This window comes from Prionailurus viverrinus, chromosome B2 (assembly GCF_022837055.1).
Source record: "Prionailurus viverrinus isolate Anna chromosome B2, UM_Priviv_1.0, whole genome shotgun sequence".
NCBI classification, from domain to species: domain Eukaryota; kingdom Metazoa; phylum Chordata; class Mammalia; order Carnivora; family Felidae; genus Prionailurus; species Prionailurus viverrinus.
Genome location: NC_062565.1, coordinates 100,607,092 through 100,876,411, shown reverse-complemented (window position 1 = coordinate 100,876,411; position 269,320 = coordinate 100,607,092). Strand labels below are relative to the sequence as shown.

Here is a 269,320-nt window from a genome sequence, read left to right as displayed (position 1 = left end):
ATCAAAGGAATTTTAACAACTATTATAGAGCACTGACACTAGGATTAACACTTGGTTTATTTAGATGTTATCCCTGTCCTCTGCGTTCATCTGCAGATATTTTGGGGGTGGAAGTGAGGTAGGGCTGACTCAGTAAAAATAACCCTTTAGCCTCAAGGCTTGATTCAGACCAAAACTGATTTTAGCGGTAAGGTGTGCACAATGCAAGGTCAGATTCTTAAGTCTAATATTTAGTGACTCACTTAAAATTTGAAATGTAATTTTTTAATTTCAGTGACCAGCTTCAAAATCTATGCCGAGTTCCTTTGACTTCTGTATCATTTAATGGCATCTCAGTGCATGGCTACAATCTAAGTATTGGACTGGCTACTTCTCAGTTCAGTGCTCAGAAAAATTATTGTTGTTGATACCCTTTTCTTTTTTTTTTTTCCTATTAAAGAAATCACCTACTTAAAGATTGGGTTTTTCTTAGTCATCTCAGCAAGGGAGGAAAGCCCTCGGCTCTGAGCACTCCAGACCTTGTTTCATGATGTTTTGCCAAGAGCATTTTTCTTAACCTCAGCCACTTCATTAGCCACCTCCACCCACTTTGCCAAACACCCCATTGTCACCATCACCTTTGCCAAAGGGATTGCAAAAGTCCTGTGATCATTGGGAAATGATCCAGAAAGAGTTTCTCAAAACACAGGATCTTTCTGTTTCTTCCTAATGAACCAAGAAGAATCAGTGAGACCCACCTCCTAGCGGCAAATGAAAAGAGGAGGAAGGTTAGACTGTGGGAAAATGGCACAAAGAAAAAACGCCTCTCATCCTGAAGAATTAGGCACTACGTTTCAAGATCAGTGGCTCTATATGAGCCCACGAAATAAACTAAAACAAAAACCAGAAAGGAAGAAAGAAAGCACAGAAATAAATGTAATTCTTAAATCACTTATTTCTGGAACCATTTGGAATTTTCCATCTGAAAAGGACCCGGGAAATCCAGCACCTCTGCAGTGTGGTTTCATGCATAGAAAAGTGGGACCCACAGACACCTAAGCTTGTTTAAGTTCGCCCCGCGGCTAGAACCCAGATAGCCTGATTTCTAGTCTGCAGACCTTTGTTTGATAAACCTAGAAGGCTTTCTGGCTTTTGGTTGTAGATTTGTTCAACAAATGACCCAGGGTCTCCTGGAGGTAAACTGAGCCTCGTGAAAGAAGGACGCCTGAGGGAAGATGCATCTCTGTCCTCTGGTGGCTGGAGGATTAAATGATCATGTTGCAACTTGTTCTGTGGGAAATTCTTGGGGGAATTAATTATTGCTGTGATTATATGGAGTGTAACTTTTCTTGAAGTAGTGTGGCATATTTATTTTATACTAGTATTATATAAAACCAAAGCACAATTGAAAAGATCTTGGCACCTCCCTGAAGCTTCCAGATACAATCTGCTATTAGATCGATTTTGTTTCAGTTTTATCTGGCCAATCTCCAAGGCAAAAACAATGAAACGTGCTTTTATTTTTTAAATACTGTGGTATTCATCTTTCCCTCCTGCTTCTGATTCTATAAGAGTAGCGCTTGTTGGAATAATACATAGCTGTTTGGAAAACGCATTACCTTTCAGAAGAAACAAGGAGAAAGGTGTGGGTTATAACTCTCCTGTGGGTGGGGGGAGGCTTCAGGAAAGGTACGTTTTATCAGGAAGCACAGCAACAACACTAAAGAGCCTCGCCCAAAAGGCTAGCAATGGTCCTAGGACAGGAACATAGTTCCTAAGGTAGCATGTTCCTAACTTCGTGCTGATTTGTTCCATTTTCTTTTTTCTTTAAAAATTTTTTTTCTCTTTTTTAACGTTTATTTATTTTTGAGACAGAGAGAGACAGAGCATGAACGGGGGAGGGGCAGAGAGAGAGGGAGACACAGAATCGGAAGCAGGCTCCAGGCTCTGAGCGATCAGCCCAGAGCCCAACGCAGGGCTCAAACTCACCGACCGTGAGATCGTGACCTGAGCTGAAGTCGGACGCTTAACCGACTGAGCCACCCAGGTGCCCCTCTTTAAAAATTTTTTTAATGTTTATTTAGTTTTGAGAGAGAGAGAGAGCACGAGGTGGGGGAGGGGCAGAGAGAGAGGGAGACACAGAATCTGAAACTGCTCCAAACTCTGAGCTGGTCAGCACAGAGCCCGATGGGGGCTCAAACCCACAGAAAGTGAGATCACGGCCTGAGCCAACGTCAGACGTTCAATTGACTGAGTCACCCAGGTGCCCCTGATTTGTTCCATTTTCTATCGGAAAAAGCTTTTGGATAGAATCGCAGCGTACTTGGTAGGGGCTGGGAAGCTTTCACGGACCCTGGGCAGTCGTGTGCTGCCCACTCGCCTACATGGACCACAGCCCCTCCACCTGTGACTGCATTTGCTCCCAAGTCCTCAGCCTCAAGCAGAACAGGTGGGACCTGTAAGAGCAGCACTCCGTGTAGCCGAGTTCCGTATTTGACTTCTCAAGGAGCATATGAGCATGGGTCTAGGTCACACTTCCCAGGGCCTTTAGGAAGTGGTATTTGAGCCTTTGCTAAACAATAAGGGCATCTTGGACCAAAGTGTACCTGGGAGAAGTGTGCTGGGCCTCCCTGCTCTTTTCTAGAAACACTCGCGGGGAAGGAATAATTGCAGCCCCCAGATCTCCCAGCACTTGTAACGAAAGCCACCAGGGCACACATTTCTTGTCCCTTGCCTGACCTCCCTCTGCTCCCTTCACCAGGAAGGCGCTGATGGTTGACGGCAGCTGGGGAAAGACGGGAGAGGGAGGGAGAAGGCGCTTGAGAGAACTCATGCCTGATGGATCCCATTAGGCTTAGTGTGCAAAGCAAGTTGAGATGAAGTAGCTGCTCTGGTATGCGTCCAAACTGCTGTTCTATTTTTAGTCTCTCCCGCGTGCTTCTTAGCCCCGCATTGTCCGCCTGGGCACCTGGATCGGCAGCAAAACATGGAACCGAGCCACTCATTTGTAAAACTGGAAGGAAGGAGGCCATTGATGCAGGGCTCGTTTATCGCTGACGGGGAAGGGGGACCTGGAATGTTAATGAGGACGGCTCTCTGAAGCATGCCTTCACGGTTAGCTAGGAGTTCAAAGGAGAAGGGAGCCTCAGTCCTGCTCCCAACAAATGTAAACCGTTGATAGAGGGAAGGAGAAATCAATTATGCTGTCGCGGGCTTCCATGGCATTGTGTTGGAGTTGTTAGAAAAGGTAGGACAAGGACCAGATCTCAAAAGGAAACAAAGCCACATGGCCTTGAAGTATAACGAGTTTGCCATGGCAACTGATGGAAATGAGCCTCCCGGGCACTGAGCAGGTGTGTTATCTTACAGAATAAACATACTTCTCTCACTCCCTGGTTTTTATAATAAAACCTGTGTTTGGATTACTTTCCCCTCCTCTTTGTTACCCGGAGAAGTTGGCTGTTGCTCAATCGGCCCAAGGCTCTGGTGAAGGGAAACGTAATCAGTGTTATCAAAAGGGCGGCTGTAAAAAAGCAGGCGCTCCGCTTGGCTGCGGGCCTCGTCCCTCGGCAGCCGCTGGGCCGAAGGTACCTGCCTGGCCTTTGGCCCCTTGCAGGTGCCGGGCTCCTCGCAGAAAGCCGCTGGTTGGCGCATTCATCCAGGAGGAACCAGGAGGCCTGGCCGGCAGTGGTCAAAACTGCATCCTTCCGAGGAGAGCAGAAAGGTGTTTAGGTGAGGCTGGGAGCTGACCGATTGTCAGCATCCTGTGTTATCTGGGATACGGGCCAAGGGTTCCTTGAGTTCAGGGATTAACCGACTCTATCTTCCAATCTGTACTTATCTACAAAGTTCAGTTACTCGGAAACTTGCGGAGAGTGGCTGTTTCCCTGAGCTTTAAATCCCTCTCAGATGGGTTCCGGGGTGGTAGATACTCATGTTCAAAACGTGCACAAAATGCGGAGATTTTATAAAAATCCTCCCAAGTTAAACAGAGAAGTTTCGCTTGTTTGTTTGTTTTTTTTTTAATTGTTACAAGGCCAAATGAATGGTAGGTGGGATGGTCCTGTTTTCATTTTTCTCACTTTGTGACTGAAAGAAAACTTCTCCTAGCTTCTCATGGATTTTGAAAACAGGATGCTCATTCACCAACAGGCTCCAAGAACACAAGACAATGCTAAACCAGGTTGTGGCCAAACCACTGAACTGGGGAGAACTTGTACAGCGGGGGCCAGGCCACTCAGTGTAGACCTGTCAAGCGGGGCTTACCGTTCAGCAGCTCCAACCCTCTTTCCGCTTCTGTCCTGCTCTAGTTTTCCTCCCCAAAGAGGCCCAGCACCAACGCTCCTGCCCCCCTTGTCAAGTCCCAGTTCCCCAGATGAGGCCCTGGGGGCCCCTTCACACATCACCTTACCTTTGACCCTAATAAGTAAAAAACGAATGGCTGAAAAACTAATTTAAGCTCTGGTGTCAGTGGAGGAAAAAGTTGCATGCGGTAATTTTCCCAGGTGAAACAGCATCACAAAGTTCAGGTGCTAAGCCATGCTGTGAGGTGACTTACGTCGGGTGGAAGGGTGGGCATTCCAAACTCGGTGGGCAGGGCCTCTCCACACCCAGGTTTTTAAAATTCAAGATTCCAAACCAGGTCTTTGGATACCAGCACATAGCTGTTTGTTGAAAAGGCACGTGAAGCAGAAGTCCCTGACACCCTAGTGTGAGCAGAAAGGTTCAGGTTCCATCACGCTACCATCTCTGTTGAGCCGGTCATTGAAAAGCTAATCCCCGAAAGTAACAGGGTGGGAACTAGGCAGCAGCTAGAGATCAGCAACCAATCTACAATTAGTTATTAAGTGCCTACGGTGTGCAAGGTACTATGCTTGGCATAAAGATGACTCATGCCCTTGCCTTCAAATTATTTCAAATCTAGGGACGTGGATAAAATTATTTCAAACCTAGGATGGCATGAGCCACGTGAAAAGACTGAATCAAAGCAGCAGGCAGTAGAGGCTAAGCAAGGGGCAGCTGCTCTCTTTTCCCTGACCCTCACTAGGACCCAGGACTGAGCCCACATTTAGGCAGTTTCAAGGTCAGATCCTCCAAGGAGCAGATGACTGGACATTTCTCCTAATAAACAGAAGACTTGTTCACTCCTCCTCCCCACATACACCTTTGAGATGATAATATTCAAAATCCCTATGTATCACTCCAAGATTAGGAGACGCAATGTAAGGGACAGCTGAGTGGCCCGGTTAAGCATCCAACTCTCGATTTTGGCTCAGGTCGTGATCTCGTGGTTCATGAGGTCGAGCCCTGCCTCGGGCTCTGCACTGAGAGTGGAGCCTGTTTGGGATTCTCTCTCTCTCTCTCTGTCCCTTCCCTGCTTGCTCTCTCTTTCTCTCTCTCTCTCTCCCTCAAAATAAATAAACATTAAAAAAAAAAGAGAGACACACAATGTAAGAACAGGAAAGTACGGAAAAGCATTGGAGAGTGTATATAATTAAACCACTACATGACAATGCAGCCGCAGGGCATACATCAGCCCTCTCTAAAGATAGCCTAGGTCCATCTGGCAAGAAGGGCCAGACCACACTGTGGCGAGAGGGACGGTGGGGATGTGCTTTTTACACTTCGCCCTCCAATGATCTGGGAAGGCAGAGACCTGGCTGGCGATGGGATCAACGGGGAGAGAGGAAGTGGGTTTCTATACCCTACTAAATAGGGAGTGGGGAATGTTTTGAAGTTGAGCCTGTCAGCTAAATCCACAAACAACTGAGTGAGAAAGCAGAAAATGATAATTTGCTGGAGTGGGCAAGGAAGCTCTCTTCATGAATGAATATCGGCATTGTCCAATTTTCCCAAGCAAAATATGCCACAGAAAGCACTGACCAAATGGACTCTGTCTTAACAAGCTTAACAAGTGTCTTAACAAGTTTCTCACTTGTGCATGCAGAGTAGCTTTGTAATCAGAAAAACCTGAGTCCCTGTTCATTTGTAAGTTGTGTGACCTTAGGCAAGTTACTTTCAGAGTTTCAGCTACAGAAAGAAGAGGACAGAACCGATTCCTGGGAAGACTGTCAGGGTGAGTTAAGGGTTGGGGGGGGCCTGGGTGGTTCTGTCGTTAAGCGTCTAACTGGCTCAGGTCATGATCTCATGGCTCATGGGTTCGAGGACCTCATCGGGCTCTGTGCTGACAGCTCAGAGCCTGGAGCCTGCTCTGGATTCTGTGTTTTCCTCTCTCTCTGCCCCTCCCCTGCTCATACTCTGTCTCTCTCTCTCTTTCAAAAATAAATTAAAAAAAAATAAATAAATAAATATTAAAAAAAATTTTTTTTAACGATTAAGGTAAGATGGATTATATAAATCTTCTAGAGTAGTGCCTGGCAGGCAGTAAGTACTCAGTAAACGTTCCTTTCTTGCCCTTTGTGTCCTTTCTTTCTTGCTTTCTCCCTCATAACCAATGATTATTTATAGGGACTTTGAATATTTTCTTATTTCCAAAAAGTAAAACAGCAAATCCTAATGAAAAAAAAAATCTTTCATTTTAAAAATGAAGCCTTAGGAGAGGTCAACGTATAAGCTTTTAAGCTAAAAACACTTCTATCTAGTTTTCCAGAGGAGCTAATCAGCTTAGTTTGTTTTCTTACTAAGGCCTGGACCACAGCAGACTCACACAACAATCACGGCATCTGGAGACAGCCTTCTTCCTTCTAGCAGGTTGCTAAGGAGCAAGCTTCTCAGCAGCACTGGCTAGGATGATTAAAGGTATAACATATCAAACCTGGCAATGATGTTTGACTTTAAAGGAAACTAACTTTAGAGATTCACAATGGGGCCTCAAAAATAGAATAATGGATTTGAAAGTATTTTGAAAAGTAATTTTAAAGGCAGTATTGTGTTCATATTATCCCCATTATTAAAAGGGAAATTTTGAATTCAGGCTGGGAAAACTGCTATGCTCTCTGTGGCTTTGCTTTTTTCAAGAAATGAGGTATCATTGTCACCTGCAAAACAGCCCACTCCAAGCTATCTAGCCTGGAAGGAAAAGAGGGGAGGGTTGCTTAAGCAAACATTTAAACTGAAACATAGTTACCATATTGACTGGCTTTTCTCAAACCTTTTTTTTTCCCCCAAAGAAAAAAGTTCTCTTGAAACTTTCCCCATGTTGGCTTAAGTAATTTTCATTATAATATTCCTTAAATATGTACCCATATATAATTAGGTATAAATGCTTCATCCTCGTAGCTCACTAAAAGCTACAAAAACACAAAATGAAAATGTTCTAGAGATCTGTTGTGCAACCATGTGAATATACTTAACATTACCAAACTATACGCTTCAAAATGGTCGAGATGGTGAATTTTATGTTACGTGGTTTTTACAATCTAAAAAAAACTATAAGAACAAACTAAACTTACAAATTAATTAAAAATGACATCACCAGATAAATTCAAATAAAAAAATAATTTAGTATGAAAATGGTAACATTTTGCTGAAACTAAATAACCAATGTTAGGTTTAATTTATACATGTAATTAAAAAAGCATAAGGAGATGCTTTTATGCACTTTATCTTTCAATTGTTGACTTAAATATTTGTGGAACGTGATGGACAGTCTTTGACTCACAATTGTTATCATTGTTACAATTTTTCCTCCCATCAGGTTACTCATTTTTTTAATGTTTACTTCTTTTTGAGAGAGAGAAAGCGTGAGCGGGGATGGGGCAGAGAGAGAGGGAGACACAGAATCCAAAGCAGGCTCCAGGCTCTGGGCTATCAGCACAGAGCCCAAGGCAGGGCTCGAACCCACAAGCCTTGAGATCAAGACCTAAGCTGAAGTCCCACACTTAACCAACTGAGTCACCCAGGCGCCCCTCAGGTTACTCATTTGAAAATATCAGCTGTTTATTTTAATTGGTCCAGCTGATTTTAAAATGTTTCTCTCCAAAATGTGGTATTGATAGATTTTTTTAAAAAAGCTCCTAACAAAAAGTTCTTCATGGAGAATGTTTGCAAGCTGGTATGTCATAAAAACACAGAATCAAACCAACACATCTGCTTATAATCTGAATTAAGTGACTGATTTGCCTAGTTTCTTTTGAATCCAACTCATGCTACCATGAGACCTGTAATGACTCAATTTTCTCTCCATTTTTCTCTTTGAACGACTGTAAAACTTCATTTATGCTGGTGCCACGAGGCCTTTGGCCTTCCCTTTGCATGAACGCATCATCTGTGTGTTCAGTCGGCCCAGTTCTTTTCTCATTAGCCTGTGACAATTAAAGTAGCATGGTTATTTTCATGACAGAAAAGCGAAATTAATTTATTAAATACATCAAGAGACTACATTGCATCTTACCACTGAAAAAGAGCAACTTTAGCTTTCTTATTGGTAAGATAGCTCAGTGTGATTTTTATCAAATGGAAAGCAAGACAGTTTTTGTTATTTTGATGCCAGCAATGCCCATCTAAAGATTACCAACACATTAAAAGTTGAATAGTGCCACATTAATGATCACGTGGTGCCAATTTTAAACACAAAGCACTAACACTGAGAGTATGTGGTTATAAAATAAACCTCCCAGTTGAACCAAATAAGCTTATATTGTATTATATAAGTGTTTTTAGATTGTCGTTGAAATGAAAACATTATTTGATGGACCATCAATAATATATAGAGACTTCTGTAGTGTGAGGAAAAACTGATATATAGAGAGATAAAATCTTCAAAGATTTTTTTAATGTTTATTTAATTTTGAGAGAGAGAGGAAAAAAAGCTCGAGTGGGGGAGGGGGAGAGAGAGAGGGAGACAGAAGATCTGAAGCAGGCCCCCCCCGCTGACAGCAGCAAGCCCCACGTGGGGCTTGAACTCATGAACTGTGAGATCATGACCTGAGCCAAAGTCAGACGCTCAACCAAGCCACCCAGGCACCCTCAAATCTTTAAAAAATTTAAATAACACCACCAAAGCCTGCTTCAGGTTCTGTGTCTCCCTCTCTCTCTGCCCCTTCCCTGCTCATGCTCTGTCTCTCTCAAGAATGAATAAACATTAAAAAAAAAAAAAAAAGGTCTTAAAGAATTTAAAGAACACCAGAAAATTGGGGTGAGGAGGGCATGTACACGTGAGGGAGGCCTCGTGCAGGGTGTTGGGCCCAAGCAAGACAAAAGAGGCATTCCTGCAGAGGGTGGCATGGCTCGGTCTGAACCAAAGCAGGCTGAGTGGAGGGCTCGGTGCAGGTTTTTGGATACCAGGTGGGATTGGGGCGGTAGCCCAGCATGGGGTTTCAGAGCCCACGTGGGTTTTGTACCTTACTTGCAACTTTGTCAAAAATTTGAAATTGTCTCAAAATTTAAAATTTAATGGCACGATGTCGAGTTTAAAAAAGGATAAATATGCACGTATAAAGTACAACCAATTATGCAGAAATATCTTGCAAAGTAGTAAGAGTTCTCCTATTTGGGCATTTATTATGTGTCAGATACTGCGGGAAGAAGTTTGTATGTTTTATCTCATTTAAATTTCATACCCACCTTACAAAGTGAGTATTACTAGTTTCATTTTATAGATGAGGAAATCTGAGGCTCGGAGAGGTTAAGTAACTTGTCCAGGCTCTTAACTAACCTGGTGTGCTGCTCAGAGAAAAGACTGGGAAAAACCTCCAAAAAGATTGTGTAGGGACTAAGGGCATGCTACCCCATGATGGGCCCCTTTGGCATGAAGATTATTCTGAGCTGGGCAGTTAAGACCCTACTGGCTCAAGAGAAACTTCTACCCCTTCCTTAACTACATAGAAGAGCCTAAATTGGGGGTCTTTCCCAGAGTAAGCGTTATTAGCAGAGATAAATTTTATCTGAGTGACCCATCTGGATAGCAGGGCAAACATCTAATTATAATCATCTAATTATCATCTAATTATAATCTGCTCCTATCACTCCGCGAAGTACATTCCTTTCCTCTGAAGTTCTAGACCCTTCTCCCCTTCTCCTTAGTTCAGAATGACATATATACCTCATCTTGCCTGTCTTTGGAATTTCCATGTCCATGTGGATTTCCTGTACGTACGCTATTAAATTTTATTTTCTCTTGTTAATCTGTCTCATGTCAATTTGATTCTTAGTCCAGCTAGAAGGACCCTGGAAGGCAACAGGAATTCTTGGTTCCTGACAATTGGAAAATGTTCAAAGCAGAAGTCTCTGGGTAGTGGGACTATGAATGACTTTTAGTTTTTCCCTTTGTCGTTTTCAGTATTTCGCAAAAAATCTACAATGGCATGTTGCTTTTGTAATTAGAGACAAAGATAAAGCTTTCATTTAAAAAGTTAGGGGCGCCTGGGTGGCGCAGTCGGTTAAGCGTCCGACTTCAGCCAGGTCACGATCTCGCAGTCCGTGAGTTCGAGCCCCGCGTCAGGCTCTGGGCTGATGGCTCGGAGCCTGGAGCCTGTTTCCGATTCTGTGTCTCCCTCTCTCTCTGCCCCTCCCCCGTTCATGCTCTGTCTCTCTCTGTCCCAAAAATAAATAAACGTTGCAAAAAAAAAAATTAAAAAAAAAAAAAAAAAAAAAAAATAAAAAGTAAATCATTTGTTGTGGAGCAATGTTATAAAAATGTGCTGATTATTCAAAACCATATTGAGAAACCCAAATTATTGATAGTGATGTTATCTTTTTATAGTGGCATTATCAGTGACTTTCGCTTTTAAGTTTTTGCTTCACTATAATTTGTTTCTATAATTAATTAACTCATTCAACAAATACCGAGCATCTGCTATGATTTATTTTTATATGAAAAACAATTTTTAATGTACTATATAGAAGTCCAAAGTTGTACATTTTTTTCAAAAATAGCAGAAAGGAAGGACATGTATGCCTAGAAAAAGACAGGGCACCAAAATATTAATAGCAGTTATGTTTTAGTGGAAATTTTATCTTTTAAAAATACTTTTCTGCGCTTCCCCAGTTTTCAACAATATGAATTACTTACATAGTCTATTCATGGCTGTGTCTTCAGTGCTTAGAACTTGAGCAGCACTGGCATGCACAGAGGAGTTCAGGAAGATTTGTTGAATGAATAAATGTTTTTGAGTACAAATATTCCAAAAACATAGTTTTTAAAAATAACATTGACTTTTACTGATTCATTCCCTCATGGTGGCTGGCAGACCTTGCATTCAACCTCTGCTCTCTTCCACTGGAAAAGACGTAAGAGGAGGCCCAGGGATGGTGGGGAGGAGGTCTAGTGCCATTTACCGGGTGGTCGTGAGATGGAGAGCCATGTTACAGGAAGACAGCCTGAGCAGACAGAGGGACGCACTATTCAGAAAAACATCCCAATGTTGTTTTATTAAGATTCCTATTCAAACTATTTCTCAGAGGAGGTGACACCCTACTATACTACTGTCCATTGAGGACAGACCTCGTATTGTAATAGGTGGGTTTCTTGATAGTGATATCCAAGGTTCACAGTGGAATGGAGGGGTGGGATAAGGTGGGAATGGCTCAGTCATAAGCTCCCTTTTTGCCTGTAATTATGAAGCTCATTTCTCTGATTTTACAAATGAACTTGGATCATAAACCTTAAGGGACAGCAGATACAAGGCCAACGTGGGGAAAGAAGTCCCTCAGCTAGTGCGTAACTCAAGCCGACTGCCCAGCATGCACATCTCCACTTCGGTGTCCAACTCTCAACTCATTTATGGAGGAGGTTACACGTGATCGTGATATGCCAAATTTGATGGTTCTAAAAAACCATACCAGGTAATCCTCATGTATATCCAGGGATTACTGGAAGAAACAAGCCTTTGAAGTCATCCTGGAATCTTCTCTTTCTCTTTGGCAAATTCCATTGGTTCTACCTTCAGACTATATCCAGAATCTGACCATCACCCAACCCCCCCCCCCAACTCCTTATCTCACTTGGAGATAAGAGCCTCTTAACTACTCCTTGCTTGGCCCCAAACAGCAGCCACAATAATCCTTTTTTTTTTCTTTTAATTTTTTAAGTTTATTTTTGTGTGTGCGAGAGAGGGAGAGAGAGACAGAGTGTGAACACGGGAGGGGCAGAGAGCAAGGGAGACAGAATCTGAAGCAGGCTTCAGGCTCTGAGCTGTCAGCACAGATCCGCATGCAGGGCTTGAACTCACAGTGAAATCATGACCTGAGCCAAAGTCAGACACTTAACCGACTGAGCCACCCAGGACCCCAACAAGAATCCTTTTGAAACCTAACTCAGACCATGTTTTTACACAAACAATTGTAATGGCCATACCTAGTGTCCTACAACTCTATGACCTCTCTGACCTGATTTTCTACTGCTTTCCCCTTGCTCACTCCACACTAGCCACCTCGACTTGCAATTCCTCACACACGCCAGGCACACTTTGCCCTTGCTGTATCCTCTGCAGGAAGTAGTCCCCACCCCCATCCAAATGGCTTTCTCTCCCTTAAGACCTTTCCTCAAATGTCACCTTATCAGAGAGACCTTTCCTGACCCCCTCTGTCAAGCAGAAACCACCTACCTGTACACCATCTCCTCTATCTTGTTTTTTATTTCATGGCAACTCTTATCATCTGGGACAGTTCTGCCCACAAAATGTGTCCGATTTTCCCAAACCCGTGGTATGATTACACTTCCTCACCTTTTGAAGTTGGACGCAGCCATGTGACTTGCTTTGTCCAGGGACATGTGAGAAGTGCCATGTGTCACTTTCAGGCATAAGCTTTAAGATCCAGTGTACAATTCACCACTCTGTCTTCTCCCTCTCCTCTGGAGTCTAGCCATACTCCGGCGGATGGTTCTCCAGGCAGCCTGGGCTTCAGAGTAAAGGTGCACAGAGCCCCCAGCTGACATGCAACGAACATGCAATATAAGTGAGAAACTGTTGTTTGAAGCCACTGATACCTTGGGTTGATTATTGCCCCCAAATAGCTAGCGTATCCTGACAGACTCTCTGATATAGTACATATTTATTTGTTTACTGTCTTGCGCCTCCCCCTCGAGAATGTACGTTTATGATGGTAGGACTCTGTTTACTGTTGTATCTCCAGTGCCTGGCACAGTGCCTGGCACATGGTAGGTATTCAGTAAATAGGTGTCGTCTGACTGAATGAATCATAAATTGATCACACCAACTGAAATAGGAAGATTTAACAATGGCAGGTGAATCTGATCCCAGACGCAGCCACAAAAACATTCATTGCACCTGCTCTGAATGTGAATGAACTTGCCGATTCGAGATCAGAAGTGTGTGTGGCTGCTTATCTCACCAGACACGGTTTGAAAGCACAAATCGCCTATGGGTACATGACATAGCTGGTCATGAAAGCCCATAAAGTAGTTAAAGTTACTACACAAATGGAGATCTGGCATACTGCTGAGGGGACTCAGTGACAACCATAAATAAAAAGCATTAGCAGTGTGTTGTGTCGATGCTGAATACTGATGCGGTTTCCTTTCCCTGTGTGGACATTAGCATTTGTAATGAACCGAGCTTCAGAGGACTGGGATTTTATCTGCCGTTATCATAAATTGGTGTATGAGCCCCTCTCAGGACTTTTGCAAAAGCTGTGTGTGCTTTTGTGAGCTGCTTTCTTTTCACGTGCTTCCTCCTGGTATGTCTGAATTTGGATGGGGATAATGCATTTCCTGTATCATGTGGCACAGCACAAGGAAACTCATTGTATCCCTTCAGAGGAAGAGTACATCTGTAAGTAGTTTTTAAGAGTGTACTGAAGGATCTTGTTAGGGTGACTTATTCTCCCAGTTCCATTTGGTTGATGAAGTGGATCACGTGACAGATGTGCATAATGAACTGCTTCAGCTGCTGCCAGTGGGAAGCTCAACCTATAAAACACGAAATCTCATGGACTCATTGAGGGCATAGCAAGCTGATCACATGAGAGAGAAGCCTGCCTCATTCCGAGCTGTCATTTCTTACTGCCGCACACAATGCACTAGTGTTGCCGAGGTTTTTGCTTTTACTTTCCCCCAAAGTCACAGCCTCCCCAGCTTAATCCTAATTCACTCTGGAAAGGTACTTCTTTCCGCATACAATTCCCTAAAAAGCTGAGGTTATTAGGATATGCAAGTCATTGTCTACAAAATGCACAGGCAAGGAGCCTTTATGTTGTGTCATTAAAAAGGGAAATATATTTATATCAGAGACTAAGATTGGTGGATTGTTTTTGTGAAGTTGGTTTTTATTTATTTTTTTGCCCTCTTCCTTGTCTCTTTTCCTCTCTCCCTTTTCTGTATTTTCTTTCTCTGTTCCATTACTTGTTTTTTCCTCTTTATACTCATTGGTAATTCCCTAATGACTGCAATCATAAAGGATGTAATTTGTCTCCCATTTTCCATGGTTAGTCCAGAATGGTGATGTCCCAAGCCAAAAAATACAAGTGATGAGTCTATTCCAGGAGTGATCCAACTTGCAGCTCACTCTGGATGCTTCTAGGTCACTGAGGGACACATAGGTAATGGAGAAATAAAAAAGTAATAATGCAAACTCTAGCTTTCAACGGAATAATAGAAGAAATGATGAAAAAGGCTATGTCAATTTAACTCCCTTCTACCACAAAGCGTTCACACGTGTTCACCACTATGCTAGGCGCTGTGCAGGGAGCTGAAGAGAGTATGTGTCCCTTGAAATGGAAAAAGTCAGTGAATAAATGATGGCGTATGATGACATATCCAAATGCCATAACAGCTGCATAAGAATAGGGCTTCAGATGGTCCCAGAGGGAAGATCTCAGTGAACTTAAGTTTTCAGGCAAGCTCTGGGCTGGAGGCAGGAACTGAACTAGATCTGGTACAACAGGCAAGTTTCAGATGCTGTCAGAAGAGCAAAACACTGTATTATAAAGAGGTCAAGAGTTCATGACCTCTCGATCGATTTCAGCTGTTTGGGGCACCTTACTTCATAGCCCCAGTTTCCCAACTAACAACACATGTCAGGTGTACAGGTTATCTAAAGAACTTTATAAAAAAAAAATAGGGGCGCCTGGGTGGCTCAGTTGGTTAAGTGTCCAACTCTTGACTTCGGCTCAGGTCATCATCTCATGGTTCGTGAGTTTGAGCCATGAATCGGGTTCTGCACTCATAGCGCGGAGCCTGCTTGGGATTCTGTCTCCCTCTCTCTCTGCCCCTCCCCTGTTTGCTCTTTATCTCTCTCTCAAAATAAATAAAAAGAGACTAAAAAGAAATAGTCATCAGGGGCACCTGGGTGGCTCAGTCAGTTGAGCTTCCGATTCTTGATTTCAGCTCAGGTCATGATCCCAGGGTCATGGAATTGAGCCCCGTATTGCATTCTGCACTGAGCGTGGAGCCTGCTTAAGATTCTCTTTCTCCCTCTCCCCTGTTTGCATGCTTCTCTCTCTCTAAAATAAAATTTTTAAAAAATTTAAAAAATAGCCATCAGATGTTAGTGTAAGGCAATTAATCACGATATAAAGTACCAAGATGTTACAGCTGTAAGCTTTAAATTTATTATGAAGATAGCAGAATTCTTTTATATACCAATGGATGTCATGGATTAAAAATACTGCTGAGGAGAGCCTGGGTGGCTCAGTAGGTTGAGTGTCTGACTTTGGTTGAGGACATGATCTTGTAGTTCACGAGTTCAAGCCCCAAGTCAGGCTCTGTGCTGACAACTCAGAGCCTGGAGCCTACTTTGGATTCTGTGTCTCCCTCTTTCTCTGCCCCTCCCCCACTCACACTCTGTCTCTCTCAAAAATAAATAAACATTTAAAAAAACTAAAAAAAAAAAATGCCAAATTTAAGGAGAATAGAAAACATAATCTAAAAAATGAGAACTTAGTCTTCTAGTAGAAAAAACAGCTTACAAAACTTCTTTTGGAGACCTTTAAATATGTCAGCTTTGGCTTTAGCGAGTTCAGTGAATTTTCCTTTGTAGACAGAAAGCTGGCATTGGGCGCTATAGAAAGCCCCTTGGCACCTCAGTTACCCCCTCCTGACTTGGATGCTGGCTGGCGGCCTCTGGTGAAAACCCCTGGCTCTTCTCCACAGAGGAGTGGCCAGACTTGGCAGCGACTGTTGGGTTCACAAAGAGACGGGAGTCACTTGTTCTCAGGGTCATAGGGGGTGGGGGTGAGAGGCAGCTCAAGGCCAAGAGTTTGACTTCCTGACCCTTCCAGAAAAGTATGGCACTCTTTAATTTATTCCTAATTGGAATACTTTGCTGTGGTTTTCCTGGCCACAAGACGTGCCCTTTTAACCATTTCTTCTCAAAAGACCTTTGTTAGATCTGATTTTGTTATTTCAGTGTCAAAATAGCTTCCACGTTAAAATCAGTGCGAAAAAATGTCCTGTATTCCTGTTTCACATAACTAAGTAACATGCTTTCTGAGGTCTTGAGCCCAGGACTTTTATAGTCCTTTTGGTTCTGAGGGATTGGAAGGAAAAATTAAATAGAGTTTATGAAAAATAGAAAGAAACCCTTTGAGACCACCTCCCTTGTTCTGAATGTCACGAGTACTTGAACGTACACGCACATGGTTTGCGTGCTTGTATACGCACATACACACACACGTCCTCACACATTACCTATTATACTGAAAAATATTATGATAGCTTTATTATTTTTCATTAGGTCCTGGCTGTAGTCCTTCAACGATGGGCACCTGAGAGGCATAAGTTCGTAGGCTGCTGGAGGTATAGCTAAGTGGTCTGGCTGCAGCCTAAAATGAGATTGAGTTGATGATTCTACCGGGAGAAATTTTTCCCTGTGTTTTCATTCCCAAACTCCGCTACTCCCACTGCCTCTAGGGACTGAAGTCATGGTAGATAGTACTCAAAAGTAATAACTCCTGAGAGACTCTCTCTGGAAAATCAGCATGCAAAAGGCAGTTGGCCCCAGAAGCCAAGGACCCTTGGCTACAGCAGCAGAATGTTAAATCCACACAACGGAATAAAGGATTCTGGGTTTCCTATATTTTAAATTGTCTACTGTTTCAGCCTTAGCTTCAGTGAAATCCAGAGAATAAATTAAAGATTTTTCTTTTAGACTCTTTATAAAAATAAGGTATTTTTGTGGTTATTCCTTAAAAGATGATGAAAATTAGGTGCTGAAATTTAGGTGCCTTCTGAAAATGACTTGGAATAAATTATATTTGTTAAACGGGGCAGTCCTGATATTGTATGCTGTATAAATCAACTTTCATTATTCTTTAATGACTCTTTGCAATTCTTTTTTCTAGAACTTTGCAAGCTTGACTTGTGTTCACCTTGCTGTGGAATGCTTTAAAGGGCATTTCATCTAATAGCAGAGAAAAATGATAAATTATAGATGCCAAATCATATAGTAGTGATTTAGGTAGCACTAGGGTAAGGTTGTAAGCAATAAAATAAAAATTTTCTCAACCAACCTCTATATTAGGAGCAAAAAAGAAATAGCTGTCTGCATAATTAAAGAGCAACATGTCAACACGCTTGTTAATATGCTAATCTGAGGGTTTTTTAAAAAAAACTTGAAATCACAAAGCAGAATACTGGGCATATGTATCAGTTTAAGTGAAGAAATTCTATATGAGTGAGTATGAAGAAATTTCATTGTAAGTGTGCTCTTGAAATACAGATATCAAGGAAGGGGAAAAAAAAAAAAAGAACTTGGTCTCAATCTCTTAAGCATTTGTGGAGTCAGGACAATGAGGTGGTTAAGAGTGACCAGGTTCTAAATTTTGGCCAAGTCCCCACTAGCTGTGTGACCTCAGGCAAGTTACTTAACCTCTTTGAGCCTCTGTTTCCTCAGTTGTAAAGTGGGAAAGATAATGGGTTCTACCTCACAAGGTTATTTGTGTAGATTACAAATAAAGCATTTATTTTTTAAACTTTTTTTTTTTAATTTGAGAGAGAGAGAGAGAGAGAGAGAGAGAGAGAGAGAGAATCTTAAGCAGGCTCCACACGGAGTGTGGAGCCCAACACAAGGCTCAATCCCATAGCCCCGGGATCATGACCTGAGCTGAAATCAAGGGTTGGATGTGCAACCGAATGAGCCTCTCAGACGCCCCAATAAAGTATTTAAAATAGAATCCACAGAGTAAGCACTCAATAAGTACGGGTTATATTATACCTTGTCATTCCTCTACCCAAACTCCCTGGTGGTTTCTTTTCTTACTCTGAGTGAAAGCCAAAGACCTTACCATGTACTATAAGCCCCAACACAACCAGCTTGTTTTCTCTATGACCTGATTTCCAGCTGCTTCCCCGTCCCCCCTCAGCTCACACGCTGGCCTCCTGGCTGTTCCTCAGACACAGACACACTAGGCACCCTCCCATCCCAGGACCTTTGCAGTTACCGTTCCCCTGCCTTGAAAGTTGTTGCAGGGATTGTTCTAGTCACTGCTGCATCCCCAGTGCCTAGACATGTGTTTGTCACCATAGTAGCTATCAACAAATATTTGAAGGCTGAATGAATGATGTCCCTTAATTTCTAAAAAATAATTTTAGGGGCACCTGGCTGGCTCAGTTGGAAGAGCATGCAACTTGATCTCAGGGGCGTGAGTTTGAGCCCCACGTTGGATGTGGAGATTACTAAAAAAATAAGTAAACTTAAATAATAATAGTTATAATTCTATCCTACACATATATTTCCTCACTTCACAGTTTAGTGAAATGTAATTTTTTTGCCAGAGAAGTTCTTCTTGGCTGTTACGATGACTGTCAACCATAGATACAGCAACAACCACTCCTTAAAGGCCTGCTAACTACATAACGACAGTGAAAAGAGCAAGGTTACTGCCCTGGCCATGGTGCAGCTGCTTTTCTAAGTCCCCACCAGTTCACCTGGAGGCAGAAATAATGCTGTTTGCTGGACCTCCCTATTTCCTAGTCCTTTATCCACAGATAAACCGGGGACAACTCCTGATTTGCCCTTTCTACCTTGTCCTTTTACTAGATAAAATGGTGAGGAAGTTTCTTAAGTAAATATGGCACATAATTTCCAAAATCTGAATGTATGCAAGGACAGAGTATATAAAGTATATAAAGTTTTCTCTCTCTCTCTTTCTCTCTCTCTCTCTCTCTATTCCCTCCACCCCCCAAGGGTTTTTTAAAAAGGCATTGCTAGGGGTGCGTGGGTGGCTCAGTTGGGTAAGCTTCCGACTTCGGCTCAGGTCATGATCTCGCTGTCCAGGAGTTCGAGCCCCATGTCAGGCTCTGTGTTGACAGCTCAGAGCCTGGAGCCTGCTTCAGATTCTGGGTCTCCCTGCCCCTCCCCTGCTCTCTCTCTGACCATCCCCTGCTCATGCTCTCTCTCTCTCTCTCACTCTCTCAAAAATAAAGATTTTTTAAAAATTAAAAATAAATAAAAATAAAAAAGGCGTTGCTAAACATTGACCTGTTTAGGGCGTCAGAAAGGAAGATGGAACATAAGATTTCCTGGATGCCTACTGTGCTCCAGACCTTACACTAGGTACATCTGATTTATTCCCTCACCACAATACTGCAAGGGTGATACTATTATCCCCAATCTTTAGATGAGGAACTGAGGTGGAACCAAGGCTCAGAGAAGATAGGGACCTGCTCAAGGGCACCTGACTAGTAAGCGGCAGAGCAAGACATAGAGCATTTATCAGAAACGTGACAACCACTTTCGTTTTCTCTTTGCTCCTGTCAGCAGTTTCCTAGGCATTAGACCAATGTGGGTCTAATGTTAGGCCAACAACTTCTGAATTAGGGGGTAATAGATTTTCGTGATGGATTTCTGCGGCAGCTTACAGCTACTGGGGTCTCTCTCAGTAGCTTTTCTTCTCATCAGTGAGGTGAGGACCTACACACCAGGGACAGGCTGATGTCAGAGGAAGAGCAGCGTCTGTGCCCGTCGGTGCCCCCCATTAGTAACTAGGTGAGATTGCTCCCTCCTCATTTTATTATTTTTTTAATGTTTATTGTTGAGAGAGAGAGAGAGAGAGAGAGAGAGAGAATCCCAAGCAGGCTCCGTGCTGTCAACGCAGAGCCCAACACGGGGCTCAAACTCACGAACCATGAGATCATGACCTGAACCGAAATCAAGAGTCTGATGCTTAAGTGACTGAGTCACCCAGGCATCCCCGCATTTTACTTCTTTGATGGCACTTACACTGCTCTGTTTTGTTTGATAAAAATATACGTATTCATCATATTCTAAACCCCTTACGAGTATAACCGCCCCTCCTACCTGATGTCAGATAGAATTCCACTGATAGGGTGTAATAGCCCCTGCATCCAACCACCAGACAATGTTGGAGTGGGAAAAGATCAGCCGGTCCAACTTCCTAATGCTACTAATCAGGAAAGTGAAGCCTAGCACGGATATGTGATGTGGCCAAGGTCACAGAATTGAAACCAGAGCCCTGGCTTTTTAGTTGCTTAGTTTTCCAGTATGCCACACTACCTTCCTTGTCTTTAAGCAGAAGTACAATGTGAATGGAATGTGCTTTAAGAGAAAAGCTATCTGGGGGCACCTGGGTGGCTTAGTTGGGTAAGCATCCGACTTTGCTCTGGTCATGATCTCACAGTTTGTGGGTTCATGCCCCTCATCGTGCTCTGTGCTGACAGCTTGGAGCTTGGAGCCTGCTTTAGATTCTGTGTCTCCCTCTCTCTCTCTGCCCCTCCCCCACTCACAATCTGTCTCTCTCTCTCTCTCAAGAAATAAATAAACGTTAAAAAAAATTTAAAGAAAAAAGCTATCTGGCAAAAGTTGTGTAGGCAGCACAGGGTCCTGCAGAGACTGCAGTGGGGACAGGATAGCAATAGTTCAGGAAATAAATAGCAATCATTTAACTAGGTTGGTGGCAGCAGAAATGGAAAAAGGGGGGCAAATGCGAGAAAACGTCATGATATGGATTTGCTAGGACTCATAACCGATTTGGGGGATAAGTTCACGGGGTGACAAAAGGAAAGTCAAAGTTGAGGCAAGAGCAAGTGGGGCATAGGGATTAAGTCGATCTGCTTTCAAATCCCAGATCCCGTATGTTTGTTGTTTGACCCTCCATTCATTCAATAAATATTGATTGAACACCAGTGTGGGCCAGGTGTTGTTCTAGGCACTCTGGCTATATCAGGGAATAAAATGGACAAAGATCCTGAAGCGTATATTCTAGTTTTACCTTAACTTTGCTAAGCCTTAGTGTCCTCATACGTAAAGTAGATAGAATAGTAGCCATTCATATGGTCGTTGTGAGGATTAAGTACCCAACAAACATTAGGGATCATTATGCCCAAGTTTTGAGTAATTATGGTAAAAGTGATATCGAAGAAATTGTGAAATTGGAAACATAAGAGGGTCTTGAGGCAAGATTCAGCGTGGGCATATCAAGTTACAGTCCTATATCATCCCATCCCATCACGTATGTTTCTGACCCAGGATTGCTACAGAGTTTGGTCTGTGTATGTGCCTTGGGAGATGGTGATTTGAATTTGCCTATATTTAAATAAAAGAAAAGATGTCCTTTAAATAAAAGAAGTTGATACTGTAACCCAAAATCCCAGATTCTCTAGTTTGACGTGTGCTAGGTAGAAGTGAGTGGCCTCTGTGGAAGGACACTCGTTCTGTGCTGCTGGGTCTGGGCTCCGTCTTGATATACAAGAGCCCTGGGGCAATTGGGAATAAGATGGGCTATGGCTGGCCAGCAGGCAAAGATGAATCCCCAGCCATTCTCTGAAAAGAACTGTGGCACTCTGCTGTTGGAGCTTAAGAATGTACAACAAGCAATCTCCAAGGGGGCAGAGGAAAGAGCAGTTCAAACCTTGAGGCTGAAAGAAGACGACTGGACAGAAAACCAACACTGTTTGATGCCAGTACGTAGGTCATCAGGAGAGAGAGATTTTGGGGTGTCCATGAACTCAGTACAGGTGCAGATGGGAAAGGAACCTAAATAGCCAACAGTGTCTAAGAACACCCAGATTAATAGGAGCTACATGTCTAGCCACCAGGGGTTCTCAAAGTGTGGTCCCCAGACCAGCAGCATCAGCATCACCTGGGAACTTGTTAGAGATGCAGATTCTTAGGTCCCATTTCAGAATCTCTTGGGGTACAGACCAGTAATCTGTGTTTTCACCAGCATCCAGATGATTCTCTGATATTAAAGCGTGACAGCTACTGAGACACATTATTGAGCTATGAAATATCTTCCTAGCTGGGTGTCTCCGGCCTCCATTGCCCACCTTCCAAAATGTATCTCTTTTGATTGCCTCTGTGTTTACATATTTCCAGTTGGGTTTTTTGTTGTTGTTGTTGTTGTTGTTGTTCTTTTTTTTTAATGCACAAGGTTTTTTGTTTTTTTGTGTGTTTTTGTTTTTGTTTTTCTATACAAGGTGCTGTGAGGTAAAGAAAAGATAAATACCGAGTTCCCACTAGGGCTTGAGTCAGTAAAGACCCTAAACTTTATCCTCTCACTCAAAATCTGACAAGAAGGTTGCATAGAGATATTTATCCCTATAGAACTGTCCACTTAATTTCATGTTCATAAGTAAGGTACTTGTGATTTTTCAGTCTTCTCTGTAGGACTGTGAACAGGATCAAATTGGGCCTTAAAACTAGGTGAATTAAAGGAGTCATGGATAATAAAGATAAAAATAGCAGCTATGATTGAACACTTACTACATCATAGGCACTGTGCTATATTTTATATGACTTACTTAATTCTCTAACCACCCTACATTAAACATTTTTTAAGTTCATTTATTTACTTTTTAGTAATCTCTACACCCAACGTGGGGTTCGAACTCACCACCCTGATATCAAGAGCCACATGCTCTACCAACTGAGCCAGCCATGTGCCCTTACATTAAACTCTTTTTTTTAAATGTTTATTTATTTTTGAGAGAGAGAGAAAGAGAGAGAGTGAGGGAGGGGCAGAGACAGAGAGAGGGACAGAGGATCTGAAGTGGGTTCTGCGTTGACAGCAGTGAGCCCAATGTGGGGCTCAAACTCACAAACTGTGAGATCATGACCTGAGCCCAAGTCAGACACTCAACTGACTGAGCCACCCAGGTGCCCCTACATTAAACTCTTATTAATAAATCTTACCATTAAGAACACGGAGGCTCAGACAGGTGAAGTACATCATCCAAGGTCAAATACCATGATGCGGCATGTCTTGTAGAGTGAACCCAAGCAATTTGACTCCAGAGCCAAAGTTTTAATCATTATGCCATTGGTCCATAACATTAGACTCAAAAGATGTTGCTTTTGAAAAATATTTTCATGACTTCTTAAATAATCTAAAGTTGTCATCATCATCTTCATCTTCTTTTAAAGGTTTGGCTTCTAGAAAGTATTCTGAGTATAATGGCAAAACACTCAGTTTTCCTATGAGCTTATAAATTGAAGTGGTTCTTTGGGATAAACAAAAAATCTTTTCATCTAAAAATTTAATTGAGACCAATTCAGTGCCCTGGGAATTAGCTCCAATGTTTGGCTCAGGTTTCTGGCACTGAGCACTGGGCCTTGGCCTCAAGCCTGCATTGGGTCACCTTACAGCTGCACCTCAGGGCTATTTGCCAAGAAGCTGGTCTCAAGGCAGCACTACTCTGTGGCTTAACACCAGAACGCTGAGCCTCGATATCCAACCTGGCTGAAAGCAATTCACATGGTTGCAACTCTGTTTAGCAAACAACCTACAGGAGTCATCTCGTGTAGCACTATAGCACCCTCTGACATTTCTGGGAGAAAAGAGGACTGATTTTCAGGAGTTTGTCTAGGAGCAGAGAAGGGCGTTTCTCAAAGTTTAATTTATAACCAGAAAGTTGTGGATTGATATAGCCATCACATAAAAGGGAAAACGTCTGTCACTTCCATTTGTAGCCAAGTTGGTAGCAGCTTTTTCAAAAAGGGAAAAAGATGATGGACCAGCTATCCTGGTTCAGGGACAAGAGAGATCAGGACTTGAAATGTGGTCTTCCCACTAACCAGGTAGGTTTAGGCAGATAACTTAATCTTATTGTGCCTCAGTTTCCTCATATGTAAAATAAGGTTTGGGCTCATTAAATGAATTCTAAATATCAGCCCTAAAATTGTATTATATGTATGAATATATATTTATAGTTTTTCTAATTTGGTATAACCACTTGAAACATCCCTTTACTAGAGAAAATCTGAATTTCTAAAAATCTGAGGTTGACATTAAGGATGGAACTTAACAAGAAATTGTAGATTTTTAGCTGTACAAGGCTATTTAGACAACATACTCCAACTTGCTCATTTTATCTTCTCCCTTTCTGTCTCCTCTTTCCTTTCTTTCTTTTTCAACAAAAACTTTTTTTTTTCTTAATGTTTATTTATTTTTGAGAGACAGAGTGCAAGCAGGGGAGGAGCAGAGACAGAGGGAGACAGAGAATCTGAAGCAGGCTCCAGAGTCTGAGCTATCAGCACAGAGCCTGATATGGGGCCCAATGTGGGGCTCGAACCCATGAGCTGTGAGATCATGACCTGAGCCAAAGTTGGATGCTTAACCGACTGAGCCACCCAGGCACCCACCAAGTCCTTAGTCTTAAAGAATTTCCAGTACAGTAGACACAGGAAGCAAGTTATCAACACACAATGAAGTAAGTACTATAACAGAGGTGAGCAGAAGGGACAAGGACAAACAGAGGCTTAGTCTCAGGGTTGGGTAGGGGTGCGAGTCAGGCTAGGGTTCCTGGAGAAATGACATCTGAGCTGAGGGCAGGAGAAGGGGCCACTTTCTAGGCAGAAAAGCAGGCATAGGCCTTTGCGTATCATAGAGGGAACTCCAAAACGGTGGGGAGGATTGCCCAAGGCCATGCAACTGACCACTGGCAGAGTTGGAGCTCAAGACCCTAACCTCCAAATTATAGGACTGGTTGAATGTCAATGACATGAATTAATAATTTTTGTGTCTGGGTTTTTTTCGCAAAGGTGGGACATTACAATGCCTGCCTTTGTTGCCATCAACTTAATTAAAATTCTGGGCTCTTCCTAGGCTCTCTAGGCTTCAGCTCTCCCCTGTCTGGCTCCAGTGTTGTCAGCAGTAACTCATCAACACAACCACATCACAGACCCATCAACTGAGAAGCACCACCACCGATCTTCTCTAGGGATGAGGCTCTTTCAGTGGCTGAGGGGTGTGGATGAATACAGCTCCTACTGTGACTGGTTTAGGAGACAAGTCTTAGTGATGGCTCAGTTAAAGAATACTTTAAGTCATGATGATTGTCTTCAGATATTTGAAAAGTTGTAGGAGGGATTAGATCTATGCTGTGTGGAGTGAAGTCGCGAAGAATAAGAATCAAATGAAGGTACAGGTACAGTTAAGTATATTTCCATAAATAAGAACTTGAGGTTGGTTGTACTAATAAGTTTTGGGTATCCCTACACCTAAGTATTTAAAAAAAATTTTTTTTAATGTTTGTTTATTTTTGAGAGAGAGAGAGAGAGAGAGAGAGAGAGAGAATGAGCGGGGGAGGGGCAGAGAGAGAGGAAGACAGAATCTGAAGTAGGCTCCAGGCTCTGAGCTGTCAGCACAGAGCCCAACGCGGGGCTTGAACCCATGAGCCGTGAGATTGTGACCTGAGTCGAAGTCTGATGCCCAACCGAATGAGCCACCCAGGCGCTCTTACACCTAAGTATTTAAAAAGAGGGCAGAATGACTACTTAACTGGGATGTTACTGAGGAGATATAAGAGTTTAATTATAGAGGCCTAATCAAATCCTTCCAGCTCAGAGCTTCTGTATTCTCACAGTTGGCCCAGGCCAACCGAGACCTAATTGTTCTAGTTTCCTATCTATTCTTCATAAAGTATTTATTCTCAGTTCTAGTTAATTCACATTATTTTTAATTTCTTTCTTAAATTTCTTTTTTAAAAAAAAATTTTTTTTTCAACGTTTATTTATTTTTGGGACAGAGAGAGACAGAGCATGAACGGGGGAGGGGCAGAGAGAGAGGGAGACACAGAATCGGAAACAGGCTCCAGGCTCTGAGCCATCAGCCCAGAGCCCGACGCGGGGCTCGAACTCACGGACCGCGAGATCGTGACCTGGCTGAAGTCGGACGCTTAACTGACTGCGCCACCCAGGCGCCCCTTAAATTTCTTTTTTATTAGATTTTTTAAAAGTTCATTTATTTATTTTGAGAGAGAGAGAGAACATGCATGCGGGAGGAGCAGACAGAATCCCAAGCAGGCTCCACACTGTCAGCATGGAGCCCGGTGTGGGGCTCCCCAGGCACCCCTCCTCTTACATTTCTAAACAAAGAAAAACTTATTGTGTGGTGTGATATTTAAGAAGGCAATTTAGTGGGAGGTTTTTTCCCCATAAAGCATAATGTATTTACTGGTAGGCAGTGAAACTGCTATATTTAAGTGAGAAGATCATTGGTCTGGAACATGCACGTACCACACCCACCTATCTGGTCTGTTCGTGGGCACTGACCTACTTCAGGTATACTTGGCCTGTGGACTTACACCCTGTTCACACTAGTGTCCACCCTCTTACATACCCAAAGGAAACTTTATAAAGTCTTCCTGTCCTTCCCTTTCTTTCACCTTTGTTTTTCTTTGTGGAAACTGTTCCAGTTCTCCATTTGGTCTGAAGATATGGAGAGAAGGGAGAGTAGAGTCAGTGAAAATTGAAGATATTACTGGCAGTTCTGACAGGTGCAATTTAGATTTTGTTAACCCCAAATTACTTTCAGAGAACAGTGGTAAAAGATGATTTATATTGCTTTGTAAGGCAGACTATTCTGTTGCCAACGTAGTAAAATAAAACATATAATTTGTTTTTACCTGCTTTCTATGCTCGTGCATGTAATGTGTTATAAATCAACTGTATTAAATATATTTTTTTTAAATTACTATTTGGATAATATATTGCCTGAGGTCTAAAATATGTATGTTTTAAAACTACATAATAGCTTTTTTCAAAGAGAGAGAAAGAATGCAAGCCCATTTTCTAAGTGTTCAAAATCAAACATTAAAAGGACCAGTCAAAATGAGCTGGCTCTTCCCTAAAAGCCATGGAACATAAATTACTTTAACATACTATGCAAAGGAACTTGTCCCATACTAGCTCCCATAGTCTACCTTAGAAGCTTATGCTCAACTACACTCTGAAAGAAAAAGAAGTTCTGTGGCTGCTGGTTATAACGGTTTATTATGCATTAAGTGCAATGCTAGCAGCGGCTCAGACAGTCCCCAAGCACTCTGTGCAAAGTTACAGGGACAGGCCTCTGGTATAGCTGTTTACTGTGCATGGGATGAATAAACCTTTTCTCTCCAGGTAATCCTGTGGAGGACTTCCCCTCAAAGAGTCATAATCATCTGGCATCTGCATGCACATGTATGATTGTAGCTTTATAGTAAACTGATATGGTAGCACACTGAAAAAAGCACCACCAGAAATGACAAGCAGAGCTCGTGAGGGCAGCAGCAAGTGGCTATGTGTTGGCTGATGGACTTTGTTTTTTCCTTCTGTTGTTTTCCATGTGATAGAAATGTTTTTTTTTTTTTTTTTTTTTTTTACCGTAAAGAATGGTAACGGCAAGGGGACACCAGGCAAAGTCCCCTGAAATCACGGCAGGGACAGAGCCAGGACTCAGGTGGGGCACTGGGAGGAAGAGGGCAGTGCGCCATTTTGAAAGGACAACTGGGGGCGGAGGATGGGACAGTCTGCAAAGCAGGGGAGCAGATGACACAGAAGATTCTACAGCTGCTTGCTGCAGCTGCTCTAACAGCCTCCTCTGCTTCAGAGTAGAGGCAAATGTGTTTAGAAATGAAAGGCAAGAGGGGATAGGAAAAACGTACCTTCCATTTCTAACCAAATGGAATATATTCTTCACAAAGCTCACTTTGTTCTCATGAGGTGGTTATTTTTAGGATTCAAATATAGGCAAAATACTAACCAACAAACTCTATGTACTTCTTAGCTATAAGCACAATTGGGTACACCTAAATTACATAGCAATTTCCAAGGACAAGCTTGTAGTTGGAGTTTTGAACAGTAGAAATGGTAGTAATGTAGTAATGTGATAGTTTATGGCCTTGCCCGACTGTTTCTACTCACAAAATGCTTTGACACATGTAGTTTTAATTTTCATATGCTTTAGGGCACATAATGGCTTTAAGCACTATTTCTTGCTTTAAACTCAATACAAATAAGGGTAGTTGAGCCCCACAAGATGATTTCCAAGAACTCTGGATCCTTTGGACTATCCTAAGGACTGGCTGTGGTTGAAATCCTATCCCGAGGAAATAAACACAGGGACGGGAGGATAGGGTGGGCCAGCCCCATCCACCCCCATGTTTTCTTCAGGATCCACAGTCATCCTAAACCATAGAGTTTTCACCTTCTTGATAGCAGAGAGCATTTACAATCAAAAGAAGTTCCTCAAGAATGTCAGGGACTGAGAGAATTCACAAAAGAAAAGTAGGAGAGTTAACAGTAACTGTTTAGTAACTGGGCTGTTTTACAGATTAAAAAATAAAAGTCTTGGGGTGCTTGGGTGGCTCAGTCAGGTGACTTCGGCTCAGGTCATGATCTCATGGTTCATGGGTTTAAGCCCAGCATCAGGCTCTGCGCTGACAGCTTAGAGCCTGGAGCCTCCTTCAGATTCTGTGTCTCCTTTTCTCTCTCAGCCACTCCCCAACTTGTGTGTGCACGTGTGCACTCTCTCAAAAATAAACATTAAAAATAAATAAAAATCTTATAAAGTTTAGTAAAGTCACACAGGAGGGTCAGAAGTCAAATAAAGGTCTGTGAGACACCAAAACTTCTTTCTACAACCACAAGATGGCCAGGGGGTGGGGGTTCTCAAAATTCTACAGAGCTCTTCCCTCATAGGGTTTATAAAATGCAGACAGAAAGTATGTCACCAATTCTAAAAGGTGACGCCATTCCTCAGCCTATCTGCCTTTGCAGGTAGGGTGCTGTCCTCTCAGCTCCAGTCAGGCACTTAGAACCATGCAAGCTCACTCCAGGTGTCCACAGTGAGGCCTGAGTCTAGGGAGGCCTAGGGCCGACAGCTGCCTGATACCCCAGCTCAACGAGGCATGACACAACTCCAGAATGGACAGCAGTCCTTGGAGTATGTTGTTGTGGTCTGAGCAGCCTCAAAGAAAACAAACATGCTACTAAAGCAAAGCACTTGTTCTGTTGAGATGTGTTCCTATAAACATGCTAGGAAAAATGAGATAACTTCGATGCACAGATCAACTACCAGAATAATAATGCTGACCTCCAGCATGAAGTCATACTTAAACTGGGCCCCTGTCTGAGCCTAAAATCTGTCCCATAAGTCCCTCAAATCTGTCTGTTCGAAGAGAGGATGTCTCTCCGTTGTTCCCACATGCTTCCCTCATTCTGGCTTCCCTGCCCCAGTTGCTGCCCTCAGGCTAAAACGCCTTCACATTGCCCCATCCAGCAAATCCTACCCCATCTCTCAAGACCCTTATCAAATCCACCTTTTCTCTGTGGAGTTTGTTGTGATAACTCCTGGCAGCAGTGGCCTCTACAATCCTGAACAGCCATCACAGTATCTCCGCTGTTCATTTTCATATTTGATTATGTCCAGCTTAGAACGTGGCCTTGAGGGCTCTGTAAACTTTCATTAATTCATCTTTGGAAATCCTACCAGTCGCCATACTGTAATAGCATCTGTTGACACACTAAAAGCAAGCACCACAGCAGCGTTTCTTAACCTCAAATCTATTCTTTTTCTCATTTTGGGTTTTTACCAGATGTGAGCTGAGGAATGCTGTCCTTTGAGACACAACTAAATTGGCTCAAATCCCATTCCTTTGTGCAGTGGGAGCCAAATCTCCTGTTGGAGATTCTGGAAGGGGATGGGGATAGTTGATAATTTCTTTTCCTAGTCACTTCTGGCTCCAAGTTCTTGCCTTCTGTAGACTTAGTTCAGTGGCTGGAAGAGTGCATTGCTCTCTCTGAACCAAACATCTCCAGATAGGAACTCAGCTCCTTTTTTTTTTGCTTCAGTAAAATGGGCTTAAAGCAGGAATGATGCCCACTTAGGAGAAAAACCAAAAGTGAGGCAGATGTGTGCTAGGTCTTCAAATATTAATACTTCATGCACATGGTATTTGCTTTTGAAGATTTAGAAGAAAAATACTTCGTATTAATTAACTCTTTGTTACACCAAGTAGACGGCAAGAATTTTCTTTGCCATTTTCTAAGTGACTCTGATTTATTACTGTGCCATAACAGAAGAATAAATGAAAGCTGCTTCATTATTTTTCGTATATAATAGCTTAGTAATTGCTAATTAAACATGTACAAACTTTTGAAGTTAATCATAATTTTACCTCAAATACGGATTACTGTGTTTTCTGTTTCTTTGTTCCAAATGGGATGCTTTTTGTTGAGAGGAGCAGTTGAATATAGTGGATGAGTCCAGACTCTGGCATCAGACTGTGTGGATTCAAATCCTGTCCTACGATTTACTTTATATGTGACTCTGGACCAACTACTTAACCTCTCAGTAACAAACAGGGATAAGAATAGTTCTACCCCATATGGATTACATGAACGTGTGTAAAGTGCTTTTACACAGTGTTTGACACACAGTAAACCATATATAGGGGTTATTGTCTTTTTTATTTGGTATCACATGGTTTATGCTACAAATGCATCATTATGGGCTGAACTGTCTCCCCAAATTCATATGTTGAAGCCTTACCCCTCAGGATCTCAAAATGTAACTATATTTGGAGATAGGGCCTTTAACGAGGTAATTAAGTTAAAATGGGGTCATTAACCCAAAATGTGTTCTCATAAGAAGCGGAGATTAGGACACAAACAACACAGAGGGAGGGAAGACTATGAGAGGGCACAGAAAGAAGACGGCCATCTGCAAGCCAAGGAGAGAGGCCTCAGAAGAAACCAAACCTGGCAACACCTTGATCTCAGACTTTCAGCCTCCAGAGCTGTGAGAAAATAATCTCCTGTTGTTTAAGTCACTTGGTCTTTGGTATTTTGTTAGGGCAGCCTTAACAAACTGATACATGCATCAAAAACAAATTTGTTCACAAAAAATTAAATATGGTGAGAAACTAATGGTCTGTCATTACAAGTGAAATTACAAAACCTCTAAGAGATTTTGATTTTGGTGAGGCTGAAATATAAGTGGTTAAGAGCACTGGGTTCTAGCCATGGTTCGGTTACTTTCTGGCCACATACCTGTAGGCAAACAACTTAGAGACACATGTAAAGCCTTTCTGAGTTCCAGGACTTCATGGGTGTGTAAGAGTAAATAAGAGAATGTGTAGCACAATGCCTGCCAAGGGGTACCTGGGTGGCTCAGTTGGTTAGGCCTCCAACCTCGGCTCAGGTCATGATCTCACAGCTCGTGAGTTCAAGCCCCGCGTGGGGCTCTGCGCTGACAGCTCACAGACTGGAGCTTGCTTCAGATTCTGTGTCTCCTTCTCTCTCTGCCCCTCCCCCACATGCACTCTGTCTCTCTCTCAAAAATAAATAAACGTTAAAAAATATTAAGGAAAAGAAAAGGCTAAGTTTATAAATTCTATCTAGCTATTTACATTCTCCTAATAGAGGTGGTATAGTAGGGGAACAGGGGAGACGTTTTCTCAGGACCTAACATTTTCTGCTTTGGGTGTGTGTGTGTGTTTAAACCAGATAAGATGGGTGCCTGGGTTTCCCAGTCGGTTAAGTGTCCAACTTCAGCTTAGGTCATTATCTCACGGTTCGTGAGTTCCAGCTCTGCGTCAGGCTCTGTGCTGACAGCTCAGAGCCTGGAGAGTGCTTCGGATTCTGTGTCTCCCTCTCTCTCTCTCTCTGCCCTCCCCTGCTCACACTCTGTCTCTCTCTATCTCAAAAATAAGAGAAAAAATTAAAATAAATTTTAAAACCAGATAAGCTGAGGCCCTTAGAAATTAAGTGATTTCTCCAAGGTTATAGAGAGTATGGTGGAGATGGGATTCATAGGCAGGTGTATCTGACCCCAAGACTTATTCTCTTTCCACTCTATCACATTACCTTTCCCATTAATTTTCTACAACCTTTAGGTTCTAGTATGCAGTCCACAATGCTCACCTGAATACATGCTTCCCAACATATTTTATTTGTGAGGGATCATGGGGCCAGAGCAAGAGGACATTAAATATTCTTCTCAAAGGGTCTTCTCATATATAAAAGAAAAGCAAAAAAATAAAAAATAAAAACCAAGCTTCAGGTAGAAGTAATTGTAGCTTTGGTAACTCTACTGTTCTGTAATGGAAACAGCCATGGTATAATGGTCTCATAAGAATATGGCATAAGTGATTATGTTCTCACATTGCAGTGTCCTGATATGAACCAAGAGACTACGATTTCTAAAGGATTATAACTTGTGCTGCTATTGGACCTCCCCCAATGTCTAATTTTAGCACTGAACTTGCTCCAACACTACTTAGTCCTGGTTAAATAAGCAAAGGGTGTTCTTACTGAATGATAGCTCTTCATTTCATTTTATAACTTGTACACACCATCAGTCAGGAATCACACACCAGCTACCTATGGAGATATTTTTAAATACCAAAACAAGGTGTTTTTCCAACTAGTTTCTTTAACAAAGAAACAAACAAATAAATCAATGAATCATACAGCTTTTACTAAATTACCTCCCAGAAAATACTTGATACTGTAATGTGAGCAGTTAACTCACATATTTACTTTATTATTTTTTAAATTTAGATTCAAGTTGGCTAACATATAGTATAGTATTTGTTTCAGGAGTAGAATTTAATGATTCATCACTTACATATAACCAGGGCTCATCCCAGCAAGTGCCCTCCTTAATGCCCATCGCCCATTTAGCCCATCCTCCCACCACTTCCTCTCCATCAACCCTCAGTTCTCCTTATTTAAGAGTCTCTTATGGTTTGCCTCCCTCTGTGTGTGTGTGTGTGTGTGTGTGTGTGTGTGTGTGTGTGTGTGTTAAGCTTATTTATTTATTTTGAGAGACAGAGACAAAGTGAGCAGGTGGGGGTAGAGAGAAAGGGAGAGAGAGAATTCTAAGCAGGGTCCGTGCTGCTGACCTGATCAAGCCTGATGCGAGGCTTGATCTCATGAACCGTGAGATCATGACCTGAGCTGAAATCAAGATTGGTTGCTTAACAGGAAAGAATATCCAATGGAAAAAAGACAGTCTCTTCAGCAAATGGTGCTGAGAAAACCGGACAGCAACATGCAGAAGAATGAATCTGGGCCATTTTCTTACACCATACACAAAAATAAACTCAAGATGGATGAAAGACCTAAATGTAAGACAGGAAGCCATCAAAATCCTACAGGGGAAAGCAGGCAAAAAACTCTTGACCTCTGCTGTAGCAACTTCTTACTCAATACATTTCCAGAGGCAAGAGAAACAAAAGCAAAAATGAACTATTGGGACCCCATCAAGATAAAAAGCTTCTGCACAGCAAAGGAAACAATCAGTAAAACTAAAAAGCAACTGACAGAATGGGAGAAGATATTTGCAAACAGCATATCAGAATAAGGGTTAGTATCCAAAATCTATAAAGAACTTATCAAACTCAACACCAAAAAAACATAATCCAGAGAAGAAATGGGCAAAAGACATGAATGGACACTTTTCCAAAGAAGACATCCAGATGGCTAACAGACACATGAAAAAATGCTCCACGTCACTCATCATCAGGGAAATACAAATCAAAACCACAATGAGATACCACCTCACACCCGTCAGAATAGCTAACATTAACAACTCAAGCAACAACAGATGTTGGAGAGGATGTGGAGAAAGAGGATCTCTTTTGCACTATTGGTGGGAATGCAAACTGGTGCAGCCACTCTGGATAACAGGATGGAGGTTCCTCAAAAAATTAAAAATAGAACTACCCTACAACCCGGCAATTACACTACTAAGTACTTATCCAAAGGATACCAAAATGCTGATTTGAAGGGGCAATATGCACCCTACTGTTTGTAGCAGCAATAGCCAAAGCCAACATATGGCTGTCAATAATAGCCAAAGTATGGAAAGAGCCCAAGTGTCCATCAACTGATGAATGGATAAAGAAGATGTGGTATATGTATGTATACACACACACACACACACACACACACACACACACGCAATGGAGTATTACCTGGCAATCAAAAAGAATGAAATCTTGCCATTTGCAACTATGTGGATGGAACTAGAGTGTATTATGCTAAGTGAAATAAGTTAGAGAAAGACAAATATCATATGATTTCACTCATATGTGGAATTTAAGATACAAAACAGATGAACATAAGGGAGGGGAAGCAAAAATAATATAAAAAGAGTAGAAGATAAACCATAAGAGACTCTTAAATACAAAGAACAAACTGAGGGTTGCTGGTGGAGTTTGGGGTGGGGGGATGGGCTAAATGGGCAATAGGCATTAAGGAGGGCACTTGTTGGGATGAGCACTGTGTGTTATATATAAGTGATGAATCACTAGATTCTATTCCTGAAATCATTATTACACTATATATTAACTAACTTGGATTTAAATTAAAATAGAAATGAAAATTCAAAAGAATAATAAAATAAAAGTTAAAAGTTAAAAAAAAAGAATCAGTTGCTTAACTGACTGAGACACCCAGGCACGCCCATCTCTGTTTTTATCTTATATTTTTCCTTCCCTTCCCCTATGTTCATCTGTTTTGCTTCTTAAATTCCACATATATATGGATGAGTGAAATCATGTATTTGTCTTTCTCTGATTGACTTATTTTGCTTAGCATAATACACTCTAGTTCCATCCATGTTGCTGCAAATGGCAAGATTTCATTCTTTTTGATAGCCAAGTAATATTTATTTTTATTAAAAATAGACTGGCTTGGGGCGCCTGATGGCTCAGTTGGTTGAGCATTTGACTGTGGTTCAGGTTGTGATCTCGTAGTTCGTGAGTTCAAGCTCCACATCAGGCTCTGTGCTGACAGCTCAGAGCCTGGAGCCTGCTTCAGATTCTCTGTCTCCCTCTCTCTCTGCCCCTCCCCCACTCACACTCTGTGTCTCTCTCTCTCTCTCTCTCTCAAAAATAAAGATTAAAAAAAAAGTAGACTGGCTCTTAAAGATGATACCATGCAATCCTAGTTTTTATTTTTTGTAAGTTGTATGTATTTATTTTGAGAGAGAGAGGGAGTGTGAGCAGGGAAAGGGCAGAGAGAGGGAGAGAGAGAATCTCAAGCAGGCTCTGCAATGTCAGTGCCGAGCCAAATGTGAGGCTCTAACTCATAAACCATGATATGAGATCATGACCTGAGCTGAAATCAGGAGTCAGATGTTTAACCGACTGAGCACCTAGAAGCCTGCAATCCTAGTTTTTAAATGTTTCCATTAGCATGGCCACATATACATTTCTACCACTTTAATTAAAAATAGAAAACTGGGGCCCCTGGCTGCCTCTATCGGAAGAGCATGAGACTCTTGATCTCAGGGTTGTGAGTTCAAGCTCCATATTGGGTATAGAGATTACTAAAAATAAGTAAATAAACTAAAAAATAATAGTAAAAACAGAGGACCAAAGCTGAGTGATGGGGATATTTTTCCATGTAGAGCTAACGGTTAGTGTGAACTACTATCTTGCTCTAGAAGGTATTTTTTGCTACTGCACTAGTTTTACACTGTTGCAGAAACTTGGTGTGCATAATAATTTATTTTTTTAGGTTTATTTATTTATTTAAGTAATCTCTACACCTAATGTGGGGCTGGAACTCACAACCCAGAGACTGAGAGTCACCTGCTCCTGGGACTGAGCTGGCCAGGCATCCTGTTTTGCATAAAATGTAGACACTTGGGGTTAAAATTTAAAAACCCTTATTTTCAAAAACTCTTTAATCCAGTAAATAAAGCAGGCTGTTAAATTACATAATTGCCTAAACTAAGACAATATCAAAGTGAAAAAGAACCAGCAGAATTTCCTGTCAAGGTGACACAGTAAATTCATGCTTCAATTCATCCTGTATACTCTAAACACACAGTAATGACAGATACAATAGAAAAAGAGAAAACTGAAAGGTCATTGCGGGGCTCAAAAAACAAGATAAACATCTTTGTGGATCAGAAATACAACAAAAATACAAAGCAGTGAGCTGGGCTAATGCTGCAGCCTATCAGGCTCTGACTCTTAAAGCTGCTAGTGGCAACTGGAAATTCAGCTCTGGTGGAACAGTGGGGCTAAGATGCTCTACTCAAGATGGAGACCAAAGCCAGCATTGTTACTGAAAGCCAGGAACTGGAGCAGACAAACAATCCCGGTTTTCCCAGGACTGTCCCTGTTTTAGCCCTGAAAATCCCAAGTCCCAGGATAACCCCTTAGTTCTGGGCAAATAGCAATGATTGGTCACTTGACTTTCCCTAGCCTCATGATAAGAAACTGAATGAAACTACTGCCAACATACTGCCTGGAGCTGTGGATTTATGGGAAGCAGTGGGCCCATAAAAGCAAAAGGACAAAAGACAAACATCAAGACAGCAAATGAACTGAGATACCAGCTGGCTTAGATACTAGATCAGCCATATTCCTAATATGGATAAGGAGCATTAATGGCCTCTAAAGCCATTTTAAGGTCTTGTTCTAGAGTGGGGCATGGAATGGAGAAAAGGGCAGGTGGGAAATAGTCATCAAATAGGAGATCGGTTAAGAAAGGATGACAGAAATAACTCTCACTCAACGTGACTGCGCAAATCAAAATTCCAAAACATATAAAGAAGTTAATGCTAAAAGAGACAGTTGGGCAATGATGGAGGAAGTGGCACTAGACCACTGCTCCTGCTATAAACAGTTATAAAAATAGGCTATATATAACACAACCATTTTCAGAAGTTGAGCAACAAGCACTATGGGACTGTGATCCCTGGGAGAAACAAAACAAATGAGTTCCATGAGTGCCCCAGCTTTCTGCCTGGAGGCTCTCTGTGGATCAACATACAGAAAGGCAGAACTCAAGCACAGCACAGTGGTTTTGCTGTATTTAAGAATGATTGGAACTCAGGAAAGTGACCACAATCTGAGTAACAGGGTACTGGAAAAGAGAAAGATATGCAGAGACAGAGCTCCAGAAATCTGCCTAAGGGTCACCTTGAGTGTTTGAATATTAAGATGCATAAGCATAAGGGAGGATCTCATAAAGCCAGGCAAAACAGCTACTGGGAGAAGAATAGCACTCGGAGAAAGAATTACTGGGGATCTGAGACTTGGGCAACACTTTCACAACCTGGCAAGCATTTGAGTTCCAACCAGTGGAGGGTCCTCATAAACATGGGGGGCTAAGAGACAATCTTCCCTGACATTCCTCCATGTCTTCTGACAACCGTTGTCCCTATCTTGCTAAGGATATTTGTATAGTCAATAGCCTTTGGAAAGTATGGTATCACCTTCTAGGAGAAAGGGCAAATTTGTTTCCTGACCAAGATAATGGAAAATACCTCCTCCCAGGGCAAAGTTTGGACAGATTTGCTAGCAGCTATCTTATAAAACGAGGTTTTCTAAGCTCAGGATTCTACAGCTGTGATTCAGACCCATGGTGTATGTAACATCCACTTGGACCCACTCTGCATTTGCCTCATGAGGTTTGAGGGACAAGGGAAACCAATAGAACATGGAACTCATGCTGCCTGCTATGCTGTGAGTAGTAAAGTCTTTTGTCTCTGACCTAGAAGTCTCATGTCTTCTGCCAGCATCTAGGCAATCATTACCGGCTTGCAAGTAGGGTAAAATCTCAGACACTAACTAGCCCCTGACTTGACAACAGGCATTTAATAGAGACCTTAGAAAGGCCATCCAGCCCACAAGCTAAATCCAACCTATAGCCGGATTTTGTATAGCTTTTGAGCAAAGAGTATTTCTTTCTTTCTTTTTTTTTTACATTTTTAAAAAGGATATAAAAAAATAAAAAACAACCAAGAATATGCAAGAGACTGAATATAGCCTGTAGAGCCTAAAATACTTACTATCTGGCCCTTTAAAGAAAAACATTGTCTACTTCTACTTTAGAACCATCTTAACAAAGCTTTAAAATACGACTTGAAAGGATCAAGCTGATGTGCAAGTAATTAACTGCTGGCTGAAACAATGCACTTTTAAAAAGAAGACAAATCTAGAAATTCAACAGCATAGTAAACACAGTGTCCAGCACCAATAAAAAATTATTAGACATGTAAAGAAGCAAGGAAATGTAACTCATAACCAGGATCAAATCAGTCAATAGAAACAGAATTGACAGCGATGGTAGAATTAATAGAGAAAGACTTTAAAACAGTTCTTATAAGTATGTGCAAAGATATAATGGAAAACATGAAATAATTTGGAAACAAATCAGGTATCTCAATGGAGACAGTAAAAGAATTTTTAAAAAGGACTATATATGGCTTTTAGAGATGAAGATATATTATTTAAAATAAAAGTTTTTAAATTTTTTTTTTCAACGTTTATTTTTGGGACAGAGAGAGACAGAGCATGAACGGGGGAGGGGCAGAGAGAGAGGGAGACACAGAATCTGAAACAGGCTCCAGGCTCTGAGCCATCAGCCCAGAGCCTGACGCGGGGCTCGAACTCACGGACCGCGAGATCGTGACCTGGCTGAAGTCAGCGCTTAACCGACTGCGCCACCCAGGCGCCCCTAAAATAAAAGTTTTTAATTTCATTGGATGGGCTTAACAGCAGCAGATTATATACTACAGAAGATCAGTGAACCTGAAAAATGGGCAATGGGAATTATACAACCTGAAGCACAGAGGAGAAATGTAGGAAGGACAGAGCCTCAGTGAGAAGCAATACCGAGGAGCACGGTTCAGAAGAAGAAAGAGTATGGCAGAAAAACATATCTGAAGAAATAAAGGTTGAAATGTTACCAAATTAGGTGAGAATTTTAAACTCACGAATCCAAGAAATTCCATTTCTATGGAAACAAAAGAAAAAAAATAAAGGTTAATGATTGGAGAAGATGGTAATCCCAGTTTCTGAGTCTTGAATTGAGATTTCTGAGCCAATTGAGATTTCTAGATGTCAGGCTTTTAGTATCTTCAGATGGAGTGAGGGCAGAAAGTGGCAATCTGATAGATTTCCTGGTTTGCAGTTTGAATGTCTCTGGTGATCTCTCTGAGGGCCCACACAGTAACAGGCACAAAGATTTGTCCATACATCAGCTGTCGTCATTTCTCTTAAGTTTATATCAAGTCGTCCCACTTGTTTGCTTGGCTTTGGGAAAAGGGTGGTTTTAGTTCTCAATTCCAAGCCAAAGGGGTGGGAGAAAAAGCAGAAATATTAGTTTGAAGAGTTATAGTCAAGTATACGAGGAAATGAGAAGAATTCAGGATCCAGTAGAAAGCAAAACCTCAAAGACAACAGAACTAGAATCTAATATCCACGAGTATGTATTATTCTACTGAAACATAACTTTTCTCTCTACAATCACCCTTGTTCCTATCAAAGATAATTGTAGAAAGACTAATTTTTTCCAAATTAAGTCTGGTTTCAATATACTTGGCCTGATTATTTAAATAAATGCAACAAAAATAGTTATTGACCATTTAGGTCCTAAGTCTGCTTTGCTGGAACTTTTCATAAGGAATCTCAAGTTGAACTTTCAAAAGCCTCTCAAGGCTAGGAAGCCAAGCCAAGGACTCATCATCAGACTTTGCCTGCAATATCTATGGATTTGGGAGAATTTCTCTCTTTTTTGGGGTCCCCCCAAATATCTTTAGGTTCCTGCACCTACCAGGAAGCAGCCTTCCTTACTCACCTTGCAAGATGGCTGGGAACAGTATAATCAAGATACCAGGCAAAATTTTTCAAGGGGCTTTATTGGCTCCATAAAATCAATCTTAGTTCCTTAAAGCTGCCTGGTGATATCTGAGTTTGTACATACCACTCTCAAATATGACAATAAAATCAAAGCCTTGGTGATATAACCAATGTTTCCAAGTATGCCCTGTTACAGAGAGAACAGATTGTCATTGAGCTGATGCAAATAACTATATTGCCATGAAAATAAGAATATTCACTGAGAGTTTCTGAATCCTGGAAAGATTGGGGAAGGGGGAAAAAAGTAACTGTTCCATCTTTGTTCGCAAAGATACCTTACCAAATTGCTGTGAGTCATAGTTAGCTAAAAAAAATAATAACAACAAATAATTTTTAAATTTTTAAAAAATTTCCTTAAATCTAGAAAACAAAAGATTAAAGAACCAGCAATGTTTTTGAACAAAAATCCTATAAAATTAGAATCAACTCACTGGCTTATTCAGTCCTATGTAATTAATTTTTTAATTTTTATTTATTTTTTTAAAACTTTAAAAAAGTTTATTCATTTATTTTGAGAGAGAGCATGTGCACAAACAGGGGAGAGGCAGAAAGAGGAAGAAAGAGAATCCGAAGCAGGCTCTGCACTGTCTGCAGAGTCTGATTGGGGACTGGATCCCACCAACTGTGAGATCGTGAGCTGAGCCAAAATCAAGAGTCAACTGCTTAACCTACTGAGCCACCCAGGAACCCCTGTAATTAATTCTTGATCTTGATCTTTTGTTAGCAGTTGTATGAATTTGGTTTTTCCTTTGAGTTCTGTAAATTCTTTTTTGTTGTTGTTTTAAATGTTTATTTATTTTTGAGAGAGACACAGAGTGTGAGCAGGGGAGGGGTAGAGAGAGAGGGAGACACAGAATCTGAAGCAGGCTCCAGGCTCTGAGCTGTCAGCACAGAGTCTGACACGGGATTTGAACTCACAAACTGTGAGATCATGACCTGAGCCGAAGTTGGGCGCTCAACCAACTGAGCCACCCAGGCTCCCCCAGAGTTCTGTAAATTCTTATCCTGTTCAGTGGTATGATCTGAAAAGTCATCAGAAACCTATACTTGTCAGAATCCTTTTCATGAATCTCCTCCAAGATGGACTACTTTTGAAAAGCATCAGAGTAAAACAATAAAGGTCTGTAAATGACAAAAAACTTAAAAATGCCCATGTTTAAGATCTGATGAGAGTTCATTATGTTACTGACAGAGAAAGTTGGTTATTTCTGCGACAAACATTCTAAGACAGTAACTAGAATTACAAATGTTTTTAGGTGAACTTTTCTGCAATTATTATGTTATATTATGTCTATTGAAAAATAGTTCCCCAAATTTTTGGTAGGACATATCAGATTTTTAGGAATTTCATACAATTTCTAGAACACTTATATAATAGCATTTGCCCATGTAATATAACCTAAGAAAGTTTATCATCACTCATTTGATTATGTTTCTCATGTAATTTAATATGACAATATATGAGAGAGAGAGAGAACAAAGTTTTTGAGATGTTCCAGGGACTCTCTAAAAGTCTTAAGTTAGGTGTCGCCTGGGTGGCTCAGTCAGTTAAGTGTCCAACTTTGGCTCAGGTCATGATCTCACAGTTTGTGAGTTTTAGCCCTGCATCAGGCTCTGTGCTGACAGCTCAGAGCCTAGAAGCTGCTTCTGATTCTTTAGTCTCCCTCTCTCTCTCTCTCTCTCTCTCTCTCTCTGCCCCTCCCCTGCTTGTGCTCTCTCTCTCTCTCTCTCAGAAATAATAAAATGAATCAACTTTAAAAAAAGAGAAATTTTTGAAAAAGTCTCAAGTTAGTATGAAATAAAAAATAGTTCATTTAGAATTTGAATTTTATAAGATTTGTCAAAAATATCAGAAAGGCTTGGATGCAATACTTAATTACCCATTTAAAGTGACAAAAAAAGATTTCAAAAGCAAATATACAGATGAACATAAGGGAAGGGAAGCAAAAGTAATATAAAAACAGGGATGGGGACAAAACATAAGAGACTCTTAAATATGGAGAACAGGTTTACTGGAGGGGCTGTGGGAGGGGGGATGGGCTAAATGGGTAAGGGGCATTAAGGAATCTACTCCTGAAATTATTGTTGCACTATATGCTAACTAACTTGGAGGTAAATTTTAAAAAAAAATTAATAAAAAAAAATTTTTTTTAACTTTGACCAAAAAAAAAAAAAAAAGGCAAATATAGAAGGTTACATGGTTCTGAGCAAAACTTAGCTCTTTTAATACAGAAGACTTGGATTAAGTAATCAAAGACCCAATAAAGACAGTGAAGCACAGTTGATAAGACACAAAACCTTGACTTTCTAAGCTGATCACTTAAAAGGTAAAGAAAAGCCTTTGTTTAAATTTTGTGTTACAAGCAGACCAAAAATCTAAGAAACCTGTCTTTTGGCAGATGAAATAAAAATTAGTTTCATATAAGCACACTATTGGTATTAAAGCTTAATTTCAAAATCCTTATAAACAAGAATTCCATTTTCAGCCAACTCGACCACACAAGATTCTGTCTCTTTCCCCCCACCTCCTCCCTCCGTCTCTCCCTTCTTTCTAGGTATGTAGTTTGTCCTTCATTTTCTCCTTTCCCATTCTGAAATGACCAGCTTTATTTTAGAACAAAATCCCTTTCATTGCCCTCAACAAAAATGCATCTCCATATCTCATATCTTTTCTAACAAAAAAAAAAAAAAGGAAAAAAACAAAACAGAACACCATATATCCTCCTTTTCTTACATACAGAATTGTTTCCTGTATAATGTCTAGTAGTTAATTACATACATTAGAATCCTTAACACTTAAAAACTTAATTTCTAGTGAAAATTAATAAGTAGAAATTGTGAACTGTTACACCAGTACTCTTTAGACTGGCAAATTTATGAATACATTTCATGATTTCTAGAAACATACATTTCCTCATAGTATTTTTTTTTAATGCAGCACAACATATGTTTTGTAACAGACCCAAATATCTTCATTTTCTCTGCAATAAGAGGTCAAACATAGGTAACCTTAAGTTTGTTTAACAATTAATGTTTCAGTATTTTATCTTATATGGAAATGATTCAGACATTCAATGAATTCCCATCATTTAAATGAACTTAGCAAAATTCTAAGGGTGGAAGTTACCAAAGTTTGGGAAACTATTTTGGTGTGGGGTGCAGGGAAGGGTTTATTTTTAAGTAGACATAACATAATGATTGCTGAAAAGTTCACTTATCCCACTTACATCTGTCTAAATTATTTGCTCCCAGCAATTGTGTTTAGACCACCCATGAAAACTTCATTAGACTCCAGACAAAGTCAGCCATCATACGAAGCTACTTTTCTAGCTGACAAATGTTGTAATAGAGAGAACATAAATTTGTTTGACTGGTAAACTCAGGTAGAATAAAAGTTGTTTATCTGCATAATATTTAATGCTGACAACTCTGAAGACACCCGAACTTAAACTAGCTTTTATTTACCAAAGATTATGCCAGATTGCATGAATTTGAAAAACATTTGGGTTAGTTTCCATATTTCTGAGTTTTGGAGATACTTAATACCTAAGTGTTTCTTTCTAAGCCGATTAAATAGGGCTCTTTTACAAATTAATTTTGGCAATACCATCCAGAGTTAGAGAGAAAGAAAAGAACAAGAAATCACATACATAACTTACAACTGCAGACACACAGAGAAACACAGATATAAACAGAGACCCTATAAGCTTCCATTTCAAACTTTTAGCCATGGGTCAGATACAATATAAAATTCACTAGTTATGAAAAACAGTTGAATCCAAACTGCTTCTGACAGAGGAACAAGTTATGGTTACCCACTCCATGGCTAAAGTTTTTTTTTACTCTTTGTAGAGAAGACTTTTAAGTCTTTGTATTTGCCCTTGACAAATAATGTTAGGGATCATTATCAGCGTTTGGACAAGAGACGTTTCATAGCAGTTTATATTTTAAAAGGCCTCTTACCTCTGCCCCCCTTTTTTCCTGCAATCTCAGGCAGCGCTTTAGTTCCCTCCTGGGGTGTTTACATTACAAAGACATGGTAAGATTTACATCTTCAAGGGACAGAGGAAGAATGTAACTTTTCTCCTGGGAGTTCCAGTGCCCTTTGGATGGTTTCGCAGTCCCCCCAAAATGTAGTAATGCCCTACTGTAGTTAGGGTGAGTGCCCTATAAAAATAATTTTCAGGGTCAAATGGGGCCTCTTTAGGTTGGAAATGCAGAAGGGGTCATCTGGGTCACTGTGTCAGGGGAATGATGAACGCATTGGATCATGGGAATTTTGTGCAGCAGGAGATGGGCTTCCTCTGTGAGCCTCAGCAGTAACCATGGTGATGGAAGGATGGGTGCAGTACCAGGCAGTATATATCCAGGTGAGTATATATCCAGGGAGGGCTCGGCTATGAGTATCAGTGGCTCTAGGGGCCTTTGCCTTCCCAGTTCCCTCTTCCTCCTCTAGGAGAGGCCTCGATAATCCTGTCAGCTCTTCCCTTGTTGGAAGGGACACCTCGTGAGGCATGCTTCTAGTGGAAAGCTGTTCAGTGGAAAGCCGAGGGGGCTCAGGATTTATGGTATCTCAGAAGGAAGGACAATATAGCCCAGATGGATCTCTGAGAAAGTTATGGATTTTAGGGTCTTTAGATACTGGCCTGTCAGTGCATTTTGGCCACTGTGAGGCATTTAGAGCCTGTTCCAAACAAACAAGAAAATCCACAATAGCCAATTAGCTCTCTTCTCTCCTTCCTGCTGCATAAAATCTTTAAGCAAGGTTTGAGTTTCATTAAGGTATAGTTTTTGATCTCGGTTTCTACGTGTTTTTTCTCCTGTGACCTTAATCTTCCATGTTGTTACCAGAAAATTTTGGATGACATCACTGTCAGCCCTCTTCATAGGTGGTCGCTTTCTTTTCCAGGGTGTCCCAATAGACATCTCCAGGATTGGAGTCTGTCTTCAGTAGCATGATATGCACAGGCTGTTTGGGAAAAGTCCCTGGGCCTCTGGAGCATAAACCAGAGTCTTGGCATGTTGGCGTGCATGACATTGAATAATACCCAGGAAGCATCCATGGGGTTTCACATTCATCAAGGAGCTGGTGTACCTCCTCGGGGTTCTTAGGAGGTGCTGGCTCCAGATGTTCAAAACATTTATGTTTGTTCACTGATTTTTAAAAAAAAATTTTTTTTTAACGTTTATTTATTTTTGAGACAGAGAGAGACAGAGCATGAACAGGGGAGGGTCAGAGAGAGGGAGACACAGAATCTGAAACAGGCTCCAGGCTCTGAGCTGTCAGCACAGAGCCCGACGTGGGGCTCGAACCCACGGACCACGAGATCATGACCTGAGCCGAAGTCGGCCGCCCAACCGACTGAGCCACCCAGGTGCCCCAACACTGATTTTTTTTAGTAACACCATACCAAGGAATTGAATCCACAATAAATATCTCATTGGGTCAGGAGAAAAGAGCAACAGTAGTGAATGAAGGGGTGACACAGAGGCTGTAGGCCTCTGTTGTATTTTCCTTCTGTGATGCCATTGGCTTCCAGTTGCAACACTATTTCACCCTTCTGGGTTAGGACACATAGTCCCGGCACAACCCACCAACTCAGTGGTCACAGACAGAGGTCTCCTATCCACACCGACAGGAATCTTTTTTCGTGCCTTTAGCCCAGAGCCCTCCTTGGGCAGTGACAACAGCCTTGCAATCTAATCCACCCTCCTTACCTCTCCTTGGTGTGGAGGACCCTTATGCACATTAATGGTCACTTAAGGCCTTTGTAACTAGTGTTCTAATCATCTTGTTATACCATATGGCCTGATCACACTGCTCTGGGAAGATTGTTGGATTATTATGCCAGCCTCTTGCACTGGATACTGTAGGCAACACACGACAGAGGCAATATGTGAAAGCACACAGCAGCATGACAGACCCCAGCTAGTGGTGCTTCCTTCTTAGATGGTGTTACCCACCTGAGTTTGGCAGTCAGTAAGCAAGTCACAGATAAAGACGTTTCCCTCAGTTAATTGCAAGGGCAATCATACAATCCTGCCAACTATGCCAGTTGTGTATTGGTTCCAGCCTGTCAATAACCAGTGTTGTGGCCAGAGCGGTCCTTATGGTTCTGATCATTACTAGGTACCCTTCAGCAATAACTATCAGGAAACTTAAAAAAATATATATATAAAGGTTTATGACTCAGAGGACCTGGAAATTACACAGCACATTTGGGGCCACACAGCAAGGCCATGGGTGGAAAGAGGAAGAGAGCACGGTGCATGCAGGGGTCTGGGGTTCTGCTTTTATTGGGCGTCAAGGTGGGAGTCGAAGGTTTCATGCTCACGCTTTATTGATGAGTTTAAAATGTAAAAGCAGGAATTTAAAGACTGGAAAGAGGAAAACAAACAAACAAAAAAAAATAAGTGGCCCAAATGGTCAGATATCAAGATCAACCAAGATCTCTAAAACAAAGGAACCACACTTCGGGGAGGTGGCCTGGCTCTATGTCCAGTAGTGTGGCTGGTCAATGTATTTGTTAGATATGCCCATCTTTGAAGTGGATGCAATCAAAGCTTAAATAAGGCACTTGCAAACTAAACCAAACCAAACCAAACCAAAACAAAACAAAACAAAACAAAACAAAACACAAAAAGCAATCATCAGGGCTTATACTACACCCATGTTATTTTCCAGTTTTCCAGTTACACTTTCATAAAGACAGATTCATTCTTGGGGTCCCTGGGTGGCTCAGTTGGTTAAGCATCCAACTCTTGATTTCAGCTCAGGTCATGATCTCCTGGCTCGTGGTCTTGAGTCCCACATTGGGCTCTGCGCTGATAGCGCAGAGCCTGCTTGGGATTCTCTCCCTCTCTCTGCTCCTCCCCAGCTCTCTCTCTCTCTCTCTCTCTCTCTCTGTCTCTCAAAAAGAAATAAACTTATTTTTTAAAAAGAGAGATTAAGGGGCGCCTGGGTGGCGCAGCCGGTTAAGCGTCCGACTTCAGCCAGGTCACGATCTTGCGGTCCGTGAGTTCGAGCCCCGCGTCGGGCTCTGGGCTAATGGCTCAGAGCCTGGAGCCTGTTTCCAATTCTGTGTCTCCCTCTCTCTCTGCCCCTCCCCCATTCATGCTCTGTCTCTCTCTGTCCCAAAAATAAATAAATGTTGAAAAAAAATTTTTTTTAAAAAAAGAGAGATTAATTCTTTCAACAGATATTTATTGAGAATTTACTATGTGCAGCATGCTATACTAGTAATATGGAAAGGAGGTAAAAAGGGGAAAAGATGTCCCAACCACTCATGGATTTTATTTGGGGTGAAGGTTACAGGCAAACAGACTATAAACAGTAATTAACAAGTGAAGACATATAGAAATGTCACCACATGAAGAGAAGTGAAAAATAGAGCGGGAGAGGTAGGGGGAATTACAATGTTCAAGAGTGGGCAGAAAAGACCTTATTTGAGAAGGTGGTGTTTGAGGAAAGATCAAAAGAAAGGAAGGAATGGGGCGCCTGGGTGGCGCAGTCGGTTAAGTGTCCATGTCTGACTTCGGCTCAGGTCATGATCTCGCGGTTTGTGGGTTCAAGCCCCACGTCGGGCTCTGTGCTGACAGCTCAGAGCCTGAAGCTGGCTTCAGATTCTGTGTCTCCTTCTCTCTCTGCCCCTCCCCTGCTCGTGCTGTTTCTCTGTCTCTCAGAAATGAATAAACATTAAAAAAAAGAAAGAAAGGGAACAATCCATGTGAAAATCTGGAACAAGAAGTATGTAGTATCCATGTGGCTGGTGCAGGAAGAGCCCAGGGAGAGCAGCAGGAGATGAAGTGCAAGTGAGAAAGGGAGGGGGAGTCCCTTCATCCCTAAACACCACTGTAGGGACTCCAGTTTTTATACTCATACATGTGAAGCCTCGGGAGGGTTTTGAGCACAGGGGTGACAAGATCTCCTTGGATTTCTGCAGAAGCATGCTGGCTGTGGTGAGGAGTACAGACTGAAGGGGAGCAGAGGCTGAAAGAAGGAGGCCAGTTAGGAAGCCCCTGCAAGAATCCAGGAGAGAGCTGATAGCTGCTTCCACCAACAGTTATGTGAATGGGAATGATCCAGTAGAAAGGGAGGGAATGATAACTGTGGGAGAGAGTTACCGATTCACTATCCTGGAGCAGGGCAAGGGATGGAATCTGGCATACAAGCCGCAGAGATGCGGGGCTAGGAATGTCTCATTCAGAGTAACGAACAGGAAGACAGGAGGAGAATCTGGACGCAGGCGCTGGTAGGTGACTGTGGCACTGGCGGGGGGGGGGGGGGGGGGGGGGGGAGGGTCTGTGAAAGTTCTTTTCAGATTACTCCTATTTCCCAGGGAGATAGGAAGCAAGGGCTGACAAAGAAGATGGGAGAGGAGGGATTGCTGGCTTGAGGAGGAAAAAGTATGAACCAGTAGAAGAGTAAGAAAACTAGTAGTTTGGGATTTGCCATGGTTGGTCTTTTCAACCCAACATACATTTGAGATGGCTCTCTAAACATTTTGCTCCTAAATCTATGGACATGAAGAAAGCATGATTTTGAAGCCAAGTAATTATCAGTGTCTATCATCTTTATTATGCCCCTTCTATTCCGGAGAGAGAGGGAAAATTCTGCCCTCAGAAATGTATAGCTAAACGTGAATGGAATGCTGGCAGATTTGTAGCTTTCTCGTACTTTCGCAGAAACTAGATTGAGTTTCTGTTTTGAATTCCTTCTTTATTACAAGACTCCTTTCAAAAGAGAATCAGCGTATTAAAAATGTAAATGCACTTATTATTATACTTCCCATTTCCCCTAAAATTACAGCTGAAGTAAGCACTTGAAGGAGAAATTAATGTCGTAGAGGGGAAAATGCTTAAAGGGCTGGTTATTAGAATTTTTTTCAAAAAGGCCATGAAGCTTTCTAATGACCAGCTACCATGGAATGCTTAGAAAAAAATAAGTGGTCGTTTTTTTCACAGCCTGAAGATAGCATCTAATAATTCATCTCAAAATAAATAAGGGTGTAAGTTGTGTCATAAATATGCTATACATCAAAATTATAAATCTAGAAAACCTATGATGAAGTGACAAGACTAATTATCATTTTATATTTTTTCTATGGACGCAAGTCAGGAAAATAGAAAAGCAATCCTGGTGGTTTACAAGACATGAGCTGTGTTGATTCTTCTAAGACATCTTATCCTCCTAACACTCTGTATTTGAGGGGAAAAAAATCACACTTAAATTACATTATTGGACTACATTTACATGTATATATTTTTCCAGAATCTAAACCTTTTGTAAATGTCTCATCATCCCAAATCCCTCCATTAGGGGATCTTTATGACAGGAATTTCAAGACAAGAATCTCCTGCACCCTGCAACATGGGGATCCAAAGAACACGTATCTTTATAACTGATGACTTTTTAACAAGGAAATGATGAGTTTTCCTTTTGGGCATGGTGGGGTGGTGAGATAGCAGATTATTATTTTTAAAAAATTAGGCCACTTCCTATAAATAATTTACTGCTCATGCTTGGGACTGAGGTGTTTAAAATATCATTAGGAATATTCAAAGCCAACCGAAGACTCAATATATTCTACCTTTTGGCATGAATGAAGCAAAATCAAGGAAACAAACTCACTGCTTGCTAGCAAACATTTAAGGTTCTAGAAATGCTGTTTCAATTACTCTTAGAGGAAAGCAGTTATAATTTTTAGGCAGAACTATTTATTCAGCTTAGTTCAAGTTTTAGTTTTGAATGGCTTTAGGCAGTTTTTCACTCTTGGGCAAGGCCCATTTGGCCATTCGTAGGTAGGTTTGACTTTTTCCAGATGGGCAATTTAAAAAATATTAGTTGAAAATGAATAATACAAACGTTCAGATTAGATCCAACCCACGATCACATGGCCATTGGGTCTGTGCATGTAATGAGGGACAGGTTAAAAATACATACCAAAGCAACCTGGATTCCTTTATACTATAAATGGTTGAAACATGGCAGGAGGGCAGGGAGAAGACTCAGATTTTAACTAAAAAAATAAAAAAATTTAAGGGTTATTTATATTTTCAGCCCATACTACGTCTTAAACAAGAATTTTCATAATTCACTGAAATGCTTTTTTTTTTTAAATGTCTATTTTTGAGTGGGGGAGGGGATCCAAAGTGGGCTCTATGCTGACAGCAGACAGCCCAGTGTGGGGCTCGAACCCACGAGCTGTGAGATCATGACCTGAGCTGAAGTCCAACGCTCAACCGACTGAGTCACCCCGCCGCCCCTCGCTGAAATGCTTTATTATTTATTCTAAATTTGTCTTTTCACTCCTTCACAGAAAGGAAGTGTAACTCAGACAACAAATTTCAGTTGTGATGTCTCTGGTGTAAGCTATTCTTGATAAATAAGTTTTAAAAAAATCACTAAAATGAGCTTTTTGTTTTATTCATAGCTTTTAATCACCTCAGCACTTCTTGCTCCTCATTTGCACACATAATTGAAGGTTGATGGTGCCGCTGCTACGCTCTGAATTTCATTCTGCCGCCATCAACCGCGTTCAGAGTTTCAAAGTTTCTCAGGTGTAAACATTTGTGCTTTCTGGTAATTGTGTCTTTTGTGTGAAAGAGGAGAGGGGACAGCATGCCTTATGTTGATTCTTTAAATAATAGTTAATCCTGAAGTCTCATTTGCATCCTTAATACCAAACAGAAGCTATCAAACCTGGGGAAACTTAGAGCTAGCCCAATAAGCCCTCTCACGTGGGGCTTATCTGATTCTTCCTCAGGAAAATGGAGGCTGTGCTGGCCTCTGTGTTTGTGAGTCCTCTGTCAACATGCCTCATGGGGCCGTGTTACAGACCACTGTCATCATTCTTAGCTTCTTCAGGGGAGCCTCACTGTTGTCACTTACCTATCATGTAAGTATCTATTCAGCACTTACAGATATGAGGTACTGAATCCATCTTTGTCAAACTGAAAAAGAATTCCATAAGACAAGGAGTCTGAACTTGATGACCTCAGAGTTTCCTACCTGGTCTAAAATTTTATGATTTTTATTTGTCTCAATCTCTACCTATAGATTTTCCTACAAATGCGAATATACAAAAGTTGCCAGTTTGGTCATTCATGGGGTGTGAATCCTTTTCCTCCATTATGTTGGTGAGCTTAGACCCAGAGTGAAGTAAAATCCTATTAATAGTTATTCTAGATCAGTGCTATCCAATAAAAATATAATACATGCCAAAAATACAAACCACAAATGTAATTTAAAATTTTCTAGTAGTCATCCAAATGATAAAAAGAAACATGTGAAATTAATTTTAACGATCTATTTAACACCATACGTCCAAAAAATCACTTCGACATATATTAATATAAAATAATTGTTAAGGTGTTAATACAGTCTTTGTGTGTGTGTGTTAAGTCTTCAAAAGCCAGCGTGTATTTTACATCTGCACATCTCATTTCTGACTAGCCATATTTTAAAGACTTAATAGCCACACGTGGCTAATTAGTGGCTGCTTTCTTGGCAGGGTAGTTTTAGAGCCTTGATACTCAAAGTTCTCTGTGGACCAGGAGCAGTGGAATCATGTGGGAGCTTGTTAGAATTCTAACACAGATTCTTGGAATGAGAATCTGCATCCCAGCAAGCACTATGGCTGATATGTGTGGACTTTCAGAAGCACTGTTTTAGAAGGTGTATCCAAATTCTTTTTTTCAGTGATACTTAATTTGAATATTTTTATAACATTCATATTTCTCATTTGTATACATTTTTTATGAGTCAGTATGCTTCCAGGTCTCCCCCCCATTAAAAAAAACCTATTTATTTATTTACTTATTTATTTAGAAAGCAAGCAAGCAGGGGGGTGGGGGGGGGTGGAGAGAGAGAGAGAGAGTGTCCCAAGTAGGATCTATGCCATCAGCACAGAGCCTGATGCAGAGCTAGATCTCACCAACTGTGAGATCATGACCTGAGCTGAAATAAAGAGTGGGATGCTTAACTGATTGAGCCAGCCAGGCACACCACCCCCCCCCCCCCATCATTTCTAAAAGTAATTCGTTTTTTTCTAGTTACAAAAGTGTAACTTGTTTATCCTGAAAAATTAGAAACTACAAACAGGAAAAAAGAAAACAAAAACCACTTGTCACCCCACCAACCAGAGATAACTACTATTAACATTTTGGGTGTTTATCCTTCCAGTCTCTAAAATGTTGTTTCTTTCTTAATTACATAATATGTAAATAAATTATTAAAAATAATTCACAGGGCGCCTGGGTGGCTCAGTCGGTTAAGTGTCTGACTCTTGACTTTGGCCCAGGTCTTAATTTCATGGTGGTGGGATCAAGCCCTGTGTAGGGCTCCACACTGGGCGTGGATCCTGCTTAAGAATCGCTCCCTGCCCCTCCCCCACTCACACTCTCTTTTCCTTTCTCTCAAGAAAAATAATTCAAACAGTAACATATAAAATAAGATCCCTTTAATTACTTCCCAAAATGCAGTCCCTGCCTGATTCACTCATCAGGTGAAGACCATTTGGATTGTTTGGGGCAATTATGAATAGAGTTGCTATAAACATTGACTTCCAGGTTTTTTAAATTTTTTTTTTCAACGTTTATTTATTTTTGGGACAGAGAGAGACAGAGCATGAACGGGGGAGGGGCAGAGAGAGAGGGAGACACAGAATCGGAAACAGGCTCCAGCCTCTGAGCCATCAGCCCAGAGTCTGACGCAGGGCTCGAACTCACAGACTGCGAGATCGTGACCTGGCTGAAGTCGGATGCTTAACCGACTGCGCCACCCAGGCGTCCCAAGGTTTTTTAGTAAATACACAGGAGTGGGACTGCTATTAGAAAATATCTTTTTTTAATGCCACATTGTACTTCAGGACTTGAATGTATATGAAGATATATTCAGTCAACAAATACTGAATATGTGCGCTGTATTAGGCAGTAAGAATATAGCGAATGTAGTACAGGTCAGTGTTGGACCCAATCCTCATAGAATTTTTTTTAATGTTTATTTTTACAATTTTTTTTTCAATGTTTATTTATTTTTGGGACAGAGAGAGACCGAGCATGAACGGGGGAGGGGCAGAGAGAGAGGGAGACACAGAATCGGAAACAGGCTCCAGCCTCTGAGCCATCAGCCCAGAGCCTGACGCGGGGCTCGAACTCACGGACCGCGAGATCGTGACCTGGCTGAAGTCGGACGCTTAACCGACTGCGCCACCCAGGTGCCCCTTAATGTTTATTTTTGAGAGAAAGAGTGTGTGAGCAGGAGAGGGGCAGGGGTGGGGGGAAGGGGTGGGACAGAAGCAGGCTATGCACTGAGAGCAGAGAGCCTGACGCAGGGTTCAAACTCATGAACCGTGAGATCATAACCTGAGCCGAAGTTGGACGCTTAACCAACTGCGCCACCCAGGCACCCCTAGAATTTATTTTTAATAGAATCTCTATTAATAGACATTTATTTTCAATTTCCCTATTATAAACAATGTGTTTTAAAATTTCAGTTCAGTCACTACTGATCATCTGCTATCTGCCCAAAATTCTCCTAGGTGTTTTCAAGGAAAATAACGAGCAACTAGATAGTCTTGGTTGAGAGAGTCACCTAACACTAAGCACTGAGCCTAGCACTGGTTAGAGTCGGGGCGGGGAAGGAGAAGGGAGACTCTACTCCCAGGCAGGTGTTGTAGGTGAATTCTAGGTTAATGTGGAGAACCAGGGATTCTCCTTCATCTTCCTAGGCCAATAGTTTTCACACTTTAGTGTATATCAGGATCACCTGGACAGTTTGTTAAAACACAGATTCTTAGATCCCACTTCTGATTTAGGAGGTCTGGGATGGGCCCAATAATTTGTATTTTTAACAAGTTCCCAGGTGAGGCTAACGCTGCTGGGGACATAACGCTGAGGAACATACCTTGAGAACAGCCCGCTGCTATTTCTGGGAGTTTCTGGCCCTGATACCTTAAATTTGTACTCTCCTTCATCAGCAGTTAGGAATTCAGAGATCTAGAAGTAGCCATCCTTGAAGTTACCAGAGAAGTTACCGATGCAGAAGAAACTTCAGTGCGCCTAAAAGCTCCTTTGTAGGACTGGCTGACAACTCCAGTTCCTAGCATTTTATTTCTATTCCTCTTGAGCTACTACTTCATGCAGGCTTTTCCCCGAGTTGTACTGGTTGGCCGGGGAACTGGTCCTCCTGCACTCTCAGCATCCTCGGTGGGCAGGGAGGGGCTTCGCACTTGAAGGGTTCTTCTGGAACAGCATCTTGATATCAAGCTCCAGAGTTTCCTCCTCTGGGTTAGAGGGGACTGGGTTTCTGGTGGCAGGAGCCTTGTGAAAGCTGCAGGCCGTTCTCCTGAGACTTCAGAAGGGCTGGGAGAGGACAGGCTTACCCTAAATTTGTGTGTGGGTGGGGAGGCCCTGAAGAAATGAGCTAGCTCTGGGAGCTGCAAGGGTCCAGGTCCCACAGGCAGAGGAGCCAGAGTTCTCAGAGTGGCTGGTGAGGGTAAAGCTAACCGCATAGAAGCCTTCTTGGTTTTCTCTCCTTAGCTAGCTTAGTGGGCAGGTTTAAAGAAGGGATCTGTAGTTCATTCTCCTCATAGCAGGGTTGAATGCAGTTTTACCATTCACTAACTCCATCACCAATGTTCCTAGGAAATTTCCTCATCTGTAAAATGAGGACAACACCCCCATCCTCAGGGTTACTGTGGCGATTAATACAGTCACATAAGTAAAGTGCCTCATTACTACAGTACTTAACACACAGTAGGCCCCTCTTTATCTGATGGGAGCACGGGTCAGTAGTGAAGCTGTTATACCATGCCGTGGGACCTTCAGTGGACTCAACACAAGAGATTCTTTTTGTACTTAAAAGTATGGGCATCACTTCCTCTGGAAATGAGGCTAGCTAGCTTTGGGGGCCTGTTGTCAAGTGCTAACAAGCATACACATGGAGCCTAACATAGCTGACAGGATAACAGTCACACCATGCTAGGATTTAAGGACTTTACAGGGTCTACGGTGACAATTCACAGACGGGACTTTTAGAAATAGGGCTGATTCATTTCAATCATTCATTTTACTATTTTGGGAGGTTAAATGACTGTCTCAGGCTTAGAGAACATTGTCATGTTTGGAGTTCCTAATTCTGAGCTGGTCTTGTTTTCAGTTATTCCACACTTTCCGGATCTTGACTGTTGCTGTATCTATAAAGCACTTGCTCTATTCCCCCCCCCCCTTTTTTTTTAATGTTTATTTATTTATTTTGACAGGGGGAGGGTCAGAGAGGGAGAGGGAGAGAGAATCCCAAGCAGGCTCTGCACTGTCAGTACAGAGCCCGATACAGGGCTCGAACTTATGAACTGAGAGATCATGACCTGGGCTGAAATCAAGAGTCGGATGCTTAATTGACTTGAGCCACCCAGGCGCCTGCTCTATTTCCCTTCTTATTTCATACTGCACACAAAGGGAGAAGAAGTTGATAAGCGCAGTTCTGTGGCTCCAAGTTCTTGCTTAGAGAAGGGTTTTGGAAGAATAAGAATTTAAGGTCAGTTTGCAGGAGTTAGAGTATAGGTTGGCATAATGAAAGCATAAGAGCCCATCTTTCTGTTTTGTCATTCCCAGATACTGTAAAACTTAATGCTACCTATAGGTTCCTATAAACATTATTGCAACAACCTGATTTTAGCTTATTGGCAATTTGATACTTATGTTTATATTCCAATTTTCTGTTTTAGTAGTCAGGAATCTTCTTGTTATTTTAGGCATATCTCAGCAGTGAAAATAGTTTTCCTCTATGTCAGAAACTTACCCAAAGAAGAAAGTAATCATAAGCCTACTTCTGAAAGTCTGTAAAATGTAAACTTTAGATACGACACAGAGTATTCATTTTATAAAGGAAGGTTTCTTTTTGATTTTTTTTTCTTTTTTTTTTTTTTAATTTTTTTTTTTTTTCAACGTTTATTTATTTTTGGGACAGAGAGAGACAGAACATGAACGGGGGAGGGGCAGAGAGAGAGGGAGACACAGAATCGGAAACTGGCTCCAGGCTCTGAGCCATCAGCCCAGAGCCCGACGCGGGGCTCGAACTCACGGACCGCGAGATCGTGACCTGGCTGAAGTCGGGCGCTTAACCGACTGTGCCACCCAGGCGCCCCGATGATTTTTTTTTTTTTTAATAAAAAGGCCTTAAAAAAAAAGGGCACAAACTCCACTAGCAGAAGGAAAGGTAAGTAAATTCAGAATGATATGTACAGAGTGCAATCCCACCCCCACCCCCTCTTATTGTCTTCTCAGCGTTCCCACTGGTGTTGCGGAGAGAATCAAGAACGCATCATGGACACGAATCTCCATCACAGGTGCCTGACTCCCCACTTTCCTATCCCCCATACTTAGTAGAAGGGAAGATGGGTAGCAGTTGTCTGTAGCATTCCAATTGCAAAGGAAGTATCTTCCTACTGAAACGATGTTAAAAGAGGTGCACGGACTTCCCTTAATGTGAATTAGATAAATCACTGAGAGTTGGCCTGAAAAGCAAATAGCCATTTTAAGATTATTTCTATGAGAATCATATTTATACATCCAAAAATCATATTTATACATCCATCAACAAACATTTGAAATACAATCTGTCATAGGTTGGGAAATAGTTGGATATTTTTAAAATTTTGATTTATACAAATTCTTTCAAATATGCATTAGGCCACAACCATTTCTTGAGTTCCTGAACATCTGTTGCATTAATAAGTGTGGTACCTATATTAACATATCACTTAAAGCTCAAACATAACTTGGGGGTTCATCATACTATTTGCTCTGCTTTTGCATATGTTTGAAATTTTTTGTAATAAAAAGGATATAAATTTCAAAATTCCCCAAGGATTAACCTAGGGCAAAATTAGGTGGCAATACAAAAAACTCTAATAAGAAGTAAAAACTTGAGGCGCCAGGGTGGCTCAGTAAGTTAAGCATCTGACTCTTGATTTCGGCTCAGGTCATAATCCACTGTGGTTTGTTAGCTAGAGTCCTGAGTCAGGCTCTGTCTTTACTACCAGTGTGGTGCCTGCTCGGGATTCTTTCTCTGCCCCAGTCCCATGCACGTGCACATGCACATGCTCTCTCAAAATAAAAAAACATTAAACAAAAGGTAAAAACTTAAATTAAAAAAAAATTTTTTAAACTTGAATTTCTAATTGCATCCATTATATAGACAGCAAACTAGCTATCAAAACATTGAAACTATTTCAAACGTGGACCTATTTTAAAGCCTCTAAAATCTCATGTCACTATTGTTTATAATTAAGAATATCTTTCAAATGCCTAAGTATGACATTTTTAAAAATCCATAGCAATTAATATAAAAAGGAAAATTAAATTCAGATTTTAAGCCTCTCTCTTTACCACATTTATCTCTTTAAAATATAGTTTAGGGGCGCCTGGGTGGCTTGGTCGGTTGAGCGTCCAACTTCGGCTCAGGTCATGATCTCACGGTCCCTGAGTTCGAGCCCCGCGTCGGGCTCTGTGCTGACAGCTCGGAGCCTGGAGCCTGTTTCAGATTCTGTGTCTCCCTCTCTTTCTGCTCCTCCCCTGTTCATGCTCTGTCTCTCTCTGTCTCAAAAATAAATAAACATTAAAAAAATAAAATAAAATAAAATAAAAATAAAATATAGTTTAACAAAAAAGCTACTTAAGATATAATTTTATTAAATTCAGAGTTAAAACATTCACTCTTTAGATATCTGCAATCAGCTAATAAATTTTCTGTAACATCCTTTCATAGCTTTTATAAACAAAATATTTTGAAGACCTACAGCGACATGATAGAAAAGAGCAATAATTATAGTAGACAAAATAATAATAAGTGAAAATAATAAGTGAAATATGATATAGCTTCTGCTATACACCTATGAGTTTTACAAAATAATCATTACAACAGATGTCCTTAGAGAACAAAGAGGAATGAGAAAGTAAAAGGTGAAGGAAGGCATGGAAGATATTTTCTGTTATCTTCTACTGTGTGGTCTCTCGCTGCACTATTCTTTAAACAAAAAAAGGTCTCCACAAGGGCAGGTCCTGTTTCAAATGTCCCCTTACCCTTCTGACTAGACAATAATGTGTTTGTGTAGTATATGATTACACCAGACAAGGCTGTGAACACATGTGACTTATTCAATGATCCTATTCTGCTTCCTTTTAAAGATAAAGAATGCATTTAAGTCGATTGTGTATGAGACTCTAGTAATTCCTTAGAAGGCTCCATTCAAACAGAGAATAATATTACCTTACTTTAAAATGTTAGGAGCATGGCCATTTCCTCAGTCTTCATTTTCTTTCCAGACAATATGAATTAATACTTTCATTTATTTTGAAGGAGAAAAATAGGACACATGTAATTACTTTAAAATAGTTTTAATTTTTCTTTGTATAAGCAAAACACCCCCATAAAACATTTACTTTCAAAAATGTTTATATACAAATAACTGTAAGATGGAAGAAACAACTAAAAAAAAAAACACAGCCACCAATACAACTCCTAACAGTAGGCCAAGTCAGGGTGCAGATCTCATGAAAACAAGCTGCTCACATTCCCAGAACCACAATCTCCTGGGAGGAATCTTGTCCTGTTTAACTCGCTGGGTGGTGGAGCCCAGAGGAATTAACTCAAACTATGAAAATCCCAAAGCATGGTCACCTATGGGGAAATGAGGAGAGAGATATAACTCGAGCATGGTAATTATTTTCTTGTAGTAACGATAAAGAAAACAACTGTAAATGGTAAAGGTTTTGTGGGCCCCAACCTCCACAGGTAGCTAATTGTGTATTTACCAAACATAAATTTGTTGGCTATGGTGGAAAACATACGACGTATGATTGCCATTTGTCTTTAAAATGATATTCTCTAGAGCACTAACATATACTGATTATAGATGCATGTAAGTAGTATGTAAAATAATAAAACACAGCCCAACATTTGAGGGTTTACTGTGTCTCAGACATACTCTTCTAGGTTCTTCATATGGTTTGTTTCACCTAATCCCCACAAGAACCCTAAGAGGTAAGAACTATTATTATTCCTATTTTTACAAAGAGCTAAGGCATGGAAAAGTTAAAGGTTACACAAATAGAATGCAAAGCCAGGTGCCTTGTCTGCAGAGTTCTTGTTTTTCATTTAGGGCCAATGCTGTAATGTGAAACTGGATTTTATTTTTACTTTAAAAAAAATGTTTATTTAGGGGCACATGGGTGGCTCACTCAGTTAAGCAACCGACTCTTGATTTCGGCTCAGGTTGTGCTCACACCTGATGACAACAGTGTGACAACAGGTTCAAGCTCTCCCTCTCTCTCTGCCCCTCCCTCTCCCCCAAATAAATAAATATTTTAAAATAAAATAAAGTGTTTATTTATTTTGGGAGAGAGATTGAGAGAGCAGCATGAGGGAAGGGTCAGAGAGAAAGGGAGAAAGAGAAAATCCCAAGCAGGCTCCATGCTGTCAGCACAGAACCCAACACAGGGGTCAATCCCACGAACCGTGAGATCATGACCTGAGTGGAAATTAAGAGTCGGACGCTTCGCTGACTGAGCCACCCAAGCGCCCCTGAAATTGGATTTTAAACCCCATTATCATACAGAACTGTTCCTCCACAGAAAGTCCATTTTCTAACTTCTACCTCCTACTACCACTCTGACTCACTGTTCACCTTCTGCTTCCCAAGTCACCTTCTGGTTTCACCTGCTTCCATATACAACCTGGACTCCTAGTCATTTCAATTATACCCCAAAGTCTTGCCCTGGCCTCTCCTACTGAAGTCAAACCAAGGTGGTGGCCTGCACCAGCAATCTCTGGTGCTATTACTGCTCCCTAGCAGTGAAACATTACTGCTGATTTAATTCAAGAAAAAGTCATGCTTCCTCTTGCTAAGTGGGCCTTCACTGCTACTCAGCAATCCTTTCATTGACACTTCATAGCATCCACAGCAGCTGTTCCCAACTTCTTCCAGAATTAAATCCCCAAATGCACCCATCTATCCCTTTGTAGATTATTTTACTATGGATTTACTTAAAACTCATCCAAAGTAGAGTTGCCAGATAAAATACAGGATGCCCAATTAAATCTGAGTTTCCAATAAACAAGGAATCATATTTTATTTTAGTATAAGTATGTCCCAAATATTGCATTATAGAAACATTTAAACAGCATGTAAAATAATAATAATAAAAAAAAAACCCAGCAAGCTAGGTACTGAGAGCCTGCCAAATATTGTACAGAACATACCTAATACTAAAAATTTGCTCATTGTTTATCTGAAAATCGAATTTTACCTGGCATCATATATTTTAATTTGCTAAATCCAATCCAATCAAATTCCCTTCTTTCCATTCCCAGAAGTACCCTTCCTTTTTTCAAAGGTTAATTCTCCTCTGAGCTATGGTACTGGTCTCTCTCCTTAGTTCACTTTCTTCTTCATTCTACATATTCCTTCTTTTCTACCTTCAAGAATGCTCAGGTCATCCCTACTACAGTATTAATGATCCTAATTCTATACCCCTCCAGGAGTCCACCCATGCCCTTTGCCATGTCACTTTGCCTTTTCTCTGCAAAGGTAAGTTCTACTTCCTTAAATCTGAACTTAGCCATATAATCTGATCTGGTCAACAGAATGAGGCAGAAGTGCCAGTGTGTCAGTTTGGAATCCAGGTTTCCAGGGGCCTCGTGTATTTCTGCTCATCTTCTTAAAATTCCTTTCCACCTCCATGAGAAGAGTATGCCAGGGTAAGCCAGAAAGGAGGAGGATGTCAGGTGAAATAGAGTCAGCATAGAGCAAAGTCCCCCAGTAGGCTTGTAGATGCACAAGCAAGCCTCACTAAGATCAGCCAACCCTCAGGTATGACCTATAATTACAGTCTCAAGTCAGTGAGTTTTCAAGTGTTTGTTATGCAGCAAAAGCTAATGGAAATATCTACCCTGAAAAAGATCTTCTTGACCTTACTATTCTAACTTTTCTTTCTTGCACCCCCGAACTGCTGCAAAAAGTATTATTTTTTTTTACCTCTGCTCTCTCACCACTTATTTTTGTTACCTGTACCACTTCTCTTAATTGACACCAAAAACCTCCTAATGGGCGCTCCTATAGCTTTGACTCTGTCCTGATCCACCTTGGCCTCTGTGTAGCACCTGACACTGTAGATCACCTGACACCTCTGTTAAATTTCCCCCTCCCTGATTGTACTGCACTGGTCTCAACGTCTTTGATTATATTGTCTATGTTTATTCATTCCCCCAACAGTAACTATCATACATTTGACTCACACATCTTTATCTCCACCCCAAATCTCCTTTCAAGCTCTAGTTGAATTGGTTCTCAAACTATAGTTTGAGTGCATTAGACTCACCCAGAGGGCATACTAATATTCAGGTTATTAGGGCCCCACTGCTTGAGTTTCATATTCAGTAAGTCTGGAGCAGAGCCTGAGAATTTACCTTATTAACAAGTTCTCAGGTGATGCTGATGCATGACTTTGAGAACCGCTAGTTTTATATTTCCTACTACATAACAGTCTCCACCTGGTTACCCAAAGGTGCCTCAAACATTACATACAGGGTCAATTCGGTTTTTTGTTTGTTTGTTTTAACTATAAGCCCTGGGAACCAATTTGGGCTAGCCAAAACAAGAACCAAGAATATATCGGGGAGCTCACAGAATCAATGTGAAGGCAGGTGAACCATGCTCCAAATAAGGAAACCAGAAAACAGACTACTTGACAGTAGGAGCATTTCCTCTAAATCTGAAGAAGTACACAGTGTTTCTTGTGTCTTAGTCCCTCTGTTCAAGATTCAATTCCAAACAAGAGTCCCCTACCCATCCTTTAGTTGTACCAGGGCAGGGATAGAAAGGATTATAGCGGAAGTAGCTACCAAGGATTGCTCGTCTTTCATACTGTCTTTATTCAGGCCCTCACAATCAAGCGAGTGGATTACTACAACAACCTCTTAACTGGTTTTCTTGCCCCTAATCTAACCTCCAATTCATTCTCCACATCAACCTCAGTTATCTCTTTAAAACACATGTCATTTTCTTCTTTGCCTTGTCTGGTAGTGTTCCTGTCTTATCTTATTTTAAGTAATAAATTGCTTTTCTTTATGTGCAAGTGGATGGGATACTTCTGCCTTAGCAGACTCATAAAATGGAAAAGTAGTTTTAAAAGGTAGGAAATACATTTCGTTGTTAAATGAGGACCTAATTCCTTAGTATCCAGGCAAGGGTCAGAAGTGGTCCCAAAATAGAGACCCTTCTAGGAGCCTTTAAAAGATCAACGCCTCACCAGATTGAAAACCCCCTCATGACACGGACTAGTCCTCATTGCATGACCAGCACCTAGCTTATAGCAGGCACTTAATGAGATGAATACAGTCTTCATCTCTGGGCCCTCCCTACTTCAGATTACTGTATTAGTCTCCTGACTTCCTGGTCTGCAATCTCTGCCTGCCTATCTCCTCACTACCAACTCCTTCCCGTATACCACTGTTAATCAAGCCAGTTATCATTTCCTGCTCGAAACCTTCTGACTTCCAGCTATGTTTGCCAACTCTAACCTTCTTTGTACTCAAACCCTTCCATTATAATCTGGTTCCAACCAGTTTCTCTAAGCTTTCTTTCATTTCTACTTATACTGTCCACTACTCTAGATGAATATTTTTTAAACACAATTTACTTTTTCTGTTCCTGTTTGCTTGGTTCTACTTTTTGGGATGCCTTTCTCCCATGGTGTTTATCCTACCCTACCTTCAAAGTCTGTTAACTTAACCTGTCAGTATTCTCAATCTTTTTAAACCCATGACCCACCACCCCAGGTTCTTTTGGTCGTGTCCCCTGGTACCCCATATCCCTCATTCCCTCGTTAGAAAGTTTTCTATTTGAAGCTTTTGTTAATTGATGTCTTATGTGTATACATACTTCCTAAGAGTTGAACACATACTATCTTAAATTATCACTATATACTTTTGTCTATTTGTCCTACCCAATTTTAAGAGCTTTCTATCACTAATTAATCTTCTATATTCCTCCAGAAACTACTCTGGTGGTTTACACATAGTAGTGATGAATGAAATCTGTTGAGCAGATGAATAAATGGATGTTTAGATTCTGGGCTAGTATTTGGGGCTGGTCTTGAGGCAGCAGCCAGTGGCTATGCTAGGAATTCCAGAACTGCTAGAATCAAGGGGTATAAATCCTGGCAGCTTGGAAGTAGGTGAGTCTAAACCAAAGATGATCAGATCGAGCACAGAGTCAAGTGCCAACAAGCCAAAAGTAAGCATCAAGTAAAAAGATCCAAAGGTCAAACCTGACTTGAAGGGTAGAGCAAAGGGTTTTGGAATCAGGCAAAGACACAGTAGAAGCAACAATAGTTTAATATTAGGTTGATGGGGATCTGGAAAAGTGGACTTCTTTTAGGGGCTTGTGCAGAGGATTTATGGAATTAAAATGAGTGGTTTATTAGCAAAATGGAGTTGCCTAGGAGTCAGAAGTTGAGTGGGCAGCCATTTATCATTTCTAGCAAAGAAATACATGGAAACAAATGTATAATAGCAAATATGGTGAAATATAAATAGACCTGCTTTGAGAGTATTTCATCTGAGCTTCATTTTCTTGCTTCTGCCCTGTCATTTTAATTTGTTTCACACATTTGCATAAGTTCACATCCAAGTTCTAATGCATTTTTGATCCCTCCATATTATAGGTAAAGAAAAATATGTTTTAAGAGATGTAATATCATAGTACCCAATACCAAACACAAAAACTCACAATGTTTTTGCTGTATATTTTAGACTTTTAAAGTATCAGTCAATAAAGCTACAATAAGAATGCTGTACCTAATAACAACTGATTTTTTTTTTCCTACACTAACTGTTCATAGACTGGAAAAGTCTAAGAATATTTTACAAAGGTTTAAAAAATAAAATGTAAAACAAAAAAATCCTATTTATAAAAAATGCATATTTTACTATTGAGAATTCTAAAAAGTTTAATTCCTACACCTACCTTTCCCTATAAAGAATTTGTTTGCTTTCAGTCTGTGAGGCTGGATCGAAGAGCTCTTTGCCACACACAGTGTTTCCTTGTACTAATTAGCAGCAAGCATTGTGGCAAAGACTAATGTCCACATGAAAAGCACAGCAAAATTCACTTTAAATCCTACTGTAAATGTGCAATAGTTCTTTGCATGAATTATAAAATAAATTTTGTTACTTTGAATTAAACAATGAATAAAGTACACTTTTCAAGCCTATTTTATTCTTCCTGATAAACTCCCATATTAGTTCCTTGATAAGTTAATATATTTTGGCAGGCAACATAGAATAGTAAAATCACTTATCCAGGAGCTAGGTGACCTTGATCCTACCAATTATATGGGGTCTTAGGCAGGTCATTTATTCTTTCTAAGTCTCACTATCCTCATCATAAAATACAAAGACTTGAATTACTTCAGTGGTTCTTGCAAGGAAGACTGCATTGGGATTGCCTGTGGACATTTTATTTTGACTTGGTAGATGTGAGAAGGGAGGGCCTCGGTAACTGGAGCTTTACAACACTTCATAAGTGATTCTGATGCATAAGATTGGTTAAAAACCAATGGTCTAAATAATTTCTTGACTCTTTTGCAATTCTAAAAGTCTACTTTTTACATCCAATCAATGGAATTTTAATAGCTCCTAGCTTTCATCATTAGTCTCTTCTTGTAATGAATAAATGTATTTTAAGAAATAGAGAAGCTGCCTCTAAATTATGAATAATAGCTTACAGTTACTGAGTGCTTACCAGTTCTAAGGTATTAACTCATTTACTATATGGAATTTAATCTTCACAACAACATTGTGAGGTTGGTACTAGTATTATTGTCTATGTATCACAGATGGGAAAACTGAGGCATACAGACTAATTTGCCCAAAGTTACAGAGCAGGTAAGTATAGAAACTGGGTCATAGAGCCTGCACTCTTAACCAGTATGCCACGGCCATTCAGTAAGTGACCTACACCTGCAAACAGTACCCACCACTGTTCCCTACCCAAGTAGCACTGTTTTCTCTGTCACTTGCAGAAAAAAGAGGGGTTTGTTTTTAGAAAATTTGTGGGATCAAAAATGATGGGAGGGGGAAGCTGGGAAAGGCAAGAATGAAATGACTCAAGGGACTGAGCCTAAGGCCCTTGACCTAGAGATTACTTAGATTCACAAAAGCCTTGCTTTCTAGGGTAATCATATGCAGGAGTGATTTTCCTTCAGTTATTACTTCATCCCATAATGTTTAAAACATGTCCTTTTGGACTGGTCAAATATTAATTTAAAAAAAAACATTAGAAATTCACCTTATTGGGTGAACTAGACCCAAAACTATAAAGTTAAAACAGGAAAGGGGCGCCGGGGTGGCTCAGTCGGTTGGGCGTCTGGCTTCGGCTCAGGTCACGATCTTGCGCTCTGTGGGTTTGAGCCACGCGTTGGGCTCTGTGCTGACAGCTCAGAGCCTGGAGCCTGCTTTGGACTCTGTGTCTCCTCTCTCTGCCCCTCCCCTGCTCACACACTCTCTCTCTCCCTCAAAAATGAATAAACATAAAAAAAAATTAAAAAAAAAAAACAGGAAAGTAAGCACAAAAGCTAGGATAGAGAGTCAGGGAGAAGGTAATGACAATTGAAATTATCCAGTCTGTTACTAATTTGGGGTATATAAAAGAGAATTTATGACAACTGTACTTTGGCATATGGAGTAGAGTCTAGTGCATTATAAGGATAACCTTCCCTTCCCAACATCATGGACACAGTGACCTAACTGGTCTGTGGTCCTGGTTGTGCAGTGTTAAAGCCCAATCTGCACAGCCAAGCTATCTCTTCCTAACTGGGTGCATGCACTTAGCAATCTGGGTGAAGGCACCCAGTTAGAGCTGGTGTTTTGCCAGGTCAGTGACAGCAGGGCAAGCAGGGCAAAGGAGATGTGGTTTTTGGCAACAGAGGCAATTTAAGCTAGAATGCAGCAAAAAAAATCAAAGGGAGTGAAGGAAGGAGAAGGCTGATAGGGAGAAAAAAGTGAAGTCAGGATCAGAGGTCTCACGTCAGAGAAATCTGAGAAGGACAAAAGGCTGAGGTAGAGAGAGGAAGAACACTGGAGACATCAGGGAACTGAGAATGATGTACTGGGAGGAACTGAGTGAGACAGCTGGGATGAGTGTTGTGGCCAGAGAATGTGAAGTCTGCGTTTATGGAGTTAGAGGGGAAACAGACTGGGTGTATGACAAGATCTAGCGTGTGGCAACAGAAATGAGTGACTAAACATCACTGGAGATGAGAGGTCAAGGAACTTCAAGACTGGTATTCTGGCTTTTTCGGCGATGCATTCACTCAGGACGAGGGTAGTAGTTAAGGGAAACAGGAAGACTGTAAGCCATGTGTCAGACTTTAATAATTTAAGTCTTGAAAGACTTTGGATATGCTTAGTATAGGGGACTGGATATTCTAGAAAGGGGATCATTCCCCCCTTATCTATGAGTTTTCAGTCTAAAAACAGTTGATACTACTGCAGAAGCAAGCAGCAGCTTAAGAAAAATAAGTAATGTTTTCCTTCATTCTTAAGACTAATCTTTGCTCCACTTTTCAGACTTGGTAAGAATCTGTGTTTCACATTTTCATCCTAGGGCTAGCTTAGTATTTTGCTAAAACTGAATAGAGAATGAAATTAACCTGCTAATTCAGGCAAGAAAAATCTCCGTTCCCTGTTCTCATAAGTTTGTGAAAATAAAGTTTAAAAAATAAATTACAACTCAGTTGCCCCACTCCTGATTTGAAAACATCTGGTGAGGGGCACCCGGGTGGCTCAGTCGGTTAAGCGTCCGACTTCGGCTCAGGTCATGATCTCACGGTCCGCGGGTTCGAGCCCCGCGTCGGGCTCTGTGCTGACAGCTCAGAGCCTGGAGCCTGCTTCTGATTCTGTGTCTCCCTCTCTCTCTGCCCCTCCCCCATTCATGCTCTGTCTCTCTCTGTCTCAAAAATAAACAAACATTAAAAAAAAAAAGAAAACAACTGGTGAGATCACTGGGTATAGCTTCCCACCACTTTTTTAAGTGTAAAAAACACATGTACAAAGGTTTCTTATAATCTTGAAAGAACAGGGTGGCATGCTATTTACTGACAGGTTGACCTTTACACAAAGAACCTTCACCTTCAACAAGCTGAAATTACTGTTACTGATGCCTTCAGAATATCATTGCCTCAGAATGAAGCATGTTTTGTCCAAGCCATACAGAAGTGTCTAGATAGACACCATTTGGTCACCAAATGGTGCAACGCAGAGGGTAGGGGCAAATTATTTCTACAGTACCAACCATATGTCTGATGCTGTGCAAAGAATAAAAAAGGAAATGTCAAATATGATTCCTAATACCAAGAAGCTTACAATTTATTGGTCAATTACATAATACTTGAGCCCAGACCCATGTCTTACATTTTCGTAATTACTCACAGCATCTAACATAGGAATTTATATATATCAGTAAGAAGTGAATAACAAAATAACAATACAAAAAGTTTAGAATTAAGTAATAAAACACACGTTTAACATAGGTGACTGAGAAAAGAGAGAGAACAGTTGAGCTAGTGTCATTGTAATCTGTGAGAAATCTTGTTCCTATTCTATTTTGAGCAGGTACTGACACAGGAAGGTCCCTGTTCCTACTCACTGAAATCTTCAGGGAAGAAAAGAATCAGGTCAGCTTTTCCTACAGGTAGAAATTGAAGGTCAGGTTTATCCTGCACCAGGGCATCCAGAGGGGCTGTGTCCTTACCGGCATCTTTTCCCAGTTAGCCAAGGAAACTGGCCTTGAGCAAAAGCTCTTTTAAATACATAAAACTATTGGCCAACCTGTTATTGAAATCCTTTCCCTCTTGGATTCTTTGATTTTACATTGTTAACCTTTCATTCATTTATTAAAAAATTATTGAGCACCTACTATATACCAGCAATGTATTCCTATCTTTTTTACTTCTGATTCCTTTGCTACCTCTTTTCTACTCTATGACCCCTCCCCTCCACCTCTTGTTCAGCTCTCAGCTCTATTCTTTCTCTCTGTATCCCATCCTTCAAAAGGTGAAGTTTGCTGAGGTTCACGTAGCCTTTAGGCTGATATCTACCAACCAACATATCCTACACATACAGATGGAAGAGGAGGTTCGAGTGTCTCCAAGGTCTTAAATTTCCTGCTACTGGTATGCTTCATTGATCGTTCCTTCTCAGTCTTTCCTACTGGCAATGCTTCCTCTAGAGAGTATTAGTTTTTGAAAATTTGTCAATACTCTGAATCTGTCTTTGCCCTCTATACTTTATCCTTACACAATTTCATCTCCCTCTCCCTATCACTCTCCAAGCTTAAGAATGAATTTCTTTCTATTCTTGTTCTTTCTATACCTTGGGTCTTCATTGAGTCTGTTGCCCCTGCTTTATCCAGGTAGTTCCTCTTTCTTAAATCTTAAGTCCTATTCCTTAAGGAAGTCTTTGTTCTTCTCCCTCAACTAGGTTACACAGCTCTGCCATGTGACTTTATTGCACCCTGTCCTTTTCTTTTGAAGTATTCATCATCTCATATGATCTGTGTAGTGGTTGTCTTGTCCAACAGACCAGGAGTAAACAATAGCCTATGCATCAAATCCAGCCCCACTGCATGTTTTATTGGAACACTCTTATGTATTGTTGACGATTCCTTTTGCATTTCAAAGGCAGAGTGGTTGTGAGAGAGGCTATATAGCCTGAAAGCCCCAAATATTTATTATCTGGGCCTTTACAGGAAAAGTTTGCCAAATGCTGCATTAGACTATAAGGACCACGAAGACTAAAATCATGCCTGTTGTTCTCATTTCTATATTCCCAGCACCTAGAATAATGCCTGACACATCAGTATTTCTGGACTAACTGTATTTCAGTCTCAAGCTTTAACCCATCTTGTCAGTGATCAGAATGAGATCACATTAATCAGCCTGTGTTTATAACAGCATTATAATCACTGCTTATCCAGATAATGATTGTAGTATTGTAGTCTAAGGGAAATTAAGTAATATACAAATGAATAGATTATTACAACCAGAGATAAGTGCTATGGAAAAAAGGAACACTGTACAAATAGAATATATAACAGAAAACCATAATCAAATATAAAGTTTGGGAAGACTTCCTGGAAGAAGTGGCCTTTGACTTGAAATCTAAAGAGTGAACTAAATGGGCAAAAAGAGGTAGACAGAAGGAACATGGTATGTACAAGGAATTGATGCTCATGTCAAATAATACACTATAAAGTAAGTTCCTTGAGAAGTTAAGGGTAGGGTTCAAAATGGAGCAAACGCTCAGTGGGACATTTATTATAATGTAAAACCTGAAACACTGTTGTTGGCCAACAGTGGCAAAATGGTGAACTATCAAATGTCCATAGCCCAGCATATTCTGTATCCATTAAAACAATGGATATGAAGAATTTTAATGTATGGAAAATGATTTTACTATAATGCAAAGTTAAAGAAACGGGGACATTGTTTCAGCTAGGTAATATATTCATAGAAAAATTTTCTAGAAGAAAAATGGACTAAAATGTTAATTATAACTGCCTCCAAGTGGGAATGAGTATCCTATATTTTCTTTATGGTTTTCCTATTTTTTATTGAGAAAATAAATAAAAGTGTTGATCTTCATGCACACATCTGAGGACAGTCTTTCCTGAACCCTGGAATGAGGATGTAAAATGACAATCAAAACCCAGGAGAGTTCACTGTCAATAAAGATTATTAGTGGAAGTTTTCTTGGAATATGATTTAAACTGTAGGTATAAAAGTGCAATAGGGACATTAGGACCAGGAAAAACTATCCTGAGATATGGTGCTGTATATAGACACCTTGCTTCTGGGATTCTGTATCTTGACTAGTTAAATTGGGAACTTAATCTAACCTTATTCTATGTGTGTTTGGTCTCTTCCTGCCTAGCCATAATCCATCAGAAATGCTCAGTTTCAATTCTGGATACATAATTTAAATGAGGGTCCTGGAGAGCTCATGCATCAGTTCTAATACTACTCTATTCTGAAGGCTTCTTTTATTTTTTGTTCTGCAAATATCATCTTTAATTTATAGGCTCATTGGTCTCTCCCTTAAAACTATTACTGCTAATTTATGGAAGTGGGTGAGTTGAGAGTTGTTTTTAAAAAGTTTTGCTTCTTCCTGTAACTGAAATAAAAAGAGAAGAACAGAAATTCTCACCACAATGATTAATTTGACTTCCCTCAAGTTAAAAAAAATAATAAAACTCCATTCTTCTGGTTAAAATATATTTTATTAATCATTCAAGCAATACATATTTATGTGCCTATCTTATACCCAGGCAGGCACTATGAATCCTTTGGGGAAACCTGCATGAAGCCTTTTGATAGTGCGTAGTTATAGCAATTGCCTCCAGAGTTTGCCATACAGGGCTTCCAAATCCCTTTTGGGAGGGGGATGAGTTTCTTTTCCATCTTGATTTCCTACAGGCAACAGAGTGGATGAAGGGCTTAGTAAAAACTTCCTTTAGACTAGACTAGATCAAATTTGGCTCTACTGACATTTGGGGTCAGATAATTCCCTGTTATGGGGGCTGTCCTATGCATGATAAGATATTTAGCTGCATCCTTGGATGCTTACCTACGGGATACCGGTAGCAATCTTTCTGATATGATAATCAAAAAGGTGTCCAGACATTTTACCAAATGTCCTCTGGGGGTGGGGAGGACTTTCACTCAATTTACTGGAAAACAAACAAAAGCAACCAAACAAATTGGAAGAAAGAGAATACAAATTTTGCCAGATCACTATGTCCTTCTGGTTGTTCCCTAGATTAGAGGTGAATGGAAAGACACTGACAAGACAGGCTGTTGTACAACAGAAAGGACTGGCATTTAAACACTGTTCAGAAGATTCTCTGCAGTAAGGAGTAAAAGTAATAGATCTGGAGTTAGAGGACTTGGGTTCTCAATAAATAGCTTCATTTCTTTGGGACTCAGTTTCCTGATCTGTAAAATGGAGGTGGAGGGGGAAGGCAGTAAGAAGAGTCGTAAAAAGATCTTTTAATTAAAAAAGAAAAATTATGTTCATTTATTTTATTTTTTAACGTTTATTTATTTTTGAGACAGAGAGAGACAGAGCATGAAAGGGGGAGGGGCAGAGAGAGAGGGAGACACAGAATGGGAAGCGGGCTCCAGGCTCCGAGCCATCAGCCCAGAGCCCGACACGGGGCTGGAACTCACGGACCGCGAGATCGTGACCTGAGCTGAAGTCAGACGCTTAACCAACTGAGCCATCCAGGCGCCCCTGTTTATTTATTTTTTGAGAGAGAGAGAGAGAGAGAGCGCAAGCTGGGAGGGGCAGAGAGAGGGGTGGGGGGAGAGAGAAACCCCAAGCAGGCTCTGCACTGTCTATGCAGAGCCCGATGTGGGGCTCGAACCCACAAACCGTGAGATCATGACCTGAGCTGAAACCAAGTCGGATGCTCAACTGACTGAGCCACCCAGGCACCCCAGATCTTTTAATTTTTTAATTCCATTAATGAAGACTTATTCTAGCCACTATACATGTATATGAAAGATAAAAAGGGTCTCTTTCTTCAAGGAGATTATAGTCTTTTAGAATGACAAACAAATAACTACAGTAATCTAAGAGTCACAACAGAATCATGTACAAAAAGCAGTGGAAGCCTGGAAAGAACACCTAAATTTGCTTGCAGAAATGAGGGAGACCTTTACAAGGGAAGTGGCATTTTAACTAAAACTTGAAAGATGAATAAAAATTTTGACATGAGACAAGGGGGAAGACATTCCAGTTAGAAAGGTAAAAGCAGAGAAATCTGATGCTTCTTCCGAAAAAAAAAAAAGAGGTGTATTTAGGGAAATATAAGTACTCCAGTGGTTCTAAACGATATATGGAAAAGGTGAAATGACATATTCTACTGTAGATGATAATTTAAAATTTATGTGATCTATCACCCTTGCAATACTATAGAAAATAATTTTGGAGAGGAAATGAGCCAAGAGGCCAATCAAATGACTATTACAACAGTCCACCTAAAGATAGTGAAAGCCTACAGAAGGCCAATTATGTGGGTAGGAATGGAGAATATTCAGAGAATGGGCAAGATTTGTAGTCAGAATGTTGGAGGGATTATAGCTAAGACTTATTGAGCATTTTGGTAACCACTTTTTGTGTGTGTGCAATAGCTCATTTAATCCATATAATAAGCCTAATAAGTATTTGCTAAAAGTTAATTTGCCAAATGATCAGGTAGTTACATTTATCAAATACTTGTTTTACAGAAAATTCACATTAAGTTTACTGAACAAATGTATTCTTTGGTAAGATTACTTTTTAGTGCATTGGCTTTTGGTGAAATGATAACCTAAGATAATATACTATTATCCTCATTTTACTGAGGAGAAAACTGAGGTTCGGCGTTAGCAAAGGTAAGACCAGGTCTATAGAGCTAGTGCTTTTAATCTCTACGTGGCTAATAATAGTATGGCGATAAAGGAAACAAATGATCTACGATATCCTGTTTCAGCTCTAATATGCTATGATTTTAATAATCCTTTTTTTTAAGTTTATTTATTTTGAGGGAGGGGGAGGGGCAGAAAGAGCGGGAGATTGTGAGATTGTGACCTGAGCCTAAGTTGGATGCTTAACTGACTGAGCCACCCAGGTGCCCTATGATGTTAATATTCTTAAATCACAAACCAAAACTTAAAAAAACATAGACATAATGAAACTAAGTTCAAAATCTATTAAGAGTACCATAGCTTCTTATGGAAACTTCCTTAATTTTTCTGGAGAGCATTTAAAATTTTTCTCCCTTCAGCCCATTGACGAAGATAATGACAGTAAGATGGTTTTACTTTTCTGTAGTTCTCTGCTCTTTTTCTTAACTATCAGACATTGCCTTCTATCTGGAGTCAACTACCATCTATACCCACGTGACACATAAAAACCCACTGATCACCTTTAAACTGTCATCCCAAATATCTGTTTCATCACCAACGCAGATGGTATTATTTTTCTAACAATCGGAAGAAGGTCACCATAATTCTGTTCTCTCAGATAGGAGACTTGTGAAATTTTAAAAACTCAACTTTGTATTTTTCCCTGCCTGAGAATCACTAGCAAAAACTGCACATGACCTTTCCTGGATCTGTAATGACCATGGTTCCCAGCTGCAGACAGTGGAGTGCACTCCAGTTCAGTGGAAAGCAGTAACTCCTATTTGGGCACATTTTCGTTATAGTAGCATGTAGTGCCCAGGGGCCAGGATGTTAAATATCCTGCACGATGTAGAATTGTTTCACCTAAAACATCAGGAGAAGCCCCCCACCTTGAGAAATACTGAGCTCAGGGTCCACTTCATGGGCATGTAAACTGTGCAGTCCTACAGGGCACAGTGCTTGGTTTAGTGCTCTGCAGTCACCATTTTGAAGATCTTCATATTATGTTTGAACATCTATTTTATAAATGAAGTCCAGTGGTACAATGGATCACACACGCAAGCAGAGGAGCAGAGGAAGTGAGGCAATGTATGCCTCTTTTCTTCCTTGCCACCCCGTTTGCATATAGTCTTCATGGTGTCTCATAAACACAGGATTCTGATGGACCTAATGAGGTGTAGGAACTCAGAGAGTCACAAAGTGATTACAAGGCAAGCATATTACATCTATGGCTGATTTAGTGGACTCTTCCAAGAGGCTACACTTTCCATTTGAACCAGAACTTGCTTCAGATGCAAAAAGAAGGCAACGGCATCCTAAAAAATACACGTGACAAAAGAATCCTGTCATATCCTTTCTTACTAGTGCATATTACTTCCCTGTATTACTATTTACATTGAAAATGATGACACAGAAGGAAGGGGAGAGGTAGAACAACCCATGGTTCCCTTTCCTTTCAGTCCTCCCATATTCAGATTGGTAGGATGTATGCATATCAAAAAGGGAAACAAAAACAGGTGAGTTGGTTTTGTGCAGCATTTACGCATTCTGATAAGCACAAAATGCATATACATGTAAAACTAGGATATGAATTGTGTACTTTTAATGATTTTGTGTATGAGTTAATTGGTTTTTATATTTGCATTTTAAATGGCATTGCACAAAATAAAGATGAATGGTAAAACTCATTCTAATAATTTAAAATTCTAATTTTCCTTTACTTAGAATGACATTAAAAAGCAAATAAAACACATCATTACAAGTCAAAAGACAGATGACAGAAGAAAGAAAAGGCTTTATATTTCAGTACATACAATGGTACTTTTTACCTGCTTTTGGAGCAAGGGGCCCCACATTTTTCATTTTGCTCTGGGCTCAGCAAATTATGTAGCTGACCATGACAGAGCTAGTTTAAGCAGAAAGGGATTAAATGAGTACTTAGCTCACAGATCTCAGAGAGGACCAGAGAACTAGGCTTGGATAATACACAGCTAGCTAGAAACAACATTCAGGAAAAACCAAACCAGGAAGAACACTCATCCCACCTCACCAAGCTCTTCTAGTGGAAAGCTATCCAAACACCAACCGCCAGTCAGCACCTATGACTCTAAAAATGTGAGAGCCCTTCCTCAGCTACCCAGAAGAACCAGACATCTCCATTATGGCATTTGCCAGAAAATCCCATATCCCTGAATGCAGTTGCTCACCTTCACAAACAGGTCTTGAATGGGTGCATCTGATTACTGGAAACTAGGTCACATGTACTGATATGCTGAAGCCAGCGAGTGATTGTTAGCATCTTGTCCAACTAACTCCACATTCAGTGAAGTCATTTTGGTAGCTTGGGAGTATTCACACCATGAAAACTGGTCAATGCAACAAATCAGAGTTTTTTCCCTCCCCCAGCCGTTAGTAAACATTTACCAGCACACCATCATCTATAAGCGGCACTCTAGATTCAAGGGAGTCTAGAAACTGTCGTTTTTAACTTGCTAGTTTCTAATGTACAAGCTAGACAGGGGCTGGATGAGTGCTGGGTAAGCCATTGTATAATACCTGCTGAAAGGTTATAGCATCCATTGCCTTCTGCTCTAAATTGCTAGTAGGCAAATACTAATAGAGGTTGAACAGTTGTGGTACAGAAGGTTGGGCAGGCTTTTACTAAAAGCATGACATGATGAGTATACATCAGTGGACTAGAAGAGATATATATCAACTGATAAGACTAAAATACATTTCTATGATGCTAGACTATGAACTCTGTAAGAGCAGGGGCCATGTCTGTTTTGTCTTTCACTGTATCTTATATATCACCTGGCAAATAGAAGCCACTCAACAATAACAACAACAAAAATAACTTTAAGAATAGAGAGAGTTCAATTTTGGCATTTCCCTTATTCTGTGCACATAAGACAATGCCATATGATTTTATTTACTCCTTTTAGATGAATTAAACTTCTGGATGTCAACAGTTTACAATGATACTTTCATAGGTTATCTCATTTGCACCTATACCATCCCTGAGAAAACAGGAATTACTATCCATTTCATAGATGAGGAAACAAACTCCAAAAAATAAAGTGATCTTTCCAAACTCATTTAGCTAGTAAATGATTTAAAATTTTCATTTCCTAACTCAAAATTCCAGAACTCTTTCTTATGTCAGGAGACTGTATTTATAAAACACATTTGATAATGATTAATTAGGGAAGTATTGTCAAGTTTTCAATTTGAGCATCAACTTAAACTCAGTTACATGCAATGGACAAAATATCCTGATTTCATGCCACAAATGTTTTTCTTCAAAGTGAACATTCTTCCCTTGGCACTTTAGAAGGATTAGAATTGTGGTTGCAATTATCTTTTCTTAAAGTCAATGATGTTGATTCAAGAGGTAGGGGGAAATAAACCCTTTTCTAGAAATAGCTAATCCATGAATTCTATGCTTTCACTTTTTTCTAGCTAGGAATAGTATAACTTAAATGTTATGATGTACTTGGATTAAAATATAGTACAGGGACTCTCAGTTTTATATTACTTTAGAATCATGAGTGGTGGGTGAGGAGGTTGCTAATACAGATTTCCAGGCCTCATCCTAAAAATGTGACTTTGTAAAGGCCAAAATATTAAATTCTAAAGAACACTCAAGAGCCCAGAATACTAAGAATGGTGCCTCTGACATTCAGGTTGTACAAGAGTATCTATTTTACCAGAAAATGCATTTTAGCATGGTAGTGCTATTTTTAAATCACTTCCATAGCCTCCTAAAATTTAAACCAATTTAAGAGATTTGCCTCTTAAAATTATTAGGTAATTTCCTGTATATTAGAAATCTTGCTACCTATGTTATTATAATCATGCTCCGAGGTTGAAAACTGCAGGTTAATTTACTGTCCTAATCAGTCTCAAATCTCTTTGAGTATAAATTCTTACTAGCATTATATGTCATGGAATTTATAGACAGCTTCTTACCAGTGATCTGTCCCTTTGAGTCTTTTGATTTCCCATTTGAAGAGACACAATGGTTCCAAACGAAGATCTCTTACACCACTTAAAATACATGGCAAACTACTAACCATTAAAATATGCCAGTATAATACATAAGAGTGGATGCATGATCTCTAATTAGGGTAGACTGAAAATGACTGTCAAAAGTCCTTTATTCAGTGTCATACTTCGAACTTGAAACCATGGTTTCTCTCTCCTGCTTAAACCGTTTTGATAAGGTTCACCTAAACCGTTCTGGATTTAAGTGAAACTCTCGTTCCAGGGAGGAGAAAACTAAGGTTCCAAGAAACCAAATTATTTGTCCAAGGTCACACCCAGTATTAGTGACCAAGTCAGACAAAAACCCATCGATTCCAATATATGGCCAACCCAACTCCTTCTGTTAGTACCCTTTTTTTTTTCGATTTCACAACTGCACCCCATCTCCCAACCTCTTTTTGGATCAAGTTGTTTTGTTTAACAGTCCTTCCCCACCCCACCCCCGTTTGCTTTTATGCCTTTGGATGATAAAACCTCCCATAATCAGTTAGTGAATAACACTGGGTGTCCATATCTAACGCGATGACTTTCACGGGCCTTTTTCTTTGGCCGAATATTTCTCTGAAAGGCTCTTAATCCTGGATTCCGCCGGGGGAGGGAGAAGGGAAGGGAGGTCACCCAGTGCTGACAAGTCCGTACATGTACAACACGCGCGCGGGACGCAGCCTGCAGGGCCGAAGAAGAAACCGAGGAAGGATATATTCGGGCGGAAGGGCAGAGGCGGAAGAAGAACACCGTGGTGGGAAACCCCAGTGCACGGGATCTGCCAACCCCTGGCAAAGCTGAGCAGAGCCGAGCGTGAACAAACCCTTTTAGGTAGCCAGGCGCAGACACTGCAGCACAAGGGAAAGGGAGGGGGTGCGGCGGCTGCAGCCGCACGATCGGGAGGGAGCGTCCGGGCGGCCCTTTTATAGGCCGAAGCCCGCGCTCGCGCGCCCCCGCCCCTCGCGCCGCCCCCGGGCCACGCGCGGAGCCGCGGCGTTACCTGAGAAGGGCCGGCTGCGTCCGCGCCCGGCCCCGCCCGTTCCACCGCCCGCCCTCCCGCGAGGCCGCGGCGGCACGAGATCTGCGCCTCGCCTCCCTCCTCCCGCGGGCGGGTTTTCTTACCTTGTGAAAAGCCGTCTCCTCGGCTGCCCCCGCCTCCTTCGCAGGATGTGAAATGGCGGTCGGCGAGGCAAGCGCGAGCACCGCAGCTCCGGCCAATCCCTCCTAGCCACCAAAACGGCCCCGAACACTGGCGGCCCCCTCCCGCAAGCCCCTACGAGCCCATCCATGACATCGGCGCTCCGCCGCCCCCCCCTGCTGCCCCCGCCCAGGTGGCCGTGCCCACCGGCCGAGTCATCGATTCCCCGCGCCAGGCGCTAGTCCCGGTTTCCACCGGCCTCCTCCCTCGCTGCGAGCCTGGGGGCGGGGGAGAAAACACCTTCTCGGCCCCCGCCTGGGTGTCCCGCTCGGGCGCCCGCCCTGCTCCCTCCCTTTCCCGCCGCGTCCCCTCCCCCAACTACTCACCGCCCTCCCTTCGCCACACACACACAACCCCATCTCCCCTCCCCCAGTGGTTGCGTCCGTGACATCATCATCATGGCAACAAGAGCTGCAGCCTGGGACCGAGGAGCCCGTGTGATTCCCGGCGGCGGCGGCAGTGGCGGCAGCACCAGCACCGACGATAGCGCCAGGGCTTCTCTCCTGTTGCCCCTCGCCAGGTGCTCCTGAGGAGGCGGCGGCAGCAGTGCCAACACCGCCCGGCCCGCCGCCGCTGCTCCCGGTGTCTGTGTGTGAGGGGAGGGGGCCGAGCCGAGGAGGGGAGGGGGCGCCGCCGCCGCTGCTGTGGGGCCGTCGCTGCGGAAGAAGCCGCCGCCGCCGCTGCTGCTGCCGCTGCCAGATCGCTCGTGAAGAGAAGGCGGTGGCGGCGGCGGCGAACATGTTTTCAGTGAGGATAGTGACTGCCGACTACTACATGGCCAGCCCGCTGCAGGGGCTGGATATCTGCCAATCCCCCCTCACCCAGGCCCCTGTCAAGAAGGTGCCCGTGGTGCGAGTCTTCGGAGCGACCCCGGCAGGTAAGCGGGCGCGGGGCGCGGGCGGGAGCCGGCGGGGCGCCCGGGCTGCCCTCCCCGCCGCGCACACGCGCGCGCACCGCCGGCTCTCGGTGCATCGCTGCCGCCTCTTCCCTCCCCTCCGCCCTCCTCGCCTTTCCCCCGGTGCGTGACAAGAGGCGCAGAAATGTGGGTCCGCGCGAGCGCTGCGCCCCCTCCTCCCCCGGCGGGGAGGCGGCGGGCGCTGAGTGCCTAGTGTTTACACTGCGTGCGGCGGCCGGGGGCCGGATCCGCACTCCGGGTCTCGGGCAGGGGGAAGCGAGCGCCCGCGAACAGCGCTCTGGCCCTGCAGGATGGGCCAGGTGGCCGCGCCATGTCCTCCGTGAACGGGTTCACAGGGCTGCGCTCAGAGGTCGGCCGCTGGTGGGACTGCAGACAGCCCCCTGCGTCTCCCAAGTGCCCTTTCTGGAAATGGCTTTAAGAGGAGTGAGGAAGTGTCAGCTCTCTGTGGTCTGCCTCTCCTCCTCGCTTCTCGCCTGCGCTCTCCTCTGCCCCTTCCGGAGGTGCCGTGGGCTGAAGAGTGGCGCCTGGGGCCAAATAATCTTTCTCATTGAAGTGACCATGTGGTTCTGCTGTGAGTGCAGGTCGTGACTCCTTAGAGTTTAAGCCTCAGAGTCTGGGGACAGGGCAATATCCTCAGGTGCAATGCTTTGACGGAAACGTGGATCCATGGAAGTAGGAAATGTGTGTTTGTTGCCCAACGTAAAATATCCCACTCAGTAGCGTGAATTTCTTATGAACCACAGCTGAACTCAGCAACACAAACATTTAGAAATGCTCTGTGCTGAGTTGCAGTATTGCGTTTTAAATGCACGTATCTTTAAAACGAAAACTGTTTTTGATGAACGAGTGGGGTGGGGAGACAGCAGTGACAGAATCTGCATTCTCAAAAGCTCTTGGGGACTTAAGATAATATAAATAAGTAGTGGCCAAATTTACAAGGTTTTAAATTGTTTTGGTTTTCTACATGCTTTGAACTGTCTGCATGAAATAACGGAGCTGCCTCCTAGAAAGGGATGCACTTACCTCTAGCGATGTATTATTGCCCTATGGGATTTTAGAAGGCATTTCCCACTTGATGCTTCTTGCCCTAATCACCATTCCTCTTATTACTGCTGTTTCTGTGGACTACCCAGATAATAACACTTTCCCAAACACAAGCACTCATTTTCAAGCAGTTATCTTTTACTGTGAATTCTCTTTGTTAAAAATTTCAGCGGTGTTAGTGAGATTTGACAGAGCATTCCTTTTTAAAAATAACGAAAACGATTTTGATGATAGGGACCCTTGTAAGATGGGGAATTTGAGTGCTGTTAATTTGTTGAAAGGATAACACCTGAAATTTTGGAGGCTGGAAAATAGAGGCAGTAGAGTTCTGAAGGATAGATTTTCTGCCCTTTTATGTGTTTATCGGTGCTGTCTTTGTTTCTAATTGGAATTTCAGTGTAATATACTATTTGTTCTCACTTCAGGTACAGAGAAATAATAAGGTAGTGACGTTGATATAGCTCAGTTTAGCCAGATTTCCAAATCGTAAAGTGACACGTTAATAGGATATACTGTGGCATCTCTGTGTATTAAAGTTTGTATGGTTTGGATTACTTTTCTACACATAGTTTTTTTGTTTTTTGGGTTTTTTTTGTTTTTTCCCCCCTACACAAGTCATTAAATATGTATCCCTGAGTGATTTTCAAGCTGTTTTATAGAAAACTTTTGTTTCTGGAAATGGGTGAAGATCTACTGTGATCTAGCAGTAATTCTATAATGTGAGAAAACATTCTTCAAGAAATAATGATGATGAGGTACTTTTGTGTTTCTTAATATATAAAAAGATAGACACAGGGACTATTCTGTGATAAATATTTATTTCTTCCCTCCTGGACATCTTACAATTGATTACCAGCTCCCTTAAAAAAAAAAACTTTTAAAAAATATACTTTGAAATGTATAATGTAAATGAATATGAAATACTTTTTTGTACATACATTGAAAGATAAGAAACTTAATACAAAGGAACTGAAACTTTTAAAGGTGTATCAAATTGAGTTTGCTGTAAATATAGTTCAGTTACAAACAAAACTTTTGTGTTTCTTCAACAGGTGAAAAATTTGAAGTCACTGGCAAACATTTAGAGTTTATAGCTCTCAGAAATTAAGCCAGCATTTTTAACATGTTAGAAACTCCCAGTAAAATGAGTATTAATCATAAACAAAAAGTGTACAATATCTGCTTCCAAATTCTCTCCCCAAAGAAAACTAGTCCAGTGTTCCTAGTAAAATAAATTTGAAAATAATTAACATAAAAGGTCAATCTGGCTTAGTAATAGAAGTCTGAGTGCTAGAATTTTTAATGAAGACCATTTTATTGTTTGAAAGTATAAACTATGTTAATATGTTTATGAATTATATAAATTAATGAAAAATAGTAACACATGATAAATCTATGTTATATAAAGTACCAGAAACTTAAGTCTTTCATATATAATAGGTAATTTTGGAAGTCCTTAATTCTTTATCTTGGTTTGGAGAAAAGCTGTTTTTTTTTTTTTTTTTTAATTTTTTTTTTTCAACGTTTATTTATTTTTGGGACAGGGAGAGACAGAGCATGAACGGGGGAGGGGCAGAGAGAGAGGGAGACACAGAATCGGAAACAGGCTCCAGGCTCTGAGCCATCAGCCCAGAGCCTGACGCGGGGCTCGAACTCACGGACCGCGAGATCGTGACCTGGCTGAAGTCGGACGCTTAACCGACTGCGCCACCCAGGCGCCCCAAGAAAAGCTGTTTTTAAACTGAGTTTACTTTTTATAAATGAGTCCTGAAAAGTAGAATTTTCTCCCAAATAATGAGGCCATTTCATATTTGTATTATAAATTCTGAACTGATTGATTTTTCACATTTTTACTAGTTCAGTTTTTCTATTGCATAAAAGGTGTTTTTCTGCTTTAGAAAACAGTCCAGTTGACTTCTGATTGTCGTGCGTTTTGAGGGCATATCTTGAGTAATTTAAGAAATAAATTAGCTATCTTAGGTTTAAAAGCTCTTGTGTCTTGTGTTGCTGAAATTTGAAAAGGTATTTAAAAAAAAAGTGGCATAGTCAAATTTGAATGGTAAATCCTGACTGATTTAATCCTTGAGGATGTTGATTCCTGAGAGAATCACTTAAATTTTCATGTGAGTGAGTGATGGAATTACTTTTACAAAAACCAAAAAACTTGCTTTTCTTCACTCATTGAAAAAATGTCTTGAGCACTGTTTTGATGTCACAGTGTATTGAGCAATGTTAACAACGTTTTGGTAATATGTTTTAATGGAGAGAAGCAAGGTTATAAATAACTAAAGTACAGGGCAGTGTTTTTTCACTTGGATTTGAATACGGGTGTAACTGCTCTGGGAATTCACTTCAAATGAAATCCTAAGGCTTCGTTGTGAGGACCTGACTCAGGTGGATCTGAGTTTCCATATCCCAACTCTTGCTTAGTTGCTTGACATAACTCCATGTTGAGCTAAGAAAGCTCTCTCAGTTTTCTCAGCACCAAGTTAAACAGAATTATCCTCTCAAAAAGCTTCCCTGCTGAGATGCAGAGTAGGAGTAAATAGAAGAGTGTGAGTGAGATGTTCACGTAGCAAGTAATGAAACAAAGTAGGCCAAACAGACTATAGAGGGAGCTGCTTGTCTTTAAGATTACTGTACAGAACTCTGCCACTCGCCCCCCCCCCCCAGTCTTCCTCCAGATAATGAAAATTTTAGTAGATTGTTCTGGATGCTAGCTGTTAAACATGAAATCAAGTTCTTCAACATAAGAAATTGGTTATTCTGAAATGCTATATATAAGTTTATGTCGTTGCTTAATACCTTCACTTTTTTTGTGAAGTGGCAGATCAAGTTTGAGATGAGTACTGTTTTGAAAACTATAGCATTTATCGACAACTCAAATTACAGATAATTTCTCTAATAGTCTTGTTTGTTCACAGCCTTAAAAAATTTTTTTTTCACTTAAACCATCTAAAAAAATTTAAGATCACATAATACCGATTTGATATAATTATTAGAAAGGTTTTTTTCAGGAGCACTGCTGAGATTTAGTGATTTTCCACAAACAAAATTAGTCACTCTATTTAAGTAGGCATTTGAAGCCCTGAGTACCAAATTTTATTAGCTTTAAAATCACAATCAGTAAATTAGAGGCTAAAGCAGGGAGGTCCCTCTTAAATCTGGACACAGTAGAATCTGGTAATACTCGGTTCATTCAGTGAACACTTAATGAGAACTTACTATGTATATTGAGCTATTTTTGGTGTGGTCATTTTAAACAACTTTTATCCTTTAGACTCTCACAATATAGTAGAAATGATAGACATGTAAGCATAAGTCAAATGTAGTTTGATTATGACAGATGTGTATAAGAAAGCAAGGACTCAAAGGAGAACATGTTAGTGACCAACTAGCAGGCAAAAAGGGGAGTCAGGGAAGGCTTCATGAAGGAAGTATGGATTAAGTCATTTTAAAGGAATTTCAAAAGAATTTTAAAATTCTGATAGAGGAACAGATAAAAGGTAATTCACGAATGAGTAAACTGCTCTTGGCAGGGCAGCTTGGCAATGCATATCATAATCCTTGAAATGTTGTTTTTTGACCCAATAATTCTAGCTTTAGGGATTTTAATCTATGAATGTAAATCTTTTGGCAAAATCTGATTATCTTTTGAATCCATCTACTTCTTTTCATTATCCATCACCACCTTAGTCTAAACTACTAGCATTTTTGGATGCATTTACAACAGTAGCCTCCTAATCTTGGCCTACACCCAGTCCACTCTGTTCCCTTCTAATCTGTTTTCTACACTGTAATCAGAGGGATCTTTTCGAAATGCAAACCTGATTATATCACCCTACTACTTGATATGCTTCAGTAGCTTTCCATTGCATTTAGGGTAAGGACAAAGCTACATGTCTTATGTGGTGGCGTCTACATGTCTTACAAGGTCTTGCATAGTCTGGCCCCTACCTTTCTATCCAGCCATGGCTTGAGCCATGTTCTTCTTGCCTTGCTCTTTGTGTTCCAGCCATATTGGCCTTATTTCAGTCCCTTATTCTTGCCATGCTCCCTTCCACAATGAGGCCTTTGTACCTGCTGTTCCCTCTGCCTAGAATGTTTTTCCTTTTCCTTCACCTAAACTCTGATTTACCTTTCCTCAGGGAAGCCTTCCCTATCATAGACTCTCAGAATTCCATAAACTCTCCTTCATAACACTTGCTATAGTTGTAATTTTATATATGTTGGAGATTAATGTCTGTTTTCCCCAGTAACCTCCATAAATGCTGGTAATGTGTTCATTTTTTGCACACTGTTATACAATCAGTACTTACCACAGTGCTTGAAACTCAAGCATTTTTGCAAGAATTAATCAATAGATGATAGTTATCACAGGGCACAACCTCAAATATTCAACAATTGGGAAATGGTTATATAAATTGGGCACATTCATATAGTAGAACTTATGTCATTAAAATGATATTTTAGAAGAATATAGAGTAATATGGGACAATGCTGTTAGTATATTATGTGAAAAAATCAGATTGCAAAATAGTCATTTATTAAAATCCAGAAAAAAATACACCAAAATATAAAGGTTGGTTATCTCTGGGAGATGTGTTTTGAATTTTTTAGATTGTCTACAGAGACTATGTATTGATTTTATAATTTGGGAAAAAAACTATGTACAAATTTAAGGAAAAACTGGCTTTTTAGGTATGGTACATAAATATAGCAAGAAAGACTTGAAGTTCATATTGGGCTCCAAAAAAAGTATCAACCACAATGCATGATTGATTGCATAATGATAGTATGGAACTTTATTCTGTAAATTCAGTTTAGGAACTGCAAAATGATTCTTACATTAAAATAGCCAACAAATTCTGGCTTTTTAATTTTACCATTTATATGTAAATTGATTTTAATTTTAAAATGTTTTGAAAAGTAATGCAGTTTTGGCACATGGCAGCAGTGAAACAGAGTGGAGGCCAGAAACTGACTTAAACATAAATAAGAACTTACAGTATCAAAATGTATGCTACCCTTACCTATTAGTATGGAAAAGAGTTATTTAATAAACAGTGTTGAGATAGCCAGTTAATCATCTAGAAAAATAGAAAGTTGGCTTCCAGGTGAGACAGAAGATTTAAATGTGAAAACGAAACAAAACAACATAGGATAATTATTTGTAATGTAATCTAGGCATGGCGAAGACCTTTCAAAGTATAAAACAGAACTGAAGCCAGATTGCTCACTTTTACAACATAAATGAAATTCTATACAGAGGAAAAAAAAATCATAAAGTTAAAGAGAAACAGATTAGTAATAGTTTATTTGTATACTTTTCACAAAGGAGTCCTTTCCTCTTGATACATAAACAGCTTCTAGAAAATAACTCAGAAAAAATGAGCAAAGAGAATTCATATGAAAAGATGTGCAATTTTATTTATAAAGAAGATATAAGTTAAAACTACAACATACTATTTATCACCTATCAAATTAGGAATAATTGATTACATAATATAACTTGGGGAGGTTGAGAGGAAGGGGAAATGGGCATTCTCATATTGCTGGTGGGGATATAAAATGTTCATTTTCTATGGAAAGCAATATGGAAATCATTTTAATACAAGTATATTTTGATTTAGCAATTTCATTTAAGTATTTCATCCTCAAATATTTTACATATGTGTTAAATGAACATATAAAAATATTTGTGGCAGCATTGTTTGTCATTGCAAAAAATTGGAAACAACCTACACATAAGTCAGTAGGGGAGTGGTTAAGTAAATAATGCTGTATCTTTTCAATGGAATACTAGGCAGCCTTTAATGTAATGAGGCAATACTATGTATTCGGCTATGGTGCCATGTCTAAGTTATATTAAGAGGAAAAAAAGCAAGACAGGAGACTCCATGTTTAGTATGTTGCTATTTGTGTGGTTTAAAAAAAAAAAAAATATATATATATATATATAACATATAGGGGTGTGTGTGTGTGTATGTGTCTGTGTGTGTGTCAAAGGATACATGAGAATTTGGTAACAGTGGTTGTCTGCAGTGAGGGGAACTGGTAGTCTTGAGGACAACGGTGGGAGACTGTAATTTTGGAATATTTTTTACCATGTGCATGTAATACCTCTTCAATTTTAGTTTTTTAAATTATGTTGTGTTTCCAGGAATTGGTAATGAAGAACAAAAACAAAAGTCTAATAGTTGTAAACAGTTATCAAATGATTACTCCAATACTGTTTAATTTTAGATTTTGCTAGAGGTCTTCTAATCCAGTGCTTCCCATTGATGTTATGTGGCTCACTGGAGGGTGGCCCTAGTGGAGTGGGATCTGAAGGAAGACTGTGGGGTTCCTTTGAGCAGATAACACGATGAGCAACAACCCGCAGTTACTGCTCCTTTTGATACTTTCAACGCATTAGAGGAGGTGCTTTATTATTTGGAATCTACTTCAGCTAACTACAGAGTATGCAACTGCCTCTTGTGGAGAAGGGATCATGGAGCTACTATTGGAGTTTATATTCCCGGTGCCTGATGAGCATGTCACACAGCACACGATGTAGTCCGCTGTCAATGAGAGCAGAGGGTAGCAGGGATGTTGGTTGCCCTGGGAAGCCCAGCTCTAGGCTTGAATTTCTTTCTGTATTCACCTGTATTGGATTTCCTAGTCATGTGCATCTGATGTGTCATTTAGCTTGCTGCAAGATGACTGCTAATAGTGCATGTATGTTCTGCAAAAATAAACACCATTGTTATTTTGAAATATTGTTCCTGATGTGAAAAAGGTTGGATTTGAAATTAATTCATATTACTACAAACCTCATTTAAATTTTAATTTTCTTCTATAATTATGTAAAGGAAATGTGATAATTTTTTCACAAAATACCGTGTTGATGCCTCCAAATGCTCTTCTGTTGGTCTGTGTGCCGAACAAATATTATTTACAATGTGAAAAAGATTGGGAAACACAGTTCTGGTCAAATCTTCTCATTTTATATAAATAAAACTGGAATCTAGGTAGGTAAGCTCAGAGATCTGTCCAGTGTCCAACAGTTGCTTGTGTGGGCTAGGTCTGAAAACTGGGAATCTTGACTCTCAGCTCTCACTGGCTCCCCAAATCTAAGGGGAAATTAGAGAAAGGCATTGATGGTAATTGAAAGGCGAACATACTGTACCTTAGAGGAATTATGAGAAGACCCACATGTGCACAGTTTAGAAATCTTTAAGGGCCTACAGTGTCCAATAGTGCTTAGAATCTTCCTGTAGAATAGGTTATAGTGGGATTTGTTTTGTGATGACTGTAGCTATCTTCTTTAAAAAATATATAGTAAAGGCTAGAGTATAGTAAGAGGAATTTAGGACAAAATAAACAAAACTTGATACTAGAGGTATGTGTATATAGTTTTCCAAAGAAAAAGAGAATGTATCAGGAGGCCTTTCAAGTTCCTCTGGTGCTTTAATTTTCTCTCACCTTGTTTTTGATTGGATTAGAATTTGTTCAATAAAAAAATGAATGAAAATTGATTCAGGTTTAAGGAGGTTGGGGTTAAATAGACTTCAAAGGGTGTTGTCATTAACCCTAGACATTTCAAAGAAATACTTAGCAACTTAGTAAGATATGGGATATGGTATATTGTATGTTACATTGGTACCTGGCTGCCATTTCAATGCCACAGTGATACTAAATAAGAGAGGAAATAATGAATGTTAAGGTACAGTAAACTTTGGGTAAAATGTGTTAATTAATAGTTTCCAGGTAAGATACAGATAGGGAAGGAGGAGTAGGTGTCTTAGGCAATTAAAACAAAGCTCCACTGTTAAAACATAAAGTAAATACATTTTTGAGATCAAAACAAATCATAAGTAAAAATCAAACCCTCTTAATAACAGTCTATTTAACCTTTTGGTGTGCAGGTGTGGTTTTTATTTTTGTTGCTTTTTGGGGTTTTTTTTGTTTTTGTCATTTCTTTTAAGTTTTTTCACATGATCGTCTATATTTCTTCCAGTTGTCTGTAACTTTTTAAATATTTTTTCAATGAAAAATATTTTGTTAATTAGTATTGGCAAACTGGACTGTTTTCTGCAGCAGAAATTGAATATATGCCTAGCACAGTAAATTCTGAGAAAAAAGGGTAGTAATTGTCATTGTAAATGTTAGGGTTTTTGTTTTTGTTTTTTTGGTCCAATTCTATTTTCTTTTTAGATGATAGTTGTGGGAAATACTAAGAATTTGAGGTCAATTTCCTTGGGGGTAGTTATTTAATTTTCTTTGGGTTGAGAGAGCATTTACTATATAAACGATTCAATAATGAAAGAAAGCGTGTTACCTCAAAATGCTTGTGTAATATATAACAATATAACGAGAGTTTTCTATTTTTCTTCCATTTATTACGATTACCAAGGAAGTATAATTAAAAGAAATATTTTATTTTGCATATATATTTACACTTCAAAGCAATTTATATTTTAAATTAGGTTTTGTTTGAGATGGTGAAATGAAAGATTTTGTGAGTAAGAATACATGTTGCTATGTGAAAAAATGTGAAGTTAAAACATGTTGGCATACTCCTAGTTTCTCAGAACAAGAAAATGACTAATCTAAATTTCATTTCAGAATAAAAACCAAGACAAGCCACATAAAAGCAACCTAAAAATTAAACTGTCATCATATTATTTGTTTTAAAACTATGGAATAATATATCTGAGGAAGATTTCTCTCAAAATTGTTTTTCTCAATTTCAAGTAAGTAATTTATTTTGGTTAATATATTGGGGATGAGGGGGGTTGGGGGTGAGCCTTGGCATTGAAGTTGGTAAATCCTACTCATCCTTAAAGTAACAATTAAAATATTAACCTCTTTTAAAGCCTTTTGTGACTCCTTTGCCCATTCCCAAAAGGTTATCTCTTTGGTTTCCCATAGTCTTAGCCCCCTTTCACATGGCTGATAAAGGACTTCCTACACTGAGTGTTGTGTTTGTCTGTAGGGATAGTCACATGGCACTACCCTTGTGTGCCTCCCTGCCCCCTCCCCGCCCTTGTACCCCCTACACTGCCTTCTGTTCAGAGACCCTCAGCAAGTTACTTTACTTCTGTGAGCCTTAATTTCCTCATCTGTAAGATGAGTTTTAATAATTTTTACCTCATTGGATTATGATTAAATACAATAATCATCAAATGTGTGGCATAATAGTAATATGTTACTTTCTTTGCCCTTCTATTCCAGAATCTGCCACATTACTTCATATGTAATAAGCTCTCTTTAAAATAATTGAAATTAAAAATGGAATTTTTGTAGCATTCCTTTCTCACAATAGGGCAAACTAGAATACCTGTACATTGTGGAATAAAGCTTTTTGCTGTTGGTCACTGACTCATATATCTTCAGGCTAGGTAATTACCTGTTTACAGTACTTTTTAAAAAATTGACTTTTTTTTTTTAACCTACTAGGCCTGATTTTTCTTTTTTAACTCTTGATGTATATATAGAGATAGAAAAGTGTCCAGGCCTGATCTTGCCTTGAAAAAGGGCAATGTTAAGCCATTGATCCAAGGAGTAACTATGATTTTCCAATGCTACAAATTAGGTTAAGTTTATTTCTTGTGAAAGAGCCTTATTTTCCAAAGCCTTCAGTAATGCCTTCTTTTTTAAAAATGATGGTAGAATGAATTGAAAGTGTGTGTTCCAGAGATCACAAAGGTGGCAATAGAATTTATTCATCTCTTATTTTTGCCTTTTGTGAATTCATAAGACACAAGAAGCCTTTGGTATTTAAACCTATGTAGGATTGTGGAATGTGTACCAAATGAAGTAATTCATTATTGCCTGGAGTTTGAATTTCTTCACCAAAATTTTTTATACATATTCCCAGATTTTGTTTAGTTTTGTTTTAATAATGTTGTCTTTTAAATTTTTCGTGAAGTCATTAGAAAGATTTTCAAATTAATTTTAATGAATCACAGTTTGTTTGATGATGCTTAATGATTTTACAGTAGAAGCCAGGAAGGGGCACCTGGGTTGCTCAGTCAGTTAAGCATCGACTTTGGCTCAGGTTGTGATCTCCCCTGTTTATGAGTTTGAGCCTTGCATCAGACTCTCTGGCTGTCCATGCAGAGCCTGCTTCAGATCCTCTGTCTCCCTCTCTCTCTGCCCCTGCCCTGCTCACACTCTCTTTCAAATAAAAATTAAAAAAAATAATTAAAAAATAGAAGCCAGGTTGGTCAAGAGACATTACTTTTACATCATTTTACTGACAGAGGTTATAGGCCATTAATTGACCCCTTACTATATGCCCAATGCTAAATTGTTTTAATCTGTATGACAACTCTATAAAGTGAGTACTATTATCCCCATTTTACAGTTGAGGAAATGAGGCTTGGAGAGGTTAATTAACTTTTGCCTAAAGTTATTCACATATTTACCTCATAGCATGTGAGGATTAAAATGAGGGAACGTGTATTAGCCTAACAGAAGGAACAAAGAAGCAAATTATGAAATGTATGTGTCCTAGCACTGTGGAATTTGATGATAACCATTATTGAGACATGACAGTGACCATGAATATATTCTTATTCACTTTTTTGTGTGTGTATGATAGTATACCCTGGTATTCTATACTGACCCTTTTTTTTCCTGAGCAATATTAATGTCTCCTCTCAAACTCATGTTCCTATTTGGACTGGATTGTTTTGTTTTACGTGTATGTTTTTATAAGGTGTTAGTGGGACTTTGTTATCAGTCTGATACAAAATATCTTTGTAAGTTTAGTTTGATTAAACAAGTAGTGTATGAATATATTCTCGTCGTGAAATTTAACAAACAGAAACAGGTAAAACATAAATTTTCCTTAATCGCCAATCCGACTGCCCTCTCCACTTGTATGAGTTTTTGCGTAATAAACCTCCCCAAAACATAGTGGTATAAAGCAAGCCTTTTGTTGACCTATGATTTTGGGATGGGCTCAGTTACGCAGTTTTCCTGCTGCTGGCTGGGCTGCTTATGTGGCGCAGTCGGCTGAGAGTTCAGCTGGACACTGGTTGGTCTAGGATGGCTTTGCTCACATGTGTGGATATTGGTGCTAGCTGTAGACTAGGATGGAAGGCCATGTGTCTCCAATAGGCTAGCCTTCACCACCTGGAGGCAGTAGTAGGGTTTACAGAAGCAGCAAGTAAAGGCAAGCCCCGTATATTTTATCTTGTCCCATGGGCCACAAAGCACATCACATGGCCAAGCTGAGTCCGTGTGGTGGGGGTTTCCTAAGAGTGTGACTCATTAGGGGGCCACTATTCCAATAATCTACTATATCACTATTGCTGGCTGACTCATTTTTCAGGAAACGTTTGTCAGTGTGACAGTGTCCTGCTCTTCTTGAAAGAGTATAGTGTTTAAAACTTATTCACCAATTCTGATAAATCTAGCTAATTCCTTGTTCTTAGTTGTTTTATTCCATTCTCATCACCCCTCAGCATCATTCCTGGTCCCGTGTACCCAACAAATACTTACTCTGAGCACCCACTAAATGCACAGTAAGCTATCAGGTGAGCAGTAGATGGAGCAAGACCACTGTGATCATCATCCAGGTTTCTTTTTATTTTTTTAAAGTTAATTTTGAGAGAGAGAAAGCATGAGTGGGGGAGGGACAGAGAGAGAGAGAGAGAGAGAGAGAGAGAGAGAGAATCCCAAACAGGCTCCACACTGTCAGCGCAGAACCTGATGAAGGGCTTGAACCCACGAACTGTGAGATCATGACCCAAGCTGAAATTGGACACTTAACCGACTGAACTACCCAGGTGCCCCAATCATCCAAGTTTTTAAAACTTGCCTACCTTTCTGCTTCATTATATGAACAGAATTCTATAAAAGCAGGCAATTATAACCATTTTTTGAAAACGACCAACAGCCTACACTAGGCAAAATATATCTTGTGTACTAAATTTTTTAAATGTCTTACAAGAATATCTTCAAGAGAAGAATAAGTGTAACTCAGAGATTGTTTTGATCTGTACTCCCACCAGCAATATGAGACTTTTTCCATCCCCTTACCAAGATTATGTTCTCAAGTGTTTTGATCTTTGCCAATCTAATAGATAAAAACATGGATCTCAGTGTAGTTTTAATTTGCATTTCTTTTATTATGAGTGAGATCGAGTGTCTTTCCATATGCTTGAGAGCCATTTGTATTTCCTTTTTGGTGTACTACGTGTTTATTTTTTATCTACTTTCTGTTTTTGAGTTTTGGTCTTTTGTTTATTGATTCCTAGGAGCTTATCATGTAATAGGAAAATTGGTCTTTGTGAATGGACTTTCTGATATTTTTTCCCAGTTTATTCTTACGGTAAATACATTTTATTTAAATAATTTTTTCATTTTATAAAGAACTTTTTATATCTTACATGAGGCTTTAGCTCACATTTAGTTGAAATTAGTTTTAAAACATTAGGCATGGGAAGGGAAGAAAAAGATCCTGACTTTATCACTTCTTCTTTAAAGAACTTACTTTTTAAAATATTACGACTCAACTTAAAATGAACAGTTTCAAAAGGATCTTATTTTTGATTTGTTTTTTTCTAAGTTTGGGTCTATTGTGAGACCACTCCTTTTGGGGCTATTGTGTAGCATAGGTGGAGAAAATTTGTGTTACTTAGAATAACTTAATAATATTGCTTTGAGTCTTGTTCAGTTTGTGTTTGTGTGTGTGTGTGTGTGTGTGTGTGTTTGTGTGTGTATAATGTGCACACATGCATAAATAACAGCGGTTCAGGCAATGCTCTGACTCATATATAACTCTTTACCTATTTAGCCAGCCTTTACCTAATCAACCATGTAGCTGTATTAGAGTGGCTAGATTAGACTAGCCTTTGCCCGGTGGGCCAAATAGAGGAAAGACAACAGACTCTGACCTTTTTTGAGAAAGTAGTAATGCTGCCCACTATCTAAACAGTGTCATTTTTAATCAGATTGCAGGGAGGTAGGAAGAGGGTAGCAGACGCATCTATGATCTCCTGTGTGGCATCTGACATTGTGAAATACTTGGACTTTTCCCCTTGACTTCTGTATAAAAGGGGATTAGAAAACCTCAAGGCTGTAGACATGAATGTGTCTTGAGTCATTTAATGTAGTTTTCAAAAGTTTTTAAAGTGGTCAAACCTTTTTTTCATACATAATTTTACCCAGCAGGATACAAAAACAGAGAATCCCAAGTGACTTATAGTGGGAAATGGTAGAAAACTAGTTTTTGCCACGCTTTAGTTTTTAATTTTTCAAAGTTGTTGAAATGTTCTTTAAGGTCTGTTATGTCATCAGTATTGTTATAAATGTTTCATTGACAATTACAAGGTTTTCCAGATGGTAACTGTAATTAAATCATAGTGAGCATTTCATAATGAATATAATTGTTGAATCATGGTTTTATACCTGAAACTAGTATAATATTGTATGTCAGTTATACTTCAATAAAACAGTTGTCCCTTTATTTGATACCAAATTGTGAACATACAATTCCTTGATTAAAAGAAATTTAGGTATTTCTGAGATTGTAATACATCTTGCAGTGTATATATTTAACACAGTAATTTTCCCTTCTGAAAAGTTAATATTAAGTTGATGGGACATCTTCTAATGGACGACTTCCTAAAAAATATATATAACATTTCATGATATGTTTTCATCCTCTGTATACTTATACTTTTACATAATTACATCATGGAATGAATTGCTTCCCACTTCATTTTGTTCTTCATTTTTGCCTGACATCTCTAATTGTTTTAACTTTGTATATTTTGTATATTTTGATGTTGAATTATTTGGCACATAAAACTTCACAACTAATGGGTCTTTTATGGCAGTGCTTTCAAACTGTAGCGAAGAATAAATTTTTTTCTAATACATTAGAAAATGTACTTTAAAATACATTAGAAGTGAATTACTAGAAAAATGAAACAAGGAAGAAAAACCAAGCAAAATACAAGCTTCCTTTTTTAGCATTATATTAAACAGGTATGCAATTCCCCTGTCTGGTTGCACTAAGAGTTTCTAAATGCTTACTTTCAAGTTTTAAACTTGTCTTGTCCCAGACCAATAACAAACAGCTAGTTCATACACTGTATTTGAATAGCTTTGTAAACATTGTTGTCTCAGTTTACAGAGTCACTTTAATTCTTTTCTTCTTGAATCCTACTTTTTCTCCAACATCAAAATTGTTATTCCCGTTTCCTTTTAGTTTTACTATTTCCATGATAGTATCATTGTCTATCACTATTTCTAATCTTTTTTTTTATGTCATTTCATTTTTTAACCCCATCTGAGGATTTTTCCAATAGAAAGGCTTTAAACAATAAAAATTTGTTGTTATTGATATTTTTGATTTTTACTCCTATAATTTTGTACATTTTATTAATTTTGTTTTACTTTTGGCTTTTTGCAGGATAGATTGTTTTATGTTTTATTTAAAAAAATACAAAAATCATCTTAAAAGCATAAATACAGAAATGTAGTTGTAACTATATAATTTAAGAACAACTCAAAAATATTTTTTCTTTTATGTAACACAGGGACTTTAGCTTTTTTACATTGTCAGCTTCCCAAGTTAATATTTAAGACTAACTTATAAATGTTGAATATTTTAGATTGTATATCTTCTTTTTCAAAAAAAAAATTTAGCTTATGTATTAAATTTCGGTAGAACAACTTAGACTCAACTCTACATGCTAACTTGGTATGGAGTACCACCACTCATCTATTTATACCATACCACTTATGCTCATTCTTGAGTTCCAATTTAGACTTTTTTTCCTTTGGTTGCCATGAGTATGTTTTCAGGTACTATTTTTCGGAAGATATTCTTGTGGGTTACTTTTCCTGAACCCTTTGAATATCTGAAAATGGCCTTTTGTTGCACACATGTATTAATGAAAGCCTGACTCAATATGGTATTCATGTGTCCCAGGCTTTTCCTTTATAATTGTCTAGCCATTATTCTGGTTATCTTTTATTTTTGACTGGGACAAGAAAGTCTTTCTGTTGTAGAAATGCTGGTGCTTTTTATTTTGGGATAGTCTTCTATTATACCTTGGAATATCGCTTTCATTTCATTTGTTAAGCCTTTTTAAAAAAAAAAAATTAAATACCTCTTATTGGTGGATTGGTTCACATTTCTTTTTTATACCTATCTTCTTATTTTTAACATTGTCTTTTGCATTCTCGGTGAACATTTTTATTTTCACCTTCTACATTACTGATAGGTTTTTTGCAATATTGATTCTGTTCTTTCTCAAGTGCAGAATTTAATTTTGTTGTTTATTCCTGTCATTTTTCTTATTTCTTAGAGTATAGGTTTGTATCTTAAGTCTGCATACATCTATTATGTTCTCATTTCTTCTTGGTGTCTTTTTAATGGATTATCTTTCCTTATGAAAGATATTTTATAGGAAATTAATTTTCTTGTATTTTACTGAGACACACAGCAGATACTTTCTACGTTTCTTTTGTTTCTTAATGTAACAGTTGACAATTTAAGAAGATGTTTTATCTATGCTGCCATTTGTGTAGGTCCCTTGTTTATCCTTCTATGAACAAGAGGCCATTTATTCATTCCTGGTGTTTGCCAGGAGGCAGAGTATGGAAAATCTGGTTGTCTTGTTTTCCACTTCTAAGCTGATAGAACTGCCCTTCCAGATACACAAAATTAATAATTGTGCACAACATACTTAGATGAAAACATTCATCTAATAGGTTGTGGTCAAGTCTTTCCTCTGTTCTCACTGTGCATCCTCTCTATCATGTGGAAGAAGAGAACTTATTACTGGATAACGTGAGATGGTGTTTTTGTTTTTAATCAGAGCATTACTTGAAAGTCTCCAGATTGTAAAGGCCCTTAGGACTTTTGGTGATTTCATCAGTGATGGAAACTAATTTAACATCCGGAATGAAGAGAGCTATGCTCCTATCAGTTACATTTTTAGGTGTGAAACATTCCCTGGGTTTGGTAACTCTTGTAATTGAGCAAGTCTGTTGTGAGGCTCAGGAGACAGTCTATGGAACTGGAGATAGTGGTTGCTATTTGATATTTCTCAGCTAGGGTGGTTATTGCACCAACCCTCGTGATCTCATCCTCTCATGCTTTACCTGCCTCCTATGGCCTCTCATGCTTTACCTGCCTCCTATGGAGAGCCAAAGAGAGTATCTCTGAATTGCTCTGCAGACTCCTGATGAAGACTAACTACCTGACACTGCCTTGCTGGCATGTTATGTCATGTTTTATATCCTGTTAAGTATAACCATGTGGCCTTTTTGAGTCATGTGAGTGTCAGTGTCTAGTTGGGCCTAATGTATGTATTTGTATTTCGTGATTTTTTTTTTTTGGCTTGTTTTTAATATTTGCTGAGTGAATCAGTATTTATTGCTTATTCTTTGTAAGCATTTTAAATTATAAATATATAAAAACATGAGAGTATCTATCGTACATACAGATTAAAGAATATAACAATTATCTATTTTAATACCTAGGGTGAGAAATAGAATATTATAGATATCTTTGAAGTATTTGATTGCCTCCTTCTCTCCTGTCTAATTTTGGTTTTGAATTTTGGTTAATCATTTCCTAGATTTTCTTTATAGTTTTACCTCAAATATATATGTCACTAAACAATATGTTGTTTTATCTTTCTGGAGTTATTTATAACGTGCTTGTTCTTCTGTGATTTTTTTCCCTCCAACATTATGTTTTTGGACATTATCTTTGTTGAATTATATAGCTGTAGTTCATTCATTTTCACTGCTATATAGTATTGCGTTATATATGACTGTACCACAATTTTATTTTTTCATTCTCCTATCTTTGAACATTTGAGTTGTTTCCTGTTTTTCTTCCCCAATTACAAACAATGATGTTATGAAAACTGTTGTGCATGCCTCCCAGTGCATGTGTATAAGAATTTATATGGTTATACTAGGGGTTGAATAGTTGAGGTAAGAGCATGCACAACTCTCCTTTACTAGGTAATGCCAAATTGTTTTCTAAAGTGGTTCTACCAAAGTGTATTCCCACCAGCAGTGTGCGAGAGTTCGGATGTTACACATCTTCACCAACATTTAGAATTGTCAGACTTAAGTTTTAAATTCTTATAGGCATAAATGATATCTCACTGTGAGTTTGTATTTTTTTTCTCTCACTAGTAAGGTAGAATTTTTCTTTATGTTTATCTATCAAATACTGAGAGAGATGTGTTGAAGTCTCCAACTGGTGGATTTGTCTAATTAATTTCTCTTTTAGTTCTCAGCTTTTGCTTCATGTATTTTGAAGCTTAGTTAGGGCCTTACATATTTAGGATTATTATGTTGTCTTGGTGAGGCGGCCTCTTTATCCCTGCTAATGTTCCTTGTTCTGAAATCTTCCTTGTAGGTTGTTGATATAACCATTCCAGTTTTTTTTTTTATTAGTGTTTACGTGATGTATATCATGTCAAGAATGAAGTGTTTGAAATTTTATCTTCTCGCAAACTAATGAATTAACTTGCCACAAATTTCATAGATACTGTTAGTAGACATGAGATTTCTGGGATCTTCATTTTATTGACTGCAGATGGGAGATGGTTGCAGATAAAGTATGGAGAAGTAGATTGAAAAACTGCTACCCCAACAGAGACCAGTGTAGAATCGTCTCCCAGGACATCTTTTTTCATCCATTTACTTTCAACCCATTTATGCTTTTGTATGGGTTTCTTGTAGAAAGGATCCAGTATATAGTTGCGCTTATTCATTTAGTCCAGTAGTCTGTTCTTTTAATTTGTGTGTTTAGATTGTTTACATTTAATGTGATTAGTAATATGGTTAGACTAAAAGTCTACCACAGTCCTAGCTGTTTTCTACTATTATCTGTGTTCTTTGCCTTGTTTTCCTGCTTTTGGATTACTTGGATGTTTTTTATTCCCTTTCTCTCCACTTTTTCCTTATTTATTTATACCTTTTGAAATTAATTTAGTGGCAGCTGTAGGTTTGAAATACACATTTGTAACTAGCAAAGTCTTCTATCACACAATAGTACATAGTTTTTATATGTACTATAAGGGTACCCAATTCTTCCTGCTTATTTTTTGTGCTTTTGTTGTCTTACATTTCACTTTTATATATACTATCAACACACAATATGTTGCTACTATTTTCGCTTTAGACAGTTATCCTTTTTTTTTTTTTAATTTTTTTGATGTTTGTTTATTTTATTTTTTTTTCAACGTTTATTTATTTTTGGGACAGAGAGAGACAGAGCATGAACGGGGGAGGGGCAGAGAGAGAGGGAGACACAGAATCGGAAACAGGCTCCAGGCTCTGGGACATCAGCCCAGAGCCTGACGCGGGGCTCGAACTCACAGGCCGCGAGATCGTGACCTGGCTGAAGTCGGACGCTTAACTGACTGCGCCACCCAGGCGCCCCAATGTTTGTTTATTTTTGAGAGAGAGACAGAGCATGAGTTGGGGAGGGGCAGAGAGAAGGAGACAGAATCCAAAGCAGGCTCCAGGCTCTGAGCTGTCAGCACAGAGCCTGACGCGGGGCTTGAACTCATGAACCGCAAGATCATGACCTGAGCCGAAGTTGGACGCTTACCCGATTGAGCCACCCAGGCACTGATAGACAGTTACCTTTTAGAGCAATTACAAATAAGAAATAAATGAAGACTTTCATTTATGTCGATTCTAGTGTTGTTGATTTCTTTGTGCGGATCCAAGTTTCTGTCTTGTATCCTGTTCCATCTGCCCCAAGAACTTTCTTTAACATTTATTTTATTGTAGTGCAAGTCTGGTGGTAATAAATTATCCCAGTTTTACTTTTCTAAAAGAGACTTATTTTTCCTTTATTTTTATAAAATATTTTTTCTGAGTATAGAATTGTGGGTTGCTTTCCCCTCCCCTTTAGATACCACTCTGCTGTTGTCTGGCTTATGTAGTTTTGCTGTAATTCTTACCTTTGATTCGATATATTATGTGTCTTTTTTTTTTCTTTCTTTAAAATTTTTTGTCTTTGCATATGATTTGCCTTTACTTTTGAACATGATATGTCTGTTTGCTTTTGCTTGGTGTTCTCTGAACTGCTTGGTTCTGTGGTTTGGTATCTTTTATTGAATTCGGAAAACTCTCAGCCATTATCTCTTCATGTATTTCTTTCGAACTGTTCTCTCTCTTCTGTGTGATTTCAGTTAAGTGGATGTTAGAGCATCAGGTACTGTCTCATAGCTCTTACATGATTTGTTATGATTTTTTTCTTATTTTCCCCCACTTTTTTTTTTTTTTTTTTCTGATATGAGGTTTATCTTTTAGGGAGATTTCCTTGATGATAATGATTGTTGCTATTCCTGAAGTATTGATATTTCAGAAGGTGACTCTATAGTATAAAGTCATGTACTTTTTTGGCATATCCTGAGATCTTTCAGATTATTAGTAAAAGTGTAAGTTTATAATAAATTTTGTCCCTACTAAAAACAGTCTGATTAGATTTGAAGGCCATGAGATTGTGGCTATTGTTATGAAGATAGAATATAATTCTAATGACTTAGGGACCACAGTATGTTTTAATTTTACGTTTTATGTCTTATTTTTCTACTTATGTTAATCCCTTGAAATTCACTAGATTTTTATTCTGAGCCTCAGTTATTGTGATAGTACATATTTAATTTGGAATAAAAAATTAATACTACATATTATGAAGTAGCTAGACTCACATATGTTTATTTATTACGCTCCTAGGACTATGTAGAATTTTTTTTTTAAGATTTTATTTTTACGTAATCTTTATTCCCCAGGGTGGGGCTCATACTCACAACCCTGAGATCATGAGTTGCATGCTATACTGACTGAGGCAGCCAGGCACTCCTGGGACTATATAGAATTAAATAGACATGAGGTACAGTACAAGTAAGAAATCAATATGTTTTGGTTTTTGTGGTCAGTTAATTGAGAAAGTGTTGGAAGTTACTGTCTCTCTCTGTCTCAAGTGTTGGAAGTTATATGTATGTGTGTGTATATATATATATATATATATATATATATATATATATATATAATGCGCTTTGAATTATCAAAAGTGATAAAAGACTTCTAGTGTTTTATTTTATTTTTTGATTATTTTTTAATGTTTATTTATTTTTGAGAGAGACAGAGAGTGAGTGGGGAAGGGGCAGAGAGAGAGGGAGACATGGAATCTGAAGCAGGCTCCAGGCTCTGAGCTGTCAGCACAGAGCCCGACGCAGGGCTTGAACTCACAAACTGTGAGAATATGACCTGAGCTGAAGTCAGACGCTTAACTGACTGAGCCACCCAGGCGCCCCAGAAACTTCTAGTTTTTTAAAGAATTATATGGTAGATGAATAAAAAAAGTAGTGTTATCTCAAAAAGAAAGTAAGATATGCTAATTTTTTTCTTCCACATCAATTGAGATGTGTCAGATTTACTAAATACAGAATCTTTGTATATGTGTGATTCAGGAATTTAATATTTAATTATAAAAAATCCTTTTGAAATCTGAAGCTTAATGGATATTAGTATTTAAAAAAAAAATGTTAGGTGGAACTTGTTCATTGTAAGCATTTTTATGTGATCTCAGCTTTACCTAGTAAGATTCCTTGTCATGATACATTACACTTTTTCATAGAAAGGAAAAATGTTTTGTTTGACCCATGTTTCAGTAGCTGGCAGATTTTGAAATGGGGAGATCTCCAAGTTGATATTGGACACTAGCCACATGAAAGGACGAGGAGCCAAATGCATGAAACATTTGCTTTTTTGGCAGAAAGCCCCAGTATATGCAGATTCTTTTTAAAAACTGAAGTAAACCTGATCACGGGCAATTTCTTGTGTAGTGTGTTAAATTCCCACTACAGCCCCAGCTTATAACTTGAGAACAGAGGGTCAAGCTTTTGTTGACAACTGTGACTCTTTCTGGCTCTACTTTTGTAGTTGTACATTCAGAATAGGGAATTGTTTTTCCTCTGATGAAAAGGAAGACTCTAAATTACTTAAATGCAATTGGAATCCTGGTCCTACGCATGCACATATACACAAATAAAAGAAAGTGCAAATGCGTAGTATTCTTCTAGTGTATTTTTCTTAGTAATCGTTCTTTGATACATTGTCGGGCTTTGGTAAACATTTATTGAAGAAGAGGAATTATTTCTTTGTATATAATCTTAAACAGATGACAAATCTTTACATGTAGATTGTAGACTATCAAATCCACTCTCTGTCCATTTCTATTATTACTACTTTGAGTAAAATTTTAGGCCATCGTAATAGCCTCTCAGATTATCTCTGAATTCACCTCTTTTCAAATTCAGCCCTTATGATGTCACTAGAGTGATCTTTCTAAAACCCACATTTTATCCAAATGTTGACATATTGACAGTGGTGGTATAGGAAACTAGGTGAAAAATTGCTAATAACTTAAGTACTTAAAAAAAGGGTAGTTACATCTATATGATGCATGTGACCTGCCAGATAGCCATCAAAAATCTAAGAATAGAAAGAGGACATGTGCACATGCATGACTAAGTGAAGAACATAGGGTTTAGTCTGTACAGTATGAACCTTCTTTTGAAAAGTTTATATAGGGGCGCCTGGGTGGCTCGGTTGAGCGTCCGACTTTGGCTCGGGTCACGATCTCACGGTCCGTGAGTTCGAGCCCCGCGTCGGGCTCTGTGCTGACAGCTCAGAGCCTGGAGCCTGTTTCAGATTCTGTGTCTCCCTCTCTCTCTGACCCTCCCCTGTTCATGCTCTGTCTCTCTCTGTCTCAAAAATAAATAAACGTTAAAAAAAAAAAAAATTAAAAAAAATAAAAGTTTATATAATATAAACATTAGGAAAATAATAAAATATTGGATGTGAAGGTTATGGATTTGAGTGGTGTTTTTCTTTTTTGGGCTCTTTTATATCTTATAAAAGCATGTATTACTTTATAAACGGGGGAAATTAATAAAACATTTAATCTGTTCACATTATTGTCTTCTTTGAAGCCATCTTTAGTTTCCTGTTTTCTACAGAAGTATTTCCTGAAAAGTAGTTCATGGATATACTTGTTTTAGAATCACCTGGGGTACTCATTAAAAATACAGATTCCTGGGGCTCCTACGTGGCTCAGTTGGTTAAGTGTCCGACTCTTGATCTCAGGTCATGATCTTACGGTTCATGGATTTGAGCCCCATATGGGGTTCTGCACTGATAGTGCAGAGCCTGCTTGGGATTCTCTCTCCTTCTCTCTGCTCCTCCCCCTCTCGCTCCCTTGCTCTCTCTCAAAACACACACACACACACACACACACGCACAAAATAACTTTAAACAAATACAAATTGCTGAGGTCCATCTCAGACATATGAAATAAAAACCTCTGGGGTTGTCTAGGAATGTGTACTTCTGGCAAATGCCACTAATGATTCTTATATATTCTAAAGTTCTCAAACTGGCCTACAGTATAGAGTAAAACTCTGGATGACTTTTCCATAATCTGATACCTGAATCCCTTCCCAGCCTCATCTTATTTTTCCCCAAGCACTTTGCTTTTCAGTCTGAACTACTTAACTCTTCCTCGGATGTGTATCTCATGGTTCTGCATTTACTTTCAGCTTAGGGAAAGCAGGAACTTTGGCTCTTGTAGGTGTGGAGTGCTGGGTGTAGTGTTGTCCTTCCTTAAATGTTTGATGAGTGAATGAATGCCATTCCTCTGGAGGAAATGACCATTTCCATTTGATGAATTCAGTGAATATTTTTAAAATGTCCTGAGACATTACCTCCATTGTGAAGCTTTCCTGACTTTCCTGAGTTAATTAGTCCTTTGTGCCACCATTGTACTTTGTACCTCTGTTAGAGCTGTTATCACACTGACTTGCAAGGTTTTGTTTTTGACTTGTCTGACTTCCCTATTAAAGTGTAAGTTTCCTGAGGGCAGATTAGTATGCTGCCAGTCTTTGTGTCCCTCAGGGCTTGGTCCCTAGAGATGTATTAAGAATTAGTAGAAAATACTCATGATGGAAGGACAAATATTGTATGATTCCACTTACATGAGGTATGTGGTATAGAGAAAGAAAGCAGATTAGTGGTTACTAGGGCCTGAGGAAGGAGGAAATGGGAATTTAATGTTAAATGAGTTTCAGTTTGGGATGATCCAGATGTTCTAGAGATGAATGGTGATAATGGTTACACAGTATTGTGAATGTGCTTAATATCACTGAATTGTACACTGAAAAAGTTAAAATGGTGAGTTTTATGTGTATTGTAAAACATATACACACCACCTCATGAAGGTAAAGAACTTGGCTATTCAGTCAGCTTTGTTCTCTACAGTTCCTAACATTGTTTTGTTTCATTATTAAATTGTATTTTCTTTTGATGTGATTTTAAAGATGTTTGAAATTAAGTTGAATATACAGAGAAAGCCCATAGGAAATTCTTTAACAAATCAACAGAATTTATTAAGAGGAGAATATAGCATATGCTTTTTAAAATCACATATTTAAAGAAACTATTGTGATTTACAAATAGTAATTAAAATCAAAGTGGCTGTCACCTGCTACTAACAACTAGATAGTGGTGAAACAGAAGCAATATGGCAACATGGAACTTCAAACTTGGTATGGTCTTGGGTCTTTTTATTTTCTTTGCTTAGAAATTGTCTATTTAAGTCCATGGTGATTGGAAGGCAATACGTTGAGTACATTGGGAGTTTCCTAAATGGTTTTGGTAGATGATCTCTTTTGAGATGCTTACATCTCCAGGAAGTAATTAAGGATGATTCTCTGTTCCCATAAGGAAATCATATGTTAGGGGCGCCTGGGTGGCTCAGTCAGTTAAGCTTCCGACTTCCGCTCAGGTCATGATCTCACAGTTCAGGACTTCCAGCCCCGCGTTGGGCTCCGTGCTGGCATCTCAGAGCATGGACCCTGCTTTGGAGTCTGTGTCTCCCTCTTGCTCTGCCCCTCTCCTGCTTATGCTCTGTCTCTCAAAAAATAAATAAACATTTAAAAAATTTAAAAAAAGAAAAAGAAACCATATGTGCTGTTTAATACTATTGACTTGGAGCTTTTTGCAAACCTAAATTGGGGTATGTGTGTATGCAAGCACATGTGTACATTCCTTCTAGTACAGTGTTTCTCTCTGATTCGGTTTGCAAAATAATTTCTGCTTTTTTTTTTTTTTTTTTTTTAAGATTTTTTATTTTGGAGCACCTGGATGGCTCAGTCGGTAAAGCATTGGAATCTTGATCACAGCTCAGTTCATGAAATCACTGTGGTGAGACTGAGCCCTGGGTTGGGCTCTGTGCAGGGCATGGAGCCAGTTTGGGATTCTCATTCTCCTCTCTCTCTCTGTCCCTCCCCAGCGTATGTGCTCTCTCTCAAAAAAATTAAAAAAAAAAAAAATTTAAAAATATTAAAAAAAATTTTTTTAAAGGAGAACAGAAGTTTGTTTTTTTAAGTTTATTTTGAGAGAGAGCACAAATGGACTAGGGGTGGAGGGAAGGAGGGGGGAGAGAGAGAGAGAGAGAGAGAGAGAGAGAGAATCTCAATCAGGCTCCGTGCTCCAGGCTGAGCCCTACATGGGGCTTGATCTAATGACCATGAGATCATGACCTGAGCCAAAATCAAGAGTCCAATACATAACCGACTGAGCCACCTGGCTGCCCCAAGATTTTTTAATTTTAAGTGATCTCTACACCCAACATGAGACTCAAACTCACAACCCTGATATCGAGTCATATGCTCTACTGTCTAAGCCAGCCAGGCACCCCACAAAATAATTTCTTTGGGAGCAATTTAAGAGGTAGAGTGGGGACTGCACCTAGAGTTTCTGGCAGAGAAGGTCTAGGATGCTTCTGATTTAGGTATCCCTTAGAACATAATGTAAGAAATACTTTTAACAACAAAACATATTTTGGACTGGTCAAGGTGTCTTTTAGAAGCTGATTATTCTCATTTTTGGAATGGTTGAAACCTAATAAAAATGGCATATTATTTCTTCATTTGATTGCATCATTCCTATCGACTCCCTATCCTTTCTTGTCAATGATTTCCATGTCTCTACTTTCCTACCTGCTGCTATTTTCTGTCAATCGTTGACAAATCCTGGTGAGTGACAGATAAGATGAAGGAAGATGTGTTCATTATTTTTCCTTAATTAGTTTTATTGAGATATAACTTGTGTACAACAGAACTGACCTATTTTACGTATACAAATGGTGAGTTTTGGCAAATGTAGCAATCCTATAACTACTGTCACCACAATCGTGATATATAGAAAATTTATCACCCTAAGAAGTTTCCTTGTGTTCCTTTCAGTCAAACCTCTCTCCCCACTTTCGGCAACCATGGATCTGCTTTGTCACTATAATTACTATAGTTTTGCCTTTTCCAGAATTTCATGTGATGGAATCCTACAATGTGTAGTCATTTGTGCCTTTATCCATATTGTTGCATGTATGAGTAGCGTGTTCCTTTACATTGCTAAGTCATATTCCATTATATGGATATACTGCAATGGTATATACTGGACATTTGGATTGTTTCCAGTTTGGACTATTATGAAAAAGCTGCTGTGAGCAGTCATGTACAAGTCTTTATGTGACTGTATATTTTCATTTCTCTTGGGGTAGGATTTCTGGGTCATATAGTAAGTTTAGGTCATAAGAAACTACCAAACTCTTTTCCAAAGTAGCGATACCATTTTGCATTACCTCTAACAGTGTATGGAAGGTCCAATTTCTCCATATTCCCAACATTTGCTTCTGGTTTAGTCTTTTTAAAAGTGTATCTTTTTCTGGTGGGAATGTAATGATATCTCGTTGTCTTAATTTTCATTTCTAAGGACTAAGGATATTGTAAATCTTTTCATGCGCTTATTTGCCATTCACATGTCTTTTCTGGTGAAGTATCTATTTAAATCTTCTGCCCATAAAAAGAAGATTGTTTTCCTTCTGTCCAGTACTGGCACCCCCCCTGGCCTCCCCACCTGCCCCAGATTCCATTACTTGGCTGTGCTCTCTTTTTCTGTGTCCTTTAGAGATCTGATTTCTTACACTTAGAACTTTCCAAACTCTCAGCTCAGGCCTAGGCATTTCCTTACTCTTCATGTAGAACTGTGCATCTCTTTTATCTTATATGGGAATTCTTTGTGGTTCCATCTCCTCTCTGCAGTTCTTAATAGCTCATGTGGGATAAATTTAATAAACAAATAGTTTCTCTGGCTCTTTCTCTTGTGAGCTGACTAAAATAGTTTGTAGTTAATATCTTATTCCGCTCTTGAGCACTCTTAAGATTTAAAGAATGAATAATTTGCTGTCCCCTTTTTAAAACTTAGTTGTTCTACCCAGGAGATGCTATCTTAGTTTTCTTGGGTGTATTAACTTCTACATAACACAGTTTGGTTGGTTGTCTTTCCTAGACAAAATAACATAAGCAACAGATTGAACAAAGGCAGATAGGAGAACCCAGCTTTCTCTTAGTAAGCCAGACATTAGAGAGATGTACAAAAATGTAAAACAGTTTGTATCTTCCCACCAATGTTTTTCTTTTAAAAAACAAAATGTTATTCATGTGCACATGTAATAGGTTTATTAATTTTAATGAATGAAAATGTCACTACTTTATATATTTCTCAGTTTTAATATCTAATATGGTAAATACTGATAGACTGCCCACATAAAATTCTTTGGGGTCCTCCATAACTTTTAAGAGTGAAAAATAGTCCTGAGACCAAAAGGTTTGAGAACTGCAATAACCAGTATTTATTAAGCACTTACTACATGTCAGAGTACTTTCCATGTTTTAACTCATTTAATTCTCAAAACAGCCCTATTAGATAGGTACTACTATATTCTACAGTTTACTAATGAGGAAACTAAGGCAGAGAGATATTAAATAACATCTCCAACTTCGTATAATAAGTAAAAAATCTGGGATTCAAACTTAGTTTGGTCATTTTTGAAATTTAAACTTCTTAACATTGTCCTTTCCAGTATATAGTTAATCATGAATTCCTATTATTTCTTCCTTTAAAATGTTTTCAGTTCTCTCTTTTCTTACCATCACATCCTAATCTGGGTCCTTACTTCTTTCTTAGAGGCAGCAGCTTCTAGCTGTGTTACTTGTCTGCCATTGTCAGACACATGCCATTGCCATTTCTTTCCTACTCTCCATAATCCATTAGAGCTTGCTCTTTTGTACTACTTTAAGCCCATACGTGCCTATCTTTCTCTTTCTTTCTCTCTTGCTTTTTTTTTTTTTTTTTTTTGTAATTTTATATAGCACTTATCCTCCATCTTGAGGACTCAGATTACAAGTATATGAGACTGCTTGAAGCTCATGTATAGGTTACTAACATTTTCATTTTTTTTTTTCAGGCTTATTTTATGCCTCATTTTGAGTAATTTCTATTGCTGTTTTCCAGTTCTTAATCTTTAATTCTACCATTTCTAATATGCTATTAATTCCATTCATTGTATTTTTCATCTCAAACATTTATTTTTCATCTCTGGTAAGATGAAAATTTTGATTCACATTCTTTTTATGTTGTCCACATCTCTGCTTAACATGTCCAAGCATTCCTCTACCTTCTTCAACATACAGATTACAGTTATAAGAACTATCTTGATATTTTTATTCTAGTATTTATCAGTTTTTGCCTTGTTTCTATTGCTGCTTTTTCTTCTCATATTTTTCTATTTATTTTCATGCCTGATAATTTTTTATTACATGCCAGACATTGTGAATTTAACCTTGTGTTTGGGATATTTTGTATTTCTAGAATACTTTTTTTGGGGGGGGGGAGGGAGAGAGTGGGGGAGGGGTGGGAAGGGGAGAGAGAATCTTGAGCAGGCTCACGCCCACAAAGATCCCCATGTGGGGCTTGATCTCAAAACTGTGAGATTATGACCTGAGCTGAAATCAAGAGTTGGAAGCTTAACCGATTGAACCACCCAGGCACTCCTAGAAGTAGTCTTTTTTTTTTTTTTTAATGTTTATTTATTTTTGAGAGAGAGAGAGAGAGAGAGACAGAGTGCGAGTGAGAGAGGGGCAGAGAGCGAGGGAGATACAGAATTGAAGCAGGCTCCAGAGTCTGAGCTGTCAGCACAGAGGCTGACATGGGGCTCGAACTCATGAATCATGAGATCATGACGTGAGCCGAAGTTGGTCACTTAACTGACTGAGTCACCCAGGCACCCCACCCCTAGAAGTATTCTTGAGTTTTATTCTGGGACACTGTTATTTGGAAAGAGTTTGACACTTTCAGTGCTATTTTTATGCTTGTTCAGGTGGAACCTAGAGCAAACTTTATCTAGGACTAATTTTGTGCCACTTCTGAGACATTATGATTGTTCTGCCTGATGTCCTGTGAAATATGAGATTTTTTTTCCTTTCTAGATGAAACAAATTATTCTTGCCACTGTCTGACCCCCTGGGATTGTTCCCTCTGTTCCTTTTAGTTCTTTTCCTAGCTTTGGGTAGATTCCTCACAAGCATGTGCTGATACTATACTACTCAATAGTCTTGACGGGGCCCTCTGCAGACCTACTCTACTATCTCTCTGCAACTCTCTCCTCTCTAGTACTCTCCCAGGCAAATTCCAGCAGTCTTGGACTCATACTTTCTCAGCTCAGGGAGATTGTTGAGCTTCCACTTGGCTTCCTTCTCCCTCTGCTCCCAGGGTGCTGACTTTGTTTCCCTTCTGTCAGGGATTACTCTCCTATACCAGCCATTGTCCAATGTGTGGAAACTATTGTTTCATATATTTCTTCTGTTTTTGTTGTTGTTGTTTCAGGCAGGATTGTAAATCTGTTCTCTATTACTCCATGTAGACTAGAAACCCTGTCTTCATTTTTTAAGAATTCATCTCAAATATTAACTCCTCTCCAAAATGTTTCATAATCCGTTTTCTAGTCAGGAATCATTTAACTGCAAAGAATAGAAGCCCTTTCAAAGAAGCTCTAATAAAAAGGAGATTTATTATTACAATGCAGAGAAATCTCTCAGATCTTCACTGCATGGTACAGACAGTTCTGTCTTTTCTTCCATTCCCTGCACACACATCTTCTCTGCAGGGTTCTTTCCACCTGCCTTTGACTCTCACTTGCCATGGTATTAATCCTGGCTTTAACTCAACATGACCTTTCAGCTCCAGTCCTTATACTATGTAGTCAGATTACCTATATATGTAAATGGCCTGGAAAAGCCAGAAAATTAGTATTAATCTTGGGTAGGCAGAGTTCAGTAGTGACATGATTAATATTACAATTAAAGGTTTTGTTTGTTTGTTTGTTTGTTTTTTTAATTTTTTTCTCAACGTTTATTTATTTTTGGGACAGAGAGAGACAGAGCATGAACGGGGGAGGGTCAGAGAGAGAGGGAGACACAGAATCGGAAACAGGCTCCAGGCTCTGAGCCATCAGCCCAGAGCCTGACGCGGGGCTCGAACTCACGGACCGCGAGATCGTGACCTGGCTGAAGTCGGACGCTTAACCGACTGCGCCACCCAGGCACCCCAACAATTAAAGTTTTTTTTAATGAAAAATATTTATATGTTTTATGTGAGAAATACCAACCTATGAACTCTAACTAGAATAATAACTCACATAATACTCAATAAGCACGATGTTTGTCCCACGGTAGCTCAGACATTTTGCTTCTTTTTTGATTACTAAATAATATTCATCTATAAACATTTTCAGAGCGTATATTATGTACCAGGCACTATCCAAGACAAGAGTGATAAAAAGGAGCTTATATTCTAGAAAAGAGCTTATACTCTTATACAGCCCTGAGAACAAAATCCAATTGTAAGGAAAGTTTTACTGGATCACAGCCCTTTCCATTCATTTTCATATTGTCTGTAGTTGCTGTTGTGCTTCAGAAGGATAAAGATAGGGGTGCCTGGGTGGCTCAGTTGGTGGAGCGTCCAACTCTTGATTCTGACTTGGGTCGTGACCCCAGGGTCATGGGATCAAGCCCTGCATTGGGCTCCATACTAAGTACACAGTGCTCTCTGTCTCTCTTTCTCCTCTCCAAAAAAAAAAAAAAAAAAGATGGAGAGAGATATGAATACTTGAAGAGACTCTATGGCCTACAAAGCCTAAACAATTTACTATTTGTCCTGTTAGGGGAAAAGTTGACCAACCCCTGGCATAAGGTGATTATAAATATAAATATTTTTTAATATCAAAAGTTTTGACTTCTTTTTGTTGTGGCAAGACCTTTTTTATCTGGTCTTAGACTTTGACCAGAATGAATATTTAGAGAGAAGTTAAATTAGGGGCACCTAGGTGGCTCACTCAGTTAAGTGTCCACCTTTGGCTTAGGTCATGATCTCATGGTTCATGAGTTCGGGCCCAGCTGTCAGTCTCTGTGCTGACAGCTCAGAGCCCAGAGCCTCCTTCAGATTCTGTCTCCCTCTCTCTCTGCCCCTTCTCCGCTCATACCCTGTCTCTCTTTCAAAAAATAAATAGGGGACACCTGGGTGGCTCAGTCAGTTGGGCGTCCTACTTCTGGACAGGTCATGATCTCACTGTTCTTGAGTTCAAGCCCTGCATTGGGCCTTGTGCCGACAGCTCAGAGCCTGGAGCCTATTTCAGATTCTGGGTCTCCCTCTCTTTCTGCCCCTCCCCTCTCATGCTCTGTCTGTCTGTCTGTCTCTCTCAAAAATAAATAAATATTAAAAATAATAAATAAATAAATAAACATTAAAAGAAAAAGAAAGCAGTTAAATTATTTTCCTCAAGTCCTGACATTAGAATTTCTTGGTTTGCTTGTTTCTTCCTTTCCCTGTTTTTCTTTCTTTCCCTTTTTCTTTCTTCCCCTTTCCCTTCCTTTCCCTCTTTTTCTCTTTCTTTCTTTTTCCTTCCTTCCTTCCTTCCTTCCTTCCTTTCTTCCTTCCTTTTCTTTTTTCTTCTCTCTCTTCTCTCTCTTTTCTCTCTTTTAGAAGTTCTTTGTTTCATTCATGAAGACCATATTGTTTTGTCTCAACTTCTGGATGGATTTGAAATATCTCATATAAGGGCATCTGGGTTTACTGGTGATTCAGAACACATGTGATGTGGTATTTGGCAAGAGGTTAAAGGCCAAGTGTTGCAACCACCCACATAACAAACCATGAAGTGTTTTCTGTAATTTTAGCAGTAAAAACATTTTTTCTTTCTTGTAGTGTATTAAAACAAAAAGAAATATGCTTTGAGATGGTTGGTATAGTTGAAAATTAACCTGTTTTCAAATAAACACAGAAACTCTGGGAATACCATCTAAGTCTAAATGTGCTTTTGTGAGGTCAGTAATCAGTATGTAGTTCCTCTGTGTTCATGGTTGTTGTTAAAGAAGTCTTTGACAGATTTGCATGAAGTTATTCACCCTTCAAGTCTCTGTTACTATAAAAAGAATAGGTCCGTTATTCATTTTTAATGTGTGCCTATCTCTTTAAAATGCCATAGCCACTAATCTCAATATCAAATACTAGATTCTTCTCCTGCTTCATAGTAGGAGTTTCCCACTGAAGAGAATCTAAGAAGAAAAAGTAAGGAGGCCCTTTGATTTGGGGAGTTTTTATAATATGGTTAACAATCCACCCCAGTTTGCTTGGGACGTTCCTAATTAATACTAGCATAATTAATAATAGTTCCCCTCCCCCTTTATTCTGAAAAATCCCAGTTTAGATGACAAATTATATGGTTACCCTATTTATTCTATAATCATATTGACCATTGAACAGCTGAATCTATTAAAATTTAGTGTTTAACTCGCTTCTGCATTTATTCTGATTCTAAATCTTGCAGGAGAGTTGGTGATTGATGGCTGTAAGATAACACAGTTGTTAAAGTGAAATTTAACTCGTACACAGACTCATCTGATAGTGGGAGCCTAGATTCTGTGTGCCTCTAAGGCTCAAAATAATTTGAATCCCCACTGCTAAAAATGAACTTTTTGTGTAATGTTTAGGGACTTCCTTAATCTCTTTTTCAATCTGCTTTTCTAGGCTTTGCTTTTCTTTAATTTTATTTATTTAGTTTGAGAGAGACAGAGACAGTGTGAGCAGGGGAGGGGCAAAGAGGGAGGGAGAGAGAGAATCCCAAACAGGCTCTACACTGTCAGTGCAGAGCCAGATGTGGGGTCAGAACTCACAAACCGTGAGACGGTGACCTGAGGCGAAACCAAGAGTTGGACGCTTAACCGACTGAGCCACCCAGGCGCCCCTCTAGGCTTTTCTTTTCTCATTTTTCTGTCTCATTGCTATGAACCCTATATTCCGGCCCCACTTATATACTTGGATTTTCCTGAATATATCCTACACTTTTTCCTAATTTCCATACCTTTCATATATTATTCCTTCTGGTTTTTTTCTTGCTTTACCTTTTTCTGTCTTTGCCTATGAAATTCTTGCCCATCTAAAGCCCAGTGTAAATGGCACTTTGGTGAAATCTTTTTTGCCACACTCCCATTCTGAATAATTTCTCTTTTCTCTAGGCTCCCTGGGCATTTTGTTTGCCACTTCTGTAATGTTTTATATGTGTCTTTGTGCCCCAAACCCTATCCCCAGTTGGGAATGGGGCAAGAGACTATATTTAATTCATTTTAAAATCCAATTACCTATAAAAAACCATTTATGTACTATGTGGTCAGTAAAAATGTATGGTTGATAGTTTATTCTAATTTCCGTACAACAATAGGCAAGAAAATATTTTTAAAAGATACTTTCTTTGTAAGCTTTGTAAGCATAATTTTAATAATCCAGTTTCTAAATTTATTTACTACCTTTAATTGTCTTGTCTTTATTTTACCTGCATTCTTAACACTTTTTTTTTTTTTTAACATTCAGATAGAAGTATATTCTCATCGACACTTTAACTGGGACCAAAAGTTTCCGTTTTTCCTTCCCTTCCAAGGCAATTTGCTGTGTTCCAAGAGTTTATGTTCTTTTCTCATTTCTGTCTTATTATCTCCAGTTAATTCTGGAAGATGATGGGATGATCAGTTGCCTGACTACCTAGGTTGGTTCTCTGGATTAATCATTGCCTTCCGTAAATCTCCCTTATTTTGGCCACTATATTTCTAGGGAAAGAAATAGGATGTAAATTATTACATTTTCTGCCAGTTGAGGAAAGTATGCCTTAAACATTAACCTACTTTGTAAAATTTTTCTAATAGCAAAAAGGAAAAATGAGCAGGTAACATTACAGGCCTGGCATTTTTTTTTTCTTTCAAGTAAGCCTAATTTCATTATACGTGGAGTCCAGCTGTTTAGACATGTTATCTTGGCTATATCAAAAATTTCAATTAAAGTAGAAGTTCACAGGAATTTTCAAAACCTAAAACCAAAAGATGAAGCCATATTCTAAACAGCTGTCTTTGCCATAGCTGTTAATAATGAAACCATCATTTGTCCTTGATCTAGTGACTGGCATTGGGAAGTTTTGTTATAGAGTTTTATATTCACCACTCTGATTACATCTTAAATGTTTCATTTTCTTCACTTAAAATAATAATTGAATTTTATTTCATATAAATTATGAGCTAAGGGTTGTGGCTTATAAATGAAATAAGATAAATCAGTTGGTCTCATGTACCTTATTCATGTTATAGACTAAGTTCTTGGGCCATCATATATATGGTAGATTAGGTCTAAAGTTAATCTGTTCTCATGTTAGGAAAATTAGGATAATAATCCCTAACTTGTGGGAGCATTTCAAATTAAAATAGCATCTACATGTGCTCAGTACTTCAAGGTGCACTTTATACTTCACCATGTTCTTATGAGATGGATGTTGTTTTGGAATACCTGAGAGCTCTAGAAACCTATTAGAGGGGAACCATACAGTGGAACTTACACCAAATATAATAGATCCATAGATCCGTTCATATCTTCTGAGGAAGAGACCTCAAATTTTCCATTACTTCATGTTAAGCAAGTTCATTGAGATTGGGCCAAGATACAGGGTATGTATGTTTGGGGCAATAGAGGAGGTGATGGGACAACCCAAGCTAATGGCAGTCTCCCTCTTGGTGGTCTACTTTTGACCCTTCAGTCTATGGCAGTGACTTAAGGTCATGTTGAATGGTGCTACCATAAACTTTCATCATTAGGGGAAAGTAGTAGCATTTCATACTACAGAAAAATTATCATTCTTAGATCAGAATGACGTAGTCAATTGTAGTTTGAGAAGGAGCTTAAAGATTATGGGTTGAAGAAGAACTGTCTTTTATGTTATGTTTTAAGGAGAGATAGATTGATGGATTTTCTAAGTAGGGAATTAAAAATGGATGATTTGGCAGACTTGAGAGACTCAGAAGGCTAAAATTGCTTACAAATGTTAGAATTAGGAGAGTATTCTTCTTGGTAGTTAATAAGTTTAAACTGAAGACATTAGTGAATATACAAATTACTTTCCTGTAATTGACTGAAGATAAGGTAAATGTTTAAGAGATATTTGAGAAATGCCAGGTAAATTTGAAATCAGCATTGGCAGAAGTAAGGATTAGGAAGGAGCATGGATTATGGAAGAAATGTCAGTGTTGTCACCTGTACAGATATTCTTAAAGATTTAAAAATATTTGATTCAATAACCTTTTAATTTTGGATATTTTTCATTTCCTACTAAGAATTTATTGAAAATTATCACAGTGATTTTTTTTAAAAAAAATTACATCTGTGATGTGATTATATAGGTATTTCCTTATAAATCACTAAATTTATATGATAAAAAATATATCCCTACAGTTTTTGTTGTTATTTTAAAAATTTGTTTGAAGTGGTGCTTTGGTAAAGTGAAAAGAACACCACACTAAGGATCAAGAGTTTATCGTACTTGTGGTTCTGAAGTCCTTGGAATTCTTCTCATCCAATTAACTGTGTGACTTTAGTCACTTTGAATCTCTTGTCTCATATATAAAATGGGTAAACAAACTGATACATCCATAGAAGAAGTTACTTTGGAACAACAAAAAAGGAATGAATTACTGATACATGTGACATTCTGGATGAATAGTAACATCACAGTGCTGGGCAAAAGGATTCAGGCACAAAAGAATATTACACAGTGTGATTGCATTTTTATGAAGTGCTAGACAAAACTATTGTGAAAAATCAGACCACTGATTGCCTCAGAGGAAGTGGGGATTGACTGAAAAGCAGTACAAGGGAATTTTGGAGGTGATGAAAATGGAAAATGTTCCATAACTTAATAAAGATACACACATTTGTCAAAATTAATAAGGTATAGTTATTGTGAATTTCATTATCTGGAAAATTTACCACTCTTCCCCCCTACAAAGGAAGAATAAACAAATTTGCCAGTCATCCTTGCACGGGGGGCCATGCTAATCTTCTCTGTATCATTCCAATTTTAGTATAGGTGCTGCCAAAATGAGCACTAAACAAATACTTTGAATTTTAGTCAGTATATGTGCTTTTCTTAGTGGTAGTAGGTAGTAGTTCTGAAACTACTTTTTATGCTTTTTAGGATTATGCAAACGAATAAATATATTAGGAAAATAAAAGCCAGGTTTCTCACTGTTGGACAAGAGAAAAACATGGATATAGGGACAGCTAGAATGTCTCTGGGGTGTTGGGTTGGATTTGGAGGTAGGAGTATGAACTGTTTTTACCATATGCAGAGAAGGATAGATGGATAGAGAAATATAGGATGTGTGTGTATGTATATAAATATATAAACTTCTCAGTGCAGTGCTTAGAGGTTCTAGAATTAATGATACCCCCGATAGCAATGAGTATACTTCGTATCCACATCTTGATTTCTAAACAATATTCTCCACTAAAAGTAACCAAGACTCCCTTGAGAAAACTACAAGATGAATCTGGAACATCTTATTGTTCCAGAAAATAAAGTGTACAAGGAATGATGGAAAGACATCAAAAGGGCGTAAAAATTCTGGTTTCCACTCAGACATGAAAGAAAAGTCACCACTCTTGTCCTTAAAACAGGAACAAAGTTGAACAAACTAAAAGGCAACAATTCTTCTTAGATACATCATAGAACTGAGGTCACAGAGTAAACTAATGCCCCCCAAACTGGGGAGACAGGTGAATACAAAGAATCACAGCTTGCTGGGAGCATAAGCTAATGTAAGTAGGAAGTGGTAGGAGAACTGTAACTGATGACCAGCCAGAAGCTGAGTGTGGATTAGCTTGATAGTTAAAAACTCCTGGGGTCCAGTTTTAAGAGGGCTCCCCATACTTTTGTAAGTTTTTCCTCCACAAGCTCCACCAGGTTCTCACAGTTAAGATTGGGGATACAGTTATTTCCTCATGCTTCCAGCAGGAGAGGAGTAGTCGCCATGTTGCAGTGTGCTCACAGCATTCTGTTCTCTCCTTGCCCAAAGGGGAAACTCCCAGAACCTAACCAACTTGGGGAAATCAACTTCCTCTCTAGTCTTGCTGTCTCTTCTAAGAGGGGAAAAAAGACAGGCACTTTCAAAAGCACTCTAAAAGACTCAGACCTCATCATAGGGTTATGGAATACTTCCCTTCCCCCTACATTTTACATCAACAGGGCTCCTGTGTAATAATAAGGGATTACAGGTTAAAGAACTATGAGGCTTGCACTTTAAGGAGTTTCTAGGGAAACCCAAAGACAAAAAGGAGAGATAAAAACAAGGACCTTAGGGGGACCTGGGTGGCTTATTTGGTTAAGCGTCTAACTCTTGATTTCAGCTCAGGTCATGATCTTATGGTTCATGAGTTTGAGCCCCACATTGGGCTCTGCGCTGACAGTACAGAGCCTGCTCGGTATTCTCCCTCTCTCTCTGCCCCTCCTCTGCTTGTGTGCTCTCTCTGGCTCTCTAAATAAATAAACTTAAAAAAAAAAAAACCCACAGGACGTTTGAGGAAATTTTATACAGTAAATACAGCCTAATTCCTAGTGAGATATAGCAGAGATTTTGGAATTATCAGAAGGTGAATTTAAACTATGATCAATATGCTTAAGGCATCTAATGGAAAAGGTGTACAAAATGTAACATGTAAGAACAGATGGGTAATGTGAGCATTGGGATTGAAATCCTAAGAGAGAATCAAAAGAAACTACTAGAAATCAAAAGTACTGTAACAAGTGAAGAATGCCTTTCGTGGGCTGACTCATCAGAAAGAGGAAGGAGCAAAAGAAATACTTGAAGTAATAATGGCTGAGAATTTTCCAGAATTAATGACAGACTCCAAACCACCAATCCCAGAAGCTCAGAGGACACGAAATATGCCAGCTACCAAATCTACACTTAGACATATATACCAACTGCAGGAAACCAAAGACCAGGAGAAAATCTTGAAGGAAGCCAGAAGGGGAAGAAACACCTTACCTATAAAGGAAGAAGGTTAGGAATTACTTTGGAGTTCTCTTCACAAACCATACAAGGAAGAAGAGAGAAGAGTGAAGTGCTTAGTGTTGAAAGAAAAAGATCAACAACCTAAAATTCTGTATACATTGAAATTATCTTTCAAAAGTGAAGGGAAATTAAAAAGTTTCTCAGACAAAAACTGAAGAAATCTGTCGCCAACAAGAACTGTTACCTTGCCTTGCAAGAAATGTTAAATTCTTCAGAGAAAAGGAAAATTAGAGAAGGAATAAATGAAGGTAAAATAAAACCTTTTGTTTTCTTATTCTTAATTGATGTAATAGGGAAGTTCAAAATAGAAACAATTTATTGGGTGATTACAGCTTATAGATAAGTGAAATTAGGTAGCAATGTTATAAGGGGCAGGAGAGAAGAATTTGGAATACTGTTTTAAGGCATTTACCCATGAAAGGCAGTATAATGTTATTTGACAGTGGAGGTAGTTTAGAGTAAATGTATCCTACAAACTCTAAAGCAATCACTAAAAAAAATTCAGTTTTTCTTTTAATAGTTTAAAGATGGTACTCCACTGACTTCTGGTATGCATTGTGTTTGATAAGTTTGGCAATATGTTTTTGTCCAACACTTTGGAATTCTAATTTTCATGACTTATAACTGCCTTATTCAGGCCCCCAAGTAACCAATTTTATGCTTAGTAGAACTAATTGGCCTTATCAGTCTGGTACTGTTAAGTAACTAAACACAGTCCTAAGAAAACTTCCATTTAATTCATACACAAAGTTGTGTGACATTTGGGGGGGGGGGGGGTTTGAGGGTTGGGAAGAGGCTATGCTGCTTCTACCTTTTGACAGAGCAAATATTAAGTATGTTTGGTAGTTCAGTTTTATTGTTCTTAAGTAAAGTCTGAAAGTTTTACTGTCTGAAAAAACTTTCTTACATTGATAGTTCTTAATCTTTAACTTTTTATCTGTTTCTGGTAATGATCACATTAAGTAGAACATCTCTCTGTAATTTGACAACATATCATAATGTGATTGAAGGTTTAAAGTAGTATACTTAGTGCATGATTAAATGGAAATAAAGATATGTAAGTTGTTTTAGTGGCTAATGTTCATACGTCTCTCAATATATGCATGATTTCTGTGATGCAAATCTAGTAATTCATTTTAAAATAATTTCTTTTAATGTTTATTTATTTTGAGAGAGACAGAGATAGCGCACAAGCAGGGGAAAGGCAGAGAAAGAGGGAGACACAGAATCTGAAGCAGGCTTCAGGCTCTGAGCACAGAGCCCAACGCGGGGCTAGAACTCACGAGATGTGAGATCATGACCTGAGCCGAAGTCAGACGCTCAACCGACCGAGCCACCCAGATGCCCTCCAATAATTCATTTTAATGTATGCATTGACTCTAATGGTATATACAGAATTAGATCTTCTTATTAGAGACCTCAAAAAAACAAAAACAAACCATGACTATGGGTAGGTTAAAAAATTATATAAGAGCTTCATTCAGATACAGTTTTACATATTTGCCTATTCATCCATGTTATACCATCTGTCAGTACTTCATTCCATTAAAATGGCTGAATAAACCATTGTATAGTTGTTCCACATGATATTTATCCATTCGTCAGTTGATGGACGTTTGAGTTATTACCACCTTTTGGCTATTATGAAAACTGCTACTATGAGCATTCATATACAAGTTTTTGTGTGGGTGTATGTTTTCATTTATCTTGTGCTATATAGCTATATATATATTTTTTTTCATTTATTTCGGGCTATATATATATATAGCTATATATACACACACACACACATATACATCTATTCCTACATATATATGCATAATATGTAGGAATATAATTGCTGGTCTTATGATAACTTTGTTTAATCTTTTGAGGACCTACCAATCTATTTTCCAAAGCAGCTACACCATTTAACATTCTTACCACTAGTGTGTGAGGTTTCTAGTTTCTCTGCAACACTTGTTATTGTCTGACTTTTTGATTATAACTGTCTAGTGGTTGTGAAGTGTATTTCATTGTGGTTTTGATTTGCATTTCATTGATGGCTACTGATGTTGAGCATCTTTTCATATACTTATGGGCCATTCTTATATCTTCTTGGAGAAATGTCTATTCAGATTCTTTGTCCATTTTAAAATTGGGTTGTCTTTTTAGTAATGAGTTGTAAGCCTTATCAAACATGATTTTTAAATCTCTTATTCCCTGTGTTGTCCTTTCACTTTCTTATATTTAGGTAAAATTTTCAGGTCCTTCAGTGTTCAGCTACCATAGTGTGGTTGTGCAGTTTAATAGATTTGCATGATTTAAATTACGTGTAATATTTTATTTATGTGTCCTTGAAAGAAAATTCAGGTATTTATATATACAAATTTGACTGGATAGTAGTAACTTTATCTTGGTTAGCTATTAATACTGTTTTATTTTTATTTACTTATTTATTTATTTCAAATGTTTATTTTTGAGGGAGAGCATGAACTGGGGAGGGACAGAGAGAAAAGGAGGGAGGACAGAGGGTCCAAAGCAGGCTCCATGCTGACAGCAGTGAGCCTGATGGAGGGCTCGAACTCACAAACTGTGAGATCATGACCTGAGCCGAAGTCAGATACTCAACCAACTGAGCCACCCAGACACCCCTATTAATACTGTTTTAAATCACCAGAGGCAAATTTTCAGATATTAATCAGATTATTAATTTTACTTCAACACCTTGAATTACTTACCTTTCAATTGAAATACCACAAAGATTAATATGTGTGACCATACTGGCTGTAAAACATCTGAAACTAAAACAATATTTGTTTTTTTCATTTTTTGTTTTTTTAAGTAGGCTCTACTCCCAGTGTGGAGCTTGAACTCACGCCCCTGAGATTAAGAGTCACATATTACCGACCGAGCCAGCCAGGCGCCCCAAAACAATATTGGTTTTATAAGCCAGAATTTTATTTTTAGCAAAAGCTAATAGACACTAGTTATTTTTATGACATTTAGTCTGAAAGGTACACATTTTCTTGGAGATTCTGGCTTGAAACCACTGTTAGCAGTTTAACTTTTTAAGGCTAGACTTTTTAGAAAAATGTGATGATATACCATATTGTGTGAGCCTTTAAGTAGTACCCAAACTGAGGTGACCAGTCACTGTGAAGGTCAAAGTAATTACTAGTTTCCTTTCTATGATAATAATTGCAAACTAAGTTACATATGAATTTTGGACATGTCATTTCATCACATTTTGGATATATTAATCATAAAAATATTTGTATGTTACATTTTATTGCTGGTTAGTTTACTGTTATTTATTATGGAAAGTTGATCCTTAATTCAATCCCTTCTAGTCCCCTTGCAAATATGGGAAGGTAGGAGAACATTTTAAATATCTTTGTTAGGTTTTGAAAAAAAATTGTAAGGAGAAAAAAGCAGTCCAATTTTCTAGACCTAGTTGAAAGACATCGTATTTTGTTGGTTTTCCAACAACAAATTCTCAATTCTCTGACATCACCTGTGGGTGTTTTGTAATTTAGTTCAGTTATGACACTACTCAAAATTAGTGTAGACACCACAGGGTAAGGGATCAGCTCCACAAGACTGCCCCCACTTCAGATGCCAGCCATAAATGGATACCCAGGCTACCTGCACTTCTGCCGGGCCGATTACAAATCTCAACCCTTCCTCAGACTCAGTAAATTGCTAGAATAACATCTAGAACTCAGAACCCTATGTTGGCACAGTTTATTATAAAGTGTACAGTGAATAGCCAGATGAAGACATACATAGGGCAAAGTTCAGAAGGGTCCTGAGCACCAACCAGGAAGCTTTCCCAAGCCTTCATTGTTCCAGAATGTCTGTTGAAGTTTCATTACACAGGAATGATTGATCGAATCACTGACTATTTATGATTGAACTAAATCATAAGTCCTTCTCTTCTCCCTGGAGGTGAGGTGGCAGATGGGGAATTGGGGTTGAAAATACCAGTCCTGTAATGATATGGTTGATTCCTTGGGCAAGCAGCCCTCTGTTGTGAAGCCATCTAAAGAGTTCATCATGGGTCAACTCATTAGTATAAATTCCATTGTGATAGAAAGGGGTTCATTATTAATAACCAAAGATAGCCTATTCAGGAAATACCAAGGGTTTTAGGAGCTCTGTGCCAAGAATTAGGCACAAAGACCAAATATATGTTGTTGTTTTTTCTTTTTTATCAAACCACACATGCCTACCCAAATGTATCAAATACCTACTGTATTCTAGGCTCTCTGCTAGGCATTGAGAGTAGGAAGAATAAGAAGACATGGTACATGGTGTTCAAGGAACTCATGCTGTAGGTATGGAGACAAAGACAGTGAAGTTGTATCTTAGGTGGGAATTAGGTTTTGAAGCAAATGTATGAGATTAAAACCTTTTATAGGCAGAATTTCCTTGACAATCGCTTAAATTGTGTGAATTCTATCACACTATCTTTTAATAAATCCAACGGCTTAAATTTCCTTATATATAGACATAGGGGCACCTGGGTGGCTCATTCGGCTACACATATGACTCTTGATTTCAGCTCAGGTCATGATCTCATGGACAATAACCTCATAGACACTAATCACTTTTCTTCAGTTGAGCTCTAGTTGAAAGAGTTGGTCCCCAATCAGGGCCATGTTTTATGAAAACTGAACTGTATCTTTTTTTTTTTTTTTAAGTTTGTTTATTTATTTTGAGAGAGGGAGGGGCAGAGAGGGAGAAGAGAGAGAATCTCAAGCAGTCTTGGTGCTGTCAGTGCAGAGCCCAACGTGGGGCTCAATCCTATAACCATGAGATCATGACCTGAGCCAAAATCAAGAATTGGACACTTAACCAACTGAGCCAACCAGGTGCCCCTGAACTGTATCTTTTAGACAGAATCACACTTACTTAGTTGCCTCTTTCAATAGGAGATGCTTCCATTTTAGAAGTACAAAGGAACTGAAACAAAATAAGGAATTATATAAGGATTTATATACCCCATCTCATGGTGCTAGATCATAAATTTATTAACTGGGCACACTGCACCATTTAGTTGTGTTCTCCTATTCATTCACTTTGTCTCTTTCTCTACCTGAGTCTCTTCCCATCCCCATTGATCCCTTCCTACCCAAGTAAATAAAATGCATATATGATGTGATTCTACTGTATATAAACATACCTGTCACATAAGGGCATAATAGATTTATATATCATATAAATTCCTTAATTATTGACATAAATAAGGAAACAAGTCATACACTTTTGTAGGTAGAAGAGGGTGCGTATACTTGAAATACTTACTATTTCAAATAAGTAATAGCAAGTATTTCAAGTATATCTCTCCAGCCAGGGAGCTGGCTCTTAATAGATGCAGTTACAGTATTTTCTATCTAAATGTTTTTTGTGTTTTTCAGAAAATACTTTACATCAAACTTTTCTTCTATTTCCTCAGCGATGATTCTTCTGGTTATGGAGTACGTTAATTAATTCAAGGATGTATATTGAGCATGTTTGAGACATGGCTGAGACAAAAGATTCTGGTCCTCAGAGTTTTTTCTTTGGCTTGTGATGCTTCTATAAGTTGTCTTCATTTTGCGTAGTACTCAAATTGTACTGGTGAATGTAAAGTGGGAAAATTGATCTTCCCCATTGAGTTGAGAGCTGTAGGCCAAGATACGTATGTCCTTCAGCCACCTATCAGTTCTGAGTAGTTTTACACCTCCCATTTTGCTGTTTGTTTTCTCTGTCTTATGCTCTGTTGTTGTTTTATTCCTCCATTACAGTCTTCTTTTATACTAAACAGATATTTTCTAGTACATTTTAATTCCATTTCCCTTCCTTCCTTCCTCTCTCCTCCTATCTCTCTCCCTTTCTTTCTCTTTCTTTTAGTTATTTTCTTTATGGTTATTCTGGGTATTACAATTAACATCTTAATTTAAGATACTTTAGTTTGGATTAATCCCAATTTAATTTTCATACAGGCATACCTCATTGTACCTCACTTTGTTGTGCTTTGCCAATACTGTGTTTTTTACAAATTGAAGGTTTGTAGCAACCCCGCATCAAGCAAGTCTATCAGTACATTTTTCCAATGGCACTTGATCACCTGGTGTCTGTGTCATATTTTGGTAACTTGCAGTATTTTAAACTTTGATTATTCTGTTTGCTATGGTGATGTGTGATCAGTGATTTTGACTTGCTAAAACCTTACATGATTGTTAGCATTTTTTACCAAGAAGATACATATTTTTAAAATATTTATTTATTTTTGAAAGAGTGCAAGCAGGAGAGGGGCAGAGAGAGGGTGACAGAGTATTTGAAGCGGGCTCTGTGCTGACAGCAGGGAGCCCGATGTGGGGCTTGAACTCATGAACTGCGAGATCATGACCTGAGCCGAAGTCGGATGCTCAACCAACTGAACCACCCAGGTGCCCCAATAAAATATTTTTTAATTAAAGTGTGCACATTGTTTTTTCAGACATGATGCTATTGCCCACTTAATAGACTACAGTATAGTGTAAATATAATTTTTAGATGCACTGGGAAACCAAAAAATTCTTTTGACTCACTTTATTGCATTATTTGCCTTATTGCAGTGGCCTGGAACTGAACCCACAATATCAGTATACCTGTAGTATATGAAAACTTTGTTCCATTATAGCATCACTTATGCAGATTACATCATTACACATTATAACCCTCTCGACACAATTTTATAATTATTATTTTATGCACCTGTCTTAAGGTCTTAGGTAGCAGAAGGAAAGAATTATAAAAATAAGTGTTTATTATCTTTTTTATTTACCTATGTAGTTATCTTGACTGGTACTCTTTATTTCTTAGTGTGGATTTAAGTTACTGCCTATTGTCTTTTCATTTTAGCCTGAAATGAAATTTCCTTTAATATTTTTTGCGGGTCAGGTCTGCAAGTGGCAAGTTCCTTAATTTTCAATTAGCTGGGAATATCTTGATTTCTTCTTCCTTCTCACCTCACCTAGGTCTCCTTTGTTTTCACAGGGTAGTTTTGCTAGTTACAGAATTTTTGGTTAACAGTCTTTTTTTTTTTTTTTTTTCATCACTTTGTGTTATCCCTCTGGCCTCCATGGTTTCTAGTGAGAAGTCAGCTTTTAATCTTACTGAGGAAATTTTGTACATGATGAATTGCTCTTCTTTTGCCACTTTTCTTTCTTTTTTTTTTTAAGTGTATTTATTTTGAGGGGTGGAGGGACAGAGAGAGAATTCCAAGCCAGCTCTGCACTGACAGTGCAGATGCGAGGCTTGAACTCAAAACTGTGAGACCATGGCCTGAGCCAAAGCCTGATACTTAACCAACTGAGATCCAGGTGCCCCTCTTTTGCCACTTTCAAGATTTTCTCTTTGTTTTTTGGCAGTTTGGTTATGATACATCTTGGCATGGATCTCTGAATTTCTCCTGCTTGCAATTTACTAAGGTTTTTAGATATTCAGATTAATGTCTTCCATCAAATTTGGGAATATTTTTGCCATTCTTTTTTCAAATATTCTTTCCATCCTTTTCTTTCTCTCTTCTGCTGCTGAAGCTCATATTATGTATACGTTGGTATCCTTCATGGAATCCCATAGATCTCTGAGGCTCTGTTAATATTTTGTCATTCTTTTTCTTTTTTGTTCCTCAAATTAGCTAACCTGTCTTCAAGTTCATGGATTCTTCTGCCAGTTCAAGTATGTTCTTGACCCTCTTTAGTACGATTTTCATTTCTGTTGTACTTTTCAACATCAAAATTTCTGATTCTCTTTTATAATCTCTTTCTATTCATTTATATTTTCTATTAGGTAAGACATGATTCTCAAACTTCCATTTAATACTTTAGACACAATCTCCTTTTATTCTTTGGAATATTTTTAATAGCTGGTTTGAAGTCTGTCTAGTAAGATGAACGTCTGGGCTTCTTCAGGGACAGTTTCTATTAACTTCCTTTTTCCCCCTGTGTGTGGGCCATGCTTTTCTTTTTCTTCATATGTCTTATGTTGAAACTAGATGTTTTGAGTAATATGACAGTTAAGGAAGTCCTATTCCTCCCTAACCCCATGATTTGTTTTTGCTCTGTTGTTGGTGATGTTGTTTGTTTATTTAGTGACTTTTCTGAGTTAATTCTGTACAGTCTCTGTTCTTTGAAGTCCCTGTTCAGCTAACTTATTGGTCAGAATTTCCTTTAAATGTCTTGAGCCAATAGGTCTCCTTCCAGCTTTTGTTGAGGGGCTCTATATGCGTGTGTGTTGGTGCAGAGCCTCAAGGTCAGCCAGTATTGAAAGATTAGGGCTTTCTCAGCTCTTCCTGAGCATAACTCCACACATATACATAGCCTTATGAATTCCCAGGACTATACTACACCTTTCAAGTTCTTATGGACATTTCAGTCCTCAGTTTTTCCTTTTAAGCTTTTTTGTTTAGCCTTTTGTTAGCTGCAACTAGTAAACCCCCCTCAGGCAACTGTAATGTTAAACAGTTGCTGCTGATTGTTTTCCACAGTATGTTGCAGACGGAACTGTCTATACACATGGAGTGAGCTCTGCGTCTGATCAAATAAAGACAAGTCCTGAGAATGGAGCTTTTCTTTTTTTTTTTAAATTTTTTTTTAACATTTATTTATTTTTGAGACAGAGAGAGACAGAGCATGAACGGGGGAGGGGCAGAGAGAGAGGGAGACACAGAATCGGAAGCAGGCTCCAGGCTCTGAGCCATCAGCCCAGAGCCTGACGTGGGGCTCGAACTCACGGACCGCGAGATCGTGACCTGAGCGAAAGTCGGACGCTTAACCGACTGAGCCACCCAGGCGCCCCGAGAATGGAGCTTTTCATTTTCAGTGAGCTGCCAAGCAGGTCAAATAGTGACAGTTTTCTGGTAATCGGGCTTTTGGGGAACTATAAATCTGTTCTCTATTCTGTAGTTGCAAAGCTTTGGTTTTCAAGGCTGCTCTGGAGCTGGGGAGGAGAGGGGATTGGATTAGGGCAAGTTAGAATACCACAAAGCTTGCTGTTCTTGCTAAGATTCAACTGGTTTTCTTGCATAAACACTCCTTGGACTGTCACCAGCTTTTTAGGTAATTTCCAAAGGGTTGAAAAAAGTTGATTTTGACAGAATTTGCCAGTGTTCTTGTTGCTTTTATGGAGGGGAGTGGCTTTTTAAAGGTTCTTCCTCTGCCATTCTGGAAGTGTCTGTTGCCATTTCTACATACTGTTATCTGCATCCTGCTTCCAGTCGCTGATACAGCCCGTCATTGCTTATGTTTCTCTTATACATTTCTTAAGTTTTTTTTAAATTTTAATGTTTATTTATTTTTGACAGAGAGAAAGAGAGAGAGACAGAGCATGAGCAGGGGAGGGGCAGAGAAAGAGGGAGACACAGAATCTGAAGCAGGCTCCAGGCTCCAAGCTGTCAGCACAGAGCCCGACGCGGGGCTCGAACTCACAGACCGCGAGACCATGACCTGAGCTGAAGTCGGACACTCAGCCGATGAACCACCCGGACGCCCCTCTCTTACACATTTCTAATGAGCCCTTGGAACTTTCTGGTTCCATGGCTAATATGCTTGCCTGGCAACCCTCTCAGGGGTTCATTCTCTCATATCCCAACCACATAGATCAAAATCTTTTATTTCCTCCTTTAAATACGAGTATTCCTCAAGTTTCTGATCTATGCTCCTTCTCTTACCTACGTGTTCTCTTGGGCATTTTTTACCTGTTATTCAGACTCCCAAATCTGTCTTCTTCTCTAGCTCAGATCTCTCTCTCTCAAGCTCTTTATCTCTGTACCTAATTGTGCTTAATGTAAATCTCCATTTGGAAATTCTATCAACATGTAAAATTCCACAAGTTAAAAATAGAAATCAGCCTACTCTTCTTTCTTAGTTTTCTTTGAAAGACATTCACATCAGTCCAGTTGGCTAAACCAAAAACTTGCCTCATCTTTGATTCTTTTACCCTACGCCCAAATTCTAGTCAGTTTCCTCTAAATTCTGTGCTCTAAATCCATCTTGATGTTTTCTCCATCTCTACTGACTTTTCTCTCCTGAATTACTTCAACAGCCTCCTAAACAGATTTTCCTATTAAAGTTCTGTCCCTAGCTTTCGCACAATGTGTCCACAAGGAAACTTTATAAAATGCAAATCCACACAGGTCACAGAATCTACACATGCCCACATATACACACATACACACTTTGCCTTTCTCCCCATTGAACTTTTTGCTTCTTCCTGACTACATTTTTCTTATTCCCAGACCAGGTATGTTCTTATTTGCTTTCAGACTTTTGTATGTACTGCAACATTCTTTCTCACTTTGCTCTTTTTGTTACTTACTCTGGGAAGCCTTTCTATAGTCTCACAAATCTGAGTTAGATACTTTTTGATACTGTAACTGCCTGTTTACTCATCTTTATCTCTGAGTAGAATGTAAAAAGTTCATGAGTTCAGGGACTGTGATTATGAGCAGCCTGTGGTCTAGCACCTGACGTTGGGCTTTCACAAAGTATTTAAAGAACAGAGAATTTATGCCTACATTTATGAATGAAGAAACCAGTGACACTTGGGTGGCTCAGTCAGTTGTGTCCAACTCTTGGTTTAGGCTCAGGTCATGATCTCATGGTTCATGAGATTGAGCCGCATCAGGCTCCACACTGACAGTGTAGAGCCTGCTTTGTATTCTCTCTCTCCCTCTCTCTGCCCCTCCCCTGCTCATGAGTGTGTGCATGTGCACTCTTCAAAATAAATAAACTAAAAAAAATAAATGAGGAAACCAATCGTGTTTAACACTGGAAATACAAAGATATATTAGACAAGTGTGTAAATAAAATAGACCTTTGAAACATCTGGTGTTTGAAAGATACAGTTCTGTTATTAATGTAGGATTGATAACTTAAAGCCAGTGATTCTAAATAAAGCCATGTATAATTTAGTTGAAGAAATAAAATGGCATGAATAAATGTGAAACCCCAAAGCATTATTTACAAATGAAAGGAGAAAATGAAGAGAAAGTGTCAGGAAGTTGTATACGTACGCCCTTTGTATGGTTAATGATAATACTTAGGTTTTTGGTTTTTGGTTTTTGTTTTGTTTTTTAATTTCTGAGTCATTTAGTAGATGACTTCTTCCTGCCTTTTTCTTACACAAACTGTATATTTAGAAAATATCCATAAGCAAAAAGAAAATAAAATCTTTATCTCATTTAATATGTTTTATATATATATATATTAATAATTGAAATAAACCTGAATATTACCTGAAGTAAATATAAACATCTCTTCATGCCAGGAAACATACTTCTACACCATCTGTTGCTGAAGTTGGCACACTTTTTTTTCTGTAAAGGGCCATACAGTATATATTTTAGGCTTTGCAGGCTTGGTCTCTGTTGCAACTTCTCAACTCTGCCTGTTAGCAAAGCAGCAATAGCCCATTCCAAATAAATTTATTGGTGTGTTCCAATAAATTTGTATTTACAAAGACAGTAAGCAGGAATTGGTATAAGAGCCATAGATCTATGATAGAGATACATCATAATTAATCTATTTTTGGAAGTTTATATTGTCTTCAATTTTTTTTTTTTTTTTTACTATTGGTAATACTGTCTTAGCATCTTAATATCTATTTATTTATTTTAATGCTTATTTATTTTTGAGAATGAGAGAGAAAGTGTGAGCAGGGGAGGGGCACAGAGAGAGCGGGGGCAGAGGATCTGAGGCAGTTTCTACACTGACAGCAGAGAGCCTGATGTGGGGCTCGAAGTCCCAAACTATGAGATCATGACCTGAGCTGAAGTCGGATGCTCAACTGTGACTGAGCCACCCAGGCGCCCAAGCATCTTAATATTTAAATGCTCATGTATATTCTTAATTTTTTTTTAGGGTAAATTCTGAAAATGTAATTTCTAGAGCTAAGAGTACTTAAGATTTTTTTTTCATAGATGGTAATGGGTGATACAACATTTGCTTTCTGTGACTAAGTTTTGCTTGGTTCATTTTGTGGTTTTGTGGGAATGGGGAAAAAAAAGGTGGAGTGAAATTTTAGAAAGAAGCAAAGAAAGACTGCTTGGAGGGAAACAGATTGAGGTAATTACAGTGATATAAAACTTAAAAAGAGATATTCCAAAAAGAAAATATGAAAAATTCCATAAATACACGTTTTCCTGTTCACATACCAAGTTTTTCTGTTTGATAGCTCTGTAGAGTTTTGTTTAAAATCTTGTGTATATTGAGTTTGAGATTTGGGAGATGGGTTGCAAGTTACAAAATAAGCATTTCTTATTCAGTCTCCTAGGATACTCTTAGGCCAGCATGATTTTGATTGTGGTGACCAGTCAGCTTGTTTTAAAAAGACAAGAGAAAACATAAGCTTTTCTGTTCTGGATGATGAAGTCTAATCAGTTGGAGCAGGGATTGGCAAACTACTCTCCATGGACCAAATTCCTCCCGCTGCCTGTTTTTGTAAATGAAATTTTGTTGGAACAACACAGCCATGCACATACTACTGTCTGTGGCTGCTTTCAGGCTACAGTGGCAGAGTTAAGTAGTTATATCAGACACAGTATGGCCCGTAAAGCCTAAAATATTTACCATTTCCCACTTGACAGGAAAAAAATTGCAGACCTCAGAATTAGAGAAAAGATACGTGGTAGTTTTTCTGTTTATCAAAAATGGATCTACAAAAAAATATAGGTAATTTTGCTATGGATAAACTAAGATTTTATGCACAATTTAATTAAGAGACCAAATCTAGGCACTTAAAATATAGAAGACAATGTGAAATGTTGGAATACAGAGGACTTAATATTTGGTGTACTTCTAAGTTCTGTAAAAGATTAGCTTCACAGTGCCCAAGTACTCTGGCTGTTACAGAGACACCTACCTTTGTTATAGAAGCCCTGCTTACACAGAGTTGGAAAGTAGCCAGCTCCACACAGTTTTGCCATGGTGTCTAAAAGCCAGCAGTTAATGCTGTGACAAGTTTCTGTGGAGCTTTCCTGAAACATCTTTATTGCACTTTCTGAATTAGGCAACATCAGTCAAATTGCAAAGTCCAAACTCTTAAAAAAATTTGAAACCTGTATGTATGCATGTGTGTGTGTGCACACACACATACACACACACACACACACACACACACACACACACACACACACACACACATGCTTTTTCTCCAAATGGCAGTCTTTTTTCCTACTGAGTTTGCTGCTTTAATTCAGTTTGACATGACAGTAAGAGGGGACATTCAGAAATTAGAGATATAAAGAATGCCGGTTGCTTGCTTGCTTTGGGTACATATGTTACTTAGAAATAGCTAATACTTTAAACAGTTTAAGAATCCCAAATCATTTAGCAGGGTTTCAAAATAGCATAGTTTTCACTAGTTTTATAAAAGCATTCTTAAAAGAATCCTGTGTATGGAACTCTTTAGAGTATAGTGAAAAGGCCTCTGTATTGAAGATGCAAGTTCTTGTCTATAGCCATACCTCCCTGAATGCGTCCAGTCTCGCCTGAAGTTGCAAGTTCTTAACTAGGCAACTAACTAGATGTTGAAAAAATCCTAAGTGCCCAGTACCAGCTGCCTACCTGTGGACTTAATTTATGAGAGAGAAGCCACTGATTGAATGCTGAAGGCACTGATTTTAGGGTGTTTTTCTCATAGCTGAATCTGATCCTAACTGATGGGGGTGGGACAGAATAGTTTATCTCCAAGGGACTTTACATATGTGTGGCCCCACACATTTGCGTGGGGTAGAGCTGATCAAGGGAAATCTATAGAAGTTGTCTGTACCTTGTCAAGATAAAGTAATACAATTACAGAACTACAAGTTTTACAATAATAAAAGACCTACTGTTGCCAAACAAATTGATTAACACATTCATTTTTATACATTTGTTTTTCCTTGCTTAACTTTTTGAACTTATTTTATCTTGTTTCTCCTCATTTTCTTTTCTATGATAGTCATTCTATATTAGAGCCATCAGTGCAATGCCAAGAATTCTTTGTGCTGTGGTTGTTCTTCAGGAGGTTATTCTTGAGCAAGAGTGGTAAGGCACAGAGTCATCCCTAGCTTCTGGAGAACCAGAGGGGAATACACCCGTGTTAATGTAGTGACTACAGTGTAGCATGGGACTTTGGGTTATTCGGGGCAGGAAAGAGCAGTAAGCTGAGGACTCACCCCAACACCCATGTCCTTCAGTAGCTCTGTAATCCTTAGTTGTATCAAAGTCCCTCTGTTTTTATAGATTCCTTTTTTCAGATACTCAAGGCTTTTATACCATTCCTCTCCTCAACTAATAAATCTATTTAGCTGAGGGTTTGTTCATCCATTTAATAAATATTTATTAAGCACATATATGCTCTCTGCTAGGTCTTGGGGATATTATGATCTTTCAACCACAGTACCAGCTCCAAGGAAGTTTCAAATGAGAGTCAGATAAGGAAACAGGCGTTTACATTACAAAATAAGAGCTTAGGAGTTAAGGGAGCCAACATTAACTTTTTAAAAAATTGAACCAGCATGGTTAAATGAAAAGAGCATTGAGTTTAGATTTTATTGATCTGCTTTTAAATTTTGATTCAATTACCTAATAGGTACGTGATTTGGGGAAAATAACCTTTGTGATACTTGTAAGGTTGTTGTATGTTTTAGAAATAAATACACGTGAGGCGCTTAGTTCAGTGCCTGCTAAATAAATCATTTCTGCTTTTTTCCTAAATCATATACCTAAGTTTCAAAGCCTATAAATAGATAATTGTTCTGGCCCCTACTTCACAGGAGATGGAAAAGTGGGAATTAAAAAAAAAAAATTCTATGATCTTTGAATATCCTACCTGTAAAGAAACTTGGTAGGAATCAGATTTTATAATCATTCCTTGTAAAATTTATCTAAGTTTCCATTATCGAGATATAGGGACTATAAAATTAATACCTTAAGAGCTTACAGAATTGCTTGTAAAATACACTGTTACACTAAATCTGTAACCACTGGTCTTAGATCTGCCAGCTTAGAAGAGGATACTTCTGTCTCCACCTCCCTTATCCCCACGGTGTAACATCCCAGTTGCTCTTAACCAGTTGAGGTTTATATCTTGAGTGGTAATGGTTGTAACATTTTTTCATGAGATGTTTAAAAAGCATTCAAGTAGATCATCAGTAAACTATTTAAATATGTTTTTAAATACTCATAATTAGAATTTGATTTTTTTCTATTTGAAGAATTAAAAAAAACAGCAATATTTAGGAAATAGTACCATGTTTGAAATGAAACAAAATAGCCAATGAACTTGCTTTTAACTGAAAGGGTTTTTTTTCCATTTCTTTGAGATTAAGCAGCATAACTGCTGCTAAAAATAGAAAGTGGTCTAACAGCAGTGCAATTTGTAATTGTTCAAAAGTGTGAAAGTTGGTAGTTGAAATTCAAATTCCACACTTGTGAGGCTATAGATCTTATTCCATTGTGTGATTGTGCTTTCCAGTTTTGCTATGCTGTATGTAATAATTGTTCCAGATTTATTTGTTAATTCTGTTGTAGCCGTACCTTAAAAATAAGATAAGCTGATGTTATTCACTATAGAAAGTATGAAATACAACAGAATATAGAACCATTTTCTGGGTATTTTATATAAATCATTCTGAATTATAAATAGGAAATAGTAAGCAAACAAATAGTTACTTTCCTACTAAGAAAGAAAAAAAATCTCAGTGAAGCAGAGTAGGGTAAGGGGTGGGGAAGAAGCCGGGGCTTATGTTGGCAGGGCAGTGCAGGGATAGTGAGTGACAGCCTGAGGAGAAAAATGGATATGTTCTTCCATCACTGCCATTCTCTCTGTTTGAAATAGACAAATGGCATGTACCCAAGGGGAGCTAGGGACAGTGCTCTGAGGATAGGAGCCACTTCTGTACAGCCCTGCCAAATTTATGAGAGTAATGGTGCATCTGTTTTTTGTTGCTGCTGTTGTTACTTAACCTTGTCATGGATACATTACTGTTTCTGTGGCACTTCTTTTGTGGGTTGTTACTCATACTACTTTCTTTATCATGGCTGTGCTGGATTTTCTGTTGGCAAGTCAGCACCATTTACCCCTTCTGCACCTTGCCTGATACAGTGGCTTCCTGGGAAGTGTACATGCTTGTTTTTTCACCTCTCATTGTGTCTACCCCTGTCCACCAAATGTGCAGTTTAGATATCCAGAAGTCTATTATAGACAAATGATATGTTTTTGTCTTTTTTGATTTTGTTTTCTAATAGCAAAATTTCATTTTTACCCCTCCCAAACTCCCCTCCCCACCCTTAATAGCAAAATTCCACATACTGGAACTGCTTTTATCCTCTGAACAGCAAACGTTCAGAGTAGTCTGTCTCAGGAAAGTCTCTGGTTTGAAAACATTTATGCCAAGACAGATATTCATTGATTTATTTAATGAACTTTCAGTGACTTTTTATAAGGTTCATAACACTGTGCTAAGTGGTATTATTACAGGGCAATTCAGTGAAGTATATAAAGCTAGTTAGATTGTGAGGGTAAAATATTCAAACGTTTTCGCCAAAACTATTTAAATCATACTAGAATGCTTATGTTTATAAAATGCTTCTAAATGTTCTGTTGTAAAATGTAGGTGTAAAATGTAAAAAATAGGTGGCTTTAATTATATGTTAATTTTCTTCAACTGTTAGTTATCCTAGATAAGCCATGTTGTCATTAGAATGTTTAAATGACTTGCATTCTTTGCTTTGTAATGTTAAACATTTTAAATGCATCTCAAACTAAACTTTATAATGTGTTACATTTTAGGTCAGAAGACATGTCTTCATCTACATGGCATCTTTCCTTACCTCTATGTGCCATACGATGGTTATGGACAGCAGCCAGAAAGCTATCTTTCTCAGATGGCATTCAGTATCGACAGAGCACTTAATGTGGCTTTAGGCAATCCATCTTCCACTGCTCAGCACGTGTTCAAAGTGTCATTAGTATCAGGAATGTAAGTATATGTTAACATCTTTTTAAATTTCTTTATGTTTTAGTACTAAGTAAAAGAAAAGCTATCTGATTTAAAGATACTGTTTATTTTTCTTCTACTTCTAATGGGAGTGGGGCGAATTTTATGTTGTAACTTTAAAAAAATTTTTATTAATGCTTATTTTAGAGAGGTGCAAGCACACGCATGAATAGTGGAGGGGCAGAGAGAGAGGGAGTCAGAGAATCCGAAGCAGGCTCCAGGCTCTTAGCTGTCAGCACAGAGCTCAACATGGGGCTTGAGCTCACAAACTGTGAAATCATGACCTGGGCCAAAGTCGGATGCTTAACTGACTGAGCCACCCAGGCGCCCCTATGCTGTAACATTTTAAAGTAAATTTTTGTTGCAGTGAAAGATAGATGGTTAACAGTGATTTTTGTTTTAACCTTTTCCATTTCTACATTTCTTAGACCTGTAGAAATTCATGTAATTTATTTATCAAATACTTATTGAGCACCTTCCATGTGCTAGGCTCTGTTCTAGGTGCTTGGGATATATTGGTGAACAAAACAAAGATCCGTGCCACCGTGGAGGTTACATTCTAGTAATGGGAAATAGAAAATAACCAATCGATATAACATGAAATAAATTTATTCCTTTATTATGTGATAGTGCTATAGAATAAAGATGTAGAGCAGGATAAGAAGTTTCAATAGTGTAGGGTAGAGAAATGGACTGGTGGCAGTTTTATATAGGATAATCAGGGAAGGTGTTATTGACAAGGTAAATAGACTTTTGAGCAAAGACTTGAAGGTGAGGGAGTAGGAACAACATGGAGGCCAGGTAGCTAGAGTGGAGGGAAAAGAGAGTAGGACAAAATGAGATTAGGGAGAGATGAATGGATGGAGATTGTGTTGGCCAGTGGTTCTTAAAGTATGGTTTCCAGGATCACCAACTTCAGCTTTGCCTGGTTTGAAAGCTATGAAAATGCACCTATCAGATCTCCGAATACAAGGAGCATAATTGAACAGTGGCCCCACTCTTGCACTGAAATCTATCATTCCATATAAACTGAAGCTGCTTTCCATAAGCTACTTCCAGCCAATGGCTAAGCCTGGGAAGGATACTAGGGCAGGCCTGTTCCTAGGAAGCACTTGGGAACTCTCTGAAAGCCTTTCTGCACTTAGTTTAGAATCACACTGCTAGAATCACACTTCTACATCGGTAGAAGATATTGCTACCGATCTTCCCTCTGTCCCTCTTTCTTTCATTTGGGACCAGATGTTATCTAATTTTGGTGGCTGTCCCAGCCTTTCCTGGATCCTGCTTCATTTTCTCTCACAGATGTTTCCCAAATAAATTCCTTGCACATATTGGCATCAACTTCTCAGAGGACTTAGATTAACATACTGGGGAACTTATTTAAAATATATTCTTGGGTTGGGGCACCTGGGTGGCTCAGTCGGTTAAACGTCTGACTTTGGCTCAGGTCAAGATCTCACAGTTTGTGGGTTCGAGCTCCGTGTCGGGCTCTGTGCTGACAGCTCAGAGCCTGGAGCCTGTTTTGGATTCTGTGTCTCCCTCTCTCTCTGACCCTCCCCTGTTCATGCTCTGTCTCTGTCTCAAGAATAAATAAACATTAAAAAAATTAAAAAAAATATATATATATATTCTTGGGTCCCACCCTAGACCTAATGAATCAGGAACTCCGGTTGTGGGGCCCAGCAATTTGTGTTTTAATAATAAGCCTTTGTAATGATTCTGATGCATACTAAAGTTTTAGAAACACAACATTAGGCTGTTCTGAGGACTCTGGCTTTTACTCTGAGTTTTTTTTTGCAGGAATTTGAGTAGTCACAATCTAAATTAGGCTTGAAAGGATAACTTAAGCAGTTGTGTGAAGGGTAGATCATTGGGGGATAAGGGTAGAAGTAGGGGAGAACATTAGGAGACTTTCATTAATCTGGGTGAGATGAGAAAATACAGTAGCTTGCACTTGGGGAGTAGTGGGAGTACTGAGCTGTGGTCAGCTTCTGGATCTGTTCTGAGAGTTGAGTCTATGAGCTTTGCTGTCTGATTGGATGGAGATTATGACAGGAGTCAAAGATGACTATAAAATTGTGAGTCTGGAAGGTGCAGGTAGAATAATAGGCTGGCAGGAAAGATTTGGAGCTCGTACTAGAATGTTTTCAGTTTGATATGTGTATATTAAATTCATCTTAAATCTGTCTACGTTTTCCACCTTAATCTAGGCTTTCCTCTGGACCACCACAGTATCCTTTTAATTGAATTTCCTTCTATTTTTGTCTTGTTCCAGAGCTGCAAAAGTATTCTTCTTCTTATATAAATTGGATCCTTTTAAAATCATTTAAAATCCTCGAGTGGCTTCATATTGTTCACAGAGTAAATTGAAGCTTCTAACCACAGCCTGTGTGATCTGACCCCTGTTCACTACATTCCATCTAGAAACATGGGTCTTCTTCTTTCAGTTCCTCTGATGTGTTGAGCTCTTTCCCACCTTTGTGCATGCAGTTTGCTTTCCTTGAGTTCTCTACCCTTCTCCAATCTTTCAGATCCTTCACTTCTCCAGAGAAGTTTTTTCTGACTTTCCTACGTAAAATAGGTTGGGGCACCTGGGTGGCTCATTCATTTGAGTGTCCAACTTTGGCTCAGGTCTTGATCTCACAGTTCATGAGTTTGAGCCCCGCATCAGGCTCACTGCTGTCAGTGCAAAGCCCGCTTCCCCTGTCCCCCCTCTGTCCCCCTTTCTCACTGCCCCTACCCTGCTTGCACTCTCTCTCAAAAACAAATTTTAAAGACATTAAAAAAAATAAGTTGTCATTATAATTACTCTGTATCTCTGTCTATTCTTGTTTCCTTTAGCGCAATATAGTTGGCAGTTATTTTAATTTTTTGATTACTTAATTTTTATGTATTTCTCCCACCAGCATGTAAGCGCCATGAGAAAAAGGACCATGTTTGTCTTGTCCATCATTATATCCTTAGCACTTTTTTTTTTTTTAATTTTTTTTAAGTCTATTTATTTTTGACAGAGACAGAGTGTGAGCATGAGCTGGGGAGGTGCAGAGAGAGAGAGGGAGACACAGAATCCGAAGCAGGCCCCAGGCCCCAAGCCGTCAGCACAGAGCCCGATGCGGGGCTCGAACTCATGAACTGTGAGATCATGACCTGGGCTGAAGTCGGACACTCAACCGACTGAGCCACCCAGGCACCCCTATCCTTAGCACTTTGTATGGTGTTGGGCACTTAGTAGATATGGCTCAGTAGCTGTTTGGTTGACTAAATGAGATGGAAGTTCACACCTGTCCTATGATAGTAACAATTAGGTTAAAGATAATTATCAGTTTTATATTCCAACTTTTTTTTATGTTTAATAGTTTCTAAGAACTTTCCTATACATACTCTCATTTCAAAGTTGAATCTCCAGGGGCACCTGGGTGGCTCAGTTGGTTAAGCTTCTGACTTCAAATCAGGTCATGAGCTCATGGTTTGTAAGTTCAGGCTGCCCGTTGGGCTTTGTGCTGACAGCTTGGAGCCTGGAGCCTGCTTCAGATTCTGTCTCTCCTTCTGTCTCTGCCCTTCCCCTGCTTACACTTTGTCTCTCTCTCTCTCTCTCAAAAAACAATAAATAAACATTAAAAAAAAAATTTCAAAGCTGAATCTTCAAACTGCCCAGTGAATTGAATAGTCACCAGTCTTTTTTTTTTCTTTTCTTTTTTTTTTTTTTAAATTAAGCAAGCTCTGTGCCCAATATGAGGCTTGTACTCATGACCCTAAGATCAAGAGTCACATACTCTACCAACTTGAACCATCCAGGCACTCCAGCCACCAATCTTTCTGTTGTCATATTTTTAAGAGTCTGAATACCTGGGGTGCCTGGATGGCTCAGTAGGTTAAGCGTCTGACTTCAGCTCAGGTCATGAACTTGTGGTTCGTGAGTTCAAGCCCTACGTCGGGCTCTGTGCTGATAGCTCAGAGCCTGGATCCCACTTCAGATTCTGTCTCCCTCTCTCTCTGTTCCTCCCCCACTAGGACTCTGTCTTGCAGTCTCTCTCTCAAAAATAAATAAAGAATAAAAAATTAAAAAGTCTGAATACCTGAGGCAAAAGATGAGCTGTTCTTTGGCTGCCATTCTTTCCTCTTACTCTAATTTTTTTCTTAACCTAATTCCCCTTTTCCTTACCATACATTCTAGCTTTGTGATTATTTTAGTCTTTCAGTTTTCCCTACTTTCTTAAGGTAGACAAGGTTGCATCTAGCTACCAAATTAAAATCTGTACAGGTTTGATTCCAGTCTTTTTAGATAATGCATTGTTCTGAGGCCAGGTCAAGAGATAGGATTATGACCTTAGGCTAATTTCTGGAATTCCTTGCCACTTAGCTACCATGATTTTAGAAAATATCCTATAAAGAGATTCTTAATCCATTTGAGTTAATTGAGTTTTTTGCTATCCATTTTCATTTTCCTTCTCACTGCCATATGAAAAAACTAACTCTTAATTATCAGATATAATTTTTTTAAGCCTAAAATATCTATTCTCAAACTCTGTTCCATTCTACTTTTTCCCTCCAAAGAGTTTCCCTGTTGAGGAATTCTTGTGGCAGAATTAACTGAAGCCAACAGCAAAAAGTAAGCGTTACAGGTTAAATTACACAGAAGCAGAAAACTGAATTTGTAGAATTTCCAGGCTATATTTTGGGTCAGCAGATGTGAAAACAGAATCCTAGGTGTACAAAGAATTTTAGAGGTTTGATAGTCTTACCATATTCAGTTTTTGAAATTTATGAGATTCTAATTGTAAAACCCTAAAAGATTCTTGCAAAATCAAAACAAGCAAAGATAACATGGACCACACTGCAGATTTAATTCCCCCCTCCGCCCCCATTTATTTGGCTTAAAATAACTCCTGTCTTCAGATAAATAGCTATATTTATCTACATGAAAAATACCATAGTAAGAGGAATAAATAGTTGAATTTTGCCAGTGAGACAGAATGAGATCATTCATGTAACGTGTCTTTGTTTCACCCCTTCCTTCATGGCAACAAAAATGGAGTAAATAGCAAACTAGACAGGAAGTGGTTAAGTGTTACTAAGGGAAAAAAAAGTAAAGAAGAGTGAAGGGTAAGGGATAGGGAGTGATGGTTAGAGAAGACTTTTCTGAGGAAGTGAGTCTAAGTAGAGATGTGATTGAAGATTGAAAGCAAACCATGCCAGGGTTCAGGGCAGGCTTTCGAGGCAGAGAGAATGGCAAGTTACTTGAGTGTAGATCAAGTTAGAGAGGAAAAGGTGATTGGAGTGAGTAGCAAGGACAAGATAAAGAACCTTGTAGGGGTGCCTGGGTGGCTCGGTTGCTTAAGCGTCCAACTTCGGCTCAGGTCGTGATCTCACCATTCGTGAGTTCCAGCTCCACATCGGGCCCTGTGCTGATAGCTCAGAGTCTGGAGCCTACTTCAGATTCTGTGTCTCTGTCTCTCTCTGCCCCTCCCCTCCTTGAATGCTGTCTCTCAAAAATAAACATGAAAAAAAAAAAAAAAGAACCTTTTAGACCTTGGTAAATAGTTGGATTTTTTTTTCTCCAACGTTTGTTTATTTTCAAGAGAGAGAGCACAAGTAGGTGAGGGGCAGAGAGACAGGGAGACAGATTCCCAAGCAGGCTCTGCTCAGTCAGTGCAGAACCCAATGCAAGGCTCGAAGCCACAAACCATGAGATCATGACCTGAACCAAAGTCAGACACTTAACTGACTGAGCCACTCAGGCTCCCCTAGTTGGATTTTTTGAAAAATGGAAATTACTTTATAACAATCATATAGAAGGCTCTGACTTAAAAGCTTGAAAATAGCTGGGGGGGGGAAGTTCATACCGCAAATAATGACTGCTACCAGATTACTCCTGTATTTGATGTCAGCTACACTGTCAGACGTGACAGAAATGGGGTCCTAATGAGGGTAAGTTCTACTTAGTGCCCATTAGATAGGCACAGTATTTTTTATTTTTATTGATTTATATTTTTTAAAAGCTTATTTATTTATTTTGAGAGAGATAGAGACAGTGTGAGTCAGGGGCAGAGAGAGAGGGAGACCAAGAATCCCAAGCAGGCTCTGTGCTGCCAGTGAGATCATGAACTGAGCAGAAACCAAGAGTTGGATGCTTAACCAGCTAAGCCACCCAGACACCATGGGAGAGTTTTTTTGTAAATGAAAAGTGAATAGGTTTATCTACCTAAAGATTTCACCAACCACTTATTTACAACTAAACTCTAGGGAGATATAAAACTTTTTTGCATGCAAATTCATACCTGTTTATATATTATTTCTAACTACATCATCTTTGAAAGTGATAGTCTGGGGGTACCTGGCTGGCTTAGTTGGTAGAACATGTGACTCTCAATATCAGGGTCATGAGTTCAAACTCCCATGTTGGGCATAGAGCTTACTTTATGTTTTTTATTTTGTTTTGTTTTTAAGTTTATTTATTTATTTTGAGAGAGAGAAAGAGGCAGAGAGAGAATCCCAAGCAGGCTCGGTGCTGTCAGCTCAAAGCCCAACATAGGGCTCAATCCCATGAACCATGATCATGACCTGAGCCAAGAGTCGGATGCTTAACCAACTGAGCCACCTAGGTGCCCCAGAGCTTACTTTAATACATAAATAAATACAGGTGCCTAGCTGGCTCAGTCGGTAGAACATGTGACTCTTGATCTCAGGGTTGTTAGTTGAAGCCCCATGATGGGCATGGAGCCTACTTTAAAAAAAAAATGAAAATGGTAGTCTATATCAGAGGTACTGGTGTAGTTTCAAATCCTCCTAAAATGATGTAACATGATATTCCAGCTTATTTCATCTTGCTCTGAACACTTGTTTCTCTCTCTGCCGTGTAGATTTTTGCTTCTTCCTTTCCCCATTCTAGCTGATGCCCTAGAGAAAAAGCCAGCCTCAACATAATTAGGGTCCTTAAGTAAGGTCATGGTCTTCTTAATCTCTTAAGTTCCTGTCTACACAGTTTTCATGGGCTTCATTTGACTTGCATGAGTGTTTTATACAAACACACACACACACACACGTACATATATATAATAGGCAAATTGTCTCTGCTTAGTGAATTTGTAAAATTAATAATAAGCAGACAAGCAAAGTGACATGAGTGCTGTTAATTAAAGGACTTTGTTAATGAAGAGCTTTAACGTTTGACAGAAAGTCAGAAATGGGTGAAGGTGCTTGAAAGGTCTCGGGTTTTCTCATACATGTTCAGAGTATAGAGAAAAAAAGTCATTTTTTTAATAGTCATTATGATTGAAATTAAGGTGTAAACAGTTTGCACTCCTTTTTGTCCCTAGTTTTTTGAAAGTGGTATTTTTTTTTTTTTGAAAGTGGTATTTTTAAAAGAAGTAACCAGATTGCAATATTTTATATGTTAATCTGTGGTAAGTTTAATTGAAAGGTTTTGGAGCAGTTTTTGTTTGTTTTTTGAGGTTTTGGGTAATATTAAATATAAATAAGGCTGAATTAGGCTAGCTGAGTCTAATTAGAGCAATAAGTTGCATTACTTCATCTCTGAATGATAAAAATAATTTGAAATACCTTTTTCTTTTATTTCAGGCCTTTTTATGGTTATCATGAGAAGGAAAGACACTTTATGAAGATCTATCTTTACAATCCAGCAATGGTGAAAAGGTACAAAGATAAAATATGAATAGCTATCACTTAAGTATTTTAATAATAAAAAATAAAAATCTAGAAGAAAGGACTGTGTCATTTGTAGCATTATTAAAGAAAGGAACCATAATATGTGTATTTATGTGCAAAGAGAGATCTATGGCTTGGCCTCTGGGAAGGATGTTTTAAGAGTGAAGGGACCTTGCTTTTTATAGTCCCTAACTGCTGCTTTTCTGTTTTAGATTTCGAGAGCTTGTAGAAGTAGATAAGGAGAGATGATGGCTGCCTTGTAGGATCTTAGTGCTCTACTAGCCAGACCAATGTTCAGTACCAGGAGAAATCTACTCTTCAATTTCAAAACAAAAAGAAATAGTATAAGAGGTCAGAGTGTAAGGGCTTCTGAGATCTCAGAATCCTGTTGACTCTTTATTAATGCTAGTGAAATTTTATATCCCAGATTTTTTGTTTGTTTTGTCTCTGGTTGTTTTTTGTTTTTGTGTTTTTGTTTTTGTTTTTCTTCTCTCAGTAAGTCTATCTGTCTGTATCTTATTCTGTCAGTCATCCTGGAGTCTAAGTTCCTGATGGCAAGAAGGGCACATACAGAGAAGACTTCATTCGTTCTCTAGGGCTCAAAACAAGGGTTTTCAGTCTGTGTGGTGACAAGCTAGGGTAGAAGTGTTCTTGGATAAATGCTGAGTGTCTTTTCAGAAGATCTTCTCTGTTAGTTAAGTACTAGGTTTCAAAAGGTGACCTTTTGATAAGACACAAATTCAATACTTCCCAGAGTGAATTTGGGCAAGAAGAGGAGCAACTATCCAGGATATGAGGTTTACCCTGAGTTAGGCCAACTGAGTGCTTCACTGAATCACTGCCCTAATTAATCCCTATGGTTATTTGCTTCTCCAAGTAACCAGTGGAAACTAGTTTTCTCTGTAATGTGCCCCTACCCTTATCCCAAACAGCTTCTGTTAGGTAGGGTACCAAAACCATTTTCCAGGATAGGCACTTAGAGACAATGATGTTTCTTGTACCACTTCCCTTTGGTCACACTTTCTCATATCCATGGAGTCCAGAAGAGTCCCTGTGAATTCTTAACCCGCTTTCTCATACACAGTGGTAGGAGAGTACACCTTAGTCATCCCAAGTCCATGCTAGAGAGGGAACCTTGAATAAAATTTGCATACATCTTTTATAAATAGCCTACAAACTGTTTTTGGGAGAAAATATGTAAATATAATCTGTTTTTCTTCCTTGTGACTATAGCAATCAAATATTTATTAAACTATTTCCAGTAAGTTTGCTTTAAATTATAGTTTATCTCAGTCCTTATCTGATTTATTGAGAGACATTCATTTATTCATTTCAAAATAAATATTTGTAAAATACCTACATTATTTAACGCACTATGGAATTTGCTGTAAACAGTGATAAAGTTTGCTTGGTTCCTGCCCTCAGGGATCTTCTAGCATATCAGAACATACAGACAGTAAACCTGTAACCCAAATATATAACAAAAAATTGTAATATATACTATTAAGAAAAAGGATTCTATGAAATAAAATACCTTCTCCCTTTTTAGTTATTTTTTTATAATACCTTTATACATGAATCATTTGCATTATAGTATTAAACTAATACATAATGTAATAGTTAAGATTGTAGATTCTGAAACCAGATTGCCTGTATTCAAAATCTGGCTCTGCCATAATCAGCTGGGAGACTTTAGGCAAGTTATCTAATCTCTCTGTGACTTATCTTCCTCATCTGTAAATACAATTGATGTTAGTGCATATTGTTTTCTTGAATGAAAGTGCTAATATCTATAAATCACTCAGAACAGTGCCAGGCACATTATAAGTGCTGTGTAAATGTTGGCTGTAGTATATATGTAAAACGTTAAACTACAACGTACTCTTACCCTCATTCATAACCCTTTTCCCTAGAGGCAATAATTTTTAAGAGTTTGGTGTAAGTCCTTATATTTTTCGTAAATATATATGTACATATATACACATATCCTCTTTTTAAATTTTCCATATAAAATTGGTATCATGCTAGAATGTAAGTCCACATTTTTTTTCTATGTTTGCTGCTTAGTCCTCAGTGTTTAGAATAGTATCTGGCACATAATGGTCAATAACTGTGGAATGAATGAATGAATACTATAACGTATCATTTGGAGACTGGCCTCTTGATTTCTCTACTTGGCCATCTCCTATGAGCTTTACTTCCATTCTTCTTGAACTACCTACTCTCACCACACTCTAGAACTTGTCCTACCTCTGAGATTTTAAATGCAAACGTCTTGGCTTCTGACTGTAATCTTTTTTTTTTTTAATAAATTTTTGAGATATAATTTTACTACCACAAAATTCACACATTTTAACTATACACAATTCAGTGATTTTTAGTAAATTTACAGAGTTGTTTACTTACGCACTATGATTCAGTTTTAAAACCTTTTCATGGCTCCAATAAGATCCTCTGTCTTTTTTCTTTTTAATTTTTTTTTTTTTTAACGTTTTATTTTTGAGACAGAGAAAGACAGAGCATGAATGGGGGAGGGGCAGAGAGAGAGGGAGACACAGAATCGGAAGCAGGCTCCAGGCTCTGAGCCATCAGCCCAGAGCCCGAAGCGGGGCTCGAACTCACGGACTGTGAGATCGTGACCTGAGCTTTTTTTTTTTTTTTTTTTTTTAATCTTTTCAACTCTGTCCCTGAGTTACTCCTACTCTACCTGTTTTTAGGTTTTAAATTCTCTAGCTTCAGTACTACTGTCCCATTTTGTAGCCTTCTGCTGCAATTAATTTTTTTCCTTTCCATCTTAGATTCTATTCTTTATCTTCCCAGCTCCTTTCTGCCAGATGAAACCATCAATTCTGGGTTAATCCATTTATTTACTCTCTTTCTCAGCTAAACTGGCTTCTGAGTACTGTAGGATACAAAACAAAACAAAACAAAACAAAAACAAAAACAAAAAAATCACAACAGAATGGTGCCACTGTGAATTCAAGGTCTTCAATTTCACCTGGGCCCTTCCCTGCCGTGCCTTTTTTCTGCTTTTCTCTAATTATCTTACCATTCTCTACCCTCTTCACTCAAATGTTAACCAAGCCTGTCCCAAGGCTTTGCCTCCTACTTCATAGAGAAAATAGAACTCATCAGTCTAGCAAAGTGGTTGTCAAAGTGTGCACTGGGGAGTCCTGAGACCCTTTCAGAGGATGTGCGTGGTCAAAATCATTGACCTCCATGTTGTTACACTTAGTTAACACCTTTTTGTCCTTACCTTTTGAACTTGTGTCATTGTTTATAGTGCCTTAAAATAAGCCCAAGTGTTAAGTTTCTTTGATATAAACCTCCTCTGATTTTCCTCATACCATCTGATTATTCGTATTTATGTCATTTTGTTAGTTCCTCTTTGAACATCTGCAGCTGTTCTTGGGGTTGTGTCTTAGGCTTTCATCTTACCTCTCTGTACTTCCTCCTCACTGTATAGTCTTATCTACTCTCTTGGTTTGTTTTGCCTTTTTTCTTTGTTGATCTTCATGCATTTGACTTCCAGGTATATGTCAATAGCCTAAATTTTCTCCAGAGCTCTGGATTAATGGTATCATAAGTTTGTAGTGAGGATTACTTGAGAGTAAGCATTTAAAACACCTAACACAGGGGCGCCTAGGTGGCTCAGTCGGTTAAGTGTCTGACTTCAACTCAGGTCACAATCTTGCGGTCCATGAGTTCAAGCCCCGTGTCGGGCTCTGGGCTGATGGCTCAGAGTCTGGAGCCTGCTTCTGATTCTGTGTCTCCCTCTCTCTCTGCCCCTTCCCCGTTCATGCTTGGTCTCTCTCTGTCTCAAAAATAAATAAACATTAAAAAAAATTTTTTTTTAATAAATAAATAAAACACCTAACACAATGTCCAGTACATAATGCTTAAATAAATATATAATGCTATGTAAATAAAATTATTCTTACCTTCATCTTCATTGTCATTTGTCATTATTTTCATGGAAATATACCTTAATACCTTACTATACCTAAACCCCAGTATGTCTAAAACTGAGTTTATCCTTATTCCTCCTCCAAAAAATTCTGCAAAGAAACATGTTTCCTTCCAGTCCTTTCTCTTCCAATAAATGTGGCACCACCAAGAAATCAAGGCATCATCTTCAACTCCTCTATTCTGCCACACCCTCCACATCTAGTCAGTCATCAAGGCTTGACCATTTTATTCTTTGTATGTATCCTGAATCAACACATTGCCCTGATCTTTGTTAAAGCCACCATCATTTTAGTTTTCCACAGTAGTCTTCTCACTTGTATCTTTAGGACTGTGCGTTCTCTAGGTAACTTGGTCATTTCTCTTTTTCACTCTTCGGAGGCAAATTCTGCTATTTCTTGAGATGTCTTAGTAGGCTGTGCATGATCTGACTGTTCATTACCTCTCTAGGCCATCCCCTCCATAGACACACTCACCACAGCTTTTGTCACTAAGCCACACTCAGGTTTCAGTTCTCAAATAAGCCACATTTTCTTATGACCCTTTACATGTGTAATTTAATTTGTGTGAAATACTCTTCCCTTTCTTCACAGAAGTATCTTTAATTCATTAGTCTCTTGCTCAGAGACTTCAGGAAGCCTTTTCAGAAATAACCTCTATACCTTTATCTTATTAATATCCCTTCTGAATGTTTCATGTACTTCAATTCTTTTCTCAGTTTTTAAAAGGAAAAGCTCATATTTTAAAAACTTCTGACATTTTGGTTTTTTAATATAATTAGTATTAAGTTGGTTTTAGAAGTCAAAATATTCTTCATCCAAGATTTTTATCATGTTCTTTCAGAGTGTGCAGCTGACTTTAAAACTTGACAAACTTGTCATTTCTAACAAAATACAAATTTCCGTAAAATTTAAATAAAAAATTTGTGTGCTAATGTGTTTCATTTTCTATAGTAGTGTAATTATTGTTGCACTTAACATTTTAGGAACCATAATTTTAGAATACAACTTTTTTTTTTCTAACTTAGGATATGTGAACTTTTGCAAAGTGGAGCCATAATGAATAAATTTTACCAGCCTCATGAAGCGCATATTCCCTACCTCCTACAGCTGTTCATTGACTACAATCTCTATGGAATGAATTTAATAAATCTGGCTGCTGTCAAGTTCCGAAAAGCAAGAAGGAAAAGTAAGGTTAATTTCTCAAGTTCAAATTAAAGTTTGAGACAAGTGTTAATGTAATTAATGATTTATAAAATAACATATACTTAGAAAATAACTACTGGGTGGATAAAGAATAAAAAAGAAATATGCAGAATGGTATTAGGTTTTATCAGGAAAAGGAATCTCAAAAGAAAATTTTTTGGTAATTGATTGAAGTAGAATTCACATACCATACATCTCACTCATTGAAAATGGACAATTCATTGGCTTAGTATGTTCACACAGTTGTACAACCATCACCACAATCAAATTTAGAACATTTCCAGTACCTCTAAAAGAAACCCTGTAGTCTTTACTACTATGTTTTACTGGGAAAAAACATTTTTAGATTACATATCTGATAAATTACATGTATCTAGAACATACAAAGAACTCTTTCTTAATAGTAAGAAAGCAGAAACCCAATTAAAAATGGCCAAGGGGCGCTTGGGTGGCTCAGTCAGTTGAGCATCCAACTCTTGATTTCAGTTCAGGTCATGATCCCAGTGTCGTGGAATTGAGCTCCATGTCAGGCTCCATGCTCAACTTGGAGCCTGCTTAAGATAGTCTCTCTCTCGTGCTCTTTCTCATTCCGCCCCCCTCCCCTGTTCCTCCCCAACTGCCCCCTCTCCTTCTCTCTCTCTAAAATTAATTTAATTTAATTTAATTTAATTTAATTTAATTTAATTTAATTTAATTTAATTTAAAAATGGCCAAAAGACCTGGACGGATACTTTAGCAAAAAAGATGTAAGGATGGCAAACACATGAAAAGATGATTGTTAACATTATGTATCATTAGGGAAATGCAAATTGACACCACAAAGAGCTTCCACTACATACCTATTAGAATGGCTAAAATCTAAAAACTAGCAATACATGCTGGTAAGGATGTGGAAGGAGAGCAACTCTCATTCTTTGCCTGGTGGGAATGCAAAATAGTGCAACCACTTTGAAATACAGTTTGGCAGTTTCTTATAGTGTTAAACATAGACTTATTAAACATAACATTATAAACATAACATAAACATTCCTTCTCATTTATCCAAGTGATTTAAAAGTTGTATCTGCCCAAGAACCTGTATGCAAATGTTTATAGCAGCTTTATTCATAATTGCTAAAGGTCTAAAGTAACCAAGACGTCCACTTTGTTGTGGACAGTGGATAAACTGTGGGCAGTGGATAAACTGTGATGTAACCATACTGTGGAATACTATTTATCAATAAAAAGCATCAAGCTATTGATTCACACAACATTGGTGAGTCTTTAATGCATTTTACTAAGTAAAAGAAGCCTGACACAAAGGGCTACTAATTGTATGATTCCATTCATACAACATTCTGGAAAAGACAAAATGATAGAAATGGAAAGCATATTAATGGTTTCCAGGGATTGGAGGAGAAGGGAGTATTAACTACAGAGCAAATGTACAGAGGAACTTTTAGGGTGAAGGAAGGAATATAGACTGGCATGGGTCTATATATTTATCAAACCCATAGAACTATACCTTCCTTAACCAAATGTTGAAGGTTAACATCCCCAGTGGTGTCCTATATATTGTGTACCCCTCAGATGAGGTGATGAGGAGGACACTTCATCTCTGTGATATTCTTTCAAAAACCCATGACCGCAGTCTAATGATGAGAAAAACATCAGACAAACTCAGATGGGAGTGAGGGAGACGTTCTACAGGTTACCTGTCAAGGCCATGAAAAACAAGGAAAGACTGAGAAATAGACCAGAGGAGACCTAGGGAGACATGATAACTAAATGCAATGTGGTGTCCTAGATTGCAAAGCAGACAACAGTGGAAAAACTGGTGAAAGTCAGATATAATGTCTAGTCTAGTTAAATATTAATGTACCGGTGTCAGTTTCTTTATTTTGATATAGGTACTGTGGTCATGTAAAATGCTAACAGTAGGAGAGACCTGGTAAGCAATGTATGGAAACTCATACTATCCTTGCAATTTTTCTGTAAATGTAAAATTATTCCAAAATAAAAAGGTTAATGGGAGAAAAAAAGAATATAACAGGTTGGTTATCAGTATCAAATATAGATGAGAGTTCAAGTAGGATTGAGGATTGGAAAAGACTATAGACCGTGAACAGTAGGCATTTATAGGAAAAGGAAGTAATTTTCATAAAAGTTTGTTTCCAGTAGGTAAAAAGTGTGAGAAAAATTTGAATTCTCAAATATATGTAAGACATTTATTTCAGTTACTGAAGTTAGATGAGTATTAGAATGTTAATTGGAAGGAATTTTTTTCAAAATATGGAAAATTTTTACAACGCAGAAATACATGAAATTTAGTTGGGGGAAATTAAAAGGAAAATTGCTGTGAGTATGATGAAATAAAATTGATATCTTAATTCATTATACTAAATAGCCCTCAGGTTTTTGTTTGCTTTATTTTGCTTGTTTTGTATAAAAGATTATAGTGAAATCACGGGAAGAATAAGTGAATCACTTTTTGTATTTCATGTTTCTCAGACACCATTAAACTGACAGTAAACTTCTTATTAAAACTTAATTCCTACATATTACATGTATATATGCATAACTCAACATTTTTATCTTATAAGACAAGTTATCCTAGTACATAATGTAGTCTTACTTTTGAAAATGGAGTAAATTCAAAAGTGAAAAAGATGTAGAAATTTTAATAGTATATATGCATATACAATTTTTCTCTCAGTACTTCAGTTATATGATCATGTGTCAGATGAACTGGAAATGGTACTAATTACTACGTTGTTAAGGTGAAGTATATAAAGTAAATAGATTAAATATTTTGAGCACATAGAGGCAATTTGTATGTTTTACCATCCATAGTTGAAAAATTATAATAATATATATATTTAAATTAGGGAATTTCCCTGTTCTTTAGGGAAATATGCTAAAACAATGTATAAGAAGTGTAGGTGAGATGTGAATTTTTTGTGATGTTATCAGTAACTCTGAATCAGTAAACTTGTACTCTTTATTCACATAAATTTATTAGAAAATAATATTTATGGTAATGTACAACTCTACAAAGTAATTTCATATCAATGCCCTAGCCACCTAATAGTAAAGCCTTTAAAAACTTCTGAAGATATGTAGAATCAGTTTCATGTTTTGGCATATGTTTTGCTGAAATAGCAAAGATGGTAGTACCTAATCTCAGTCTTAATTACACCATTTTGTGATCAAGCTAAACAAATAAGAAAAAGTATTAAATTTAGCTGGATTAGAAAATTGCAAATTTAGTGTCTTTCTCAATGTTAGGATTCTTTCTATGCTACTCACTTACGCTTTCTCTTAGAATTTAAATTCCCACAAGAGATTGCAAAACAGTTGCTAAAATTTAGAGAATACTTTCAAAGCATGACCCCAGGACTCAGTTCCTGAAACTTAGACAACTAAGCAAACATGCATTTTCCCCTTCTACTGGTGGTCAAATTGTATTTGCATTTCCACTCACTGTTAACTGCCATCACTTCTGGAATGTGTTGCATATTTTCTCTTTGTTCAGGGATTAGTATTAAAGTATGTTTTGAATTTTATCTGGAATCTGAATTCCATTAGAATTTTAGTTTAGACTCATACAGAATACCCTAGGAATTTAAAGTCTATAAACAATCTTAACTCTTCATGATTTTCAAAGTGAGATTTTAATCCTACCACAATAGCACATTTAAATGTATCATACTAGCATGTAAGCATTGTAGCTGTTTCTCTTTCATATCGATATTAGAAATACTTTCTTCCCCTTTTACTTTAGAGCCACTGTTCTCAACTGTGCATATGTGTTCCTGTGTGTGTATGAATTTTAAGGACACAATTGTAGGAACTAGTCATGTTTATATATTATTTTACTTAAAGGGTATTTATATGCAAGTTAAAAGTAGAACTTATCTTCTTTTACCTTTCTGTTCCTAGGTGATTCGATGCGTACAACTGGATCTTGCAAGGATCAGCTACCAGGAGATTCTCTTACTGGTACCTTATTTCGGTGGGAAGAAGATGAAATACCAAGGTTAGTTAATGTTGTAAAGGGAAAAAAACCTATTTGTGTATATCCTACTGTATTCAAAACTCAGTGGTTATTATAATTTAATTTTAATCTTCATTTTTTTAATCTATAAGCTTGTCAGAGAAGCTCATCTCAACATTAGTATGTTACATGGAATCACAGATTTTATTTTTATTTTATTTTTTTTCTTTTTATTATTTTCTTTTTTATTTTTTTAAACTTACATCCAAATTGTTAGCATATAGTAAAACAGTGGTTTCAGTAGATTTCTTAGTGCTCCTTACCCATTTAGCCCATCTCCCCCTCCCACAACCCTTCCTATAACCCTCAGTTCTCCGTATTTATGAGTCTCTTTTGTTTTGCCCCCCTCCTTGTTTTTATATTATTTTTGTTTCCCTTCCCTCTTATGTTCATCTGTTTTGTCTCAAAGTCCTCATATGAGTGAAGTTGTATGATTTTTGTCTTTCTCTGACTAATTTCACTTAGCATAATACCTTCTAGTTCCATCCATGTAGTTGCAAATGGCAAGATGTCGTTCTTTTTGATTGCTGAGTAATACTCCATTGTGTGTGTGTGTGTGTGTGTGTGTGTGTGTGTGTGTGTGTACACACACCACATCTTTATCCATTCATCCATCGATGGACATTTGGGTTCTTTGCACACTTTGGCTATTGTTGATAGTGCTGCTCTAAACATGGGGGTGCATGTGTCCCTTCGAAACGGCACACCTGTATCCCATGGATAAATGCCTAGAAGTGCAATTGCTGGGTCATAGGGTAGTTCTATTTTTAGTTTTTTGAGGAACCTCCATTCTGTTTTCCAGAGTGGCTGCACCAGCTTGCATTCCCATACTTTTATTTTTTTTATATTAAATATAATTTATTGTCAAATTGGTTTCCATACAACACCCAGTGCTCCTCCTAACAGGTGCCCTCCTCAATGCCCATCACCTGCTTTCCCCTCTCCCCCACCCCTCATCAACCCTCAGTTCCTCCCTCAGTATTTAAAAGACTCTTATCATTTGCCTCCCTCCCTCTCTATAACTTTTTTTTTCCCCTTTCCCTTCCCCCATGGTCTTCTGTTAAATTTCTCAGTGGAATCAGATTTTAAACACTGACCTTGAAAATAGGATGAAAATGGACCTAGTTATTACCTAATTAATAAAAGTAATTGGGTATTAATTTTTATACTTCTTTCCAACATATGTCTTCATTATGCATTCTGAATTGATATGCTATAACTTGTCAAATAAAAATCACATGATCAAATAACAATTTAAAATCTAAGAAGCAAATTTTTTTGAAAAAATAATCCCCAAATTTCTAAATTTTTTATGGAAAAAAGTGGGTTGACATACTGTATATGAATAAGCAGTTTGCCATTTTTTTTAATGTTTATTCATTTATTTTGAGAGAGAGTCTACACGGGGAGTGGCAGAGAGAGAATCCCATGCAGATTCCATGCTGTCAGCCTGATGCGGGGCACTGTGCTGTCAGCGCAGAGTCTGATACGGAAGTTAAGAATCTCATTAAGGGCACCCGAATGGCTCAGTCGGTTAAAACGTCCAACTTCAGCTTAGATCGTGATCTTGTGGCTCCTGAGTTCAAGCCCCACATTGGGCTCTGTGCTGACAGCTTAGAGCCTGGAGCCTGCTTCGGATTCTGTGTCTCCCTCTCTCTCTGCCCCTCCCCTGCGCGTGTGTGCGCTCTCTCTCTGTCTCAAAAATAAACATTAAAAAAACAGAAGACGTCTAAGAAAGAATCTCATTAAATAATGATAGAAACACATTGTTTAATGACAGAAATATTGTGCCAGAATAAAACTTCAAGGACTTCAAAGTGAAATGACACCCTACCTCTTGATTGACCTTGACAAGTATCAGGACTTTTTGACAAACATGCACACACACTTACACATACGCTTACATGTGTACTTCTTGGTTCCTTCTCAGATACGGCAGAAGTATTTTTTAATCAGATTGAAATGGCATAATTTCTTTTCACAGAATATTACCACATCAAATTCAAGTTCTAATCATTCCAAATTGATCAACAAGCAACTTGCTTTCTTCATTTTTTTATGCCTGTGATACAGTTCCTCTATCTCTCTGAAATTGGAGCACATCAACTTGACTCAAAATTTTACCTATTCACTAGAGCCCTTGATTTACAGAGTTTTATATTTTTAATAACTTGTTTTTGCCTGATCAAATAAGACCAGAGTTTATTAGCATTTGAAATCTTTTTGTAAGCAAACTATCTTTCTAGCTAGGTCATAGTAAAGCTTTATTGGTTAGAAGTAAGTTTGGGGAGACCTTATATATTATAATGAAAAGTTTACATTTTAAAATGTTTTTAAAAGAGACCTATTTTATTACTCTTAACGAATGACAACTTATTAGCAAAGATATGTGTAGGCAAACTAGTGAAATTAGACAAGGTATTCAGAATTAGAATCTGTAATAAATACAGTATAGCTATATATTTTTGTCTCAGATTATCCCATATTTTTGTATTTTGGAGATGCTTACATTGTAATAAACATGAAAATCCATTATTTCATCAAGTACAAGTAACATAATGTCAAAAAATTTTACTATATATCAGTACTCTTTAGATTTTTATCAGTCTCATTTCTATCCCCAGTGCTGCTAGCACCATCTTGCTGGGTGCCTTTTTTTTTTTTTTTTAATAAATATTTTATATTCCTTCACAAACATTATTACAAGGACTATGACAAATAGCAGCAAACTCATAAGAGATGGGGAGTGCTGAGTTAGCAGTTCTACTAAGCCTACTTGTTAACTCATTATAAATTACCACATATCATGGACCTTCAGAGTCATTTGCCAGAGTGTTGAATCTACAAATGTCAAGTATGCTGAGTAATCTCAACCCTGACTGCCCATCAGTTGATCAAAAGAGACGTTTTAAATTGTAGATGTCTGAGCTCCACCCTCAGTGATTCTAATTAGTAGGTCTGTTGTGTTAAGCTAGGAACAGAAATGTTCAGAGAGGCACAATTGTTACTGTCATATTACTTATCTATTTTTCATGACTATAATGAATTGTTTATATGTATTTGCTGACTCAAATTTTTACTTGCGGTGTTTTATCTACTGGAGACATTTTTAATTGTGCAAACTATTTCCTTTCCCTAGGAACACTTCCTATTCTGAATGTCTAAAGTAGTTTTGTAATAAGGGCAAGAAATGGTTATAAATTTCTACTATGAGATTGCATTTTGTGCTGTTATTGTTCCCCTCCTTTATCACAGATGTGCTACTCCTGGAAAATTCACTCTTGAAATTTACAATATAATTCTTCCAAAAATTGTGAAACTTTTTGATATAAGGAAAAAACTGTTGACTAAAAACTATTTTATCTACTACTTTAATTCATGGCAAAACTTATGTCATTAAATTATATGAATAAAAAAGACAAGCTACATTGAGAATTATTTTTTCTAAAAGTAAAAAGGCATATATTGTGATAGGTTGGCTAATATGTCCCTTCTGTATCAATGGTAAAAAGATGTGTGTGTGTGTGTGTGTTTTATCTACATGTATATATGTATATACATACAGATTTATTTGAACTATAACAATTCTGTGGTTAAATTTCTAAAGTTTCGTCAGATTTCTTGAGGGATAGACAACGGAAAATGAGGTTTTGCTAATATGTTTCTCTTAAAACATAAAAAAAAAATCTTTCCAATAAAAATGTTAATCAAATCTGCCATCACCCACTTTCTAGTAAAAGTTCTCCTTTTCATATGGGGTCTGTATTAGTAGAAGATCTAAATTTTGGAATGAGTAAACTGGTATCCACATTAGATGTATATTCATTCCTTCAAGCAGGGACATATATATGGTGTCTTCCTGATTTTATTTATTTATTTTTTTGTGGCTCTGAAAAACAAAATGGTTTTGAGTCACACAGCATTAATGGGGAATAATCCTCTGCATTATTACAATCATTACAGCTATACAATTATTACAATTGTTGTTACAACTATTATTACAATTATGACCATTTTGTCATAAAAATTAATGACCTCATGGTATCACCACTTCTCTTAGCCATGATCCCATTGTTGAACTCCTGTGATTTCTCAGTTTGCAGCTATAGAGACTTTTAAAGCATTCCTCAGCTCAGCAGTAGTTGAGGGCAGGGAGAACAGTATCATCTGCTCACTTTTCAGTATGCTCACTTCCCCTGATCTCTTGTAGCATACTCTGTCCTCATTTTTAACAACTGTCTGTGATTGCTAAGAAAGATGCCTCTGGGCAAGTGATTTTGCATATGTATATGGTTTTTGATGTATCCCTCTGTTATCCCTCTGTATCTAATCCCATTCTACCCTGAATATGACTCACATGCTAAAACATTGTACATTCTTTATATATAAAATATAATGAACCAAAATATGTAAAATATACTGCAAAAGTATCTCAACAGAGCAGGTTTTGTATTTTTCTCTTCCTGTTTTTTATTTATATGTACACATAGAGTATCAGTTGGGTCATGAATAATTGTGACTAAACATGAAAGTTCTATAAGCAAAGTCTTCAGAAAATTTGCTCTTATGTGGTTATTATATATGTATATTTAATCTGTTATTTTATTATTTTTTTTAAATAATCTTGTGCCCAACTTGGGGCTCCAAGATCAAGAGTTGCATGCTCCACCAACTGAGCTGGCCAGGCGCCCCTAATTATTATATTTTTTTAATAATCTTTTTAATACAGCTCTTTAATACTGGAAGGTGTTGAACCACGGAGTACATGTGAATTAGAAGTGGATGCTGTCGCTGCTGATATCTTAAATCGGCTAGACATTGAAGGTATGTGCACAATTAATGTGTTTGTATTTTTTTTTTAAGTTTATTTATTTATTTGGGGGTGGGGGGAAGGGAAGAAGGGCGGAGAGAGAATCCCAAGCAGGCTGTGCACTGTGCAGAGTGCAGAGCCCAACATGAAGCTCAAACTCACAAACCGTGAGATCATGACCTGAGCCAAAATCAGGAGACGCTTAACCAACTGAGCCACCCAGGCGCCCCTATGTGTTTTTATTTTTAAAATTTAATGACTAAAGTACAGTGGAAAAAGTAGGGAAGAAAACATTAGTAGAGAAGTAACATGTTATAGAAGGAGGATGCAAAATGTTACGAAGATTTCTTAACCTCTGATGAGATGGTCATTATTTTTTCATTAATATTTTCATTCATGTGAGTATGTTTGCATAGACATAAGCCTAAAGTAAGTGTGACACTAAATACATTAGCCATCATTAAAGAATTTAATATACTCTGCCTTTTAAACTTACAATTTTCAGTTTATATAAAAGGGAGGGGACTCTTAGGTATATTGGCTGTCATCAGATATTTTGGTCTTATTGACCACTTGCTGGGTTTTGGGGAGCCAGTAGGAGGAAAACAAAAAGGAGTAATAAATGTAGGTTGGGTAGTTTGGTCATTATGTTACACAGAACAGGTAAATGGTTGTTTTTGTTTTTTTTAAGTCAGTATTTATTTTTTTAAAGTTTGGATTTCTTTTTTTGAGCAAGTATTTTTCACTTTGACCCTTGTCGTATTGAAGTATTGTTGTAATTATAGCTCAAATTGGTGGAAACCCTGGTCTCCAGGCCATATGGGAAGATGAAAAGCAACGGCGAAGAAACAGAAATGAAACTTCTCAAATTAGCCAACCCGAATCACAAGGTATAAACCTAATAGTATTCTGGTGACATTTTTTTTTTACACCAGATATTCTAATGGAAAAGTTTAAGCCATTGAGTTTTTACCTTAACATTAAATTTTACTTTTCAAATTACCTTTCTGTTCTGTATATTTTTTCCTATTGTCATTGCTCTGAACTGTAATTCTTCACCTCCCAGGTGTCATTCATTGTTCTCTCCTTCTATCCGCCCCTGCCCACCCAAGAATTGGCATCCTCATTGTCCTTGGTTTTTACCTTACCTCTTGTCCCACCTCTCTGCTCCTTTTTTATTTTCTAGTATATTCTAGCCTTTTGTATTTCCAAATGAGCCAGAATACTCACAGAAGATCATGGGTCCCAACTTAGAGACACCACACTATTTTGTTCATATAAACTCCCACTTTAATCATCTTATACAGCTTTGAAGAAAATACTCATTTTATATATTCTACAAAAAGAATTTGAGGGCTTACATAAATGCCATGTACACAACAAAAATTTTTAAATAAAAGTAAAAGAATAAAAGACCTAATTGAGAAGGTAAATATATTTGTAATATAGCAGTAAGCATACATTGAAGTCCAATTAAAATTTTTATTATGTCTTGGGCACTAAAAATGCTGTGGTAAATTTTGAATGTCTTCTAAAATAGAACTATTATATTTTATAGGGTAGAAATTTCTAGGTTCAGAGTGTGCAATACATTTATAGGTACAGAACAGTGTTTTTGTTTTAGATTTAAGTTATAATTATAGAACTTAATCTTGAACTGAGTTTAAGTGCTTGATTTTATAGCTTCATTAACAACCATTTCTCTTTTGTTTGCTGTTATGGTAGAACTACTTTTAGGTGGTATTATATGTGTCAAGAGAAAGATAAGAAATTGTTACCATTTTAAAAGCCACTCTAAGAAAAAGGAAAATATTTCATTCGTTATCTACATTTTTTAATGCACTTTTGAAATTCAAAGATCGCAGGTTTGTGCCAGCAACAGAAAGTGAAAAAATTTTTCAGAAGAGACTTCAGGAAATTCTCAAACAGAATGATTTCTCTGTGTAAGTCGTTATTTATTATAGATCTCAAAACTAATTTTATTGCTTTGTTATCTAGTTTGTTATAAAGGATATGTTTTAATTAACCAGAACATTATCAGGATCTGTGGACTACAGCGATGGATCTCAGGAGTTCTCTGCTGAGTTAACATTGCACTCTGAAGTTCTGTCTCCTGATATTCTTCAATGTACGCCAGCTAATCTGGTAGAAGTCCACAAAGATACAGAGTTGAGCAAAGGTGAGGTTTTCAAGTACGCAGAAAATACTATAATAGACATCTGTATATCTGGCACGGTAATATTACTATTTGGTTGAATTAGCTAAGTTTCTCCCATTCCTTTACCTTTTCTTGATCTCTAGATGTAAGCACTATTCTAAGTTGGTGTAAACTGTTCCCATATATGATTTTACATTTTCTTATATATGTATGTCCATGATATATACTGTTATTTTATATTTAAAATCTTACATAAAATAGGGTCCTACTTGGCATAAAGTAAGCAACTTGCTTTTTTCATTCGACATAGTTTTTTATTAATTGAGGTATAATTTGTATAATATAATATGCACTCATTCAAGGTGTACAATTCATTGATTTATCGGAAGTTTATAGAGCTGTGCAGGCATCCCCATAATTCAATTTTAGAACACCTGCTTCACCTCAGAGGATTCCTTGTGTCCATTTGCAGTCATATCCGTTCTCATCTCCAACCCCAAGTAACCTCTAATCCACTTTCTTGTCTCAAGATCTGCCTTTTCTGGGTGTATCATATAAATGAAATCATACAATATGTGATCTTTTGTGTCTTCTTTCATTTAGCTTAATGTTTCAGGTTCATCTATATTGTAGTATCTATCAATATTTCGTTCCTTTTTATTGCCAGATAGTATTTCATTGTATGGATATACCATATTTTATTAATTCAGTCATCAGTTGATTGATATTTGAGTTATTTTCACTTTTTGGCTCTTAATTCTGACGTGAACACTTGTATGTAGGTGTTTGTGTGGATGTAGTATTTTCATTTCTCTCGAGAGACACCAAGTAGTGGAATTGCTGGCTCATTTGGTGAACTTGTATTTAACTTTTGCATAAACTACAAAACTGTTTTCCAAACTGATTACACTGGCTTACATTTCCTCCATCAGTATGTGAAGGTTCCAATGATCCTGCATCCTCACTAACACTTGTTATTTGTCTTTTTTTGTATAGCCATCCTAGTGTGTGAAATGGCATCTCATTATGGCTTTAATTATCATTTCCCTCATCACTAATGATGTTGAGTATCTTTTATGTCACCATATTATAACTTTGATCTATCTTTGTTCGTACATGTTTCTAGTTCACTCACTTCAGCTGCTTAGTGTTCCTTTGTATGACTAAACAAGTTTATTAGCCCTCTACAACTATTAGATGATTTTCACTTTTGCACTGTTATTAATAGTGTTATTTCTGTCATTTTGTGGCTCTATGCAAGAGTGTCTATATAGAAGACATATAGAAGTGTAATTTGCCAGGTCTTAGGGTATATGTACTCTACCTAGATAGCATATGTTCTAATAGAGTTTCTGTAAAAATGTAGTTAGCTTATACACAGTTGGTAAATAAAAGAATGATCAAAGTTTTATTCCATAGTCACATTGTTTCATATGCAGTTTTTCTAAGCAAGGGAGCCAGAGTAGCAGCAGTAAAATTACAGCTTTAAGCAGTAATAGAAAAGCCTCTTTTATACTGCCTCATTAGCAGCAGAGGCTCTTTTGACCATATATATTTTTAAAGACTTTATTTTATTTATTTCTTGAGAGAGGAGGAGAGGGATAGGGAGAGAGCGCAGAGTCCAACATGGAGCTCAATCTCATGACCCTGAGATCATGACCTTAGGCAAAATCAAGAGCCAGACACTTAACCGACTGAGCCATCCAGGCACCCCTCTTGACTATATTAAACTACAATTCAAAATGAGCATCTACACTCAGGGCTTCCCCCTCCCTAAGAGATGCATCCCAGCATTGTGCAATCTCTGACTCATGGCAAGTTACACCTGAGATCTCTTGAGCTCACCTTAATGGCAGCCTACTGGCTCAGAGTTCTGCTTGCATTTGCTTTTCTTAGCATCTGCCAGCCGCACTCTAATAAAAAATGTACCCAGCATTTCCATACTGTTATTTTCAGAGCATTTTAATATCCACTATGACAGCTTCTAGCCACACTGGGCTGATCAGAGTTATCTCCTTGGGTGCCAATTATTGGAATTTGTTAGTGCTGTGGCTACAAAGTTGCATTGGTTTTGCCTTAACCTTTCCACCCATAAGCTCTGTTATTTTTAGAGCTCCATTTTTCAGATTTCAAAGTATGTTAACAATAAAAATATCATTATAGTAGTAATGCCATATTACAAAAATTAGTCTGTAAAATGATTATATCTAAGTTTACATTCCCACAATGTATTAGAGCTTATATTTAAATTCTTTTATTTATTTTGAGAGAGAGAGAGAGGAGAGAGAGAATCCCAAGCAGTCCCCATGCCATCAGCACAGACCCGCCTGATACAGGGCTCAAACTCATAGGCCATGAGAGCATGACCTGAGCCAAGATCAAGAGTCAGACACTTAACTGACTAAGCCACCCAGGCACCCCTAGAACTTATATTTAAAATTTTTGGGGGCGCCTGGGTGGCTCAGTCGTTTGAGCATCCGACTTCAGCTCAGGTCATGATCTCGCGGTCCGTGAGTTCGAGCCCCGCATCGGGCTCTGTGCTGACCGCTCAGAGCCTGGAGCCTGTTTCGGATTCTGTGTCTCCCTCTCTCTCTGGCCCTCCCCCATTCATGCTCTGTCTCTCTCTGTCTCAAAAATAAATAAACGTTAAAAAATGTTTACTTTTTGCCATTCTGATTCTTTGAAATGGAATCTTCTTAGTTTAAGCTGCATGTCCTGATTGCTAATAACTTGGAGCATTTGTGTTTTTTATCTGAGAATTGCTTATTCATATTTGTGGCTCATTTTAAGTGTTTGCACATCTTCAATTTCGTTTTTTTGTTTTTGTTTTTTGACTGTAGTCACCATGTGTGCATTATGTTCTCATGACATTTTTTTGCTATTTTTTTAAATAATTTTTTAATATAATTTATTGTCAAGTTGGCTAACATATAGTGTATATACAGTGTGCTCTTGGTTTTGGGGGTAGATTCCTGTGATTCATCGCTTGTATACAGTACCTAGTGCTCATCCCAACATGTGCTGTCCTCAATGCCCATCACCCATTTTCCCCTCTCCCCCAACCCCATCAACCTGTATTTAAGAGTCAGTTTGTTCTCTGTAATCATCAAGATTTGTTCTCTGTATTTAAGAGTCTCATCGTTTGCCTCCCTCCCTCTCTGTTTGTAGCTATTTTTTTTTCCCCTTCTCTTCCCCTATGGTCTTCTGTTAAGTTTCTCAAGTTCCACATATGAGTGAAAACATACGATATCTGTCTTTCTCTGATTTTTTTCACTTAGCATAATATCCTCCAGTTCCATTCACGTTGCTGCAACTGGCAGCATTTCATTCTTTCTCATTGCCAAGTAGTATTCCATTGTATATATAAGCTACATCTTCTTTATCCATTCATCAGCTGATGGACATTTAGGCTCTTTCCATAATTTGGCTCTTGTTGAAAGCACTGCTGAAAACATAGGGGTACCTGTGCCCCTATGAATCAGCATTCCTGTATCCTTTGGATAAATTCCTAGTAGTGCTATTACTGGGTTGTAGGGTAGTTCTATTTTTAATTTTTTGAGGAACTTCCACACTGTTTTCCAGAGTGGCTGTACCAGTTTGCATTCCAACCAACAGTGCAAGAGGAGGGTACCCATTTCTCCACATTCTTGCCAGCATCTGTTGTTTCCTGAGTTGTTCATTTTAGACACTCTGACTGGTGTGAGGTGGTATCTCAGTGTGGTTTTGATTTGTATTTCCCTGATGGTGAGTGATGTTGAGCATCTTTTCATGTGTCTGTTAGCCATCTGGATATCTTCTTTGGAAAAGTGTCTATTCATGTGTTCTGCCCGTTACCTCACTGGATTATTTGTTTTTCAGGTGTTGAGTCTGGTAAATTCTTTATAGATTTTGGATACTAACACTTTATCTGATATGTCATTTGCAAATATCTTTTCCCATTCCGTTGGTTGCCTTTTAGTTTTGCTGATTGTTTCCTTTGCCATGCAGAAACTTTTTATCTTGATGAGGTCCCGATAGTTCATTTTTGCTTTTGTTTCCCTTTCCTGCGGAGATGTGTTAAGAAGTTGCTGCAGCTGAGGTCGAAGAGGTTTTTGCGTGCTTTCTCCTAGGATTGTGGTGGTTTCCTGTCTCACATTTAGGTCTTTCATCCATTTTGAGTTTATTTTTGTGTATGGTGAAAAAGTGGTCTAGTTTCATTCTTCTGCATGTTGCTCTTCAGTTCTCCCAGCATCATTTGCTAAAGAGAATGTATTTTTGGGGCGCCTGGGTGGCGCAGTCGGTTGACCGTCCGACTTCAGCCAGGTCACGATCTCGCGGTCCGTGAGTTTGAGCCCCGCGTCAGGCTCTGGGCTGATGGCTCAGAGCCTGGAGCCTGTTTCCGATTCTGTGTCTCCCTCTCTCTCTGCCCCTCCCCCGTTCATGCTCTGTCTCTCTCTGTCCCCCAAAAAATAAATAAACGTTGAAAAAAAAAAGTTTAAAAAAAAAAAAGAGAGAATGTATTTTTTCCATTGGATACTTTTTCCTGCTTTGTCAAAGATTAGTTGGCCATATATTTGTGGGTCCAGTTCTGGGTTCTGTATTCCATTGGTCTACGTGTCTGTTTTTTCTGCCACTACCATACTGTCTTGATGATTACAGCTTTGTAGTAGAGGCTAAAGTCTGGGATTGTGATGCCTCCTGCTTTGGTTTTCTTTTTCAACATAACTTTGGCTATTCGGGGTCTTTTGTGGTTCCATACAAATTTTAGGATTGTTTGTTCTAATTTTGAGAAGAATGCCGGTGCAATTTTGATTGGGATTGCATTGAATGTGTAGATAGGTTTGGGTGTTATTGACATTTTAACAATGTTTATTCTTTGAATCCATGAGCATGGAATCTTTTTCCATTTCTTTGTGTCTTCTTCAATTTCCTTCATAAGTTTTCTATCGTTTTCAGCATACCGATCTTTTACATCTTTGGTTAGGTTTATTTGCACATCTTCAATTTTGATATCCATTTAACAACTTCTTTTTCCTTAATGGTTTGGTTTTTGTACCTGGTTTACAAGTCCTTTCCTACCCTGATGTAATGCAAGTGTTATCCGTAAGGCTTATGTGTGCTTACAATTTGGTTTTTCACTTTTAGGTCTTCAACGCATCTGAAATTTTACTTGAATATAATAAGGATCTAATTGTATCTATTTTTCTAAATATAAATAGCTAGTTTTTCAACATATTTACTGAAAAAAATTTTATTCCCACTGAATTCTCTCACTTCAGTCATGCAGTCACATTCCCCTATGTTAATGTCACATTGCTGTAATTACTATTGACATGTAAGTGTTGATATATATCAAGGGCAGACCTTAACTTGTTCAACTTCAAAATTGTCTTATCTGCTTTTGATCTTTTTTTTTTTTTAAGATTTTTTTTTATTTTAAGTAACCTCTACACACAACATGGGGCTCGAACTCACAACCCTGAGATCAAGACTAGTACACTCCACTGACTGAGCCAGCCAGGTGCCCCTACTCTTGATCTTTGAAAAAAAAAACAAAAAACAAAAAACTGTCCCCTATTAATTTTAGTATCCGATTGTTCATTTCTGGGATTTTATTGAATTTATATACTGATTAACATTTTTAATCTTTCTGTGTGCAAATCATCTCCTCTATGAACATGATACATTTCTCATTTTACTAGATCTTCTTTCATATCTTTTAATAGAGTTTTGCCATTTTCTTTTGTAAAATTTGGTATCTTTTATTAGAGATACTCCAGGTGTCTTAATTGTTGCACTTAGGAGTTTATCTTTCAAAAGTCACATCTTCTAATTATTGGTATTTAGGAGCTTCACTGACTTTTGTATGTCAGTCTTATATACAGCAACTTTTATTACCGCGAATAGTTTTTTTTAATGTTTCTTTTTATTTTGAGGGAGGGAGAGAGTGAGCATGCATGCACACACTTACGCAGGGGAGGGACAGAGAGAGAGATGGAGTGAATCCCAAGGAGGCTCCGCGTGCTGTCCGCATTGAACCGGACCTGGGATCGCACGGTCCATGAGATCATGACCTGAGCCAAAATCAGGAGCCTGATGCTTAACCGACTGAGCCACCAACACACCCTAGTGCTAATAGTTTTATATGTCTTTTCTATTGGATATTTTGTGTGTAGAGTCATCATGTGTAAATAACAACTTTACTACTTCTTTTCCCATCTTCATACTTAAAATTTTTTTAATGCATTAAGAACTCTAGAGTAATGTTAGTTAGAAATAATGGTCTTTTTCCTGGTTTTGAAGGGAAAGGCTTCTATATTTCATCATTAAATATGAAATTTACTACAGGATGTTGGTAGATAACTTTAATTAGGTTAATATCTCTCCTCTTTCTTTGCTGTGAAGTTTAGTTTTTCAAAACTCATGAATGGGTATTAAATGAAATTTTACCAAATTTTCTGAATTTGAAATAATCACTTTTTTTCCCTTTTATTATCCCTCTGATAATATAGTTACATTAAAATAATTTTTATTTTCTAATGTCAAGTTATGTGTGCACTACTGAAATAACTCTTCTTTGTCATGGTGTGGTGTCATTGCTATTGTCTACTTTGCTAACACTTTGTTTGGAATTTATACTTTTTGTTTTTAACCAAGAAAGATTCATACTTTGCTTCATTAAGTGAGTTGTGGAGTTTTGTTTATTTCGAACTTTTTTCAAGAATTTTAATGATGTATAAAATTGTCAGATCACTATGTTGAAAACCTGAAACAAATATAACACATTATGTCAACTATACTGCAATTAAAAACAAAACACAATTTTTATTGGATTTGTATAATCTATTTCTTAGAGATTTGATAGATCTCATCTATAAAAACATCCAAACTGGATAGTAGGTGAATTTTGTGTTGGGACTGAAAATAGAGTGAGTGGATTTTAAACTACTAGTTCAATTTCCATAACTGTTACAAGTCTACTCAAGATTTCTATTTCTGTTTGAGTCAGGTTTTATATCATGTTTTTCCTAAGAAATTATTCATTTTATCTGATTTTTCCATGTTTTTGGTATAAAGTTGTTCATAGTATTACTTTAGTATCTCTCTTATTTTTGGTACTTTAACTCTTATTTCTAACATTATTTATGCCTTCTATTTTGTTTTGATCTTTCTTGTCAGTCTTGTCTATTTTATTATTAACCTTCTGAGAACCAGCTTTTGTTTTTACTGATCCTCTCAGTTGTCTTTTGCTTGGGGATGAGCTATTTTTCACCGTTTGTATATTTGTTCTTTTGTTTTGATGAAATACTCTTTATTAGCCCACTGTGTCCTAGGATGTGTTAAAAATATTTCTTCCTGAGGGGCACCTGGCTGGCTCAGTTGGCTAAGCATCCAACTCTTGATTTTGGCTCAGGTCATGATTTCACAGTTTGTGAGGTTGAGCCCCATATTGGGCTCTGTGCTGAGAGCGCAGAGCTTGCCTGGGATTCTCTCCGCCCCCCCCCCCCCGCCCCTCCCCACCTCATGCACATGTGGACACATGCAGTCTCTCAAATAAATAAACTTTTAAAAAACTTTTTCCTGAAGACTTTAACTTTTTGAAAAACTGTTGAAAGCACTTAGTTTTAAGTCTGCATACCAGAAGTAGAAAAACAGAACTGTTTTCCAGTTAGCTCTAACTACGTGCCCTTTTTTGCTATAGTCTTTTTTTTCCTACTGCTATTTGCTTTTTATTGTTACTCTCTCTCTTTGACTAGATTATAATATGAGACTCATTTTATCTTTTTTTTTTTTTAATGTTTATTTATTTTTGAGAGAGAGAGAGAGACAGCATGATGGGGGAGGAGCAGAGAGAGAGGGAGACACAGAATTGGAAGCAGGCTCCAGGCTCTGAGCTGTCAGCATGGAGCCCAACGCGGGGCTCGAACTCACAAACCGTGTGATCATGACCTGAGCCGAAGCCAGACACTCAACCGACTGAACCACCCAGGCATCCCAATTTTATCTTTATTCCTAAAATTATTGAATCCCTTTGTACAATTAGACTTATAAAAATCAAATGTTGAAAGAAATTTTTATTTTTTTTATTTTTTTTATTTTTATTTTTTTGGTGTTGTAAAACCGTTTTGAGTTCTTTTTTTTTCAATATATGAAATTTATTGTCAAATTGGTTTCCATACAACACCCAGTGCTCATCCCAAAAGGTGCCCTCCTCAATACCCATCACCCACCCTCCCCTCCCTCCCACCCCCCATCAACCCTCAGTTTGTTCTCAGTTTTTAAGAGTCTCTTATGCTTTGGCTCTCTTCCACTCTAACCTCTTTTTTTTTTCCTTCCCCTCCCCCATGGGTTTCTGTTAAGTTTCTCAGGGTCCACATAAGAGTGAAACCATACGGTATCTGTCTTTGCCTGTATGGCTCATTTCACTTAGCATAACACTCTCCAGTTCCATCCATGTTGCTACAAAGGGCCGTATTTCATTCTTTCTCATTGCCACATAGTACTCCACTGTGTATATAAACCACAATTTTTTTATCCATTCATCAGTTGATGGACATTTAGGCTCGGAAAGAAATTTTTAAATCATGAGTTGAAAGCTGAAAAGTGTAAAATTTACAGTTTTTAAGCCATAGAGAATAAAGAATTGTATTACACTTTTCCCTTTGTATATTTTAATTTGCAATGATTTTTATCAGAGTAGTATAACTGTACAAGGTGGGTAGGATTAATGAGATTGTAAATATTTAGTGAATTACAGATTCAAGGTCCTTGTTCATTTCTTTTTTTTTTTTTCTTCATGTGACTAGATATTCCTGTGGCTTTTACTAAGTTTTATTATGTTTTTATTTAACATATATATCACTAATGCCTCAGATTTTTAAATAGGTTTGCATTGTCATGTTTCCTAATTTGCACAAATTCTTAACAATAAATTTTAGATTTAAGCCATTGCTTTAATGTTTTTGTATTTTTTGTCATCTTAAGGTCACACTGTACACAAAGTGGAGGAAGCTCTTATTAATGAAGAAGCAATTTTGAACCTCATGGAAAATAGTCAGACTTTTCAGCCTTTGACCCAAAGACTGAGTGAATCACCAGTTTTCTGTAAGTAATGATTCTACCACAAATTTTCAGTATTTTAATCAATGAAAATATGTATGTGAGGGGGGATTTTTCCTTTGGTTTAAAGAGGTTAATGTTGCATGTTCAGTAAATCCTTATTGTAAGTATAAAAATGAAGCCTTGAATTAAATGAAGTAGCTACACAGCTTTTCCTAAAAAAACAATTGTGAAAGAAAAGAATTCCTTTCCTTTTTTTTTTTTTTTTTTAAGTTTATTTATTTTGAGAGGGAGAGAAAGCACATGTCGGGGAGGGACAGTGTGTGTGTGTGGGGGGGAGAGAGAGAGAGAGAGAGAGAGAGAGAGAGAGAATATCCCAAGAGGGCTCTGCACTGTCAGCATGGAGCCTGACACGGGGCTTAAACCATGAACTATGTGTATGAGATCATGACCTGAGCTGAAGTCAGACGCTTAACTGACTGAGGAACCCAGGTGCCCCCACCCCCACTTCCCTTTTTTTTTTTTAACTTCACTTTGGTTGGAGAACAGCCATATTGTTTTAGGGGGAAAATGCATTCATTTTGAATTCAAAATTCTCCAAAGTTTAGTACATAATTAAATACCATAATTGAGTCTTCCTTTGTGAGTATCAGAATTAGTTTTTGGCTAGTATAGAACATGACAGTTATTTCTGTGTGTCTTTGCATTTCCCTAGATGCATTTTCATTAGCATCATAAGGCATTTGCTAGATTTCATTTCATTAATTTAGTAGAAATTACTGACATCTTATTCAGAAATTTATTTAAAATTTCATTATGGGGCATTGGGTGGCTCAGTCGGTTAAGTGTCAGGCTCTTAATTTTGGCTCAGGTCATGATCAAGCCCCACATTGGGCTCTGCACTCTCCTGCTTGGGATTCTCTCTTTCCTTCTATCTCTGTCCCTTCCCTGCTCATGCCCTTGCACTCTCTCTGTCTCTCAGAAATAAACATTAAATTAAAATTTCATTGCAGAAAGTGATATGTCATTGAGTTTCATGCGTCTTGTTTTGCTTGGTGTCATGATTTTATGTTTCTTTTATTGTGAACTTTGTATTTTTTCCATTCTTACTGTATCAAATGAGAGATGGCATCAATTGTGTTCCCAGCTTTCTACAGTGTCCTCGGTCTGTTATCTTCATTTTCATTCGAATGGAACACAAATTGACTAGGACCAGTTCCAAAATTATTGTACACAGTCATATTTCAAGAACAATTTAGACAAGAGTAGGAAACTTTCTTCTTTTATAAATGAATGGCATATCGAGAAAGAAATGATCCAAAGAAAAAATAGGCAGCTAAAAGAGAGGAACACAGAGAAAATGAAAGAATTGAAAAAAAGAGAGAGGTATATCCTTATTTCATTACATTAGGCAAATAAAATGTATCATTAGTAGATAAATTCCACCTTGCCCTAAGCTTAGAATTTATGTGTTAGTCACAAATGCATTCTCTGTGTTAGTCAAAGAAGTGAAAGTCAAATATCTGTAGTTCATTTGGTAATACTAGTCTTGTTTTTAAGAATGAGACCGGAAAAATGGATTGCAGTTCTAGGTTTAAGAAAGATTTTTGCCAAACTGGCTTTTGCAAGCAAATATCTTTTATTTTGGCCTTATGTTTGGTAGCGTATGTGAACCAATTTCTTTAATGTCTGTGAAGAAAACCTGAAACCTGATATTTTAGTAAATAGGGAGTATATTATCTCATTTGACAGAGAAAAAAGTTATGTATTAGCTTCGAGCAAACCTCCATCTTCATGGTCTTTTTTTTTTTAATAATAGCTTTTATTGAAATATTTCACATAACCATAAAATTTACCTTCTGGTGTGTACAGTGAATTTTATCATGTTCACAGAGTTATGCAATCATTACCACTATCAATCCAGGACATTTTTAGCACCCCCCCCCCCAAAAAAAACCCATAACCATTAGCAGTTACTTCTCATTCTTCCCTCCTCTCAGCTCTTGACAACCCCTGATCTATTTTCTCCTTTACCGGATTTACCAATTTTGGTAATTTCATATAAATGGAAATCATGTAACTTTTGTTAGTGGTTTCTTCCACTTAGCATAATGTTTTTAAGTTTCATCCAAGTTGTAGCATGTGTCAGTACTTCATTCCTTTTCACTACTGAAGAATATTCCATCATAGGGATATAACATCGTTCATTTATCCATTCATAGGATGATGGATATGTGAGTCGTTTCCATTTTGTTTGGCAGTTATGAATAATGCTGCTGTGGTTATTCATGTGTATGTTTTTGTGTGGACGTATGTTTTTAGTTATCTTGGGTATATATCAAGAGTGGAATTTCTGTATCTTATGGGAACTGTGTAACATCTTGAGGATCCATCAAGCTTTTTTCCAAAGCTGCTGCACCATTTTACACTGATCAACAATGTAGAAAGGTTCTAATTTCTTTACTTCCTTGCCAGTACTTATGGTTTGTCTTTGATTTAGCAGCCCTAGTACATATGAAGTGGCATCCTCATATGGCATCGTTGTAGTCTTCAAGGTTTTTTAAATAATGTCATTAGCCACTTAAAAGCTTTCTTGTGTTGTTCAGCTGCAGGTTTCATTTGTCTATACTGTGAGCTAAATAAAACTTAAGTGAGGATAAGATGTTCACATGTATTGTTTTTAAGGCACTTCTTGATTAGCATCAATCATACATTTATTACATATTTTGTGTTTGAACACTAGTGACTGGATGTTGTTTAGTGCTCCTCAAGCTTACTTGTGCAGTAACAGTTTGGGCAGCTTGTTAAATGCATATTCCTGGGCCCTACCTCAGAAATTCTGATTCCTTAGATATAGGATGGGGTCTGGGAAGACACAAAATCATTCCAGTGCAAGTAGTCCAAAGACATCACACTTTGATAAAAGAGCTACATCAACAAAGAAGTCAGCTGTATTCTTTCAGTATGTGCCAGTATCTGTGATTCTGTTGTTTTATAACTGATCTGAATTATGTTGAAAAGTTATTTGTTAGTGATGCTTCACTTGTTTTATAGTGGACAGTAGTCCTGATGAGGCTCTGGTACATCTTCTTGCTGGTTTGGAAAATGATGGATATCAGGCAGGAAGAAATAGGATGCCATCACAACGTCATTTCTTTGGAAACCCTAAAAATTCCCAAAATAGTGATGATGAAGAAAATGAACCACAGATTGAAAAAGAGGAAATGGAGCTTAGTTTGGTGATGTCTCAGAGATGGGACAGCAATATTGAAGAACCTTGTGCCAAAAAGAGGTAACGTTTTAGTTATTTCCATTACTTTAATAATTTCCTATTGTCATCATCACTCTTCTTTAATTAGAAATTATTATTTACTATTATTCATAATGTTAAATACCTTATAAACTAATAGTCTTCTTTTAAATCCCTTTAAAGTAGTGCTTTGTTTTTCATGTAGCTTAAGCTTCATATTCTAAGCAAAATAAAAGCTACATTTAAAAAGATTAAATCTAAGTGGGGATTTTTGGCAGTTTTATTGAGATGTAATTATCTTACATCACTGTATGAGTTTCAGTTGTACAGCATAAAGGTTTGACTTACATATATTGTGAAATGATTACCAGAATAAGTTTAGTTAATATGCATCATCTCAGATAGATACAGTAAAAAGAAATGGGGGAAGGGGAGGAAAAAAATGTTTCTTCTTTTAATAAGAACTCTCAGGATTTACTCTAACAACTTTCCTCTTTATCATACAGGAGTGGTAACTATAGCCACCATGTTGTATATTACATCCCTAGTACTTATCTTATAACTGTAAGTTTGTACCTTTTGACCACCTTCCTTCAATTCCCATTTCCCCTATAAACCTAAATTACAGAAGTCATCTGTTTATATTATGTGTGGATCATAAATGGGACAAAGTAGAAGGCCTTCTTCTCTCTGAATTTGGGGAAAAAGAATACCTTCTGAGAGTTAAACTGTTAATGGGTTGGAGCAACAGTTATAGGGTCAGCTTGAAAATAAGAAAAAGCTTTTAGGTCTGATTAGACTGAAGGAATTAAATATTAAAAATAAAAGAGTCTCAGAAACAGACACTGATATTCTGGTTCATTTCTCAAGCTAAATGAATAAGATGGCTGAATGCATAAGATAGTTTTCCACATCAGTCTCTCTCTTTTTTTTAATGTCTATTCATTTTTGAAAGACAGAGTGTGAGCAGGGTAGGGGCAGAGAGAGAGAGAGGGAGACACAGAATCCGAAGCAGGCTCCAAGCTCTGAGCTGTCAACCCAGAGCCCAACGTGGTGCTTGAACCCACGAACTGCAAGATCGTGACCTGAGACGAAGTCGGTGCTCAACCAGCTGAGCCGCTCAGGTGCCCCCACATCAGTCTCTTGTGAGCCTGATTGGTTTGAGTTGTATCTCTGTATGTAGAAAAAGATTAGGCTTCTGAGACTGAAACACTGAGTATGCCTCTCCTTTAAAGTTATGTGGACAATACTAAAACCTCCAAACTCTTTTGTTTGAAATTTTCACCCTCAAAGCCATTATTGAAGGGTGGAAGAGATTAATCCATAAATATTAAATATACATGTAAGATTTCCTCTAGTTTCTCAACACTACTTAAAAATAAAATTTCTGGCCCCTTGTTATCTGGGTGTATATCAGAATCCTTTCTTCTATATTTTCAAACTGTGTTCCTACAAAGAATTCCGTTTTCATTCTATGAGTAGAAAATTCCAAACCTGCATAATATTATTTTATACTTTTCCTAGCTTCATGTGTTCAGCTCCCTTTGCTGTGACAGTTATAAATCATTCAAAGACTCAGCCCTTGACCTTTGAAGAACTAATGCTGCCTGGTCCAGACAGAATCAGTGTTTGATTTCCTGATAGATTTGACCCTCGACAGTGTCATAAAATGTCTTTTGCCAATATTTCCTAATCAAAAAAAAAAAAAGTATGGTGGAATTTAAGATACACAACAGATGAACATAAGGAAAGGGAAGCAAAAACAATATAAAAACAGAGAAGGAGACAAACCATAAGAGACTCTTAAATACAGAGAACAGACTGGAGGTTGCTTGAGGAGTGTGGGGGGGTGGGGCTAAAATGGGTGATGGGCATTAGGGAGGACACTTGTTGGGATGAGCACTGGGTGTTAAATGTGAGTGATGAATCACTAAATTCTATTCGTAAAATCATTATTACACTAAATGTTAACAAACTTGTATTTATAAAGTAAAAAAAAAGAAAGTGAGGTGAAAGACATAAAGCTTTTTGTAGCTCGTCTGTATGTTGTTTTTTATATATAAACTTGATAAATCTTTCCATGAACTATCAAATGCCTCAACCACATCAACCTATAAAAATAGCTTTGTTCTTGTTTCTCTGTTATTTCTGTAATAATAAATTCTCTACCCTCACCTCACCAACTTCTGAAAGTTTGTAATTTCAGTGTTTTATTTGACTTGCCCTCCTTATACCCCTGTTTACTGTTTGGTCGTGTCGGTCAACTCTTGTCTCCATAGCCTTTGTTCTGTCTACCCCGCTCCTTCCCAAGGTAATATCCTAATTTAGGCCTTCATTATCGTTTATCTGGAATACTATGATTCACTTTTTAACTGGTCTTCTCCTTGCTACTTGTTTATAGTAGGGGTAATAATTATGATTATTAAATAAACATTTTATCGGCACTTAAGGAAGTAGAGAATATCAGGACCCTTCATGAGTCCAAATCATGCTCTATCGTCTTTATATCCTTTTTAAATATAGTCAGTTAAGGGAATGTTATAATCATATTGAGTCTTAATTTCAATAGGCTTTTTAGTAAAATCTTACATATCATCCTGATAGATAAGAATACATGAATTTGAATTTAAAAACTACCTAACTGCTTAAATGCCAACTATCATGCTAGATTAGATTGACGTCACAAACATTAGAGATTGGTAATTCATTGGATGACAGAATATAGATTCAGAAATACCTTGAAACTAAATAGGTGATGCCTAATAGAGAGTCATATGTTTAGGTTCAGTGAATCAGTTGTATAAATATAGACTGGATAGACCTTTAGTTCATTCTGGACTTAATAATTTCTATGGGAACGCCATGATTTTACTTGATTAAGAGCACAGTAAGTCTGTAGTGTTATATGGTTACCAAAATAGTGAATTTAATTATTGGCTACCAGCTGCACCTGGGGTAACATTTATTATTCTAACAGATTTTGGATTTTATTAATAAAATAATTATAATAGTTACTTGATGTAGTTAAGTCTTGCTGTCTTGCTGTAATAAATTGGATTGTTTCTTTCATATTTTAGCAAAGTGTTGACTATTTGATATTTCTATTTGATCTTGTGGCATTTTACTTTTTCTTATTTCCATCTGTTTCTTCACTGTTTTATTTTGGTATTGTTTCTTTGATTTTTACCTCCAATATAACATTAACATTTTTTCTACAGTTCCTTAGATTCTATCTTGTTTAACTATTTATACCTTTATACCTGTATCCAGTAAATTCACATTCAAATATACAAAATTCTTATAAAGTCCCTCTCTACTTGTAATCAGTAATGTCACCCTGTTTATTTTTTTTTTTTAATTTTTTTTTAACATTTATTTATTTTTGAGACAGAGAGAGAGAGCATGAATAGGGGAGGGTCAGAGAAAGAGGGAGACACAGAATCCGAAACAGGCTCCAGGCTCTGAGCTGTCAGCACAGAGCCCGACGCGGGGCTTGAACACACGGACCGTGAGATCATGACCTGAGCCGAAGTCGGACGCTTAACAGACTGAGCCACCCAGGCACCCCAATGTCACCCTGTTTAAAATACTAGTCATGGTTTATCCCATGATTAATGCTTACATGTTCACTGACTGAATCAATTCTGTGAAAACCATGCCCAAGTCAACCTTGGGAAAACAAAACCTTTCATTTCATAATATTTAATAAACATTTCATAAATGCATATTAGATAGAGATTGAAAAATAGAAATATGGTGTCTAGAAAAAGACTCATTCAATTCTCTTGTATAGTGGATGTTCTGTTCTGCCCTGAATACCATATTTTAAGAATCCTGAGAAAGTAAAGAGAAAAAAGAGGAAGAAAAGGAAGGATCTGTGAACATTCACTTTTAAAGAGCAGTGACAAGGGGCACCTGGTGGCTCAGTCAGATGAATGTCCAACTCTTGATTTCGGCTCAGGTCATGATCTCATATTTGTGAGATCAAGCCCCAAGTTGGACTCCGTGCTATGTGTAGAGCCTGCTTAGGATTCTCTTTTCTCTTTCTCTACCCCTACCCTACTCACGCTCTCTCTCTTTTGGAATAAATAAATAAACATCCTTAAAAAATAGGGGCACTTGAGTGGCTTAGTCAGTTGAACGTCCCACTTCAGCTCAGGTCATGATCTCATGGTTCGTGAGTTTGAGCCCCACATCGGGCTCTGTGCTGGCAGCTCGAAGCCTGGAACTTGCTTCAGATTCTGTCTCCTTCTCTCTGCCCCTCCCCCACTCATGCTCTATCTCTCTCTCAAAAATAAACATTAAAAAAAAAAACAGTACGAAGAATAAATGTTTGGTCTAATTAGAGAGGAATTATGGGGCAAATGATAAATGCCTTCAAATATTTTAAAGGTTATCATGTGAAAAATAGCATAGATAGGCTACACATAGCAACACCAGACAAAAACAGGAATAATGTATGGAAATTGGAGAGTTTTGTGTAATATAGGAAGAAAATCACTAAAAATTAACAGTGGAAAAGATTAATTACTCTGTGAGACAGCAAGCTCCTTAAACTGAGAATGTAAAACTGGAGGTTTTAGCATCTATTAAAAATAAGGTTTTTGAGTAGAAAATTGGACCAGATGACCTCTAATAATTCTTTCAGCTCCTAAGAAAGTGACTTTAGGACAAATTGTGATTTGGTAAAGGCTTAATGGAAAATCTGTTCTATGTATAATTAAGGGACATTTTCAAATTTTTGAGACAAGAGAAAGAAAAACTTAGGTATAGATAGAAAGTAAGTTTGCCCATCCGAATAGAAGGGAAAATATCAAGCCTAGGACCTAGTGAAAAAATTTTAATCAATAAAAGATGAAGTCATTCTGGATTTCACAGCCCATCTGAATTCCTTATTAACCCTCTTTACAGCCACTGCTGGGATTGACCCAACACCTTTACCACTTCCTAGCCTCTCTCTGATCCCTGTTGTTTTCTCTTTCAACCTGACCGGCGTACCCCCTTGCTTACCTATTTGTTTGTTTCCAGTTCACAGTATAGAGATTGTATATTTGTGGAGACTTCTTAAAATATGCTGAGATTCCACCTTTTTTAGATGTTACTGGGTTCTTACCCATGCTGTTATATGTGTATATTTAATGATAGGATGAAGGGGAGAATATATGGAAGAACATAATTTAGGGGTGCCAGGGTGGCTCAGTTGGTTAAACATCAGACTCTTGATCTTATTTCAGGTCTTGATCTTAGGGTCATGAGTTCAAGCCCCGTGTTGGGCTCTATGCTGGGTTTTGTGAAGCCTATTTAAAAACAAAAAACATGATTAGATACGATCATCCAGGACATTACAGAGCTTGGATACAGAAATGATGTTGTCTTGTAGCTCACATGAAAAGGATTTTAAGTCTATCTGCAATAACTTTTTATAGGACGTGATACTAAAGCAAAATAAATCTGCTTTTATTTTTAAAGTTACAATTTTCAGATCTTTTTAGTTTTACTATTATAGCATCACATTAGGCAGCTGTTCGAATCTGACATGCTTTTTTCTATGATTGTACTCACTAGTGAATCTTAATATTCTCTAGATCACTGTGTAGAAATAACCATAGAAGCTCAACTGAAGAAGATGATTCGTCTTCAGAAGAAGAAATGGAATGGAGTAATAACAGTTTGCTTCTAGCCAATCTTTCTATACCTCAGTTAGATGGAACTGCAGATGAAAATAGTGGTAAGTAAACTGATACACTATGAGCATTTCATTACGTAGGGGCTAAATATGTATTTGATTTTAAAACTGTAATCACACTTTCTTATGAAATTGGCTAACTGTGAGGCTCTGACAGTACTGTTACGTTTTGTCCTGCAAGATTTTTTCTTTGAGTATGTAGATATGTGATTCTTTCTCATTTCTAAGAGGATAACATTTGTAAATCACTGATTTAAAGTTTCATAAACTTTAATCAGTTGATCATGTTAACATTTAAGTAGCATAAGAAACTGCAAGAAATATGCTCAGATGTTGACTAACGAATTTAAATAAAAACTTGAAAAAAAGAAATAGCTTATTTGAAGTGATAATGCAAAGAAGCATATTGCTTAAGGAAAAATTTTCAAGATGACTGTATTTTTCCCTATTCCCCAAAAAGGCACTGAATATGAATATAATTTATTTCTGATCAAAGGAATATATGTTTAAAATAATGACTAATAATCAAGTATGACTGCCTCTTGATTATTTAGATTGAGTTATTATCCTAATGATAGGAACAACCTTTTTGTTGAGACAACCATTTTAAGCAAAGAAAATTTCATACAATTCCTTTCATGGTGATAGCATGGGAAAAGATTTTAAAAATTAAAATCACGGAGGTGAAATAAATTCTTTTTTCCCCCATTTCAGACAATCCATTGAACAACGAAAATTCTAGAACTCACTCTTCTGTGATTGCAACGAGCAAGCTATCAGTAAAACCTTCCATCTTTCACAAAGATGCTGCTACATTAGAACCCCCATCTTCTGCTAAGATTACCTTTCAGTGTAAACACACAAGTGCCCTTTCTTCCCATGTTTTAAACAAGGAAGATTTAATTGAAGACCTCCCACAGCCAAACAATATAGAAAAATGTCTAGATCATTCAGTTGCTTCTTTTACAAATGAAAGCACTTACTCTATGAAATACCCTGGATCTTTAAGCAGTTCTGTCCATCCAGAAAACTCTCATAAAGAAAGTAGTAAGAAAGATATCCTCCCAGTATCTTCCTGTGAAAGTAGTATTTTTGATTATGAAGAAGATATCCCATCTGTTACAAGACAAGTACCAAGTAGAAAGTATACAAACATTAGAAAAATTGATAAGGATGCCCCTTTTATCCATATGAACCGTCATAGTAGTGAAAGTGCATTGGGCAAAAATTCTTTCAACTTTTCTGACCTTAGTCATTCAAAAAGTAAATTATCCTCTGAAGGAAATGAAAAAGGAAACAGCACAGCTCTGAATAGTTTATTCCCTTCATCATTAACTGAAAATTGTGAATTGCTATCATGCTCAGGAGAGAATAGAACTATGGTACATTCTCTTGATAGCATTGCTGATGAAAGTGGGCTAAATAAACTTAAAATTAGATATGAAGAGTTTCAAGAACATAAAACTGAAAAGCCAAGCCTCAGCCAGCAAGCAGCACATTATATGTTTTTTCCCAGTGTTGTTCTTTCTAACTGTCTCAGTAGACCACAGAAACTCTCGCCTGTAACATACAAACTACAATCCAGCAGTAAACAGTCCCGATTAAAAATAAATAAAAAGAAGCTCATAGGTCATCAAGAGACTTCTACCAAAACTAGTGAGACTGTATCCACAAAAGATAATTGTATACAAAATAATCCCTGTAATAGTAATCCTGAGAAGGATAATGTATTGGCCAATGATTTAATTAAAGTCACTCGTGGAGCTTTTGAAAATAAAACCCCCACAGACGGTTTTATAGACTGTCACTTTGGAGATGGAACCTTAGAAACTGAGCAGTCCTTTGGATTGTATGGAAATAAATATACACTGAGAGCGAAACGCAAGGTGAATTATGAGACTGAAGATAGTGAGTCAAGTTTTGTAACACACAACTCAAAAATTAGCCTACCTCATCCCATGGAAATTGGTGAAAGTTTAGATGGAACTCTCAAATCTCGAAAACGAAGAAAAATGTCTAAAAAGTTGCCCCCTGTCATCATAAAATATATTATTATTAATAGATTTAGAGGGAGAAAAAATATGCTTGTGAAGCTAGGAAAAATAGACTCTAAAGAAAAACAAGTTATATTGACAGAGGAAAAAATGGAACTATATAAAAAGCTTGCACCTTTGAAGGATTTTTGGCCAAAAGTTCCTGACTCCCCTGCAACCAAATATCCCATTTATCCACTAACACCAAAGAAAAGTCACAGAAGAAAATCAAAACATAAGTCTGCAAAGAAAAAAACTGGTAAGCAACAAAGGACAAATAGTGAAAATATTAAAAGAACTTTGTCTTTCAGGAGAAAACGGTCACATGCTATCCTGTCTCCTCCCTCACCATCCTACAATGCTGAAACCGAAGACTGTGACTTGAATTATAGTGACGTTATGTCTAAACTAGGTTTTCTTTCTGAGAGAAGCACAAGTCCCATAAATTCTTCTCCCCCTCGCTGCTGGTCTCCCACAGATCCAAGAGCTGAAGAAATGATGGCTGCTGCAGATAAAGAAGCAATGCTTTTTAAGGGTCCTAATGCATGTAATAACAAGACTGTTAATTCTCGTATGGAAAAAAATAGTCGAGCAAGAGCACAGGCTAAGAAATCCAAAACTAAGCTTGTTAATCCTTCTGTAGTTACTAAGAAAAGGAACAAACGAAATCAGACAAATAAATTAGGAGATGATGGAAAAAAGAAACCGAGAGCAAAACAGAAACAAAAAACAAATGAGAAAGGTATGTCAAGAAAGCACATAATGAAAGATGAAAAAATTAAATCTCAGTCTGGTGCTGAAGTTAAGTTTGTGCTGAAACATCAGAATGTGTCTGAGACCTCAAATAGTTCTGGAGGCTCTCAACTACTTTTTAAACAGAAAGATGTGTCACTAATGAGCTCTGCTGTAGATCTTCCCCTTTCTGCTCCCCTGCCCACTGGAATTCATGCACAACAGAATTTATCTGGCTGCTTTTCTTCTTTCTTAGAAAGCAAGAAGCCTGATTTACAAACATTCCCCAGCTCACGAGATGATTTGCATTCATCAGTTGTTTGTAGTTCTTTGGGACCTGGAATCTCAAAAATTAATGTCCAGAGGTCTCACAATCAAAGTACTATGTTTACTCTAAAGGAATCAACTTTGATTCAAAAAAACATATTTGATCTTTCCAACCATTTATCTCAGGTAGCCCAGAATACACAGATATCTTCGGGTATAATGTCTCCAAAGACGGAAGAGAATGCAAATACACAAAAAAACTATTTGTCATCCATCGGAAAGTTAAATGAATATCGTAATTCTTTAGACTCAAAGCCAGACCAGGCATATGCCCCTAACTTTTTGCATTGCAAAGACAGTCAGCAGCAGATTGTGTGCATGGCAGAACAGTCAAAGCACAGTGAAACTTGTACTCCAGGAAATGCATCTTCAGAGGAAAGCCAAATGCCTAATAATTGCTTTGTAACTTCCTTGAGGAGTCCAATCAAACAAATAGCATGGGAGCAAAAACAAAGGGGCTTTATTTTAGATATGTCAAATTTTAAACCTGAAAGGGTAAAACAGAGGTCATTGTCAGAAGCAATTTCACAAACCAAAGCAGTTTCTCAGTGTAAAAGTCGAAATGTGTCAACACCTTCAGCATTTGGTGAAGGCCAGTCTGGACTGGCAGTTCTAAAAGAATTGTTACAGAAGAGACAGCAAAAAGCACAAAATGCAAATATTATGCAAGACCCATCATCTAGTAAACCTCAACCAAACAAAAATATTTCTGGCTCCCTTGAGCAAAACAAAACAATTAAACGAACACGATCAGTAACATCTTCAAGAAAACCTCGAACTCCTAGAAGTACAAAACCTAAAGAAAAAATTCCCAAACTTCTTAAAGTAGACTCTCTCAATTTACAGAACTCTGGCCAGGTGGATAACTCTCTATCGGATGACAGTCCCATCTTTTTTTCAGATCCAGGTTTTGAGAGTTGTTATTCACTTGAAGATAGCTTGTCTCCTGAACATAATTATAATTTTGATATTAATGCAATAGGTCAAACTGGATTTTGTAGCTTTTATTCTGGAAGTCAGTTTGTCCCTGCTGATCAGAATTTGCCACAGAAGTTCCTAAGTGATGCAGTTCAGGATCTTTTCCCAGGACAAACGATAGAAAAAAGTGAGTTTTTAAGTCATGATAACCAGAAGTGTGATGAAGACAAAAAACATCATGCCTCAGACTCAACCTCATGGATTAGATCAGGTACACTAAGTCCTGAACTATTTGAGAAGTCATCCATAGATAGCAATGAGAATCATCGCCACAACCAGTGGAAAAGTAGCTTTCATCCTCTAACAGCTCGCTCTAATTCAATAATGGATTCTTTCTGTGTCCAGCAGACAGAGGACTGTCTGAACGAAAAATCCAGATTGAATAGGAGTTCAGTAAGCAAAGAAGTGTTTCTTAGCTTCTCACAGCCAGGCACTTCAGACTGGATTCAAGGTCATACCAGAAAAGAGATGCAACAGTCTCTTGACTCAGTCAGTGCCTCTTTTACTACAATACTGTCCTCCCCTGATGGTGAACTTGTGGATGCAGCCTCTGAAGATTTAGAATTGTATGTTTCAAGAAACAATGATATATTGACACCAACTCCTGATAGTTCACCAAGGTCTACCAGCTCTCCCTCACAATCTAAAAATGGCAATTTTACCCCTCGGACTGCTCACATTTTGAAGCCACTTATGTCCCCGCCAAGTAGGGAAGAAATTATGGCAACTTTGTTGGATCATGATCTTTCAGAAACTATTTACCAGGAACCATTTTGCAGCAATCCTTCTGATGTACCAGAAAGGCCCAGGTAATCAGAATTATTTTTTCCCTTTGAGTCACTCTGTATATTGTAGCGAGTATAACATTGGTACCTGAATGCTAATTTTCTGGCTGTAATACTGTATTTATAAGCAAATCATTGTAAAAGCTATTCATAATTTTGGACTTCTGAGAAAATTCACAAACTACCTGGATGGTTGCCCCTTGAGAACTTTAAGTTGAAGAGTATTGGTCTTGGGTTATTAACATTGTGTCAACCTTAAGGATTAGAGATGCAGAGGCTCACTGTGACTTGATACCAGATTAAGAAGGATGTCATAATACTTGAAAAGTATATTTATCATTTTAAAAATGATATTTGTTTCTCAAAAGTGTAACTTTGGGGCGCCTGGGTGGCGTAGTCGGTTAAGCGTCCGACTTCAGCCAGGTCACGATCTCGCGGTCCGTGAGTTCGAGCCCCGCGTCGGGCTCTGGGCTGGTGGCTCAGAGCCTGGAGCCTGTTTCCGATTCTGTGTCTCCCTCTCTCTCTGCCCCTCCCCCGTTCATGCTCTGTCTCTCTCTGTCCCAAAAATAAATAAACGTTGGAAAAAAAAAAAAAAAAAATTAAAAAAAAAAAAAAAGTGTAACTTTATAATTTTAAAATAACTTTATTTTTTAAAAGTGAAAATGAGCATACATATGTTTTAAGTACTTTTATGATATATCTCTAAATGAAGATTAAGTTGTTTGTACTATATATCACTTTCTTTTCACGTTGCCAACATCTTCAATCATACTGTTACTACTGTTAGTTTGTATAGTTATTAGGGTGCAAGATGGACTTCAGTTCCTCTTATTCCTCCTTTTTTTTTTTTAAAGAAATCTCCAGAGAAGCAGTAGACGGATACACACACGCACGCGCGCGCGCACGCACATACACACACACACACACACACACACACAGCCGATAGCAAAATGCAAAGGAATCAGTATTGGTTTATTTATTAAACCAGTAAAGTAGGTATTCTGTACTACTTGCATCACCAAGGTAGAATATAACCGATAGGGGGCTAAGTTGGAGAATATGACTTAATCCATGTGGTTTAAGTGTTGACTTTGGGTCCTACCCACCTGTGTCTTGATTCCATTTACCTAACCAGTTGCAAGAAGAGGCAGTTCTTTTCAGCCATTCAGTCAGAAGCAGAGGAGGTTGGCTAGGACTGCAGAGGCCCACTTGGTTTAGTCTAAATGATGGGAAGAGATAGGAAGAATCTGCTATATACACTAACCTGACCATGTTAGTAAAAGCACCATGTTCTTGACTCTAGTAAAAAAGACACAGTGAATGCCAGACTTTTACCGTGCAGATCAGCAATAACTCCTGCAGGAGTCCGTTTAAGAAAGGGTTGAGAAAAAGTGATCAGAAATATAGGGTAGAAGTTTCCTCTAAAGACTTAAAGTGGGAGACAGAAAATTTCCTTCCCACCCTTCCTAATACAGTTTTAGTTTTGTTTTGCTTTGCTTAGTTCCCACATGTGGTCTTTTAACATGAATGGGACTCTTTCTCTTTATATCACTGCCAGAATATATGAATATCTGTTTCTTACACATTAGTTTCCATTATATGAGGGGCTTTGGCTTTATAGGTGGTAAATATGGTATATTTTTAATTGACCTGTTTTTTCTGTCTCAGCCTTACTTACACATCTAGTTTTTAGTTCTCTGTTAACTTACCATGTGTTAGTCATTAACGCTGTGTTGCTGTTACTTGTCCAAATTTGAGACTTGTCGTGCAGCTGAAATAAAAGGATGATAGTCATCATTTTTGAAAAACACAATTTTTATTAAGTTTATTTATTTATTTTGAGAGAGAGAGAGAGGGAGAGAGAGAATCCCAAGCAGCCTCCACACTGTCAGTGGAGAGCCAGATGCGGGGCTCAAAACTCAAACTGTGAGATCATGACCTGAGTTGAAATCAAAAGTCAGATGTTTAACCAACTGAGCCACCCAGATGCCCCTGGCATAATATATATATATATGTTATATATATTATATATTATAAAACATCATTGTTTTTAGTATTATATATAATATATAATACATATATAATATTTAATATACAACATTAAATGTATATAAATGTAATATTAAAAACAATATTTTAATATTAAAGTCTTCACTGTAGTAAATTTAGGAGGTATAAAAGCATAAAAATCACACCATTTCTGTACCTAGTAATGACCATTCTTAATATTTTAATTTTTTAAAATTTCTTTAAATTTATAATTTTTATTTTGTTTTATAAAATGTAATCTTACTATAGTCATAGTATTACAGATTTTTTTCACTTAATATTATAAACATTTTCTAAATTTATGAGTTTCTTGAAACATTTTAATGGCTACATAATAATCCTATCATATATATATATTATTGGACAGAAACTTTGTTCCTTATTCTAATATGATAGATAATTATGTGATTGTTTTCTTCATAAAGCATTTTTTTGTATTTTGGGGGTTTTCCATATAGTCTTGTAAGTAGGATTACTGTTATATATAAATGATGAATCACTAAATACTACTGAAACCAATGTTACACTATATGTTAACTACTTGAATTTAAATTTAAAAAAAAAAGGATTTCTAAAAAATTTAAGGCTCTTAATATATATTATGACATGCAATTATCATGCTGCTGACAATATTTAAGAGAGCTGAACTTACTACACCTCACCAATTTTGGGGTTTTTTTGTTTTGTTTTTTTACTTGATTATGATCTCTATACCATTAATGTTAGAGATGGGCATGGCATATAATATGTACTCATTTTCTTCAGTAGCAGTAATTCTTCTAGTTTTTCATATAGCTGAGAGGCGGATACAGGAAAGGTGTAGATTTTGGTTACAAAGTTAATTAATAAGGGCCAAAGTCTTACCATGTAAAGAGGAAAAGGAACTGTGGTAACCCTTCAGTCCAAATTAGAAAACGTGAATCCAGTTCATTGAGTTTTATGTAGGGAATGACTACGATGTTTGGAAAATCATGCCCTAGAAGAAGTGATTGAAAAAACTAAGATCTATCTTCATATCCATGAAAGAAATACCATAAGGAAGAAAAAGTTGACTTCTCTTGCTGCAGATGATAAGTAGTACCAATGGATATGTTAGACAAAGAGAGAGGTTTAGCTTGATACTTGCAACTATTGGAAAACTAAGCCAGGCTACTATTTAATAGTGGTTCCCCACATACACAAACATTATCAGCATTTATGCTATGCATTCTGTGTACTCTGGTAACTCAAAGTTCGGATGTAGTGTTAAACTTTGCCATGTAAAAGGGAGAAAGAATTATGGTAATTTACTTCAATTGTATGTGATTTTTTTTAATGTTTGAGGGGATTTGGTCGGGGCGGGGAGCGTTACAAAGATATGTTTCAATTGACTGGTTTTGCTAAACTATTGTAGCTATTAGAAAATGTCTAGAGAGGCTATAGATAAAATCCAGGCACACGGTCTCTAATGATAAATTCTTCCATTGTTTTTATTCATATGTGGTAACAGTGGAAAGTTATTTAAGATGAGTAGAGGAAAGTAGAGGATCAGTTTGTGCCATCTCCTTGAAGAAAAGAAAGCTTCATGGGTCACTTAAAACAAAAAATACCTTCTTTCCCTGGTATTGATGAACTTAATTTAGTCATATACCTGGAAATTAATTTAGTCATATACCAGTGAAGAAAAACATATTAAGACTAAAGAGGCTGTACCTGCATAAAGTATGTAGGGGGAAGGTGTAGAAAGGGAAGATATGGGCATTTTTAAGAATCCAAAAGGGACTTTAAAAAATCTCTAGAGGGGTGCCTGGGTGACTCAGTTGGTTAAGTGTCTGACTTCCACTCAGGTCATGATCTCACAGTAGGTGGGGTCGAGCCCTGCGTCAGGTTCTGTGCTGCAGCTCAGAGCCTGGAGCCTGCTTCGGATTCTGTGTCTCCCTCTCTCTCTGCCCCTCCTCTGCTCACACTCTTGTCTCTCTATATCTCTCAAAAATAAGTAAAAATGTTTAAAAAAATTTTTAAACATCTCTATGATAGGGAGCTAAATATTTTGGTAATTGCTCTTTGAGATGAAACAGTTGTTCTAAAATATGTTGTTGTAGGGAGATTGGTGGACGGCTTCTCATGGTAGAAACTCGACTTCCAAATGATCTGGCTGAGTTTGAGGGAGACTTTTCCTTGGAAGGACTTCGTCTGTGGAAAACAGCATTCTCAGCAATGACTCAGAATCCACGACCAGGGTCACCCCTTCGCAATGGCCAGGCAGTGGTCAATAAAGGGTCAAGTAATAGCTGTAAAATGGTTGAAGATAAAAAAATTGTGATTATGCCTTGCAAATGTGCCCCAAGTCGACAACTGGTTCAAGCATGGCTTCAAGCCAAAGAAGAATACGAACGTTCCAAGAAACTGTCTAAAACTGAGCCAGCTGGAGTCATAAAATCTGCTGAGAACTTCAGCTCTTCAGTTAACCCAGATGACAGACCTGTAGTGCCTCCAAAAATGAGTACAACTCCACATATACTCCCCACTACAGCACATACCAAGGAAGATGTTGATACTTCTCAGATTGCTTTACAAGCGCTAACCACAGGATGTAGTCGAACTGTAAGTGAAAGTCAGACACTGCCACCAGTTGCTTCGGCAAATGATCCTGAGAAAGGTGAAGAGGATGATGATGACTATTATGTTAGTTACAGCTCCCCTGATTCTCCAGTAATTCCGCCTTGGCAACAAGCAGCATCCCCAGATTCTAAAACATTAGATGGAGAGGAGAGACCCGCATCACAAGTAGAGGAACTACATTCCCTGACTATTGAGAACTTCTTAAAACCAGTAAAAGATGATATACAGAAAAGCCCCTGCACTGAGCCTTTGGAGCCTCTAGTGATATCTCCAATTAATGTTAGGGCAAGAACCGGAATATGTGAATCACTTTGCCTTCATAGTACACCAATTATACAGAGAAAACTTCTAGAAAGGCTTCCTGAAGCAAGTAGCCTGAGCCCTTTGTCAACAGGTAAGGTTACAAAGAAGAGGAAGACTTCATAATTCTTCTTCAAAGATTAGAAATTAAATGAAAACATTAGACTATATAATGAAATTCAGAGCTTTTTAAATGAAATTTTAACTCTACTAGTGAGGTGTTATTATGACAGTTTCTTGTAAAGTCATCGATCATCTCATGGAAACTTAATTTTTATCTTTCTGCTGTGAAATCTACTTATATATGCTTCCATCCTATCTTCTTACCTTCTGGGTGAAATATAGGAGGCCTCTCAGAAGTCTTCCTTTTTCTCAACTTGATTTTTCCCACTGGCTTTAATATATACCCAAGTCTTTCTCACCCTTTAAGATATAAGGAAAACCAAAAACCTTCCTTCACCTTAGATCTGTAGCTTCTACTCTTTTTCCTCTTCTTCAAAGCCAGATTTCTTAAAAGATTTCTGTAATTTGACAACTCCCATTTCTTTTACCTTCATTTCTCAGCCCATTCAACATTGCATTCAACCCCCATCATTCCACCAGTATTGCTCTTGTAAAGAATGTCAATAAGTTTCATGTAGCTAAAGCCAGTGTGTATTTTTTGTTCTTACTGTCACATGGCCTGTTAAACAGCCATTGTCCTGTCGACCATTACCTTGGAGCCTCTTCTACCCTTCGCTTTTCTCCTACTCCTCTGTTTCTGCCTACTTGATTTCCTTTGAAGCTTTACTCTATGTTTTCTCCCTAAATGAGTGAATTCCTGCCCACAGGATTACTACAGATAACCCACAAGTTTAAATTTCCAGTTCAGAACTCTCTTAACCTCCAGAACACTATATCTAACTGTCTATTTGGGATTTCTACTTGAATGCTCAAAGGCACCCCAACCAAGGTCAATATTTTTAAAACTCAATTCATGATCTACAGCATATACTCACTACCAATTGTGTGTACTCATAAACACAAACATGCATGCCTACACATAGAAGCCCATATGGTCCTTTCTGGGTTTTCCTTCAATAAATAGTACCACCATCTCTTTGTCACTGAGTTACGCAAGTCAGAAGCATGGGGTTTATTTGTAACACCTGTCTGATTCACCTCACTGCCCATCCTGTGATTCCTAGTCCATTACTAATTTCTATCACTTTGTTCCTAAATTACCCAAATCTCTACTGTTGTCTCTGTCTCTACCACCACAACCTCAGGCCAAGCTATCATCATCTGTCACCTGGACATCTATCCTAGCCTTTTTATTCACCCATAGTAATTTCCACTTCTTTTGCTGGGTAATCGGGAAATCCTCACTCTGTTCCTAGGTAATTACTACTCTTTCTCCTGATTTTTAGCACAAAAAAACCTTCCTAATCTCCACCTGTAAAAATTCCCAATTATATTCCACTTTGTTATACTTACCCCAATTATAATTTTATTTTTCTGTATTGGATGAATATATGATTCTCTTTCTAGACCGTGTGAGAGAAGAAACTATCTTTTCTTCCTCTTCATATGTTCTCTACAAATAAGTAAATGAATTAAATGATTGCCTAGGATATGACTGAAGTAAAAGCTCAATAATTAAAATAGAAACGTTTTTATTTAAAAATACAAAATTTTAAAGTTATTTTTGCTGAAGATCAGAGATTTGAATTAGTTTTGTTTTTAAATTATGAAGTTTTAGGGAGGAATTAATAGGACAGTATTCATAGATGGTACTCAAGAGTTTGGAACAGCAATTTTTTTTTTTTAAAGCAGGCAATTTTGATGTATATGTTAAATATGATCTTTCTTTCTACAGAACCAAAAACCCAGAAATTGAGTCATAAGAAAGGAAGTAATACTGACACTCTTAGAAGAGTACTCTTAACACAAGCAAAGGTAACTATGCTAAACATATTTAATGTTCAGTGGACGATCCATTCTTATCTTAGATTTCAGTTAGATAATTGATAAATTTGTGTCTCATTTTTTAAAATTTTATTATATTTTTACATCATTTTATTTACATATCTTTGAGACAACAAGAAATTGCCTAATTTTTTTTAGTTTATTTTTTGTTGTTGGGATCTAAAAGATTCTTATATGTAAATACAAATATTACAGAGAAAGTGAATATGATAGCCAAAATGTGGATTATGAGGATACAAATACATTAACTGATTACTGGCAAAATCAGAACAATCCAATGACAGCAGAGCTCAAGTAAGTGATTTTTGATCCCACCAAAAATATATCCTTTTTCTTGGTTTATTACTTTTTTCTCAAATATAACATTGACTTTTTTCAGTTCATTTTACTAAGTAGCAAAGGAAAGCAACATTGTTTACCACTGAAACTCTGAAAAATCATAAATATCTTTATTTAAATACTAAAAATATGGTAATACTTAGAAATATATGGCTATATAAAAAAAGTAAACATTAGACATGTATCCTTAAAAATAGATGACAGAAATCACTTCCATATTGGCTACATTTCATTAATATTAACCACATGAAATACATTTCAGTATTTCTATTTTAAGACTATAAATACGTTTTTAAAACTTTTATTTTTAAATACTATTGAATTACAAGCTATTTATGTCAAAAAATAAATGCAAATGTGTTGTGGACATAAATCAACACTTGGGGGAAATGGTTAATGGATTTGGAAATCAGAAAATATTTTAAAAAATACATTCTATTTTTTCTAAAGCCTTCAAGATTATATATATTTTCATTCATCTTTCAGACACATGTTGTGTTTGGGTAAAATACAAACCCAGAATTTCAAATCTTTTATAAACTTTAGCCAAAATTAGTTGCAAATATATTGCCTGCTTGTTTGCCATACTTCCCAGAATTTGGTCAAGATCAATGTCCATGTGGTGTAAATGTCAACTCTCCAACAAGACTATTAGTTTCGTTATTTGGGGTTTGAAAACTCAAAGATCAACATATGGTTTGCTTACAGATTGTATCAGATATTTCTACATATATCCAGTTCTGCTATCTTGAATTCCTAGCATGAAAAGAATGTTAATAAAATACTTTGTTTCTTCTTGGGCCTAAAGAGGTGATACTAGTTTATCATGTATTATTTTACCAAACACATAAAGCAGATTATCTAGGTAGAAATAATTGATTAAAAAAAAAAAGATTGCTCATTTATCTTTTTCTGGCTGTGTGTGTGTGTTTTCTTTGATAGAATCAATTTGCAGCAGTAAATACCCCAAAGAAAGAAACTTCTCAGATTGATGGACCATCTTTAAACAATTCTTATGGTTTCAAAGTCAGCGTACAAAACTTACAGGAGGCAAAAGCTTTACATGAGGTAAAACTGCAACAGTAAGGACACATCCACTGTTTAACTCTCATGTTTTATTTTATAGAACAAGTATGGGAATTTCTTACTGAGGGAGGAATACATTGAATTCTGTTCCTGTTAATCTTCATTTTGTTATTATTTATGTATCTATATAAAATAGATGAACTTTTAAAGTAGCCATCAGTTAGACTGCTTTGTGGTTTCACAATTTTCACAAATCTTATAGCTGAAATTCAGGTTATAGAAGCTAAAATTGGAAAAGCTTTTATAATTATTAGAAAATCTCTATTATTCTGGGATTGTTATATTAGGATGTTATATCCTAAATGAGATATTTACTAGTATTTTCTGTTTGGTTGGTTCAGTGGATTAGTGCTTGCTAATTCATTTGCTACAATTCATTTGTTCACATAATCTCTATATAACCCAGTTCCCTTCACAGCACAGACCATATGCCAAAGAGTAGGAAGCTATTTTGTAAGAATGTAGGTTGGTCACAGGATGGAGTAGAGAATATGTGCAAATGGATCACTGTAAATTTATCTGTATTAAAGAAAACACAACTCAGAACACATATCTGACTGGCAGTAAAGTGGAAATTAGAGTATATTTTCATTGTTTATACCTGTGCTGGCCACCACTAGCAATGTGCCTATTGAGAATTTAAAATTTACCTTATCCATCTAGGAAGTGAATTCTATATTTTATTTAAATAATTTAGATTTAAAACTGATACTTGACTCATTTACTAGAAAACTTTTAAGTATGTGTGGAACAACTTAGGTTTTTAAAACTACTTTTTCAACTGTAAATTTTATGATATCTAAATACAGGTCAAGTATTTATTTCCATGCAGAAATTTAGCACCCACATTGAAATGTGCTATGAATGTAAAATGCACACTGATTTTGAAGACTTTAAACAGGAAGAAAGGATGTAAAATATTCATTAGTAATTTTTATATTAATTACACATGTTGAAAGGATGATATTCTAGATGTATTGAATGAAAATATTTTTAAATTAACCTATTTTTACTTTTTAAAATGTAACTACTAGAAAATTTTAAATTATATGTGACTTTCATGTTACACTTTTTTTTTAAGTTTATCTATTTTGAAAGAGAGAGAGTGCACATGAGGGGGAGCAGGGGAGGGGCAGAGAGAGAGGGGAAGAGAGAATCCCAAGGAGACACAGGTCTGGATCTCACAAACCGTGAGATCATGACCTGAGTTGAGACCAAGAGTCATATGCTTAATCAACTGAGCCACCCAGGCACCCGCATGATATTTCCATTGAACAGTTGTTTTAGGTCCTTGTCCTCTTTAGAGCACAGAATTCAATTTATTTTTTTGTGTTTTTGTTCTCAAGTCAATTCTGTCTTAAACTGTTCTAAGGATGAGCATAAACTAAAAGAAATATTCAAATATTGTCCTCATTTTTATCCTAAATTTGAAATAAGATTTGTACTTTTTTTTTTTTTCAACGTTTATTTATTTTTGGGACAGAGAGAGACAGAGCATGAACGGGGGAGGGGCAGAGAGAGAGGGAGACACAGAATCGGAAACAGGCTCCAGGCTCTGAGCCATCAGCCCAGAGCCTGACGCGGGGCTCGAACTCCCAGACCGCGAGATCGTGACCTGGCTGAAGTTGGACGCTTAACCGACTGCGCCACCCAGGCGCCCCAAGATTTGTACTTTTCTAGAAGTAGATTAGAACATAGTCTAATTGCCTAATTGTTTGTACATTTTTCCATTCAACAGCATTTCATTTAGTTCCTGAATTTTACCTACTTGGCCCTGTACTATTCTCTGTAGCCAAGATAAACTAAGTAATAAACTTAGGAATACATGTCTTAATGAAGAATACACCCAAAATTAGAAAAATAAAATACCATGATAAAAAAATCTTTTATTAATGCAAATTTAATAGACCTTAGCAAATACTTGTTACATTTGATTATCCTTTATTTATTTGAGAAACTTAATCTTCTTCTTATGCTCTTTATTTCTACATAACCTCATCTCAGAATTATGGGCCCTCTTGAAGTTAAAATCACTTGGGAGGACTGGCAGGTTGCTCACACCTTCTTCCCTAAGAAGGCCTCAAGGCATACTACAAACAGCCACCTGGTGGTCAAATAGGGAATGAACCATAAAAAATCTGCACTGTGTATGCTGTCCTTTTTCTAGGAAATTGTGCCCTCAGCACTTTTTCTTCTGTGTCCCATTATGCTACACTAACTTCTCTCTCTTCTGCATATAAATACTCAGGGTAGAAGAGAAGGGGTATAATCCTCATCCACCTTTGTCCCCTACCTCTTTCTTAGTCATACTCAGTAAATCTCTCCCCCATCTCTTCATTTCATATATTTGCTTATAAAGAAAATGCCCCTAAGATCAGTGCATTTTATATCAAAGAGTAGAAAGGGCAAAATTTTATTTTTTTTTTATTTTTTTAAAATTTTTTTTTTTAACGTTTATTTATTTTTGAGACAGAGAGAGACAGAGCATGAACGGGGGAGGGTCAGAGAGAGGGAGACACAGAATCGGAAACAGGCTCCAGGCTCTGAGCTGTCAGCCCAGAGCCAGACGCGGGGCTCGAACTCACGGACCACGAGATCGTGACCTGAGCTGAAGTCGGACGCTTAACCGACTGAGCCACCGAGGCGCCCCGAAAGGGCAAAATTTTAATGTGAAGTTTGACCTACTAAATAAATAAACCTCCACAAATCTTTTGACCTGAAATTGTCTTCAGTCTTCTCCATAGTCTTTGCACATGTTCATCCTTTTCTAACTAAACCAGTTTTTTGGTTTTGTTTTGTTTGAGTTAGGGAAAGGTTTTCCAGTTACATTTTTTTACTTACTAAATTAATACGTGCTTTGTGTTAAAAATATATGCTCTTTAGATTTATATATATATTTAAAAGTAGAAGTTCTTTCCATTAGCTCCCCATTTTATTGGTTAGATTTTTTTTAAGTAAAAAAAAAAATTTTTTTGACATTTATTTATTTCTGAGAGACAAAGAGAGACAGAGCATGAGCAGAGGAGGGGCAGAGAGAGAGGGAGACACAGAATCCAAAGCAGGCTCCAGGCTCTGAGCTGTCAGCACAGAGCCCGATGGGAGCTCGAACTCACAAATTGCAAGATCATGACCTAGGCGGACATCAGACACTTAACCAACTGAGCCACCCAGGCGCCCCTTAAATAATTTTTTTTTAAGTTTATTTTTATTTATTTTGAGAGAGCAAGTGGGGGAGGGACAAAGAGAGAGGGAGAGAGAGGATCCAAGCAGACTCCAAGCTGTCAGTGCAGAGTGCGACACAGGGCACGACACAGGTTCAAGCCCCGTGTTGGGCTCTGCGCTGACAGCTCGGAGTCTGCTTGGAATTCTCTCTATCCCTGTCTCTCAAAAATAAACTTAGAGAAACAGCAATGTATAAGGAAAGTGGTAGATTTGTGGATATTTGTTTTATTATTCTTTATGCTTTCTATCTGCATAGTTAATGTTCTTTATAGTTTAAAAAGTACTTAACTACAAATTTACTAACGAATACACACAACATTACATGTATATGGTAAAAAAAATTCAATCAGGACCAAAAGATTTACAATGAAAATTAAGCTTCCCTCCTACCTCAGACTAAGTAGCCCTCCTACCTCAGACTAAGTAGTCTCCTTCCCCAAAGGAGTAGAAGTAGTTCTGTGTTGTTATGTCTCTTTGCAGAAATTTCCTATGCATGTGCTTTAACATTTTTTACATACATATACACATACTACACTCACTGGTTCCACTTTTCAATGTATTATGGTGATCTTTTTGTACTAAAACATCCAGATCTGGCTAATTCTTTTGAAAATTTTAAAGGTTAAAGAGTATTCCATTGTATGTAGTCTTCATGGGATGTCACATAATTTATGTAACCAGTCCTCAACTGATAGACATTTATGTTTTTAGTCTTTTATGACTTATGAAAGATTAGAAATATCATAATTTTTAATGCACATCCTCATACATAAATTTTGGCTACATGTATGATTATATCTGCAGGATATATTCTCAGGAATAAAATTGCTAGATCAAAGGGTACGTCTATTTTTAATTTTGATAGATAACTTCTAAATTGTCCTCCAGAGAAGTTTACTAAATTCTACTCACATCACTAGTGAGAGCCTTATATTGATTACATTTCTTCAACAGCTGGCATGCAAAATAAATACAAAATACAAATCGTTCATTAAATCTATATGACTTCAATAATTACCAATATTGTAACAGTAGTCTACTGTTTTTCTATTGCCAGGTATTACTGGTACAGTGATGGTTATAATTCCAGCTGTAATCATGAATCTAACTTAAGTTGTTTTTTTTTACCCAGAATTTCTACTCAATTACAGTTAAATCCTTTTATTTTTTATCAACATAGGAAAGTAGGTATAAAAAGCAAAATACTACCTTTTTTTGCATTTTTGCCAAAGAGAAAGTGTGTATGGGCAGAAATCTAGCTATTGTTGTAGTTGATGCCATAATATTCTTATGATATTTTTTAAAGAAAAACTATTATAAAAAAAACTTGCCCAGTACATACAGAAGTAAATTGAAGTAGTAGAGAATTAATAGGAGCTTCAAACTAAAATACATCTCTCTTTTTAAACTATAGGTGAAACCATAGTTAACTGGGTAGAAAGTAAAAAGTAGCAGACTTTGATTCAAATAAACAACCACTTGGACTAGTCATTCTCTTTCTCAAACAGGAATGAAAAAATTGAGAGGCACTTGCATGTATTTTAAAGAAATAGTTTTAAGTATGTATTGTCACTGAGAAATTATAGCATAAGCAGTTTTTCTAGAATAAAAACATGAATTAATTTAATCTAATCTTAGTGAAAATCCTTAATCTGTGGAGTATTAAACTGTGGCTGTGTCCTTTATGGTTTTTTTTTTTTCAATTTTACACATATTTCCTGGGAATCTTTGTGAAACATTTCTTTCAGCATGTCCCAAAAAATAATCTAAAATCCTAATTTTTATTTCCTTTTATAGATACAAAATCTTACCCTAATCAGTGTGGAGTTACATGCTCGAACTAGACGAGACTTAGAACCAGATCCTGAATTTGACCCAATCTGTGCTCTGTTTTACTGCATTTCATCTGACACTCCACTACCAGATACAGACAAAACAGAACTCACAGGTGTAATAGTGATTGATAAAGACAAGCCTGTCTCCAGCCAAGGTATTTATTCATTTTTATTAATTTTGTACCTACCCACCCTAGGATGAACCTTTTAATGGGGCAATTTCTGTGCTGGAGATCTAAGCCAAGCAAGTATAAGGAGCTCCTTTTATATTGTTCTAAGTATTGTTTTAGAGTATATTAATTGCTAATACTGAATTAAAATGATAATCTGTAGGTTGGGTGAACAGTCTTCCTTATGTATGCATTGCTGGTATTTTGCTGCTAATATAGAGTTTCTCTTTGCTTTTAAGAAGTTATTAGTGTCAATTAATGGATTAAAAGAGACTTTTAAGATGTATTCCAATTTTGTTCGTATGTATGTTTTTGGCTTAGATGTTCTTCATATAGTATACCATATAAAGGCATTTTATAAAATATCAAGTGTCCTTCTGCAGTTTTGAATAATAATACATGAATTCAGTCAGCTGAGAAGGAAGTCTTAGCACTGAACAAAACCATGTAGGAATTTACAGTTTAATCAATGGTGTGCTTGAGCTGACTTGTACCAGCTCAAAATCCAGTTACTAAATTTTTATGAATTCTTTGAACTAGTTGGTGTCACATTGGTAGTTTGAGATCAGCATGGAGAGGAGTCTTTTATGGAAAAAGGCAAGCACTACAAAGCAGGTCTTTTTTTTTTTTTTTTTTTTCCTTAGGAGGTAGTTATAAACAGTTACCAGCATACCATTGATTAAAATATTCTCTACTAGGGGCACCTGGGTGGCTCAGTGGGTTAGGCATCTGACTTTGGCTCAGGCAATGATCATGTTGTTCATGAATTTGAGCCCCCCATTGGGCTCTACTGTAAGCACAGAGTTCAAATCAGATCCTCTGCCCCCCTCTCCCTCTGCTCTTCCTCCACTTGCATGCGTGTGTGCACACACTCTCTCTCTCAAAAGTAAACATTTAAAAAAGTAAATAAAATATTCTCTACTAAACAAAGCTCTTCCTATGGGAAGAGTAAAGACAGAAGCAAAGTAATGAAATTTTTTGAGGTGACACATTATTACTTGAGGAATTTGGTGACTGTAGACTTTTCAGGAAAATAACAGAATGAAATTTGAATTTTCAGTTGCATATTAAACTAGGAAAACTTTAGGAAAGTTTTAAAGAAATAGACTTAAATTATGTATTTACTTTGGGGAATGCTCTTTTTTTTTTTTTTAATGTTTATTTTGAGGGAGACTCCATGTGGGAAGGGGCAGAGAGAGAGAGGGAAAGAGAGAATTCCAAACAGGCTCCACGCTGTCAGCACAGAGCCCAAGGAAGGGCTGTAGCTCATGAACCATGAGATCATGACCTGAGCCAAAGTCAAGAGTTGGACACTTAACCAACTGAACCATTCAGGCACCCCTGGGGAATGCTCTCTTAATTTAAAGTATTTCAGTAGCATAATTTCACTCAAAATTTAGGGTTTATATTACTTACACAATGTGTGTAATAAACATTTTGCTTATTTTTTAGATATCAGGTATCAGACCCCATTACTGATTAGATCTGGAATTACAGGACTAGAAGTTACCTATGCACCTGATGAGAAGGCACTTTTTCAAGAAATTGCAAATATAATAAAAAGGTATTGTTTTGTATTTTCTGATTTTTCCAGCTTTTGTTCAGAGGGTCCTTTCTTGCTCTTGATTAATAACATGGGCAAAGGTAGGAAAGAAGAAGAGAATTTCTTCCTGTGGCCCTTAAAAGTAAAATTATCCTTGGAAAAATTTTGCCCTTACCTCCTCTCATCACCATCCATCACCATTTTCAGCAGACTAGGGACGGCAAAACAATATTCGGTTCTCAAGATGGAAGAAGAAATATTGGTTTAGCAACTCTGGCTTTCCCAGTTGGATTTTAGTGTGATTTTTCTATGGTAGTGAAATAATGGGGAACTGTACTAAACTTAAATTGTATTATTCATTAAATAGGCTTCTACCTTGGAAGTCAGCCACATTTCAATACATTTTTTTTTTTATGTTTTCTGAGTTCTAAACCAATGTTTTCAAAAAGTGTTAGTATGCAATCTATTCGTAAATCTAGGATTATGTGGTCCATACTCTTTTGTAATACATAGTTCCTTAAAAATCTCTTTTGATCATTTGATGGTTGGCCTGGATGATTGATAGTAGAATCTTGTCAAAATTTATGAAAAGGATTTTTTAAAACAGAAGTATTTTAATTTAAAAATAATTAAGCGAATCTTTTGCATTTTCTAAAGACTATAACTTTTGGTAACTATGGACCCTTCTGTTAAATGCTTCACTTTTCCAGGCACTTAAAATTTCTTCCTATTGCTAGGCTTAGCTTTTTAAATACCTAAAGCAGGCTGGAAAATAGCCTTTGTATCTTTATGTCTGGATAAAAGCTCTCCTTGAGCGTGTCGTTACACTCACCCCTTTCTGTTTTGCTTTCTGTGGTTTGCTTTCTGTAGTTGAACTCTTTCCTGTAGAACTGAGACAGTATTCTGCATGAAAGATCAAGATGATATCCTACAGACTGAATATCTGATTCAGTCCCACCCAGATGCGTTAGCATAAACCATTTTGAAATTTAGAAAACCAGAACATGTTTTCAACAAAACAAAATTAAATTAAATGTCAGGACGTCAAAAATAATGCACTGCTTACCCACCATCTAGGGAGGAAACAAGAGAAAAGTATTTTTACTCTTTATAGTACTGGTGACTGGATGGATTCCCATCCATTTGAGTCTTGCCATTGTCATTCCTACCTTTTATCTTCTCACAGAGGTTGTCATCAACATGTCAGATGCTTCAGTGCCCACACTTTTATTTCTGCAAGCAGCTTAGCAAAAAGAACATGCAGAGTTTTAGTCAATACCATTTTGTGTGCCAGCACATGTTCAATAATGTCCCTGGGCTTTGTATGCTTGTGTACTCCTTGTTAGATATATTCCCAACAACAGGCTTATCTGCCAACATTGAGAATTTTAGCAATCATTTCCAAGTGTAGTAACTTTCTTCATGTCCATAACATGAATTATATTAGTCATTAAGAAAAATGTAGTAAACAAAATAAAACTAATTTCTGGTTCTTACACTAGAAGATCATATGATTACTAAGTGCCTAAATAGCAACATTTCAGTTCTGTAATGTCCTTTATAATTATTCTAAACAGGCCCCTAAAAGATTATTTTATTCTTTCAGCACTCAACACAGGCTTTGTTAACAACATAGATTTTGGTTTGGGTTTGTTTTTTTTTTTTGAAAATTAACAAATACATTTATTTATTTATTTTTTACTTTTTTTCAATATATGAAATTTATTGTCAAATTGGTTTCCATACAACACCCAGTGCTCATCCCAAAAGGTGCCCTCCTCAATACCCATCACCCACCCTTCTCTCCATCCCACCCCCCATCAACCCTCAGTTTGTTCTCAGTTTTTAAGAGTCTCTTATGCTTTGGCTCTCTCCCACTCCAACCTCTTTTTTTTTTTTTCTTCCCCTCCCCCATGGATTTCTGTTAAGTTTCTCAGGATCCACGTAAGAGTGAAAACATATGGTATCTGTCTTTCTAAGTATGGCTTATTTCACTTAGCATCACACTCTCCAGTTCCATCCATGTTGCTACAAAGGGCCATATTTCATTCTTTCTCATTGCCATGTAGTACTCCATTGTGTATATAAACAACAATTTCTTTATCTATTCATCAGTTGATGGACATTTAGGCTCTTTCCATAATTTGGCTATTAACAACATAGATTTTGAAGTCAGCCAGCTCTGTTTCGTTTTTTTTTTTTAAGAATATGGCTGTTTTATATGCTTCTGCATCTATATTTTAAACTTATATATCTTAATGGAAGATGTTACTGGAAGAACAGGGTTTTTTTTAAGTTTTTATTTTAATTTCCAGTTCGTTAATATATGGTGTAATATTAGTTTCAGGTGTACAATATAGTGATTCCATAGTTCAGTACATCATCCCTTGCTCATCACAGCAAGTGCGTTCTTTAGTCTCCATCACTTATTTCCCCCATTGCCCCACCACCTTCCTTCCACTAATCATCAGTTCTCTATAGCTAAGAGTCCATTTCTTGGTTTGTCTCTTTTCCCCCCCTTTTTTCATTTGCTTTTGTTTCTTAAAGTCCACATGTGAGTGAAATCATGTAGTGTTTGTCTTTCTCTGACTGACTTATTTTGCTTAGCATAATACTCTGTAGCTCCAAGTCATTGGCATATGTTTTTTTGTCTTGAGCAAGTTACTTATCTCTCTAAGCTTTAGTTTCCTCACCTGTAAAATGGGTAATAGATATGAAAATTAAATGAGATAATGCACATAAAACTCTTAGCCTGGTCAGTACATAAATGTTAACTCTGAGTGTAAGGTATAGTAGTAGGTGCTAAATATAAAATTGAATAAAATATAGATGCACACTTTAAGAGTTTTATTGTTTGTATTTTTCCATTCTTAATATTATATGTCCTCAAATGGCAAACATAAAAAGTAGTATGAAATTATATTAGACAAGTAAAACCAAATCCATTGTGTTGTCACAATCATTTTTTTCCTCTGTATTTCCTTGAACTTATTAATAATTTTCCATTTTTCCCAGCCTTCCTAACTTGGATATAAGCTTTGACTTCTTCCTTTTTCTCTTTCCTGCATGCATATATTACATTTATCTAACCTCAGAATTATGTTTCAAGATTATTCCTTTCCCCCACCCCACCCTGCCATTGCCACTGCCTAGTTAGAACCCCCTCATCTCTCTTCTGTACAGATGTTAATGGGTTATTTAAAATTCTAGTTGCGGAAACAGCTTTTTTTTTGTTGTTTTTTTTTTTTTTTTTTGCCTAAGCAAGTAAATCATTTTCATATTTCTGCTGCTTCTGTTTTCTCCAGTTTTATTTTTTCCTTCACCACTAATCCCATCTACCCAACCTTGTTCTTTCCATAGCTTTTAGAAACCAGGTACAGTTGATAAAAGTCACCAAAATTGAAGAACAAGTCACAAAGATTTTGTTATTGTCACCAAATGTTTTCACAGAAGAAATGAAATTCTTGTGGTTTTGAACTTGAGTTGAGACCTGTCTTATCAGCCTTAAGAGTCTCTTTAGATGAAATGGCCTCTAGGTCAAAAAATAAATATACATAATAGATCTGGAAAATATTGAAAGGACTAAAATCTAATCAGTTAAGAGAAGCTGAGTGTTTTCTGGTTTTGTTTTTTTTTTTCAGCAGTCATCTCTGAGCAGTAGCAGTTTATAAAATAGACAACTTTTAAAAATATACATATTTTTTCAAAACATCAGAAAATAAGTGTACTTAACCAACTCTATTAGGTGCTGCAACATAGCAAATAGCTAACTGGAATAATAATCCTTGCAGTAATAAGATATTTTATGAATCTGGGAAATTCAGATAAAGAAGTCAGAACTGCCTTTATAGAAGAAGAAGGGCTCTGTAACCATCTGGCATCATCTTCATGTACCTGTGCTTAGAAATATATGCAGTAGGCATTCCAGCAATCTTCCACATTCTTAAGATCAAGGCCAACTGTGGCCACATTGTAATGCCTGTTCTGGTTGTTCTTGGTATTGAGGCAGTCAACTGCATGGGTTCTGGTATATGTGTATGGGAATCCTTCAAATCCCTGATAATCCTTAGAGCCACTTGATACGGTATTTCTGCCCCAATTTCTCAAATTTAGATGGTGCATAGTTTTCAGGAAGATGCACTTGTCTGTCAGATAACTGCCCTGAAGAGAGTTTAACTTAATTGAAGAATTGATGAAATTGCTATCAACAAAGATATGTTAACCTATTAGATGTTATGTTAGAAGACTAATGAGCAGGAAGAGTGTTGAGAGACTTCTGTTTTCTTGGGTGCCCTAGGATCTTTCTGGACTTTTTGTTTAAGAATTAGTCTACCTTTTTAGCCTTTAATCTCTGAGATTAAATATTTGCCTCATTGTTGCTTATTGCCTTATTTTCCTTTGCTTCCCTGTACTCATGTCTTACCCCTGCCCTTTGTTCCAGAATTGCCAGCCATGAGGCACTTTCTTCCAAGAAAACACTTTTTTGTAGGTTGGTGAAAAGGTCCATTTGGCTGTTCTGTTAAATTGATCAAGTGGTTTTCTCAGAAATTTCAACCCTATTTGTATGGAGAAAAACACATGGATAATATATACATTATCTTTTTCTCCTGACAAGTTTGAGAGCTATTCTGTAAGTCCATGGTATAATAGCAGGTCACAAGCAGATTACCAGATATTGAAATTTATGTTATAGAATGTATTTTGATAGGGCCTTTAAGGGATGGAGAGAATAAAAAGAATGATGTTGCAAATGTTTGAACCTAATTCTTTTGACATCAGCCATTTAAATATACTCCAGGATTAAAAATGAGACATTTTTGTGACATTCTTGTATTCGTTGACTAAGTGAAAACTAAAGCCATTCAACCCCATCATTTTAAGAAAGCAGTTATGGAAGTATGGTAAACTATTAGCAAACCAGTTCTAAAAATAGATCTCATGATCTGCTTATGATTCATTGTTATACCAGAGACTTCCAGAGTAGCCATTTATAGCTTGCATCAGTAAATTAGTAGGATCCTACTACTAGGATACTTTGAGTGATACTTCAGGTGTTAAATAATACCATATGGACAGGCTGCACATTCCCCAATTCAGAGTGACTATAACCAATGAGGTAAAACCCAAATTTATAGGTTTTTATGATTTTTCACTCTGCTTTTTGGCTTTTATCAATAAGAAAATAATCAGTAATTTAGAGCTTCTAATTGGGAGCATAATCATAGCTTTTGCTCTCAAAGTTTTTGTTCTCATACAATTTTTCCATTGAAGTAAATCTTCAAGTTTATTTTTCCTTGCACTGTTACCAAACATTTTCCTGTGGTGGTCACTATGAAAGTCCTAAGAGGAGCCACAAAGAGGCTCTTTCTGAGTTGGATGCACATTATCAGTGCAGTTTTACCAGTGCAACTGTGTGACTGCTGAGCACCTTTTTTCCCTAGTTTCTGTTGCTTAGCTTCCCCACATTAATCTCACCCCTGTTAATATTTCATTCTTCCATTAAGCTGAGTCACCTTCTTCTTAAGTTTAGAGGACAAACTTGTCATTACCAAGGCCTTACTTCCTGTAAGGAACAAGTCATTAATTAAAATTAAGTGGGAAAAGGAAGATGTTTTCATTTTCTTTCTCAGCATTAAAACTGTTTAAGGACAATATAGGTTAGAGGGGTAGGGAAGTAGCAACAAAATGACCTGGGGGGATCTTTTTCAAAACATGTGTCCACACATGCCCTCACACTTCACCCTGCCCCTACCCTCATGATATTCTCAATCATTCTCTCATTCTTGTACTTCAGTGGTAATGCCTCTCTCGTCCCAATTTCTATCAGCTTCTTTCCAAAGTCATATCAAATGAATATGTAGTCTCAGTAACAACTATGTTTGCTTTATAAAAGTAGCTTCCAATCAGAAACTCTAATCTATTCCTTCTTATATAGAAAGTGTATAGGTGCCATTGTACCATCCCTTCTCCATCTGAGAAACCGAATAGATTTTTATCTTTTGCACTTTATATCACAAAGAAACAATTCTTCTGATTAAAGCTTCAAATGTGTGGTCCTTGTTCAATTTTTTCATTCCTTTAGGTATGATCCTGATATTCTGCTAGGATATGAAATTCAGATGCATTCCTGGGGTTACCTCTTACAAAGGGCTGCTGCCTTAAGTGTTGATTTATGTCAGATGATCTCTCGGGTGCCAGGTACGAAGCCTTGTGAATATTTTATGGTTCAACCACAGAGTAAATTACAAAGTGAATAAAGACAAGGTGTTAAAAAGTACTATTGTTCTAGCCTGATTTTAATACTAAATTATGTAAGCTCTAGATGTATCGTAACTCCATTATGGACAAATTCAAAAATCAAGAAAAAAGAAAAAACACCCCCATGTTGCTGTTATATATGCTGTTAATATATTTGTTGGTATCTTTTCTTTCAGTCATTTTTCATATACATATGTAAGCCTCTTTTATATAACTTTAGTCACATATTTCTCCCATTTTTATTATGCTTCTTTCATCTAGTATCTTATTGTGAGTATTTTTCTATATTCTGAGATAGTCTTCATAATCATTATGAAGCACACAACATTTCTTTGGTTGATGTACCATAATTTTATTTTGTCTGGTTCTATGTTTTATGCTTTTGGTTGGAACGCTGTTTATTTTTATTTGGGTATCAGGCTAAAAAATTTGCATGAATTTTGAAGGCTGTTTCCCACAAGTCTGATTCTGTTCGAAGGAGGGAGGCAATAACATTCATACCAAAATTAAAGTTGATAAAGCACCTTTCAGAGTTATGTTTTTCCTTATAACTGTAGAATTTTTAATAACTTGGTTTTAAAGTCACAAGTCTGACTAGGACAACAGCATATACTTTGGGTATATTGATGAAAACTAATCAAGAGAACTCCTGGGAGAGATTATGACTTCAGTACAATGTCTTAAGTGTTAGTAATTTTAAAGGGAAAGGCTGAAGCTAGAAGATTCAAAGACCCTAAATATTTTGAACTATGCAAAAAGCTTGGAATAAAAAGGCAGAGATAATTTTAGGTTTTCACTGCATAAATTTCTTGTAGCTTTTGTGTCCCTTGGGTGCTAGGAATAGTGTGGTATATCTCAATTTTCTTAACATTCATTTGGGATAGGTTTCTGAATATTCAGGAAAGGCAGCATGAATGTTCAGGTGTACATATTAGTTTAATTAGCTGTAACAGGTAAGGTATATGACTTAAGATCAGAAGAGTGAATGAAAGCTCGTCCTTTATTTATACACACACACACACACACACATATATATATATGTATATATATACACACACATATATGACATACACATATATATACACGTGTGTGTGTGTGTGTGTGTGTGTATACATTTTTTTTTTAAGTAGGCTCCATACCCAATGTGGGGCTTGAACTCACAACCTTGAGGTCAAGAGCCCCATGCCCTACTGACTGAGCCAGCCAGGAGCCCCAGGGTCTTGTCCTTTAAGAATACCACAGAAGCCATTTTTATGAGGCAACATGGTACAGTAGAAAGGGGATGGTTAGGAAGGCAGTAAAGAGCACAGATTCTGGAGAAGGACTAGCTAGGTTCAAATCCTGGTGATCCTGCTAACTAGCTATGTGATGTCAAACAAGTTACTTAACCTATTTATACTTCAGTTTGTTCAGCTGTAAAACGAGAATGATAACACAACTTATCTCATAGAGCAATTGTGAAGTACTTAGAACAGTGCCTAAGACCACAGTAAACATTATGTAAGTGTTAGATGAAAAAAACTTGTAAACATCATCTCTTTAAATTAAAGAAGAGGGATGAATGTGTGTACATGGTCTCTCTGGAATCAGGTAACCCTGGTTTATAGTACTGGTTCTGTTTCTGTATGACCTGGGACAAGATATAACATTTCTGAGTAAAATTTACTACAATGCAAAATGCAAATTATACTAACATAATAAAGTGGCTAGGTTAAAGTAAAAGAAACAATAAAGTTCTTAGAACATAATAGACATTCAGCATATAGTAAATATATCTATTATTCTAGATCTTCTAATTAACAACATTTGTATATATCCAGTGTCATATAAGAGAAACACATTTTAATTTCTATTCTAGGTAAAGTCATCACCTAAGAAACTAGACTCAGAACTCTACTCTTCATCTAGTGGTCCATGCAAAGTTAGAATTTCATTCTGAATAGGAATGTCATTAATTGATGTCAACAAATTTTCAGAGAGTTTAGGTTAAAAACTCTACCATGTTTTCCAGGAAGTGACCAGTGTAACTATAAACATATTCATCCTAATACTAAAGGAATGCTTTAGTGTTAGGTGTTCATAAAAATGGCACCAAAAATTAACCAAATTTAAAGTAAAAAGAATATTATTTTTAAAATATGTGTGTATGCACATTTTTATTATTTAAAAATATATAATTTTCAATTACATTTCACAAAATTCCTTCATAACTTAGAGTCTTTTTTAAGTTTCATTTGTTAGAGCATGAGCAGGGGAAGGGCAGAGAGAGGGAAAGATCACATCCAAAGAGGGAGAGATTTTGCCAAGAGAGTCCGCTGATAGTGTTGAGCCCAGTGCAGGGCTTGAACTCACAAACCATGAGATCATGACTCGATCTAAAATCAAGTCAGAAACTCAACCAACTGAGCCACACAGGCGTCCCACTTTCATAACTTAGAGGAAAGAAAATTGTTTCATTAATCAAAATAGTGATATTCACTCTCTAAGTCTAATACAAAATAGTGAATTATGTTTCATCTTTAATCTTTCTCTTTCATTTTTATTCTCATTTTATTTGGCATAATTTGCTTGGAAATTTGGTTCCTGTGAGTCCTGATACAGTCTATTCATTTCTGTAGATGACAAAGTTGAGAACAGATTTGCAGCTGAAAGAGATGACTATGGATCAGAAACAATGAGTGAGATAAATATTGTTGGCCGAATTACACTAAATCTTTGGAGAATCATGAGAAATGAGGTAAGGTGCTTCATCTAAAATTTCATTGGAAATAAGAGATTAGGTCAGTATAACTGTTTCATTTATTGTAGAGTATTAGTATAGTCCACCATGTAATTTATGCTTCTTTGTGAATTATTTTTATTATACTTAAGTAGAGTTACAAAAATAAATACTACCTTCTAAAATGCAAAGCTACAAGAGTACTTAATGTTGTTGATGTGTTAATTTTTTTTTTTTCCATTTGTGTCTAAGGTAGCAGTAGCTAGGAAAGTCTACAACTATCATGAAGTATTATGTTGTATGTGTCAAATGTTATATAGTTTCATCATTTTTTTCACTTAATACCAGATAAATTCAGCTTGGCCTTTCTGATTTATTAAGTAAGAAAAATTTAGTTTACACATAAGAAGGAACTAAGGATATTTAAAAACTGGGTCAGACGAAGAAGGTAAATTGGAGAGACAGTACTTGGAAATAATTAATAGCAGCTTCCAAGTGAGGCTTTGGGGGTCCAGATAAGGATTTTTCGTAGTATAAATTTCAACAAATTATCTCATTAGTTTGCAGTCACTCAGAAAAATAATTCTTTCACCAAAAATGTAAGATCATAGGATCTTAAAGTATGTTTGCATTCTTGAAGTTGCTTGAATGTAAACTTTTATTAAAATGCAAATGTAAAAAATGTAAAAATGTAAAAAATTTTATTAAATGTAAAAAAGGATACCTACTGTAAATTGGTCTGTTCTCAAATTTTGGACTTTAGGTAATATTAATACAGAATGTTTATATTTAAAAGAAAGCTGTGTTCTTCAGTCGCTTCTCTTTGAAACTACTTTCTCATTATATACTTTTATTATACACTCATCATTAACTATGATCTTTCTGACTCTTCTAGATTTACATAAAACATTTGACTTTCCAAACATGCCCTCTGCAATTCTTTTGGGCACCAAGACACAGTAATCCTTTCACATAAAGAAATATATTCTTTATATAAAATTCAGGTGTCCTTATTTTTCTTATTTCCTCTCTATACCGTGAGCCTAACGTTATTCTCACGTTTCATCCAATTTGAAAATGTTTAGTATATGTAACTGCTTGAAGATGATTTTATGTTATTTTCTTCTCAAAATATTATCAGAGCATAAGAATCCCTAATGACTTCAAAATAGCTCCTAATGACACAGCATAGGATATGGAAGGTACAAGAGATTGTGGTGTATTTGGTTTGTTTATTCCATTATATAATTTAAACTGTGGTCTCTGATATTGTCTGTGATGAACACATAAATTATGTAAACACAAAATTAAATTCTTGAATCTTAGTTTCATCCTTGAAGATCCAAAAGGCAGCTATACAGTTATTCACTATTAGCTTAGAATCAGAAATTGGAGAGTAATTTTTTTTTTTAATGTACAGCTTTCTTTAGTCCTTTCAGAGGCCTCCTCTAATTATAAGCTGAATATATAGTCTATCTGATCTTTATTTGTAAATAAGGGAACGACTGTGAGAAAGTATGAATTGGATAATTTCCTAGATGGGCCAAACTGCGAAACCGGATAGTCGCTTTTTTTTTTTTTTTTTTTTTTTTTTTTTTTTTTTTTTTTGCTAATCCAAAGTATTCCCGATAATTTGGAAATTTCCAGGAAATCCTGAATGAACCTGTGGGAAGTACTATCTTATAACTTAAATTGTTTTGGAACTTTAAGGGTTATGACTTTGGACAGAAGCTGGCCCTGAGAACTTTCATATTAGAGATCCTCAAACTATTTTTTTCTGGATTTAAACAGTTCCAGAAACTCCTTTTTTTTAATCTTTATTTCTTTTATCTATATCTTCCTCATGACACTTAGCAGTTTCTAACTAATTGATTTTAATATGCTTTTTGTTAAAAATAATTTGTATCCACTATTAAAACAAAATGAATGCAGACAAGTATGCAAAATGAAAGTGAAATCCTTTTGTCTCTCTAGAACATCTCCTCAACTGTTACACTCTCCTGATAGAGTTTACAGTTGAATGAATATCTTTCCTTATATGCCTAGTTTGAGTTTTTTAAATTTTGTTTATTTTTTAATATAATAGTTTTCACTCTCCTGCTAACTTTAACATAAAATTACTGCTAGACTTTGAATCCTCAGTAACAAACACAGTGCCTCTTAAATAGTGCTCATGACGTACTTGTTGATTGCTTGAATAAAAGAATAAATGAGTCTTCCCCAGAAGATGGTGTTTAGAGGCCTTCTGGATATCAACTGAATCTAGACCTTTCAAGAATTTGCCACCAGATACTTATTACATGCCATCTCTATAGCCCAAATTTGAGCCAGGGGGTAGATCAATTAAGAGCTTCCTCTATTTTAATAGGCAGAGAGGCGTGTTATATGGATGCAGATGTTGGTAGGTGGGTAGATGTAGCAATGTGTGGAAGTTCTCTTCTGACCGCTTCAATTTTCTCAGTGAAATAGCAGTCATGGTTCTCAACTGAGCGTGAGCATAGTGGAGGGACTTGATGGGTTTGAGGGGAGAAGAAGAGTATGAAATAGTTATCTAGGAGAATTTGAGGATAGTTATTTAAGAAAATAAAGTATAAAAGCTAGGCAGTGTGGACAGCACATTTGAGATTCACATCATAAAATTAAAGTGATACCTGCCAGCTATGTTCAGATTCACAGATACAAGCGTAGATAAGACAGGGTTAGATTCAACCACCACTCATAAGCAAAGGATTATGACTTTGTGAAAAAGTAATTAATTGCAGAGCAGGTGAGGGGCAAAGAAGGAAATAGTAGTGAAAGGTTGTGATTATGATTGTGCAAATTGAGCTAGATGGGAGCTCGGGGTACTAGAGGGAGTAAACTAGGAGGATGAGAGATGGTGGTCAGAGAATGGGATGAGGAGGGGGTAATTATTGGTAATAATAGAACTTGGAGTATGATCATGGGACTGGATGGCTAAGGTGGGATGGAGGCAGTGACAGGTGAATTTGCCTCATACCTCGCTCTCTGGTAGCAGTATGGAAGGGGACAAGAACAGAGGTAAGGAAACCAGGGAGAAGATTATTGGGGTAGCTCAAATGAAAGTTGGCAGTCATGTAAGGATTTAAAAAACAATTTAGAGGATAAATCCACAAGAAAAAGATGAAGAGGAGGAGGTGTCAAGAATGAGGATCAGGCTTCTGACATAGATCATGTTTAGGTGGGAAAATGATTTAAGAATATAGAGCATGAGATATCAGTCAGATAACCAGGTGAAGGAAGATGCGCAGCAGGCATATACCTAAGTCCCAAGTATGGGGTAGAGGTCTAGATTAGAGATCCGGCCTTGGAAGTCACATCAGAGTAGATGAGCTCACAAAGAAGCAAATACAGGGAGTGATCGAAATTGAGCCAAGGACATTTTTGTGAATGAAACCCTTTGAGTAGACAGAGGAATCAGCTCCTAAGAAACAGTCATAAGATGAAGAACCTGGAGAGAATATTCCTAGCAGAGCCACTAAGGAAGTCTGATGTTTCCACATAAGCATGTAAGCCTCCCATTATCTCAATTTGGCAACATCAGAATCTGTTTGTAATATGTCCTATTAAAATCTCAGTCTGTCAATAAGCATGTCAGGTGCTTTTAAAAAATTTTTTTAACATTTTATTTATTTTTGAGAGACAGCACAAGCTAAGGAGGGACAGAGAGAGGGAGACACAGAATCTGAAGCAGGCTCCAGGCTCTGAACTACTAGCACAGACCTTGACATGGAGCTTGAACCCATGAACTGTGAGATCATAACCTGAGCCAAAGTCAGATGCTTAACCGACTGAGCCACCCAGACGCGCCCAGCCTGTCGGGTGCTTTTAAACAAAGACAATGTGATGGGCAATGAAGATTAGGTAGAAGTAAAATAATATACTTGCTACCATTCATATATTGTTTTATCATTTATAAGGCATTTTTACAGACTTGTCACTTTTACGTTTTGCTACAAACTTGTGGTATAAATAAGACAACAGAGTAGTGAGGTACTATTCCAGATAGAGAAAACTGAAATTCACGGAGGTTAAGTGACTCGTCGAAAGCCTCATACCTAGTAAGGGGTCGAGACTCAGACTCATTGTAGGCATGCTGTCTGTCTTTAGAGAGCTTAGTGTACATTTTATTTTAAATATAAATATGTATAAAATATAAAATAAAATATAAGCTCTCTGAAGATAGCCTTCCAGTGTCCTAGAAATTTCTTACATCTTCATATTGGTACTGGTTACATGGTTGTGTGTGTGTGTGTGTGTATAAATTTATGAGTTGTTCACTTTAAATTTTAATATAATTCTTTATATAAAGTATGTGTCAGTCAAAAAAATTTTTAATTGGAGACTCAGGAAATGAGCAACTGAGGGAATAAAGTGATGGAGGATATAGGGCACAGGTGCTTGCTTATGATCTGCTTCCATTTTTCTTTGATTTCATCTTTATTTCCTCTATTCCCCTTAACTAATTCTGCCTCTCCCAGTTCTGAGTAAGTTTATTTCTAAAGTGATTAACCATTGTGTTATGCACATTGACTCTGTGAATGGATAAGTGTAACCCACCTCTGTCAGACCATTACCTACCAATAAATAAATGGACAAGCATTGTAACACTTTATTTATATCAGTTCTGACTTTGATCTACATATTACATTTATTCAGTGTTGAAGTTACTTAGATTTCCCCTGAAAACAAGTTGCAAACTCCTACTTCATATTTCTGGATTCATATTCCAACTTCCACAGTAAATCACTCTCTATAGATTAGAATATTCCGAAGATAGATCATCTTAGAGTTCACGTTTCCTTCCTTTAGTTTTACTCACAGCTGAGATTATATAGCTAAGTATATTTATGTTCCTGTGAACACCAGGAAGACTCAAAGTAGAGTGGGTGTCATAAGGTTATATTTGTGTAGTCTTAATTCAGTTTGTGAAGTTGTTCTATTTGAAATAAAATCAATCCAGAACATAGATCTGCCATCTGCCTCAGATATTGGGGACCAGTTTCTTAAGATTTTAAGTTTACTTTGAGTCACAGAATCCCCTAGTTAGTACTTATAGGTCAACCTACATGGCAAGCTTCAAAATGTTCCCTAATGAGAGAGCTACAGGACAAGAGGACCTTTTCTGAAGAGGTTTCTTTCTTTTTTCTTTTCTTTCTTTCTTTCTTTCTTTCTTTCTTTTTTTTTTTTTTTTTTTTGATTGCTTGTGTTAATGAGGATATATACTCCAGCAGAAGTTTAGATTTGGTCTAAAGTGATATGTGTGTATTAGGTAATCATGTAACTACCTGAAATCAGATGTTTGGCTACATTTTCTATAACATTAAATGGTAATTTTTTTAAAAAACAAAACCAAATGAAAATATTCATTAGAAAGTAGAAGAGTCACTCAAATATGGGGATTTAATAATAAAAGGAGTTATTCATTTATTTTTGAAAGAAATATTCCAGGTCATTACTGATTGTTGAAAAAAATGATGATTAACTTCCAAGATAATGGGTTAGTACCTGCTTTATACTGGTGACTCTAACTGTGTGTGTGTGTGTGTGTGTGTGTGTGTGTGTGTGTGTGTGTGTGTGTATGTTTGCAAGTATACCAATTCCAGTGCTGTTGAAGTAAGACCAAAGATCTTTTGATTCTTTTGGAGATGAGCTTTTAAAATTCAGTCCCTGTTTTACACCTGCTGGGTATAGAAGTGGAAAAGAAAATATTTTAAAATTATAATACACAAATGTGAAGTGCTTCTGAACTATTCCTCAGAATCCCAAGCTGACCTGAGAATGAGGACTGCTGATTCCTCAGTTTCCATTATGCATTGAAATACCTGCCATTGTCTAGATTGCTTCTGTCCTATAGGTATTTTTGAGACATTGTCTAGGTAGAGGTATGTGTCATGAATTTGGACCTTTTTAAAAAAAGTATTCTTTTCCCATTAACATACTTTTCCCTACATATTTTGAAGATGGGGAAACATTTCTGCCATTTCCTTTCATCTTTTGCTTTTGGAATGAAATTAACTGACTCTATAATGTCCATGTATTGGGTCTTAGTACCAGTGTAATTCTTGGAAGCAGAATGAATGCCTGCCCTTAACTAGATAATTCATTCTTGAATCTGTGGAATTCTGTTAATCAGCATGTCATCACAGACCAAAAAGTAGGTGTGCAAAAAACAGAAAATTAGTGTGTTTAAAAATGCTTCTTACTATAAGAGGTGCCTGAGTGGCTCAATGGGAAGAGCATTCAATTCTTGATCTTGGGGTCATGCATTCAAGCACCACATTGGGTATAGAGTGCTAAAAAAGATAAACTTAAAAAAAAATTTAATGCTTCTGTCAGTATTTGCATTGGTATAGAGTATAAAAAGAAGTGATGAAAACTGAGATCTCTGAAGTATGTCATGACCAAGTTGAACTCATCAGGTGTGATTGTTTTCCAATTAAATGGTAATTAATTCTGGACAGAATATTTCTCTCTAGAAGGCTATATATATGTAGTTTTAAACTATTTATAGTTCACTTGTAACATTTTTGCAGGTAGCTTTCATGCCTAGTATGAAAAGTTTCAAGTACTATTTTGGATCTCTTAGAACCAAATTTGCTCGTAAGTACAAACATTATTATAATGAAGTCTTGGTTCTTTTGGTTTTTTGTTTTTTTTTAGGTGGCTCTAACTAACTACACCTTTGAAAATGTGAGCTTTCATGTTCTTCATCAGCGTTTTCCCCTCTTTACCTTTCGAGTCTTATCAGATTGGTTTGATAACAAGACAGATCTGTACAGGTAATGTTTTATAACTCTGAAAAGGATAATAACTCTTTGTTAGTAAAATCAGTATCATTAGAGTGTGATTTACATACAATAAAATGCACACATTTAAATTGTATTGTGCAATGACTTTAAAAAAATGTATACACCCTGTAGCCACTACCCCAATCTAGACAGTGAACATTTCGAACACCCAGAAAATTCCATCGTGAGCTTTGCAGTTAACCTACCTATCCATTAATCATCCAGGTAAGTGCTAATTGAATTTCTGTTACAATAGATCTGTTTTGCCAATTCTAGAACTTCATATAAATAGAGTTATTTACAATCTACCACTTTTTGTCTGGCTTATTTCAAGAACTCAGCATGCTCTGTTTTGAGATTCAGCCTTGTTGCTGTGTAAACCAGTAATTTGTTCAGTTTTATTAAGAAGTAGTACTCCATTGTATGGATATACCACAGTTTATCCAGTCACCTATTGATGGACAATTGAGTTGTGTCTTGTTTGAGGCTATTAAGAATAAAACTACGTGCAAGTCTTTGTGTGAACATACATTTTCATCTCTCAAGGAGTGAAATTGCAGGGTCCCATGGTTAGTGTGTTTAACATTTTAAGAAACTGCTAAATTGTTTTCTTTGGCAATTCTTCTAGTGCAAGTCCGCTGGCAACAAATTCTCTCAGCCTTTATCTGTAAATATCTTTATCACAACCTTATTTTTGAAGGATATTTTCAGTGTCTAATTCTGGAGTTGAGTTTTTGTTTTTTGTTTTTTGTGTTTTTTTTTCTTTCACCATTTTAAAGATTTCACTCCTTTTTTTTTTTTCTGGCCTCCATTGTTTCTAATGAGAAATCAACAGTCATGCTCCTCATTTTTCCAGTGTATGCAAACAGAAGGAATTACTCAGCTCTCCTGGTCCAGAGTCAGGCTTTAGAAGTTTCGATTCTCCTGAGGCTCAGGGATGAGTCTTTCTCAACATTCCTGCACTTCCCACAGTGCAATGGACTTCTGCTTTGTACCCTTGCCAGGTCTTGGCCCCAAGCAGACTTCTGACTCTCCCCCAGGGGGAGAGTCCTTCTCTCCTTCCTCAGCAGCGCTGTTTCTTTGCCTGGAATCTATGATGGGAGGGTCTCCTGCCTCTTTTCCAGTGGTAGACAGCTGCTGCTTGTTACTTAGTACAAGGCACACAGTTGGAACAGGGGAGGTTGCCTGCCCTTCCCAGCATTAGACATCTTTTGCATTTATTCTTTCCCCAGAGATAATGGATCTCTGCTTAAATCCTGAGGATTAGAGTTTCTTGCCAGTCCCATAGCACCTCAAGCCTTTGCTTCATATGAGAGATGAGTCAGAGGAAGATTTCAATCCTTTGTGCCCTGCCCCCAGTTTTCATGGGGGGCCCATGGAAAACTACTCTCCTGGTATCTGGGGTTCCTAGTGATTCTAAACTATCATGCATCCGATGCATGACCTTTAAGAATTTATTAACATTTTAACTTTCATTCTTAAATGATTTTATGGCAGCTGCCTTGGCTGCCAGTGCTCTGCCAAAGATGAAATAAGTTATGTGTCCTCAGATGTGTTTGTCACCCTGTGAAATTTAGTTCACCTGATTCTCTTGTAACTGCAACTGTCAGATGGCTTCCAGAAAACATGATTGTGTAGATTTTCTTGCTTTTTATTATTGTTAGACTGGAGTGATGTACTTTATAGCTTTCAATATCTGAAGCAGAATTCTGTAATTTTTTTTTTTCCTGGCTGCTTTCAAAGTTTTTCTCTTTGCTTTTGGTTTTCAATAATTTCACTATTGTGAAATTTTAAAAATTTACCTACCTTTCTTGGTGTTTGCTGTGCTTCCTAGAGATTTAAGTTGATGTTTTTCATCAAATTTAGGAAATTTTTGGCTATTTCTTTAAATAATTTTTCTGTCCCAATCTCACTCTTTTGTAAGACTCCAATTACACGTGCGTTAAACTATTTGACAGTGTCCCACAGATTTTTGAAGCACTGTACAGTTTTCTTCAGTCTTTCTCTAACGACCTATCTTTAGGTTCACTAACTTACTTCTGTCATCACCAGTCTGCTGTTAAGGCCAGCGAATAACCTTTTTGAATTTCAGTTATTGTATTTTTAGTTCCCAAATTCTCACTTGGTTCTTTCTTTTCAGAGTTTCCATATTTTGTTTCCCTATTCATTTGCTCATTAAGACTTTATTTTTCTTTTAATTTTTTGAATATTTTTTTTCCTTAGATTCCTGAACATACTTGTAATAATTACTAAATGCAACACCTGGCTCTCTCTGTATTAGCTTCTGTTTAACTGCTTATTTTCCTAACTGTGGGTCATATTTTTGTTTGTTTCTTTGCATAATTATGTAATGGATATTGTTGATGTTCTGTTGTACAGATTCTGGAGATTTATTATCTTCCTGTGAAGCATGTTTATCTTTGCTCTAGTTTGCAATTCAGTTATTGGCTGATCACTTATTGAACTTATGCAAACCTAGTTTTTATTTGTTAAGGTGGTTTTCTGGAAAGCCAAGGTGTTTCCTACATCCCTCAAACTTGGCAGGACTCTGTCTCCAAACTCTATCCCGTTGGCATGTTGCTAGTGCTTAGTTTGAGGTTTGTCTAGAGTAGGCCTTGCTCTAGGACAAAGGCCTCCGAAGGCACAGTTTTTCTGGGCTCTCAGCTGGATGCCCAATTGTTAATAAAGGGATAATGACATCTCTCCTCTGGCATTGCTAGCCCTCCAACCCCAGCACTGTCTGAATAGTTTAATTCCAAACCCAAGCCCACAGCAGCTCTCCTTAGTAAGCTTCATATGGTTTCATCTTCCTCATTTTCAGTGCCGCCCTGGGCCAGTCACTCACAGGAACCCCCCACCTGGATTACTGACTGCTAACCTCTGCTCCTTGCACATATACCCTGTCCCATAGATTCCAGCTACAAACTGCATAACTCTAATCTCTGTCTCCGTGGCTTAGCAAGACAGCCACACTATACTTAGACTGTAGTATACTGCAGTATATTTTAGGAAGTTTTCTCCTCGTGGGCTGGGGTTCACCTCATGGGTTTTTCTTCTCTCGAGAAGCACAGTCTTGCATTGCCTATTGTTTGTTGCCCAGAAACAATCATCTCAACTGTTATATCATAGCAGCTTCAGACTAGTCCAATACCAGTTGTTCTGTCATAGTCAGAAGTGAAAGTTCCCACCTCTACTTTTCCTTAAGTTGAAAGTAAAATGATAGTAATAAGCTTAAAAAATAGCTATGTAAAGAAAAAAAGCCATGAAATTAATGTGTCTGATGTTTGAAAGGAATGAAGCTCTGCTTATTGAATTGGAAGGCCACATGATGATGAGGCTGGAAAGATGTAGCCTTAGAAATAACTTGATGTGTTTAGGGGAACTGCTTTCTAGCATGTCATCTGCAGTCTCCTTTGAGGAATCTCAAGTAAACTGAAATCACAGAAAGCACTAAGCTTATAATGAAAGCCTTATAGAAACAGAAGTTTAGAAGAAGTTATCTACCAGTAAATAAAATGAAACTTTTATTATTTTTTTAATGTTTATTTTGGGGAGAGTGTGCATGTGAGTGGGGGAAGGGCAGAGAGAGGGAGCCAGAGGGTTCCAAGTGGGCTCTGCGCTGACAGTTCAAACTCCCGAACCATGAGATCATGACCTAAGCCAAAGTCAGATGCTTAATCGACTGAGCCACACAGGCACCCCTAAAGTGAAACTTTTAATGGTAATATTAAAGTTACCATTGAAAACTACATTTATTGGTTTATTTTTAAGCCCTAAGTGCTGTAAATGCATGTTTTGCTACCTCTAATTAGGATGATAAATAATTGCTCTTGCCAAGTGAAATCAAGAGCTGGACCTCACATATTACATAAGGGACTTGAACTAGACATTAGACCATTTATGTTAGATGGCTTGTGTTACATGGAGAGTCCATACAGTCTTTCTTTGGAGATACTTTGGAAGATCACACAATTTTATTTTAAAAATTTAAGTGGATTTTTACCAACAAAGTGAGTCATACTCTTTAATTTGCATTTGCTTTGTACAGTGTTTTAAGTAAATATATACATTTTTTATAAATGGTCTCAGAAATTAGAGTAACTTGCTAGTCAAGAATTTCTTGTATTAAATCTGTTTGTAAAGCTTGGAGGAGCCCTGATTATTATCACTTTGTTTTTATGAAGTCACATTCGGTCTCCTGAAAACCCTTGATTTATATAAACAAGTTATGTTCCTGAAGTTTTGTTGTTTGGGACTTAGAATGTATTTTTCCATAAAATACTATGTTTCGTGATTAGATTCCTCTATCAGTCTATAAAACCTCTCCTAATCCCTAATATTACTGATCTAGAGAACTCATAGTAGCATTCTGATTTCATCTGCTTTCCAAGCAATAGTTATTAAATACTATCCCAGTTTCTGAGGTAGGAGCTCTGTGTTGGTAGTAGAGTTACGTAGCTCAAGAAGATAACGTTCAAAATGTTTTTCTTCATTTCCTGGATGTAGATAGAGCCAATCCAAAGAAAAAAGTTCAGAATAAGAAATTTGTACTTAGAATTCTTAAATCTCCTTTTTTTGTCACCTTCTTACATGCCCTGTCCCAAAAAATACCCTGTACCCTCAAAATGCTCTAAGTTCACCACCTACCCAGGCCTATCATGAATAGCTTATACTTTATATTTCCCTTCCTCTTCCTCTTTTGTGTTGCCTATCACACTTGAGTTTCACAAAGTGTTAGGAGGATGGCATAATTCTTTAACGACAACAACAAAATTACCTAACAAAATTCTGCATTGTCACACTATGTTTATTTTTTTTTAAGTCCACAGTGTAATTCCATTCTCTTTTTATATCACTTGGATAACCAAATAGGTCTAGAAGTTAGGGATGAAGGTGATTTTATGTTAAAAAGATTGCTTTTTTAATTTAAAAAGTCCACGTTTTAAATACTTTAAAAATATACATTAGGAAAGATACAGAGTGACATCAGCAAGATGGTAGAGTAGGAAATCCTAGGCCCTCCTTCCCCTATAAACACACTGATTCAGCAACGCTTCACAGACAGATTCCCTTTATGAGAAACCCAGAAACTGATGGAAAGATTCTTGCACCCTGGGTGAATGCAGAACCAGACTCAACAAAGCTGGTTGGAAGATTTGGGACACCCTCTTGCTAGGGACCCTGCCTCTGGCGCAGGGCCCTATGATCAGGAAAAGGCCCCTAGCTTCTCTAAGGGAAGGGTATGGGAGGGTGGTTTGCATGTCCAGCACCCCAACTTTTCCAAGGAGTTTCTAACAACCAGCACAGTCTAGCTGGCAGAGCCAAATGGAGATGGTGGTATGGGCTGGTAGATGCCATAGATCCTTCCCCCTGCCCAGAGTGAGTGGATGAAAAATCCTACCTCCCAGCTTACCCCTGGGGAGAGAAAGAGATACATGCATCCAGTGCCCCAACTCCTCCACAGCTACACAAAGAACTTCCATCTGTCTTTCTAGTCTTAGAGCTCTGACAAGTAGGACATGGTCCAGCTGGCCAGAGGAGAACAAAGATAGTGGTTTGGACTAGCAGATAACATAACTCCCCCTTCTCAGCACAGTGGATGAACAGAAACCACAGCTGCCTGCTTCTTCCTGGGAAGGGAAAGAGTTGGTAGAGTTCCTCAGAATCTCTGGCAGGGATGATTGGACTATAAGGCTAGTCCATGAAGACTGGGAGAAACGCCTGCTTTGTCTAATGTTGGACACCAACATAAAGAGTCAAGGAAAATGAAGAATCAGGCAAAGATGCTCCAGACAAAGGAAGAAAATAAATTTCCAGAAACTGACCATAATGAAACAGAGCTATATGGTTTACCTGACAGATGTCAAAATAGCAGTCATAAAGATGCTCACCAAGGTCAAGAGAACAGTGCATGAGCAAAGTAAGAATTTTATCAGAGATAGAAAATATTTAAAAGTACTAAAGAGAAATCATGGAACTGAAGAACACAGTAACTGAACTGAAAAATTTACTAGAGGGGTCCAACAGTAGACCAGACTAAGCAGAAAAAAGAATCTGGGAACTCAGCAGGTCATTGACCATCCATGACCACAGAACGCATGAGTCATTAGATCTATTTTGTTTTATTTTAAAGGGACTGACTGAATCCACATATAATGTGTTATCTCAGATTCACATTTGCCAAATCTGTATTATTGAAGGATTACCTTAATAATCTGAAACAAAATATATTAAAATGGGATACATTTTTTTTGCCTATAAACTAGTAATAACTTAAAAAATTATAATCCCCAATATTGACAGAGATGCAAGAAAACAAGCACTTTATCATCTCTAGTTTGAATGTAAATTATTAAAACCCTCTGGAAAGTAGTGTGAGACTAATATTAAAAACAAAATCAGGGTTCCAGGGTGGCTCAGTCCGTTGATCCTGATTTTGGCTCAGGCCATGATCCAAGGTTGTGGGATCAAGTCCTGCATTGGGCTGAGCATGAAGCCCACTTAAGATTATCTCTCCCTCTTCTGCCCTTCTCCCCTGCTTGTGCATGCTCTGTCCCTCCTTCCCTCCCTCAAATAAAAACTTTAAAAAATTTAAAAACTAAATCATAGCAGACCTTTGACCATATTTAGGCATTTATTTTAAGGAAATATTTCAGCATCTGTACAAAGACTCAACTGTAAAGATATTCATTATAGCATTGCTTATAGTAATAAAAGATACTCAAAACCAAGCCACTAAATTATAAATGATGTAATAGTCATGTAAGGTAAATATCATAAACTCATATAATAGTCAATAGCTATAAAATACATAAATATGGGGAAACAGTCACAATATATTAGGTTAGAAATACAAGTTATAGAATAGTATTTCTGTTTATTTTATTTAAAAATTGAATAATTATATAAAGTTTTTAGGATAGGTTTTTGTTATTTCTTTTTAGCTGTTATTCAGATATAATTCACATACCATATAATTCACCCATTTAAAGTGTACATACAGTTAGGGGTGGTGAGTGACTCAGTTGGTTAAGCACCCAACTCTTGATCTCAGCTCAGGTCTTGATATCAGGGTTTTGAGTTCAAGCCACATGTTGGGCTCTGTGCTGGGCGTGAAGCCTATTTATGAATAGATAGATAGATAGTACAGTTAGATGCTGTTCGTATATTCAGTTGTGCAACCATTACCACAATAAATCTTAATATTTGCGTTATTCCAAAAAGAAACCCTGCATCTCCTAGCCATCACCCTCCAGTCTTCCCTTCTCTACCCCCACCCCTACTAATCTACTTACTGTCTCCATAGATTTGCCTATTTTGGACATTTCTTATCAATGGAATCATATAATGTGTTGCCTTTTGTGACTGACTGCTTTCAGTTTATGTTGTCCAGATTAATTCATATTGTAGCATGTGTCAGTACTTCATTTCCTTTTGTTGCCAAGTAATAATTCCATTGTATGAGTGTATACCACATTTTATTTATTCATCACTTGATGTATACTTGGGTTATTTCCACTTTTTGGCTATGAATAGTGCTGTTAAGAACATTCATGTACAAGTTTTTGTGTAGATGTATGTTTTCATTCCTCTTGGATATATACTAAGGAGTGGAATTGGTGAATTACATGGTAACTCTATGTTTAACAATTTGAGGAATTTCCAGACCATTTGCCAATGCAACTGCGCTATTTTACATCTAGTTTTTCTACATGTATGAATCATGTATCATGACTTTTAAAACTTTATTGAACAGTTATGACTATTCTAAAAGATATACTTAAAGCTTGCAATATATTTGAACCTTAATCATTAAATGAATAAATTTTATTCTTTAAAACTTCTGTTTATGGCTTTGGGGGAAGGTTTATTGTTGTTATTTGTTTTCTTAACAAAAAAGGTAAGGAAGGAGCACCTGGCTGGCTCAGTCGGTAGAGCATGTGACTCTTAACCTCGGGGTTGTTAGTTTGAGCCCCACGTTGGGCTTGGAGTCTATTTAATTAAAAAAAACATGTTAGGGTAAAGAGTTTAATTTTTGTAAAGGTTTAAATCAAAGAACAGAATATTAGTATTTTCATAGAAAATACTGATTTGACATATTTACCCCATGTATAACCTCACTAAAGCTATTTTCCTAACTCACCAAATTATTGTATTTTTTCCCATTAACAGACAATGCATGCTGTTAGACTGGTAGTTACGGTGATATCCCAAAGCCTTCACATCCTTTTTTTTAAATTATTTTTTAATGTTTTTATTTATTTTTGAGAGAAAGCACAAGTGGGGAAGGTGCACAGAGAGAGGGAGACACAGAAACTGAAGCAGGCTCCAGGCTCTGAGCTGTCAGCACAGAGCCCTACGCAGGGCTCAAACTCAGAAACCATGAGATCATGACCTGAGCCGACGTTGGACACTTAACCGACTGAGCCACCCAGGCACCGCCCCAGCCTTCATGTTCTTTAAGAACGTATATGTGATAAATTATAATTGTGTAATTATTGCATCAGCAGCAGTGGCATCTAAGAGAGAATGTTAATTTTTTATAACAAAAATAGAGCAACATCAAGCAAAATACTGAAAATAATTATCCTTAATCTTACCACCTTATCGCAAGTACTATTTTAAACTTTGATATTTTCACTAGGTTTTATGCCCTTGAAATATATGAAATTTTCTAATGTTTAACTCCTTTACATATTTTGCTAAAGACTCACACCATGACTCCCTCCTTAAATCCTCATTTTTAATGTGTAGGTTTTGGCAAGAATTAAAACAGTACTAGTTTCAAGTGTCCAAATTTTTTCCTAATGTTCATAGCATGGATTCTCTTTTAACAGATGGAAAATGGTTGATCACTACATTAGCCGTGTCCGTGGAAATCTCCAAATGTTAGAACAGCTGGACTTGATTGGGAAAACCAGTGAAATGGCTAGACTCTTTGGCATTCAGTTTTTACATGTACTCACAAGGGGTTCACAGGTAGGAAATCAGTTTTCCCTATATACCACAAAAGTTATGTGTGAGTGATAACTTGTGAGATGTTTGAGGTGATTTGATATTTTGAACTTTCTATGTGGTACGAACTAATATATAGCTGGTTAATCATATCTTGTAATTTATTTTCTGGAAAAGCTTTAATTTCACTTAACAGCTCCACTTTTTATTTTCTCTCCATACCAACTTTCTGGCCACTGCTAAGTTTTTTATGCTGTTGAAAAACTCAATGGCTGTGTCCGTGAGAATATTTGTGCCTGAATAATATCAGTGTCATCAGGGATGCCTTCAAAGGCCCCTTAAAACTAGGGAAGCATCAAAGAAAGTCAGCCTCTCTTTTGTTTTATATTCCTAATTTCAATGTCTCCTATTTCCCAACAAATAAGTTTTGTTTTTTTTTTTTTAAGTTTATTTATTTTGAGAGAGAGAGAGAGAAAATCTCAAGCAAGCTCTGTGCTGCCAGCACAGACCCCAGTGCAGGGCTCAAACTCACAAACCCATGAGGTCATGATCTAAGCTGAAATCCAGAGTCAAACACTTAACCGACTGAGCCACCCAGGCGCCCCACAAATAAGTTTAATATAAAAATAAAGAAGAGGATTTGGGAATCAGTATAAGTGGCTGTATCACTTTTTTAAGAAGTTAAAAATAGGATCATAAAGTCATTTAATTCATATCTTTTTAATTAATTTCCCAGGGATATGAGAGATTTCGTCAGATGCATCACCCAAAAGGATTTCATGCATTCATTCAACAAATATTGATTTGAATACCTTTAGTGTGTTAAATAAACACTGTGCTAGACATCAGGGATACTACATTAATTCACTTAGGTTCCTTAACCCCACAGAGCTCTAATTTGGCATGTTTATTAATAAACAAGTATGTTTATGGGGCGCCTGACTGTCCGACTTCGGCTGAGGTCATGATCTCACAGCTTGTGAGTTTGAGCCCCGCATTGCGCTTTGCACTGACAGCTCAGAGCCTGGATGGAGCCTGCTTTGGATTTTGTATCTCCGTCTCTCTCTCTCTGCCCCTCCCCGACTCGCACTGTGTGTCTGTCTGTCTGTCTGTCTCTCTCTCTCTCTGTCTCTCTCAAAAATAAAACATTAAAAACGTAAAATAAACATGTTTGTTTATTTAACTGTATTAATTTTTTAATTTATATCTCCCCACAAGTTTTTAATTTATATCCCTCCACAAGTTTTAAAAACAATTTGAAAAGGCAAAGATACCTTAAAACCACATGAGAACATTTCTGTGATCCATGCTGGTTCTTGTGAGTGCTTTCTTTTTCTAATACTCCAAACTATCTGCTTATTGGTAGATGTTATAAACAGTTAGTAATTGCTTGATTCAGTTTTGTGAGGAACCAGTATTAATCTGACTGCTGTTCAGTTCTGGAATCCTTGTGTTTCCTTCCTTCTCGGGAAATTGGAGTAACTTGAGATTTATCCATCTCAATTCTCCCGACTTTCACTCTCTAACTTTCTCAAATCTGTCAAAGACCACTGGCCAACTTTTCAAATGAAATTGTTAAACTATACAGTCTTTCCTGTATCTGTTTATTATTAAATAGATGTATTTAAATATAAGAAGAAATCTAATTGTGTCTCTTTCCAAAATTGACTTATAAGATATTTAACGTATTTTACAGTTTTTATATAAGTTATAGGAATACAAGAAAAGGATTTATGAATGCCTTCTCTGGCACCTGAAAGCTGACTAAGTAACCTATATTATATAACTGCATTGTAAGAAAGCAGCCTTCTTCTGAAGAGCAAAACATCCCCTTAAATAATTATCAGATGTTCAGAGAACAATATATTTTTATTTAAACTGTTTCTTCTTTTCTTCCTACTTCTACCTCTCTGCCTGCAGTACCGTGTGGAATCAATGATGTTGCGTATTGCTAAACCAATGAACTATATTCCTGTGACACCTAGTGTTCAGCAAAGATCCCAAATGAGAGCCCCTCAGTGTGTTCCCCTAATTATGGAGCCTGAATCCCGCTTCTACAGCAATTCTGTTCTCGTTTTGGATTTCCAGTCACTATATCCTTCGATTGTGATTGCATATAACTACTGCTTTTCCACCTGCCTTGGCCATGTGGAGAACTTGGGAAAGTAAGTTTTTTTTTTTTCATATTTATAATTATGTTGTGATTGTACTTCTTACTAAAATTAGACTTTTTTTGAGTGTCTCTTTGCATTTGAGACTGTCCTTTTGAGCAAGGTGGATGGGCTGTAGCATAGCTAATTCATTCTTTGTTGTTACCATACTAATTGACCTGGATTTGGGTAACTGTATGACTAATTCAGCATCATGAATGGATGATTCATATGAAGAAGATTATGAATAGATCAGTCTTGCAGCTCATTTGTTTCATTCTCTGTGTATGTCTATGCATGCTCTCTCTCTCTCTCTTTTTTTTTTTTTTTTTTTTTTTTGAGAGAGAAAGTGTGAGCAGGAGAGTGGCAGAGAGAGAGAGAGAGAGAGAGGAGAGAGGAGAGAGAGAGAGACTCTTAAGCAGGCTCCACACTTAGTGCAGAGCCCGACACGGGCTGAATCTCACCACCACGAGATCACCACCTGAGCAAAAATCATGCTTAACTGACTGAGCCAGCCAGACGCCCCCTGTGGTCTCTTCAAATGAGAGTTAAATTTAATTTGTTGATATAAATCACTTTTCAGTGGAACAGTTTAAGGATTATGATCTTCTGTCTCCAGCTATCGCCTCTTCTTGACTTTTCTTAAAAATAGTCTATGATTTTTTTAAGTTAAATTGTTAAATGTTAGGTTTTATATATTCATGTCAACTGAATTGTATACTGAATGAGAATAACATTTTTAATACTCAAAGGAGTATGTATTTTTCTCATATAAGAAATAGTCTTCATTTATAATGATTATTGTATGTGTAAAATCAAGCACTGTAGTGTTAACCTAGAGTATACTCATTCCTTTCTAGAAAGCATTTGTGGAAATTATGTTGGTAATCCTGTCTTTTTATTAAGAACAGAATTTGGAAAAGTTATTTATAATCTTTTTATTTAAGGCTTAAAATTTTTCTTTAAGGAACTTAGTGTAAGGTGATCATATGTTGAGTTGAAATCTGGTATTTCAATATAGATTACCCATAAATTTTAGGATAATGCCATTTAAGAAATGTTTCTTTTAATAATTTGTGAAAATTTGAAGAACTGCTATTTGGTAATTAAATAACGATATTGCTAAGTAAATAAATTCATGCTTAGATATTTGAAAATGAATTTCTAATGGAATCAGGTTCCTAAAATTGTCTAGTATCGCTATTCTGTGATTTGAGAAGTATTTGCTTAATGTTTTCTTTCTTAATAGGTATGATGAGTTCAAATTTGGCTGTACCTCTCTAAGAGTACCTCCAGATTTACTTTACCAAATTAGGCATGATATCACAGTGTCCCCCAATGGAATAGCTTTTGTCAAGGTAATACTCTCTTATAAGTGAAAGGTATCGACTGTGGCTTAACCTTTGGAGAGCTAATGGTTTAGATGCTGTTGGCATAGAATACAAAGAAAAAAGCCCAAGTCTGCTTGAATATCTTATCTTAAAAAGTAAAGATTATAGGAATTTTCTAAGAAATTATTTTTAAAAACCAGTTGTCTTATTTTGCATGAATTTAGATTTAAAGTCTTTTGTTAGATTTTAGTTTTTAATAAAATACTGAAAGAAATGTGCATATGTGCCTTCTGACCTCTATTAGAATCTGAGATTAGCTAATTGACGATCACAACAATGTTAAAAGATTTAAATTGCTCTAATATGTAAATTCTAATTGTCCTACAGTATTTTGAAGTAAGACTGCCTTAGAAATGATACTCTAATATATTTATTGATTGCATTTTTAAGATACCCAAACCAGTAATAGGATCTCTTTTCTTCTAGCCCTAATCTCCCCATAAAAGAGACAAAGAAGAGCCTCATAAATGAATAAATTAAAGACAAATAGAGGAGAGATTCTAGGAGAAGAGTATATTGCCTCTTTTATGCCAACTTCATTCCTTTTTTGTTCTATTTCCTTAGCAGTGAGTCTGTATTAGAATCACGGTACAGTAGGGTGGTTGATGGTAGCATGGACCCCACAAGCCCTCAGATTCATTCTGGTGTACTTAGCAAAAGTAGCATCATTTTCTACCAGTAAGAGAATGCTGTGTTTGAAGAGTACCTAAAAATTAGCTATTTAGATAGGAGGAAGATTCTCACCAGAGACTCATGACATACTCCTCTGAAAAATATTACCTCTTTAACATAACATATATTACATCTTAACAAAAACATTGTGACTGCTTCATAAGGTACACAGAATGAATTAGAGGTTAGAATATGTTTTCGTTGTCACATATGTAGCAGCTTGTTATATATGATTTCCCTTTAACAGCATTTTTAAAACTTGCATCTACATTTTGACCCAATATGTAAAGCTTAATAAAACTAAGATTTTTTAATATTCAGGAGTGTGATTATCCTATACCTAAGGTTTTAATTGTTCAGTCCGACATGCATTACCTTGCACGTGTCTGTGAATCATCTTCAAAGTTAATACTGTTTTGTGGTTTTCATTCCTACTGGAGTTCTCATAAATTCTCCCTAGTCTTGATTAATACAAATGATTTTTTTTTTTTGGCATCAACAAATTTTATCACCTCACTATTCATCCCCTCTTCCAGATTGCTAATAAATATAGGCCGGAGGGGATGGCTTAGTGGTCTAAGCATCAGATTTGAAATACCTAGAGTCCCTGGAACTGCAGGTTTGAATGTCAGCAGAGTCAACCCAGCTCATCATTCTTCCAAGGTAGATAAATGGAGTTCCATGCAGATTACTGTGTGGGGTCATTAGGATGAGATCTTTAAAAACTGAGGTTTGTTATGAGTGATACAAATCCCGTGTGTCTTTCTGAAAGAGTGGGGGTTTGGATCAAAGTTTTGGACAAAATTTCCCTCTGAACTTGTTGTATGATCTCTTATGCGCTAGCTTGACATCCTCCTTTCTGGAGGTCTCTGAACTCACATAATAGTGCTACATTAGATTTATAAACATTATAGGAACCTTTTAGGAAAAAAGTGCTCTTCAAAAGAAGGAAAATGTGATGATTTTGTATTGATGGCCACTGGCCCTGTGGCCACTCAATTGTTAGTATGTTTCAGTTCATGACAGTTGGCCATTGTTATACTTTGTACTTCCTTCTTAATTATCTAAATCTGTAACTATTAAGGGATTTTAAATATTCTTTTTTCTTTACAATAGCCTTCAGTAAGAAAGGGTGTGCTACCAAGAATGCTTGAAGAAATCTTGAAGACTAGACTCATGGTGAAGCAGTCCATGAAGGCTTACAAGCAGGACAGAGCCCTTTCACGAATGCTCGATGCACGTCAGCTAGGACTTAAGCTTATAGCAAATGTCACATTTGGCTATACAGCTGCAAATTTTTCTGGGAGAATGCCATGCATTGAGGTAAGTCCTAGAAATCTGTAGTTTTTTCAAGATACTAAAGCAGCATTAAATGAATATCTGTTCATTAAAGTATTTTGTTTTATTTTAAAACTTTAAAGATTTTCATTTCCGTGACATAAGATCAGCTTTTCTCAAACTGGAACTTGTATACATAAAAAAATCTTCTGAGTTTTGGGCTTTTCTCTATGAGAACTCTTTATCATACATCTATTTCTACATAGCTCGATGAGCATACTGTAGCAAACTATTATCATGAGATTTTAGTGCTGCATTTATAGCAGTGTTTACAACAACGTTGGTACTGAATAATTCCTTTTAAATTTTTTTTTTTCAACGTTTATTTATTTTTGGGACAGAGAGAGACAGAGCATGAACGGGGGAGGGGCAGAGAGAGAGGGAGACACAGAATCGGAAACAGGCTCCAGGCTCTGAGCCATCAGCCCAGAGCCCGACGCGGGGCTCGAACTCCCGGACCACGGGATCGTGACCTGGCTGAAGTCGGACGCCTAACCAACTGCGCCACCCAGGCGCCCCTTCTTTTTTTTTTTTTTTTTTTTAAATTTTTTTTTTTCAACGTTTATTTATTTTTGGGACAGAGAGAGACAGAGCATGAATGGGGGAGGGGCAGAGAGAGAGGGAATAATTCCTTTTAATGTGTTGACAAATCTGATGTTAGGTTGGCTTCTCCGAATGTCAGAATGACCAAACATTCCATGTTTACTAATGTACCAATAGATGTAAAACAAAACCTTTCTTTTGCCGAGGTAGTTGCAATTCAAAGATACTTTTCATAGAATAGGGCTAATTTCTTGCTACTCACTAAATTAGGGTGTAAATTTAACATGAATACAATATAGTGTGACAGAGTAATGCAATAACTTACTAGTGATTGAGAAAAGAACAGAGTAGTATTATTTTATTGGTGCTCTTTTTATGCCAGATGAAAGCTGGAACATTGCAGTATACCATGTTAGTAGTTCAGGAAGGGAAAAGCAGTGGAAGGATAAAGTCCCACATAGCCCACAATAGGCAGAATAAACTTCAAAAACTTGTGCAAGGGACTTTCAATTTCAGGTCCAGCATATAAGAAATTCAGAGGAGCCACTTTCTCCCCACAAGTAAAAAGCTGAACATACTAAAAAAGCAACCATTCTGAGATCTGTCAGAAGTGAGGTCACAGGGCAAAGCACTACCCCCAAAATTGAAAAGACCCAACAGGTAAATACAAAGAAGCACAGCTCACAAGAGCAGAAACCTCTGCAGGAACCAGTGCTTGAGGTAGGGAAACATCAACTGATGAATTGCTGGAAGTTCAGTGTGGACAAATCTGAGAGACTAAGACTCCAAGGGACCTAGTCATCAGGGCCCCCACACTTTTGTGATTTTTACCTCTAGGAGCTCAACCAAGTTCTCACAAGTTTTCTCTCACACAAGAAAAATTCCCTTGTGCTTCTGACACGGAGAGGGGAAAGGAACCATGTTGAAATACACCAGAGCATCCTGTTCTTAACAAGGTCTGCCTTCAGGAGAAACTTTAACTGGAGCCTAACCTGCTAGCGTTCTGTCAGAGCCTAACTGACCTGAGAGAAGGGAAATACCCAGCTCCGAGTGCTCTGGCCTTCCATGTGGAGGAAGGGAAATACTCCAGCCTCTTCTAGCCATCCTGTCCCACCAAAGGTGGGGAAAAAGACTGAGAAGCACATGTAAAGTACATAGTCCAGAGGTACAGTTTCACTGAAAGACTAAGTCTTATCCTAGAACTGTAGAAGACTTCCCCTCCCCCCGCACAGATTACCACTGTATTACTAAAGGCCTATTTCTAGCAATTCCTTTTTACTTGATACTTCATGTCTAGCTGTCAAAAAAAAAAAATTACAAGACATATCTAAAGTAAAAGACACAGTTTGAAGAGACAGAGCAAGCATCAGAACCAAACTTAGATGTGGCAGAGATGTTGGAATTATTAGACTGCAAATTTAAAACAACTATGATTAAGGTGCAAAGAGCTCTAATGGATAAAGTACACAGCGTGCAAGAACAGATGGGCAATGTAAGCAGAGATGCAGATTCTAAGAAAGAACAAAAAAGAAATGCTAAAGATGAAAAGCACTTGAACAGAAATGAAGAATGCCTTTGATGGGCTTATTAGCAGACTAGACATGGCTGAAAAAAGAATCTCTGAATTTGAAGAAATCTCAAGCCAAACTGCTAAAACTGAGAAGCAATGAGAAAACAGACTAAAAAAAAAAAGAACAGAATATTCTAAAACTGGGACAACTACAGAAGTTATAACATACATGTAGTAGGGATTCCAGAAGGAGAAGAAAGGAAGGAACAGAAAAATATTTCAAACAATAGTGACTGACAATGTCCCCCAAATTAGTGTCAGACACCAAACCACAGTTCCAGGAAGTTCAAAGAACACCAAACAGTGCAAAAAAATAAACCTAGGGATATCATTTTCAGACTACAGAAAATCAGTAAAAGTGTTAGATCCTGAAAGAAGATGGGGGTCAGGGATAACTTACCTATGCAGAAACAAAGATAAGAATTACATCCAGCTTTTCCTCTGAAACCATGCAAGCAAGAAGAGAATGGAGTGAAATATTTAAAGTGTTGAGAGGAGAAAGTACTCCAACCTGGAATTCTGTACCCTGAAAAATTACTGTTCAGAAGCAAAGGAGAAATGAAGACTTTCTCAGACAAACAAAAATTGAGGGAATTTGTGGCAGCAGAACTGCCTTGCAAGAAATGTTGTAAGAAGCTCTTTAGAAAGAAGGAAAATAATATAGGTCAGAAACTCAGATCTACATAAAGAACAAAAGATCCTCAGAGAAGGAATAAGTGAAGGTAAAGTAAAATAAATACTTTTATTTCTCTTATTCCCTTTTTCTTTTTTTTTAAGCTTATTTGAGAGAGAGAAGGGTAGGGGCAGAGAGAGAAGGAAAGGGAGAATCCCAAACAGGCTCCACACTGTCAGTGCAGAGCCCAACATGGGGCTTGATCTCACAAACTGTAAGATCATGACCTCAACCAAAAAAAAGAGTTGGACATTCAGCCGGCTGAGGCACCCCTGTTTTTCTTATTTTTAATTGATCTAACAGATAACAATTTGTTCAAAATGATAATAGCAACAATGAATTGGATTAGGTATATATATATATGCAGATGCTTATGTATAAGTAAAATGAGTGACAGAAATGACATAAAGGCTGGAAGTAATTAGAATTATTTCATCATTATGAAGTACTTGCCCTGCTGTGAAGTGGTATAGTGGTATTTCACAGTGGTATATTGAAAGTAAATGTATTATTGCAAAATCTAAGGCAACCACTTTTACAAAAAATAAAAAGAAATATTGATGTGTAAGAAAAGAGAAAAATGGAATCCTATCAAATAGAACCACAAGAGGAAGAAAAAGAGAAGAAAACAAAAATAGGAACAAAAAACAAGGGCAACAAACAGGAAAAAATAAGCAAAATCAGTAAGAATGTAGTTGAACTCAGCAGGACAACCAAATGAATATAGTAGGCATTTATATATAGACTACTTCATTCAACACCGGAAAATGCATTCTTCTCAAGCTTGCATGGAACATGCACCAAGACGGATCTCATTCTGGGTCATAAAACACACCTTAACAAATTTGAAAGAATATAAATCGTATAATGTCTGCTCTCAAATCATGTTGCAGTTGATAGGCTAGATATCAATAACAGAAAGACAGCTGGAAAATCCCCAAATGCCTAGAGACATTCTAAAAGAAATTTTAAAATATTTTGAACTAAATGAAAACACAATTATCACAATTGGTGGAAATCAGCAAAAGCAGGCGTAGAGTGAAATTTTTATAATATCGAATCCATTATTAGAAAAAAAAAAGAGAAAGATCTAAAACTAATCCTCTAAGCTTCCACTTTAGGAAACTAGAAAATAAATTCAAAGTGAACTGAAAAAAAGTAATAATAAAAATTATATCAGAAATCAGTGGAATTAAAAACAAATTGAGAAAAATCAAAGAACCCAAAAGCTAGGTTTTTTTAAAGAATAATAAAATCAGTAAGCCTTTAGCCAGCCTAAGAAAAAAAAAGAAAGAAGACACAAATTACTAATATTAGAAATAAAAGAGGAGACATCACTTCAAGCCCCATAGGACATTAAGAAGATAATAAAAGAATACTATGTACACAAATTTGATAGCCTAGATGAAATGAACCAATTATTTAAAGGACATAATCTGCCAAAACTCACACAGGAAGAAATAGCCTGAACAGGCTTTCTCTATTAAAGAAATTGAATCAGTAATTAATAACCTCCAAAATAGAAGGCACCAGGCCCAGATGGGTTCCCTGGTAAGTAAATTCTACCAAACATTTATGGAAAAAATTATACCAATTCTCTACAATCTCTTTCAGAAAATACAAGCAGAGGAAATACTTTCTAAGTCATTCTGTGAGGCCAGCATAATCGTAATACTGAAACCAGGAAAAGACATTACAAGAAACTACACACCAATCTCTCTCATGAACATAGATGCAAAAATTTTCAACAAATATTAGCAATTCAAATCCAACAATATATAAAAACAATTACACACCACAACCAAGTGGGATTTATCCCAGGCATGCAAGGCTGGTTTAACCTTTGAAAATCAATTAGTGAGATCCATCACATCACATGCAGGGAAAAGCCACATGATCTTAACAATAGATGCAGAAAGAGCATTTGACAGAATCCAATATCCATTCATCATAAAAAGCCCTCTGTAAACTAGGAAGAGGGGAACTTTCTCAGCTTCATAAAGAATATCTACAAAAAACCTACAGCTAATACCATACTTAGCTATGAAAAACTTGAAGCTTCCCTACTAAGATCAGGTACAAGGCAAGGATGACCCCTCTCACCACTGCTTTTCAACATCATAGAAGTACTGGAAGTTCTAATTAATGCAGTAAGACAAGTAAAGGGCATAAAAAATACACAGATTGCGGGGCACCTGGGTGGCTTAGTGGTTGGGCAACCGACTTCAGCTCAGGTCATGATCTCACAATTCGTGAGTTCGAGCCCCGCATCGGGCTCTGTGCTGCCAGCTCGGAGCCTGGAGCCTGCTTCGGATTCTGTGTCTCCCTCTCTCTCTCTGCCTCTCCCCCACTCGCACTCTGTCTGTCTCTCAGAAATGAATAAACGTTAAAAAAAAATTTTTTTTTTAAATACACAGATTGGGAAGAAAGAAATAAAACTGTCTTTGTTACATATGACATAATCCTCTATATAGAAAATCCAAAAGAATTAGCAGAAAATCTCCTAGAACTAATAAGCAGTTATAGCAGGGTTGCAGGATGCAGGGTTAATACACAGAAGTCAGTCGCTTTCCTATATACCAGCAATGAACAAATGAAATTTGAAATTAAAACTGTATCACTATATTAGCACCCCACAAAATGAAATATTTGTTATAAATCTAACAAAGTATGTGTAAGATCTGCATGAGGAAAACTGTACAGCTGTTGAAAGAAATGAAAAAGCTAAATAAATGGAAAGATATTCCATGTTGATAGATAAGAAGACTCAGTATTGTCAAGATGTCAGTTCATCCCAGGGCACCTGGGTGGCTCAGTCGGTGAAGCATCCAACTTCGGCTCAGGTCATGATCTCGCGGTTCATGAGTTCCAGCCCTGCATTGGGCTCTGTACTGACAGCCTGGAGCCTGCGTCAGATTCAGTCTCCCTCTCTCTAACCCTCCCCTGCTTGCGCGCTTGCGCGCTTGCGCGCTTGCGCGCTCGCTCTCTCTCTCTCTCTCTCTCTCTCTCTCTCTCTCAGTAATAAATAATAAACATTAAAAATTTTAAAAAAAATTCAGTTCATCCCAAATTGATGTATAGATTGAATGCAATCCTAGTCAAAATCCCAGCAAGTTACTTTGTGGATATTAACAAACTGATCTTAAAGTTTATGTGAAAGGTAAAAGACCTAGAAAAACAATACAATTTTGAAGAGTAAACTCAGAGAACTGACAGTACCTGACTTTAAGCCTTACTGTAAAGCTGCGGTAATCAAGGTAGTGTAGTATTGGCCAAAGAATAGACAAATGTATTAGTGAAACAGAAGAGGTTACAGAAATAGACCCATGTAAATATAGTTAATTGATCTTTAACAGAGGAGCAAAGGCAATACAATGGAGAAAAGTAGAAGATAGTCTTTTCAATAAATGGTGCTGAGATAACTGGATATCCACAAGCAAAATAAGTGAATCTAGACACAGACCTTACACCCTTCACAAAAATTAACTCAAATTGGATCACAGACCTAACTATAAAACACGAAACTATAAAACTCCTAGAAGATAACATAGGAAAAAATCTAGATGACCTTGAATTTGGTAATGGCTTTTTACTTGGCAACACTAGAAGCATGATTTATAAAAGAAAGAAAGAATTGATAAGCTGGACCTCATTAAAATAATTTTCAGCTCTGCAAAAGACAGTCAAGGGTGAAAAGACAAGCCACAGACTTGGAGAATGCAGGGATTAAGGGCACTGACTCTCCCCACAGAGTTGAAAATCCACATATAACTTTTGACTCCCCAAAACTTAACTATAAATAGTCTACTATTGATTAGTAGCCTTACTGATAACATGAACAATTAACACATATTTTGTATGTTGTGTATATTATATGCTGTATTCTCACAATTAAGTTAGAGAAAAGAAAATGTTACTAAAATCATAAGAGAAAACACATTTACAATACTATACTGTATTTATTGAAAAAATCCACATATAAGTGGACCCATACAATTCAAACCTGTATCATTCCAGATGATTTTCTTTGTGCATTCATCTGTCAGTGGCCACTTTGGTTGCTTCCATGTCTTAGCTATTGTAAATAATGCTGCAGTGAACATAGTGGTGTATATATCTTTTACAGTTCGTGTTTTCATTTCCTTCAGATATATACCCAGTAGTGGAATTGCTGGATCATAACGGTATTTCTATTTTTAATTTTTTGACGAACTTCCGTATTGTTTTCCATGTTAGCTGCACCAATTTGCACTCCCACCAGTGGTGCACGAGAGTTCCCTTTATTCCTCATTCTTACTAACACTGTACTTATTTTTAGAAATTTTGTACTTAAATATTTTTCTTATTATGACTTTTCAGGATCCCAACCATTGCCTAAACTATAAAACCAGTTCCTTTCCTCTTTTTAAATCTAATCTCTTAGCCCTATAATGGAGTAATGTTCAAATTAGGAACCATGGCACAAAGTAGCAGAATCACTTTTAATTTAATTATCACTCCTTCCTTCTTCCATCTCCCACCACTAAATCCTTCACAATGCAAGGTCTTCGGGACAGCTGCAAGAGTTCTCTTTAAGAACAAGAGTTCTGTTCTTCCAGGTGTAACTTAAATGGGCCAGAGTAGGTAACAGGAGGCAGACATTTAGGGTCAGTATGTGTATTTATTCATATGTGTGTAGCTTAAAAGCATATTTGATTCTGACACTAGATGGTTTACCCTTCCAGCTATTTGCCATCACATATTTTTAAAGTTTATCTTGTTTTGAAAGTGGCAACAGATGACAAATTGACCATTTTATTCAAACATGAGTTTCGATTAGATAACATGACTTTTTTTAATGTGTCAGGATATATATAGTTTACATTCTCAAGGTTTTCTGATATACTAAAGGTCTCAATAGAATTCATGGTTCTTAATTTAAACCCAATAAGTTTCTGCTACCAGTTTAAATCTATTCCTTTGTTCATTTAACATTTCCTTTGTAAAGCAACTATAAAGAGCCTTTTAAACACTTATTCAATCCTACATTTAGTTCAGGTGATTCAAATTTTACAGTAAAAAGAGAAAGATCATTATAACTGTTGTTGGCTTCTTAATACAAAAAAAAAGTGCATAATTCTTCTAAAATTTTAAAAGGAATGCTCCATTTATGCCAGATGGAAGTTTTCCCCAGCTCTTAGTTTTAATGAGTTTAGTGAATGGAGGCACCTGGCTGGCTCAGTCTGTAGAGGATGTGACCCTTGATCTTGGGGTTGTGAGTTCAAGCCCCACGTTGGATGTAGCGATCACTTAATATATATATAAAGCAAGCAATAGTCCTATGCTGGTCTCCTTAATTTACTTAACTATAAAATATAATCAGCTTGTTGTATTTGTCAAGATCTATCATCTTTTTTGTTTTGTCATTATGTCATGATCTTTGTTTAAACTCACTAATCACCAATGAAACTGTCCTTGTTAGGAGAGCCTTGTTGGCTCAGTTGGTAGAGCATGCAACTCTTGATCTGGAGGTCACGAGTTCAAGTCCCATGTTGGATGGAGACATTACTCAAAAAAAAAAAAAAAGTATTCTTGTTAGACATATCTGTGTACTTGATTTAAATTGAACACTTATATTTTCCATCATAGAATTATACATTTTTCATTATATTCTGTATTATCTAAAAATTATGTATAGCCAATCACTAGGATTGAAGTTCACCATTAACTTTAATGATATTAAAAGAAATTATCCTAATACTCCAATAGAAAAATTTTGAAAGATATACACACACATACTCATACACATACACAGTGTAATTTCCTTCTGAATTGGTTATAAAAGCATATATGAGGGGCACCTGGGTGGTTCAGTTGATGAGGTGTCTGACCTCAGCTCAGGTCATGATCTCATGGGTTGTGAGCTCGAGCCCTGTGTCTGGCTCTGTGCTGACAGTGCAGAGCCTACCTGGTTCCCCTGCCTCCCTCTCTCTCTGCCCTTCCCTCACTAGTTTGTGTGCTCTCTCTCTCTCCTCAAAAATAAACATTTTTTGGAAAAAAAAAAAAAAACAACATATATGAAAGTCCTTGAATAAACCAAACTTATTCTTCCAGGAATCAGATGTAACTGTATACCTTGTATAAAATATAATCCATTGTACTTATTGATACACTCACAGGTGAGTCTATATATCGATTGATTCCTTTCTTTATATTCTTCACCTCATTTTCTTCATGAGTACTTGTAGAAAGAACTATGACACTAATGACTGTTTTCTTTTTTACGTTCTTTTCTCCTTGTTTCATATTTAGAAATAGTAGTGAAAATTAAGTATTATATGTTAAAGTCTACTGATATATACTAAGCTGTGTTAAGAAATTACTTCCAATGTGTTTGTACCAACAGGTTGGTGATAGTATTGTTCACAAAGCCAGAGAGACCTTGGAACGAGCTATTAAACTGGTGAATGATACCAAGAAATGGGGTGCCAGGGTTGTATATGGAGATACTGACAGGTAATTAACTTCCTACTTTATAGTTGTCTTTTTGCATATCTTCAGATATTCATTTCAGTGTTTGAAATGGCTTAAGGGTAATCCTTCCTAAAAACAGAGTTCTACTTAAGTCTTCCTCAGTCCTTATGATCTTGTGATCAGAAGTAGCACAAGTCCTGAATTACCAGATATGATCTTAAGAGACAGAAATTTTAAGTGTCCTGAGCCACAGACTTATGGAGATTCCCATGGCATGCCTGCAGGTAGCAAAGTAGATAGTGATCTGCAAAAAACTGTATACACAGGGGTCTAGTCTAGTCTTTTTAAAAAACAATAGCTCTTAATGTAAATGATTCTTCATATAGCTTCAGCTCTGTGAATTTAAATACATATCTTAACTTTGGAAGATATCTGCCAAAGCTATGAGTGGTTAACCTTCCTTGGCCCAAAATACTTTTGACCTTCTACAAAAAGTACATGTAGGTAGATACAATTTTCCATTTGATTCCAGAGGGCTCACAGACTTCCTGAAGTCCATCATCCATGGGCTGACAAAGAATAGGACTGCCTCTGGGTCCTGAATTAATAACCTCAGCTTGGTTGCCTGCCTTGGTATTTTTTTAGGGCCCAGTTATTGATGTAACATCTTATTTGTATGACTTCATAAATTCTTCTAGATTATAAGTATTATGCAGATTTCTTAGAGTCTGATATTTTTCATATTGAAGGCTTAGATTCACAGTGTGATCATGCTTAGAGCACTTGCCTCAGGGACCTCTGATGACTTTACAGCCCAATGAAGCTATAGGACATAATGCTTCTAATCATTAAAAATAGCTTCTAGGTAATCTTTGAAGAGCACTTAATCTTCTCCAGTTCTTTAAAGCACGTATAATCAGCATAATCATATTAATGCTGAATGAGACTTGCTTCATACAGCAGCTGTTTCATTACTAACAGGTGGGTATACTTTCAGGTTATCCAGGCCCCAGCTATCCATAGTGTCTACTGTTCTCCATCAAAAGCGACTCTTCAGCTTGACTTTAGTATTTCACTGCTCTGTAAAACCACTTCTGCTGAGTAGTCTAGCAAAATAAAAGTTACTAGAACATGGTTTTGTACCTTGTTAGCAGAGCTCCTTGCAAAAAATTTAGGGAAGAGGAAAAAGTTAAACATTGAATTGTTGAGTTTAATTCAGGGTCATACATGTCATGGTTGATGACACACACAGTCAGAAGTTGGCATGGTTCTCATTGTAGTTATCTTTGTTTAGTATATAAGATCTTTAAGAATTCAAACCAAAAAAACAGACGCACAGAATGTCAGAACTGAAAGACAGCTTTGGTGCTATTGAGGTCAGCAGTTTTCACATTGCTGGAGGGAACCCTTAGAAGCATATTCTTATGTGCTGCTTAAAAGCACATTTCCCTAAGATAAGAAACTTGTCTAAGATCACCTGACTAATCAGCAATGGAGACATAAATTAGTACTCAGTGTTTTTTGATTCCTAGCTGGTACTGTCTCATTACATCAGAATTCACAGGTATTTTATGATTCCAATCAAAGAATTTGCAATATTATTAGAACTTTTGCTCTCCATTCACTAATTCATTCAACAAATGATAATTGAAATATACTGTATGAGGGCAGTTCATTCTTGAGCATGCATTATCAATGGTAACAGTATCACCCTAACCCAGTACAAATTGGTTCTCAGGGAGCAAAACCACTTAGATAGTACAATGGATTTTTGGCCCTACAAAGTTCAACCACCCAACAATATTTTATTTCTTAATAATTACTTTCTCTTATTAAATTTACTTTTGGGGCACCTGGGTGGCTCAGTCAGTTAAGCATCTGACTTTGGCTCAGGTCGTGATCTCATAGTTTGTGGGTTTGAGCCCCATGTCAGGTTCTATGCTGACAGTGCAGAGCCTGGAGCCTGCTCCAAGTTCTGTGTCTCCCTCTCTCTTTGCCCCTCTCCTGCTCACTCGCTCTCTCTCTCAAAAATAAAACATTAAAAAAATCTTAAGTTAAAAAAATTTTTTTAAATAAAAATAAATTTTAACTTTTTTGAGAGAACAATAATGATAAAAGATTGAGAAATACTGCTTTAGGGATAATAGATAATGCTTGGTGAAGTGAAAAAGTTCTTAACTGAGAGTGAGGAGATCTGGATTTGCTTTCTAGCTATACATCTAGTCGGTGCATGGCCATTAACAAGTCTTTTAGCCTCTCTGAGGCTCAGTTGCCTCATGATCAGAATAAAGGAAATCTGATAGATGATGGTGAATGATCATTGCCTCCCTCCGATTTCAAGGCTGCTGATTTTATGAATCTTGGGAACTAGCTAAGGGCAATCAGTTACCAAAGCATCAAAATTACTGTTACAGAAAGGTGTTTCTGTCTCTAAAGCAGTTATGCATTATTGTCCATTTAGAAAGTATAATAAACACACTATTTCTTTTTTCAATTAAATGATATTTTTTATGAAAATATAACTGGGAGTGCTTGGGTGGCTCAGTTGGTTAAGCATCTGACCCTTTCCCCCCCCCCCACATTTATTCATTTTTGAGAGACGGAGCATAAGTTGGGGAGGGGCAGAGAGAGAGAGGGAAACAGAATCTGAAGCAGGCTCTAGGCTGTGAGCTGTCAGCACAGAGCCTGACGCAGGGCTTGAACACACAAATCGTGAGATCATGACCTGACCCAAAGTCAGATGCTTAACGGACTGAGCCGCCCAGGCACGCCAGGTGTCTGACTCTTGATTACAGCTCAGGTCATGGTCTCATGGTTCATGAGTTCAAGCCCATGTTGGGCTCAAGCCCCACGTCATACTACACACTGACAGTGCAGAATCTACTTGAGGTTCTCTTTTCCTCTCTCTGCTCCTTTCCTACTCATGTACTCTTGCTCTCTCAAAAATAAACTTTAAAAAATAAAATTGACATACAGTATTGTTTCAGGTATATAATACAGTGATATGACCATTATATACATTACAAAGTGGTAATGTGGTTTATACAAAGTTTGTAATGTGTATATACATTACAAAGTGGACAAGTGGTTTAAACAGTTATTTTATAGAAGAGTGGTTCTCAGTCATATTTACTACACCCTAGTGGAATATGACCTACTCCCATCAGTTATAGGAATTCTCTATAGTAGTGCTAATAGCTCTTATATAGAGTGGCAGCAGAAGAGTGGTGTGGAGCTAGAATCCGAATCTCTAGAAAAATTCACCTGAGTATAATTGAGAAAGGCTTTCTAGGTTGTTCTAATATCCCCACTCACGCCCTACTATGTGAAAATCACACTCTGTATGTGTGCTTGGATCTCTCAACCCAAAGATGATTGTTACTTAACTAGATTAAAAGCACCAGTGACAGACAAACTTATTTTAAAACAGTCTTTCTCTTTTTTGTAGGACAGTCACCTCCATTCTGTTAAGTGATCAAAAATTTCCATTAATCTTGGCCAGCAGTCTTGAAGCTTAGCTCCAAATAAAACTGGCCAAAGCAACATAGATGGACTCAAACCCACTAACTACTGGGTAAAATCTCATACATGTAGCCTATAATAATATTTTTTAAGATATCAACTTCATTGAGGTATAATTTTTAACAAAACACATAATTTAAAAAAATGTAATGTTTGTTTTTGAGAGAGAGACACACACAGACAATGTGAGCAGGGGAGGGGCGGAGAGAGAGAAGGAGACACAGAATCCCAGCAGGCTCCAGGTTCTGAGCTGTCAGCACAGAGCCCGACATGGGGCTCAAACCCACAAGCCTTGAGATCATGACCTGAGCCCAAGTCAGACATTTAACTGGCTGAGCCACTCAGGCACCCCAGAAATCCTTCCGTCTTGACCTGCGTATACTGCTGGTGGAATTGTACATCAGAAATTTCTTTCTGGAATTCAGTTTGACAGTATCTTTCAAAAAATATTTTTGGAGTATACATTTACCCAGAAATTTCACTGATAGAAATTTGTTCTAAGGATACAACCAGAGGTGTGCCAAATTATTATATGTGAAATATTAGCAAAAAAATTTTAAGTAACCTAAATTTCCAGTGATTGAGGTTTGGTTAAATTATGATACACCTATACATTGAAATACAGTACAACTGTTAAAATAATGTAAAAGAACTAAGCAGTGTGAGAAAATATTAACAATTAATTGAATTAATTAAACAAATGAAAGAAGAAAGTTATCCAACAATCTGATCTGTGATCCCGAAGGAGAAGCGATTTACAAATATACAGAAAGGTTTGTAGTGCCTATTTTCTGAATGGTCAGATTAGGTGGCTGTTTTCTTCTTTGTGCTTTCTGTTTTCTGACATTTTCTTCAGTGAACATATATTATAAAATATATGTGTGTCTTTTTTAAGTTGGGTGGTTCTGGAAGGAAATTTCCTCCCATATCACAAGTAAATTTTTCATTTCTTTATAATCACATTTTCTTTTATTTTATGACTGATGTAATGGTGCATCATATAAAGCCATTATTGTCTAGGAATGACCCAAGACCTTCTTGGCATCTCTGACAGCTGAGCTGGTCTATGTGAAGCTAAACTAGAAATATTAGATGTTTTTAAAATCTGTAATAATACAAGGGTAGTATGATAAAGCAAGAAAGCTTAAACAGGAAGCAACTTCATAAGGAAAAGGGGCAAAAAAGCTTTCTTTGGTATTAGGGTATTATCCAGGAAAGTAAAGTTACTCTTGATGAAATTTTTTTGTTACAACAATCTCGTTTTTAACCCTCTTAGTATGTTTGTGCTACTGAAAGGAGCTACTAAGGAGCAGTCTTTTAAGATTGGTCAGGAAATTGCTGAAGCTGTAACTGCTACCAATCCTAAACCAGTGAAATTGAAGTTTGAAAAGGTAAGAGAAATATAATTAATACTGGAAATAACAGATGAAATTCACATACCTTATGGAGATTTTGGTCTTGCATAATACATTTTCAGAATCAGTAACAGTATAATGCCTACAAATTGTTGTATTTAAAATATTTTCCCTGAGTTTTGTATAATTTTCTCAAAAAAAAAAAAAAAACCCTTTGTTCCAATTAACTATTGCTGTGTAACAGACACCCCCCCCCCCCAGCCAAACTTAATGATGTAAAACAGCCACTCTTTTATTATGCTTACGGATTTTATGGGTCAGGAATTCAGAAGAGGTGCAGCAGGGATGGCATGTCTCCGCTCCACAGTGTCTAGATCCTTAGCTGGGAAACTTAATGGCTGAAGGTGATACAACTTGAAGCTTGCTCACTCTGCTGTCTGGGGGTTGATGCTGGCTGCTGTTGGGAACATCAGCTGGGGCTGTCAGCTGGAACACCTGCATTTGGCCTTTCCCTGGGATTATTTGTTCTTCCTCACAGCATGATGGCACTGAGTTCCAGGAATGAACATCCCAAAGAAAAATAGACAAAAGCAGTTTTGTTTTTTATGACCTAGTCTCAAAGTCACACCACATCATAGCCTGTCTAGATTTAAGAGAGAGCATAGATTCCCATCTCTTAATGGGAAGAATGTCAGAATCACATTGTAAGGTCATGTGGAATGGCAGATATTATTTATTTGGACAGTACAGTCTGCCATAAGGACCTTATTAGACTCTTTTCACTTTACCTTCCATATCATATATGTATTTAGTTCTTTCCATATAAAAGCTACTAAACTAGGAGAGGTGTGGTATGCAAAGAAGCATAACACACAGTCCCACTAAGCCGATAATCATGAGAGCAGTCTCCCTAAACACTGTAAGAGCACAAAGAAAAGGAGGTATTATGTCATCTTGGGCTGGATGAGGAGACTCCATGGAGGAGTACTTCCATGAGGAGGTAATATTGCACTGTGTCTCAGAAAATGGTTAGAATTTCAATGGGCAGCCATGGGGCTGCAGTCATTCTGCATAGAAGAAAATGGCGTGTAGGAGGATAGGGAGTTGGAAAAGCATAATATGGGAATATAGAGTAGTGGGAGAGAACTCTAGAAAATAAACTTAAGACCAGATTGTAGAGTGTCTTGAATACCAAGCTAAAATGTTTAAACCTGATTCAGAAAAGTGTATCAAACAAGAACATGACATGATCAGAGCTGTTTGGGGAGGATTAGTCTCACAGTGGTATACAAGATGGTTTGGGAAGGGGAGAAGCTCAGGACAGGATGCAGCCTGTATAACCTGAACTAGGGAAGATAAAGAGCAATTCAGGAGATACTGAGAAAGAAGGATCCGTAGGAATTAGAAATGGTTGATTTAAGAAAACGGGTGTGGAAAGGATAAAAGTACCTACTATGAAGCAAGAATTGTCATAGAAGAGATTCAAAGAGGACTCAGATATGGTATCTGCCCTGAAGAGTGAGCATTCTGATTGGGGCAGAGATGGGGAGAACAGTTAGAAAACAAAGTAAGAATGAAGTACATGTATGGTAGTATGGACACAACCCATCTGGCAAAAATGAAGAGTATGGCCTGCTTAGAAAATAGCACCAGACACGAAAACTTACCTGAAATAGATCACAGACCGAAACATAAAAGCAAAAAACTGCAAAACTTCTTAAAGAGAATAAACATTAGTTAAGAATTGTGATGTATAGTTTCATGATGAATATTGTAGTTTTTTTCTTGTATTGTCTTTGGCTTTGGGACAAAAAAAAGGGGGGGGGGCTGGTTTCATAAAATGAGTTGGCAATATTCCCATTTCTATTTTCTGGAAAAAAAAAAAAGTAAGATTAGTACAATTATTTCTCTTAAAAGTGGTTGATAGAATTCATCAGTGAAGCTCTCCAGTCCTGACATTTTATTGGGGGAAAGGGTGGGTCATAGATTTTTAATTACAAATTAAACATCCTTGATAAATACTGAAATACTCAGGTTTTCTTATATCAGTGTTGATAACTTGTGGTTGTCAGCGAATTTGTCCATTTCTCCTAGGTTGTCAGATTTGTTGGCATGAATTATACTTCCTTAATGTCATTTTGATATCTGTAAGATCCTTAGTGATCTCCCTCCTTTCACTTTTGGTATTGATAATTTTTTTTGTTTTTTTCCCCACAATCATCTACCTAAAGGTTTATCCATTTACTGAACTTTTTGAAGAACCATTTCTTCAATTTCCACTCTTTATTCTTTCCTTCCTTATACTTACTTTGGGTTTAGTTTGCTTTTCTTTTCCTGTCTTCTTAATTTAGAAGCTTGAATCTTTGATATTAAACAAATATTTTTTAATGTAAGTGTTTAAAGATATAAATTTCCCTCTAAATACTACTTTAGCTTTGGGGTGCCTGGGTGGCTCAGTCGGTTGAGTGTCCGACTTCAGCTCAGGTCATGATCTCGCAGTCCTTGAGTTCGAGCCCCGCGTCAGGCTCTGTGCTGACAACTCGGAGCCTGGAGCCTGTTTCAGATTCTGTATCTGTCTCTCTGCCTCTCTCTCTCTCAAAAATAAGTAAACATTAAAAAAATTTTTTTTTAAATAAATATACTTTAGCTTCAATTTTTGGTATCTTGTATTTCCATTATTATTCATTTGTTTCAGTGATAAAGACCCATACATCATTTAGACTTGTGTTAAGTTCCAAATATTTAAGGATATTCCAGAAATAATACCATTATTTCTAATTTAATTCCATTGTGGTCAAAGAAGATACTCCGTATGATTTTAATGCTTTTATTAAGTTTATTGAAATTTGTCATTTGGCCCAGCCAGTGGTCTATCTTAGTGATTATACCCATGTGACCTTAAAAGCTTTCTGTATCCAGCTTTTTGGAATGTCCTATAAATAGTGATGTTGTTAGGTAAGGTAATAGTGATGTTGTTGAAGCCTTCTGTATTCTTAATGATTTCCTGTCAATTTCTAAGGGAGAGGTGCTGAAGTTTCCAAATATAATCATAGATTTGCCTTTTTCTTCCTTTTAGTTCTGCCAGTTTCTATTTCAGATATTTTGCAGTTTTCTTTGTAGGTATATACACATTTAGGATTATGTATCTTCTTGGTAAATTGTTATTTTTATCTTTGATAATACTTGTCTTGAAATCTACTTTTTTCTGATGATAAAACACTCTTGTTTTGGTTAGTGTTAGCATGTGTATCTTCCATTTTTTATTTTTAACCTTCTTATGTCCTTGTATTTGAAGTGGATTTCTAGTAGTTTATTGCTTTGTCTCATTTTTTGATCAGATCCAATCTGATCACTTCTGCCTTTTAATTGGGATGTTTAGACCATTTTATACTTAGTATAATTACTGATAATGTTTGAGGACAGAAGAAAGGACCAGTTTGGTAGGTCCATTGGACCCTTAATCTAGGAATTCAACTTCAGGGAATTTAGTAGATTAATCCATGCAAGATTGTTCACTGGAACACTATTTGTAATAACAAAAGATTGGAAACATCCTAAATGATCCACAGCAGTAGGTAACTGGTTACATAAATTGTGATATCCTCCCGTCATGGACTACTATACCTACAAAATAAAAGGAGCTTTCTGTACAAGGATTGAATATTCTCCAAGATAAATTATTAAAATAAGCAAAGTACAAAATGATGTATACACTAAGCTACCATTCATATGTATAAATATCTCTGGAAGGCTATACAGGAAATCAATAGAGGATGCCTCTAGGCATCTCTCGGTCAAAGACAGTAGAGGCTAGGGGATGAGGACTTTTCATTATATAGTCTCTTATAACTTTTAATGTTGTACTTAATAACTTTTAAATATATAAGTGTTACTTAAAGTGATTTTTAATTTTTAATAGACTTTTGAGAGAGTAGCCTCAGTTGCAGTAGGGACAAAATTTGATAGTGCAAACAAAGGAGTTGAGTGGGAAGGAAATAAAGACAAGTAACTAATTTTGTGTGCTTTATGTTTAAATGTTATATCATGAATTTCATTGGTGCTGAGCCATATTTAATGGGGGTTTTTGGAATTGATTTTTGATTAATTTGGTTAAAGAGAGAAAAAGGGCGCCTGGGTAGCTCAGTTGGTTAAGGATCTGACTTTGCCTCAGGCCATGATCTCATGGATCATGAGTTCAAGCCCCACATTGAGCTCTCTGCTATTAGCACAGAGAGAAAAAGACATAAAAATAAGATATTCATGGTAGGGAAAAATGGTTATTTAGAGGCGTTTTGTTAATCCATCACAGGTATATTTGCCCTGTGTCTTACAAACAAAAAAGAGGTATGTGGGTTACATGTATGAAACACTGGATCAAAAGGACCCGGTATTTGATGCAAAAGGAATAGAAACCGTCAGAAGAGATTCCTGCCCTGCTGTTTCTAAGGTAAGGTTTATCTATCTTGTGTTCATCGTTAAGAAATAAGTAGGATTTTCACCAGATTCTTTAGCTTAAACACATGAGGTGGTCCTCCTAGTCTCTTTGTATGTAACTATCAGTGGAGGAACTATATGATTTTGAGAATTTCATTTCTAATGAAAACGACTTATTTGATTTTAGTCCTTAGTTTCTGACTTCCTCCCTCACCTTACCTTTTATCACAATTACTGAAAAACAACACATGAACTTGACAAGAATTTCCTGCCTATCACCTGGATGATGATATGTTATCATATAACAACACCCAAAAGCTAGGGAGCAGGATAAAGAAAACTAGCAATGGAAAAATTTTATAAGTAATCCATTCTAGATAAACTGAGTTACTAACACAAGTTAGAAAGATTTCTGAACAATGGTACCATAAATTACCTAAATTTCTCAACCACGGTAATTTTAACCATAGTATTTTATATTTTTTATTTACTCAGGTCCAGACTCCTTCTGTAACAGACTAAAAATAAATGGTATAAATGGAATAGTACTCTACACACTGAGTTTTTTAAGAGCATAAAAAGCGTAATAGATGGACTATTGTCAGTGTGTCAGTATGTTATGCTATATATGTAATGTTATGTGAAGTTGAGATATTATTTAATACTAGTCCCTGGAAGAGAAATCCACTGCATTCTTTCTCCAAGGGTAGAATTGTGCTTAAGCTAAATTAGCAAACTTAATGAGTAAATATATATTGGTTCCAGTATTCACAAAATACAGAACTTCCACCCAGAACTAATTAAATTCAATCCATTCCATAAATCCACTGCATGTCAGTCATTTCCTAGTAGAAATATTTCCAGAAAATATAGCAACAGTGATTAAATATACTAGGGGATATTTTATCTTTATGAATGTATCCTTTTTTTTTTCCTTAAGATACTTGAGCGTTCTCTAAAGCTGCTATTTGAAACAAGAGACATAAGTTTAATTAAACAGTATGTTCAGCGACAGTGTATGAAGCTTCTAGAAGGAAAAGCCAGCATCCAAGATTTTATCTTTGCCAAGGAATACAGAGGAAGTTCCTCTTACAAACCTGGAGCTTGTGTGCCAGCCCTTGAACTTACAAGGTAATGATGGGGGCACCTGGGTGGCTCATTTGGTTGAGCATCTGTCTTAGCTCAGGTCATAATCTCACAGTTCATGGGTTCAAGCCCCATGTTGGGCTCTGCACTGACAGTGCAGAACCTACTTCGGATTTTCTGTTTCCCTCTCTACCCATACCCTGCTCATGCTCGCTCACTCTCAAACAAACATTAAAAGGTGGGGGGGGGGGGGGCAGTAATGATGCATACAACAGCACAACTCTGTACCTAACAAGTGTTGTCCTAGGATGCTGAGTGGTTTGAAATAGATGAAAAGATACCTAGTCCACAGGCACATAATTGTTTCTTCACCTGCCCCAATGAAGCCTCACTAATGGTAAATAGATGCTCCCCCATACTTTGTAAGCTCTGAAGAGGAGGAAGGAACTCCTTTTCTGGGCTTCTCTTGGGAAACTAAATTCAGTGAAATTTTAATCTTGTACAGAGCTTGAATTGTCATTTTCCCACATCAAAATCCCTAGGTAGTCCTTAATAGGGATCTACCAAAGCACTTAGATGGCATCATTCTAGAATCAGATCATCTAACGAGCTAAATTTTCTCTTTCACTGTTAGATTTATGATCATTCTGACTCTTAGGAGATAGAAATTAATACATTTTAAGCTAGTTGATATATGGCAACTCATGTTGTTTTTCACAGCAATGATTTACAGATCAAGTTTTAAACTCTTAACATTATATCCATTTGGTGCTGAGTCAAATGTATATAGCTCTCAAGAAGGTTGTAACTCGAAGTTGTAATCTCGTGGTTTCATAATTATTTCACTCTCCCTTAATCTGCTAGTAAGATGCCTTCCATAACAGCCTTTGAGTGAATATTTATGTGGTTTTAAATAGGAAAATGCTTACTTACGATCGGCGCTCTGAGCCTCGAGTTGGAGAGCGAGTGCCATACGTCATCATTTATGGGGCTCCTGGAATACCACTTATCCAGTTGGTGAAGCGCCCAGTGGAAGTGCTGCAGGACCCGACTCTGAGACTGAATGCCACTTACTATATCACCAAGCAGATCCTTCCACCCCTGGCAAGAATCTTCTCACTTATTGGTATTGATGTCTTCAGCTGGTATCATGAATTACCCAGGGTAAGCCTACTAAATAGTATATACCTGTGCTGTGACTTGCAATTTCTAGTAGAACTAAAGATTTTATTTCTGTGCTGAGAGGCAACGTGGATGCTCTATTATCCTACACTGACAAAGGTGCCACACTCTTCTGGTTTCCTAAAAAAAAAAAAAAAAAAAAACTTTTAAGTTTTCTACAAACACCTTCCCAGTTTCTGTCAGACTAGCCAGATTGTAGAATATTAAAATAAATCCCACCACTATGTCAGTAGTAAATACTTAATAAACCAGCTAATAAATAAATGGAGAACCAAAATTCCTTAAAAGTGGGTGTTTAGTATATAGAATACAGTGTCTAGACATAGTGCTGAAGAAATCAAACTAAAGAAGTAATGTTAAAATAGCATTATACTAAAGTAAAACATGGAATGTGGAATCTTAGCAAAGGGAGTTTTGCTTGAACTCTTCTTAGTTAGCTCATTGGAAGCCTGAAGGAACTATAGGTGATTGTGTAATAATCTGCGCTACATTAGTCGAGGAGAGGAGCAGTTTCAGTCTGCTGTTGAGAATTAGATCTGCTCAGTCATTTGCTGTTATCTCAGACTGTGAAAGACTGATGGTATTCAGGGAAACTGGTGAAAGTTGATCTTCAAATTACTTTTACTTTCTCAGCAAGCACATATGGCCTCAAGGAAACTAATACTGAGGTTGAGGCTGTGCTTCAGAGAAGCTGTGCTGGCCAACATCTGTGATGCTGTATCCTGGCTTTGCACTGGAACGCTGTTACTGATTTTCATTTCGTCAGCAGGAAGAATGTTAAACCAATGGCATTTGTTAAGAGACTGACCTAATAATCTCTATGAAGAGTGATTTGTAAGATACAGGAGGAGACACCAAGGGTATAATAACCACATGATAATGTTATTTCAGTGTAAAAACAGTTCCAGAAGTCAAGTCTCTGAAACCAGTATTAACTTCAAATGAAGAATGCTTAGGTGACACAGCCTAATTACATTTGAAATTCTCCAGGTTTACTTTTGCTTGAATTTTGCACCCTACTGCCTACCAAGTTACTTTTAACCCTTTTCTTGCCTTGTTTCCATGGCCCAGTTGTGCAGCCTTAAACAGTATCCACTCTCAATGTGGATTTCTTCCATTGCCCTCTCCAGTCTCCAGTGCCCTGGATGATCTCACACATCTATGTATCTCAACCAAAAAACTGAGTGGCAGGAGACTGTTTTTTTCCCAAAAGAAAAAAAGAAAAACATCATATCTGATGATATTAACACATAAGCTCTGTAAAAAGGATTTTGTCCATTTCTATAGCCCCATTATCTAGAACAGTACCTGACATTGAGTAGCTACTTAGTACTTGTTGGAAGAAGGAAATAGTGCCTTCGTAAACCTGCAGTTAGCATGAGAGCAGTGGCTCTACTGTGAAGCTGGATCAGAGTTTCATTAACTTTTTAAATTTTTATTCCACTATAGTTAACATACAGTGTTCTTTTATTTCAGGTGTACAATATAGTGACTCAACAATCCCATACATTACTCAGTGCTCATCATGATAAGTGTGCCCTTAATCCCCATCACCTACCCCCCCCCCCCCACTTCCCCAAAACTTATTTCTGAATTAATGTTTTCATAGATACAGAAAGCCACCAGCTCCTCTCGAAGCGAACTTGAAGGGCGGAAAGGCACTATTTCACAGTATTTCACTACTTTGCACTGTCCTGTGTGTGATGGCCTGACTCAGCATGGCATCTGTGGTAAATGTCGGAGCCAACCTCAGCATGTTGCAGTCATCCTCAACCAAGAAATTCGGGAGTTGGAACGTAAACAGGAGCAACTTGTAAAGGTACGGCCTTCTTTGCTAGACCTTTCCAGGAAATATCATCAACCCTTGAGGTATAGTTTGAGATACGAAACTGGTATGAAAAGTAGGAGTAAAAATTCTAGTATCAAAATATATAATTTGATTATAATATATAATCAAAATATCAAAAATATAATTGAACTAAATTACTTCAAGATGGCTTGGTAAAGATTTTGGATACTAACCCTTTATCAGATATGTAATTTGCAAATATCTTCTCTGGGTCCATACAGTGTCTTTTAGTTTTGTTGTTTCATAATTTATTTTTGTTTTTATGGAATAGTGTATTGTTTATTAAAACCTAGAACTACAATGTACCTCTACCCAATTTCTTTTATAATATTTACCAGTTTCTCTATCATGTCTGTCTATTTACCATTCTCATAAAAATCTGGTTGTCCTAGAGAATTGCTGGTAAACTTGAAAGGTTCACAGTCTAAGAGTCTAGATAGAAAATTAATAGTTAACATGATTGAGTCTTATTATATGCTAGAGACCTCTTACAAATGAGTAAACAGACACAAGAGGGCTAAGTATTTGCCCTATGTTATGCTGCTGATAAGTAGCCAGGCTGGGATACAGACATAAAATACAGAGATGACTTTTCAAATGTGGGAATTCTACCAGTAATAAACAGCAGAAACCTCTTTAAGTTGGAAAATGAAATCTGAGGAAACATTATCCTAGCACATTAAAAAAAAAAAAAAAAAAAAAAAAAAAAGTATTTCTTAAAGGAGCGATTGTACCTTTTAAACCATTGTATTGCCAGTACATTTTTTGCTTTCAGGCTAGAGAAGAACAACTTCAGAGTGAAGTTTATTTTGTGTTATAAGAGCAATATATAAAGTTATTGAAATGTTTAAAAACCAACCAGATAATTGAGAGGCAGTATGATTTAGTGGAAAATGAACCATAGGGCGCCTGGGTGGCTCAGTCGGTTAAGCATCCGACTTTGGCTCAGGTCATGATCTTGCAGTCCCGTGAGTTCAAGCCCCGCATCAGGCTCTGTGCTGACAGCTCAGAGCCTGGAGCCTGCTTCAGATTCTGTGTCTTTCTCAAAAATAAACATTAAAAAAAAAAAAGGAAAAAAATGAACCATGCTGATAATAAGGAGGGACATCAGGATTCTAGTCTGGACTTCATTATATTGGACTTGTCCTTCCTTGGTTTTATCAGAGTTCTTTCACGGGTCCTGTCTACTTCCAACGTTGTAAATTCTTTTATAAAATCATTCCTCACGGTCCTAATAGAATTCAAACCAGGATGTGAAGGCCAGCCTCTGCACCTTGTCCTCAAGGTAAAGAAGCTTTTGAACCAAGACAGAGTATCAAACTTAGCTGCCATGAAGGTGAACAGGGAGAGAAACCATGTCTTAGGAGACAAGGCTCTTAAAAAATTTGAGCATCAGGGGCGCCTGGGTGGCGCAGTCGGTTAAGCGTCCGACTTCAGCCAGGTCACGATCTCGCGGTCCGGGAGTTCGAGCCCCGCGTCAGGCTCTGGGCTGATGACTCAGAGCCTGGAGCCTGTTTCCAATTCTGTGTCTCCCTCTCTCTCTGCCCCTCCCCCGTTCATGTTCTGTCTCTCTCTGTCCCAAAAATAAATAAACATTGAAAAAAAAAATTTTTTTTTAAAAATTTGAGCATCATATGAAGATGATTAAGGATTGATAAAGCATAGACTATTTGCTCTGTACCATTCTAGCTGCCACATTTTGTACTGGCAAAATTGTTAAGTTTTAGAGAATATAGCCAGTCATCTAGAATCCATTAAACATTTCATTAAGGATGGTAGAATCTTAAAGGTATGATTATTTTGATGCAACCACAGAAACCTAGCTGTTGAAATAAGTTGATTTTTTCCCCTCTCCCCTTTCATCTCCTATATACTTCTTAAATACCCTCACTTTTCTCCTTCCTTTCTTTTATCATCCTAGTCCAAACCACCATCCTCTCTCCCCTAAACTCCTGCAGCAGCTTCCTAGCCTGACCCCCTGCCGCTGTCTCCATTCTTAAAAAAACAGATCATTCTAGCCAGTGTTAAGTTTATTTTACCTATTTTGGGCGGGGGGGGGGGGGGGGGGCGCCTAGAATCCCAAGCAGGCTTTGCACTGTCGGCGTGAAGTCCGATGTGGGGCTCGAACTCAAACTGTGAGATCATGACCTGAAGAAATCAAGAGATGGACGCGTAACCAACTGAGACACCGAGGCGCCCCTAAAATTACATTTTAAAAGTAGAAGTCTGGTACTTTCTCTTTCTGTCTGATAAAATTCAAACTCTTTAGTATGCTTTATTAGTCTTTCTCCATTCTAGCACCTACCCGCTACCTTTCAGTCCATTGCTTAACCTTCTCCCTGTTACACTCTTCAATACAGTGCTATAAAGCTAGAAATTCATTATAAACTCAGAAAACAAAACGATTGTTGCCACTTGGGGAAATTTTAACTCCCAATTAAACACTACATGTAAGATTCTAGACAGCCATAGCAAATCTCAGAGAAAATTTCCATCACCTCAAACACTTTTAATAATAAACAGGAAAGAATAAGGAATGAAATAAGCATCTGATTGGCTTACTTTTTCAAAAATTTTCGGAGGAGCAAAAAGAAAGACTAAAGCAGCCTTTTTTTTTTTTTTTTTTTTTAAATGAGCTAAGTAAGTATCCCGGTTGTGGTGTTTTGAGTTTTTAAACATAAGCTGAATTTAGCTATAGTGCTCACGGTTGAAATCACCAGTAACAGATCTTGAAACTCAACATTGAGGGGCACCTGGGTGGCGCAGTCGGTTAAGCGTCCGACTTCAGCCAGGTCACGATCTTGCGGTCCGTGAGTTCGAGCCCCGCATCAGGCTCTGGGCTGATGGCTCAGAGCCTGGAGCCTGCTTCCGATTCTGTGTCTCCCTCTCTCTCTGCCCCTCCCCCGTTCATGCTCTGTCTCTCTCTGTCCCAAAAATAAATAAACGTTGAAAAAAAAAATTAAAAAAAAAAAAAAAAAAAAAAAAAAAAAAAAAAAAAAGAAACTCAACATTGAGTTAAATTTAAAGAGGCAAGTAATTCCATCCTGGCTTATTTATCAGACAAGCACAGAGAGTTGCATAAACATTTATCAGTTTGTCCTGACACCTGAATATAGCTGCAGTACGTATAGCCTCAATACAGAACTTCTGTATTTGGGGATAGTTTTGAGTCTCATGGCAGAGATCTCCTTAGTGAAAGACTTCATAGAAGAACAGCATACTTTGTCATCAGAGAACACAGAGTAAGTACACAGTTTCTCAGCAGTTTGTTTGGACAGCATCATAATAATTGGTACAGTAGCCTCAGGAAAACTCCTCTTCACTTGACTAATACAGATGAGAGAATGAACCAGAGCAGTTTGATTTTTCTCTCAAAAGACATATCTAGAGCAGAAGCAGCTATTTGGTATCCCTTTTGGATAACTTTTTTATTGGCGTCTGAAAAGATAAATCTGAGTAATGTGAAAAAATATTGTTTATGGCTCATTTAAAAGACGGTCTTTAATGGTAATTGGATAGCTTATTATATGAATCTTAACATACCTTTGACCTTATTATATGAATCTTAATATACCCTATGAGGTACATAGGAGTTAGGGGTAACTACTCTCTCCTAGACAAAAATCCACATATGAATTTTGACTGTCCAAAAATTTAACTAATAGCCTGCTGTTGACCGGAAGCCTTACTAATAACAAATAGCTGAGGAACAATATTTGTATGTTACATGGATTATACATTGTATTCTTTCAATAAAGTAAGCTAGAAAAATCATAAGTTAGAGAAAAAACATTTATAGTACTGTACTGAGTTTATTGAAAAGAAATCCATGTATCAGTACTTACCTGTTAGAAATGCCTCAACATAGGGTAGGTGAGGCTTCAGGGATGAAAAGTAATGAAACTTCTTGTAATAAGTGTTATTTGTCTGCCAGTAATCTGTGGTGGGTCAGAGAGGAGGGACTATAAAAGTTTGTTAACACATATACATAGGACCTCTCCTATTGTTTTATGTATTCCTCTTATACTTTCAGATATGCAAGAACTGTACAGGGTGCTTTGATCGACATATCCCGTGTGTATCTCTGAATTGCCCCGTACTTTTCAAACTCTCCCGAGTAAATAGAGAATTATCCAAGGCACCATATCTCCGGCAATTACTAGACCAGTTTTAAATTGTCAGTATCACAGAATTCCAGGTGCTATTTTTTCAGTGTTTACCACTAAACTGTTGTGCATGGTGCTTTTTCAACTTTCATCGAGTCAAGTGTGTTCACTGTCTATTATCTGAAGACTATGAAGGCTTTTATGCTAACTGAATTAAAAATTGTTCTTATTGATCTCTGAATAGCTCACTTCTTACAATGTACAAAGTCTCCATCCTTACACCTTTTTAACGTTGTTTTATAACGTATGTGTTGAATTTGCTCCCGTATGTGTAACATCTTGTAAATCCATTTGCGTAGATCATACTGACTTCCCTGTGGAAGGAGCACTGAAAACCTCTTTAAAAAAAAAACAAAACAAGACAAAAGAAAAAAAAAAACCCATTCGTGTGTTTTCCTTGAACTGTCTGTATCAAGACGTGTTACTTAGAGATACTCATTCACTTTATAATTTTGACTGCGAAATATTTTGTAAATACACTTTTTTACTTTTCAGACAACTGAGTAAAATAATGTGCAATGAATTTTATACAAATGATTTTCAAGTTGTTAGGTATATTTCCTCTAGGTTTTGCTTGACTCAGAGTAGAGTTGTTATTTTGATCAAACTGTGCAAACAATAGTACCATGTGTAGCATTTTGAAACCTTATTTTCTAAAACCGCTGTCTTGCTTTAGCTATTAATGGGGCATTGTGAGGAACTGTGCAAAGACATTTTTGTTACAAACCTGTGGGCCTGTTGCAATACTTTAAAAATAAAAATTTTATTCCATTTTTGCTTGTTTTGTATAGACATTTCTATTGCTTCTAAATATGCTTAAAATATTTTCTTTCCTTATGTACTGTACAGTTAATCTTATTTGCCATCATCTTGAACACAAAATGTGTATTTAGAATATTTGTATAACTGTATAAAATTAAAAAGGAATTATGTGGTCAGTGCATTGTTTTCTAAACTGGAAATCATTTTGTTTTAAAAGTTAATAATGGAAACCATATTAAAATTGAATAAAATATGAAATATGGCAGTGTGATTTTATCTTGGTCTAAGTGGTATTTCTCCACCTGTTGTATTAGCCTGTGATGGTTGCATCTTAGTAATGAGGTGAACTTAATTCATTGTTATATTCCAATTGATGCTACAAATTCCTTCACCAAACCATGCAGATTAAAAGGGAGGAGGGCAGCACAAGTAGTCTAATCTAGCTCTCATCCTTTTATAGTTGTAAGAAGCTACTTGTTAGGGTTTCTGTGCACATTTTCATTTAGATATGACTAGTCTTGAAGCCAGGACTTTGCGGAGGGAAAATAATTACATTATTCCTTTTAAAAAAATTAAACACCAATTTTTTTCAATAGAAAACAATATGGAAATAAGAATTACTTTCTCTTTTCTAAGTTCTGTGCTATTAGGATTCCCACTCACATCAGCTTTCCCCTTGAAACTGGACATAGTATTCTCAACAGAATAACCATTCTTAATATCTTTATTAACTGAGCACTTTATAACTCTTTATAACTGAACACAACCAAACTAATCGTTGTTAAACCACAAGTGCCCAAAGCTAGCTAGGTTTACATTCTTCCCCTATCTCTGGATCCCTTTTCGGTAGGGAAGTATGTCCCTTGTAACACCGTCCTCCGAGTCTGTTAGACTACCTTTTTAAAGGAGACTCCTTTGCTGTTTAGTAACTGTCACCTGTGAGGGTACTGAAACTTGGACTTCTTTGACCAAAAAAATATTTTGCAAGAAGCTTGCGGCATACTTTCCTAATTACTTTCCCTGCCTTTTTGATCAGCTGTTAATACAAGTTTTGTATTTCACCCAGACCACAAAAAGAAAACATTCGAGTAATGCTGGAGAGAGAGAATGTCATTAACATTGGCTTAAGTTTGCCCACTTCCCACCAGTGTGTTCCTTTCCCTAGATGTGAAGTCTTAACAAAAGTTACCCACAACTGTCTCTCTTCCCCATTCCCACAGCCCAGTCAAGAGTGGGAAACAGGCAAATGCTGAACCTATAATACTCCATTCTGTATGAACTTCAGTCTCCTAAGTGTGAAGAAGTCTAAGACACTGGGAAAAACTGATAAAAATGTGAACAGAGAGCAAATTGGAGAATTTTGAGAGGAGGTAGTCCTGTGAGGGCTGAAGCAGGCCACCCAGAGAGTGGACTCTATTAAGCCCTGCTAATTGTCACAGGTACATCTCCATTAGTCTCAGGAGGCACACAGTCCCTGCCAGCAATCACACTGCCCTGATGACCTAAAGGTCTCTTCCAGAGCTGTATTTTATCGAAGTAAAGTCTTAGAGCTATGTAATCTTTATCCTTCCATTTCTGTTGTTTACCTTTTCAAAATAACTATAGGGATATTCCTTTAGGGCCTATCAAATAAGCTTTTAAATTGATTTCTCAATTTCAGAACAGTATTTCTTAAAATATACATATATTTGATTTTATAAAGTAAAACACTTGGCTACAAATGACATTAGGGCTCTGCCATGAACAGAGGGAAGGCAGTGGTACACCAGTAGCTATTTTTAGGCTACATGTGTTCCATTCTCTCTCAGCAAGACCTACACCTCTTAGAGTACAGTCTGCCTAGAGCACCATGATGAGACATGTTACCTCTAGCCATTTGGGGTTTTATAAAAGTGAATGAAATCTAATACCATTAATGCCCCTGAGTTCTGTTCATAATTGCTCTATATAGGAAAATTGTCATGGATTGCTTCTAGCATTTGAGCTCTGAAGAAGTCGTCAAAAGACAGCACTGAGTCCACTGTGTCTTCCTCGCCCATACCTATAGCTGTTTTCTCACGTTGGCAAAGCTCCAAGGGGGGCTAAAAAGCAAAATATCTTGTAGAGGAGCTCTCGGGTTTATAAAATCAGGTTTCTGCGTATATTTGGGGAGAAGAGAATGTGACCAGGAAGATAGTTGAGGCATTGTTAAATCAAAATACCATCTTATTGCCTCAGAGTCTTTACCTGACTTGCTATTAATACCATCACAGGTGCCTTTGTTGGAGGGAAGCACTGGGAGGTTCCAGGAAAATAATATGCTTGGAGTAAAGAAACCCCATGCTCTGGTCTTTCTCTTGATTGCTACTGGAAATGCAGCCCTTTCGAAAAGCTACGAATTTGGTCATAGAGATTAAGAAGCTTAAAAATAATCATTCTTACGGACTTCAAGCTGTATTACAAAGCTGTAACCATCAAGACAGTATGGTACTGGCACAAAAACACATGCAGATCAATAGAATAGAACGGAGAACCCAGAAATGGACCCAAAAACGTACGGCCAACTAATCTTTGCCAAAGCAGGAAAGAATATCCAATGGAATAAAGAACAGCCTCTTTAGCAAGTGGTGCTGGGGAAACTGGACAGCAACACGCAAAAAAGTGAACGTAGACCACTTTTCTTACACCATACACAAAAATAAACTCAAAATGGATGAAAGACCTAAATTTAAGACAGGAAGCCATCAAAATCCTCGAGGGGAAAGCAAGCAAAAAATGTCTTTGACCTTGGTCACAGCAACTTCTTACTCAACACGTCTCAGGAAGCAAGGGAAACAAAAGCAAAAATGAACTATTGGTACCTCATCAAAATAAAAACTTCTGCACAGCGAAGGAAACCATCAGCAAAACTAAAAGGCAACCGACAGAATGGGAGAAGATATTTGCAAATGACGTATCAGATAAAGGGTTAGTATCCAAAATCTATAAAGAACTTATCAACTTCAACACCCAAAAAACAATCCAGTGAAGAAATGGGCAAAAGACGTGAGTAGACACTTCTCTGAAGAAGACATCCAGATGGCCAACCGACACATGAAAAAAAATGCTCAACATCACTCATCATCAGGGAAATACAAATCAAAACCACAATGAGATACCACCTCACACCTGTCAGAATGGCTAACATTAACAACTCAGGCAACAACAGATGTTGGCAAGGATGCAGAGAAAGAGGATCTCTTTTGCACTGGGGGTGGGAATGCAAACTGGTGCAGCCACTCTGGAAAACAGTAGGGAGGTTCCTCAAAAAAATAAAAATAGAACTACCCTACAACCCAGCAATGGCACTGCTAGGTATTTATCCAAGGGATACAGGTATGCTGCTTCAAAGAGGCACATGCACCCCAATGTTTATAGTAGCACTATGGACAATAGCCAAAGTATGGAAGAAGCTTAAGTGTCCATCAATGGATGAATGGATAAAGAAGATGTGATACACACACACACACACACACACACACACACACAAAATGGAGTATTACTTGGCAATCAAAAAGAATGAAATCTTGCCATTTGCAACTACATGGATGAAACTAGAGGGTATTATGCTAAGCGAGATTAGTCAGAGAAAGACAAATATCATATGACTTCACTCATACGGGGACTTTAAGATACAAAACAGATGAACGTAAGGGAAGGGAAGCAAAAATAATATAAAAACAGGGAGGGGAACAAAACCTGAGACTCTTAAATACAGAGAACAGGTTTACTGGAGGGTTTGTGGGAAGGGGGAATGGGCTAAATGGGTAAGGGGCATTAAGAAATGTACTCCTGAAATCAGTTGCACTATATGCTAACTTTAAATGTAAATTGAAAAATAAACAAAAAAGAATAAGTGAAGCCAAAAAAAAAAAAAAAGCGACATGAGATATCACTCCATACTTCTTAGAATGACCAATATCCAGAAGACTGACACTACATCCTGGTGAGGATGTGGAGTGACAGGAACTCTCATTTGTTGCTGGTGGGACTGCAAAAATGGTACTGCTACTTTGGAAGACACTTTGGCAGTTTCTTACAAAGCTAAACAATACTCTTACCTACAATCCAGCAATTGCACTACTTGGTATCTACCTAAAGTTGAAAAATAAAACCCACACAAAAACCTTCAAGTAGCATCTTTATTCATAATTGCCAAAATGTGAAAGGAATATATCCAGACAATGGAATGTTATTCAGCACTAAAATTAAATGAGCTATAAAGCCATGAAAAGACACAGAAGAACCTTAAATGCATATTACTAAGTGAAAGAATACAATTTGGAAAGGCTACAAACTGTATGATTCTAACTACATGACAATTTAGAAAAGTTGGGGGGCCTGGGTGGCTCAGTCGGCTAAGCATCCGACTTCAGCTCAGGTCACAATCTCACAGTTCGTGGGTTCGAGCCCCACGTCAGGCTCTGTGCTGACAGCTCAGAGCCTGGAGCCTGTTTCAGATTCTGTGTCTCCCTCTCTCTCTGACCCTCCCCCGTTCATGCTCTCTCTCTCTCTCAAAAATAAATAAATGTTAAAAAAAAAAAAGAAAAGAAAAGAAAAGAAAAGGTAAAACCATGGAGGCAATAAAGACCAGTTGTTACCAGGTTGGGAGGAGAAGGGGATGAATAGGTGGTGCATGGAAGAATTTTAGGGCAGTGAAACTACCCTGTATGATACTACAGTGGTATATATGTATGTCATTATACATTTGTCTCAATCCATAGAATGTACAACACCAAGAGTGAACCCTAATGTAAACTATGGACTTTAGGTGATAATGATGTGTCCATGTAGGTTCATCAGTTGTAACAAATGTACCACTCTGGTAGGAGCTGTTGAAAATAGGTAGCTATGCATGTGTATAGGGCAGGGGATATATGGGAAATCTCTTTACCTTCCACTCAATTTTGCTGTGAACCTACAATTGCTCTAAAAATAAGGTTGCTGTAAACACACACACACACACACACACACACACACACACACACTCAGTCTTTGAAAACAACACCTTCTGCCCTGATTACTTGATAGAGGCTTTATGAAGGGGAATATGAGTGAATGCAAAGATTTACACAAATGTAAATTATTAGCTGTTCAGTAAATATTTACTGAGCACCTAAGTTGTGCCCTGCATTTTGCTCATTTAAAGATACCAAGGTAACCCACTGCATCAAGTATGTCACACTATTGGGAGAGATAGATAAGTAATGACATTATTTTCAAGATGATGACATAAAGATGTTTTTGTCTCTTCCTCTTCTGTTGGATGAACCCAAAAATAAGAAAGAGAAAGCCAGCATTAGAGAACTCCAGAAAATTTTAGGAACAGAAGACCCCAGATGTGAACTAATTATTTAAAGGGAGAAGTTAGACCTCACAGATCACCTAGACTCCACATACTCAGGTGACCACACCCTAGCCCCCCTCTCCCCCCCCCCCCCCCGCCACACACACACAGTTGACTTTAGTTCTACTCTATAGCAAATGAGAACCAGAGAGGCACTGAACTTGAGGATGCTGGGCACTGACGGGGACAGGACTAGGTATATACCACTAAGAACAGAGAGATGAAGTCTGAAGTGAGACCCCACACCTCGCCAAGGTGCAAAACACCAAAAGCCAAGTCCATGCTCCCATATCACTGTGTGCTTCTTTGGCTTATAATAATTACATTTGCTCATTTATACCAACTTTTGATATCAGTCTCTCCATTAAATTCTATATATCATGAAGTCAGAGATCATGTCTGATATGCTCCCCAACATAACCCACCACCAGCATAACACCCTCATATTACTGATAAATAACAGTGAATTGAAGGGTTTAAAATGCCCATCTGGTGAAAAACTGACAGTATTTCCCCTACTGTTATTCAGCAGAGTACTGGAAGTCCTAGCCACAGCAGACAAGAGGAAGGAATAAAAGGCATCCAAATTGGTAAGGAAGAAGTAAAACTTTCACTGTTTGCAGATGACATGATGCTATATATACAAAACTCCACCCCCAAAAAAAAGAAAGAAAAGAAAGTAAAAAATAAATATTAAAAACAAAAAAAAAATTTTTTTAATAAACTCCACCAAAAAAACTACTGAGACTGATAAATTCAGTAAGGTTCCAGGATACAAAATCAATATACAGAAATCCATTGTATTTCTATACACGAATAAAGGAACAGAAAGAGAAATTAAGAAAATACTATTTATACCTGAGTCAGAAGTAATAAACTACCTGGGGATGAACTGAACCAAGAAGGTAAAAGACCTGTACTCTGAAAACTATAATGTTGATGAAAGAAATTGAAGATGACACAAATAAAAAGATATTCCATGCTCATGGATTGGAAGAACAAATACTGTTAATGTGGCTATACTACCAAAACCAATCTACAGATTTAATGCAATCCCTATCAAAATGCCAATAGCATTTTTTCAAAGAACTAGAATAATCATAAAATTTGTATGGAACCACAAAGGACCTCAAAGAGCCAAAGCAATCTTCAAAAAGAACAAAACTGGAGGTATCACAATCCCAAATTATAAGGCATACTACAAAGCTGTAGCAATCAAAACAGTATGGCACTGGCACAAAAATAGACATATAGAGCAAGAGAACAGAACGGAGAGCCCAGAAATAAATCCCCCATTATGTGGTCAACTAATCTTCTAAGAAGTCAAGAATATTTAATGGGAAAAAGCCTCAACAAATGGTGCTGGGAAAACTGGAGAGCTACATGCAACAGAATGAATCTGGACCACTTTCTCACACCATACACAAAAATAAACACAAAATGGATTAAAGACCTAAATGTGAAACCCGAGCCATAAAAATCCTACAAGACAACACAGGTAGTAATTTCTCCAATAATGGTCATACCAACATCTTTCTAGATATGTCTCATGAGGCAAGAGAAATAAAAGCAAAAACTGTTGGGACTACATCAAAATAAAAAAGCTTCTACACAGCAAAGGAAACAATCAATCAAACTAAAACACAGCTTACTGAATGGGAGAAGATATTTGCAAATGACATATCCCATTAAGAGTTAGTATCCAAAATACATAAGGAATTTATATAACAACACCAAAACAAAAAGAAATCCAATTTAAAAATGGGCATCAAACATGAACATTTTTCCAAAGAAGACATCCCCATGGCCAATAGACACATGAAAACGCTCTCATCACTCATCATCAGTGAAATACAAATCAGGGGTGCCTGGGTGGCTCAGTCAGTCAAGCATCTGATTATTGATTTGGTCTCAGGTCATGATCTCAGTCATGAGATCAAGCCCCAGATTGGGCTCTGTGCTGACAGCGTGGAACCTGCTTGAGATTCTCTCTTGCTCTCCCTTTCTCCTCTCTCTCTCTTCCCCATCTCCTGCTGTCTCTCTTTCTCAAATAAACATTTTTAAAAAATTAAAGAAACAGCAAGTGTTGGCAAGGATGTGGAGAAAAAAGAATTCTCATGATCTGTTGGTGAGAATGCAAACTGGTGCAGCTGCTGTGGAAAACAGTATGGAAGTTCCTCAAAAAGTTAAAAATAGAATTAATATTTGGGTAATTTATCCAAAGACTGCAAAAACACTAATCTGAAAAGATAAATGCCCCCCTGTTTATTGCAGCATTATTTACAATAGGCAAATTATGGAAGCAACCCAAGTGTCCATCAATACATGAATGGATAAAGAAGTACATACATACATATATACAGACATATACACACACATATACCTACAATGGAATATTATTCAGTCAAAAAAAGAATGAAACTTTCCCATTTGGATGGAGCTAGATAGTATAATGCTAACTGAAATAAGTCAGAGGCAAACATATGATTTCACTTATATGCAGAATTTAAGAAACAAAGAAAGAAAGAAAAGAAAAGGGTCAAAAAACCAGCAGGAGGAAGGGAGGGTGAGAGAGAATCCTAAATGTATAGAACTGCTGGTTACCCGAAGGGAATAAACTGTTGGGGGAATGGGTGAAATGGGTGAAGGGGATTAAGATTACACTTAATGTGATGAACAGTGAATAATGTATACAGTTGTTGAATCACTGTATTGTGCACCTGAAACTAATGTAACACTGTATGTTAACTGACAACCAAGGCCTAGGAAGGGTTGAACAGTAAAGATCATCTCCTACAGGAGACCACCCCTTTATGAAGTGGCTGGTTTTTTTTTTTAATTTTTTTTTTTAATGTTTATTTATTTTTGAGACAGAGAGAGACAGAGCATGAACGGGGGAGGGTCAGAGAGAGAGGGAGACACAGAATCAGAAGCAGGCTCCAGGCTCTGAGCCATCAGCCCAGAGCCCGAAGCGGGGCTCGAACTCACGGACCGTGAGATCGTGACCTGAGCTGAAGTCGGACACCCAACTGACTGAGCCACCCAGGCGCCCCAAGTGGCTGTTTTATCTAGAAACCAACACAGAGAGTCAAGGAACATGGAAAATCAGAGAAATGTGTTCCTAACAAAAGAACAAGGCAAAACCCCAGAAAAAGTCATGAAACAGATGAATGATTTACCTTGTAAGGAGTTACAATAACAGTCATAAAGATGCTCACCAAGATCAAGAGAATAATGCATGAACAGAGAATTTCAACAAAAAGATACAAAATGTAAGGAAGTACCAAACAGAAGTCACAGAACAAAAGAATACAATAACTGAACTGAAAAATACATTTAGAGGGGTTCAATAACAGACTAGATGAAGCTGAAAAAGAATCAGCTCAAAGACATAGCAATGTAATCCATCCAATCAGAGTAGCAAAAAGGAAAAAGAATGAAAAACAGTGAAGCTAGTTAGAGAGACTGATGAGACAACATCAAGAAGACTAATATTTGCAGTACGGGGAGGAGGAGGGAGGGGTCCAGAAAGAGGAGAGAAAGAAAGGAACAGAAAATCATTTAAAGAAACCATGGCTGGGGCGCCTGGGTGGCTCAGTCGGTTAAGTGCCGACTTCAGCTCAGGTCACGATCTCACGGTCCGTGAGTTCGAGCCCCGCGTCGGGCTCTGGGCTGATGGCCCAGAGCCTGGAGCCTGCTTCCGATTCTGTGTCTCCCTCTCTCTCTGCTCCTCCCCCGTTCATGATCTGTCTCTCTCTGTCTCAAAAATAAATAAACGTTTAAAAAAAAAATTAAAAAAAAAAAAAAAGAAACCATGGTTGAAAACTTCCTTAACCTGGGGAAGGAAAAAGATATCCAGGTCCAGAAATCACAGAGAGTTCCAAATAACATGAACTCAAACAGACCCCACACCAAAACACATTATAATAAATTGTCAAAAGTTAAAGACAAGGAGAGGATCTTAAAACCAGCAAGAGAAAAACTTGTTATGTATAAGTACATCCTACTAAGACTAAAAGCGGATTTTTCAGCAGAGACTTTGCAGGCCAGAAGGGAGTGGCATGACACAAAATGCTCAAAGAAAAAAAAAACTGCCATACAAGAATCCTCTACCCAGTAAAGTTGTCCTTCAGAATTGAATGAGAGATAAAGAGTCATCCACACAAGCAAAAGCCAAAGGAGTCGGCGACACTAGACCAACCTTACAAGAAATGTTAAAGGGACTTCTTCAAGCTGAGATGAGGGGGTACTAATTAGTAAGAGAAAATATATATGAAAGTATAAATTTCAGTAGTAAAGATAAATATATAGTTAAATTCAGAATAATCTAATGTGATGGTGATAGGCTAATCACTTGTAAACCTAGTATAAAGGTTAAAAGACAAATATAGTAAAAATAATTATAACTACAATGTCAATGGGTACACAAGATAAAAAGATTTAAACTATAGGGCACCTGGATGGGTTAGTCAGTTAAGCATTCAACTTCAGCTGAGGTCATGATCTCACAGTTTGTGGGTTCGAGCCCTATGTGGGGCTCTGTTCTGACAGCTCAGAGCCTGGAGCCTGCTTTGGATTCTGTGTCTCCCTCTCTCTGCCCCTCCCCCACTCATGCTCTGTCTCTCTCTCTCTCTTGAAAATAAACATTTAAATTTTTTTTTTAAGATTTAAACTGTGACATCAAAAACAAATGTGGGGTAGGGAGAGTAAAAATATAGAGCTCTAAAATGCATTCAAATGAGACTTGGAGGGGAAGATGGTGGCACAGTAGGAAGATCTTGGCTCACCCTGTCCCACAAATACAACTAGACAACTATCAAATCATCATTAAATACCCCAGAAACTGATCTGAAGATTGCCAAGTCTCCACAACTAAAGATAGAGAAGAGGCCACATCAAAGAAGGTAGGAAGTGTGGAGATGGGGCTTAGGAGAGAAACAGATTATGGCCGCTGTGGTGGGAAGGGAGCCACAGTCATGGAAAAGGGCAAGAGGTAGTCTAACACACAGGGAAGTACATGGGGGAAATAGAACCCACAGCACTGGCTTAGAAAGCAAGAGGGGCCAAATTTTTTGAGTTCTTGAAACCAGTGGGGCATAAAGCCCGGAGTTTTAAAGGTCAGCATGCTTGCCTGTGGGAGAGCTTGGAAGACATTGGGGCTGCTCTTGGAGAAAAGGCAGGGCAAACAGCCCAGGGACTGGGAAACATGGAAACAGCAATCTGAAGGGCACCTGTTACACACAGTGGGGAGGTTAGTTGCCCATCTTGGAGCATGTCCCAGAGAGGCAGCATTCACAGAGAGATCTCTCTGGGATCAAAAGGACTGGCAGGTGCTATTTCCCTTCCCTGCCCCTCAGCATAAATAGAGCCATCTGTGGGAGCCACCAGAGGGCCAACACTCACTACCTAACTTGCTTACGCCAAACACGCCCCACTGCACTCCAGAAGAACCATGGTTCCCAGTCATGTTTGCCTCAGTCCCAGCATGACTGGATCCTTCCCCGAGAAGACCAGCCCAACCCCTGCCAACACTACATCCCCTGACTGGGAAGTTTTGCAAGGCTTCAGTTCCAGTGGCAGTGGCAGCAGGTCTCATTTCACAAGCAGACCAGAGCACACCTATTTAAAACGTACCACATTCAGGTCAGGGACCAAACACTGCCCATAGCAGGCATCTGTAGATAACTGGCCTGAAGGATAAAGAGGCCAGGACATAACAGCAGAGTGTAGGCAGCACACATTAAAGACACTCCCAGAATTGCCAGGGCCTGGAGAATAGCAAACACTACATAGCAGGGCACTATAGAACCTCTTCTTCACAAAGCCGTTACCCTTGGGGTGCCTAGGTAGCTCAGTTGGTTAAGCATCTAACTCTTGATTTCAGCTCAGGTCATGAGTTCACAGTTGTGAGATCAAGCCCTCTGTTGGTGTCCACGTTGAGCACAGAGTCTGCATAAGATTCTCTCTCTCCCTCCCTCTCAAAAAAAAAAAAAACAAAAACAAAAAACAAAACACCCAAAGCCTTTATCCTCAAGAACAGGAGACATAGCTGACTTTCCTAACACAGAGAAACAGGCACAGGACTTAGACAAAATGAGAAGACAAAGGAATTTGTCCTAAATGAAAAAACAGGGTAAGGCCACAGCTGAAGATCTATAAGGACACTACAAGAAAAGAAAATTACAGGCCAATATCCCTGATGAATGTAATTACAAAAACTCATTAAGATTTTTTTTTCTTTTTTTAAAGCAAGGGGGTGCCTGAGTGGCTCAGTCAGTTAAACGTCTGATTTCAGCTCAGGTCATGATCTCATGGTTCATGAATTTGAGCCCCTCATCAGGCTACATGCTGACAGCTTGGAACCTAGAGCCTGCTTCGGATCTGTACCTCCCTCTCTCTGCCTCTCTCCTCCTTGTGCTCTTTCTCTCTCTCAAAAATAAACATTACAAAATTTTTTTTAGCAAATTGAATTCAACAACACATTAAAAGGATTATACACCATGACCAATGTACCTATCAGGTGGGAGGCAAGGATAGTTCATCATGTGCAAATTGATCAATGCAATACACCACATTAGCAAATGAACGATGAGAATTATATGATCATCTCAATAGAAACAGAAGTATCTGACACAGTTCAACATTCATTCATGATAAAAAGTCTCAACAAAGTGGGTACGGAAGGAACATACCTCAACAGAATAAAGGCATATATGACAAGTCCGTGACTAACATCATACTCAGTGGTGAAAAACTGAAAGCTTTTCCTCTAAGATCAGGAACAAGACAAAAAATGTCCATTCCCACCACATACTACTGGAAGTCTTAGGCAGAACCATTAGGCAAGATATAAAAGTCATCCAAATCAGAAAGGGAAAGTAAAACCATCTCTACTTGCAGATAATATACTGTAGAAAACCCTAGACTCCACCAAAAAACTGTTAGAACTAATAAATGAATTCAGTAAAGTTGCAGGATACAAAATCAATACACAGAAATATGTTGCATTTCTATATACTAATAATGAACTTTCAGAAAAAGAAATTAAGAAAGCAATCCCATTTACAATTGCACCAAAAAGAATAAAATACTTAGGAATAAGTTTAACCAAGGAAGTGAAAGACCTACTCTCTGAAAACTGTAAGACATTGATGAAAGAAATTGAAAAAGACACAATAAATGTACAGATATTTCATGCTCATGTGTTGGAAGAATAATGTTAAAATGTCCATATTACCCAAAGCAATATAAAGATTCAATGCAATCCTGAATTCCACATATGGCATTTTCACAGAACTAGAACAAAGAATGCTAAAATTTGATAGAACCACAAATAGCCAAAACAACCTTGAGAAAGGACAAAACCAGGGGAATCATGATCCCTGATTTCAAACTATTTTACAAAGCTGTAGTAATCAAAACAATATGGTATTGCCATAAAATCAGACACATCAGTCAATAGAACAGAGAAGGAGCCAAGGTGGCAGAACAGCATGGAAGTTGTTGGGATTTTCTGTTTTTTGTTTTGTGTGTGTGTGTCATGCCTGAAATGCAGCCAGATCAATGCTAAACTATCTTGCACACCTAGAAAACTGATTTGAGGATTAACACAACAATCTGCACAACCTGAACCACAGAACTCAGCAGGTACATGGTGCAGAGAGGTGAACTGGGGGAGAGAGAAGCCACGGAGGGCAGGGAGATGTTTTTGCTTGTGGAGAGAGGATGGAGATGTGGGGAGAGTATGAGAAAAGCACCCCCCCCCCAAAAGCAGCTGGAGAGAAAGTGGAAAATGGAAACAGCCACAGGGACTGAACTAAAAAGAGAGAAAGGAGAGAGTTTAAATTCCATTAAGACTCTATAAACAGGAGGAGTGCAGAGTCTGGACTCCACAGCTTGATACCTGGCAGTGCTCTGGTGGGAAAAGCAAATCACCAGGAGCAGAGAGCGAGTTCCGAGGGGTCCTCCGGCCACACAGGGAGAGGTGGTTTCCCTGCTGGGAGGGCATTTGGAGAGGCTGTGTGACCTCCTCACAGGCAAAGGTCCCAGTGGACCCCAGAGAACAACCACATTCACTGGTGTTGGAACAAGGACATAAAAGGTGAAGCCTGGTGCCAGATGTGTGTTGTCATTTGCCATAATCCCTGAAATGCTGTAGCTACATGATCACAAGAACTTTTTCTGGGATGGGCTGGAACCCACCCACAGTCTCGGCATCAGCAGCAGCACAGTCTTGTGAACGTTCCTGGGGGTGGGCTGGTACCCGGCCATTGCTCAGCGAGACCCTCCCCCAGAGGGTCTGAGTGGGTCAAAGCTGCAGTCCCTCAGAAGTGAGAGGTTGGGAAACGCAGCTGCATCTGAGATAAAACTCAGGAGGGAGGTGCCACCTAGCAGACTGACAGCCTGGTCACAGACAAAGTAGAAGCAAGAAGGAGATGGGAAGCCAGAGACAAAGGAGCGGTGCTTGATTGCCAGCCGGGGAGAGCACAAGAGTTCTGATACTAGAGACTGGGTAGCTGGGTGACGCCATTTTCACCCCTTCCATGCATGTGCATACATGCCTACAGGCACTACAACAATTGACCCCAGTAAGCTAAGCAGCACTATATAGTGGAGAATGGAGCCATTACACTAAGCCCTGCCCAACTGGGCCAACCACACTCTTAAGGAACACCACAAGTCTCTCTGCCTGCTTAGTTTATGGACTATAAAGTGCTTCAATAGTCTGACTTCTAAGGGAAACCAAATGTAATCTCAATTGTATTTCATTCTTTTAGCTGGTCCATCTATTCAATAGTTTTTTTTCTTTCTTTTCTTATTCTTGAATACAGAAAGAAAAAATTTTTATTTTACATTTTTATTAAAACTATTTTTGTTTTCTACTATATTTTTTATTTTTGTAAAAATTTTAAATTCTATTTTACTTCTATTATTTCATTTTATTCTATTTTATCATATTCATTTTTGCAAATTTTCAAACGTTTTCCCTTCCCCCCCCCCCTTTTTTTTATCTTTCCCTTTTTTCTCTAATCTATCAAGTTTATTTCAACAACCAGACCAAAACACACCTAGGATCTAGCATCATTTATTGATTTTTTTGTACTGTTTTTAATTTTTAATTTTTAATTTTTTTTACTTTATTCCTTTTGTTCCTTCAAAATGACAAAATAAAGGAATTCAACCCAAAGAAAAAACAGGAAGAAATGACAGGGATTTAATCAACACAGATACAAGCAAGATGTCTGAACCAGAATTTATAATTATGATAATAAGAATACTAGCTGGGGTTGGAAATAGATTAAAATCCCTTTCTGCAGAGATAAAAGAAGTAAAAGCTACTCAGGATGAAATAAAAAATGCTATGATGGAGCTGCAATCTCGACTGGATGCCATAGTGGCAAGGATGGATAAAGCAGAGCAGCAAATCAGTGATGTAGAGGACAAACTTATGGAGAACAATGAAGCAGAAAAAAAGGGGGGACACTAAGGCAAAAGAGCAGATATAAGAATTAGAGAACTCAATGACTCATTAAAAAGGAGTAACATCAGAGTCATAGGGGTCCCAGAAGATGAAGAGAGAGAAAAAGTGTAGAAGGTTTATCTGAGCAAATCATAGCAGAAAACTCCTAACCTGGGGAAAGACACAGATATCAAAATCCAGGAAGCACAGAGGACTCCCATTAGATTAAAAAAAAACCCAACCATCAACAAGGCATATCATAGTCAATTTCACAAAATACTCAGGCAAGGAAAGAATCATGAAAGCAGCAAGGGAAAAAAAGTCCTTAACCTACCAGGGAAGACAGATCAGGTTCGCAGCAGACCTATCCACAGAAACTTGGCAGGCCAGAAAGGAGTGGAAGGATATATTCAATGTGCTGAGTTGGAAAAATATGCAGCCAAGAATTCTTTATCCAGCAAGGCTGTCATTCAAAATAGAAGAAGAGATTAAAAGTTTCCCAGACAAACAAAAATTAAAGGAGTTTGTGACCACTTAACCAGCTCTGCAAAAAATTTTAAGGGGACCTCTCTGGGAGAAAAGATGAAAAACTAAAACAGAAAGACTAAAAGCAACAAACTCTAGAAAAGACCACAGAACATCACAAGAAACTTCGACTCTGCAGGCAACACAATGGCAATAAATTCATATCTTTCAGTACTCACTTTAAACATCAATGGACTGGGGGGACCAGAAGATGGCAGCTTAGGAGGACGCTGGGCCCACTGCGCGTCCTGCTGATCACTTAGATTCCACCTACACCTGCCTAAATAACCCAGAAAACCACCAGAAGACTAGCAGAACGGAGACTCTGGAGCCAAGCGCAGACGAGAGGCCCAAGGAAGAGGGTAGGAAGGGCGGAGAGGCGGTGTGCACTCCACGGACTGGCGGGAGGGTGCCGGGGCAGAGGGGCGGCCCGCCGGCCAGAGACCCTGAGTCTGACTTGCAAAAGTGGAGGGGCCGGACGGAGTGTGTTCCGACAGCAAGCGGGACTTGCTTAGCATCTGGGAGGTCATAAGTTAACAGCT

The 269,320-nt window shown here is 37.7% G+C and overlaps 1 protein-coding gene, 1 long non-coding RNA gene and 1 other non-coding gene across 5 annotated transcripts; 1 reads left to right on the top strand and 2 right to left on the bottom strand.

The window, feature by feature from the left end:
- Nucleotides 1–78,096: 78,096 nt before the first annotated feature.
- REV3L (REV3 like, DNA directed polymerase zeta catalytic subunit) lies at nucleotides 78,097–253,704 on the top strand. Of its 3 annotated transcripts, none has more exons than XM_047858675.1 (32): nucleotides 78,097–78,345; nucleotides 133,551–133,740; nucleotides 141,337–141,411; nucleotides 146,417–146,577; nucleotides 150,516–150,612; nucleotides 155,360–155,454; nucleotides 156,226–156,330; nucleotides 157,299–157,383; nucleotides 157,471–157,619; nucleotides 166,563–166,682; nucleotides 169,692–169,929; nucleotides 175,473–175,615; nucleotides 176,288–180,452; nucleotides 184,559–185,472; nucleotides 187,237–187,316; nucleotides 188,628–188,753; nucleotides 193,791–193,983; nucleotides 195,451–195,562; nucleotides 201,624–201,739; nucleotides 204,418–204,536; nucleotides 211,200–211,318; nucleotides 220,165–220,306; nucleotides 222,203–222,447; nucleotides 223,682–223,790; nucleotides 225,612–225,818; nucleotides 235,005–235,114; nucleotides 239,871–239,985; nucleotides 244,259–244,396; nucleotides 245,324–245,514; nucleotides 246,387–246,633; nucleotides 248,261–248,470; nucleotides 252,534–253,704. In XM_047858675.1, exons 1-32 carry the CDS (start codon nucleotides 78,207–78,209, stop codon nucleotides 252,672–252,674), a joined length of 9,396 nt encoding a protein of 3,131 aa, XP_047714631.1. In that variant the 5' UTR covers nucleotides 78,097–78,206; the 3' UTR covers nucleotides 252,675–253,704. The 3 variants fall into 3 exon arrangements, 2 of the variants coding, with proteins under 2 accessions (XP_047714631.1, XP_047714632.1); XM_047858676.1 differs by lacking the exon at nucleotides 78,097–78,345 and adding an exon at nucleotides 88,042–88,166; XR_007152156.1 differs by lacking the exons at nucleotides 235,005–235,114; nucleotides 239,871–239,985; nucleotides 244,259–244,396; ... (2 more) ...; nucleotides 248,261–248,470; nucleotides 252,534–253,704 and adding an exon at nucleotides 225,032–225,158 and having other exon boundaries at nucleotides 225,612–225,693.
- LOC125166883 (U6 spliceosomal RNA) lies at nucleotides 114,693–114,797 on the bottom strand. Its single transcript, XR_007152591.1, has one exon. It is a non-coding gene; the product is annotated as a U6 spliceosomal RNA (small nuclear RNA).
- LOC125165613 (uncharacterized) lies at nucleotides 181,536–185,075 on the bottom strand. The gene is made up of 3 exons (XR_007152157.1): nucleotides 184,997–185,075; nucleotides 182,138–182,199; nucleotides 181,536–181,647 (listed from the first exon to the last, which is right to left on the bottom strand). It is a non-coding gene; the product is annotated as an uncharacterized LOC125165613 (long non-coding RNA).
- Nucleotides 253,705–269,320: the final 15,616 nt, after the last annotated feature.

Coding starts and splice junctions, on each gene's coding strand:
- REV3L (XM_047858675.1), top strand. CDS start 78,207: ATGTTTTCAGTGAGGATAGTGACTGCCGACTACTACATGGCCAGCCCG. Junction 141,412..146,416: donor AATCCAGCAATGGTGAAAAG/GTACAAAGATAA, acceptor TTTCTAACTTAG/GATATGTGAACTTTTGCAAA. Junction 185,473..187,236: donor CCTGAGCCCTTTGTCAACAG/GTAAGGTTACAA, acceptor TTCTTTCTACAG/AACCAAAAACCCAGAAATTG.